The following is a 288,358-nucleotide window of genomic DNA, read 5'->3' as shown; positions in this document are numbered from 1 at the left end:
TCGGCCTTTCAGTGACATAATATGCTACAAAATAGCTAGCTTTATTTTGAATATTAATATTTTTACCATTGTTTGATCATTGCAGATTCAAGCAATGGCACAGGACTGCATCAGGTGAAGCTTCACATTTGCAGCACAGCCTTGTAAATTCGGTCTTAGATCAGTTGCTTTGTCCATAAACATTTTTGACTCAGTATATGTAGCAAACTGAAAACTTCTTTGCAGCACATATCATTTTAACTGTGTTATTTCCCTTGTCAGTCAGAAAGACATCACAGCTGATTGCATTCCAAAGTGCAAAAGAGAGAAGTCTATCATTTCACTTCGTTCATGGTCTAGAGACAGGCTGAAGTAAGCTGTCTTTGATAAGTGATAAACTGTATTTGATAAGTCATAGAGTTGTACAGCAGAGAAATGGGCCCTTCAGCCCACCACATCCATGCTGACCTTTTTGCCCATCTACACTAATCCCATTTGCCCACATTAGGACCATATCCTTCTATACCTTGCCTATAAATGTATCCATCTAAATGCCTCTTAAACATACTACTTGTAGGTTCACATGCAGATAGGATTTCACAGTGGTGCCTATTTCATGGAGCCATCATGGGACTGGTCTCAGCATTAATTTCATCTGTGGGTTCTGCAAATTTCAGTCATCCAAAAGTTTCACATACAAAGAGTCTGTAATTAGATTTTTAACTGAAGTCATATATCAGTTATCTGAAATGAAGACCAACTCACATCCATACTTAAACCTAGGTATCATGATGATATTTTATTTTGATTCCTATTCTTAGATGCATTATAAATATACGTATATAAGTTCAACAATAATTTAAATTAGATAAAGACAAATATGCAGAGAAACCCATGGTATAAGTAAAATTCGGAGAACAATAGATTTTTGGATATTGTGAATCAAGTAAAATCAGTATATCAATGGAGTTATTAGTTTGAGATAAAAGGTTAGCCATAATCATATTGAATGAGAAGCTGCACATGGGACTGAATTGCCTACTCCTGGTTCTATCCAAAGGATGTGAAAATGTTATGTGGGCTTTCAAATTTCATTTCTTTAATGTCATCATGTCACATTTTGAATAACCCTAAAGTTTTTTGTTGCTTGATACTTAATTTTTTTAATTTTAGTTTGTAAGCAAGTCTGTTCTAAATTTACCTTTCAATAAATTATTTTTACAATCTCAACTCCCACATACCTGATGCATTTTGAAACAAATATCTGGATTTACCTCACCCGTACCACTTAATATTTTAGTTATTTCAATGGGATTTCTACTTTACTGCTCTCTTTCTGATTGTCTCTAATCTTTACTCACAGTTTATCTGGTTTACACGTGGGATTAATTGTGTTAATTTCTAAGCAACTTTATTTCTGAGAATGGGATGGGTTTTCTAATTTCCTGCTTCTGGTAGGAGCCTTCCCACACCCAAGTCATCAATGGCAACAGCCATGTGCAAGCTATTGCTGAGACTTCTTCCCTTGCATAAAATCATTCAATGATTTGTCAGTTAGCTCCCACTGGATAGCATTATTTTCTGTGTTTTACCTTTGGATATTCTGCATGGTTCATAAGCACTATCTATCCCAATAAAACTATTGACTGATTGCAGTCCTCGGACCAGCTAGTTTAACTGCTCCTCAAAGCCTACTTAAAAAATTTCAGCTTATGTCCATAGGCCTGAGAGATTCTAAAAAGCTCATGTTGAGAATAAAATAAATTTTCTACTTGTCTAGTAGAAAATCTCTCTTTCGTACATTGATCATGAAGGCACAAGTTATTCCCTATGATAACAAAAACCCATGACACTGAGAGAGTTGGAAATGACCCTCTGTAACATCCCTTTCTGTAAGAGAAGTTAGGACTGGATGGCTGGAATTTGCAGAGCCCCTTGGATGAAGTTAATGCTTTGACCTGTCCCAGGATGAAATGACTGTGGAATTTAGTCAAACTTGCATCTTTCCACTTTCCACTAAAATAAATTCGACATGAGTGCAAATGTATTATGAGTTATAGTTTTGTAAACCCTCCCTCTCTCCTCTTTTTACTAGCCTTTTTATCTTCTCTCTCCACTCTCAGTCCTGATGCAGGGTCTTGACCACATATGTCGACAATTCCCTTCCACCCCCCACCCCCACAGATGCTGCTCGACCCGCTAGGTTCCTCTAGCAGTTTGTTTTATTGCTCCAGATTCCAGCATCTGCAGTCACTTGTATTTCCATATGAAGTTGCCTTGTAAAGAGAAGCCAAACATAAATGGCAGGAGAGTGCACCACCTCAAAAATTACCCATCCACCTGTCCCATGAAGCACCCCCCTGCCTCACCTTTGGTAGAATCTGAGGGCCGTGTGTTAGCCTCATCAATCACCTAAGAATGCATAGACTAATTCAGCCTTCACCCTGAGAGATCCTCACACTGTTCCAGATTTGATTCTGGTCAATGAACAACTTTGGTTTTTTTTTGCAGGGGGTCTAGTACTAAATATAATATTTTATTGCACAAGAGCATGGATCTTACACTTGAGAAGGAGGTCCCCTATTAACTTGCAGCCATTGTACAACACCACCCTCTGACTAAAGGTCTGTAGTGACACCAGTAAAATGTGAACCACTTCCCATAGCTTGAAAGCTACCTCTCAGTGAAGACAGACATCACTAAAGCAATTTGCCATCACTTCTGGTGCACCAGCACAGCCTTTTGCCATCTGAGGCAAAGAAAGTTTGAAGATTAAAACCTTATGATCTACTCAGCAGCAGTGATTCCTGCCCTCCTTTTTGTTTCTGATACTTGGATTATTTACAGCTAGCGCCTCAAAGCACTGGAGAGGTACCACCAACACTACCTCTGCAAAATCCTCTAAATCCACTGGCAAGATAAGTGGACCCATGTCAGTGTCTTCTCCCAGGGCCAAATTCCAAGCACTGAGGCCCTAATTATAGTCAGTCAGCTCCATGTTGTTTTGTGGCTGGCACTGGACTCCTGAAACAGGCAGTCTATTCACAACAAACTACCAGGTGAACAGAGGAAAATCTTCATGCCTGTTCTCAAAACCTCCTTAAAAAATACAACATCTTTCCTTACTCTTGGGAATCCCTGCTCCAAGACTGCTCAAAATGGAAAAGGGGAATTCGGGATGGCTTTAAGAGCCTCCAGTCCATATTGCAGGAGTACACAGAAATCAAGCATAAATAGTGGAAGAAGGGTACCACTTCACAAACCATACACCCATCTCTCCAGTCAAGCACCTTCTGTGGCAAAATCTATGGTTCCCTCACTGGCCTCATCTATCACCTCAGAATGTAGAGAACAGGAGTGAAAGCAAATCATTCTCAATCCTGAGGAACCGCTTAAGATAACTGCTGGCTTTAATCCATTTCACAAATTTTGAGAGGGAACTAGGCAGGAGCCAGCAATGGTCTTCAGCATCAGAGTAAAACCAAATGCAATTCTTTCACTTCTTCTAACTCTTTTGTGAATTAAGTGTATAGAGGCAGCATCCAGCAGACAGACATTACCCTAAAAGATTAATCAGAGCAGAAAGTTGTGGGGAGGATTTTAAAATACTCTGTTCATAGAAACTGTATAAAATGGAAATCAAAACTGAAAGCAACTTTTCAGTACTCTGTTGCTTATTTAATGGCACCTTTTTCTGAAGCACCTTCATTACCTTGTTTACATGGGGCTTCTATCACATAGTTCTGCTCTGGACCCGTTTTAACAAAGTAGTTAAGCAGACCAGAGTTATTTGGAATTGAACTCCCAAAACTAAGCGCAGACCTTACTTTTGTGAGGCTAAGAGATGTCAGATTCACCTCCAGACCCCTAAAGAAAGCTTGGTCTCCTGCTGCTATTACCGATCACCTCCACAACATCACCATCAGAAGTACCCCTGATAACCCATGCCCTACCACACTCCTTCCCTTCAACCACTACCATTCTTGTGTAATTCTCTGAGTGCGCTCTCACAGAAAGCACCCCCAGGCCAGAGGCACTCTACTTATTTCTGCCCAGGAGTTGAAATCCCCTTCTTCATATGTCTTCTTCAAGCACACTGAATGGTGTGCAGTCAGGCTACTGCAAAATTTGCTCTCTATTGCTGCTTATTTCTTTAAGCAATATTCAATCTTAGGCACACAGAGTTTAGTGAGGAGATTAGTTGCTTTGTTTAGATGGATTTTACTGATGCATGATTTGCAACCAGCATCAGAAAGAAATTAATTTGAAAGGCAGACGGATATCACTTTCAGTTCCTTAACCTCTGAATTAAATCTCAACATCTGTTTCTAGCACAATCGTACAATTCCCAATGGACCTGTGACTTATAATGTTGTCAGGTGAGAATGGGACATGGCCAGAGGCAGAATGCCATGCATCTCCATCACCTTCTCCTCTATCTAAGGAGCTGAAACCAGCAGTCTGAACAAAGGGAGAGAGTGTGTGTGTGTGTGCACGAATGTGTATCTGCGAGCTTTTGTGTGTGTTTGTGCATATGTGTGCATGGGGCATTGCTCACAGTGAATTAGAGGTGATATTGTTGGTGAGGTGTACTTTGATGAAGAAATTCTCCTTCCTCTGGTTCTTGACCTTTCTGTCAAAAATCTTTATCTCCTTTTGTTGTGATTGGATGTTTTCTAATTTTAAATATCTCTATCAGATCCACGCTTAATCTACTTCACTCCAACAAGAACAAACTCAGTTTGACCAGTCTGTCAATGTAATTAAAATTGCTCATCCCTTGAATCATTCTTGTAATACTGTTCCAAGCCTTCTGTAAGGCCTTCACATCCTTCTTGAAGTCTGGTGCGGAAGACTGGACACATTACTCTAAGAGACAATTTTTTACATATACGTGACTTCTTTGCTTTTTTAGTGCTTCTATTTGTAAAATCTAGAGTCCTTTACTTTTTTTTAACTGCTTTTCCAACATCAGCTATTTATGCACAGAGACCCTCAGATCTCTTAGCTGCTGTTTGTCTTTTAGAACATTGCCTCTCTTTATTCTTCTTCTTGAACTGTGACACATGGCATTTTTCTGCACTAAATTTTATCTGCCATGTATTTTCTAGCTCTGCCTATTTCATTGTCTATTGTCAAACTATTCGAACAACATATTGGTCTTGAGATTGAAATGCAAAGCACCACTTTTTGTGGATTTCAATTCGGTTGAAGTTTGATCACAATTCACAATTATAATATTGCACTGTGCCTTGTGCTGTTTGATAAGTATCAATGTCCCATGTGCCCACGCTGAATATTTTTCCACAGCCATGCAGCAGTAGGAGGTAAAGGGGAAGAGGAAAACAAAAAGAAGAAAGAGGAGTAGAAGGATGAAGGAAGAACATAGATGGAAAGGATGATGAGAAATCTCTGGGACAAATAGTCAAGGTATGATGGGTTTTAGCAAGGCCTTTGACAAGGTTCCATTGGGTACAGTGGTCCAGAAGGTTAGAACACTGGGAATCCATGGTGAGTTAGCAAATTGGATGCAAAATTGGCTTGGTTGTAGAATGCAGAGGGTGGTACTGGAAGTTTGCTTTTCAGCTTGGAGATCTGTAACCAGTGATGTGCCTCACGGAACAGTGTTGAATCCTTTATTGTTTGTCATATATATCCATGACTTGAAAGTTTTCAGATGACATCAAAATTGGTGGTAGAGTGGACAGTGAAGAAGGTTTTCTAAGGTTATAACAGAATCTATATCATTTGAGAAAGTGGGCAGGGGAATAGCTGATGGAATTTAACTCAGACAAGTGTAAAGTGATGTATTTTGATAAATTAAACCAGACTAGGACATACACTAGGCAGGGCCCTGGGGAGTGTTATTGAATAGAGAGACCTTGGGATAGAAATACATAGTTCTCTGAAACTGGCGACACAGGTAATTGGTGAAGAAAGTGTATGGTATGCTTGCCTTTAAGGGCCAAGGTATTGAGTAAAGGAGTTAGGATGTCATGTTACACTTGTACAAATCCTTGGTTAAGCCATACTAGGAAAATTGTGTTCTGGTCTCTACATTATAGGAAGGATGTGATTAAGCTAGAGAGGGTACAGGAAAGATTCATGGGAATGTTGCTTGGGCTGTAGGTGTTGAGTTATAAGGAGAGATTGGATAGGTTGTGACTTATTTTCCTGGAGTGAAGGAGGCTGAAGGGTGACCTTACAGAGATTTATAAAATTGTGAGAGGCATAGATAAGATTTTTGGTCACAATGTTTTTCCCAGGATTGGAGAATCTAAGAATGGAGGCTATAAGTTTATAGTGAGAGGGGATAGATTTAAACCTGAGGTGCAAGTTTTCACACAGATGGCAGTGGTATATGGAACAAGCTGCCAAAGGAAGTGGTAGAGGTGGGTGCAATTACCATGTTTAAAAGGCATTTGGATGGGTACATGGATGGGAAAAGTTTAGAGGGATATGGGCCAATTGCAGGCAAATGGGATTAGCGTAGGTAGGCATCTTGGTCATCATGGACAAGCTGGGCTGAAGGGCCTGTTTCCATGGTATTGGTATTGGTTTATTATTTTCACATGTATCGAGGTACAGTGAAAAATTTGTCTTGCATACCATTCATACAGATCAATTTGTTGAGTACACAGTGCATTGTGCAATTCATCAATACACAGTGTATTGAGGTAGTACAGGGTAAAAACAATAACAGAATACAGAGTAAAGTGCCCATGCTGTATAACTCAATGAATTTATAAATCTACATGCCAAGCGACTTTTATACATAAGAAGGCAAAATCATGCACATGCTGTACATCTGAAATAAAAGTAAATAATTCTGGAAATGTGCAGAAGGTCGGTCAGTTTCTGTGAAGAGAGAAACAGCATCAATGGTTCAGGTCAAAGTCCATTCATCAGGACTTGGAAATGTTAAAAGTAAACAAGTTTTAAGGTGCAGGGAAGTGGAATAAAGAGGCAGACAGAACAAAAGGTGAAGTCTCTGATTGCCTTGTTTGCAGGAAAGATTGATGTCTGTGTCAACCTCAAGTAAGACCCTGACCTCCCCCCCACCCCACCACCCCCACCCCCCCAAACGAAATGTCCAAAGTTATCCAAATTAGTCAGAGTGACTAACTCTTTTTTTTAGGAGCAGATGGTGATTGCATTAGTACATTTTCTTGTCATGTCTTCAGCCTCTTCAAGTGTCATTATGCTACTGCCCAGTTTTCACTGGCAAGCTCCAGTCATGGAAACTCAAAATTGAATTGTATTTGCCATGTCAATATCACAGTAAATGATCGATTAATGCAAGGAAGTCAATAAGCCCTGAAAGTCTGCTCACATGCAACCAGCTGCATTATAGTTCAATCTAGAAGTAAACAGTTGATCCAGCTTCCTGAGAACTGGCAGATCTAATGCTGTCACCCACCCCCAAACCCAGGTGTTCTGCATATAAAATCACAATTATTATATTGATACTATTCCTAAGAATAGATTCCATTACTTGAGTTATTTAACTTATTTCATTAAATCTTACTCTCAAGTTAACTTACTGAATAAGGTACTTCACAAGTTATATGAGTTAAGTTAATCCATTTATTTCATGAAAAATTACCCTAGTTACCTTCTGTATAGTGTTTTTTCTCTAATAAGAGGATGATCCATTTATTCTTTGTCTTTTACAAGATCTCGGATTAAGACTAAATAAACTGGTGTAAAAAATTTGGTAGCAAAGCCGAATAGCAAACATTTTTGAAGCAGTTTCTGCATTTTAGAAATGTTTAATTTTTTTTCAATGACAAGATAAAGGGGTATAATTTGGATTTCAAATGAGGTGGCTGGAATTATGGGCACATGTCGATATGCTCAAGCAAAATATCAAAAGGTTAATTCAGAATCAATTTAGTTAATTGATGTAAAAGGTCATGGATTTCCTATCTGAAGTTTGAAAGCTTTAAATAAATTTGCACCTTTGACATCTTCATCATTGGCATTATGCAAATTCCATTTTATCATGAGGATAATCCAGTCAAATTGACAGTAAATCTCACAAATGTAAAATAGAACAGTTGGTCTTGTGAGTTTTAAATAATTCATGATTAGAAAATACTGTTGCATTTCTACTTAATATTCCTATGGATAAATAACAGCAGAAATTAAAATCTCATTGCTGGAAGATATTAGGTTGCAAATTGCATAAGCATTTGGGACAATATGACCTTGGGCAAATAATATCGATACTTGGAAGGGATAACCATGCAGAAAATATTTAAAGCTTCTTCTCCAGCTAAGTGCAGGCAACAAACTATTGTCAGACTCGTTTGACTGTTTCAAGTAGTTGAATGGATAAGGTGGCGTGGTGTGTGGTGATTCCTAACCTCATCCTGAAGTTATTTGGTAAGTCACTCATCTCTATCAAAATGCTAAAAAGAATAAATTCCGACTCAACCTAGGCATCAAATACTGTTCTGATAAGAACATATAAATCCCATTCCTCCACGCAACATGCCCTTCGCAAAGATCGGAAAGGAGTAATCCCAGATTGCTACGTTAACATCAATGGATATTCCCTGACCTACTCCCAAAACAAACCCACCAGAGTTGGTGGCACAGTTGCAAAATGTTGGGAGGAAGTGGCTCAGGAAGATTTCAAAATCAGACTGCATGAAGGCCGAACTTCAATTAATAATGGCCAATTACCAACTCATTCCTTCCCTTGGCTCGTGAAACAGTACCAGTCCACACTGAATACCTCTTGGAAGAGCCATTGAGGGAGACAACACTTGTTTCTAGCTTGTGACTCACCAATCTATCTATCGTGGATGCAGTATGACCACCTTAGGGACTCAGCAAGTAAATAGAGTTGAGAAGAAGACTAAGTCAAAAATCATTTTGGTAAATGACTTAAGGAACTGATGATTGATCTTTACTCCTTTTTCTTACCTTCTTATGATTGTCTAAAAGATGCAATTTAACAATTTGCCAAAGGTCCTTCATCAGAACCTCCTAAACTTGTAGTGATAACCACATAAAAGGAAAAGTGCAGAAGGCACATGGTATCAGCATCACTTCCAAGTTACCTTCCAGAACATACACCAGCTTGACCTGGATAAACATAAATACATAAGTGTTGCTTCATTGCAACAAGATCGAAAATGTGATATTGCCTATTGAACAATACCATTGGAGTACAATCACCACATGGAGTCATGGAGTCACACAGCACAGAACCAGGTGCTTCAGCACATTGAGTTCATACTGACCATCTAGCACCCAACACTAATCCTACACTAAACCCATTTTATTCTCTCCACATTCCCATCAACTGCCTTCAGATTCTACCACTTACATACTCGGTAAAGGCAAATTACTGTGGCTAATAAATCTACTAATCTGCATGTGTTTGGGATGTGAGAGGAAACTGGAGCACCTAGAGGAAATCCACACAGTCACTGGGAGAATGTGCAAACTCCACACAGGCAGCACAGGAGGTCAGCATTGAACTTGAGTTACTGGAGCTGTGAGGCAGCAGTCCTACCAGCTGCATCACGATGACTCGGTTACCATTTCCTTCTCTGGGACAAATAGGGATAGACTGGACTTGCCCGAAACACCCACATCCCATGAACGATTAAAAATTAAATGAATAAGGACAGTTCTGGAATATGATAAAATTAGCAGGCCAAAATATACTTGCAGTTTTTATCTCAGAGTTCATTGCTATTTCTTCCTTTAAAGGAAATGTTATCACCACCTACAAACTATGACCATACTATGATCAAGTTACACAGGTTAGATAGGTATTTGAAAGGAAGAAGAGTACATGGAATATAAGGGAAGGGTGGATGCATTGGAAAAGGATTACTGCTTTGTAAACATTATACCTAATCATTGCTGGTAGTGCCAGACATTCCATTGCTGTTTTGTAAGCTTTAAGTATTCTAGGAAAGTATAATACATGGATTTCTTGCACAAATAGCCTCCTCTTTGAAAAGATTTTTTTTGGTCTAAAGGGAATTAACTAATTTATACTTGTTTAGGATTTGAAAGAATTAGGGATTTTTAAAACAAAGATCTTCAAATCTCCCACCACATCTCAAAACCTGTATTTGAGCTGTGCCATTTTTGAGGCAATTGCCTTAGTCATTGCACGGATTTGCAGACTGTGGAGAAATCAGGGTTAACCAGCATTAATTGACAGCTGTGCTAGGACTGCAAATATTTGCAGAATGTTCTCAATTTAAACAGCAACACAGAGGTGCAAATTGGATAAAGGTGTCGCTTCATTTGTAGGTGTCAAAGCTTCATCAAACATTTTATGAACTGAAACCATGCTTCTCAATTTCTCCAAAAATTTGTCACTCAGTAAAAAATTATTCTCACCTTGCAAATATGTTGTGAAAGCATGGGTTCTGCTTACAACCCAATAACATTAAAGTTGGTACTCCAGTGAAAATATTGTAAAACTACTAAATTGCCAAATGTTCTTCAAGTCAACCTGAGGCTCACAAACATGAAATCGAAAGTTGGGAAGTTGAAAAGTAATGATGCGGGATATTGGAACTTTTAAAACCTTAGAGGACTTGTTAAATAAACCTCTGCTACGTAGAATGGAGTAAATAGTTCTTTCATTGTTGAAGAAAGAGGAAGAACTTTGATCTGCATTATGTAAATATACATTTATCCAATGAAGATCAGCTGCTCCAACTAGCATGTACTGGTCTATGAAGTATCCAGTTATAATTTGAGATTCTGCTGCAATGGTATTTCTTCTTCTTGTCTCACAAGCCCTCTAAGGATTTATCCTCAGGCTCTTTTCATTTCCTATTTGTGCACTGTTCCTTGGTGATTGCATCCAACGATATGGCACTCATGTATGGTACTGATTTCCCAGCTCTACTTCATCATCTCTCCTGCTTTTCCAGACCCCATAAAGAAAGTTAAAGTCTCTGAAATTAAACAAAAAACTCTGAAATTCCTGGAAATCTGAAATAAAAACAGTGTCGGAGATATGTAGGCAATCAGGCGGCACCTGTAGAGAGCAAAACAGATTTAATGTTTGAGATCAATGACTGTTCGTCAGAACTCTGTTCCTCTCTCCACAGATACTGCCTGACCTGCTGAATAATTAAAGTCAGCCTGATACTCTTAAAGGGGAGGTAGCTACAAATAGTGATGGAAGTCTTCTTGCACCTGGTAGAATTCAGCAAATCATGCCAGTGAGTGAGATTTCAAGACTCAAACACTGTTCTTGAAGCAGTGGGAGAGACATGGGATGTGGATGGGACAGAGTGGGGCTGGCTGGAAGCCATCGAGACATATAGTCAAGCACCTGTGGGAGGAGGCAGCAATTGAGGTAAACATGAGGTGGCCCTTGACAGACATGGATAGAATACCAGAAGATATTTAATGGCCTTGTACAAGTGGTCAAGATCAGTCAAATATCTTCAGCTGCCATCACATGCCAAATGCACCATTAGCCTCTAGCCCTGTGCAGTGCAATCTTCCCTCTATCATTCATCTATCAAGAAATCTTGGAAATAATATTCCTACTATGGCCCACCAAGCCATCATGAACTTATACCTGCTCCCAGACTCCTATCCACATCTCACAACTTGCATTCACTACCAGCTATTCCACTATGGAAGGCATGTCACCCAAACATTTGTAAAGCACCTTCTAGTACTTCTCATTCTCATAGAAAAAGGTGGCACATAATTGGTGTCAAAAACAGTAGGTTAATATGGGACAAATGTAGCTCCAATAGCTCACTAATGTCAGTGCAGATAAGAGAACCCCAGCAACATTCAGAATTGTTATCATAGAAGTTATAGCCAGTGGCAAAGAAGGGGAAGCAGGAAATGTTGGGAGGCTCATGCCTAATGCTCCTCACACTGTACTTATTTCTCGTTACACAGGTTATTCTAATTAACAAGCTCAGGTGATACGTACCCTTTACTTCCAACCTCACAGACTCCCATCCTCCTATTATAACAATCCTACCTTTGTGAAAGCCAACAACTCCCAGCTGGGTAGACAACACAACACAATGATTGTGATGAAAGTGGTTGCCCATCATTTGACCTGACATTTGCAGCCATCAACTCAGGTACTGAAACTCAGAGCACATTATAAAATATGTTCTGGATCCTCCATGCTTATGCCATGCATCCACACAGAGGCCGCTGGGTATATTCTATGATATCAAATGGCATATGATGCACACTTTGACGTGATTTATGTCAAAATCTTTTGACTCTTGAGGTCTGTGAGCAGCATGGGCAACCCACGTTGAAGTATGTCTTAAATGAAGAGTTGTAGCTTGCTTCATTGTTGGGTAAATAGGGCCCACTTACCTTATCACAGTGGGAAGTTCGATGTGTTGATTTTCTTGAAAGTAAATCTGTCTTTAGTATTTTGCCTAGTATTCATTCCTAGCAATGTGCTTTACTGCAGACATCTGTTGGGCCCCTGCTACCATTACTTCACCCCAACTCCCACCACGCCCCACCCCAAACCAAAGAGGAAACTGATTATTTCTTGCTCCCACCTGATCATGTAACTGTTCCATCCTTCTGTGCTTCTTCTTCTGCTGCCCATCTTCCAAAATCCATCCTCCGATATTCCATTTTCCAATATCCTATCCTCCAATATGCCCATCCTTTGCAACTTCTAATGCACATCCTGCAACGTCCATCCTCTAATATCACATCCTCCAAAATTCCATTTTCTAATGCTCATCCTTCAATACCCCACCCTCCCAAATCCTTAGTATCTTTTGTTCCATTGCTGATGATTGCCTCATTGATGTTCTTCTAAAGTATCTGAATTCTTTTCTGGTAACAGACTCTATCTTTCCCACCCATCTCTGGACCTCCCTCAATCACACTAGCCCCATTCCCCGAAACTTCATTGTGTTTCCTGCCATATTTTTTCTGGCAGCTCCATAATACCAAATCTGCCTCCACAGCATAATGTGTTACCTGGCCCAATTTCAAGTGCTATGTTTTAGCTTGTACTTTCATTGAGTTAGTGCTTGTAGCACACTTTTGATATCAATGAGAATTGAGCAAAATTTTTCACCACATTCATATTTTAACATTTAAAATTGCTATTGTTAATTAATTTTTTATGTTAACATTTGTCCAGCTAAAATGTGCCAAATTTTAAGAACAGTTAATGACCAAATACTTGGAAAAAATAGCAAGTGAATGTTCTGTTCAGGAAAGGATCTCTTATTAGCTGGAGAAATAGCTGAGTGGAAATGTAATGGCTTCTCATTATCAAGATTCCATTTACTAAACTTTCAAAGACTAAGTGCATTTCTGGCTATGGAATTACATAAGATATATTGCTTTCTAAAGGTTCTGAACAGATGTTGAAACCATACTCAGGTGTTCATTGAATGCAGGCAAAGTGTAAAATTGTAAGCCAAAAGTAGCTGTGTAATGGTAAAGAATATAGCATTGCTCCGTGAGTTAACAATGATCCATTATTACTTTCTTGTTATACATTTAAATGTCAAGTCAATGTCCACAACTAGCTCATAAATGTTGTTGGCTCGACAAAGGGGAAGCAACACCGTGCTTTATAGTTATTCTGAAGGTGAATACATAGAGCTTGTTAGCAAATATGTTTAATTTTTTAGCACTTGTACTATACTCTGATGTGGTTCTTTTTTATTATTTATATATTAATAGTCTCCCCATTTTTAAACATGCCACTTTTCTTTTGATCTCTGCACTTTAACTGAATTTTCAATATACTTCTGTCAGTTTTGTTAACACCTTTGAGTGAGAAATTATTCACTCTTTAATATTGCATACTGTGGTCATTTAGTTCTGAACAATGATAGTGTTGTACTCAAGTAAAAAGGATCTCTGTCTAAAAGATAAAGAACTCACGTTCCTGAAATCCCATCACTATAGGAGGCAGAGGAAGTGTAACCTTACCAAATGTAAACAGTAAAAACTAACCTTTAAGTGCTGGAAGTGATGGTAGTACTCAAATTTACACTTTGTGTCTAGGTCTTAATGTGCTTATTCAGAGAAAAGGTTATTCATTTATTCAGTAACTCCAGCTGGTTGTTCATAGTGTATTGAAAATCCAATCAATAATTGAACAGGCTTCACCAAGTTTAAAGCAATGAATTTAATGGAAGTGATGAATGTTTTTACAGTGTAAATGTGTTTCAAAAATGCACAAATTTTCTTGGTGGATACAAATTATTAATAAGAATACTGAACATTAGGCAAGACTGGTTTAAGACTAAATTATAATCTGATTGTCTTTTAATGTGCTATTATCCATCAGCTCTTTTCTGAGCCATTACTTTGGTCTATTAACATACATCAAGTAAGGCCTAAAAAATAATTTGCAATTGATGCCCATTCAGCCATTAGGGATTTTGAGCCATAGTTCAGTCTTCCTGGTTTAGGTCTTCAGGAAATGAAGTATTCCCTGTTCTTGCTTCTCAATTACAGGCAAGAACTACTTAGCAAAGATTTAACTAGAGAGTCATTTATTCTAAGATCTCTGCCTCCCTGTTACACACAAAGCACTATGGACAAAGATGATGAAAGCAAAACACTTGAGTGTGTGCATACTGAAAGAGATAAATTGGGTGAATTATTATAACATGACAAATCTTGAGTAAATTATTTCAGTTGCTATTCCTGTCAAATTGTTAGAAATATATAAATCTAGAATAAATGTCTTGAGAACTAAAGAACCACATGGTGAATGCACAAGACTGAGGAAGTTATTAGAGGATGTGGGTGAGAGAGAAATAATTTGAGGACACATAAGGAAGGAAAGTTGATGCTGTGTAAATAGTCTGAATAAAAATAAAGATAGTTTAATAGAAACAAGTATTGGCATATGACAGGAAAATATCTTGAATGATGAACTACTACAATTACAACTACTACAACTTTCATTTTTTCTTTATGTCGGTATTATGCAACCTGATAATGTAGTCTAGTATTTGTATGAAAGGCCATTAATCTGGAATGTTAAATCTGTTCTTCTCTCCACAGATGCTGCTCCTAATGCTGAGGATTTCCAGCTTTCCCGCTTTTTATGTAATCTCTGAAATTTCCTTGACATAATAACAATGTTTTTTAATCTACCCACACACATTAACATCCTGTACCTTTTGACACCATATATGATCTGATTATTTCAGAAAACAAGCCTTCCTCCACCCTTTGTTCCTCAGCCTAGGAAATATCCAAGTCTTGAGATCTGTGGTAGAAGCAAGAAAGGATTGAAATCATCTCTTGAAATTTCATTAAGACCTTATCGAATCAATGGAGTTTCACAGGTGAGTTATGCTTAATTCTGCCCCAGAATATAGGACATGTGTAAGAATTTAAAATCTGACCATTTTTAGAGGACATCACATGCACGTGTATACCATTAACTTGTTTATCGGGGGCGGGAGGACAGGAACCTGTGTCCCTGCTTGCTTGACTTAGCATGACCCTGCCAGAGTCCCTTCCTTAAAGGGAGAATATTCCTGGCCTTGTGTGCAGTGAATCATGACGACAGAATGAGTAGCAAAAGACTGAACTGTTCAGCTCACTTAGAGACCTATCCAATTTTTCTTCAATCTAACTATACTCAAATTCATACAATTTTACAGTGTTCAGCTCCAGTAAAACATCTTTTTGTATCTCTTACAGTTGTCACAATAAATACCTGGGAGTGGTGGTGGAAGTGTTTGTGAACACTAAAAATGGTGAACATGCAAAGGGTCCAAATAGAATTATGTAGAACATACAGCACAGAAATAGGCGATTTGGCCCAACAGAAATGGCAGGAACCTGAGGATCATCCACTTCACACTTCTGACCGATCACAATTGCCTTTAGTACTAAAATGTTGAACCTCACCATCATTGAGGATGGAAATGTTCTTTGAATCTTCTCCTCCCATTAGCTATTTAATTGCCCACCACCGCACATGACTAGATGTGCCTTGTCTGTTGGTTGTGAAATCAATATTTCCATCTATCACACACTGCTATAACTGTCCAGCATGCAGCCAGCTCAGTGTTGTAGCCTCATCAGGGTGCCCATCACTTTTTGGTCTACATGATGTGGCAACCAACATGCTCCTCTGCAGACATCATTCAGCCAGAGTTACTCCTCTGGTTGAGAGTGAGGGATACATCAGGACATGAGATTACTGACTGTGATATTGAACATTTCTGCTGCTGCTGCTGATTTTCCACAATGCTTCATAGATGCCCAGTTTTGAGCTGCTAGATCTGTTCTGAGTCTATCCCATTTAACTTGATTTTCTTAGGCAGTCCCTTGGACCTCCAGTTTTCTGAGTTGAGAGGTGGTTGGTGAGCTGGTTGGTGAGCTGACTGGTAAGCAATCAGGGAAAGCGATTATTAAGAATCATTCAGGGTTTCTCCAAGGAAGCTTTGAGGACGAAACTTAACCCCATTCCTCTCCCCAGCTGGTAATCCCTTCCCACAAGGGAGCTCAGAAAAGAGTGTCTGCTTCAAGAGTCTGGTGTTGGGCGTGAAAATATGATCACCCGAATGATAAGTTTTGTGCCAGTTCTGAGTCTTGATCTTCAAGTACCCTTTTCCCCAATCGAACGAAGACTGTGTCGGTACATTGAAGGTAGTGGTGAATCTCAGCTTCGATACCTGCCTTGATCAAGAGATGGATCCTGAGTTATAGGAAATGGTCCATTTTTTTCCAGGGCCTCACCTTGACGTTTCTGGTCAGAGGGCAGTGTGGTGCAGTGAAGAACATTGTTTTGTAGATGTTGAAATCCAGGTTCATCATCTCATATGCTTTAGTCAATAAGTTGATGTTAGCCTGGACCTCGGCCTCTGAACATGCACAACAGCAGACATCATTCGCATACTGCAGCTACTGAGATTCAGGTGACATTAGTTCAGGAAGGTAGTTAATATATTTTTAACAGTTTCTCATTAGACCTGAAGATTCACACCACTCCCACAGGAAGTTTGTTGGAAATGAGGTGCAACAATGTGGTGAGAAAGATTGAGAAAAGCTGGCATAATGTTGCAATTTTGCTTAGCACTAACCTTTACTTATATTGACTCTATTGTAGACCCATTGGTTACCATCATTTCTTGCATGTGCAACTGCAAAGTAAAGATGATTTTTGTGGGAAGACACATTTGAGGAGAGTGTTCCACTGTGTCTCCCAACTGATAGAGTTAAAGGTTTTAGTGAGGCCAAGAAAGTGATTGGTGATTGGTGCTGCTCCCTGCCTTTTTCTTGGAGCAGTTACACGGTGATGTCTAAGTGGATGGATACTACACTGTGATTTGAGAAGTCAATTCAGAAGGGCCCTAGTGCTAACTTTTCTTGTGGCAGTTGCCACAGTCACGATTTGTCTCCCTTTTTGAATATGGTCACAATTAGAACATCTCTGAAGTTGCCTGGTATTCTCCTCTTCTCAGATGTGGATGATGAAACTATGGACTTGTCACTGAAGCTCTTCACTGCCAAGTTTGAGAACTTCAGCAAGGATGCCACCTGCTCCCGAAGCCTTGTTTTTGCAGTTGGGATATGGTCTTTTGGACTTCTTTTTGATCAGGTTTGATGACAAGGTTGGCCCAAACAGGTTGCTCTGAGGTAGAGTCACAGGTCCGGACATTTGGTGTACGTGCTTGGCTGAGGAGTCAATGATGGAAAGCTACCATCTGCAGGATTATAACTGAACGCTTCTAAGTTAGAATCCTGCCTAAACAGGCACTCACGTAAGGACAGAGTCACAGTTGACGAGGTCATCGAAGTGTTCCTGCCAGTGGGCATTGACTGCCTCTCTGTTCCTGATGAGTTCACTACCCACCTACCACCCCCACCCTTTTGTTCTTGATTCTCAGTGGATAAGATAAGATATTTTTATTAGTCACATGTATATTGAAACACACAGTGAAATGCATCTTTTGTGTAGAAATGTTCTGGGGGCAGCCCACAAGTGTCGCCACGCTTCCGGCGGCAACATAGCATGCCCACAACTTCCTAACCCGTACGTCTTTGGAATGTGGGAGGAAACTGGAGCACCCGGAGGAAACCCATGCAGTCATGGGGAGAACGTTCAAACTCCTTACAGACAGTGGCTGGAATTGAACCTGGGTCACTGGTGCTGTAATAGCGTTACGCTAACCGCTACACTACCGTGCCGCCCCCAGTGGAGCAAGGTCTTGGGTATTTGGGCCATGGCCAGGATATTGCTGAAAAAAATACACACACATCTAACAGAGTGTTGAGCCTCCTGCACTCTCTCCATCTACTATCTGTTCTTTGGGGTATGGGTTTTCTGCTGGAGCTGCCCGGTAGTGTCACACAATATAGTAAAGGGTATCCTGGTGTGAAGGAGGGATGTGTCTCTCTGGAACTGTGCAGTGGTCACTCATGCCAATGGTTTCATGGATAGATGCATCTGAAACAGGCAGGACAAGGTAAAATAGGTTACTGCTCACCCACCATCTGCCAAAGGCTCAAAGTGGCAGCTAGATCCTCAGGGTTCAGTTCACTTAGTCAGTGCTGGTGCTATGAAGCTATTCTTAGAAATGGGCATTGGATTATCCCACAGTAGTCTCTTGGTCCATCTTCAAAGTGTTGTTCAACATAAAGCACTGGTTTATCAGCGGAGAGAGGACAAACCAGGTGGTAATTAGTGGGAAGTTTCCTTGCTCATGTTTGATCTGATGCTACGAGGCTCTGAGGGGTTCAAGGGCTCCAAAGACATTTCGCTTTGCCTGTATACCATTGTACCACCTCATCTGGTGAGGCTGACTTGCCAATGGAACAAAACTTATCCAGGGAATTAAATCTAGGATGTCAGCTCTAAGGTTGCTGCATTAGTCTGTGGAACAATTCCTTCCATTTAGACACCAGCCCCCAAATATTCAAAAGGAGGACTTTGCAATGCCATCTAGGCTGGAAGCAACTTTTTCTTGTCCCAATACATTGCCAAGGTTGATGAATTTAATTTCCCAGCTGCCATCATGTGATTTGACTTCTTGTCTGTGGATTATTAATCCAGTGAACTCGTCCAATTAGTTACACTGCATCTCTGGTCCCAATGGTGTTTTATCATTTCTTTCAGACATACTAATTTTTCATAGTGTAACATCTTGACAATGGTATTTTAAACAAGTTAAGGAAAAAGATGGATCTTACTGCCTTCTGAACTATGATGCACCCTACACATTTTTAATTTCTAAAATCTAGCTCTAATCTCAGGAAATGTTTTATGGCAAGGAATTTATACAGTCATATCGCTGATGGGCACTAAACTAAGAATTAGGATGATATTTTCCAAGGCTCCATACTACCAGTAGGTACCTTATCACATAAGCAATTCACGGTTTTCCGATAAACTGCCCATTTCATTCAAGAAGCAGAGGTTTTGGAAGATTACACCAACAAATCAATCAAAACTCAGCAAAGATATTGCATATCAGGACTAAATGCTGGATGAATGACTTGGTAAATTAAAAATCATGGCCTACTTATAAGAAACTGCTTATCCATGCAGCCTGGAAGTGTGAGTAGAATAAAGGCAGTAATAACCCATAATGCTGTGTGAAAAGGTTCATATCTTTATTCTTCCTTGCATTTAATTGTGAGGTTTGATTAAAATTTGGAAGTGGATCAAGAAGTAAATTGAAGAGGGACAAATCTTTTGAGTTTAATAAACATGACAGTCAATGATGTTTCACCAACAAATATTATGTTTTTATTGTTCATTTTCCCTCCATCTTTCTGCAACCATTGTACTCAAAGAAGCCATCAGGTTTAATAGTCTGGAACTATTGGGAAGAGTGTAAGGGACAGTCTGTGCCACTCTTTCATTTCCCAACTTTCCACCAAAATTTCCTGTGAAAGTAAATTGAATGTGCCACAAGCGAACTTAATAGTTAGTCAGCAAATGTAGAAGTGGCATTTCAAATGGTTTATCAATAAACTGATTAAGCAGATCAATATTAGCATGAGTTGACTCGCTGAATTCTGAATTTCAAATCCTTTCACTGTTTACAACTGAAATATTTTCAGAAAACTGAACTATGAGCAGACTTTGCTACTGCTTTTAGTTTTTAGAAGTACCTCAACTTACAGATTTTTTTCTGCATTTACTTGAAAGATGGTATGGAGTCATAGATTTATACAGCACATAAACAGGCCCTTCAGCCCAACAGGTCTATGCTAACCAAGTTGCTGACCTGAGTGAGTCTCATTTGCCTGCGTTTGGCCATATCCCTCTAAACCTTTCCTATCCATATCAAATCAAGTCAAGTCGAGTTTATCGTCATATGCACAAGTACATGTATGCACAGGTGCAATGAAAAACTTACTTGCAGCAGCATCACAGGCACATAGCATCAGATAAGCAACACTCATGAGAAAAACAAAAATTAAACATAAATTATACAAAATTTTTACAAGAAAGAACACAATTAGAATAAAACAAAATTCATTTTAGCGCAAAGTGATCAAGGTGATCATAGTGTTGTTAAACTGTAGTGATTAAGGTTTTGCCAGTTGTTTCAAGAACTGAATGGTTGAAAGGAAGCAGCTGTTCTTGAAACTGATAGTGTGGGACTTCAGGCTTCTGTACCTTCAGGCTTCTGGTAGCTGTGAAAGATGGCATGGCCCAGCAGGTGGGATCCTTGATGGTAGATGTTGTCTTCTTGAGGCAGCACCTCCCATAGATACTACCAGTAGTGGGGAGGGATGTGCCCGCGATGTACTGGGCTGAGTCCATTACTCTCTGCAGCTTCTTACATTCCTGTGCATTCGAATTGCTGTACCAGACCATGATGCAACCAGTCAGGATACTTTCAACAGTACATCTGTAGAACTATGTTAGTGTTTAGTGACAGGCTGAACCTCCTTAACCTCCTAAGAAAGTAAAAATGCTGGTGCGCTTTCCTCATGAACGCATCTCTGTGCTGGGCCCAGGACGGATCATCCAATATGCTAATTCCCAGGAATTTAAAGCTGCTGACCCTCTCCACTGCTGGTCCCCCAATGTAGACTGTTGCATGTTCGCCCTCCTTCCCCTTCCTGAAGTCAACAATCAGCTCTTTGGTTTTGCTGACGTTGAGTGAGAGATTGTTGTTGTGGCACCCCTCAACCAGGTGTCCGATCTCGCTCCAGTAAGCTGGCTCATCACCACCTGTGATTTGTCCACCAACAGTAGAGTTGTCCATGTATCTAAAGATGGTATTGGAGCTGTGCTTAGCCACACAGTCATGTGTGTATAGAGGGTAGGGTGGGGGGCTAAGCACGCAGCCTTGAGGTGCACCTGTGTTGATGATCAGTGAGGAGGAGATATTGTTACCATCCTCACTGACTGAGATCTGCCGATGAGGAAGTTGAGTATCCAGTTGCAGAGGGAGATACAGATGTCCAGGTATTGAAGCTTAATGATGAATTTGGATGGGAGGTTGTGTCGAACACCGAGCTGTAGTTGATGAACAACAGCCTGATGTATGAATTCTTGTTGTCCAGATGGTCCAGAGCAGAGTGAAGAGCCAGAGAAATCACATGTGCTATTGACCTGTCGTGGCGGTAGGCAAACTGGAGCGGATCCAGTTCATCACTGAGGCAGGAGAAGGTTCACACCATAACCAACCTTTCAAAGCCTCTCATTACAGTTGATGTAAGCACTACCGTGGACGGTAGTCATTCAGGCGGGTCACCATGCTCTTCTGAGTCACCAGTTCAATAGATGCCTTTTTGAAGCAGGTGGGAACCTCAGATCGCACCAGTGAAAGGTTGAATATGTCCGTAAATATTCTAGCCAGTTGGTCCACACAGATCTTTAGTACTCGGCCAAGTACACCGTCTGGACCTGATACCTTTCATGGATTCGATGCCCAGTTGTCGGCCTCAGAGACTGAGATTACAGGGTCATCCAGAGATGTGGGGGCTCATGTGGGTGTATCATAGTTCTCCCTATAGAAGTGTGCATAAAAGTCACTGAGGTTATCCAGGAGTGGTGACTCATTACTACTTATGCTACCCGATCTCGACTTGTAGTAAGTTATATTGTGCAAGTCCTGCCACAGCTGTCAAGCATCCAGCTGTGGTTCCAAATTAGACCTTCCAGAGGCTGTACCTGGACTTCTTATATGACTCTGTGTCCAAATGTACCCAGATACCCATCTAGGTGTCTTTAAAACATTGTAATTGTACCACTTCTACCACTTCCTCTTGCAGTTCATTCCATATACCATCATTCTCTTTGTGTAAAACTTGCCCCTCAGATCCCCTTTAAATCTTTCCCCTCTCACCTTAGACCTATGCCCTTTAGTTTCAGACCATTTGAAAAAGACTGTGACCATTCACATTATCTATGTCCCTCATGATTTTACATACCTCTAAAAGTCCCCTATGCTCCAGGGGAAAAAGGCCCTGCCTATTCAGTTTCTCCTTATAACTCAAGACATCGAGTCCCATGGTACCATGAGCGATCTTGCAAAAGGCCTTGCTAAAGTCCACATAGACAATGTCTACCACCCTGCCCTTGTCAATTGTCTTGGTAAACTCTTCAAAAAAGTAAATCAAATTCGTGAGACATGATTTCCCATGCACAAAGCCATATTGACTAACCCTAATCAGTCCTTGCCTTTCCAAATGCAGGTAGATCCCGTCTCTCAGAATCCCCTCCAGTAACTCTCCCATCACTGATGTTAGACTCACTGGCCTGCAATTCCCTGGCTTGTCCCTGAGGCCCTTCTTAAATAAAGGCACAACATTAGCCGCACTTCAATCTTCCAGTACCTCACCCACGGCTAATGATAGAAATATCTCTGCCAGAGCCCCAGCAATTTCTTCCCTTGCATTTCAAAATGTCCTAGGATACTCTTGGTCATGCACCAAGGATTTATTCACCTTTATGCACTTTAAGACCACTGGCACCTCCTCTTTTGTAATATGGATATCTTTCAAGACATCACTGTTCTCTTCCCTGAATTCCCTAGCTTCCATGACCTTCTGCGCAGTAAATACAGAAGTTAAATATTCATTTTAGACCTTTCCCGTCACCTGTGGCTCCACACATAGGTGACCATATTGATCCTAAAGGGGACCTATTCTCTCTCTACTTACCCTTTTGCTACTAATATTCTTATAGAATCTCTTAGGATTCTCCTTTACCTTATCTGCCAAAGCTATCTCATGCCTTTTCTTTTGCCCTCTTGATTTCCCTCTTAAGTATACTCCTGCATCTCTTATACTCCTTAAGGGACTCACGAGCTTCCTTTCTCCTGACCAGAGCTTCAATATCCATTGTCAACCAGGGTCCTCTAATCCAGCCAGCCTTGCCCTTCACTCTAACAGGAACATGCTGGCCCTGAACTCCTCCTATCTCACTTTTAAAAGCCTCCCATTTGCCAAACATCCCTTTACATGCAAGCAGCCTCTCCCAATCAAACTTTGCAAGCTCCTTTATCAACAATGTAAACTAAAAAAATCAGATTTATCAGCCCTAGGTCAAAATTGGACTCTGGTGCAAAAAGATTGGATTTATTTGATTACACCACATGCCTCAGAGGTGCCTGAGATATGGGCAAATGATATTTTGGCTTCCTTGTAGTTCACTTTGAAGGGGTGTTAGGTCCCTTGCATGTACTAATGGCAAGCAGAAAGCCTAATCTTGTTTATTTAGGTAATCCTGATTTCTGCAGTGGCCTAACCAGCAGCCTTTAAATTGATTGCTCCAAGCTCCAAATAAACAGGTAACACTTTTCTCTATAAATTGCCTTTAATACAGAAAACAGTTACAGAGGCTGTATTGAGAAATCCAGTCATAATCCAGAGAATGACCATTATTTGACTGGAGAATGGAGATGTTATTATCAAACTTTCATGGGCTCAGCAGGGGCACTGTTGGATTCGCTCAAGACATGAGACCATAATTGGAAAAGTAAAAACTTTTCCTCTCCATTTTCCTCAGAGAAAATGGGGAGGTTGTTAGGCAAGAGAGCTCCTCCTGGGCCCCCAAGATCCTCGGACTCATCCATTCCAAAATTAGAAAAGTAAACCAGTCACTTGCACTGGCTTTTGCAATCAATTCAGCACAAAAATATTTTTGCATTCATATAGGACGCTTTTGTGGCCCTAAGCAAATAATTTCATGTTGAAGTTCAAAAGAAAGAAATTCACATGAATGTTACTTGCTACAAATATTACTAGTTAAGCATGGAATCCTTTTCAAGGACTTTAAGAGTTTGCCCATATGTTAACTGAGTTCTGCTACTGTCTGTTTAAAATAGTAAAAACACTGATCAGATGCATAGTCTCATGAGAATGCATGAGAGAGAAATACAGATAAACGAGAAAAATACAGTTATTTGATAACTGCTTAGCTATTAAATTTTCCACAAAGCCATATGTTCTTTTCTAAAATACTACTAAAATGCTGGAATATCCTTCATACTGAAACATTTAAGATGGATTGTTTTGAGGCAGTTTAAGTGAAATGAAAGAAAAATAATTTTAAGACAGGCATTATATTGTCATAAAGGCTTCGGTATCAGTTGCACTAGAGTGTACTTCACAGCTGGAACCATGCTATTGTGCAGGCTTATCCCTGGAATGGAGATTGTGTCTTCTTCTTCTTAAGCAGTTCTTCAGAATGGAGGATGAACTGCTTCCACTCTGGTTCTGTGAGTTCTGAAGGACTTATGAGGCTAATGGGGAACCATAGACATTTCTACAGATGGGACTGAAGGTGCCTGATGGGACAGGTGAGCGAGTAACTTGTGAGGTAGTGCATTCCTTCTACCACTACTGCAAGGCTTGTGTATGCTCTTGATACATGACCATGTGCTCTCAGAATCATCCCAAATGCTTCTCTACACTTTGAGCTGTAATGGGCTAAGGATTTCCAAGAGTCAGTGAGGATGCTGCATTTTTCATGGATACTTTGGGCACATCCTGGAAGCTTTTCCTGCTGGTAATCTCTTCCCATGACAGAGCTCAGAACTGAGTGTTTGTGTCAGGATTCTGGTGCTGGGTATACATCAACTAACACTTTGGCACTTTGCATTGATTCTACAGTTGAATGTATTATCGGGGTCCAACACTGGAATTAAGCTGCGTAAGATTCTTTGGAGGAGGTAGTCTCATTTCAATTCAAAGTTTGATCTGATGTTGACTTTATGCTAAGTGGTCATTTACGTTTTAGTTGCAGGTGGAAAACTGCAGATCGACCTTCTGTTTTTTTCTCAATAAAAAGTAAATCAGGCGACATATGTTATTCAAGATACACCCCAGCAGTGGGATAAGTTTCGATAGCTCCAAAAAGCAGGGGTGGGATCCCTACTGGAGAGACTGGGGAAGAGGTGTTTGGCTCTAACATAGAGGAGGCTAGGAGTAAGTACCATAGGCAGGTGATAGAGAAGGGATGTGTTCAGACAGGCTTGAGATGTGTCTATTTTAATGCAAGGAGTGTTGTGAACAAGGCGGATGAGCTTAGAGCTTGGATCGATACTTGGTGCTATAATGTGGTGGCCATTACGGAGACTTGGATGGCTCCGGGGCTGAAATGTTTGATTCAAGTGCTGGGTTTTAGATGTTTCAGGAAGGACGGAGGGAGGCAAGAGAGGTGGGGGAGTGGCACCGTTGATCAGAGATAGTTTCACGGCTGCAGAAAAGGTGGGCGTTGTGGAGGGATTGTGTACGGAGTCTCTGTGGGTGGAGGTTAGGAACAGGAAGAGGTCGATAACGGTGCTGGGTGTTTTTTATAGGCTGCCCAATAGTGACAGGGTTATTGAGGAGCAGATAGGGAAGCAGATCCTAGAAAGGTGTGAGAATAACAGAGTTGTTGTGATGGGGGATTTTAATTTGCCAAACATAGATTGGCATCTCCAGACAGTGAGAGGTTTAGATGGGGTGGAGTTTGTTAGGTGTGTTCAGGAAGGGTTCTTGACCCAGTATGTAGATAGACCTACAAGAGGAGAGGCTGTGCTTGATTTGATATTGGGTAATGAACCTGGTCAGGTGTCAGATCTCACAGTGGGTGAACGTTTTGGTGATAGTGATCATAATTCTATCTCCTTTACGCTAGCACTGGAGAGGCATAGGAACAGACAGGCTACAAAGGTGTTTACTTGGAGTAAAGGGAAATATGAGGCTCTCAGGCAGGAAATTGGAAGATTAAATTGGGAACAGATGTTCTCTGGGAAAAGTACAGAAGATATGTGGCAAATATTCAGGGGATATTTATGTGGAGCTCTGCATAGACATGTTCCGATGAGACAGGGGAGTCATGACAGGATACAGGAACCGTGGTGTACGAAGGTTATAATAAATCTAGTCAAAAGGAAAAGAAAAACATACAAAAGGTACAGAGAGCTAGGGAATGTTAGAGATATGGAGGAGTACAAGGCTAAAAGGAAGGAACTCTTCTTAAGAGATTAGGAGAGCCAGAAGAGGACATGAGAAGGTAGGATTAAGGAAAACCCCAAGGCGTTGTACAAGTATGTGAAGAGTAAGAGGATGAAATGCGAAAGGATAGGGCCTATCAAGTGCAGCAGTGGCAAAGTGTGTATGGATCCGGAAGAAATAGCAGAGGTACTTAATGAATACTTTATGTCAGTATTCACCACGGTAAAAGATCTGGGGGATTATAGTGGGGACTCGCAGCGGCCTGAAAAGCTTGAGCACGTAGATATTAGAAAAGAGGTGGTGCTGAAACTTTTGGAAAGCATCAAGTTAGATAAGTCGCCGGGACCAGATGAGATGTACCCCAGGTTGCTGTGGGAGGCGAGGGAGGAGATTGCGGAGCCTCTGACGATGATCTTTGCGTCGTCCATGGAGACGGGAGAGGTTCCAGAAGATTGGAGGGTTGCAGATGTTGTTTCCTTACTCAAGAAGGGGAGTAGGGATAGCCCAGGAAATTATAGACCAGTGAGTCTTACCTCAGTGGTTGGTAAGCTGATGGAGAAGATCCTGAGGGGCAGGATTTATGAACATTTGGAGAGGTATAATATGAACAGGAATAGTCAGCATGGCTTTGTTAAGGACAGGTCCTGCCTTACGAGCCTGATTGAATTTTTTGAGGATGTGACTAAGCATATCGATGAAGGGAGAGCAGTAGATGTAGTGTATATGGATTTCAGCAAGGCGTTTGATAAGGTACCCCATGCGAGGCTTATGGAGAAGGTGAGGAGACATGGGATCCAAGGGGACATTGCAGTGTGGATCCAGAACTGGCTGGCCCACAGAAGGCAAAAAGTGATTGTTGAAGGGTCGTATTCTGCATGGAGGTCAGTGACCAGTGGTGTACCTCAGGGATCTGTACTGGGACCCGTACTATTTGTGATTTTTATAAATGACCTGGATGAGGAAGTGGAAGGGTGGGTTAGTAAGTTTGCGGATGACACGAAGGTTGGGGGTGTTGTGGATAGTTTGGAGGGCTGTCAGAGGTTACAGAGGGACATAGATAGGATGCAGAGTTGGGCTGAGAAGTGGCAGATGCAGCTCAACCCAGATAAGTGTGAGGTGGTTCATTTTGGTAGGTCAAATATGTTGGCGGAATATAGTCTTAATGGTAGGACTCTTGGCAGTGTGGAGGATCAGAGGGATCTTGGGGTCTGAGTCCATAGGACGCTCAAAGCGACTGCACAGGTTGAGTCTGTGGTTAAGAAGGCATATAGTGTATTGTCCTTCATCAATCGGGGAATTGAATTTAGGAGCCGTGAGGTATTGTTGCAACTATATAGATCCCTGGTCAGACCCCACTTGGAGTATTGTGCTCAGTTCTGGTCGCCTCACTACAGGAAAGATGTGGAATCCATAGAGAGGGTGCACAGGAGATTTACAAGGAGACTGCCTGGAATGCAGAGCATGCCTTATGAAAGCAGGTTGAGGGAACTCTTTTCTCCTTGGAGAGACGGAGGATGAGGGGGGACCTGATTGAGGTGTATAAGATGATGAGAGGTATGGATAGGGTAGATAGTCAGAGGCTTTTCCCCAGGGCTGAATTGGTGGCCACATGAGGACATAGGTTTAAGGTGCTGGGGAGTAGATATGGAGGAGATGTCAGGGTTAAGTTTTTTACTCAGAGAGTGGTGAGTGCGTGGAATGGGCTGCCAGAAACAGTGGTGGAGGCTGATACGATAGGGTCTTTCAAGAGACTGTTAGATAGGTACATGGAGCTGAGTAAAATAGAGGGCTATGGGTAAGCCTAGTAATTTCTAGGGTAGGGACATGTTTGGCACAGCTTTGTGGGCCAAAGGGCCTGACTTGTGCTGTAATTGTTCTATGTTCTATGAAATAGCCAAAGAATCATAGAGCTAAAGAGTTACGGCACAAAAATAAATCATTTGGTCCATCAAGTCTGTGACCGCTCCATGTAGATCAGTCATCTCAGTCCTGGTTCTCTGGTCTGTCTCCACAGCCTTGTAACTTATTAAGTAATTATTATATCAGACTAAATACTGTCTTTCTGTGTTGTAAACCTCAATGGTATTCAGAGCACTTTTAAATTTAGACACAAATTTTTCTGAATATTCTGATTACTGGAAGTCCAGTTACTAGGTACTGAAATTGAAGGACATAAATCTGACGAATCTGTTAGAGCTTTTCGAAATGATAACCAGGACAATAGATGAGGGCAGGGCAGTGGACGTTGTTTATATGGAACTTAGCAAGGCCTTTCACAAGGTCCCACATGGTGGTCTAGTCTAGAAGATTAGACCACAGGGGATCCAGGGAGACCTAGCTAACGGGATTCATAATTGGCTTGATGGTAGGAAGCAAAGTGTGATGGTGGAAGGTTGATGCTCAGACTGGAGGCCTTTGACTAGTGATGTGCCACAGGGATTGGTGCTAGGACCTTTGTGGTTCATTATTTATAGAAACGATTTGGATGAGAATGCACAAGACATGGTTAGCAAATTGGCTATACTAAAATAAGATGTATCATAGACAATGAAGAAAGTTATCAAAAATTACAGCGAGATCTTGATTGGCAAATAGATTTCAATTCAGATAAATGTGAAGTGTTGCATTTTGCAAAGTCAAACCAGAGTAGGACCTATATTGTAAATGGTAGGGCACTAGGGAGTGTAATGGAACAGATGGATCTAGTAGTACAAGTTCACTGAAAGTAGCATTGCAGGTAGACAGATTGGTGAGGAAGGTGTTTGGCACACTGGCCTTCATCAGTCAGGGCACTGAGTATAAGAGATGAGAAGTTATGTTGCAGTTGTACAAGATCCTGATGAGGCCGAACTTGGAGTATTGTGTGCAGTTTTGGTCACTCTGCTCTGGGAAAGACATCATTAAACTGGAAAGAGTACAAAGAAGATTTACGAGAATGTTCCCAGGACTCAAGGGCTTGAGTTATAGGGAGAGGTTGTGCAGGCTAGGACTTTATTTCTTGGAATGCAGGAGACTGAGGAATGACCTTACAGAGGTGTATAAAATCATGAGAGGCATAGATAGGGCAAATGCACACAGGAAAAGGGGAATAAAAACTAGAGAGCAGAGGTTTAAGTGAGAGGAGAATGATTTAAAAGGGACCTGAGGGCAACTTTTTGGAATATGGAACAAGCTGCCAGAGGAATTGTTGAGGCAGGTGCAATAACAACATTTAAAAGACATATAGATAAGTACATGGATAGGAAAGGCTTAGAGGGATATGGGCCAAACACAAGGAAATGGGACTAGCTTGGGTGGGCACCTTGGTCGGCATGGATGTTTTGGGCCGAAGGTCCTGTTTCTGTGCTGTTTTACTCTCTGACTCTTTAATTGTATTGATTTGACTCCTGAAGTTTTGAACTGATGGGGCACTACCCCATACCACTGATGTTCTCATTGGGGAATAGGGGAATAGTGGAATAAAGATAGAAAGTGTGTGCAATTATTAGAACTATTTGCTTTTATTTATGGGTTATATTTACAAAGAAGAATAGGAATAGACCCAGAAAATGCAAATGTTCTGAAGTGCAAAGCAGTAAAATAAATTTGGCATCTGTTCATTAATGAAATGATAACAATAATTATTAAAGAATTATCATTTTATATCATTATTATTGCTTTGCAGCAATTGTTGATCCATTACAAGAAGTGTAAACAATAAAGCTACAAACTGAAGTAGTATTTCATGTGGTATTGCAAGCAAACCCATGCTGTGCAACGATCAATAATGTCAAGGTAGGGCCAGCCTTCTGTCCACAGAGCTTCCTTCAGCGAACTTGTTATAGTTGTATCTGTTAAACTTAGAATTGTTTTCTTTAAATATGAATGCACTCTTTGGATTAAGTTATGGTTCACTTCCATAATCGTCTTTGTTTCTCAGCACTGTTGTTACACATATCTAAAGATCTTGCACATTATCTGGTTGGTTGAACTATGGGGCATTTTACAAAATCTCTATTCATGGCTCTGCAATTTTCTGGAAGAAAATTAATGAATAATAAGGATTATTATCTACCAACACATCTTACGTTTTGTCAGCCTTCAACTCCATTTTTATTCCTCAGCCATCCACTTTGAAATGCATGCACAGCTTTTGTTTCACTAATCTGCAGAATCGATTATGCAGAATTTACAACAATGATGTAAAAACCTGAAGCATACTCAAAGTGTCAATGTGACATGATTTCTTGACTAACTGCTTAATGATCGATCTGCCTTTCTGTGCGTCTATCTACTTACCCTGAAATTGATTAGATAAATTTATCTGGGTGTGACTTTAATTTTTTACGTTGCTGCATATCTGCTCTTTGTCCAGAATCACTTTTGCTGATTAAGAATATCAGAGAATTGGTATTCAATATTTCATCATTCTCAAGAAGAAACCAAAAATATTTTAACTCTCACTCCTCGCTTACTTCCCATAATTGTGATCTGTACAATCTAAATAAATAGGAAAAGAATCATGTAGAAGAATGAACCAGTATTGCTTTGAATTTCTGGGTAATTTCAATCCAAACTGGGCCCAGACCATCAAACTTGAACTCAGACCCAAAGCGCTAAAATTATTGGGTCAGAGATCAATAGTGCAAGTGAAACTTGGCTCAATGTCTACATTATGTGAGGGTTAGCCTTTCTGGTCAAGCGAAGAAATTTGAGTTTAGGAGAGAAATTTGAACCAAAACAAACAAAAGGTAATTTGCTGGTGTGGTGCTCTGTCTCAATTGGAAATATACTCTTATTAAAATCATTACAAAGCCACTTAGACCAGAACTAGGCCATATAAAATGCATTTTTGGTATTGCAAGGACTTAAAATAACTCCCTCTCCATCCTACCCCAAGTTCTAGAATGTAAAGTACACAGAAGATATACATAATAAATGTGTGGCCTCTCTTTGGTCAAAAGCTGTGTCTGCCACTAATAACCCTAAACCAATTGTATGTTGAGGCAAAGATATTTAATTGTTTCCTCCATGTTAATTTAACTGTTTCACATCAAGATAGTTGTTAAAACCCTGATTGAGATACAATGAAGAAATTCCCACAACAGGTAAAATATGTGCAGACATGATAGAAGCAGTTTCAAGTGTAGAGGTGGAAGGATGTGGAACTGTGGGTCACTGTTGTTACCAGACCAGATCTATTTGTCACTGTCAAACCTGACCTTAAATCCAATGACAGATAGCTATAATTTGCCAGACTCCATTTGATTTCCACTACCAAATCCAAGCCAATTCCAGCTGTCAGGTATGAATAATATTTTCATTCTTTATTCCTGTTCATCTGCAGTTCAATGTATGAAAAATGTGAGTAGACTGAGACAAAATGACTGGTAATTTTCTGTAGTTGTCACCAGCAGATTTGTATCACAGGAAACTGAAGAAATAGAACATCCAGCATTTTTGATCTCTAGTGCCAACATTTTTTCAGAAAGCATTCCCTCTTCCTCGACTTGCTTTGAGGGAACATATAAAGATCTGTTCCCCAGCGCAATGTCCTTATAGTTTATGACAATGTGAACTACTAGTGAATGAATGGGGTGGAGATTTAACAATGCACATCCAACCATCGCTGCTACAGTTGTACCAAACTGAAATCAAAAGGGCACCATTTTAACCTCAGGCAGGAATGATGTAAAGTAAGCCATCAGCCCAACCTGTTCACGAGCGGGAAGACTAGTCAAATTCTAACAAGCGAGCTCCATTGAAATGCAGATCTTCTGACCAAAACACCACAGAAATCAGAAGGAAGCAATTGCACAACCATCAAGTTTGTTCAGCTGGATAGAAACACCAGGAGTGCAAAGAATTAGATTTGAAATGTTAATATTCAAGCACATACATAGAGGTTAAACATTATCCTACAGACAAAGACACTTGAGGCCACATGAACACTTTTGAAGAAGCAGCCACTTCCAGTGGAAGACTAGAGCTTCCTTAGTCCATGGAATATTCTTCCAGAACCAAATAGTCCAGGGCAAAATTTTGGTAATGGAGGGGAAAACAAAAGATCTCTTTGTGGGACACAAAGGAGGACTACTGTTTATTTTTTTATTACTTCTACTGTATAGCATGAGTTCAAATCCACACAAAATGACTTCTAGTCTTGACTCATTTAATGAGAACTATGCTACGTTCAATATAAAATGATAAACAATTTAGTCAACTTACTTGCCTCATGGTATTACATCAGGGGCAGAATGTGATAACAGAAGTGTTACTGTAACACAAATAACAGTGAGTGATCTTAGAAGATCCTTCCGGGGAGAGTTAGCGCTATACAGTTTCTATTAGAAATGACATTTCTCAGCCCCTGGAATTAAAAGCATCCATCCAAAGTCAGGCAGCATCGCTGACAACAATGCATCCCTCCCCGATGAGTCCAATGTATTCTATGCACATCTTGAACAGAAGGACAATGAAATGACACCACCTGCCCCAATAGCCTTCAATTCACTTGTACGAATAGTTACCATTGCAAATGTCAGATCAGCCTTCTGGAGGGTGAACCCGTTGAAAACATCTGGATGGAGTCCCCAGTTGCATCCAGCTGTGCAGATCAGCTGGAAGGAGTATTTGTAGACATTTTTAACCTCTTCCTACTCCAATCAGAGGTTCCCACCTGCTTTAAGAAGACCACTATCATCACAGTGCCAAAGAAAAATAAGCTAACGTGTCCTAATGACTATCGCCCAGTGGCTCTGACATCCACCATATGAACCTTCAAGAGGTTCGTTATGGCACACATCAACTCCAACCTCCCAGATAACCTGACCCAATATAATTTGCCTATCAGTGAAACAGATCCATGGCAGATGCCATCTCCCTTGCTCTACACTCATCTCTGGGGCATCTTGTTAGCAAAAACATCTATGGCAGATTCCGATTTATTGACTACAGCTCTGCCTTCTATACAATAATTCCAAACAAACTCACCTCCAAACTCCTAGACCTGGGACTCAGCACATCCCTTTGCAACTGGTTCCGTGACTTCCTAACCAACAGACTGAAATCAGTTAGGATAGGTAGCAACATCTCTGCCACTATCAGCCTCTGCATTAGTGTCCTGCAAAGCTGTGTGTTCAGCCCCTACTATACACTCACGACTGTGTGGCCAGATTCTGCTCTAACTCCTTCTACAAGTTCACAGATGACACCACTGCAGTGGCTTGGATTTCAAATAATAACAAGACGGAGTACAGGAAGGAGATAGAGAGCTTAGTGACATGGTGTCAGGACAACGACTGTTCCCTCAAAGTCAGCAAAACAAAAGAGCTAGTCATTGACTTCAGGAAGCAATGCAGAGCACCTGCCCCTGTATGTATCAATGGCACCCATCAGCATCTCTACTTCCTCAGGAGGCTAAGGAAATTCATCATGCCCCTTTTGACCCTCACCAATTTTTATAGATGCACTTTTGAAGGCATCCTATCTGGATGCATCTTGGCTTGGTATGGCAACTGCTCTGCCCAAGACCGCAAGAAATTGCAGAGAATTGTGGACACAGCCCAACACATCAAGGAAACCAGCCTCCCCTCCATGGACTCTGTCTACATCTCTTGCTGCCTCAGAAAAGCAGCCAGCATAATCATAGACCCCTTCCATCCAAGGCATTCTCTCTTCTCCCCCTTCCATCAAGCAGAAGATACACAAGCTTGAAAACACCCACCACCAGACTCAAGGACAGCTTCTATCTCCCTGTTATAAGACTCTTAAATAGACCTCTTGTATGTTAAAGATGAACTCTTGACCACACAATCTATTTCGTTATGGTCCTTGCAACTTATTGTCTACCTACACTGCACTTTCTTTGTAACTGTAACTGCAACTCTATATTCTGCATTCTGTTATTGCTTTTCCCTTGTATTTATGTTTTGAAATGATCTGTATGGATGGCTTGCAAAACTCAGTTTTTCACTATATCTCAGTACATGTGACAATAATAAACCAATTCCAATTCCATCTATTAGCGTAAACTCACCTTCTCTGCAGAGAAGTTAATAAAGCCCAGTTTCGTGGCCAATTCCATTTTGAACTCTGAGATTGTTGTCCAAAATTCTATTTTGGACTCTGAGATCACACTCAATGCTATAATTTTACTTTAATTTTAGAACTAATAAAATTTCCAAGTTTTCTAAGTTCAAGTAGCTTCTAGAGTCCATATAGGTGTTTCTATTCCAGCCAGGAAAGCTGTTGTCAGCCTTTTAGAATGTGCAACATTTCACCATAGCCACTAGAACGGAACATGTTTCATTTATGTTTGTTAAAATATTTTGTCTGAGATCTTTAGTTATTTAGTTTATGGTTTAATGCACAGTCAGTAGATTAAATTAGGGTTCCTTTCCAAATTAATCAGTATTTTATTTCCAGATCTACATCATTTTCCTGGCATGATCTACTATTTTCTTGTTCCCTCAAATGTGCTTGAAGTACACTTTCCCAGTCAAGATGTTGTCTTTGTGACCCAGGAGAAAATGAGTAACTTACTTAATATGATTCTTCTGCCACTCAGCTTTCTGTATATAATTAGGCTGACCTCAGCCAATGATAAGGATGTGAAGTGAGGAAAGTTAACTTTGTCTTAACAGAATGTGGAAAATTCTGAATGCAGGTCAATATATACCTCCTTCTGGGAAAGTGAAATTCCAAGATTCAACTTTGTGAGGTCTGAGTATAAACAGCCATTTTATGAATTGCAGAAATCATGCAGATATAGTTACATTACAAAATAATATTGATACAATGCCTTTCACCATGTTCTGGAATGCCTTAGAATCATTTTATTATAATTGAGTAATTTGACAACCAGAGGGAATTACTGATGGTAACCATATGTCCCAGTTGTTCACATGACTAACTGCAGTGACTGCTGATGATTTAATTTTTTTCACGGCTTTTCTTTAAGTTGTCTTTAGCCAATTACACTTTCTTCACTGAACTCACAAGACTAGGTCCAAGGTTTGTCCTAATTATGCTTAGTTTGACCTAAGGAAGTTAGGATAGATGACCGCAATGATTTATTCATCACAAATTTCTCCATGGTTGGAAGAGGAATGCTCCACTCTGCAGTCTTCCAGAAAATGGGTAATCACTGAGATAGCTTTTGACATTGTGTGATGGTGTTAAACAGGCTACTGTGAATTTGTAACTCATTTTACATCTATCCTAATTGATCTTTCCACTTGCTTCGTTGTAAAACAGAATGCCAATTGGTTTTTGCTCTTTTTACAGCATCACGGAGATAAGATTTTACCCCAATGTGGGAAGAAGATTGACAGCAATACAGAATCTCACAGCATCAAGGTGTGATTCAATGTCTTTTAAGACAATCTATTTTCTTCTACTTGAATTTATTATTATATTATGGATAGATGTGTTGGCATGACATTAAATTACTTAAAATCATTTCACAGTGAATAATAAGATATTATTGTGCTTTACATGATATTATCCCAATGAGTTAATAACTAATGTTACGGACTCAGTGAAAGTCCCTTTAAGATAGAGAGTGTGTGTGTATGTGTGTGTGGGGCGTGCTTACGTCAATAGAAGATAAAGGACGTAATGACGTTGTTGAGGAAGTTAGAAGAAGAAGAAGAGAGGGAGAGAGAGAGAGAGAGAGAAGGGAGAGAGACACCAGCCTGCTAGTTTTCTCTGTCGATGGATGAGAAACAATAACTGTGTCTGCCACTGAAATCCATGTATGGAAGTTGGAAGTAATCCAGTGGAGTTCACTTTGTTGCTGACCTGTAGAAGGAAACAGGTATTTGTGTGTGTGGACGACCACGATTCGGATGCTTTTCGGGGTGAGGAAGTCACTACCGAGTAAACACTGAAGTGTCGTTTGGGTTCCATCGTGGAACATTTGGATTTCATATGTACCCTCTCTATGTTTCTCTATGTCTACGTCTTATCTTCAGACAACGGTGGTTGTTGAAGAAGCCCTTGCTCATGTTTCACCTTATGGCTTGCGGAACTGAACTTTAAGAACCATTCCGGAACTGGGAGTTTTGGACTTTGCCACACACACACACGAAGAGTTTAGTTTTGGGGTTAACGTTCGAGGTTTAACATTTTTGAATTCTAACATACTAACATTTTTACTTTTATTTTACGTATTATCATAAGTAGTGATTAATAAAATAGTTTTTAACTCTGAATCATGCTCAGTGTGTTTCTTTTGTTGCTGGTTTGTGACACTAATACCTATATTTGCAGAAAACTAATGTTAAATGTTTTATTTTATCCATTACTAAGTTCTTACAAATGAGCAATTAATGAGAAACATGCACGTTTGCTTAAGGAGAAACTCAATTGCACAAACAATAATTTGCCCAAATTGTAGTTCCTGTTAAAGCACCAGGAAAACAGCAAAATTCTCAGAATGAACAGTACAGGAGATATCCTACTGAATGCACAAAGCAGAAACTCTTATTACACACAACAATATGAATGGAGCAGCACATTATCAGATACATTAGAGAAATGAGGAGCAACAATAATGCAGAACAAAAGCACCAGGAGGGTGAACTGTTAATGTGTTGATGAGGTGCACCAAAATACGACCTATCACTCTTCCTTCTGCATTATGAGCACCAGAGTTAGGTCAGTATGTCAGCTGCAAGGACTTCAGCATCAGTATGTACTGAGGCTAAGTTCCATGCCACATGGAGCAAACAAACCACACTCAATATGCAGAATGGTATTATGACAGGAAAATTTGGAGTTTATTTCAAAAGCTGTCTGCTGACGTTTTCCATAGTGTCTCCTGCAATGACTCAGTCTAGAAACAGGCAGAACTGATGAAATTTCATGGGAAACATGGGACTAAATATTAACTCCCCAAAACAGGTGACTTGGGGTTAGATCAGAAGATGAAATTCAAATATTCCATAGCAGAAAGTCATCCTGCCTCAAACATATCCAGTCCAGGTTCAACTGACATGGGACAAATGTACTCAATCTGCTCATAGAGAAGGATTGGCAGAGGAACTGAACAATTATTTTGTATCTACCTTCACTGAAAAAGACACATAAAATCTATCAGTTATATTAGAGAATCAACAGTGAGCAACAGAAGGAATTAAATTTTAGTTTAGAAATAGTACTAGAGAAGTTGGTGAGCTTGAAGGCTAATAAATTGTAAGAATCTAATGAACTGTATCCCAGAGTTGTGAAAGTTGGGGTTGGAATTGGAATTGGAATTGGAATTGGTTTATTGTTGTCACATCTACCGAGATACAGTGAAAAGCTATTGTTTGCGTGTCATCCAGACAGATCATTCCAGACATAAGTACATCGAGGTAGTAAAAAGGAAAACAGAATGCAGAATATAGTGTTACAGTTACAAAGAAATTGAGGAACAGGTAGACAAATAAAGAGCAAGGGCCTCGACAAGGTAGATTGGGAGATCAAGAAATCATCTTCTCCAGTTTGAGACATCCGTTCTTGGAGATAGTAGATACTCTGGTTTTCACTGGGTTACTTAAAAGAGAGAGGTTAAAGTGCTGCTCTTACAGGTGCTGCAGGAAGAGAGATAGGAGTTAGTTTTACCTTGAAAGGCTTTGACAGTACTTTTTCTCCATTGTAGTTAGGTCCAAATTGAAGTGATTTGAGCATATGTAGAAAGGTTTCTCACTCACAACATGTACACTGTTTACCTCTTCTCAGCTGCGTGATTTCCCAAGGTCTAAGAAACCAAAATAACCTGAAGTGAGAATACTCCTGGCTAATAAATATCAAGTCGTCGTAGGCTGTAAATAATCAAGAAGTAGTCAGGGGATCTAAAAAACACTTCATGCCTTGGTGAAATTCCTTTATCTCTTTCTGGCCCTGGGCAGTAAGAACTATAAAACAAAGATTCAGCAGTCAGGGATCACTTGAAGCAGAATGCCCGAGAGGCTAATTTTAGAAGTTAAATTCTGGGTGGAGGATGTATCAGAGAAGACTATGAGGGTCACACTGTACTGGAGACTGGGATACCAACCCTGACTGAATGATGAATCATGTGACTTGCCACACTTCAAGCAACAACATTTTAACAAGTTTATTCCTTTAAAATTGATCATTGAAATATAACGAGTGTAAGATAATAATCTTATGTACCCTTCAAGGAGCAAAATGATCTGGCCATCAATGAAAACATTCTGATTAACTAGATATCGACAGCTTTTCCCACTGTGTTTTTACAGCATTTTCTGTTTTTATTTCGGATTTCCTGTACCTGCAGATATTTTGATTTTCATTTTTTAAGATTTAAACTGTCACTGTTACAGAGTTAAAAAAAGAGTAATTAAAAATGCTTACAACATCTCTGCAGGACTTCCTGCAAATAATAAAACAAGCTACTTCCAACCATCTGGCTTCAATCCAGAATCAGTTTTCAGTGTTCTTATTGACTTGTGATTGGTTTGCAAAGTGCCTCTCCAAATCGATCGGCTCATGGTTGCTGCAGTATCACTTACACTAGAAAAACATCCATTAGGAGGAGGCAGCTAAGTGAGATGATGATCAGCTAAACAAGTAAGAGTTAGAGCTGATTTTTCTCACATTTTCACAACAGTGCCCTTGAGATGAATTTTTAGTTCCTGGAAGTAGTCCAAGTTAATTCACAACAGTTATTTGTAATACTTTGTTTAAACCCAGTAAGATGATTTACCAGTGTAGGGAAGTGTGACACATTTTTTTATTTTGTTTTATTTCACCAAGTTCTACTGACTGAATTAAGTGAGTCTGGTCATTACTGTTGTTTCCAGTTCTGTGCATAGTCCTAAACTGTGTGTGGAAAGAGAGAAAACTACTATTGGAGGCAATAATATTAAACAATGTCTAGCTATAATTCTGGGTATTATAATAATATAAAGATCAGTTAAAACTGGGGGGCTGAGATGGCATCGTAAATCTCAAGAACTATTTATTGTATTTCTTAATTATTATAATCCCTAAGGAAATTACTGAAGCATCTTCCCTTGCAGATCACCTTGGACTGTCACCAGGAATTAAAAATTGATCTCACTAGCTTGAATCTATATAATCCTTTCTATGATCCAAAGTAACGCAAATCCAATGTTCCATGTCCTTACTGCTCCACAATCAGATTTAGGTTTGCTGTCATTAAACCTGCCATGGAAGTGTTGATCTTCTATGCACAAAGTTTGATCTTATACGTGGAGCAAAATACCATTTGTCAAAGTGGACTGATATCAGTGTATAACATGAGTTGATATTAAGTGAAGGTGGCTTCCATACCAGGGCTGCGAGTGTAAATGCATGGGGGCACCCTTAAATTAACTCTGTGTTTGAATTCTGCAATCCCAGTGCAATTGAACCAGTCCATTTTGGCTACAGAATGACATAATCTCAGTTTTATTTAGGTGGGACATGCCTCAAATTTAAATTGAAGGTGTTCAAAATGAATCATAGACAAAGCAAAAGTTTGTAACTCAATTATGAACGAAATCCATATAACAATTTAATGATCTATCCAGTACAGAAAAAGGGAATAAATTTGCTGATTCAACTTCATCCTGTGCTTTAAGTCCCTGCCACCTTCCACTCTTGTCTTGCTAAACATTCTGCCTATCACCACTTCTCCTACACGTCAACACTCAACACTCAGCAACAACCATCCTTCACTTTCTATGTACTTCATCACCTCAACTACAACACATTTATCAGCACAAAATGATCATAACCAGTCTCACAGGAGAATTAATAGACAAAGATATCACAACATATGAAGACTTTAGGGCAGATGACTAAAATCTTCATCAAAAGCATAATTTTTATGGAGAAGAGAAAGATATGGAGATGCAGAATTTGCTTGGGAATTTATGGTCTTGATATCATGGCTGTCAACGAGTGAGCAATTAAGTTTCCAAGCGCTCAAAAGCCAGAATTAAAGTAAATAAAGATCATTTAGGTGGTAAAAGGCTGGAGGATCAAGGATGCTAAAAAAATTCCAAAGAACAAAAACTCATTTTCCACTCTAAACAAGTAAGAAATGAAAGGGAACCATTGAAATAAGTAATAATTTCTGCCACCTGCATCAGTGTGCTTTAATGCAAACCTCTACTAAATAGCAATTTATTTAATGGTTCATAAATAATTTGCTCTATAGCTTAAATAAACCATACTTTATATCCACATTAAGAAATCATCCAAACCCCTCAATAGAATTTTTTAAAAAATCAGTACTATCCATTTATCTTCTAGATTCATTAATTCATTATTCTGAACATAAGCCATTATGGGCGACCTCTCAGTTACCTTCCTGTAACATTTAAATGCAGTTTCATCAGTCATTCAGTTGCCTAATTTGTCAACAATTCTTTATTCAATGTCCATTCTACAAAATGCTTGCACTGCAGTTGTTCATGGTAAAAGAATGACAGCAAGTGACTGATAGATTTTCCTCAACATAGTTGTCCTTTTACCTACATGCATTCTGAGAATTACAGGGAATGCAAACCAACCTGTCTGTGAGCAGTGACTTAAATTGCCAGTTGTCCTAATGTTACGTTATTAAGCTCCACTGTTCCATTGCTAGTTGGTAGACATTGAGCATGCAAGTCCATTGTAGATGCGGGATCCACTTACAGGAGCAATTGATGCCATTGAACTGGAGAAAATATAAAGTTCGCAGAGTTAGGGATGAACTTTTTTAGAATAGCTACAGAAAATTATTGGGATTTTCTAAATGCTGTTTAGACAATGGTCTTAGGAATCACTATGTAGTTTCATTGGAAGCCTACTTTCACAGTAGAAGGGTTATACTATAGAATTGTATCAATAAGCATAAGAAGCAGTTATGAATTCATCCTGGAGTTTCTACTTTGGGTTCAATCTGTTATCCAGGTGCAAATGCAATCCAAAATTGCCCTAATGTTGTTTCTAATCACACACACGTGCCAAATATAAAATCCTCCATGAACCAATGCAATCAAGCAATACTATAAAATGTAATTTAAAAAATATATATTCCTTGATATATTTAGAAGTGCTAACTTACTAGCTTAAATAATACGGCTGAAGCTAGATTAATCACTAACATCTCTAATTATTATCATTCACCACCTGGAGTAACCTTATTTTTAATAAATGAAGATATCTTTATAAATAATATTATAAAATTATTCACTAAGTACATTGATATTGATTACTATCACTGTAGTTAAAAATGAAAGCTTAATTTTAAGAGCCTATGCAAAGGCTGAAGGCATAGCTTGATTGGTCGGTGGAGCCAAATATTAGCACATGCTTTTTACACTGGTACAAAAGGTTACATAAATGTGAACTGTGCAATGTAATTTACAGTTGAAATTCATCCAAAAGCAAGAAACTGGCAAGGTGTCTCCAGAGTATTTACCTCTGAAAACTACAATAGAGATGAGTCTGAACTTATTCCTAAATTGGATCAATTTGAATCCATTTGAAATGTAATTCAAAACTGTTGAGGTTTAAAATTGCAAGATTTATGTTTTTTTTTGCTTTTGTGATATCAAAATTTGCAAACAATTTTCCAAGTCTGATTCATATCATAAGCTTTGTTGATATCAGGTGTGCCTGACTGCTTTGTCAATCACAGAGCTATTAGTGCACGCAGTGTCATTTTCAATTGTCCCTGTTGTGTATCTTTCTCAATGATCTGTTGCTGTTTTTTCTCCTGGTTTTGGTTTCTGTAAATAATTTCTCTAGAGAGACTGTACTGATCACACACAACAACACACAGCCATTTATCTCATTTTATCCAAGAATGTTTTTCTGTAGCTTGTGCAATTGGGGAAAAAAAACAAAAATTGGAGTTAGTGCTAAATATCTCCCTGTCAGGAGGAAATCAAATGATAAATGGGGGTCCTATTTCTGATTGCAATAAATTCCATATTCAGCATCCTGAACACTAAAAATTCTTCTTCTGTCATGAAGCATAATAAGAAAATGTAATATTTTCATTTTGCTACATTTTTGCTGCATACCTTTATTTGACTGAATGAAAATAAATTTTATCTACCCAGTGTATATGAAATGGTTTTTCAGAGGACTCATGTGGCCACCATTACAATTCTCTATATTTTATTAACTTACCATCAAACAAGTTTAACTCAGCATCTCTGTGACCCCTTATGACACTTTAAATATTTAATTGAACCAATGAATAAATGATATTCATACTGGGCATCTATTCTTCACCCAACCTAGCAATAGCTGGGAAATATTTCTATTTTAGTTACATCTCAACCTGATAATTTTAAGATGTTAATATAAAGTTAGGCTGCCAATTATTCATGGATAGAGAAATTCAGTGTTGAGGAAAATTATTCAACTGTACTTTACAATATTAATTTACACCATTTTGAGGATGGTGCCCAATTCAATTAAAATATTCTGTATTATGTCCAATTAAATAAACGCAAATGAATTTAGTAAATTATTTTGTCTCTAATGATAACTGTGCACCAGGACACAAATTAATTGCATTCAACTGCCACAAATAAACGTGACATTTAATGTAAATAAAGTATACACTTAACAGTATGTGTCCAATAATTGACAAAAAAGCTGAAAATCTGGTATGTTGCAACTTTAAAGGAGATGATACATTATCTAAAATCAGTATTTGTTTTAAATAGTTTTGACGAGCACATTTGAAGTTGATTTATTGTGAAGTATCAATTAATATATTCTAGTCCTAAACCCTTTTCATCTCATGCCATGCGAGATTAAGACGGTCACATGCTCAATGGAGTTTATCAGAACTAATTACATGGAAATGTTTAAGATTATGAGAGAATTTGATGCTAAAAGGTCAAAGATTCTAAAACATGGAGGCAAAACCTTTGGGTAAGGGGCTAGTCACGTAGGGCTGAGATGAGGAGCAAGTTGTTGAATCAGGGTGCTGTAATTCTTTGTACTTGTCCACTCTGGAGGTTCACCAATGCATTATCCCATAGTATATTCTCGACTTAGATCGATTGATTCTTCAACATCAGGACATCAGGGGATGTGATGATTGGGCAGAATAGTGGATTTTCAAGTATCAGCCATGATCTTACTAAGCAGCAGATCAGTATAGGATGGAGCACTCCTGCATTGATTTCTTATATTTTTATACACTTCTTGCAGCAAGAAAGCAGGTGAACAATTTGCAACGTGCATAAGAAATCTTAGTTTGGGGCTTTGTCTTGTTAGTTAATTGTTTAGCTTACTACTATCTGACTTTCCCAGGTCACTGCATTAAAGTTCTTCTTTTCTCTCCAGTGCTTCTGCACTAACTGTCTGTGGATCCAAGAATCCTCCAGAAAAAAAAACTACCATCAGTGAAAGAATCTCAATTCAGACAGATACCTGTGATGGCCTAATAACAGAAAATTTTCTCAGGCAGAAGATGTTTCTAGAAATAAGAATGATGAAATAACAAATCATAGAAAAGAAAATAACTCCTGAGGAAGCAGAGAATGAATTAAAAGTATATAGTAGTTGTAAGGATGTAAGTAAAGGCTTTATTACACAATGGTAAGATTTTCATTCCATTCATAGAATCATACAGCACAGACAGGGGCCCTTGAGGCCCACCTCATCCATACCAACTGTCATGCTTACCCTGCTCATCCATTTTGCCTGCATTAGGCCCATATCCCTCAATCCTTCCCTGTCTAAGTACCTGTCCAGTGAGCTATGGATTTGCACCCAAATGTCCCTCTGTACCTAAATGCTCCTTAGGTCCCTGCCATTTACTCTACGTCCAACCAGAAGTTGTGTTCTCAAAGTGCATTTCCTCACACTTGTCTGCATCAGTCAGCCCAATTTTCCAACAGATCCATTGTTCCGTGAACTAATTGCTTTAAAAAACAGACCAACCAAACTCTGCCATTTTGCACCTAACAGAGACACAGATAAGTGGATGGACAACTATTAATTGGAATCTATTTACTCTGAATAATTTTCTGCCAGAAGAGGCTAATATTTTGGTTGGGAATAATGTAAGCAAAAAAAAAAATCAGCACTGCCAGTTCACTTAGTGACAACATCCTTCCCCTCATCCAGTTGGGAGCAGTTGAGTTTAATCATGAACGAGAGTGTTTCTTGCATCCCTTTACCGTAGGAGGATCAGTCAGTTTTCTTTATTCAATCAGTGGAAGAGAAAGGACCTTCACAGTATCAAGGACACAGGGAGTGATAATTAATCGATTGCAAAGACAAGAAAGCCAAAGTTAAAAGCCAATAATTTACTTAATTTAGTTTCTCATATTTTAAAGACAAAATTATCAGTTCACATTTTAATTTATGTTTAACAGTTTAATTTATGTTTTTCTTGTGAATGCTGCTTATATGATGCTATGTGCCTGTGATGCTGCTGCAAGTAAGTTTTCTATTGCACCTGTGCATATATGTACTTGTGCAAATGACGATAAACTCAACTTTGAAATTTGACATTGCATTGCTCTTCATATATGCACTCACAAAAGAAACAGTTTTTTTAAAAACAGGAATTGAGAGGAATTAAATAGAATAGGGGCAGGAGCAGGCTGCATTGCCCCTTGAACCTCCTCTGCCATTCAAGAATATCATGGATTATCTGATCTTGGCCTCTACTTTTCTGTCTGTTCCCCATAATGCTGGAGTGTCCTGTAATCCCCAGAAATGTCTGCCTCAGCTTTGAATGCACTCATGACTCTGCCTCCACAGCTCCCTGGAGTGAGAATTCCAAAGATTCCCATGGTTCTTGAGTCAAGGAATTCCTCCTCATTTTCATCCTTATTGGGCAACCCCTGTATTCTGAAATGAAGCTCCCTACTTCCAGATTCTCCCACATGCAGAAACCTCCTCCCACCATGTACTGCCACAGAATCCTAAACAAAAACAGAAAATGCTGGAAAAACTCAGTCGGTCAAGCAGATTCTGTGGAAAGAAAAACAGTTAATGTTTCAGGTCTGGGTTCCTTCATCAGAACTGAAAAGCAGAAAAACAACTTAGTCCAGGTAGCAGAGAAGGTACGGGAGAGTCATGAGTGGAACAAAGGGAATTCTCAGGAATGGTGAAATAATGCAGCAGTAGAGCTCCTTGGCCTATGTACTGTGTTGCTACTGTTGTAAAGTCTGTGTAATATTGTCTAGTCTGTCCTACTGGGATATGCCTAGCAAGTCAGGCTGTACAAATGAAAGAAAAAAGAGAAAAGGGATGAAAGGGATAAAAAATGGCCAGTACTAATGCAAACAGAAAGAAAAAGTGAGTAATCTAAAGCTGGAGAATTCTTTATTGAGTCCTGCGGGCTACAACATGCCCAGATGAAAGATGAGATGTTGCTCCTCATCTTAAGTAGGCGATCTCCTTATTCTGAAATCGAGCTCTCAACTTCCAGATTCTCTCACTTGGGAATCCAACAAGAGTTGGATGATGAATTAAAGTAGCAGGCAACTGGAAGGTCAGGGTCATTCCTATAGACTGAGTGCAGATGCTCCACATAGCAATCATTTAATTTCTATCTGGTTTCTCCAGCATAGAGGAGGCCACCTTGTGAATACTGAATGCAGAACACTATATTGTAAGAAGTGCAAGCGAATCACTGCCTTACCTGAAAAGGCTGGGTTCCTAGATGATGGGTGGGAAGTGGCGATAAGACAGGTATTTCACCTCCTGCAGTTGCATAGGGAAGTGTCATAAGACAGGGAGTAGTAGGCAGGGAATGATGAGCAGAGTAGGGAACCATGAAGGGAGCAATCCCTTCAAAATGCTGAAAGGGGAGGGGAACATGTCTGGTGGTGGGATCTTGTTGGAGCTGGTGGAAATTGTGAAGGATAATCTGTTGAATGCGGAGGCTCATGGGGTGGAAGATAAGGACCAAGTGTGCTCTGTTCTTGCCCTGTCCAGGAGGGGAAAGAGTGAGGGGTGAAGTGTTGAAAGTAGATGAGATGTGAAATTTCATCCTCAGAATCTTATATGTTTCAATAAGATCACCTTTCATTCTTCAAAACTCTCATACACATATGACAATCTATCTAATTTTTTTCTCATGAGGCAATCCCTTCAGACCAGTATCAACCTGGTGAACTTTCTCGGCAAATAATTCCCTTATTCAACAGGGAGAGCAAAATTGTATGCAGTGCTTCACAAGACCATAAGACATAGGAGCAGAATTGGGACATTCGACCCATCAAGTCTGCTCCTCCATTCAATCATGGCTGATTTATTTTTTCCTCTCAACGCCATTCTCCTGCCTTCTCACCGCAATCTTTGACACCCCTACTAATCAAGAACCTATCAATCTCCGCTTTGAAGATACCCAACGACTTGGCAATGAATTCCACAGATTCACCACCCTCTGGATAAAAAAAATCCTCCTCATCTCTGCTTTGAAGGGATGTCTTTCTATTCTGAGGCTGTGCCCTCTGGTCCTAGACTCTCCCACTACTGGAAACATCCTCTCCACGTCCACTCTATCCAGGCCTTTCAATATTCGGTAGGTTTCAATGAGAACCCCCCTCATCCTTCTAAACTCCAGCGAGTACAGGCCCAGAGCCATCAAATGCTGCTCATACGTTAACCCTTCCATTCCCAGGATCATTCTCGTAAACCTCCTCTGGACCCCCTCCAATGCCAGCACGTCCTTCCTTAGATATAGGGCCCAAAAGTGCTCACAATACTCCAAATGTGGTCTGACCAATGCCTTATAAAGCCTAAGCATTACATCTTGCCTTTATATTCTAGTCCTCTCAAAGTGAATGCTAACATTGCATTTGCCTTCCTTACTACCGACTCAATCTGCAAGTTAACCTTTAGGGAATCCTGCACAAGGGCTCCCAAATCCTTTTGCACCTCCAATTTCTGAATTCACTCCCCTTTTAGAAAATAGTCTACACCTTTATTTCTTCTACCAATGAGTATGATCATACACTTCCCCACGCTATATTACATCTGCTACTTCTTTGCCCATTCTTCCAACCTATCCAAATCCTTCTGCAGACTCCCTGCTTCCTCAACACTAACTGCACCTCCACCTATCTGCAAACGTGACCACAAAGCCATTAATTCCATCATCCAGACCATTAACATATAACGTGAAAAGCAGTGGACCCAAGACTGACCCCTGTGAAACACTACTAGTCACCGGAAGCCAACCAGAAAAGGGCGCCTTTATTCCCACTGTTTGCCTTCTGTCAATCAGCCAATCTCCTATCCATGCTGGTACCTTTCCTGTAATATCAAGGGCCCCAATCTTGTTTAGCAGCCTCATGTGCGGCACCTTGTCAAAAGCCTTCTGAAAATCCAAGTAAGCAACATCCACTGATTCTCCTTTGTCTTTCCTGCCTGTTACTTCCTCAAAGAATTCCAACAGGTTTGTCAGGCAACATTTCCCTTTAAGGAAACCATGCTGATTTCGGCCTATTTTATCATGTGCTTCCAAGTACCCTGAAACCTCATCCTTGCACTTTATACTCGGTTTCCCAACTTTTATAATGCACCCCCTCTTCAATGAAGGCCAACATTCATTTGTCTCATTAAATACTTTCTGGAACAGTGTGATTCCTTCATCCTGAAGCATCCTATAATCTGTTTCCGTCTAAATGATATCCTGCTTTTCTTGTTTTCTTCCCAAAGTAGATAATTATACTTCTACACACCATGTTTAATCTGCCATATTTTTGCCCACTCACTTATTCTACCTAGATAATTTTGCAGATTCTTTACCACCTCCACACATTCTGCTTTCTTAACTATAGTTGTAGAGTTGTGTTAAATTGAACAGAAAACCGGTATTTTCCGTCAAAGTATGACTGCCCTGTTCAGGTGACTTTGTAAACTCCCTAGAATGACCAATGAGAAAATATCCTCAATTATATCAGGTTAGGTAACATAGAACATAGAACACTACAGCACAGTACAGGCCCTTCGGCCCACAATGTTGTGCCAACATTTTATCCTGCTCGAAGATCTATTTAACCCTTCCCTCTCACATAGCTCCCCATTTCTCTATCATTCATGTGATATCTAACATCTAACATTTATGGATATGCAAAATATTTATCAAGGTCTTTATAACAATGCTCAAAAACTGTAATTGAATGAGAGCAGGGTCATAGAAATGTATCCATAGTGAGCATTTGCCGAATTTCTTACAAGGAGGAAAAGAAGTGTGAAAAATAAAAAAATACAAAGAATAAATGTACAATAGCAATTTACATGGAGAATTAAATACCCCGCCCCCCCAAGCACCTCCCAACAGAGTTAACTGATTAGCTGTCTGTTGGCATTGTGGAGATGTTTATCCATTTTATGAGCTCTGTAGGCTAATTGGGTAATTTAGAATATCCCAGACTGGCAGAACACTGGGCAGCCTGGAAGCCACCTAGAATTGCAACACTTATGTCTACAGTGGCTGAGCAGGTGAACTTGAATGAACTCCCTTACTTCTCCCAAGTAATTTTCTCAGAACAGAAGGACCTAAGAAGTAGAAACAGACCTGGAGCATTCAGGCCCCTGCACCTGCTCTGCCTTTCAGTTTGATCATGGCCGATCTTTTATCTCCGTGCTACTTTCCTGTATTAATCCTGCAACCCTTTCTTCCCTTAATATCCAATAATCCACTGATTTTAGTTCTGAACACACACAGCAATTAAGCCTCCCCTTAATGCTGCTGTCTCACAGCTATGGGGAGTTAGGTTTGACCTTGACTTCAAGTGCTGTCTGTGTGGCATTTGCATATTCTCTCCAATGTGGACTTCTACAGGGTGTTTTAGTTTCCTCCTACATCTCAAAAACATGCTAGGTGGTTAATTGGCTGCTGTAACTTGACCCTTGATGTAGAGTAAATGGTAAAAAGAATCAAAGGGGAGTAGATGGGCATGTGAGAGAAAATAAACTGCAAGGGCACAGGGGAACATGGAGAGAGGGAATGGGACTAATAGGATTGCTCTGCCTTGATGAGCCGAATGGCCTCCTTTCCTGTTGAAATAAATAAGCTCTCTTGGGTAGCAAATTCACTACTCACGAAGTGAAGAAATTTCTTCTCATTTCAGCCCAGAATGGCCAAGTTTAGGCAGGGAAATTTTATTGCTGCATCTACTCAGTTACAGCTTTAAAAAACTCTGGTTAGGCCACATATGGAGTATTCTGGTTGCCTTATTGGGAGGATGTGGAGGCTTTGGAGAGGGTGTAGAGGAGGCTTACCAGGATGCTGCCTGGTTTGGAGAGGTTGGAGAAGCTGGGGCTGTTTTCTCTGGAGTGGCAGAGGCTGAGGGGAGATTTGATCAAAGTTTATAAAATTATGCAAGGCATAGATAGAGTAGACAGCCAGTATCTTTTTCCTAGGATTGAAATGTCCAGTGCAAGAGGGCATGTATTTAAGGTGAGACGAGGCAAGAACAAAGGAGATGCGCGAGGCAAGTTTTTTACACAGAGAGTGATGGGGGCCTGGAATGCACTGCCAGGGGTGGTGGTAGAGGCAGATAGCATAGGGCCATTTAAGAGACTCTTAGATAGGCACATGAATATTCAGGGGAGGGAGGGATATGGTCAATGCGTTGGGAAGAGAAATTAGATTAATTAAGAGTCATTGCTTTAATTAGTTTGGCACAATATTGTGGGCTGAAGGGCCTGTTCTGTGCTGTACTGCACTATGTTCTATGTTCTAAACTCAAGAGATAATAAACCTAGTCAGTTTAATCTTTTCTCACAGGACAGTGCCACATCCAGGGATCAGTCTATATCCTTCCTTAAAAAGGGAGACCAGACCTCTGCACAATCTTTCAGGTGTAGTATCTATATAATTGCATTAAGCATTATTCTTGTAGTCAAATGTTCCTGCAATAAAGGCCAACCTTCTCTTATTGCTTGCATCTTACTTCATCTTAACTTTCAATGACTTGTGTACATACAGTTCCCTCTGAACAATAAAACTTTTCAATCTTGCATCATTGAAAATATTCTGCTTTCTTTTTGTTTTTTTTTCTACCAGGCTAGATAACTTCACATTTTTCTATACTATATTCCTCCCTTATTCATTTAACTACACTGTACCCTTTTGAAGCCTCAATGCATCCTCCTCACAACTCATATTGCCACTTTGTTTTGTATCATCAGCAAACTTAATATAGTAAACTTAGTTTCCTCATCCAAACTGTGATATAGATTGTGGACAGAAATCAGAAAGTGCGCCAGTACTAATCCCTTCTGCACCACAGCCTCTCAACCCTAAAATAATCAGTCAATTCCTACTCTTTATTTTTGGTCCTTTGCTAACCATTCCTCAGTCTATGCCAGTAAATTACCCCCTAATTTTGTTTATACACAGCACCTTATTAAAGGCTTTCTGAAAATCCAAATACATCACATCTGCAGGTTCCCCTGTTTCTATTCTGCTAATTACAACATCAAAACAACTGTAACAGTCACAGAAAATATGATTTCCCCTTCATAAATCCAAGTTTCATAAATTGTGCCCAATCCTGTCATAATATGATAAGTTTCCTGTTAGCATTTCCATAAGAATTGATTCTAGCATTTTCCCTCAGTCGGATGTCAGACTAATTGATCTGTAGTACCCCCATTTCCTCTCCTCCCTCCTTCTTCAAATTGTGAGATTGCACTTACTTCCAGTCAAGCTGTGAGATGCATTCTACACTCTATGGGCCTCTGGAAGATCCATCAACTATCTCCATAACCATCTTTTTCCAAACCTTCTTTTGCAAATAATCAAATCCTGAGAATTCATCATAAATATAAACAGGGAATGCTGGAAATACTCAGTCATTATTCATGGAGAGAGAAACAGTTATTACTTCAGGTCAATAAATTTTCACCAGAATCTGCAGATTTATTAGCTTTCAATCCCATTTATTTCTTCAATATTATCTTCTTAACTATTGACAATTTCTTCCAGTTCTCCATTCACTCTAGACCTATGGTTCTCCACTATTTCCAAAAGGTTTTTCATGTCTTCATACACAAAGACAGACACTAAAGATTTGCTTAATTTCTCAGTGCTTGATTATGTTAGCTGCTTTCATGAGGCAGCAGGAAGTGTAGACAGAGTCAATGGCGGGGAATCTGGTTTGTGTGATAGATTGGGCTACATTCACAACTATCTACAATTTCTTGCAGTCTTGGGCAGAGCAGTTGCCATACTAAGCTATGATGCATCCAATAGAATGCTTTCTATAGTGCATCTGTAAAAATTGGTAAGAGTCATCGGGGACATTGTATATTTCCTTAGCCTTATGAGGAAGTAGAGGCCCTGCTGTGCTTTCTTAGTCATAGTGTCCATGTGGCTGGTCCAGAACAAATTGTTGGTGACATTTACAGCTAGGAACTTAAAGCTCTCAACCATCTCTACCTCAGCACCATTGATACCCTCAGGGGCATGTGCTCCACCCCACTTTCTGAAATCAATAACCAACTCCGTCATTTTACTGACATTGAGGGAAAGGTTGTTGTCTTGACACCATGCCACTAGGCTTTCCATCTCCCTCCTGTACTCCGTTTCATTGCTGTTTGAGATCCAGCCCACTACGGTGGTGAGATCTGCAAACTTTTAAATGGAGTTAGAGCAGAATTTGGCCACAGTCATAGTGCATAGGGAGTATAATAAGGGGCTGAGGACACAGCCTTACCGGGCACCAGTGTTGATTATAATTGTTGTCCACCACGTGGGTGCTAAAGACAAGATTGCATTATTCACATCTTTGCTTAGCCAGAAATGCTGAGTAGGTGATTCATCTTGGCTTCCTCCTGAGATCCCCAGTGTCACAGAAGCCAGTTTTTCTCCAAGTTAATTCCCTTTAAGTTATGCAAGGAAATGGCTGAGAGCACTAGGTACAGCAAAGGGTATGGGACCAGAATTGTTCAGTACACATGTAATCCTGTATTGCAGCTTCTCTAGATTAGAACCTCATTATTAAATCTGACTATTGCAGATCCAGCAAGTCAGTTTACAATCCCCCTTGAACCCAGGCTGATTTGCTGACTTGATTGTAATGGTAGAGTGAAGATTATGCTAGGCCATTGGGTTACAGAGTGTGGTGAAATACCCTGCTGCTGTTAATGGTCCATGGTTTGCATTTGACAAGGTTCCACATGGTAGGCTTCTTCAGAAGATCAGAGGGCATGGGGTCCAGGGAGGCTTGGTTGTGTGGATTCAAAATGGTCTTGCCTGTAGAAAGCAGAGGGTTGTGGTGGAGGGAGTGCATTCAGATTGGAGGGCTGTGACTAGCGGTGTCCCACAAGGATCTGTTCTGGGACCTCTATTTTTCGTGATATTTATTAATGACTTGGGTGAGAGGGTAGAAGGGTGGGTTAGCAAGGTTACAGATGTCAGTGGTGTTGTGGATAGTGTGGAGGACTGTCGAAGATTGCAGAGGGACAGAGCTGGGCTGAGAAGTGGCAGATGGAGTCCCAACCGGAGAAGTGTGAGGTGGTACACTTTGGAAGGACAAACTCCAAGGCAGAGTACAAGGTTAATGGCAGGATTCTGGGTAGTGTGGAGGAGCAGAGGGATCTGGGGGGTTCATATCTGCAGATCACTGGAAGTTGTCTTACAGATGGATAGGGTAGTTAAGAAAGCTTATGGGATGTTAGCTTTCATAAATCATGGGATCGAGTTTCAGAGCCGCGAGGTAATGATGCAGCTCTACAAAACTCTGGTTGGACCACACTTGGAGTACAGTGTCCAGTTCTGGTCACCTCATTATAGGAAGAATGTGGAAGCGTTGGAAAGGGTGCAGAGGAGATTTACCAGGATGCTGCCTGGTTTGGAGAGTATGGATTATGAGGAGAGACTAAGGGAGCTAAGGCTTTACTCTTTGGAGAGAAGGAGGATGAGGGGAGACATGATAGAGGTATACAAAATATTAAGAGGAATAGATAGAGTAAACAGCCAGCGCCTCTTTCCCACGGCACCAATGATCAATACAAGAGGGCATGACTTTAAAGTAATGGGTGGAAAGTTCAAGGGAGGTATCAGAGGGAGGTTTTTCACCCAGAGAGTGGTTAGGGCATGGAATGCACTATCTGGGGTGGTGGTGGAGGCAGGTACATTGGTGAAATTCAAGTGATTGTTAGATAAGCATATGGAGGAATTTAAAATAGGGGGATATGTGGGAGGAAGGGGTTAGATAGTCTTAGGTGTGGTTTAAAGGTCAGTACAACATGGTGGGCTGAAGGGCCTGTATTGCGCTGTATTGTTCTATGGTTCTGTGTTCTATGGACTTTATGGATGCCCCGTTTTGAGCTGCCAGATCTATTCTGAGTTTATCCCATGTAGCATGATGGTCCTACACACAACATAGTGGAGAGTGTCCTCAAAGAAAGAAGGGACTTTGTCTCCACAAGAACTATGCTCAAGTTACCCCTACTGAAACTGTCACTGACAAATGCATCTGCAATGTAATGAGTATGAGGACATTTATTTATCTCATTTCACAACCACAGGACATCCCAAAGTGCTTGAAGTGTTTCTTTGAAGTGCAGTCACCATTGAGGAAAGACTGGATAGGCTAGATTTGTTTTCCTTGAAACAGAGGAGGCTGAGGACAGACCTGAAAGAGGTAAATAAAAATCATGGGGAGCATAGAAAGGGTGAATAATAGGAAACTATTCCTCATAACAGAGATGTCTAAAACCAGAGGGTATAAGTTTAGGGTAAGGGGTAAGAGGTTTAGAAGGGTTCTGAGGAAGAACTTTTTCACACAGAGAGTGATCGGATTCTGGAACGCACTTCCTGAGTGGGTGGTGGAGGCAGGTACTCTCACAACATCTAAGGAGTCTAAAGCTATAGGACATAGATTTAAGGTGAGAGGAGAAAAATTTAAAAGGGACATGAGGGCCAACCATTTCACACAGAGGATGATGGGTACATGGAACAAGCTGCCAGAGGAAGCTGTAGAGGTGGGTCCAATTACAACCTTTAAAAGACATTGGACAGGTATGCAGATAGAAAAGGTTTTGACGGATATGTGCCAAACACTGTCAAATGGGACCAGCTTGGATAGACATCTTGGTTAGAATGGACAAGTTGGGCTGAAGGGCCTATTTCCGTGCTGTATAACTTTATGTATTTAGATGACCCGTTAAATTGGCAAGGCACAGAAGGCTGTGGAACAAGTGCTGGTAAATGGGATTAATATATGTGAGTACTTGGTCAGCATAGACATGATGGGCTGAAAGGCCTGTTTCTGTGCTGTATGAATTTATGATTTGATGACGAATGTGCTAATGATCTGATTACTTTCTTGTGCTATGTTGAAAAATATTTCCCAGGATAGCAGAGAAACTCCCCAGTTCTAAAGAAGTATCCTGGACCTGAATCATTGACTGTTTCTCTTTCTGTATATGCTCCCTCATCTGCAAGGTCTTTCCAGCATTTTCTGTTTTATATCAGATTTCCAGCATCTACAGTTTTTTTTATTTTCATGACTTCTCTTTTTTAACATTGTGCCATGAGATATTTTACATGAGAGATAAGGAAGGACTCAGTTTAATGACCCATCTAAAAGTCATCAGATCAGAAAATGCAGCAATTCTCAGTCCAGCTACGTTATCAGTCTTTTTTTTGCACTTACACCTGCACTTCTTCGCTTGCTGCTTCCACTCAATTGGCTGTGAGCTCAGGGCACTCCCAGTATGACATGCGCTGCACACTGATAAACCAGCCAAAATGGGCAGCTCTCAAATGATAGACCAAGATTACCTTATTCAGACACATCACAACATGAGCAGCTCCCAACTGCAAAGTTCTCTAAATTGGCTTACGAAGACATCTTGTTTTTTTTTCAGTACTCATAATTTGCACTAAGTAGTTTTAACTGATCCAGACCCTTTATGCAGTTTTTCATCAAAGCTATTGCTTTGCGAATCAGTTCTGAGTCTATGGCTATGTGTTGAATTGAATCAAAGGATGGATCTGGAAAATAGAGTGAGAATTCTTCCACCTGTCCTGTTTGCATTATTGTGTTGAGCCTGTGTCGTCTTTAAACATAGGCTGACTTTTCCTTTGAAAACTTATACATAAGTAAATTAGGAGTCCATAAGAGTAATGTTATTCATGCTTCAATGGCAGCTTGAAGTGCTGCAAAACTGTTATTCACCTTTATTTGCTATGTTCTTCTATTTAATAATATGCTGCTACACTTGATTGAGGAAGAAGCTCACTTTGCTCTCAATTTTAATCACCCCAGTAGCTGAGCTAATTTCAACAAGAGGATTTGTAAATTAATTGGAATTCAAAAGATAACCGTAGCATAAAATTCATTGATAATGGCTACTTGGTCTGGCACATGCTCCAAATCCTTAAACAATCTTTTAACATTTGACTTCATTCTCTAACAGATCCTTTAAGGCACTTGAATTTCCCATTCAATTTTCATTCCCTGGTACTGAATGATCATTATACATCATAATAATCTGTATAATCCTTAAGAGGCTAATGTTTGAATCATTAGCTTTCATAATTTACGGAAAAGTGGTTTGAAAAGTACCTGATAGCTATTGAGATAAACCAAGTTCCTGATCAAAAATATTGATGGAGATGATGTATTATGATTGCTAGGTAGAAACAAACATACAAGTTATTGAAATTGATAAAGGTACATCAGAGTACTCAGGGATACATTTTCAACAACTCTATAATTGAATATGAATTTAAAGCCAGGAAATCCAGAAGATAAATTTGCCCATTAGTTTAAAATTAGTGTCAAATCACCCAGCAATTTATTTTGAGTAAAATAGTTATGAAACTATTTTCCCAGAAGTGGACATTTAGTTTCTCTAGTTGAACTGTTTACTTAACTGTAAACTGACAATTATTTTTCCATTGTTACGGCAGCACAGTTGATAATCTAACTAACTTGCAGAGCTTGGTAATAATCACATTCTTTTAATTCTGAATTCAATTCCCTTTAGAAGCTACAGAAGAAAGGAAACTAAATGTTCCATTGTAATGCCCTGTGTTTCTTTTTTGGAAAATGAAAACTGTAGTTGGCAGGTTTTCATTATTCTTTATTGATAGCCACATCAAAAATGCACAAGCTTTTCCGAAATGCATCATTTTTACACAAAGCAGATGCCAGCAGTTACACTCCTGTGTATAAAGACAGTATTTAACAAAAACCTTTTGACACACCTTTTGCTGTTTGTTCAATGGTTTAAGCTTGAGACAGAAACATTAGATTTATGTCAAATTATAACCTTTCAAGCAAACAATAGCACAGGCTTGTGGCTGGACCAATTCCACTGCAAGCGTGCAACTTTTATTATTTAAGTAACAGGATATCATGAATTGAAATTTTACTGGCAGTGTCTAAATAGCAATCATACATTATATCACTTGAATTTCATCTCTAACTGAACTGTTGCAGTGTTTCAATTTTTTCCCATAGTAATCTTATAACATAAATCAGGTATCTGTAAAATTACCTGTGGAAGGTTAGGCAAGAAAATGTGGCAAAACAGGTTATACCATTCTACAACATTTTTGGAAAGAATAATACGTTTTCCATTAATGAAATTCAGTTACAGATTCCATTATCAGTAAATTCCTCAGCAATGCATAAAATACATTTACAGTCAGATAATTTCCTCTTATTTGTTTAAAAAAATGAAAATATGTATGGAAAATAAATTCCTATTAGAGAAAAAGTTCAGGTACTATGTTTGACAGTAAAATGAAAAAGTACATTGTCAGACATTAAATGTTTTTAGTTAATCATGAAGCCTGTCCATGATGAGGATAGAATGTGGTCCAGATGTCCAGTGGAATGTTTTCAAATTATAAATCTGCTGTAACAGATGGGGCCCAACAATTGCAACTCTTCAGCAGAAATGCATGATCACGAAGTAAACCTAATTGTTCTATTCAAATATTCCAACTAATGGGGTAGCTTATGGTACAGGATGTGAATTTTTCAAAGTTGTAATTGTAGTACTGCAGTGCCATATGGAATTTGCCTAGTGTCAGAAAGATCTTTTGTTAGTTAGTTGGAACAAAATAGCAAAATGATCGCTGTAGCCAAGAGTTCATTACAGGGATAATGATGTGGGAACAAAGTAAAATCAAGGACTTCTAAATTAATAATATGGTCAGAGTGGCAATTAAAGCCCCAGGGATGGAGTTAACAAATGAACCAATTGATATAATTGAATATCCGCTAAAAACTTTAAAACAAAACACTAAGTAAATATAAAAATAACAGCACAGGAATGGGCAGTAATGTATTGGAGTTTCAAGCACTCTTGTGCTGCCTTGGGCAATCACATCAATGGGAAGTATAACTAACTCATCTAGATCGAGTTATGAATCTCAGAAATTGAGGAGGTAGAGAGATTTCACATATAAGGAAGGGAGTCGATATTTTTGCAGAGAGTGAGAACTTCTGATGTGCTCTCTGGTAGACGGCAAAGAAAGGTTAAAGGATTCTTGTTTAAGGGAAGACAGGAACAAAAAGTTACATGTATCCATAATAGATTCTCTTAAAAGGCTCATCTGAAGAAAATAATGGCTATCAAATAGATGTGAAAGGTGATTAACAGAGCAAATAATATGTCAGCCTTTACTATGAGGATTTGAAATTAGGAGTAAGGAATTGTAATTGTATAGGGTTGAAATATTTTAGAAGTTCTTATATTAGAGTAGATGGATCATTAAGTCTGACATTGATGGGGTCCCAGATGCAAAGCGGGGTTTACTGTGCTGTCATTAATTCACATTTGCAGCAGTTCATGGCACAAAATTAATATGCTTTGAATGTGAGGTTAATAATACAAGTTCTCAGTCCTTCCTATAAGATGCAAGATTCAAGTCATACATGGGCCATAATACATCCGGAGATATTTGTTTTGTTATATTCTTCATTCCTCCATCATTTCTATTATTGTGTCCCATCAAGCTTTGTCTCAATTCAAATCAACTTAAAATAATTACAGTGACTGTGACAGGTGGACCCAGCACCTAGATATTAATATACTCTGTTGCTATGTAATGTTGTGAATTCTGGACTGCAATGGGAACGTTCTTAATTTCAGAGGTGTCACCTTCTCCCTTATATAATTTGATTGGAACTCTTTTGGAAATTGACTGCTACGTATCTACAGCTGCGGAGACAGGAGCAGGGATTGCAGCAATGAAATGTCCTTGTATTCTGAATTGAATCTCCATGGGTACTGCTTCAATTTCTCTGGATGTGAACTGGACAAAGGCTTGGTGGGACAAACTGCAGCTGGATTTTTAAGATGTTTTATTACATAGTAGGGAAAATATGTAAAATACTGAGTATGATGAAATCCAATCGTTACAGTCAGTGCTTTAGAAATAAAATACATGTCACACTGCTTCAGTAAGCAAAAAAAAGGAACTTTCTTTCTGCCTACCTGACAAGATTAAAGGTTCTCCTCTTACAGCCGCCTGCTCTGCCTTTTTAGCACTTGTCATCTTTTTTGTGTAGTTCTGAACCACAGATCAAAAGAGTTTATCTATCCCAAGGTGCTAATGTCTTCCTGAATGACAACATATTGTTAATGACTTCTCTTTTGTTTGGTCTCTGAAAGAAACCACTTCCGATCTGATTGCCTTTGATATATTAGTTGTCCTTTAGTGGCCTACAGAATCTCAACCCAGAATCAGTCTGTATTTAAAAGCAAATACCTCCTAGGCAAATTTGGCTCAGAAATGTTTAAAACTCACTGCCTCCATTTTTTTTTCACTACGGAATACTATGTCAAATAAACCAAAGGCACAGCACTGCCACAACTCAGAGAGATTGCAAGTGATGTCCAGATTAAATTACATCAGTATTTCAATCCTGAGGCAAAGTAGGATTTTGTGATAATCGATTGCTTTCAGGAATACAATATTTTTTTCTGAGATTCCCAACAGAATGATTTCTCAGTTTCATTTAGCCGGTTCAATAAAATTCCAGTCATCATCCAGGAATTTCCCCAAAAAGGAAAGAGGAAGAAAAAATATATTAATAACCTGCTCACACAGACTCATTCTTGCATTTCTTCCTACCAATTGCAAAGTGATAGAAGCTGAAAGCAATTCAGCTCTGCTGCATGGAATAGCAGACATAGTATAAATATTTTAAGGTCAGGGCGTTATGATGGAGATATCCTCGCAGCCATTTTACTTTTCTCAATATTTCAGGGAAAAATGTGGTGGTTGTAAAATCATAAAAGGACAACAATAATCAGTGAATGAAAATCAAGAAAACTACTGATGTTGGAAATTTGAAATAAAAACAGAAAACGCTAGAAACACACAGCAGGAATCTATGGAAAAGGAAACAGTTAATGTTTCAAGTCCCAAAGCTTTCAAGAAACATTAACTGTTTCTGTTTCCACAGAAGCTGCCTGACCTGCTGAGTGTTTCCAGTATCTTCTGTTGTTATAATGGTGATCAGTGGGCTGGTTGTGAAATGAGATGAACTGTGACTCTTTGCAATTGCATGATAGGGGATGAATGAGTACTTGAAAGGAAAAAAATACAAGGCTATGAGGAGAAGGTGGGGAATGAGATTAGCTAGATTGCTTGTTCATGCATTAAATGCCCCCCCCCCCCCCGTGCTGCAACCTTCCTGTGCTTCTATAATTCTGTGTAAATTAGACGATAGAGAATTAATAACACATTTTACACTCCTCCTGATTTTTATTTCCAATGTAGTCAGTGAAAGGACTATTGGGTGAGATGTAATGCAGGCTTCCATTTTGATACTTGCCAGTTTACACTATTGCACAATGTTAAATTCTATCCCCATTGCATCACCTTTATGAAAATAGTGAAGCAGGGCTGAGTTTGCCTCTGGATTCTGCACACTCTTATCAGCAGCTATGAGGATTGATCTGGTAAGTAAGGACCATTCCTTTCATCCTTGTGCATGTAAATTGATCCCAGGGCAGGAGGCCTGGGCTTTTGAACCCTGGGATTCATTGCCCAGCAGCTGTTTAAGGTCTGCAATTTGCCTTCTCATCTATAGAAGTTGATAAACTTAGTGATATTAAGTGCAATTTTTTTTCTTGGCTCACAATTGGAACACCTATTGTAGAAATGTAATTTCAGCCCACTAATCTGTGGGATAGTATTTTTTTTCCCTCAGCGACGTGCACTTTTCACACAACATAGCAATTCATACACAATATATTTTGCAGTCCACTTCTGAAATTCAGTTCTGGGACTTCAAATCTTGCTATCCATATGTCCCAGACCTTTTTAGTCCTGCCCTCCATCACTCCCAGATCATTGGAAATTCTGTCAGTACTTCTGAATCCTTAAATTAGATCCCCAGTTGGTCCTGATCTTAGATTATCTTCCATGTTCTGACCCTAAGGCTGTCAACCTGTCTGGTCCTCCCAGGTCCAAACATCCTTCTTTCAAAACCTACTATAATGTTCCTCTCCAGTTGTTCCAAAACCTTATAAGTTATTCCCATTGCTCCTAAGCCCTGAGATCTTCACAGAAATCAAAACCACAAGAAGATGCTAAGACATTATCTTAGCCAGGACTGCTACTGGGGCTCCATCTAATATACCCACATTCCAGGTCACCCAAAATGAACAAAAGTCTTTGGTAATAAACTGCAGCATAAAACTCCTGCGTTTTTAAAATGACTGACACATCTTGTGCAACAGTCCCGGAGATCTACAGCTATAACTAAATTAGAGTAACATATCATATATGTTGCTGCAGAATGCCAGGATATAATTAAGAATATTTAGTATTTCTGTCAAGGTACTTTTAAAAACAATGGGAAACTGTTCAGATTGCAGAAGGCCTCTTAGAGACAACTGATGACTACTTATGATTAACCACTCTTAGGAAATGTTTCTTCAAAAAAAAATAGCATTCCCTCAATGACAACTGTACCCTGTGATTAATGGAGTCATATAAATGCAAGAGCTTCCCAAATTCAGCCACTGTGCTGAATTAAACTCACCTTGGCCAAACCTAGTTGGAAACATTCTCAGTTGCCCTGGGTTATACAGAGGCAATTCAGCCAGAACTCCTGCTTATTCCAGAAGTGTCTATTTGTGAATTTCAAATGAAGTCAAGATAAGGCTTTCAAGTAGTGCCCCCGCAGAAAAATATTAGCTTCAAACAGTGACATGAAGATTTCTGGCCAGAATGGAGATTACTGAGTAATTCCACTATTAATCATGCCAGCAGAGTGTACTGCTATAAATGATGATTGATTTTGTGCATTTATAGAGTCATGTAGTTATACAACATGGAAATAGGCCCTTCTGTCCACAATACCCATTCTGACCATTGTACTTATTTATACTAGTCCCAGTTACCCGCATTTCGTTCATTGCTTTCTCTGTCTTGGCAATTCAAGTGCTTAACCAAATGCTTTTTAAGTGTTATGAGTACCATTTGTGTTATATAGCTTTCCAGCACTTATTGCACTTTACTGAAGAAATCATTGTGTTTTTATCAAGAAAAATTGCTGTAATTTGTTCAGGTGTTTGTTATAGTTCACAAAAACTCTTTAATTAGACTCTGTAGACAGCTTGCTTTAGTGCATTGGTAAGATGGATTGTTTATGAGTAAATAGAGTAAAATAGAATTTTCTGTGAATTCTTGATTGGTCAGGAGAATTCAACAATGGATAATAGAATGTGAATGCAATAAAAGAAAGAAAAACATATTTATAAGCTGGAAACAAGATAAGATAAGATACCTTTATTAGTCACATGTACATCGAAACACACAGTGAAATACATCTTTTTGCATAATGTTCTGGGGGCAGCCACGCTTCTGGCGCCAACTTAGCATGCCCACAACTTCCTAACCTGTACGTCTTTGGAATGTGGGAGGAAACCGGAGAACCCGGAGGAAACCCACGCAGACACGGGGAGAACGTACAAACTCCTTACAGACAGTGGTGAGAATTGAACCCGGGTCGCTGGCGCTGTAAAGCATTACGCTAACCCCTACACTACCATGCCAATGAGATTAATCCAAGATTTATACGTACAAATAAGATATTTTTAAAGAGTTAATGTTAAAAAGAAGATAATAAAAATCAATACTAAACAGAACCATGAAGAAAATAAGTATCAAAAACAAGAGGGCATAGGTTTAAGGTGAGAGGAAGGACTTTAAAAGAAAATCTGAGGGGTTAGTTTTTTTTACACAGAGAGTGGTTGATATCTCTGGAATGAACTGTCAGAGGAGGTGGTAGAATCGGACACAATTACTACTTTTAAGAGGCATTTAAGACAGATACTTAAATAGTCAAGGCATAGAATGATAAGGTCCTAATGCAGGAAAATCAGATTAGTGTACGTGGGCAAAAATGTTGGCCTGGACATGGTGGGGGCCACATTTCTGTGCTGTAGCACTCTATGACTCCATGACTCTCAATATTAACTCCCCACAATTGGTGGAAATCTAAGTGAGGAGGCAGCCAAAATGATGGCAGTCACTTAACACTTCTGAACCCGCTACCCAGTCTTCTGTTAGTTTCACATGCAGACATTTCAGTCTCCTATACTATGCAATCTCTTGGCTGACAATTTGTTGTATGGCTTAGTGGACAATAATGGCAGTATCAGTACACAGTACACTGCCTCCAGTTCATTCTATTCAAGTCAATGGAAATCAATTTCAGGGGAAGGCTACGTGGTGCTGCTATCATCTCACATGTTTCACAATACTACTGGAGATGAATTCCATACAATTATACAATAAATCAACATTCAATGAGAAGAAGTGTTTAATGCATTTAGGAATTAAAAGTAACAAGAAAAACAACTATTTTACTTCAATCAATTATTCTAAATTCAATAATTTAAACATATTTATCTGTGCCAATTTTTTTAGTTGACACAGCTGTAGTGAGAAAAATAGTGTCAATCCAGGAAATTTGTGATCACACCTAACAATCTGGAATATCTAATAAAAATTCATCAACTGAATGATAGTACCCGCATAATAAACTATAGTTGTAAGGGAAGAATAAAGGTACAGGAATATTTTTCACTATAGAAAAAGGCATTTGATACAGGTTTTGAAATACTGAAGGATTACTATGGAATGAAAAGAGAGAGAAATTTCTGCTAGATGGGATTCAGAGAAGAAGGAACTCCCAAATGGAGAATGAGAGAAGTCTGAGGGAAATTTATTTATGGACAGTGGCTAAACTATGGGATTCATTACCAGAGAAGATAGTTGGGACAGAGACTTGAAACAGGAAAATACAAAGTACATGGGGAATAAGCAAAGCAGTTGGATTATTTTACATTGTAAGCTTCTTTGTTTCAATTACTATGGAGATTAATACATTACTTATCGCCATGTGAGTCAGAGAGCACCTACATTTCAGTTTCCTATACTATGCAATCTCTTGGGCTGACAATTTGTTGTATCGCTTAGTGGACAATAATGGCAGTATCAGTACACAGTACTCTGCCTCCAGTTCATTCTATTCAAGTCAATGGAAGTCAATAAGTTGTCTACCCCAGCAAGAATTTAACACCTTCAACAGAAACAAAATTTGGTGAGAAAATTATGTTGTTATTTACTGTATAGCCAGGAATGTAATTGAGCACAACTTAAAGTAAGGTTTAATTAAGCTAAAGATGGTTATCACCTCCAAGTTAATTAAATATAATAAGATTCTCCGTAGTGTTTGAAATAAAAGGGATATCTTTGTAAGTAGCTATATAATAATAATTGACCAAATTAAATGCTCAGTTTGCACATTCAAATGCCACAATAATAATGATGTGTCATTGATTATTGCTTGTTGTAGGTGAGTATTGTTTAATGTATCATACTGTTCATTAACTATTTATTGTGAATGACAAGAGACCACAGGAGGAATGCAAGATGCCGTCCTTTTCCCTAAGGTCATGCTGGGGTTTTACAAAGGTCAGATAAAATGACTGCTTGTCGGTCATGGCGCCTTACTCAGACTGATCAGATGGCTGCTGCTTTGCTCGATGCAAGGATTTGCTAATAAAGCATGAAATTAGCCGGCAAACTACTGAGAGGTTAAGGACACCTACAAAGAAGGATAAAGGAAGTAGTACTGACAGATATAAAAAGTATCTGTTGGTAGTCTTGGAAACCCACTTTTGCATCAGCCATTAATGCTAGCTCCTGCTGTCAGGATTATGCTGTAAAAAAGTCAAGAATTTCTCCCAAATGTTAACCTCATTAGTAGTTCCAATTTCATTTACCCACAATGACCACTAGTTATATTCAGATTCATTACTGCAAAGATGATGCTGAAACCCTACGGTTCATAATGGGGGGGTGTTTAGTCATACTCATGTTTGTACCACGGTCAAACTGAGGAGAAACAGAACTCTGTACATAACCTAAGTAGAGAGGTGAAGATCGCTCCATTTTTCCAATGTTAAAAATGGCCCTTGTTTTTAATGTTGAATTCTCTTTAACTTCATGAAGGTTACATTTATGAGGTCTTCCTTGTTCCAAAGCCTTCAGGGGATTTAAGTTAGCTTGATACCAGTAATCAGGCATGACTCCATTAATGAGGAAGTGGCAGCAAGATCATCATTTTATTTTATGAAAGTGAAACTGCATTTGACAAATAGAATAGAATATGCTGAAGCTGTAACCAGTAGGGCAGATAAAGAAGAATCAGTATGCTATATTTGGATTTTCAAAAGATATTCAATATAGCATCACATGAAACATTCTTTTATGAGCTATGAGCTCACATGTCTGGGAATAGTATGGTAGCTTGGATAGAAGATAGATTAAACAACAGAAAGCACAGAATAGGAATAAATGGGTAATTTTCAGCTTGGCAAGCTATTTTTTTTTATTTATTCATTAGATGTGGGAGTTCCTGACAAGAAAAGCATGTAATTTCCATCCCTTGAGAAGTTGGTGTGAGCTGCCTTTTTGAATCTCTGCATTCTTTGTGCCAAGGTACTCTCGGAGGGCTATTAGGTAGAAGATTTCAGGATTTTGACTCAGACATGAAGAAGCAATGATACATTTTTATGTCATACAGTATATGATCTTAGAGTTTTTTTTGATGAAGTAACAGAGAAGATATATTAAAGAAATGCAGTTGATGAGATGCCACATAATAGGCTCATCGCCAAGATTGAAGACCATGGAATGAAATGGCTGTTCAGCATGGTAGAAAACTGACTAAAAACAGGAAACAAAGTAGTAATGAAAGATTGTTTTTTAGATGGATGGAAGTGCACGGTAAACTTCCCCAAGGTCCACTCCCCAAGGTTCCCTCAGAACTATTGCTTTTCTTAATACATATTAATGACTTGAACTTGGGTGTGCAGGGCAGAATTTCCAAATTTATAGATAATGCAAAACCTGGAGGCATAGTGAATTGTTAGAAGGATAGTAATATACTCTTAAGAGACAGAGACAGGTTGATGAAATGAGTGGATACCCGGAGAATGAGATTTAATGCCGAGAAATGGGATGTTATATTTCTAATTGGAAAGAATGAGAAATAGCCAAGTAAACTGGAGAGCACAATTCTAAAGTTGTACAAGAAAAGAGAGATCTGTGGGTATTAGTGCATAGCTCATTGAAAGTGACTGGGAAGGCTGAGAAATTACTTAAAAAGCAAACAGAGCTTTGTAAAAAGAGGCATAGAGTACGAGAGCTGGGAAATTATGATCAATCTTTACAACAGACTGGTCCAGCCACAACTAGAATATTGTGCCCAGTACTGGGTGCCACACTTTTGGAAACTGATTCCAGGAATGAGGGTACTTCATTTAAGTGGATAGACTGGAGAAGCTGGAGTTGTTCCCCTTGGAACAGAAAAAAATGCAAGGGGATCGGTTAGTGGTATTTAAAACTATGAAGGGTGTAGAGGGAGATGATAGAGAGAAACTATTTCCATTGCCAGGGGGATCAAGAACTAGGGAACATAAAATGATGATGATTGTCAAACGAACCAAAGTGGAAATAATTTTATCCCAACAAATTGTTAGGGTCTGTCAGAGGTAGTAGTGAAGGCAAAGTCAACTGTGGCATTCAAAAGTACCTGAAAGGAAAGAATATGCAGGGTTGTTGGGAAAGGGTGAGGGAGAGGTGTTGTCAGATTGCCCTAACACAGAGCTGGTGCATACTTGAGTGGCTTGAATGACCTCCTTCCAGACTGTGATTCTATGATCCCAAAGACTACAAATTCTTGTGCCTTTGAACAGTTGTGTGATGAAAACTGTCAATGAGGCTTGGAAGGAATTCATGAGGAAAAGAATCAGGACTTTGAGGGTCAGATACCAGCATCAGAGTGAGAAAGTCTTCACTTTTGTGGTGGTGTCAGGACATCAGCAGTTCAGAAACATAAAATGCATCAATGACATGCCTGATGTAATGTTTGGATCCACTTATCCTGATGTAATAAACTGCCATATAAACCTTGGCAGGGTTCATACTTTAAGACACGAACTGTAGGTATTCTGTGATTATTCACCCCATGCCTCTGCACTACCATCTGTTTGACTGAAGCAAGTGTGCACATTTTGCATCTTTATAAAGCTGCAGAGGAAAATACAGAAATCCATAAAATGCATGTGCACTGTTCTCATACTCCCATCATTTGTACATTTTGAGAACATATCCATATAGCATTGCTTTTCTGCTATAATTATTTATGTTAGAACAATGTACAATACTTTTCCAATCATGTTAGATAGTTTTTAGTCATGTTATGTGGCTCTTAATAGCAATTGGTGCTGGCATTTATTTAAGGCAACGTATCCCCTTGGAACACAGTGCTTGTCACTTGAGTTATTGCAATTACAATTAAATTGCCATTGAAAATAGAGGGAAGAAGGGAGAAGGTTCAGAGAAGAATTATAATCACCCATACCAATTATCCCTGCATCAACTGCTGCATTACATACTTTAGGTAAGAGTCCTCAGTCAGCATTAATTTCCTATCAAGGATTTCTTGGTACTTTCACACTGACAACAGCTTTAAAAATACATTAGTGAAGCTGTCACTCAGTCCACGGAGCCATACAGTAGGTGACTGATCCTAAAACAGAAAATATTCAAGGATTCAGGCTACCTCAATAAGAGAAGAAACAGGGTTGTTAACCATTCATCAAGTGACTGTGTTTATCAGGAAGTATGTGTGGCTTGCCTCTTCTTCCAAGTCAAGCAATGTTTTCAGAGACAGAAGATCATGTGTCATAAACATGAGGAAGAACTGTTGAGTAAACAGAGAAAGAAATCATAACTGAATGTATAAACAATTGCATTACAATGCCTCCATATTGATATGAATCCTGATAACAATTGGTTTCTTTCTTTCATTTCACAGTTTCTTTTTTTGAATGTCACTTCCAATAACAGCCTTTTAATTGTTAAAGAATCAGAGGTGAAATAAGGAGGATTTTTATTAAATTGTTATGATCTGTAATTGGCTGGAAGAGTGATGAAAGCAGATTTAGTAATTCATTTCAAAAAGGCAATCAGATAAAAACTTCTGAAAATCTTACTCATTGACCAATGTTTTCACCAATCTTCACGATATTTCCATCTTTAGTAAAGCACCTGCTTAATTCTTACTTCTGTGATTGACTGAGGATATCATTTTACATTAAACATGCTTGCTAAGTGTAAGGAATTGTTGTAGATAATGATGTTTGTTTTGGATCTGGTAATGTAAGTCCGCTTCACTAAAGTAGGTAGATGCTGACATTGATGCACAGCCATAACTATTTTATTGATATGGATAGTCAAAAGATTAAACTTGAAAATCTCTGTAGAGAACTATATACTGTTCAAAGTCAGCATTGTTCAAAACCAGTTCTGCTGTATTATACATAAAGCAATCCAAATAAGTGATGCCTGTTCATAGGCTGTGAATGATATGTGTGCATGTATATTTCCCTTAAAATGCTCCCAGTGAACATTTTGTGAACTGTTTGATTATTCAGTCCATGCCGTCTTTACAAATATAGATTTCAGATGTGAGGGACTGGATGAGCTTTCTCTATGTGTAGAGTTACATCTAATTTGCTATGGATTTGCACATTACCTTCAGTTTTTATATCCTGCTTGGCTCATGATTGTGATTACAAACAGGCTGCTAAGTAAAGTTTAACAATCTGTATTAAGACAATAACAACTTGTACTTAAATGGAGTACAGATGAAGGGGTCTCAACCCGAAACATCAACTGTCTATTTCCCTCCACGGATGCTGCCTGACCTACTGAGTTCCTCCAGCAGTTTGCTTTTTGCATTATATTTAACTGGATCTTTAATATAGCTAAAACTACCAAGGCACCTTCAGAAAAAACATTATCAAGCATACTTGAAAATGAACCACCTATTAGAGTAGATGTGTTGGTGTTAGTGGGTGTTGAAGGAGGAAGGTGAGAGAAGGAAACAAAGAAATTCAAAGAAGAAATTGCGGTGAAGGCCTTGGCAGCTGAAAATATGATGCCAGTGTTGGAGTAATTAAAATTAGGAATGCTCTAGAGTTGAGAGTTCAATGAATGCAGAGATCTTGTGGGATTATAGGGTTGGAAGAGAATGTAAACCGTTATCATTGCTTAATTAGGAATCAATATAAGTGACTGAGCACAATGGCAAATGGTGAATAAGATTTGGGGAAAATTAGGATATTGACAGCAGAATTTTAGGTTATCACATTTATAGAAAGTGTGTATTGAAATGCTAAGAATAAAGGTACCAAAAAAGCAGGCATGTATGAGGATTTCAGCAATTTCGCCTTCTTCCTAGGCAGTTCCTCAGGGTCGAGACTGACTTATCTACATTCCAGTTTTGTGGATGTGACCAATGAGGCTAGTGTGGGACCTGCAGATTCTATGGAGAAGGTGCTTGAAGGGGCAAGTGATGCAGGATGGTGATGCAGCAGTTAGTTCTGCTGCCTCACAACTCCCTCTGACAGCCCGGGTTCATTCCTGACCTTGGGTGTTGCCTATATGGAGTTTGCATGTTCTCCCTGTGATTGCATGGATTTCTGCGAGATGCTCTAGTTTCCTCCTATTTCCCAAAGGAATAGCTGCTGTGAATTACCCCTAGCAAAGGTAAGTGGCACAAAGAACTAAAGGAAAGCTGATGGACAAGTAAGAGAGAATGTTGAAAGGGTTCAGGGAAATAAGAAGAGGGGATTTGCAATTGTTCTGCTAGAATTGACATAGACCTAATGGGCTGAATGGCCTTCTTCTCTGTTATAATAAGTAACTAAACATGGGAGATATTGTTCTCTTTCTACCTATTATTCTGAATTTCCATGTACTCCCAACCTGAAGTTCTCAGCGCCATCTGGAATGTTCCTTTGGAATTTGTAGTGGTCATGGGCCAGGGATTCCAGAGATTCCCGTGAGTCAATGGCAATGTTACACATTTTCAAGGAGGCTATGACAACATTTTTGAATCACTTGCTCTGATAGTTTCTCGACAGAACTTGGAGTAAAGTGCATGTTTCAAAAGTCTGGTAATCAGAATCTCCATGTTGAGATGTTGTCCTGGAGGAGGGTACTAATGATGGTTAATTGATCCAAGGGACTTGGAGGATTTTGTGGATATGCTGTTGATGGTACCTCTCCAGTTCCTTGAGGTGCCCTGCTGTAGGTAGTCCATCTTTCAGAAGCATTTAGGAGGGCAGGGATTACTGCTGTCATGAGCTTTGTGCAAGGTTTGAGGTTTTGATCTTCAACATTTTCCTCATATTGCCAAGGGCTGTGCTGGTGCAATGGAGGTCATCATGAATTTCGTCATCAATGTCTGCCTTTATCAAGGGTTGGCTCCTGAGATATGAGTAGGGGTTCATGTTTTCCAGGGTTTTGTCGTGCATCTATAATGTCAAGGATTACAGGGCTTTGTTTTGCAGAAGTTATGTGTAAGGCCCACCCTCCCACATATTGTCATTGTGTTGCAGCTCTATCACTGATGTTGGGATGATCCTGATTCTGGAGTGGAGGCAACATTGGTTGTAAAATTTCCCATTCATCCGATATATTTGTTCCACTCAAGTGGGAAGCTTTTTGGAGGTGAGGTGCAGTATTGCAGCAAGAAAAAAATGGGGAAAGCGTGACAGATAGTGTGGTCACATTGGTTAGAATGTTGCAGATGTACGATGGAGGCAAGTGTCTGAGAGCTGTCAAATTTAAGTAGGATTCTCTAGACCCTCTCAATTGATGGAGTTAGGAGGCTTTTGTGAAGTCAAAAAAGCCATGTTTAGTAGTTGATGCTATTGTATATACCTTTTTGGACTTATGGTGTGATAAAACATGTCTATTATGCCAATAGATGAAGGAAATCGCACTTAGGGAGCAGTTCTTCAGTTAGAATCCAGAAAAGCTGAGTAGAAATGAATGCACACTCATGCGGTCACCAACTAATTTTAGAGCAATCATTTAAATAGAAAGAAAATCAGATGGGGTCCCTGAAAGATGAATCCAGTACTTTATCTGATGGCCTTGCACTTACCATGTCCAGGTGATTCAGTGACCCCATGCACAGGAATGAGATTTGAGTGTTCTGCTACACTCCTGAAAATGTGAGCCAGTGTAATCAATGGACTGAGGTTCATAGAAAGAATACTATGTAACATTATTACTACATTGTAAACTTAATGGTACCAACTGAGATGACTTTCTCAGTGATTGTGTCCTTGTATCTTTTTCAGTTCTGTCGAGCAATTGAATCTTGATTACTTTGCTAAAGCACTGTGTGAAGATTTAAGCTTACTAAGTTGAATAATATCAGTCCAGTCTAAACGGCTGCAATATGATCAAACTTTCTTGATTGTGTATAAATGGTGGCATTTGTCAATGATGAAGTTAAATCTATGAACCTTACACACCATAATGTCTTTGATAAGTTAACAGGGTGACAGGAAACATATAATGATGACGTGAAGACAGTTGTTAAAGTCCAGATGGTCAAAGCATGGTAATTAATGAGTCTGCTCAGCAAATAATAAAAAAACCTACATCATCCTCTAATCAAAAGCAAAGATCCACTATGTTCTTCTTGCGTAAACACCTTTTTTGCCATCATTCCTTCACATGTATATGTTTCACGAGTACCTTGTTTCACAGGATGCTTCAAGTGATTTCCCCCCCAGACACGATCTTTCACTTTGACCAACTCCTCCAGGAATGCATTTCCTTTTGCCATCTTTCATTTGGTCCCTTGAAGGTTAGATAATACCGTATTAGGCAGCAGCTACTTAACACAGCTAATTATCTGCTTCTCCACATTGCAGCTAAATATTAAATACACATTGAGATGTCCTCAGTATGTGAAAGACACTAAACTAAAGCATGTTTTATTTATTACAGAATAGAATAATTGCATAGATTCTTTCTGCAACACGCAACCTGCCTCATCAGAAATTCTTCCCTAGGGCAGTTTCTCTTTGTAATCTATGTGTGCCCAATGGATTCTTAATCTTCAACAAAGTCCATTAGAGAATGTAGACACATATATACAAGATAGGAGAAGCTCAAACAAAGTATATGGTGTATTCAAGGTCACTTCACAAACTGCCTTTGGAACTTTCTGTTCAATGTGTGCAAAAAAAAGTAACTGGTCACATGACAAAATCTTTAAAGGGATGACAGCCTTAAAGTAACAGTCATTGTTCACAATCATCCCACACTCTTACAAAATAACAGAACATTCACTTGTTTGCTCCAAACAGGAATGGATTTTGAGGTTTCACAGAAATCATGTCTTTTTATTTTGGTATCACAATAGGTAGTGTTTAAACTGTTCCTCACAAGAACCTATCTAATAACAAAATTCATTATTTCCTTAAAGCTGGGAGATTGAAACTGCTAAATGTATCCCTATTTATTGTGCTTGTGAAGCTTTCTTCTTAGAATATCTTCTATTTTGGTTCATTTTACTGGATTAAACTTTACAGAGGAGTTCCATCAATATGCACTCCCAGGGGAGTACATTTGTAAGGAGAGTCTTTGAAGATGTGAGGCTAGAGTGGCTCAACATTCTGTATCCGGGACTTGCAATAAACAAGGTTCCCTATTGGAATTGAAAAACTATAATCTGTGATAGTTCAATTTCAATAGTTTGGTAAATGTGTTATTATTTGAAAAAATTATATTCCAGGAGAAGCTATGCTATAGAGAAAAGAAAGATTTAATTCCCAGTCTAAATTGATTAAACTCAGACTGGAAATTAAATCTTAGTACAATAATAGTTAGTCCAATTTAATTGCCCTTGGTGTCCTTATATTACTGGTGTCAACCAAAGTCCTGTCTTTGGGTGGCCTGGTCTAAAAGTGACTGTCTGGTGAAGATAAGCTTCAAAATCCTTACCATTGAATAGCTTGCTGAAACTTACCTAGAAATTCTACCTCAGTTGAAGAAGAGGGAGAAAGGCTCTCACAAGGAAATTTGTCGATCTAGGGTGCTTAGTGAGCAATTCACCTTCCTGAATCCAAATTAGAGAGGCTAGATAGGCTTGTCATGGCACACATCAACTCCAGCCTCCCATACAACCTTGACCCACTGCAAGTCACTTACCACCAAAACAGATCCACAGTGGACTCCATCTCCCTGGCCCTACAGTCACCTCTGGATCATCTGGACAGTAAAGATGCCTACGTTAGACTACTGTTTATTGACTACAGCTCTGCCTTCAATACCATAATTCCAAACAAACTCGTCTCCAAACTCCTAGACCTGGGACTCAACACCTCCCTTTGCAACTGGGTCCTTAACTTCCTGACCAACAGATTGCAATCAGTAAGGATATGCACCTCTGATACGATTATCCTCAACTCCGGTGCCCCACAAGGCTGCATCCTCAGCCCCCTACTTTACTCCCTATACACTCATGATTGCATGGACAGATTCTGCTCTAATTCCATCTACAGATGATACCACCGTAGTGGGCAAAATCTCAAATAACGATGAGTCAGAGTACAGGAAGGAGATAGAGAGCCTAGTGGCACGGTGTCTTGATAACAACCTTTCTCTCAATGACAGCAAAACAAAAGAGCTACCCATTGACTTCAGGAAGGTGGGCAGTGCACACATTCCTGTTTACATCAACCGTACTGAGGTCAAGATAGTTGGAAGCTTCAGGTTCCTAAGAACAAACATCACTAATACCCTGTCCTGGTCCAACCAAGTAGATGCCACGGCTAAGAAAGCTCACCAGCACCTCTACTTCCTCAGGAGGCTAAAGGAATTTGGCATGTTCCCTTTGACCCTCACCAATTTTTATCGATGCACCCTTGAAAGTATCCAATCCAGACACATCACGGCTTGGTATGGCAACTGTTCTGTCTGAAACCATAAGAAAATGCAGAGAGCTGTGGACTCACCTCAGCACATCATAGAAGCCAGTCTCCCCTCCATGCACTCAGCTACACCTCTTGCTGCCTTTGTAAAGCAGCCGACATAATCAATGACCCCATCCACCTCAGACATTCTCTGTTCTCCTCCCCCCACCACCCCCCCCCCCCCCCCCGCCGTCTGGGCAGAAGATACAAAAGCCTGAAAGCATGTACCACCAGGCTCAAGGGCAGCTTCTATCCTACTAGACTATTGAACGGTCCCCTAGTACAATAAGATGGACTCTTGACCTCACAATCTACTTCATTATGGCCTTGCACCTTATTGTCTGCCTGCCCTGCACTTTCTCTGTAAATGAAACACTTTATTCTGTATTGTGTAATTTTTTGCCTTGTACTGACTCAATGCACTGTTGTAATGAAATGATCTGTATGGATGGCATGCAAAACAAAGTTTTACCCTATACCTCAGTCCATCTGACAATAATAAACCGATTTACCAATTCAGGAAAAGTTTATGATGCACTTTCAGCTTTAGTAAGGATGACCTCCATAAATTCCGCCACCTGCTGCAGCCATAACTGCAACTTCAGAATAATTTTTTGCCGCACTGAATGCAGCCAGACTGAAATGGGAGTACCCCCATTTCAAAACTTACATTGCCATCAATGCAAGTTCTCCGCTAAGTCAGACTCACTCTAAGTTGAAAATTCAAGTAATTTCGATGTTACTGCAGGGACTGTGAATTAATTTAAAAATTAACAATTTAAAGAACCCTACTTAAAAACAGGTAGGAGCTTTTAGAGGCCATTTCTGAACAATTTATGTTTTTTAAGTTTGGTTTTCTAGTTCACTAGTAGTTTCGAGTCATAGTGTAAATGTTGTTTTAATGCTACTTTCCTCCAAGAATATGATATTAGCACAGCGGAGTTCCCCATGATGATTGTCCTGCTTGTTGTGAAGAAAATCAATTGAACGATACTAGACGTTTCAAACCTCACATGCAACCACAGACAATTATGTGCATTTGTAGCAACTCACCGTCCGAGCAAGCAAACCAGCTCAGCGGTCGGGTCGCATGTCGTCGGAGCGGCGAGGCCCAAGATGGCGCTGGGCCTTCGTCTTCCCCAAGCGACGGGGAGAACCCGCGCGCAGGAAAAGTTTGATGATGTAGCGCATACGTCATTTCCGTTTTCGGTGGGCCGGAACTTTTCCTCTTAAAAGGCCCTCGCAAGGTGGGAAAATAAATCAGTTTTGTTCTGCAACTCATCAACTAGTGTCTTACATTCGCGTCGCGGTAGCAGCCGCTACATTGGTGACCCCAACAGTCCAAATGGATCTTGGACCCACACAATGGATGACAACGCAGCAGCCAATGCAGTGGCACTCAAGCTGCCCACCTTTTGGACTCTTCGGCCCCGTGTCTGGTTCGACCAGGCCAAAGCCCAGTTCCAACTGAGGCAGACCACCCCCGACTCCACACGGTATTACCATGTGGTCAGCTCCCTGGACCAGGAGACAGCCGCCCAGGTCAGAGACTTCATTCAGTCTCCTCCGGAGGAAGGCAAGTACCCGGCTTTCAAAGACCTTCTTATTCAGACCTTTGGCCTCTCACGTCGCAAGTGCACCGCCCGCCTGCTTCATCTCGACGGCCTGGGGAACAGATCCCCATCAGCCCTGATGAACGAGATGCTGGCCTTGGCTGAGGGACACAAGCCCTGCCTGATGTTCGAACAGGCCTTCCTCGAACAACTACCCAACGACATTCACCTGCTGTTGGCCGACGCCGATTTCAGCAACCCATGTGAGGTAGCCGCCTGGGCGGATATCCTGTGGAAGGCCAAAAGCGAGAGCGGGTCGTCTGTTGGCCAAAACGCCAGACCAACACCTACCTAAACCAGTCCCAGCAACCAAGCAACCACACCCCAGAAACACAGACGATGACACTGACAACCAGCTGTGTTTCTACCATCAGAGGTGGGGCGCGGAGGCCCGTCGATGCCAGCCAACCTCCAAGTTTCAGGGAAATGCCAGGGCCAGCCGCCGCTGATGGCTACGGCGGCTGGCCACCAACACAGCCTCCTATTTGTTTGGGACAAGCAGTCCGGGCATCGTTTCCCCGTCGATACTGGAGCAGAGGTCAGTGTTTTGCCCCCGACCGGCCGCGACACTCGTAGCAGGCAACAGGGTCCTGCACTCAAAGTCGCAAACGGCACAACGATACGAACTTTCGGTACCCGTATAGTTCAATTACAGAGCCAATTTCCTTCGGGCCCACAGTCGACCTGCGAGGGAAGCGGCTAGTGCACTCCAGAACTTTCCAAACCTACTCCCTGGGAGAAGCCAGCCTACCAGCCCCGCGCCTGGACTCCGTTTCCCTGTCTGGCAGTGAGTTCACCAACCTCCTAGCCGAGTTCCCATCAGTTTTGGCACCTCAGTTTACAAACGCGATGCCCAAACACGGGGTGCGGCATCACATCGTTACCACAGGGCCGCCCCTTCACGCCCGAGCATGACGACTACCTCCAGACGAGCTCCGCCTGGCAAAGGAAGAGTTCCGCCGCATGGAGGAGCTGGGGATCATTCGCAGGTCAAACAGCCCCTGGGCCTCCCCCTGCACATGGTCCCCAAAGCCACCAGTGGGTGGAAGCCCTGTGGCGACTCCGTCCCTCACATCCAGGACTTCACGGCGAACCTACACGGGGCCCACATCTTCTCCAAGGTGGACCTCGTCCAGGGATACCACCAAATCCCAGTCCACCCTGACGACATCCCCAAAACTGTGCTCATCACTCCATTCGGCCTCTTCGAATTCCTTTGAATGCCGTTCGGCCTTAAGAATGCCGCGCAGACCTTCCAGCGGCTGATGGATGCGGTAGGCCCCGACTTGGACTTCGTGTTCATTTATTTAGATGACATTCTCATCGCCAGCCGTGACTGCCAAGAACACCTTTCCCACTTCCGCCAACTGTACTCCTGTCTCAGTGATTTCAGCCTCAATATCAACCTGGCCAAGTGCCAATTCAGACTCAACTCTGTCGATTTCCTCGGCCACAGAATCACCAGTGAAGGAGCAACACCCCCACCCTCCAAGGTAGACGCTATCTGCCATTTTGCACATCTCAACACAGTCAAAGGCCTGCACGAATTCCTGGGGATGGTCAACTTTTACCATCGGTTCATCCCTGCAGCAGCCCGTATCATGCACCCTTTGTTCTCGCTGATGTCTGGCAAGGGCAAGGACATCACCTGGAACAATGAGGTCGTGGCTGCCTTCGTTAAGGCCAAGGATGTCCTGGCAGACGCCGTGATGCTGGTACACCCTGGGACAGACATCTCAACTGCCCTCACGGTGGACGCATCCAACACCGCGGTCGGTGGGGTACTGGACCAACTAATCGAAGGCCGTTGGCAACCCTTGGCATTTTCCAGCAGGCACCTTAGACCACCTGAACTGAAATACAGCGCTTTTGATCGGGAACTTCTAGCGCTGTACCTGGAGGTCCGGCATTTCTGGTACTTTTTAGAAGGCAGGCCTTTCACCGCTTTCACTGACCATAAGCTTTTGTCTTTCGCCTTCTCCAAGGTCTCCGATCCCTGGTCAGCTCGTCAGCAGAGACATTTGTCCTACATTTCTGAATTCACAACGGATCTCCAACATGTCTCCAGAAAAGACAATGTCGTTGCTGGCGCGCTCTCCAGACTGACCGTCCACAGCCTGTCCCTGGGTGTAGACTACCCGGCCATGGCTGACGCACGGCAAGCCAACGACGAGCTGCCTAGCTACAGAACCCCAGTCTCAGGCCTGCAGCTCCAAGATTTCTTAGTCGGTCCAGGTCAGTAGACCCTCCTTTGCAACGTTGCAACAGGTCAGCCCTGCCCTATAGTTCCTGCAGCCTGGCGGAAACACGTTTTTCGACTCAGTACACGGGTTGCCGTGCCCGTCCATCAGATCAACTGTCCGACTGGTCGCCAGCAAGTTCATCTGGCACGGCCTGTGCAAACAGGTCAGTGAGTGGGCCAGGACTTGTCCGCACTGCCAGACATCAAAAATCCAATGACACACCAAGGTCCCACCACAGCAGTTCGAGCCTACCCGTAGAAGGTTCGACCACATTCATGTCGACCTCATTGGTCCCCTGCCAATTTCAAGAGGAGCCCGGTACCTCCTTACCATCGTGGACCGGTTCACGAGGTGGCCAGAGGCAACCCCTCTATCCGACATCACGACTGTTCCTGCGCCCGGGCACTGCTCACAACTTGGATCTCGCGTTTTGGTGTTCCGGCCCACATCACTTCAGACAGGGGTGCCCAGTTTACCTCCAGCCTATGGTCTGCATTAGCGAAAGTGCTAGGGACGCAGCTGCACACCACCTCGGCCTACCACCCTCAATCAAACGAGTTGGTAGAATGTTTCCATCCCCATCTGAAATCAGCCCTGATGGCCCACTTGAAAGGTCCTAACTGGGTCAACGAACTGCCTTGGGTCCTGCTCGGCATACGCACTGCCCCCAAGGAAGATCTCCACACTTCGTCAGCTGAAGTGTGCGCCCCTGGTTGTCCCAGGGGAGTTCATACCCGCCCTTCGGGGGCAAGAGGAACAACCTGCGGCAGTCCTGGAAAGACTGCACGAGAGGCTCGGCAGCTTGGCACTGATTCCCACTTCGCGGCATGGTCAAGCCCCATCCTGTGAGCCCAAGGAACTACGAGACTGTAAGTTCGTTTTCGTTCACAGGGGCACACCCTGGACACTGTTGCAATGACCATACAAGGGGCCGTTCCAGGTCATCAGGAATGATGGATCCACCTTTATTTTGGACATTGGGGGCAAGGAAGAAGTCTTCATGACGGACCGCCTCAAACCGGCCCATTTAGATCTACAACAACTGGTCAAGGTCCCAACACCGCGACGCAGAGGCCGACCTCCTAAGCAACTGTAAGCACAGCCCACGAACCTTGGGGACCGTATCGCCAGTTCTGGGGGGGGGGGGGGGGGATTGTGTAGCGACTCACTGTCCAAGCAAGCGAACTGGCTCAGCGGTCGGGTCGCGCGTCGTCGGAGCGGCAAGGCCCAAGATGGCGCTGGGCCTTCATCTTCCCTGAGCAATGGGGAGAACCCACACGCGTGAAAAGTTTGATGATGTAGCACATACATCATTTCCTTTTTCGGTGGGCGGGAACCGTTCTTCTTAAAAGGCCCTGGCAAGGTGGGAAGATAAATTAGTTTTGTTCTTCAACTCATCGACTAGTGTCTTACTTTCATATCGCAGTAGCAGCTGCTACACATTGTTTATTTGTCAGAACAGCAACGCTTCCTGAAGTTCTGATATGAGATATAGTCAGTAACCAAATTATATTGTGTGTTTCATTAGGATCTTTGGATAAATTTTCCTATAAACACAGCTCCAATGGTGTCTGGGAAAATGAAAGTGCAAAATGCTCTTTTATTTATATTCCAAGCTCACGGTAAGTTGTCACTTAAAACATTAGCAACATAAGTCAATCAGCTGTTCACCATAGTATAAAGTAATGACTTATTTGCTGCAATAAGCAATCTCACCTCACTTTCTGTGGACAGTCAGTGTTAATATGAGTAACCTGTGTAATATTATAGAATCCAGAAAAAAAAATAGACTTTATCCTATAGCCTGATGAAAGAAAACTAAATGACTAGAAATTGCACACTGCAGTAGTTATTTTGTTTGTGACCACTGGTAGTGGACAATGCAAATTAATATTTCCTGTACCTGTACACAGCGCTATGAAAACATCAGCCACCCAATGATTTTTAGACAAATCACGCTACCCTCTGAATCAACAATCAAAATACTGGAGGAACTCCTCTGAATCTGTAAATTCGTGGATCTGTAGATTTGTAAATTTGTTTGTGTATCTGTAGAATCTGAGGATATCTGTTCAAACCCCTGTGCCCAACCTAGTTATTTCAGTTTTCTGGAGACACAAAGGACTGCAGATGCGGGAATCTAGATGATAGAACAACAAGGTGCTGGAGGAACTCAGCAGGCCAGGTAGCATCCGTGGAGAAAAGCAGACGGTCAACTTTTCGGGTCAGGACCCTTCTTCAGGACTGAAGATAGGAAAAAGGGAAGCCCATTATATAGGGGGGAAAGCAGAGCAGTGACAGGTGGACAAAAGAGGGGAGGCGGGGTGGGCACAAGGTGGAAATAGGTAGTGGGAGAATTCAATGTTCATGCTATTAGGCTATAAGTTCCCAAACAGTATGAACATCGAATTCTCCCACTTTAAGTAAACCAACACCCACCCCCCCCCCACCCAACCTTGCCTCTTCTTTTCTTCCTGTTCCTAGCCTATCTCTCTTTCTTTTTCTCACCATTTTTTTCTCTCTCCTTTTCCTCTCCTCCCCTCCCCCCATGCCACCTGCCTCCACAACTTTGACCCATCCCCCGGTGGATCTGCTCTCCCCTCCTCCCCTGCACCTGCCTATCACTATCTCTTACCTGCATCTACCCATCACCACCTTGAGTCCACCCTGCCTCCCCACTTTTGTCCACCTATCACTGCTCTGCTTTTCCCTCCTATATATTGGACTTCCCCTTTTCCTATCTTCTGAAGAAGGGTCCTGACCTGAAACATAACCGCCTGCTTTTCTCCATGGATGCTGCCTGACCTGCTGAGTTCCACCAGGATCATCGTGTTGTTTTGGTTTTCTTTTGTCTTTTTCTTAGCTTTCTTTGGACTTATTGCTTTTGTCCCTCATCTCTTCACTGATTTGATTTGAATAACGTGAATGTTCTTAAAAGGCTCATTGAAGTAAACAGAAACAGAAAGGATTGGAACTACTCACCAGGTCAGGCAGCATCTGTGAAGAGAGAAACAGAATTAACATTTCAGGCAATGACCTTTCATCAGAACTAGGACTCATAGAATCATACTGCATGGAAAAAAGTCCCTTCAGCCCATCTCATCCTTGCTGACCATGATGTCTATCCACACTAATCCCATTTGCCTGCATTAGGCCCATATCCCTCTATGCCTTTTCCACTTAAGTACCTGTCAAAACACCTTTTAAACATTTTAAACAAAATCAGTTATGTTTAAGTTGCAGAGAAAGGCATGTGAACCAGGATATTGAAATTTTGGAGAAATGCGTCACATCAATTATTTTAAAACTCCACAAACATACAACAAATTTATGATTACAAAGTATAGTTGTGAATTTACAGGTTGAAAACTACTAAACTGAACTTATTCTGGAAAACACATGATTGTAACTTGAGTAACACACACAAAATACTGGAGGAACTCAACAGGTCAGGCAGCACCTATGGAGGGAAATAAACAGTCAACATTTCGGGTTGAGATCCTTCATCAGGACTGGAAAGGAAGAGGGCAGAATCCGGAACAAAAAGGTCAGGAGAGGGGGAGGAGTACAGTCAGGCCGGTGATGGGTGAGTTCAGGTGAGCGGGGGAAGGTAGGTGGGTGGAGGAGGGGGAGATATAAGAAGCTGAGAGGTGATAGGTAGAAGAGGCAAAGGGCTGAAGAAGAAGGAAGGTGGGAGAGGGTAGTGGACCATGGAATAAAAGGGAAGGAGGTGGGGAATAGATAGGCAGGTCATGAGGGTGGGGGAGGGGAAAGAAAAGGGGGGAGGGAGCCACAGGAATGAGGGAAGGCAAAGGAGAAAACAAAAAGGGGGGGGGGGTGGGGTGAGAAGAGGGGAGGGGTTACCAGAAGTTAGAGAAATTGATGTTGAGGCCGTCAGGTTGGATACTCCCAAGGTGAAATATGAAGTGTTGTTCCTCCAACCTACATCTGGCCTCAACGTGGCAGTAGAGGAGGTCATGGATAGATTGTCAGTATGGGAGTGGGATGTGGAATTGAAGTGGATGGCCACCAGGAGATCCTTGCTTTTGCGGCAGACAGCGAAGGGACTCGACAAAGTGGTCACCCAATCTGCGTCAGGTCTCATCAATGTAGAGGAGGCTGCACCGGGAACACTGGATGCAATAAATTACACACTTGGATTCACAGGTGAAGCAGTGCCTCACCTGGAAGGACTGTCTATTCTCCACCTCCTTCCCTTTATTCCATGGTCCACTGCACTCTCCTACTGGATTCCTTCTTCAGCCTTTTGCCTCTTCTAACTATCACCTCTCAACTTCTTACATCTCCCCCTTCTCCACTCCACCCTCTTACCTTGCCCCTCTCACCTGGACTCACCTATCACCTGCCTGAATGTACTCTTACCCCTCCCCCAACCTTCTTGTTCCAGCTTCTGCTCTCTTCCTTTCCAGTCCTGATGAAGGGTCTCGACCTGAAATGTCGACTGTTTGTTTCTCTCCGTAGATGCTGCCTGACCTGCTGAGTTCCTCCAGCATTTTGTGTGTTTTGCTCCAGATTCCACCATCTGCAGAATCTCTTGTGTCTCTGAGATAGTAACCTGAAATTGTTCATTATATATTTGTAACAGTTATCTTTCAGTGTAGAAAAAAATGGGAAAACTGTCAATTATACATATAAATACTGTTGCTGGCATCCTTTTGTCTATTCATTACTTCAATTTGTTGTCTCCAATAATTGAAAATGATGGGAGTTCTTGAAGATTAACTGATGTTTCCCATTCATTCACTGGAATAAACTTGGTCAGATAGTTTTTGACTGACTATTCAGGAGGAGAAATACTGCAGATCTACAATGTCACTTTCACAAAGTGGTGGTTTTGTGTTCTGGCTGCCATAGGCTAAAACTGAATTAGAAAAACAGACTGATAATTCATTGTTGAACTGCCTGCTGGAGAGGACAGACAAGGAAATTTCTACCCATGATGAATGACAGTGCTTGGAATGTTTGATCTTGAAAGGCCAAAATAAACCGGTTTCTGATTGTCCTAAAGGCAGATGTTCACAATGTTGCTAATAATCTCATGCTATTAGTGTAGGACAATTTATGTAATGCTGTTGGTAATCTGAATGCCCTATTTTTGTGTTGTGATTCCTGTATAATTCTAAGTAAACTTCCAACATTCAATTTGATTTTAAACAGACTTCAATGCGATGAAGCTCTTCTGTTCTCAAATCTAAATGCACAGGACTCTAATGACAAAGGATCTGATTGTTGAACACTTACATTTCAGGCTGAAAATAAGTGCCCAAGGGACCCCATGGCAGTATACACATGGCCAGACTGCATTAGATAAACTGCCAGTCATATTAGATCACGTTGAGAATGTGCACCAAAAGCATTTTTGTAGCATAATTTAGATATTTAAATTGGAATCTTATTCTCATGATCTATCCCACCCTACATATAGAGGGAAAAAGCCAACAAAATTGTTTGCATGCATATCTTGGTATCATGACCTGCCAGAACCTACATCCTGTGCTCCTTGCAACAGGCAGATGGAGTGAAATTGAATTTCTAGACTGGTTCATTAACCAGTTAAAAGATCCCTCTCTGGAATATTAAAACGGAAAATGCTGGTCAAGCAGAACCTGTTGAGAAAGAAACAAAATTAATGTTTCAGAATGGCAATCATTCTAAAGTTAGAACTACAGGTGAATGGGGCAGGAAAAGTGAGGGGGAAGTAACAGGGTGGAAGGCAGACAAGAGTAAATAACCAAAGGACTGATGGTGCAGGAGAAAGAGGATGGAATGGAGTAAGAAACAAAACTCTACGTATGTCTTTTATTTCTTTAAATTGTGAGTTAGTTGCATATGGGACAGGCACTATCGACACCACAACAGACCATAAAACACAAAACAATAAGGAGCTGGTCTGAGGGTGGAAGAAAGACATAAAAAAGGGGAAAAAAAGGGAAGCTTTGGTCTTCTTTGGCTGCTAAACTAGCTTCAGTCTATGATCTGCTCATGTATTGATTACATTTGGCAGCTGTAGATTCGAAGCTTTTCATGAGGACAAAGTAGGTCTTATTTCATCTGATTATTACTTTCAAAGACTACTTGATAAAATACCTGGGGCAAACTAGAAAATTTCTCTGATAGATCTATTGAATCAGTGCATGCTGTTTGCTCCTTGTCTCCCTTGCCCACCAAATGCAAACCATAACCTATGTAGCAAAAGTGGATTCTACCTCATCTATCATTCAATCTAACCAGCCAGTAGATTTCCAACCAGAACCTAATCAGGATTTCAAGACAAAAGTTTGCATTTTGAAAGCCTTACTTGTTACTAACAATATCATGCTCTAGACAGCTATTTGAATGCAATACCAAAATTTCTCATATTCCAAGATAAAGCTGAACAATTATGTTTGATGTTTTATATGAATTTTTTTTTTGTTTTCTTTCACTGCCCTAAAAATAAATTGCCGAGTGGGGTTTGTGCTCAGTAATCCCCATTGAAGGTAAAGCTTTAAAACAGCAAGTCCCAGTACACTCTGTAAATGGACTGATCTCTTATCAATTAACAATTGCAAGAAGTTGTTAACAGCTGGTTCTAATTTGCAAGCTGCAAGATACTGCCTGCTAGCTTGATTCATCAAAGCCAATGGGTGATAAAGCTATGATGAGATGAACTCAAGGGTCAAGATTCTTGCATAATTAGGACCTTCAAATACAAAATGTTACCAACATTTCAAATACATTTTTGAGCAGGGAAGGTTAACTATTTTATTGCAAAATATGCAATGTCTTGCATCTTTGTTATTAAAAACCCTGTTTGTCCACTTGAAAATGCTTAGCTTGAAGCTAAAAGAACTAGCAGAATACTTAGTGCAAAAGGATTATGTAGGATTTGGGGCCCAAATAGGCCAGTTTTCTCCACCTGACCCTCCTCTCTTCTTTCCCCATCTAACTCCAAAAGCATAACCCTGTATTCTTATATTCTTGACCAACCACATGATAAATATATCTATACAATTCAATCTAGTTACTCCCTTTGGTAGTGAGTTCCATAGTTTCACCGCTCTTGAGTAAAGAAGTTTCCTTGAATTCTCTTTTGGTTTTCTTGGTTACCGTCTGATAATGATGGTCTCTAGTTATTGCTCTTTTCCGTGATGGAGACATTCTCACTGTATCCAGTCTATCAAAACTGATTTATTCGCCTTGTTCTTTTCTATATGAATTTAACATTTCAAGAAATCAGGTGCAAACGTGATAGAGACTTTTTATTATCAGATGATACCTAAGATAATGCCTGAAGTGGGACATAGGAAGGAAATCTATTGATCGTTATATTTCATTGTTAATATATTTTCTAGACATTGCATATTTTGCAATAAAATAGTTAACCTTGCATTTTCTGATATGTTTAAAAGTCTTGTTGGAAACATTTTAATATCTTTATTTGCATCAAACTTGGTGTGTGTTTTATCAACCGAATAAACTGTCTTACAGTTCAAGACTATTTGAAATTATATACACCGGAATTCAGGGTGAGAATTTCTGAGATCCTGACACCTTTCAGACTGTGTACATGACAGATGCAACTGAGATTTTCTGATAAACTGTCCGTGGTGCACTTGACTCTGCCAATGGATGATCACCTCCAAACACTGTACCTTTATTGTGAACACATTTATTATCAAACAAGAATAATTTCAATTACCTATATTTAACCAACATCATTAAATTTAATTTATTATGAATACTGTTAATTAAGTATTGATAAACATACATTCATTATTTTACAATGATTCCTTTATCAATTTACATTTGATTTTTTTTTATATAAAAGCATTTTTTAAAATTATCCATAGGTCAGGCAGCAGCTGTGGAAAGAGAAAGAAATTTAATATTTTAGCCCGATGACCTTTCAGATTTCTGGTGTCTGCAAGTTGTATTTTGATTTATTTTTGTTTCCTCATGGAATATGAGTGTCAGTGGCAAGGCCAACAATGTCTTCCTGAATCACTGCAGTTCTTATGGTGAAAGTACCATTAGGTGTTCCTGGATATTGACCAGTCACTTCCAAATCAGAATGTTGTGACTTGGAGGGGAAGTGTCAAGTGGTGGTGTTTCTATAACCCTGCTGTCCTTGTCCTCGTTGGTGGTAAAGAAGGGAGATTCAGAAGATGATGAATCTCTGGAATTCTCTACCTCACAGAGTTGTGGAGGCTAGATCATTGGTGGTATTTAAAGAGAAAGCTGGTAAAATTTTGAATGATTAGAGAATTAAGGGCCAAGGGGAACTGACTATATTGAATGGTGGGACAGGCTTAAGAGTCCAAGTGGCCTACATCTGCTCCTACTTTCTTGTGTCCTTTATCTTCTAGAAGGTGCTATCAAGAAAGCCTTGGTGAATTATGAGGTTTTTTTAATAAAAGTGAATTTCAAAATTTCATTTCTTATTTACTTGGCAAAAGAGAAAAATGCTTAAGATAATACAAACTGCATGTATAGTACATCAGATGGTTTTATACAGGATGATATCTAACTTCATTATTGTTGGAGCTTGCTCTTTTGTTGTCAAGTGATTAGTATCTCATCACATTGCCATGCAGATAACAGAAAGGTTTTGGGGGATCAAGAGCAGAATCATGGGATACCCAGTTTCTCATAGCTCCTCGTATGACTAGGCAAGTTAAGTTTCTGGTCAGCGATGATCCCTTGGATTTTGATGGTGGGGAACCGGTGATGGTAATGGTTTTGAATGCCAAGAGGAAGTGGTTGGATTCTTTTTGTTGGAAGTGGTCATTGCTGGCACCGTATGACACATATATCACATGCCATTTAATAGGCACTGTCTGAATGATGTTCAGCAATTGCTGCATGATTCATTATTTATCAGTTCGGCCATTGAGTATAAAGGTTGACAAGTCGTACTACAGCTCTATAAAACTTTGGTTAGGTCACATTTGGGGTACTGTGTGCAGCTCTGGTCGCCACAATATATCCTAGAATCATAGAAAGCACAGCATAATACAGGCCCTTCGCCCACAATGTTGTGCCGACCTTTAAACCTCACCTAAAAATTATCTAACCCCTTCCCCCCACATATCCCTCCATTTTAACTTCCTCCATATGCTTATCTAGCAATCTCTTGAATTTGACTAATGTACCTGCCTCCACCACTGCCCCAGGCAGCGCATTCCATGCCCCAACCACTCTCTGGGTAAAAAAACCTTCCTCTGATAGCTCCCTTGAACTTCCCCCCAATTACTTTAAAGCCATGCCCTCTTGTATTGAGCATTGGTGCCCTGGGAAAGAGGCGCTGACTGTCTACTCTATCTATTCCTCTCAACATTTTGTATACCTCTATCATGTCTCCTCTCACCCTCCTTCTCTCCAAAGAGTAAAGCCCTAGCTCCCTTAGTCTCCCCTCATAATGCATACTCTCTAAACCAGGCAGCATCCTGGTAAATCTCCTCTGCACCCTTTCCAACACTTCCACATCCTTCCTATAATGAGGCAACCAGAACCGGACACAGTATTCTAAGTGTGGTCTAACCAGAGTTTTGTAGAGCTGCATCATTACCTCATGGCTCTTAAGCTCGATCCTACGACTTATGAATGCTAACATCCCATAAGCTTTCTTAACTACCCTATCCACCTGTGAGGCAACTTTCAGTGATCTTTGGATATGAACCCCCAGATCACTCTGCTCCTCCACACTACCTAGAATCCTGCCATTAACTTTGTATTCCACCTTGGAGTTTGTCCTTCCAAGGTGCACCTGCTCACACTTCTCCAGATTGAACTCCATCTGCCACCTCTCAGCCCAGCTCTGCATCCTATCAATGTCCCTCTGCAATCTCTGACAGTCCTCGACACTATCCACAATACCACCACCTTTGTGTCATCTGCAAACTTGCCAACCCACCCTTCTACCCCCTCATCCACGTCATTAATAAAAATCATGAAAAGTAGAGGTCCCAGCACCAATCCTTGTGGGACACTACTAGTCACAGCCCTCCAATCTGAATGCACTCCCTCCATCACAACCCTCTGCTTTCTACAGGCAAGCCAATTCTGAATCCACATGGCCAAGCCTCCCTGGATCCCATGCCCTCTGACCTTCTGAAGAAGCCTATCATGCGGACCCTTGTCAAATGCCTTACTAAAATCCATGTAGACCACATCTACTGCACTACCCTCATCAATCTTCCTGGTCACCTCCTCAAAGAACTCTATCAGGCTTGTGAGACATGATCTGCCCTTCACAAAGCCATGCTGGCTGTCCCTAATCAGACCATGATTCTCCAAATGCCCATAGATCCTATCTCTAAGAATCTTTTCCAACAGTTTGCCCACCACAGATGTAAGGCTCACTGGTCTATAAATCCCTGGACTATCCCTACTGAATGATGTGTAGGCTTTGGAGATGGTACAGAAGAGGTTCACTAGGATGTTATCTGGTTTGGAATGTATTAGATATGAGGACAGGCGGGACAAACTTGGATTGTTTTCTCTGGAGCATCGGTGGCTGAGTAGTGAGCTGCTGGAAGTGTATAAAATTATGAGAGGCATACTTAGGGTAGATAGTCATTTTCCCAGGGTGGAATGTCAAATACTAAAAGGTGTAGGTTTAATGCAAGAGGAGGAAAGTTTAAAGGAGACCTTTTTTTTCACATGGAGTGGTAAGTGTCTGGAACATGCTGCCTGAGGGGGTGGTAGAAGCAGATCTGATAGCAATTCTTAAGAGGCATTTCGACAGTCACATGGACAGATAGGGAATTGAGAGATAGGGACCATGTGCAGGCAGATAGGATTGGTTAGATTGGCCTCATGGTGGGCCAAAGGGCCTATTCCTGTACTGTACTATGTAAAAACCTACAATATCAAATAGTCAATGCTTTGTTTTAAACTTCTAATGATAAGGGTGAAAAATCAATCTGAATACAATCTGACAATCTAGAGAGAAACTTTTGAACAGTCCATTAACTTAACCAAATAATATTATCATAGCAGGCTAATCAGATTTTGACAACTGTAGTTTTTGCAAATTATGTTTCAACTCCTTATTAACTCGGTCATTTACAGCTGTTACTGGAAAGGGAAATATCAAAGATTTTCATTACTGTATGGTTTTAGAGACGCCTGCAGCACACAGCAAAGGTCGGTTACAGAACTGACAACTAAATATCATCAGGTTTGGTGCTTTTATTAATCATTCATAATGTATTTTCCTAATGTTATCTGAACTGTTGTATTAAATCTCCAGACTGATGCTTTCTTCATATCACCAACCGTTTCAATCTGACAGTTAGATTTGTACAAGATTTCAAGTATCGTATCCCTCACTAATACCATTGTTACTAATAGACTGGGACTATTTTTGATTGATTATGACTAGGGCAATTGATTTGCTATTGTCATACACTGAAAATTCCCACACTTGCTGTATAGCTCAATTCCCTGTCAGGTACCGTAATTTTGTATAAGTGCCCCATTGCCACCTGAATGCTTTTTGTTTTGTGCACATCTAAGCTAAAACCAAATGCTTTAACAAATCATTAACTGATGAGACAGATTAGGTTTTTTGGTTTAAGTTACATATACATTTAGTGGACAGATGGAATAAAATGCTTTTAGAAGAAAGCTAAATCTTAACGTCCATCATTGTGATGGATTTGCATATTTAAATACATTCACATTTCTCCTCTTTTGACCAGGTGCCTTGCAGGGAATGTAGTTGTGGTGATAGAGAAGCAAGTTTAGAGGATTGCTATTATGACTTAAGGGGGAAATAGCCAGTGTAAGATTGTTTCACAACTGAACCATAACATTTGGAATTATGATTGTTTAAGTCTGTTTCCTGAGCTGGAAGAGATCAATGGATAATGCTGTAAGACCTGCAGCAAAGGGTTATATTTGTGCTTGGTTTTGAGGACTGGAGCAAATTTGTAGGATCATTAACTGAGCAGAAATATTCTATTCCTCAAACAGGCAACCAAGGAGAGATGGAAGAAAATTTCCATCAGAACAAACTCCATTATGGTAATGCATTCAGGATTTGGTTGCAGTTGTCACAAATTTTATCTTCATTTTGGGGCAGGGTTGAGGCAACAACATATTCAAAATCAAACAACAGAATTTATTACCCAGAAGTGGGTATTGTCTTATACATTACCATACATTATAAACCCCATAGCAACTTCTTTCAAGTCGAAATGGGAGAGGTGTGAATTATGGATGCTCTACTCAATGGGACAGGAAGTGAAGGAAGACCACCGGAGGTGACGTCAATTTTTCAGGTCCGGATGACAAATAAGTAACAAGTCCCCCATGTCTTCCTTTTTGATAACATAAATGGCCTGGATCTGCAAGGTAGCTGCCAGTTTTAGTCCACATCCCCAAGGTTGTTGAGCTGCCTGTGTGTACCACAGCCCACCACAGAAGGTAATTATAGTTCAAGCCTTTGATTGTCTTTTGCAACTTTAAGCTTTTTCATTCAACTTGTTGCCTTCTTTAATTTCTTTACTTAGCTACAGATGCACTAATTTTCCCAGAAACTCTTTGTTTCTCAGTGGAATGTATTTCTATTACTACTACTTATTTATCACCATACTTTAACTACCCAACTTGCAAGCCAACCTGCCTTTCCAATGGAGGTAACCGCCCCTACAATTTAGAGCTCTAATTTAGGACAGAACTTCACATTCTTGATCAACTGAGCCAGTGGGTCGAGAATTTGCAGATGGAGTTTAATTCAGATAAATTCAAGGTGTTGCTTTTTGGTAAGACAAACGAGGGCAGGATTTGCACAGTACATGGTAGGGCCCTGGGGAGTGTTGTGGAACAGAAAGACCTAGGAGAGCAGGTATATAGTTCCTTGAAAATGGTGACACAGGGAGACTGTGGTAAAGAAGGTGTTTGGCGTGCTTGGTCAGGATATTGAGTACAGGAGTTGGGACATCATGTTACATTTGTACAAGACCTTGGTAAGGCCACATTTGGAGTACTGCATACAGTTCTTGTTGCCCTGCTATGGGAAGGATATCATTAAAAAGATGAGGATATTATAGTGACTATAGGGTTTGGTTTATAAGGAGAGGCTGAATAGGCCAGGATTTTTTTCCCTGAAGTGTAGGATGCTGAGGGGTGAACTTGCAGTGGTTTATAAAATCATGAGGGGCATAGAAAAGTCGAATAGCCACAGTCTTTTTCACAGGGTAGGGGAGTCCAAAACTAGAGAGTATAGGTTTAAAGAGAGAGGGAAAAGATTTAAAAGGGACCTGAGGGGCAACTATTTCCACATGGAGGGTGGTGCATACATGGAACAAGCTGCGAGAGAAAGTGATAGAGGCAGGTACAATTATGACATTTAAAAGACATTTGGATAGGTAAATGGACAGGAAAGGTTTGGAGGGATTATGGGCCAAATGCAGACAAATGGGATTAGCTCAGTGAGGCAACTTGGTCAGCATGGATGAGTTAGGCTGAAGAGCCTGTTTTCTGTGCTATATAGCTCTACAGTTCTCTGACAGTGAGAAATATCATATTATGATCACTTTTTGACAGACAATCCTTTATTATGAAATTACCAATTAACCTTGCTTCATTACACATGACCAGATCTGTGATTGGGTCAGTAAAGTATTGTTCTCTGAAGTGGTGTTTCATGTATGCCATGAATTCATCCTCAAGATTATTGGATTATCTTTGGTACAAGTACCCTGCACATTCAACTCCCCAACCATTTCTCCATTTGTACTCTGTTCAAAAATACATCTGCGGTGGTGGGGGTAGGCTAAAAGACTATTCGTACCAGTGTTTTCTGGGTCTTGTTCATCCTTATCCCCATCCAAATGATTTTACAGCTTGATCATCTGAGCCAATTACCTTATTCTCTGCAACCTAATGTCATCCATTATTATTAGTGTAAGACACCATTGCAAGCCCTCTCTAACCTCTCACCACTGTCTCCCACCCTATACCTCCATCTTATCCATTCTGACTGCCTTTACAAAATATGAAATACCATTGGGTATTCTGTTCCCAGCCTTGGTTATCTTACTACCACATCTTACTAGTTCAAACCCATTTGTCCAAAATTTATGCCATAAATTTATCCACCTAATTACAAAAGCTTTGTGCATTCAAAAAGCCCTCAATTTTGACTTCTAACCATTTTCCATCCACAGTTCATAAGATTTTATTGTTTCCCCATTTCAAACCATTGGATCTGGCCTTAATCTGTTCCATTTGGCCTTACAGTTGCTTCAGACAGGTCAACACATGGAATTACTGTATCTTGAGATGAACCACAGTATTATGCTGCATTTTGTAAATGAGTGTAGAAAAGAGAAAGATTGCAATAATCTCAAAATCAAAGGCTTAGTGAGACATTTCTGAATGGTGCAACTTGTGTACTTTAGTATAAAGGATACAAAATACAAAAGTAGACCTGTGAGAATATTGAGCTTTTGCCCAGCAGAGTTATGAATCTCAGCATTGGCAATAAAACAATCCCTTAGATTTAATGTGTCCAACCAATCTCTCAGATCCATTTACAGCCACTCCTTTATCAGAAATTAGTACTCTAATATTGGGGATGAAGCAGTATTTTCTAAACTTTTTTGAAACGTCAAATACCATCAGTAATAGCTGTTATTTCAACTTGCATTATATGCTGAACTGCCACAATTGAAAGAAAACCATAATTATCTCTTTAACAACTAACTAGCATCCCAGCGTATGAGTACTTGGTTGAGAAAATATAAAAAGAATAATCCCTGCTGGTGATGTGCCTGACCCAAATATTAATTTGATGCACTTTCAAATATCTGAAGATCACTCCTTATGTAATTTTTCACAGCTGAAAGTTGTGTTGTTTCAAGCTATTCTGGTGCAATTTATTTTGTGTATACATATGTACTTACTTCTTTCTTTGTAAGCTGCCACACTGGTTCCAATCTTGCATTTCTTCATAAATTTCTTATACTAAAAACAGAAAATGCTGGAAATGCTCTGAATATCAAGCAGCATCTGTGGACGGGGAAAGGGTGTTAAAGTGTAGGCGAGTGACCTTTTATCAAATCTGAGAAAAAGTTAGAAATGAAACAAGTTTTGAGTTGAAAAGAAGGGAGGCAAAACAAAGGGGAGTACCTGTGATAGGGTGCAGACCTGGGGAGTCTGAATGAATGGCAGCAGGCTAGGTGGTGCTGGTGAAGAAGGGGTGGTGGAGATATGTCTCGAGGAAGTATAAATATGAAGAAGTCAAGGTAAGCCTGGCAATGGGATAGAGAATTAAAGTGGCAGGCGACAGGAAGCTTGGGGTTATTGATGTGGACCACTTGAAAGTATTGTGCAAAGAAGTGACCCCAATGTAGAGGAGACCACATTGTGAACACTGAATGCAATACAATAATTTGGAAGAAAGGTAAGTAAATTGCTATTTCACCAGAACAGAGTGTTTGGGTTCCTGGTTATGATGGCAAAGTACAGCCAGACACATTTTTAATGCTCTCACTCAGCTGGCACCACCACCATTTGCTTCATTTGCTCTCTTCTGGTCTCCAGCCTGTCACAGAACTTCTTCGTTCTTTCTGCTCTGCCTCTTTCTATGCATCTTAAAACTTGTTTAATTTCTAACTTTTTCCAGTTCTAATGACAAATCATTGACCTGAAATGTTATCTCTATTCCACAGATGAGACCTGATCTGCTGACTGTTTCCAGCCTACTCGTCGTTAATTACCTTCTCTGTAACAATGATGCTATGTCCCTCCTTTTCTATCTCAAGTCCCCTGCATTAGTATGGTTGACAATACCATCTTCCTTCAAACCTTCTCTTCTGATGTTCAGCTAAGTGGAAATGTAGCTCACTTTGGATCTATTTTCACCTTTCCACACATGGCCAAAGCAACACCTTGCAATGGTTTTTCTTCCTATCCCAAATGGTACTCCTGAGATCCCAAGAATCAATTCTTTGGCCTTTAATTCTCTTTCTCCCCCCCCCCACCCCCACCCCAACTGTCCCTTATGAACATTATTTGAAATCATAGAGCCTGCTTTACTTGGAATGATATACAGCTGGGAACCCAGCTCCAGTCTCTTTTACTTTGAATGAACCTCTTCTGCCTCTATATGTTGTAAACTTCCAATTCTAGATGAGGCAGGATTTCCTCTAGTTAAATACTAAGATGGAAGCAATCATCTTCTCAATTCCATCACCCTTCTCTGTCAATGTGTCAGGCTAGGTCAAATTATTTGCAATCTCACAGTCCTATCTGGCCCAGTATAGAGTTATTGACCCCAAATCCTCTTCATTTTAAAGATCGGCTATAATAACGGCTTCTATCACATTGCCTGTTCCTGTCTGTAGTGCAGGCCTCCTGTTGCCCCTTTGCCACTTTTCATTTTTCCAGTAGTCTTGGGTTGCTCTTAATTCTTGTGAATGTTGTATATCTGATGCTACGTGCCTGTGATGCTACTACAGGTAGGTTTTTCATTGCATCTTTGCATACATGTGCTTGTGCATATGACAATAAACTCGACTTTGACTTTTGACTTTGAACCTTGCACCGTCTATAGATTTCAGTTCATCTAGAACTCTGCTGTCAATATCCAATTCTGCACCATTTTTTTTACCCAACACCCATGGCAGCAGACCAGCATTGAAAACCAGTCCCCATATGCTGCAAAATTGAAATTCTTTGTGTTCGAATCCATAAAAGTTTTTCTACTTCTGTGACCACCAACAACTCTGTATTTCTCCGACTCTGACTTTTTGGGCACCTTAAAATCTCTTAACCCTGCACTGAACCTTCAGCTTTGCAGACCTTATGCTTTGGATTTCCCTTTCTAAACCTTATACCCATTCACCTTCCTTCTAATACTCACTTTAAAACTTGCCTGTTTTAAACTTTTAATTACACTTGCTAATATCTCATTTTTTTGATGAGATGTTGTTCCATACTTGCAATCTACATTGAGATTTTTTAACAAAATAAAGCCATTGTATAAATGTGTTTTTATTCTGCCCTGAGGCTTGAAGTTTTAATCAGCAGTTACATGCTAATTCAACACCAAAAGAGAAGTACATTCAGGTGCCATTGGTGTGTGCTTGTGGTTAACTTTTAAATTTAGAGGTGTTAGGGATAGATCTGAGTGGGCTTGGAAGCCATTGGACTGACTGTAGGAAGTCGCAATTGTATTCCTTTAAGAATTTTATTTGGAACATTGAAATGGTCAAGGTCTGGTAGAAGGAATGGTGGGAAGTGGTAGGGGTATACCAGAACAGGGATCAGCAATAGTGTTTATTGGGAGATAAGAATTTTCAAAAAATTGTTGGGGGGTGGGGGAGAGGAAGGGAAATAAAGTTTGCTACAGTTTGTGAGGATAAGGGTGTAAACTATTTATGACAGGGATGATGCTAGCACATGGGGATGATAAATATAATTGGGTGATCAGAATCTTGAACTGGAGGTTTAAAGTGGTGTGCTTTGGGGAATGAATAAATCAAATGAGGATTGAGATAGAGACAGGAATGCTACAGAAGTGTGCTGGAGTTGTGAGGTGGGTTAAAAGGAGTGGGGGCAGGGAAGGCAGGATAGTAGGAGAAGTACAGCAGCCGATAGCTTCGCTTTAAAGAGAAAGGATTCCATGAAATCTTCATATTTAGAACAAAGATGAAATTCAGACAAGATTGCAAACTTGCAGTGAACTATTATTTTGAACAATAATCATCAAAATATGTTTCATTTTTAAAGCCCAATTTAGAGGTCTTGCTCATGGTAGCTTTGGTCACTGAGTGGCAAGGTTGTAAAACGCTTTCATTTTGAATGCATTTGCGACTGGGAACGGAGCAATTGTTGCCTTAGGCATGCTGTCTACTATTGCTATCAGCGGGTGCCTTTAGAATGCCCGATATTTATTGGATGTATCGCTGTTCACAGTGTCCAAACTGTGGCGCTGTGCTCTTCATCAGAAGACATTGCTTTCAGTAAAACTAGTACAATCTTCAGAATACAATCTACCTGATGATAATCCACTACAAAAATCCTAACCAAGAAAATCAATTTAGACAGTAACAACTGAATCCCAAGCCTAAAAGGAATCAGAAATATATTTTCAATAACATTTACGCACCAGGTGCACCAAAATCTGAAAATAAACGTTTTTAAGAGGCGAGGGTACAAGAATAAGGTGCGTACGTGGAGAACCCGGGCTTGAGCGCGCGCCTAACCCGCCAGTTCGCGCGCCCCTATCGCGAACGCGCCCATTCCAATGTGAGCCCTCTCGAGCGCGCGCAGAGCCCCGAGGACAGGGCGGCGCGCAGCTGTCCCCTGCCCATTAACTCCTCCCCCATCGCTCCAGCTCCTCTGACCGCCTGCGCCCGGGGAATCCTGTAACTACTGCAACACAAGCAGAGCGGAGTGCTGGAACCGGCTGTGGTGCTGCTACCCGAAAACTCTGCATTAAGCAGGGGCAATAAGCTTGGCGCCTTTTCACCCACCCTGCAAAAATCACTTTGAATGCCAGTTGTCGCGAAGTAAACAAAAAACAATCGATTAATGACAATGGCAATACAAATACTCCAGGCGTACTGCATTTGCTGGACTTTGCTGCTGTCCATTTACAATGTTTGCTGTCAATTGGGTAAGTGGTTTTTAAGAGATTTTAAAGTATAAAAAATAGTACTTAATAAGTAACATAGTGGTATCATTAAAACTGGCTGCAATTTGTCCTCTGTTGGCTTTCCAGGTGACTATAAAAACATTTGGCCTTTTATATTTTCTAAGTTAATTAGACTACGATTATCGTACGTTTATGCTAACTAGGAAATTGTATTTCGTAAAAGTCTGGGTAATGTCATTGAGCTTGGGGTATTAACAAACAGCCAAGTCACGTTGTACCCAATACAAACGAATCAATCTTCCAATTCCTGTCTTTTTTTCTAAATGAAACACTTGCATGCGTTGTTTTCTTGTGCCTAACATTGTATACCGTACTGATTGACCACTTACTGTTCACAAAGATGCTTCATGATTACAAGTTTTGATGTTAATTAGCTGCATGTACACCGGGCGCAATGTACTGAACTGAATTCGTTGCACGTGAATGTAATCTTAGAGAGAATTGTTAGAAATCGTGCAGGTCTTTTTTTAATCTTCATTTTCTTTACGTAGTGGTGTCTCCTATAAGCAAAGTTCTTCCTTCTGATTTATTCTGTGCTACTTACTTTTTGTAGTTTCATCGACTTAGATATTTTCTTAAAAATAATACCATTTATTTAGGAAAATACCATAATTCACAAAAATGCATTTGCCATTTTTTTTTAAGTTGCTGAGCTAGAATTTGAAGTATATTTAGTATTCCAATTAAGTGTGATACCTTTTTCAAGGGATTCTTTATGTGTAAAGTTGTTAACTAATATTGACATTATATGCACACTTTATTTATCCCCACGGACTAAGAAGAATTGATAATATTGAAAAGTGAAGTCACTGCACAAATGGTGTGATTAACTGGCTCCCTAATAATGTTTTATTGGCTGCAATATTTTTCTTGACATGTTGCACACCACAGCTTTTTGTGTTTAAGCATTTGCAGCAGTGATGTACAGTGTAGAGATTTACTGCTGCAAGGATTCACAACATTTTCTATATGAACAATTTTCTTCCCAGATGTTGAATACTTACCAAAATCTTTAAAGCATTTCATAGATGATAACTTCTGGTGTGTAAAATCAGCAGCCTTTAAGTGGTCAAATGGTATCTCTGAGTTGTGAGACTGAAGATTTTAAAGGTATTGGTTATTTATCATCACCCTATCTAGTTTATATGTGAATGTTCCAGAACTAAACAGAAATTCCTAAGCTTTCTCTTGCAATGACTTTCCTGGACTGTTTTCAGTTATATCACTTTGAATGCAGGCTCGTATTTATAGCATTGCTTTCACTTGATGAACACAAGTCAAAGAATACTATTAACGGGTAATTTAAAGAAAAATACTGCTCTAAATACCACATGAAAGGAAGTAATGTTTATCGTGTAAATCAGTGTAATAACTGTAAAATGAAAGCAGTAATGAAAACTAAAAGACCTTCGCTGTGCTTCAATTATGTTGATGATGTATCACATACAGCTGCAATTTCAGATATCAACACATTGAGTTGTCTTTGCTTGCCTGAAGGCATTGCTTATGCCAACATACTTTGAGCACAGGGAAGTATTTCCTGGGGTCCCCGGCAACTATTGTTGTGGGGGGAGGTGGTATTCATGAGGAGTGGATCTACTCTAACTATTTTACCTTTGTCTATTTTTTGTGCTTATTTAAATTTAATTGTTTTGCATCATAACTAACATAATTATATTTAAATTATGTTTTTACTTCTATGCTGAAGGGGTAAAACATATGTAGTAAGGTTGCCAGTTATTAAAGCAAGGTTTTGTCAATCTGCAGAGTATACTCCACTTGACCAGCCCAATGCATCGTACCAATAAATGCTTATGTGCTACTAAAAATTATAAACCTGCGATGATTTCCAGAAACAATTTTATTGTTGGATCATTAAAGAGTACCAAAGTCTATGTGCTATTAGCTAATAAAAGAGACACAAGGTATTTGACTACAGGAAATTTTTAATAGGATCATTAGCATTTAATATTAAAGGATTGACTGAATTGAGGTTACTTTTCAGTTTTTTTAATTATGGTAAATTGTGCTGTATATTTACATGGGTCATTTAGTGGATCTAATTAAGTGAATTGCACTGAATATTAATGGTAACATTTATTTGCTTGTATTAATTTGGGAATGTTTATAAGTTCTGTGCTTTTGCAATTAGCTTCATAAAATTCAGTATTTCTATTTTGTTTGGCAGTTTCCATGTGTTTCCATATCTGTTCATCTCCATTCAGTTCCTTACATATGAGATTGGTATCAGTACAGTATAATTCGTAATGATTTAGAGATTCACAAGAATTACCAAGATGCTTGTTTTTCCCCTCTTCATGAAACAATGTCATTGTGGTCTGGTTACCATGAATCTCAGTTGTTAGTGTGTCTTTTTTAAAAAAAAAATGTTATGAAAATACAAAATGAAACTAATGACATGCAGTATATTAGAATTCTCAGATATATTAATACATGGATAGGGCAAATTTTTATTCTTTGTCTCTTTTGAAATAGAGAAGTGGCATTAGGATGGTTATCACTGAGTGCAGTGCAGATTGTAATCTTTTTTCCAAATGCCATTTGTATGTATTTATTGAAATTGAACTTTTTTCATCCTACCAATAAGAACAATGTACAAGATTATTGGTAATTAACTCTTCAATCTGAATTATTCAGTTCTGCCAGCATATTAAGAAAAAGCAGAATGTAGGTATAAACCATTTGAATATTAATTTGTTTACTATATGGGGAAGGGGCGGGTGGTGTGTTCTAGCCATATTAAAATAATCATCTGGTTATGGCTTAAATGGGCAAAGTCCAAAGAAGTTAAAAAAAAAATTCTGTTCTTACCTAGAAGATGTCGGTTGCTCTTCCGGACAAATGGAAGTTCAGTCCTTCATCGTGAAAAGCTGCCATTTATAGACTTCACAGCAGTTTAACGATTCCTGTGTCGGAGAAGATTTCCTGCAGGGAGGAGAAATATTAGTGTCTCAGTCCAAAGTGAATGAGAATTATAGCACTTAAACCACGGGAAACATTTTTTTTAAAAGTAGCCATTTGTCACTAATGTAGAAATGTTGAAAGGAATAGCATACAACTTGTTATTACCTTTTCTGTAAGAAAGGTTTTTTTTAGTAGGATTGAGATTGTGAGAGCTTTTATATTAATTATTCCAATCAAAGTATAAATTGCCCATGTTCTCCTCAATGGAATGCATGTTAATTTTAGTGAACAAGTAGATATTGGATTTTCTTCACTCCTGTGTAATGTTGGTAAGGTTCTCTTTATTGCCCATTTCTAGCAAGCTTGACGAAATAAAAATATATCAATTTTTTTTTGTTGAGCTTTGTCAGAATTGAATCTTCCCCTAGATCCTGAATTCTGCTGAACCCAGTTCCTGATCACTTATTTATCTTTACTTGACTCAGTCCTCACCATCTTTTCAAAATTGCCACTTTCATTTTCCTTTTTTTAAAAAAAAAGGATTAGCTTCAACCTGTGCTTCTTCCCCTTCCATCACAGCCCATACTCTACTTTCATTGCCCTCTATAGATATATCCAAAGGGTGAATGAAGCTATATTGGAGTATGGTGAAGACAGCTTTTTTGGAAGCAGGAATAAACCCTGGCAAGAAGAAATGAGGTTATGCTACGTATAAAAATGTTAATATTGGAAATGATGCATGAAATCGTGCAGGAATTCTGTAGATCTGCACCACTTCAGTGAGAGCTTTTCTCAGAAGGGTAGAAAACTGTTGGGGGGGGGGGGGGGGAGAGAAGTACAAACTTCAGTAGTAGTAGACAGACAGTAACTAAATGGATGAAGGCTGAAAGGCCTTTTAAAGCAAGAAGTCAATGAAGAAACCATGTTTTCTAAAAGTGAGAAGGTTTAATGTTTAGCAATATTGGAAGTGAATCTGTCTTGGTTTGCAGAAATCCCTGACTGAGTATGCAAAAGAAAATTTCCCAATTTTACTAATTTTGTGGTCTGGCAGAGCACACTGAATTTCTCAAGCTCTCTATTAAGGCTGCAACTCTTAAACACCCCGTCTGTATTATACATAATACATTCCTTGTTGCATGAAAATTCATCTATTATTATATTTCAAAATGTAAAATGAAATGGTGTATCATACTGAATTTTTCTACTTTTTACTGTGAATTAGTGTTTGTAAATTGATGAAAAATGATCTTAAATTTGGGCGGCATGGTAGCATAGCGGTTAGCGCGATGCTATTACAGCGCCAGCGATCAGGGTTCGATTCCTGTCGCTGTCTGTAAGGAGTTTGTATGTTCTCCCGTGTCTGTGTGGGTTTCCGCCGGGTGCTCCGGCTTCCTCCCACATTCTAAAGATGTACAGGTAGGTTAATTTGGGGTTGAAAATGGGCTGTGCGGACTCGTTGGGCCGGAAGGGCCTGTTACCACGCTGTAAATAAAATTTTAAAAAAACTATTTCATTGTACAGTAGAAGATCACCAATCTGATTATCTGCAGTTGGAAAATCTCAATTTCATAAAGTAACTTGTCAAACTATTTATGAATTTTAACAAACCCAGAAGTAAATACAATAGAATCATACAGCATAGAAATAGGGTCTTTGGCCCACCAAGTCTGTGCTAACCATCAAGCACCCATTTACATTAATCTTGCACTGATCCTGTTGTTCTTTCCACAATCCCCTGAACTGCATCCCCAAGATTCTACCACTTGCCTATACACTAGAGCCAATTTACAGTGGCTAGTTGACCTACCAACTCGCATGTCTTGGCAATGTGAAAGGAAAACCATGCAGTCACAAAGAGAACATGCAAACTCCACACTGACAGCATTGGAGATTGGGATTGAGCCTGGATTGCTGGAGCTGAGACACAGCTCTGCTAGCTGTGCCACTTGGGGGATAAAAAAAACATACAAATAACATGCATAAAAAGCCACTGATCTACAATCCAAGTTTATCCATGTTCTGAATCCCAAACAATTTGGACTGTAGGTAAGAATTGTATAACTTGCAATTAAACTGCTACAAGAAAGAATGTTATTCATTTTTAACTTTCCTGCATAGAATTACTCTTGTTTCAAGTAGCAGCAAGTTCTGGTGCTAATCAAATCCATTAGAACAGCCCTGTCAAAACTTTGTATTTGTAGGCTGTTAGTTGCATGTGTGGGATCTGGCAGACCATGAGTAAAGTTGTACAGATCTCAAACAGCTGACTGTAACGTGTCACTCTGAAGCTTTATCTACCAGTGAGATAAATGTAAAATCAGTCTTTTTGATGCTTCACGGGCACTCCAGACCCAAGAAATTCAAAGGAGAAGATAAGCAAGGCAAATAATGAGAATTACAATGGAACCCATTTGTCGAAATATGTGGGCCTGATATTTAAAGTTTGATGGCTATAGTTGTTGTACAGATTATACTTGTGGAATCACTCCAAAAGACCTGTGTGAACAAATAGTAATAAAAGGATCTTATCGTATAAGAATTGAGTTTTTTTTTTCTCCAGAGAAACCAAAGACCAAAATCTAGAAATTTAGAACATAGAACAGTACAGCACAGGAACAGAGCCTTTGGCCCATGACGTTGTACAAAATGAATTCAGCTAATCCCTTCTGCCTGCACCTGATTCATATCCCTCCATTCTCTGCATATTCATGTGCCTATCTAAGAGTCTCTTAAATGCCTCTATTGTATCTGCCTCCACCAACACCCCTGGAAACGAATTCCAGGTACCACCATACTCTGTGTGGAGGAAAGAAACCCCAAAAAAAAACAACTTGCAATGCACATCTCCTTTGAGCTTTCTTTGTACAACTCTAAAATGCTGTGTTGAAAATCCATTTAAGCCAGAGTAGATCAATATTGGGCCAATTTCTTGATACAGAATCTGAAACTTTACAACACAGACCAAGACCACCATATCTGTGCCAGTCAAAAAAAGAGCTACATATCCTACCTTCAAATACTTGATCTCTAGACATGCATGTCACCAACCAAGCATTCAGGTACTTTTTAAATGCTTTTGAAGACTTGTGCTTCAAGTACCCTTGATGGACAGTGAGTTCAAGTCCTTCAAAGCTCTTTGGCTGAATTTTTTTTAGTCTTACTTTCAGCTTCTACCGATTACATTAAGTTTTAAGTTTGTCTGAGGTTTTCGACCCCTCATTTAAGGAAAATAGGACCCTCTTGGTTAATCACTCTTGACCTCTCTATTTTTATACCTCAGCTAATTCACCCTTGGCTGTGTCTTTTCCAAAGAAAGTAACTCCAGCCTATCAAATCGTCCCTCACAGTCACGTTTTTTTGGACCATCCTCAGATTTCCTCCACACACTATCCTTTGCAATTGCATCTATCCTAATGGTCACCAGACCTTTTTTGTATGTCAAGCAATTAGCAGGTGGACAGGAGAAGTGATTTAAGGATGTTGGAATTTTTTTTTCTTGAAAAAACTGTAACATCCCTATTGACCTGTGAGAATCCCTGACCAATGGCTACTTAAAGTGGAAAAGTAGCATTTGGGATGGCATTGAGAACCTCAACTTCAAATTCAATTTTTGGGAGCACAAAGAAGCTCTGTGTGAACAGCTGAAGGAACACGTCACATAGGACACAGAACATAGAACAGCATTAGATTAGGCTGATGAAAAGCACTATGATGCTGGAGGAACTCAGCGGGCCAGGCAGCATCCATGGAAGAAAGCGGGCGGTCAATGTTTCAGGTCAGGACCCTTCTTCAGGACTGAAGAGGGGAAGCCCAATATATAGGAGGGAAAAACAGAGCAGTGATAGGTGAACAAAAGAGGGGAGGTGGGGTGGGCACAAGGTAGTGAATGGGAGATGCAGGTTAGATATAGTGATGGGTAGGTGCAGGGAAGGAGAGGAGAGCAGATCCACTGGGGGATGGGTCAAAGGTAAGGAGGAATAAAGGGGGTAGGAGAAAAGACAGGCTAGGAAAGGGAAGAAAAGAGGCACAGTTGTGGGGATTACTTAAAATGGGAGAATTCAATGTTCATGCTGTTAGGCTGCAAGGTTCCAAGATGCAAAATGAGGTGCTGTTCCTCCAGTTTGCGCTTGGAATTCTCTTGGCAGTGGAGGACGTTGAGGTCTGACATGCCTGCTTCTTCACTGGCTACATTGAACAGTCTCTGTTCCAAGCCTATTCTGGCCCCATTCCTCAACTCTTTCTCCACTATGTCGACAACTGCATTGGTGCCACCTCTCGCACCCATGCAGAACTCGACAGTTTCATAAATGTCGCGACAAACTTTCACCCTGCTCTCCAATTCACTTGGACTATCTCTGACACCTTTCTCCCCTTCCTTTATCTTTCCATCTCAGGAGATTACTTATCCTCTGACATCTTCCACAAACCCACTGACGCCCACAGCTACCTTGATTACAGCTCTTCCCACCTCGTCTCTTGCAAGGATGCTATCCCTTTTTCTCAATTTCTCCACCTTCTCCGCATCTGCTCCATGATGAGGCTTTCCACTCCAGGACATCCGAGATGTCCAACCTCCTTACTAACCGTGGCTTCCACCCTACTGTGGGTGAGAGAGCCCACACCCGCATCTCTGCTCGCACCCCCACCCCTCCAGACCCAAAAGGGATAGGATCCCCTTTGTCCTCATTTCATCCTACCAGCCTACATGTCCAACATGTCATTCTCTGCCACTTCCGCCATCTCCAATGGAACCCCACCTCGAAGCATACCTTCCCCTCCCCACCCCTTTTTGCCTTTCATAGGGACCGCTCTCTCCGCCACTCCCTAGCTCACTTCTCCTGCCCCACCCATCCTGCTCCCACCCTGGGGACTTTCCACTGCCCCCATCATGGGTGTAACACCTGCCCTGCCCCTGACATCACCTCCATCCATGGACCCAAATAGTCCTTTCAGGTGAGACGGAGATTTACCTGCACCTCCCTTAATATCTTCTACTGTACTCAGTGCTCCAAGTGTGGCCTCCTCTACATCGGTGATACCAAACGCAGACTAGTTGACCATTTCACAGAACGCCTGTGCTTCATCCAGTACTGCGATCTGCATCTCCCCATTGCCAGTCACTTCAACTTCTCCTCCCACTCCATCACAGATATGTCAGTCCTCTGTTGTCTCCACTGCCAGGAAAATTCCAAGCACAAACTGGAGGAACAGCACCTCATTTTCCATCTTGGAACCTTGCAGCCTAACAGCATGAGCATTGAATTCTCCCACTTTAAGTAATCCCCACAACCAGCAAACCCCCCCCCCCCCCAGTAACCGTTCCTCTTTTCTTCCCTTTCCTAGCCTCTTTTTTTTTTCTTTTTTTTTCCCTTACCTTTGACCCATCCCTGGAGAATCTGCTCTCCCCTCCTTCCCCGTACCTGCCTGTCACTACCTCTTACCTGCATCTACCTATCACTGCTCTGCTTTTCCCTCCTATATACTGGGTTTCCCCTTTTCCTATCTTCACTCCTAAAGAAGGATCCTAACCCGAAACATTGACTGCCTGCTTTTCTCCACGGATGCACCCTGGCCTGCTGAGTTCCTCCAGCATTATATTGTTTTTCATCTAGATTCTGGCGTCTACAGTCCTTTGTTTCATTAGATTAGGCCCTTTGGCCCACCATGCCTACGGTGACCATGATACCAATCGAAACTAATCCCATCTACCTGCATGTGATCCATATCACTCTCTTCCCTGCCTGTTCATGTGTCTGTCTAAATGTTGCTCTTAAATGTTGTTATCATTATCAGCTTCTATCACTCCCCCCTGACAGTGGGTTCCAGGCACCTACCACTCTGTGTTTATTTAAAAGAAACAGAAAAACTTGCTTCGCATATCTCTTTTAAACTTTCCCCCTTTCACTTTAAAGCTAAGCCCTCCAGTTTTGTTGCATTTCCACCCTGAGAAAAAGACTCTTGAGTATGTACTCTATCCATTCTTCTCATCATTTTGTATACTTCAATTAGACCTTTGCTCAACCTCCATAGAAAACAATCCAAGTTCTTATAGCTAATGCACTCTAATCCAGGCAACATCCTGGTGAACCTCTTCTGCACCCTCTCCAAAGCCTCCATATCCTTCCTGTTGTGAGGTGACCAGAACTGCACAATGTACTCCAAATGTGGCCTAGCCAGTGTTTTACACAGCTGTAGTATAACTTCTCAACTTTGACACTCACTGCCCTGACCAATGGTATGCTTGCCTTCACACACCTTATTTACCACCCTATTTATTTGTGTTGCCACTTTCAAGGAGCTATGAACTTGCACCCCAAGAATCCTCTGTACATCAAGAGTCCTACCACCTAATGCCCCTAACACCTCCCAAACTACCCCCTGCCCCATCTGTGAGATGGCAAATCCAACATAGGCTTCATCAGGACCTTCAAAATGGAAGCTGGTAATTCTTCACCCAAAGGACTGTCTTGCCTAGTAAATGGTAAGCATTTTGAACGCTTTTTTTTAAAATCATCATCTAATTTTTAGGATCTGTGGACATGCACTCCTCTGTTCCTCCACGTTTACCAAAGTCCTTCCATTTATTTCGTATTCCCTTGCCTTGATGCACCTTTCCAAATACATGTTCTAGGACTTTTCTGGATTAAATTCCCCCTACATTTAGGTCTAAAGGGACTCGATCCTGTAGAATCCCAGTCACAAAATGCCCAATAGCCATTACTCCTTGCATCCAGTAACTGAACCAATTTTGGATCAAATTTGACTCTCTCCTTTGAGTCCATAGGGATTTGCTCCTTGACTAGTTTGTCATGCAGGGCTTTGTCAAAAAGCTTGCTGAGATCCATACATTAGAATATACTGCTCTCGTAAATCCTCTTCAAAACAAAATTTAGTCAAGTTTGTCTAACGTGAGCTTTTCTTAATAAAGCCATGCTGACTGTCCTTGAATAACATGTATTCTTGGTATGTGACATAAGCAATTAAAGTAGGAGTAGACATTTGGTCCTTCATGCCTGCCCTGCAATTCAATAAGATTATGACCCATGTCTTACCTGAGTGCCGCTTATCTTTGCTCCTCATACACCTTGATTCCTTTAATATCTAAAAATCTACAAGGCCTCACACAAGGAAACTCAACCCTGTTTTGTGAACCTTTTCAGTTGGGGGGGAGAACCTGATCTTTATGGGACTTACATCATTGGGTGACTTGTAATACTAATGTTGCTGCTTTTACTTACATGCTCCTCCACCAGCACATCCCAAACCCAAGACTTCTGCTACCAAGAATAACAAGAATAGCATGTGTATGAAAAAAACACCACCTAGAGGTTCCCCCCCACTTGTGTCACAGTAAACAGATTTGGAAGTATATTGCTATTCTTTCATTTCACTAGGTCTAAATCCTGGAACTCTCCACCAACAGCACTGTGGGAGTACTTTCACCGAAGAACTGCTGCAATTCAAGAAGATGACATTCTTAATGGCAAAGTGGGAGTTGTGGGGGGAGGTGGTCATAAACTGTACAGTCCATTGCCAGTGATGCCCACATCCTGAAAAACTAATGTTTATAAAAATAAAAGGTGGAGAGCAATACCTAGGCCTAAATTTATTGTCTGACATTACCAATGCAAAATTTATTGTTGTTCACTTGATCATTTTGAATTGATGAAAGATTAGGATTATTTCTCTAGTTCTGTAATCTTTCAGATAAAGAACATGTCTTTTTATGGCATTATGATGTACCAAACCACTTCAGAGCCATTTTCACTCTTTTGCTGATGTCAACTAATTCTCAAATTTTCTGTGATTCTTATAAATCTGTAAAATAGAGAGAAACTTCCAATGATTCATGGCTCAAGGAGAATGCTGATTTCCACACCACAACTTTCATAGTAAGTTCACAACACATCTAATCATTGTTCACGCTGATTAGGCATAACAAGCTGAAGTTGTATTCAGGGGAAAGTTTTCAATTTTTAATGTGAATTGTATAGGTACTATAAAATATGTTCAAAGAAAATACCAATCAAGGCTCAATGGATGTTTCTAAAACCGGAATCCTTAAATGCCTTAAAATTCTGGGGGTGGGGAGGGGGGGGGAAGATTAATCACTGATTTGCTTTACAAATGGTAGAACAAGCTCAGTAATTTTATAGATGCGTGATGCTTTGTAACTTGGAGAAAAGGCCATTATCATTGACAGATGCGTTTGGGTGAAATGACTTGTCCCAAATATTGTGATCTTTTATACCAGATCTTTAATGGTAGACAAGTTGCATATATCCCTGAGGAGTGTAAATTGCCAGAAGCAGAAGAAATGTATTTTAGGTTGTAAAGTGGAAACAAGGAAGAAAATAGTGGAGCCTCTGACCATTGTTAGGCAGGACTCCCTGGTTATAGGTCTGTCGTCTAGGAATTGTAGGACTGTAAACCCCGTACGTTGTCAAGCTCGTAAGCATTAGTTGAGTGTGAAGAAAATTATTGGAAAAAAATTGAGCGACTGTATTGGTCATCATTAAACAAGGCGGGAATTAATCTAGGGCTGTTGGCGTGGATTTATTAATTTGTTAAAATAGGATCCTCTCTGGTTAACTTTCTTTTGTATTTTTTCGAGGAGATAACATAGAGATTAGCACATTAATGCAACCTTATGAATTTTAACAACATTTTTGATAAGGTCCCACATTCCGGAGTAATCAGAAACCCATGGAATTCAAAGAAAATTGGCTCAGTGCAGGAAGCAAAGTCTAATGGTTGTTACGAACTGGGTTACCATTGGTGAATGTCCCTTTAACATAGAGCATAGTGGTGTGTTTGTGTTGGCGTGGTTACGACAACAGAAGATAAAGGACGTAATGACGTTTTTGAAGCAGTCAGTCGGAGTCAGTCAGAGGAGAGAGAGAGACACCAGCCTGCTAGTCTCTATCGATGGATGAGAAACAATAACTGTGCCTGTCACTACAATCCACAAATGGATTTTTGGAGTAATCCGGTGGAGTCCACTTTGTCGTTAACCTGTAGAGGGCAACAGGTATTTGTGTGGATGGCCATGTCTCGGATGCTTTTCGGGGTGGCAGATACTTCAGAACAAAGCAGTGGAGTTCACTTTGTTGTTAACCTGTAGAAGGAAACAGGTATTTGTGTGGACGGCCACGATCCGAGAGCCTTTTGGGGTGAGGAAGATGCGGTGGAGTGGTGACTGCTGAGTAAACACTGAGTTGTCGTTTGGGTTCCATCGTGGAACATTTGGATTTCGTAATTACTCTCTATTTTCTCTCTACATCTACGTTTTATCTTCAGTCAACGGTGGTTGTTGAAGAAGCCTTTGATCACGTTTCACCTTATGGCTTGCTGAACTGAACTTTAAGAACCATTCCTGGACTTAGAGTTTGGGGAGTTGCCACACACACACTACGAGTTTAGTTTTTGGGGTTAATGTTTAAGATTGAACATTTTTACTCTAAAAATCTAACATTTTTATTTTTATTTTTCTTATTATCATAAGTAGTTATTAATAAAGTAGTTTTAAACGCTTATACATGACTCGGAGTGTTTCTTTTGTTGCTGGTTCGTAACGTGGTCAACAAATGTTTTTTGTGACTGAAAGTCTGTTTTCAGTGGGGTTCCATAGGGTTAGGTACTAGGTCCATGATTTTATTGATACATCAGTCTATTTATGATTTAGACTTAAATGTAGTGGGCATGATTTTGCAGATAAAACGAAAATATCCTTGTGGTTGATGGTTAGGAAGGAAGCTGAGACTACTGGAAGTCATCAATGAACTGGGCAGTTGCCGGAAGTGTGCATGTGTCATTTAGTCCAGAGAAGCCTGAGATGATACATTTATTGTTTAAAAATAAAAGCAACCAAACATACAATAAATTGATATCAAAGAATCTTGGAGCACATGTCCAGAGACCTCCTGCAGATAGCAGAATGGAAAATAATTAAGGATGCATTTTGGATATTTATCTTTATTAGCCAAAGCAAAGAATGTAAGCAAAAGGAGATTTGTTCAGAGAATCATATAGAGGTACAGCAGAGAAATGGGTCCTTTGGCCCACTGAGACCATATTGACCATCAAGCACACATTCTTGTACTAATCCTACCCTAACCCGTTTTAGTCTACTGCCACCTCCTATCCCTTACCCTACCAAGATTTTACCACTCATCTACACGCTGGGAGTATTTTAAAGTGGCCAATTATCTTACAAACCTGCAAGTTTTTGGGATGTGGGAGGAAACTGGAACACCTGGAGGAAATCTATGCCATGACGGAGGGCATACAAATGTCACTTGGGCAGCAGCAGAGGTCAGGATTGAACTTGGGTTGCTGGAGCTGTGAGGCTGCAGCTCTATTAGCTGTGCCAATGTGTACAGTTGCTAAATTATTGTAAAACCCTGGTTAGGCCACAGCTACAGAGTGAGATAGATTTTTGGTTATTGTTGGTAAGTCTACATACAGATTGTAAGGTTGAAATTGTCCAAATTTACTTTATTTCAGCTAAACAGGAATGAGGTTCCATATTTTCACTACACTTTCACCTCAGGAAGTTTGAAATGTTGTGCAAAACTGAAGATTCAGAATTGAATGAGATTCAGGTGTACATTTTGTAATAGAACAAAGGTTAACCTGCATAATCAGGTGGGAAAAGTATGATATGATTTGGAGAAAATTTAGTTAGGGTAACACTTAGAGAAATTCAATCCCAATCAATTACATTATTGACAATAAACATGAGTTATTTGAATCATAAAATGACAGTTTTTTTTAAACATTTCCTGTATAAACCATTAAGATCATGGTAATCAAGGCAAAGTACTTAATGCTATCTGCCACCATATTCCAACTGCAGTTCATGACAAGCCAAGATACCTGAACTAAGTGTCGTGATATCGAGTTCAACGATTCCATCGGATCCTATAAGTATTTTGTAGCTTACTGGGCAAACCTTCACCATGGCAGTTCTGCTCCACACAGCAGGAGTGTTTTCCTAGCTTCAGGAGAATGGGGGCTGCTGTAGTCCATGTCTCCCATCTCTCCATTGTCACAGCACCTTTCTGTATCAGAACTATCTTTCACTTGACTTGGTTGGCTCCTTGTCGTCTGATCTTGTGCAGGCTTGGCTTCGCTTAGCTGCTTTGGAATTATTTTTCTTGTCAAATCCCATCCTTAGATCCCAGGAAATTTAGCCAAGCTTGAGATTATTTATAAAATAACTACTCGATTGAGGAAGCCACATATTTGATTATTTTAGTTTTATTTGCTATCATCTCAAAAGTTAAGCCATCCAAATTGAAATTAGTAAAGTTTTCTGGAGAATGAAAATACTTGATCTATAAATATAGTTTGAATTTTGAACTGTAGGAAGCAAAGGGTAAAATAAGAAATAGCTTTTCAAAATAGACCTTTTCACACTAACTGATTTTTCCAGGAGAAGTATCCTTGAATGTAAAAACATTTAGGTATTGCAAAGTATATAGTTTTTGTTATAAAATCATCACATCTAGTCATGAGTTTGAGTTTTTTTAAGTAAACATTGCTTGCTTTTAAATGTTATATTCACTTGTGTTGTGTAAATTGGGTATTACATTAAGTGTACATTAGATCCATAATATTTGGTTCTGGCATCCTGATGCATCTCCAGTTACTGATATTCAGGCCATGAATTTTTAGAAGCAGAAAATGTATTTTAATCCATGAAAAATGAGACAAAATAAATAATAGGAGGTAGAGTACTGTTGGGATGTAGCTGAAATCGCAAAATGCGCCAAGGACATTTAAGTGAGGAGAATCAGAGGCACAATATAGGTTTAGTGTCTGGTGCAAAAGAGACGGTGGGCAGTTTAGGTCCTGCTTTCATCGGTACCCTCTCCACCAGGAATGTTCTCAAGGTCTTGCTCTCTCAATATTGCTTAATTCCAATTTTGTTGATTTCCTCTCTGTTATAAAATTCTATAAACAGTCATGCTAATTCCCAGCTAGTCCTGACTCCAGATTTCCCCCGCTCTCTGGTACCACATCAGCCACGATCATTGTATTGAAACACAACAAAAACTTTATTTATTTGGTACCTTTTAATATGGAAAAATGTGCCAAAGCATTTTGGGTCTTAAAGAAAACAAAGAAGCATCACCCTAATTCTCCCAGTATCTGACATGTCCTTCTAAAATGACCCACCAGGATCACTGGGATTCGCTTCCCCAACATGTTGTCAGACAGATGTCTGGATTTCCCCCAAACATACCTATTCCTCCAGTGCCTGGTGTCAGATTCCCTCATTCAGTGGGATAAGAGTGGATCTGGCTCAAGTAAACTGGGACCATAAGTTCACAGGCAAAACTTTAACAGAACAGTCGACTGCCTTTAAGGAAAAGAAAATATAAACAGAAGATTCCACTGGTTTACAGTATTCTGTTTGAAGAAATTTCTCCAGTTTTTAGTTCTAAGTGGTGTATCTTGTATCTTGAAGCTGTAACACCTGGTTCTAGACTCCAGCCTTCACAAAAATCCTCCCTGTATCCAGTTTCTCTAGTCCTGTTAGAGTTTCACAGGTTTTTTATCTTCTTTCATTCCATGAGAGATCCCTCTCATTTTTCTATAGTCATGTGAAACCAGTTACCCAATCAGCTCTGCTGTGCTAGGAATTAGTCCAGTAGGCCTTTGCTGAATTCCCTCCATGGCAAAAACATCCTTCCTTGGATAAGGAAATTATAACTGAATACAAAATACCAAAACTGTGCACACATTGTGGTTCAGATGTAGTTGAGGCACATTATTATGGGGGAAAAGTTATCTCTTGAAGTTTCCTTAATCATGTTACGGAATCAGAGAGGAATTATGCAGAGTTTGTCCTGAATCATTACGGTTTTCTTTTTTTTTACCTTTTGGCAGGAGATTGCCTCATGGATGCACTGGTAGTGTCCACGTTGCAGCCAGTGTGTGTTGAATGGGCTAAATGACTGATGTTCTTTTTCCAGTCCTGGTTTGACCAATAATCATGGATATAAATTGGAATGTAGTAATCAGACAGGCAGATCTGTGCACCTTTTATCTTAGTTATCTTCTTAGCAGAAATGAGTCATTCTTTGATGAACCTTAGGGTTATAGTTTTAGAGTTGAAAAGCATAAAAAAGGCCCTTTGGTCCACCGCATCAATGCTGACCGCCATGCCTAGCTACTGTACTTGCCTGCGTTAATTCCAATTCCTCCATGTCTTGTTCATTCAAGGATCTGAGCAAGGATTTGAGGTCTATTTTCTCCAAACATACCTTTTGCTCATTACGGCCAAAAAATTCTATTTTAACTTCATCAGTCCACAGGACTTGTTTCCAAAATGCATCAGGCTTGTTTAGATATTCCTTTGCAAACTTGTGATGCTGAATTTTGTGGTGAGGACACAGAAAAGTTTGGAGAAAAAATGGTGCAGAATTTCATGAAAAGAACACCTCTCCAACTGTTAAACACGGGGGTGGATCGATCATGCTTTGGGTTTGTGTTGCAGCCAGTGGCACGGGGAACATTTCACTGGTAGAGGGAAGAATGAGTTCAATTAAATACCAGCAAATTCTAGAAGCAAACATCACACCATCTGTTTAAAAACAAAAGCTGAAGATGAAAAGAGGATCACTCCTACAACAGGATAACGATCCTAAACACACCTCAAAATCCACAATGGACTACCTCAAGAGGTACAAGCTGAAGGTTTTGCCATGGCCCTCACAGTCCCCTGACCTAAACATCATCGAAAATCTGTGGATAGACCTCAAAAGAGCAGTGCATGTAAGGAGGCCCAAGAATCTCACAGAACTAGAAGGCTTTTGCAAGGAAGAATGGGCAAAAATCCCCCAAACAAGAATTGAAAGACTCTTAGTTGGCTGCAGAAAGCATTTACAAGCTGTGTTACTAAGTACTGACCATGCAGGGTGCCCAAACTTTTGCTTCAGGACCTTTTCCTTTTTTGTTATTTTGAGACTGTAAAAGATGGAAATAAAAGAGTAATCTTGCTTAAAATATTAAAGAAATGTGTCATCTTTAACTTTATGCCTTTTGGAAATCGGGTTATCTTTTACTCGCTTAGCTATTCACAGTAACATAAATTTTGACCAGGGGTGCCCAAACTTTTGCATGCCACTATAAAAGAATTGGTCTGGCTTTGACTTGAGTACAGTGTTTTTCTTATTGGCACATAGAAGTATATAAGATGATGAGGGGTCTTGATGTGATGCATAATGGAAATCTATTTCCTTTGGTAGAAGGGTCAAGGACCTGAAGTCAAAGGAAAATAACAGGAAAGAAAATTAGGTATGGCATGAGGAGAAACATTTTTATGCAGCATGTGTTCGGAATCTGGAATTTGCTACATACAGATGTGGTGGAGGCAGGTTCCATTTTGACCTTTAAGATGGAATTGGATAAGGATATGGTGGAAAAACTTGCAAGGATTCAGAGAAAGGACAAGCGGTGGAACTAGACAGTTGCTTTAGTAGAGAGCAGGCATGAATATGATAGGACAAATGTTGCCGTTCTGCCTTGTAACTATTCTATGATCCGATATGTTTTCAGTCCATTTCCACTAGATTTCCTTGCTTGGTCTCTGTCCTAAACTACCAAAACACTTCCACTTTATCTGAAACAGAAATATTACACACATTTAACATTTAAAAAAAAAAGAAAAGCTACCTCAAATTCTCCCATCATTCACGCAGCCAAATGGCAATAAGACTGGGATTCAAAGCCCTCAATTCTGTGTTGAATCAAACCCCTTTCTGGTGTTGCATTCATTCTACCTAATGTTGGGTTTCCCCTGCATGCATCTGATTCCCCTCTCTGCCTCTTCCCCCTTCCTCTGTTTCCCTACTCTGCCTAAAGACAGTGTAAGATGCCCTATCATTGTTGGAATACCTCACAGGATGTTCAGTTTCCTTCTTGGTATTAGTATACCCTGAATAGGATCTGACCCCAGTCCAAATTATGGTGCCCCCATCAATATGAAATTCAACCCCATTTGAGGGTTGTGATGCTCACCTGACCATGTGATAATTCCCCCAGCGTGTGTATCAGGAATGACTTTGACCAAATTTACTGATGCACTTGTATCAGTAAATAAACAGAACACATCTGTTATATCTTCGGTATGTTAATTATGCCATTAGTGACTGAATTTATAAATTTTAATGCAGTGTTAGATCAGGAGATGTATGTAAGTGTTACTTAAGAAATCAAAAGAAAACATTTTCAGGTTCCTGCAATATCAATATCATATTAATGTACACCTAATTTTTCATAAACATAATGGAAAAACTCCCTCTACCTGGATATTTTTGTAATTTCAAATCTTATGTAATACTGTGTTGGAAAACTCTCGAATAATTTACTTGAAGACTCTTCTTCTCTGTAGTATTGTTTGACAAACAACGAGTGTTAAAACATTGAAACAATGACTGCCAAGTGTTCTACTTGTGTGTTTCAAAAACATCTGGACGTTTTTGTTTTCCAAAAGTGTGCTTGTCAGAGCAGATGTATTTTGTTCTCATCTCCAAAATGCAATGATCTCATTTTTCAATATATCATTTTTAATTGTACAACGTGGAGTAATCCAACATCAACACCTCACAATGCTATAAATATGAAATGTGCAGATTAGCCAAACTTAGCAACAAAATCATTGATGTAACTTAAAGAAACATTTAACAATAGCTCAATATAACTATTTTCATCTCCAGCATTCAGTATCTGTAACAAAAAGAATTGCTACATCCAGCAAGGAGAGCAATAAAGCATTGATTTATTGAAATAGTTATGCAACAAAAGTATCAATTAGATGATTAACACTTCTTAATCTAAATAATTTAACCAATAGCTCCATAGTTAGAATTAAAAATTTAGTATGTTTAAAATTCCATCACGCTCCTCTGATCCTGAAAGGACAGTCCTTGGCCACCATTTTCCCAGTTCCTCCATCTCTGTATCAAGGCACCTGTGCAGAATGTCTCCTCATTTCTCCAATGAAGAGACATTTTGCACAGGTGCCACTGGAATGGCTTTTTTCCTTCCTGAAATGTGGCTTCCCCTTTAAGATAGTGGAGAGGGCCTTTGACCACATCTCATCACACCTCTTCACTCATCCTCTCTCCTCCTGGGCAGAGCAAGAACAGAGTTCCCCTGGTCCTCGCCTTCCACCCCACCAGGGTCCACAGTCCACATTATGCTGGAAAAATCAAATGCTGAATGGATTTTTCAGAGTTCTGCGTTGAGTCCGCAGGAGTGATGGTGATGCCTGGCACTTTAATTTCCCATCTCATTCCCACTCTGAGCCTTGCAGACTCTATTCAATTCTCCAACTTTAAGTAACTTGCTCTTTCTTTCTATCTGTATCTGGACTGGCCATTTCTGCCTGTCATTTTGGTTCAGTTTTTCTTTCGATTAGTATAGTCTTACCTGCTGGGCATGCTCCATAGCCTTGCTATTAGCAACACGTAGCACAGACAAAGTATATGGGTATCCGACTGCTGATGTATATTCCCTTTGTTTTACCAATCTCTTTCCCACCTTCTCTGCTTTTGAAAATAAACATGTTTTCTCTTTTCCAGCTCTGAAAAAGGGTCAGAGGACCTGAAGCATTAACTATTTCCCTTTCCACAGATGCTGTCTGACCTGTTGAGTATGTCTCACATATTTTCCGTTTTTATAACAGAAGAGTTATCCCTCTGCTGGGAACTGTTATAAAAGTGACAACGTTTCACTGGGACAAATCTGTTATGAAATATACTATTATCTTGATATATTTGCATTGGTGAAACTCTAGTTTGTCTCCAATATAGGTTCACATGTTTACAGGGCATGCTAAATCATTGATATCTCAATATACCTCTGTATGGTAGGATTTTCTAAAGAGGGCAGCCGAGCAAACGTAAACAAATAAATGACATACCGAGCTATTTGTTCTCTGAACTACTGAGCTGGTGTATTTAAATGTTGGTATATAAGATATTGGTCACAGTGAAAGATGAAAATATATCACCATTCATGACCCAAAGATTTAAAAGAAAATTGTAAATTAGGCTATTTTTAAAGAACAATCACTGCCATAATGTAGGTAAGTAAAACAGCCAATAAGGATGGAAGAGCATACACATGTAATCTCATCCAAGCGCTAGAATTCTTCAGGATTGCAGAGCCACTTGAGGTTGTTCTCAAACCTCTGGAGAATGCACTTAACTCCCTTTGAATGGCCTCCATGTCAATCTTGTATGTTTGGAATTGGAAGACATTTCCAGTTCTTCCAATTAGAAACAGCCCCTAACAATGGGATAATCATTAAGAATTTGACCTGAAATGTTGACTCTGTTTCTTTCTAAACAGATGTTATCCGATTTGCTGAGGATTTCTAACACTTTGTTTTTTTAAATTTCAGATTTCCAGTATCTGCATTTTTTGTTTGCTTTTCAAAAATCCAATTCTTGGGGGTTTAAATTGTAGTTACCCAGCATGGAGGCCTGACCATTTTGACAAATACCTTTAAGTTCTGCACACTTGTTAAAACTGCTCCAATTCCCTATCAGGTGTTGGTGGACCATGTAGTGCATTTTATTATTATGTTAACAAGAAGCTAACAGTGTGTTTTAAAATGATTACCTTTGCAAAGAACACTGATCAACCAGATTTCTTTCATTTTTTTTCAACCCTGAATAGTTGGACTAAGGTAATTGTGTGAAGGTACGGGGTCTACGGCAAAATGAAGGATAATAAAGAATTCTGTGAAATATTTTTAGGACATTATATCTTGTGATTCTTCTTAATGTTTTCCTTGTGCTACCAAGGAAGGAGGAAATAAGATGAAGGGATATAACTAATTTGTTCCTAATCAAAGCAGCAATAGTCTGAGCAATGCACTTTGACATCTTGGCTGAGTGATGCCATTGGTAGCACCAGTAGGTGTCTGCAAAATATGTCAGCTGTTAAGAACATAAGAGCTCCATTTTAGGAACAATGCAAAGCTTGTGAAACCTTAACACTCCAGGCATTCTTTAAACTTCTCTATTGAACCACAAAATGAAAGGTGGAAATTACAAATCACCAGATTACTGAACCACAATTAAAATCTGTCTAATCCTATTTTACTGTTAAATTAATCATTGGGACATAAGCACAGGAGTTCTGTATTCAGGTCTTCAAACCTTTTCTGCTATTCAATTACTATATATCACGGCTGCTCTATGTCATAACTCCATTTATTGAACTTCTTTTATTCCTTATTTAAATTCATGTACAGGAAGTGGGAATGGAGCAAGACCAGCTTTTATTGCCCATCCCTAATTGCCGTGAAGGTGGCACCTTGAACCACTGTAGTGTGTATCCTCTCAGATCTCTCTGATAAATTCAGTCGTCAATTTCAATGACTTAGCACCTGCGGTCATCTTGTGTGAGAGAATTCCAGATTTTCCCTATCTTTGGTCTGGAAAAAGTCCTTGATTTCACACTTAAAAGGACAGGCTATAATTTTGAGATCATTTCCCACTGTTCTGCATTTCCCACCAAAGAAGATAATTACTTTGTGTCTATTGTAGACATATCTGCAGAATAAATGCATATCTACAATAACAGGTCAGGTGGCTGTATAGTAGAAGCAGATTCATGGCTCAAATGCCCAGAAATTGTCAAAAATGTAATATTGCATCATGCCATGAGAGAACCAAGGGCTCTGTGAATGTGCAAACTGTATCAACAGAGAAATTGATGCGTACATGATAAAATTTAATGTCTTCACTGACCAGCACCAACCTCACCCCCCAGGAGGTTTTTGACCATATACAGGACAATAATATTCACTATGATTCTATAATTTACTGGGAAAGGCTCCAAATGTCTAGATTGACTCAGAATTTTTGGAAATCTTTTCAAATGAACAGTTTCTCAGAAAGAGTACTTCTGCCAAGTAAACAAATAGAGGTTGCCTTGGAAACACCATTGCGTGTCTGATATTTACTCACAGTGATTCATATTAATATACAGTAAGCTCGTTTCATCGACAGAAACGTGGCAAAATTTTGAAATATGTATTTTTCCACCTAAAATGTAACCCCCTTGTGAATATGTAATTCAACTGAAATTTTCCACCAGAAACCTATTGTAAGTGTCACCTCACTGTAATTTCAGAAATTCTGTTTGACCACCTTGATTGTATTTCAAAATTAATAATTTGTAATGTTAAAATTGTATTAAACTGCTAACATAGATAACAAACGAGAGATGGAGAGAAATGGAAGCTCTGCCAATGGGGTGTGCAGCAGCAGGAGTATGAAACGTAGTATTAGAAAGGGAAAGTTGCATTAACAGTTAATGGTTAGTGGGATTTTACCTTAAAAGGCTGCAGTCAGCGAAGGGTGATCTGGTCCCCCATCAGAGAATGTCTGCAAGTGGACCACTGAGGCAAAGGAGACAAAAGCTGCAGTCAGGAGAAGGGTGACCTGGTCATCACCAGAAGTCATGTCATCCTGGACTTTTGGCATATTGACTCCCAGATGGTCAAGAGCACACAAAATTCAGCTTGTACCATAGAAAGGAAGAGAGAAAGAGGAAGGTATATTGTCAGTTGTCACATGCAGTATAAGTAAAGGTATTTTGAATAGGGAATTTTGGCACTCATCAGCACTTCTGCACAACTGGCAGAAATTCAAGTACTGGAAGGCACCAGTCTGATACTTCCTAATGAATCCTTTTTAAAAAAAAATTGAAGACCTGGATTAGACAACAAAGAAAGGTCAGGGTTTTGTTCGGTTCACAGGTAATTAATTGTGGATATATAGCAATGGACAGGATTGTGTTGCTTGATAACTAGCAGTTTTGAAGTAAGGAAAGAATCCGCCACCTGAGGTTAGTCATCACTCACAAATGACTCTGCTCTGCTTTGGTAGCAGGGCCTGGAGGATGTTTGGATTTGCTGAGCCATTTAAAAAGTCAGCATGGCCGTGGAAATAGCCTGGGCTGCACACAAGTGGCTGGCAGGGTCGAATACAATCCAACCTATTATATTGGGTATGGATGATCCAGGTTTTCTTTCATTTGGTTTAAGTGAAGCTGTGAAAAACCAAAAGTGAAATCTTTACTAAGTTGGTCTCTGAGAAGAAAACAACTCAGCTACAGCAATACTAATAGATTTGCATCAATCTGTATGTGCTTGGATTACCCAATTTCCCTGAGTAAAATCTGCATTGGAATGAAGCCTATCATGTACTTTATGTGGAAAATTGCACAGGGTCAATGTGGGGTCCATGCTTCTTGATCATAAAACTGCAAAAAGTTTGGTTTCCATTTTCCACACAGAAGGCTGGCACAATAATAACCAATTTCTATCACATAGGGTGGCTAGAGTTCTTTGCCATGACTCAGTATTGAAGTAGTATCCATGATCTGTTTTATTTTGACAGGATAATGCAGTTTATTCATAATATTTGGTTCACCAAGAAAATCTGCACACATTTGTTGCTGGTGGGATTAGGATACCACAGATCTAAGAATTAAATTGAATATCATAAATGTATCATTAAAAAGAGACTTTAATGGAATAAAAATTTTGTTGGTGGGGGGTGGCAACAAAGGAAGAAATTTCAGTCATGGTCATGGGTGTGGGTCACTGCTGAAGAAGCTGATGGTAAACAAATATGAATAATTCGTGAAATTTAAATTAAGCAGGGATTGCCAAAAAACAATATAGCTTTAGTGTGGTATTTAATACCTGCTCTGATGTCAAAATAATATTTCCAGTTGAATTTCTTGGCACCGGAACGGAAGCTGGGACTACAGTTAGCATTCCTTAATTTGATTATAGTTTTCCAAAGCGGCAAGTTAACATATCTGATAGAAGAACAATTGATCAGAGTGTAGAAATAGTGGTTTACATAGAACAATGCAGCACAGAACAAACCTTTCGGCCCACAATGTTGTGCCGACATAGCTATTTCCTCCTACCTACAGAATGCCCATATCCCTCTATTTTCCCTTCATTCATATGCTCATCCAAGCCCCTCTTAAAAGCCCCCAATAAATTTGCCTCCACCACCCTATCAGACAACACATTCCAGGCATCCACCACACTCTCAGTTAAAAAAAAACGTACCCCTCACATCTGTTCTGAACCTTCCCCCCCTCACCTTAAATGCACACCCTCTGGTATTGGATTTCTCAATAATGGGAAAAAGATATTGCTTGTTCACCCTATCTGAGCCCCTCATAATTTTATACACTTCCAACAGATCACTCCTCAGCCTCTGCCGCTCCAGAGAAAAGAGCCCAAGTTTGTCCAACCTCTCCTGATAGCACATGCCCTCTAATCCAGGCAGCATCCTGGTAAACCACCTCTGCATCCTCTCTAAAGCTTCAACCTCCTTCCTATAGTGAGGTGACCAGAATTGCACACAATACTCTAAATGCGGCCTAACCAGAGTTCTATAGAGATGCATCATAACTTCTTGACTCCTATGCTCAGTACCTCAATTAATAAATGCAAGCATTTCATAAGCCTTCTTAACCACCCTGTCTACCTGTGTAGCCACTTTCAATGAGTCATGGACTTGCACCCCAAGGTCTCTGCCCTTCAACACTGTTAAGGGTCTTGCCTTAAGAGTGTACTGCCTCTTGACATTAGTCCTACCAAGGTGCGACACCTCACATTTATCCTGGTTAAACTCCATCTGCCATTTCTCTGCCCACGTTTGCAGCTGATCTATATCACGCTCTATCTGTCGCCAGTCTTCTACACTGTTCACGATTCCACCAATCTTGGTATCGTCTGCACACTTACTAACCCATTCATCAACATACTCGTCAAGGTCATTTATGTACATCACAAACAGCAGAGGTCCCAGCACAGATCCCTACGGAACACCACTACTCACAGGCCTCCAGCCTGAATGTCCCTTCAACCACCAGCCTTTGTCTTCTGTGGGCAAGCCAGTTCTGGATCCACACAGCCAATTCTCCACTGACTCCATGCATCCGAACTTTCTTGATTAACCAATTATGTGGGACCTTGTCAAATGCCTTACTGAAGTCCATATAGATGACATCCACAGCTCTTCCTTCATCAATCTCTCTTGTCACCCTGTCAAAAAAACTCAACCAGGTTAGTAAGACACAACTTGCACTGCACAAAGCCATGCTGGCTTTCCCTGATCAAGCCATTGGATTCCAGATGCTCGTATATCCTATCTCTAAGAATTTTCTCCATCAATTTCCCAGCAATTGATGTGAGATTCTCCAGTCTATAGTTCCCTGAATTTTCCCTTGCTTCTTTCTTAAATAGAGGAACAATATTAGCCACTTGCCAGTCATCCGAGACCTCGCCCGTGGTTAAAGAGGACACAAAGATACTGGTCAAGGCCCCAGCAATTTCCTTTCTCGCCTCCCTTAGTAACCTGGGGTATATCCCATTGGGCCCTGGGGACTTATCCACCTTAATACAGTTTAGGAGACATAACACTATCTCCTCCTTGACCTCTAAATGCCCTAGCATGTTTTCACCCTCAGTTCTAATTTCTACGTCCTGTATGTCCCTTCTCTAGGTAAATACTGAAGAGAAATACTCATTCAGAACCTCACCCACATCCTCTGCATCCAAACATAGATTCCCCTCTTTATCCTTAAGTGGTTCTACCCTTTCCCTTGTTATCCTCTTATTCCTGACGTAGATATAGAATGCCTTTGTATTCTCCTTAATCCCACTCGCTAAGGACTTTTCATGGCCTCTCCTGGCTTTCCTAATTCCTTTCTTGAGTTCATTTCTAGCTTCTCTATAGACCTCATGTGCTCTGTCTGATCCTGACTTCCGAAGCTCTACATACTTGTCCTTTTTCTTCTTGACTAAGTTCATTACTTCTCTGGACATCCAAGGTTCCCTTATTTTCCCATTCATGTCCTTCCTTCTAATCAGGATATACCTACCCTGTACTCTGTGTACAGAGTACAGGGTAGGTATACTCTGTGTACTCTGATCCTTAAACACTTTCCATGTGCTCGACGTGGACTTCCCAGCAAAAAGGTTTGCCCAGTTTACTCTACCTAGTTCCTGCCTTACGCGTTCAAAATTAGCCTTGCTCCAATTTAAAACCCTCCTGCTAGCCCCATACCTATCCTTATCTATAGCTACCCTGAAAGTTAATGAGCTGTGGTCACTGTTCCCCAATTGCTCACCTGGCCAGGCTCATTACCCAACATCAAGTCCAGAATATCCTCTCCCCTTGTTGGACTGTCAACATATTGATTTAAGAACTCTTCCTGGATACACCTAACAAATTCTGCCCCTTGCAGTAAAAAGGTCCCAATTTACATTAGGGAAGTTGAAGTCTCCCATGTCCACAAAACTGTAATTTTTACACATTTCCCTAATCTGTTTGCATGTCTGTTCCTTAATGTCCCGGTGGCTATTGGGAGGTCTATAGTACACCCCCAAGAGAGTGACTGCACCCTTCGTATTCCTGAGTTCTACCCATATAGATTCTGTATCCGAGCCCTCCATTATGTCTCCCCGGAGTGCAACTGATATATTATCCCTAATTAGTATTGCAACTCCTCCCCCTCTTTTACCCCCCTCTCTATTCTTCCTAAAACTTCAATCACTCACTCCTGTCCCTCCCTCAACCAAGTCTCTGTAATGGCCACAACATCATAGTTCCACATACTGATCCATGTTCAAAGTTCATCACTCTTGCCCATAATACTCCGAGCCTTAAAGTACAAACACTTCAAACCATTCGTCCCATCACATCTGTTATCAGGAATCTGCCTGATACTACATTACCTGACATCAGCCCTCCTGCCTGTTCCCTCACTTCCTGACTTGTCTTTCTGCATCCCATCCCCCTGCAAAGCTAATTTGAATGTTTCCCAGTAGCATTAAGAAACCTCCCTGCCAGGATATTGGTTCCCCTCCAGTTCAGGTGCAACCTGTCCCTCTTGTACAGGTCTCCCTTCCCCAGAAAAGGTTCCAATGATCCAAGAACTTGAAACCCTGCCCCTTGCACCATCTCTCCAGCCACTCATTTGTCTCTGCTATCATCCTGTTCTTTCCTTCACTAGCTCATGGCACTGGAAGTAATCCAGAGATTACTACCTTCGAGGTCCTACTATTCAACCTCCTTCCTAACTCCCTATACTCATTTTGCAGGATCTCTACCCCTCTCTTGCCTATGTCATTGGTACTGATATCACCACGACCTCTGGCTGCTCACCGGCCCCCTTCAGAATATTGTGCAACCGCTCTGAGACATCCAGGACCCTCGCACCCGGGAGACAACACACCATCCTGGCGTCTCTTCGGTGGCCGCAGAATCTCCTGTCTGTCCCCCTGACTATCGAGTCCCCTATGACTATCGCTTTGCCTGACTTCACCCTTCCCTTCTGAGCCTCAGAGCCGATCACAGTGCTACTGGCCTGGCTGCTTGCGCCTTGCACAGACAGGTCAACCCCCTCAGCAGTCTCCAAAGGGGTATACTTGTTGCTGAGAGGTATGGCCACAGGGGGATCCTGCACTGACTTATTTTCCCCCCTACCTCTCTTGGTGCTCACCCATCCACTATCTGAATCCTGCCCTCTGGGTGTAACCACCTGCTCAAAAGTCATGTCTATGATTTGCTTAAGCCTCCCTGATGCTCCTCAGTTCATCCAGCTCCAGCTCCTTAATCCGGTCTTCTAAGAGCTGAAGTTGGCTGCACTTCCCGCAGGTGTAGTTATCAGGGAGACCATCAATCTCCCTGAATTCCCACATCCTACAAGGAAGAGCATTCCGTTGCCGTCTCTGCCATCCTGCCTACACTGTATTGGGGAATCTAAGGCCACAGCAGCAACAGTAAAAGGACAGACTTACCCCCCTTACCTGTTCTTTTGCCTCAGCCTCTTGAGTCAAAGCCTCTAAACTACCACTCCAACTCTAGCTCACTCCAATGATAGCCGCTCCAACAAGGCCGACTTTTATGGTTTTAAACTCCAAGCAAAATGGGGAAAGAAACAAAAACTCTGGGTCAGGTGACTCTACGCTCTCTTCCTGCTGCTCAGCTTTTACAATCTTTTTCTTTAATACCACAGTTATACTTTGCAATAACACTTATTAATTACTTGGGTAGGGCGCCATTGAGTTTGCTGTTTATAACCAGGGAAGGCCAAAAACCTCAGTTAGTTCTTGGGCATCATCTTTAATAGACACAGTCTTCACATCTTGATGCCCAATTTCAGCTCGCTGATCAGAACCTTCATCTCCAGGTGGTCAAAGAATCCTGTGAGAAGAATTTTTCAGGCAGAGAAATCATGTGAAGATGAATTTTGGGATTTAAACTAATGTTGATGCCCTTTAGAGGAGTTTTTTTCATAATCTTGGTAATGTATTTGACCCCAAGGGCAACTTCTAACTGTTTATCCATTCCACTTCCAAAACATCATCCACATCCTCTTTCCCCTCCATTCATGTGCTGTCAAAATCATTCATGTGCTATCCTTGAGCCTGGTGGTACATGTTTTCAAACTTTTCTATCTTCAGCCTAATGGAAAGGAGAAGAGAAGACAAAATGACTGGGGTGGGTGAGGTCTTTGATTATGTTCGTTACTGTCCCAAGGCAACAGGAAGTGTAAACAGGCAACTGAGGGGAGGCTGGTTTCGTGATAGACTGGGCTGTGTTCACAACTCTCTGAAATTTCTTGTGGTTTTGGGCAGAGCAGTTGCCATACCAAGCTGTGATGCATCTGGATGGGATGCTTTCTGTGGTGCATATGGACAGGAGAGAGCCTTCTCAAACAAAAATGCAGTGGGTAACCACTCCAGGAAGAGCAAACTGGAAGAAGTATCGTGATTTTTGCTGTTGAGAATGAGATATTCTGGCATCTTGGTGACTCCCCTGTGGGATAAGTTAAAATCTTATGATCCTCTGGCTCATTCTAATATGGGATCAGCACTCTATGGTTATCGGCGCATACATCACAACCCTGAAATCTTTGTACATGGAGGACCTCTACTCTGACCTTGGAAAAACTTTGGTCAATATCCCCTGACGTAACTTTAATGCCAGGGTCAAAAAATTTGCAATCCTCTGGCAAGGCAATTGGATGGGATGGTGTAGGGAAAGCTAACTGTAAATGTGTCTTCTTCCTCATAACATGCTTGGATCATGATAACTAGCACTCCATTTCTTCAGAGAGATGAACGCAAGAGCTCCTAGCAACACCCTCTGACCCAGGTATTGGCAGCTATTTGATTATACCCTCATCTGAGTGAGAGACCACAAGGACATCCATGTCATGATAGATCTTGGTGACTGTTGGACTGAGCTGCAGCTGGTCTGCTCTATTATTGGCTGCACCCTGGCCCCAAAACAAGCATGGCAGCAGAATCATTGTCACCAGAAAATCACTGTTGAGGGCCTTGAGGACTCTGCATAGACAGGCTTTCTCGTATACCACCTCATAGACAACCCCAACTAATAGGAGCTGCAGGCTGTCCACTGCATCTGGACTGTTTTGAAGTCCATTATAATTGGCAACTGAAAAGATTTTTTGTTTTCTGACTCCCACCAGAAAACACCAGGACTGTTTGGTGAGAGTAACCAGCAGATCCAGAATCTACTTAACAGCAAACAACGCTAGCTTAAACAAATGGCAGTGTGATCATGATTAGATGATCTGCCTTTTCTGATGTTTGTTGAAGGATAAGTATTGTCCAGGGCATAGTGCCACAAATTTGGATAACTATCATATCAGGTCATCTGTCATCCAGTTGTAATAACTAATTTCAGTCTTGATGTACACAGTTGATATTGTTGAATTAGTAACTATGTTTCATTAAAGAAAGCAATGAATTGTAAACCTAGTGTTAAAGTAGAAAGCTGTCTCAAATTAATTTGATAAATTCTTGGCTGATACTATTTTTACTTTATGAGCTCTTGGTCTAAATCCAGCCCTGTCCAATACCTTAAACATACTTTGCTTTGACAGCTGTAGGGGTCTTAAATGAAATCAGCTTTTGTAGTCTTAACCCACTACCTCACAGTTGTCTGAATTTACAGCAAAAAATCATCACGTTTGGTATTTCTGTTCAGAGGCTAAGAGGATGACAGATGTAAGAAATGTCACACCGGCACAGTAGGAAGTGTTCTGATGTTGGAGTTAAAGTGTATTATTAGGATAGAGCAGATGGAGTTCTACAAAGTATCTGAGTCACCATACATATAACCTGTGAGTAATTGATGCAGGAATTGAGTATCAAAGCAAAACAATGTTCTAGGTTCTAACACTGTCATGCTGTTGATGCCAGTGTTTGTTACAAGAAAATCTGTGAAGATGATTCAAAGACAAGAAGGCAAGTTTTGCTTCATATGTGATGAAGATGAATAAAGTGATTTTGTTTAATCGTATATTTGCTTTGGAGAGATGACAGGAAAACTTGTTTAAAACTTTTGTAGGAATCTGCTAATCACTGTAGTTAGTAATCTATTTTTCTTTGGGATGGAAAGTTGTAAGTGTCTGCTTTTTAATAAAGGTATTGACCTGATTAAAATGAATGATTTAAGTTTGTCAGTTGCAGTAATGAACAAAATTGCCATGTAAATATTAAAGTTTATTGCTTGTGATATTAATAGATAATTTCTTGGATATGAAAAATATGGAGCAGTTCAATCTCATCTGCTAACTTTTTTCAGCAAACAATGTGGTGCTTAAATTACTAAGTCTCTTTGCCTATATAAACATGAAGTAAATTTTAATCATTTTGTTTTATTGGCATGTGACATGCCATATCTCTTGTTCTCCTGGGATTAATTGGTGTGAATTTCAGTTGGAGTTGAATTTGATCATGTTTTCAAATCTCTGTAGTGCTTGCCGTCACAAATGTTCTGCTTCACAACTTCACCTCCACGTCATCTTCCACTAGTTATCAATCTTCTCTTCAAACCCTTTCTCTTCAGTTGTCTCTCTCTCTCTCCACCCATTCTTCCTCCAAGTAACTTGCTGCTCTCTTTGCCTTCAGCATTTGTTGCTTTCCTTTTTGTAATGTTTCTGTATACATGAGCAGTTGCATAAAAATGTAAGATGAATAGGGAGTGCTCACAGTAGTTCTCTTGTTCTTTTAAAAAGAAGTTGAAGACTAGTGAGAAGACCTTCAGTTAAGCTGAACCTAGTGGTGATGAAGGCAGCAAAGTGGTGGAAGGAAATGTGTGAGCAAGTAATGCCAAGTTTGAAATTTTTGTTCAGAACCATCTAAAATATCAGGACTGAATGCCACCAGATTTGTCCTTGGTAGATGTGTTGGGATTTGTTTGTTGGTGGTTACTGGCATTGAAAGGTTTTATATTAAGAATGCGGTGACGGGCACAAATTCAGGGGAATGAAGGGCCTATTTCCCTGCTGACTGCCTGGAGTATAACTGGAGAGGAAATCTTAGCTGACAATACAGAACATGAGGAAACATTTTTTTCAAATGTTTGCCTGAAATGGCCTATTTGTCTGGTTTGTATGTGAACAAGAAACTTAATGTTTAAGAATCAAATTGGATTGTGCACTAAACCTACTGTAGTCAGTTTCCTTAAAGGGTCAGCAACAAAACTAGCATTTAAAGGTTCACGCTTGCTTTTTGGATGGGTTTGAATATTTAGTTATTATTGTGGAACCTGGAGATGCCTGATTAAATCAAAAACATCTGACAACCATTGCTCGTCTCACCATAGCCAGCTCCCTCTTTAGTCTCTCATAATGGCTTGGCTGACACCTAACCAGGCTGATCTGGCTGCCCCATAGAGTTGGCAAACTACAGTGTTTGCTATAAGTATGCAAAGGGCCAATTTGCAGTAGTTCAGCCATTAGCTTCATTAAGTGTGTGGAGTGTCTGCTGCAACAGGTTACTTCTCAATTTAAATATGATCTAATGTCTAAATAAGCAAATATAGATTCCTATAGTAATTTCTTCTCCTTTAATACATTATAGCTCCAATGACAGGCATGAAGCAACTAAGGTCAAGTTGAAAATGGAAATTTTTCACTTGACTTTATCTATTCCACAAAGTAAATTTAAAAACAAGACAGTTATTTTAAGAAATTGCTATTAAGGGTAAGCACATCATTCCCCAAAATTATTCTGACTTTGCATCAACGTCTTTAATGAACCAGGATTTGCAAATAAATAACACATTCCGATTAACAGTGAATGTTGTTTAATTGCGCTTCAACTACATGTGCCGCTAATGCAATTTATTTTATTTGCAGAAGCTGTGGGAAACTCAGACTGCTGCAGATTTTCATGTTAAAAACAAGAACCCTCCACTATTTGCCAGGAATATTACACTGATATTAATGCATGCTCAATTTGTAGTTTGCAAGTAACCCTGCAATTTGTGACAAAGAAGGATAATGCTTGAGTTGTGAATCATCAGACATCATTGGATAATTTGATCCAACCCACTTTGGTTTTGGGAAACTAGGAGCTCACCGCTGACCACTCCATGAATTTCCATAAATTGCTTTTTTCAAATGAAATCAAAAATTTACAGCAATTTAGATTGCTGCTTAAATGATGCAGAGACCCTTTTAATGACGATATTCATGTCCCTGTAATTCAATGTAACTGCACTGTGTAATGAATTGACCTATACGATCGGTATGCAAGACAAGTTTTTCACTGTACCTCGGTACAAGTGACAATAATAAACCAATACCAATACCATTCAAGTTCTGGGTGAAAAGGGGAGCAAATTAAGTCCATGCAGTTTGCAAATTGTTCTGCTAGCTTTTAAATGTTGAAATTGTTTCCATTCCTTTCCATTGTTTATAGCTCTTGTACAGGTTCCCCTGTGTGCTCTCTCTAATATTTCTGATGAAAGCTTACCAACCTGAACATTACCTCTTGTTTTTCTCACCGGAAACACTGCCTGATGTACCAAGGATTTCCAGCATTCTCTGTTTTTGTTTCTAATATACATTTGTCTCTCATGCTCTTTCACCATCTAATTCAAGTTTTCTTCTGTTTTTTCTTTCTGACATTACTCATTTTCTGCTTCTTTCCCGATCATTAAATATCTCTGTTTAAAGAGAATGGCTCTTGTTCCAATTGTTCACCAAAATCTCAGGTGCCCATTGATCTCAGTGTGCAGTTGTAGTATTCTGCAGCATAAACATTTTTCAAGCTGAAGGGTTGAATTTTTTTTTAATGACCTGGATATAGTGAGATAACTTGCTCCAGTGAATGTGGGGTTATTTATTGCAGGAAGAATTGCAAACACCCCCCCCCCCCCCCACTTGTCCCAGCCCCATTGGACTAAAAATGATCTTCTTGCCTTTAAGGAGCTCTTTGTTAGGGAAAACATTCAAGTATAGTGTATGGTTTCAAACTGTAAAGTAAACAGTTTCAAACCATATTGTGACAGGCGATTGGGTGCACATTCCACAACTTGACAAATATCTTCAGTTACCTTGCTGAAAAACTGACTGCAGCCGGCATATTTTTGTTAGTTATGCACAATTTAATTTTGCAGAAGGTAAGGCAAGAGCCTCAAACAACTATGAAAAGGCATAACGCCAGCACTGGGTACCTCATTTTTGAGCTCAGGATACATTTCCAGAAACATCAGTGCCACTAGAATCAGCACTAATGGGAGTCATCATAGTATTATCTATGGAAAGAAACATTTGTCAGTGTTGCTGTGCTGGGAATCTGGTATGAATTTGTGCCCTCCATTGCCACCTTTACAGCAACTGCTTGGTTTGGAGAGGCTGCCTGCGAAGTCTGGGTTTGGGCAGACCAGGGCAAGTGGTACAGTCACTCTCTATTGAGATGTGGGGCTCACAGCTACACCCTGGTCCGAACTTCGGCAGCAATGGTTAGTGCCATATATTTCAATATATTCTCCAACTGGACTTGCATTAGGTCACATCTGCCATTGGATGAAAGCCAAAATACTGCAGGTGCTTAAAAATCTGAAATAGAAACAGAAAATGTTGTGATCACTGTCACAGGTACTGGCTGCTCTGCCACAGGATTCCTGCTCCATTTGAGTTGAGAGAGGATTGTTGAGGTGCAGGTCGGTTGGGAAAGGTAAGAAAGCAAATTCCTTTCCCTTTTTAAAAAAAAGTTTTAAGTGATTTGAAAAGACATTTTAAACACTTTATTTTTTCAACACTTCATTTTCTTTAAAACCTTGCCAGCTGGCAAACTGCTGACCAGGTCTAGGGGTTTGCTGACAGTTGAAGATTTTTGGGGAAGTTTTGGGGGTGGGTCATTTTCAGTATATAATTGTAACCCTGTCACAGCTTTGACTTTGTCAACGGACCCCAGGACGTTTTAGTCCAGCACATTTAGCTCCTCCGAGATTGGGTTAGGTAGTTCAAGCTGGCAGTGGCAATAAAATCTGAAACACTACCCACAGATCGCAGATTGGTCCCCAGATGTACTAAAAATATTCACGATATTCAATACATTGATAGGATGGAATTTCAACCATAAATCTAAAGGTCAAAATTAGAGAGGGGTTTTTGGAACTTATTTATTCATTTTCAGGATCTAGGTGTTGCTGGCAAGGCAGTCATTGATTGTCCATCACTAATTGCCCTTGAAGGTTAGGGTTCTATCCATTTGTATTTGGATATAATCTATCTATAGACCATGCATTTTTTTTCACTTCCCAATGATACCCTATTCTAAAATATTTATGAGACATAAGTGGCTGGGAATTGATGTACCCCAGATTGGTGGTGTTGTGGATAGTGCAGATAATTGCCAAAGGATACAGATCGATAGGATGGTGAAGAAGGTGTATGGCATGTTTGCCTTTATTAGTCCGAGGCATTGAGTTCAATAGTTGGGAAGTTATGTTGCAGCTTTCTAAAACTCTGGTTAGGCTACATCTGGAGTATTGCATTCAATTCTGGTTGTCCCATTATAGGAATGATGTGGAGGCTTTGGAGAGGGTGCAGAAAGGGGTTACCAGGATGCTGCCTGGATTAGAAAGTATGTGCTATAAGGAGAGATTGGACAAACTTGGGTTGTTTTCTGTGGAGCGGTGGAGGATGAGAGGAGATCTGACTGAGATTATGAGAGGCACAGATGGACTAGACAGCTGGTATCTTTTTCCCAGGGTTGAAATGTTTAATGCTGGAGGGCATGCATTTAATGTGAGAGTGGTAAGTTCAAAGGAGATGTGCAGAGCAAGTTTTTTTTACACAGTGGTGGGTGCCTGCAATGTGCTGCCAGGGGTGGTAGTGGAGGCAAATATGATAGAAGCATTTTAAGAAGCTCTTGGATAGGTACATGAATGTGTAGAAAATGGAGGGATGTGGACATTGTGTAAGCAGAAGGGATTAGTTTAGTTGGGCATTGAATTACTAGTTTAATTAGTTCATCACAACATTATGGGCCAAAGGGCCTGTGCTGTTCTGTTCTATGTCTGTGTTCTCAAAAGCTATATTTCTGAAGCAAATGAGTTTCATCCAAGCAAAACTAGCCAAAACGCACATTTCATAAGAATCAAAGGCCTAGGAAGAAAAGTTTGAAACCTCTGTGTTGTTCATTCTGTCCAGCTGTGTGCAGTGTAGTTTTGTGACTGACCAACTTGTACATGGTTTTCTTTGGAGCTCCCTCTTTTCATGCACATACACTTTCTATTTTTCTTAAAAAGGGTTTCCAAATAATAGTTTGCTTTGAAAAGGTTTTTTTTTTACCTTTTGTGCCCAAAGATAAGAGTATGTGCTCATTAATGTTACATTATGTTGTCCAGCATATTCTTATGAATTTGTTAGTTCTGACACAGTAGATCCAACAATACACATATAAAATTATTCACAGCATGAATGGTGTTAAAAATCACCTTGTATTTTCAATGTGCTAATTATGATATGGCTCTGTATTTTCTTGTTTCTCGTGTATAACTTTTTGAAGCTATATTTCAACACTGACCCAAGTTATTTATTTAATCATGTTACAGCTGGTCTTTAGACATATTTTCTTTATCTGATTTGTCCTTGTGGGGTTTGACGGCTGTATGCCAAAGTAATATAAAAACTTGCGCAAAATTCACTTTCAACCCAGTTTAAACTAATAATGGAACTTTGAAATTAATTTTGTTTGAAGTCAAAACATGATGTTAGGAATAAAATATGTAGTTTGGTTTCACCATATTTTCAAAGATGTATATTTTAAATAGAATTCTTTCTCTCTCTGATAATTTATATTGTAGAACTGTAAATATCTACAAAATTTCATATCTACTAGTTCAAAGGTATTATGTAAATTATGGGTGAACTCATCGGATCTGACAACAGGGTTTTAATATTTAATGTGAGATGAAAGTGACTAATGGAAAAGTAGAGCCGTTGCAATTTCACCAGTACATTGAAGTGTAAGCTGGTACCAGGAATACTTATTCACAAAATGAATATACATCTAAAAATAGTACTTTACAACACAAGTAGTTTTAGATTTAAATTGGATTTTTTTTAAAATAACCTTTTCTAAATAGTGTGACAAACTAATAAAATTGCTGTAAATATAAAGAGTTCAAGAAACGTTAGAAAGGAATGTAATGAATAAGTGAAACTGTGATTCTGGTTAAAACATTGAATAATCACTCTATTAAATGTTAAAATATTTGGAAGCGTAAACATTTCTGTGAACAGCAAGGCGACATTTGCTATATGAGAAATATACAGTAAAATACTATCATAGTTCTGCACGAGTGCATTTCAACAACTTAATCAACTGGTACCTAGCTTTTTAACCTCTACAATGAATGTTAATCACCTACATCATGCAGAATGGAGTCTTTAGAACTTAAGTCATTATAAAATGCCCATTTCAGCAGAAAAACTTGTGCATCTAAAAGATCGTATCAAAGCTTTGCATTCCTACCACAGCTAGTTGTGAATGGTTGCAGGCAATTAAACAGCTAATTGGAAGAGCAGGGTCCAACCAAGAATATCCCCATCCATAACAATGGTGGTGCCCAGCTTCTGAGTGCTAAAGAAAAGGCTGAAGCATTCGCAACCATTTTCAACTGAGGTGTCAGCGAGATGATCTGTCTTGGCTGCTTCTTAAGATCCCTACCATCACAGAAGTCGGTCTCTGGAAATTTTGATTCTCCTCACATGATGACAAGAAATGGCTGGGAATACTGGCTATGACTACATGCCATTTGCAGTACTGAAAATCTGAGCTTCAGAATTAGCTGTGCCTCTAGCCCAATCTGTTCCAATTCACTTACAACATTGGCATCTACCTATCAATGTAGAACATTGCCTATATCTTCCTCATTCGTAATAAGTAGAACAAATCCAGTCTGATTTGATCACCACCCAATGTCAACTCCCAATCATTGGCAAAGTGATGGAAACCCTAGTTGACACGGTAATCAAATGGCATTTACCATGAATTTAGTCTGAGATCTGCCAAGACCACTCAGGTCCAGCCTTGTTCTGAACTAAAGTTGGGGGGGGGGGGGGGTGGGGGAGTTGGTGGGAGTGACTGCTCTTGATATCATGGCAACATTTGACAGCACGTGGCATCAAAACAGCCAAGGTGAAACTGAAGTTGAGGAGTATTACAGGGCAAATACTCTAATGGCTGAAGTCATAACTTGCACAAAGGAAGATGCTTGTAGTTGTTAGAGGTCGATCATCACAGCCACAGGACAGGATATTGTTCCTCCGGGCAGTGTCCTCAGCCCAACCATCTCTGGTTGCTTCATCAATAACTTTCCTTCCACCATACAGTCGGAAGTGGTGATGCTTGCTAACGATTCCATAATGTTCAATTCCATTTGCAACTTCTCAAAACAAAGCAACCTATGTCTACATTTCACAAAACCCAGACAGTATTCAGGCATGGGCTCATAAATGGTGGGCAATGACCATCTCCAACAAGAGAGAATCTAATGACCTATCATAAACATGTAGTGGTGTTGCCATCACTGAGGCCTCCCACCAATATCCTGGGACCACACTTGATTTAAAAAAAAACTCAACTGGACTGGTTAGACAAACTCCATTGTTTCATGAGTAGGGCAGAGGCTAGATATCCTGCAGAAAGTGACTTGCTTCCTGACGCCCCAAGACCTTTACACTACAGAAAAGCTCTGATAATCCACTGTCTGACTACTAGGAACTCCCACTGGTTTGGCATGTGGCTGACCACATTATGTTTGCTGTGCTCCCTGGTCTACTCGTTTGGGTCTCTGGTTCCCAGGCTCCCTATCCACTGTCCTGGGCCCTGGTTCCTGCAGACCTCTTCCACTTGCTGGAGTTCTCTCTCCCAGGCTCCCTTGAAGAATGTATTGGAGATTACCATAATAGCAAACCGATTAGACTGGAAAATCTGCTAGTCTGGCACCACCAAATTCTTGAGCATACTGGATTTTTAAGGTATCTACAAGGCACATATCAAGAATGTGATGGAATACGTCCAGTTACCTGGATGAATGCCACTCCAATTCTCTAGAAACCCAGCACCATCTAGGACAAAACAGCCTGCTTTGGCACCCCATCCACCCCCTAAATATTTTTTCACATGTGTTCAGTGTATACCATTTACAAAATACACTGTAGTTACTCACCAAGGCCACTTCAGCAGTTCCTCCCAAACCACCAAGAAGGATGGCATTGGAACATCACCACCTGCAGGTTCCCCTCCAAGTTTCCATCAACCTGACTTGGAAGTATATCTCTGGTTCTTCATCACTGGATCTAAATACAGGAACTCCTTCCCCAACAGCACTGTGGGAATACTTGTACTTTCACCTTCATTGGAAGAATGGAAATGGATCAAGAAACTGGCACAACAACACATCCTCTAAGGGCAATTATGTATCCTGAAAATGAATACAAAAAAAGTGTAACCCGTGCACAAGCTCTGGCTCTAGCTATAAGTGGCATGTCAAAAATCAATATTTATTCTGGAAGGACATTAGCTACAGAATAAATTTAATAGTCATCCTCACCCATCACTAATTAGATAATCAGTATCTTAAGGTGCAGTTAATTGAAACTTGAATAGTTTGATATGAGCACATGATATTTTTCCACTATATGCAGCTTGATGAATGAAGAGCCATTGGTGGAGTTTCTTGCTTTTAGGGCACTCTTTAGAAATTATTCCACTTGAATATATTGTCCATATTAGTAATATGCACTTTGAACTGGGATTCACTCATCTGTGGAGGCTTAATGCAAAAATAAGCAGAACACTAAATGACCATGACTGGATTTCTAGGTTTTTCTTTTTAACGATTGATAGGTTCTGCCCTAGTATTATTGGGGGCAAGTAGCAATTAAAAATTCAAAACTCCCTTAAGCAAGTAGCAAAGATATCCAGACTGTTTTAATGTTTACTGGTTGGGTCTCAATATTATCTGGACTTTTTCTCAGGGGCTCCAATGCAAAACACAAATCATTTATAAAGTTATGAGCTTCTTCACATCAGCCAATATATAAATCAAGGTGTTTGGAAACACTCATAGATACAGCTTGTGCTGTTATACTACATGGAGGCCCAATTCCCAGTTGGTTGTATGTGAAGAAAGGTGTAAACTACAGCTGATGGGTTCTTACTCTGTTTCCACCAACAAGTGCTGCTACTTGCCCATCCTATGTGCTTTGCCAGGTGACCCCTTCCCAAACCACTGATCTAATTCTTCCAGGACAGATACATGTTCAGGTACTTGTAACAGGTGAAGTAAATTTGAGTGCATCCTCTGGTGCGGGTTTCTACAGAGCACCAGGAATGGTTGTTGTTTCTTGGGAGACTCTTAAGTAGGAAAGGAACATATTAGAATTCTGGCTGCATATCTGATAATATATTGTATGTTAGGGTGCTCTGCTTGAATGTAAACCTGTATATGAGAATAATAAAGCAGTCTCATCTATGGGGATTATTTATTAGGTTTGTTTTTGCTTTATAATAGTACAAACAGGGTTAAGGTTATTTACTGCTTGTCATTTCTCAGATTAGCTACTGCACACATTTCAAACAAGGTGTTGTGATGTGTAGATGGAATGCTTTGAAAATTCTATAAAGGGAATATGTTTATGAAATTGGTTTCATAAATAATTTAAGTTAGCTAATGGTCAAGTAACTTCGTCTGGGTATTGAAAATGTTTTTGCAAATGTCATCCAGAATCCAAATCATCTAACATAAGAAATGCTCCTTTTTTCCCCTCTTTTGTTAAAAGGTACCATCAAAGGAGTTCTGAGCTATGTGAAGGAAGAATACAGCATCTTACAGGTCACTTTCAGGGCAACCTGAGGTGCTTTACAGCACTGAAGTAGTTTTGAAGTCTAGGTAGATTTTAATGTAGAAACTTCTATGCTGAAATTGCACACTGCAAACTACCACAAACAACAAGGTGATGATGACCAGATAATTTGTTTTTGTGGTGTTGGTTGAGGCATGGCTTTTGTCAGGAAACTAGGAATTACATTCTAAAATAGTGTGGTGTCATTTACATCCATTTCAGACTGCTGACTGAGCCCCATCTCAGCTGGAGAATCATTGAGGAAATTTTTTATGCACTTCTGGCTTCAAATTTTACATTGCCTTGAAAAATATGATTCTTTTTCACAAGAAAATGTTTTGTTAACGATAATTGGTTATTCTTTGTGAATCTGGGTTTAACAACTTGAAACTTTACATTTTTGTCTTCTGTCACTCTCATGTTTCTTTTATGTAGGCCCAAAATGTGTTAACAATGAATTGAGAAATTGTAATGGTTCATTTAAAAACAAAAAAAAAATCCTCTTAACAACATGCAATTTATCAGAAATTGCTGTCTACTTAAGAGGCAAAATTTGTCTGCAAGCTTTTCAGGCTCAGCCATCTTTTGACTGGATTTCAGTAGTCTAGTTAATATGAACAGGAAAGAAATAACATAGATCTTAGTTTTTTTTCATCACTTCAGAATGTACTAAAGTGCTTTACAGTAGAATAAGAGCATTTTGAAGAGTGGTAACTTGTATTATAGAAAACGCAATATATGTACCCAGTTTGTGCACAGTAGGATCTTGCAAGCAACAGTGGTTCATAATGACCAGATACCAACATCATACCAAAAGAAAACAGTTTAAAGGATAAATATTTGCCAGGATTTTGAATTACCTCTTCTCTCTAAAAGAGCGTGGTGAGATGTTTTATGACCACCCAAAAGGTTTAACAACTTATCCTGATGCAGTCTCGGCCTGAAATCTCAACAGTTCTTTTCCCTCCACGGATGCTGCTCGATCCACTGAGTTCCTCCAGCAATTTGTTTTTTTGCTTCAGATTCCAGCATCTGCCATCTCCTGTGTCTCTGTCTTAACAACTTATCCAAAGGATGGCACATCTGACTATCCAATGTAGTACCAAAGAATGCACCACTACTAGTCTAGGTTTCTTGACAATTAAATTTATTCTGTGGATTTCATGAGACAGCGATTATCTTTTTCTATAGTAGAAACAGAAAATGTGAGAAACATTCATTGGGTCAGGCAGCATCTGTGGAAAGAGAAACTGTGTTAATCTTTCAGGTCTGAAACCCATTGTCAGAACTGGGAAAGACAAAAAGTTAGTTTCCAGTAGCAAAGGAGGCTGAGGAGGTTGAACAAAAGTAATATCTGTGATAAGGTGAGACTGAATGGGTTAATAGGGGCAATTAGAAGCACATTGCCCTTCTTTGTTTGCTTTATTCTGGGGTGCCTCTGTCATTGGGCACTCAATGAACAACATTTTAATTGTATGGATTTCTGAGTAGGTCCCTGCCCAGGGCTGGGGTGACGACCCAAATTGGGTAGGTTTGTTTTCTTACCTCTTCTGAAGAGCAGCCTAACTGGCTGATCTTGTCACTAATATCCCTAAGTACTCCTTTGAACTTAATGATAAAGTTCAATAACTGAACTAAACCTCTTCCACTACCCAGCTCCCCAATCAGCCTCTGAGATTGAGACACGAGACTGCAGATGCTAGAATCCGGAGCAAAAAACCAACTGTTGGAGGAACTTGGGGTCAGGCAGCATCTGTGGAGAGGGGGAGGGGAATTGTCAATGTTTTGTGTCAAGACTCTGCAATCTCTGAGATTGTTCCCAAAACCCTGACAGTACAAGACCCCAATCCAACACCGAAATTCTGATTTGTTCCCCCCCCCCCCATTTGAGATTTTCCCTGTAAGAGCCATTCAATAACACTTGATAAGTTAAACCTCCCTTGGTTCAATGAAGTTCTGGTTCATTTTGTATTTAGGTCAGGTTTGATAGTTCTAAAACCAAATTGATTTGAATTTGCGAAGTAAAAATCAATATAAATTTAAATATCATGCAGAGATATTTAAGCTTAAGCATTATTGAAGAAATGCATTGCCTATTTTAAGAAATCAGCAGATCAAAAATCTATAGCTCAAATTAGTTTGTTTTTCAGTTAACCAGTAGTTTCCAAATGCATATACCTTGCTGTGTATTTGGCTAACCATATCATCAATGAAGTTAAGTAAAAGAATTAATTACTTGGACAGTTACAGTAAGCCATTACTAACTCTCTTTCTGTTGTCTGACAGCCCCTGAGTGCTACCCTGGAGGACACCAGCTCCTTCAGAACCCGTACAGAAGTGTGGACTTTGATTCACTTCGGTTGCAACAGTCAGCAATACAGGAGCTGATATGCGATCACTCTTTAACACCAGGATGGTATCGCTTTCAGATATTTGATAAACCTGCAGAAATGCCAACAAAATGTGTAGAGGTATACAGTGTTCTAGAATCATCCAAGTATTTGACACACCATGACCAGAGGAGATAAGTTTGTTTTCATATAGTATGCTGAACTGTTTAGAAACAATATTGTTTAATTAAACTATCCTATTACATGGAAAGATGCAATAAGAACTGTGTCCACTCTAGTGCTGCCCAGTTTAGGAAGACTTGATGAGATCTAATGGAATACAAATGATCCTTGCTAAATTTTGACCCATAATGAAGCAGAAGGAATTTTAATTATTTTCTGTTCTGAGTGAATTGATTTTATCTGATCGAGCATTTCAGCACCATGCATGTAGCTTCAGCAACCATGAGCTATGGGCAGGAGAAATTGGCTGACTTCCAATTGTTATCTGTTCACCTCTGTTGAAATTATCAGTCATTAGCACAAAGACGATGGAAGCATTGGTTACTATTGGAACTATGCCCAATCTGAATGACGGCTTCATTTCTTGACATTGGGTAAAATTATCATTTTAGGTTTCAAAAAAAAGTTTCTCGAAATGACAGTGGTCCACATTTTCTTCAGCTAAGATGCGGGACTTGAAGGTTGATAGCTTTCCAACTAAAAGAAAATATATTTATTCGTCACCTTCCTGGACCAAAACACTCAATGCCATTGTTTTGTAGGCCATTTTTCAAGAATGTTACGTTCAAGCAAGAACATTGTCATTTTTGTTTTGCAATCCTGGTTGATCTTATAAAACTTAACGTTGTGGAATTGGAAAATTATAAATTTTGGTACTCGTTTTGAAAGTTGTCCCATTGGCCCATTAAATATATACTTCTATACTTGAATGATGAATCTTCACACCCATTTCCCCAGACCTTTCTTGAGTAAGTACAGTTTTATAAATGACTGATAATTTAACCATAGTGGACTGGCAATATTCCGGTATGTAATGAAGGAGTTAAGGAACATTTTAAAAAAAAGACTGTAAGTAATGTATAGAGGACAAGGACCTTTTTTGTTAAAGAAGAAATGTAACTGCAGTAGCAAATGTTCATGAATGAACCCTGACCTAAGAATGAAATGCTTTTATTACTAGCAGAACTGAAACCATTCCTCATTGTATTCAATGCAAATACCAGATTGTTTTTATTTGCGAAGTGGCTACACAAATTGTGGTAAGAAAAAAATGTTGCTTATTTAATCTTACAAATCTTCCCCTTAGATGAATCATTGTGGTACTCAAGCTCCTGTCTGGTTGTCTCTGAGAGAGACAGATTCTTTGCCACAACCTGGAGAGATTAAACATTTGACTGCCTGTGCAACATGGCAGTTTTTCTTCAGTACAACAAAGGACTGTTGTCTTTTCCGAATTCCAGTCAGTGTGCGAAACTGTGGTGACTTTTTCGTGTACCTACTCCAACCTACACAAGGATGTATGGGATATTGTGCAGAAGGTAGGTTTGTGCCATATAATAAAAAAAATACATCACACTGAGGTAAATAATTAGCATTAATAATTGGAGCATTTACATATTAAGAGCTAAGAACAGAATATTATCACAAATTTTCTGTCGTGAATTTTGCAAATAATTATTTATATTGAGTCAAAGTTAGAATACCTTTCTTCATTGAATTGATGTTGACATACTTAAATTCTGATGTGTTACTAATTAACTTATAACAGTAGGTTTATGCATGGTAGATGTTTTACAGTCTATTTTTCTTAACACTTTTTATTGAGCTGAGGTAGTTTCCTTGGTAAATCTGGAATGGAGAATTTAGGGGTTTGGAATCCATTTGGATGAGATTCTATGGATGGCTAGATCAGCATTAAAGTGGTACAGGATCCTTATTCGGGAGGGGAATTATGGCTCCTCTTGTGTAATAGCTAAGTAGTTTATTGAAAACATGGAAGTTACAATCTATCTTCTGTTGTATGTGCTGAATATTTTTAGTAACTGACAATAACCTGTCCATTCTGAACTTGCAAGAATTTGTGTAACAAACACGTGCATTTTGAGCAAATTGACATAAAATTGAAATTAGTCCTTGCTAGTAACATTGAAAAAAAAGCTCTCAGTGAATTGGTAGCTTATTTTCCATCACACCAATTTTTCATTTCCATTAATTTCAAAACTGTGTTCAGTGAAAAATATGTTGGCAATTCACTTTGCATCTGTTTTGAGTTATCGATGAAGCCCAATTTTACTGTATTTAATTCAAAAGTACCTCAAAAAAGAAAGAACACTTAATTTCAATTGTGCTGAACATTGGAATCAAGAACAAGGCTCCACAGATGCCAATCCCTGTACAGCAATTGGAACCACCTCATAAAGCACCACTGTATATGTATTATAGGTGAATCTTTGCAGCCAGACATGACATGGCTGGTTTCCAGCAAACGTGCTATGATTCCAAAAATTTGAGATTACTTTCTTCTGGCAAAGGAAATTAATTGACATTTAAAAAAAATTATATTAATCTCAGAAATTGCACTTTAAATTGAAATTGCTTCCATTTCCTTCCTTTCAATGATTTGCAGGCCTCTTAAGGACAATTATTCTGCATAGTCTCTATGCTTCACACTAAATAAAACCCAAATATCTAAAGTATACCTCCATAATTAGTAGTATCTCTCACACCTGTGGCAGTCCCCGGGCTGACCTGCCCTTGGAACAGTATTACATTAAGTGATAAAGTATGTACATTTAGCAGCAGCTGTAGGTATCTCAGACCAACATCTGCCTCTCAGTCCTTGGTAAGTGAGATCTTTCAGCACCCAAAGGGGACAGACAGTCAGAAAATGCCAAATGCTATGCAGGGTCCTGGAGAGAAGAGAGAGAAGAAAGAATATTGGATAGGTCAGCCCATGGAACCCTGTCATCAGAACTGTAGGGATTGACACGTTGCCAGCTACTTCTAGGCAAACACTCTTAAATGTTTTGAAATCTTGGGCATAAATTGTTTAACTGAACCTGAATGAACAATGATCAATTTCATGCAAAATATTTGTGCTGATTTTTAGTGCAGCGGTGACAACTGCCCTTTTATCTGAAGATTTTTGATAACATCCTGTACTACATGGTTGCTCCGACTGCTCTCTAATTAAAGAAATATGTAAAGCAAAGAGAACCTGCATCAGCAAAGAAGTGCTGAAATATATGGTGTTGGTGCAAAGACAAGCAAAAGTTGTTTGTTACCTCAGCAAATTTTTAAAACAGGGTATTGCACTTAGCATGAATAGAACACGGTTAGCTAAGATGCAAACAAAAAAAGGACTCAGATGAGGAAAACTGAGTCTCATATGAAAAATTAGCAGCTCTACATCTGTATTTTTAACCAGTATTAAGCTGGTCTTAGACCAAGAGCTGGCATGAGTACAAAATGCACATCTGTTGTAATTTTGAGCTCAAGAGTATTTAAATTTCATTCCCTTATTCAAATATGTATACATGTTTGTTGTTGATTTTAAAAAAAACTGTGCAGACGCATACACCTAGGTAAGTTTTTGGTCTGGATATTTATCTCAGCATTCTGGTGTACTGTGAAGGGTGACCTGGAACAGTATTGCCACGGTGGAAAAACAATCATTTGGTCATTGTCCTGCTGCACCAAATTCAGTTACAATCAAGGCCCATGATTAAAGATGTGCCATGCTGTCATCCTCCCCTGATGCTGGGCTTGGGTAATCAACCACAGGCCTGATCAGGCCTGGCTGTGTGGGGAAGATGGGGTCTTCCTTTGGGTCAGGCGCTTAAGAACAATGGTGGAGTTCCAGTGCTGTTGTGTGGGGAAGGAAGGGCCAGGAAACACTGCCTGCAGCTGGCAGGGAAGGAATCTGAGACTGTGCTACTGTTGGGAGCATGGGACAGGAGGGAAGGATTCGGAGACTCAGCTTGTGGTCAGGAGTTGTGGACAGATAACCTGGCGTTGGTAGGGGTGGGGAGATACTGAACCAGCATTTTAGAGATTGTTGAGACTGGGGAGGTCAGCATATTGTGGCAGGGAGATCAGGAGCAGAGCTGGCATGCAGATGTTGAGGATGATATGGAGAGCATCATCAAAGGTATGATGTGGGATCAAGGGTTTCAGGGCAGGTTGGAGGTTGAGGCTTAGAAGTATTGGAGAGGTGGTATGAATTGGATTTAATCTAAAGTTATAGAGTTACAGAGAGAGTCAGCATGGAAATGGGTCCTTCGGCCTACCGAGTCCATGCCACCATCAACTACCCATTTAAACTAATCCTACATTAATATCATGATCACTTTTCATTCTGCAGCAACAAACAATCTGCTGGAGGAGCTCAATGGGTTGAGCAGCATCTGGGGGGGAGGGGGAGGGGAAGGAATTGTTGATGTTTTAGGTTGAAACCCTACCTCAGGGTCCTGTGTGTTCTCACTTTTCATTCTCATCAAGCTCCCCCCAACCCCCACTTCCACCCAGACGCTATCACTCACGAACACACTAGGGACAATTCACAATGGCCAAGTAACCTACCAACCCACATGCTTTTGGGGTGTGAGAGGAAACTGGAACACCCAGACCACCTGAGTTGCTTGTGCTGTGAGGCTGCGGCTGTGCCACCCTACATAAATATATATTTTTTTAAGATGTGTTACTTTGATTATTTTATTTATCTGTAGGCCTTTCAATTAGGCACTGCAAATTTGGGACTATTTTGTCCCAGCAGTGTCCTACAAAAGGCACTCCCAGGATAACATGGTCCATATTGTCCTGCGTTGCGGAGAATGGCATGAGACGATGCCCAACCTGCTAAGCATTTCCAGCATTTTTGTTTTTATTTCAGATTTCTAATGTCTCAGTTCCTTGCTTTTCAATAACTGTTCAATTTGCTCTTCCAGGAATGCCCAACTTGAACAAAGTTCCACTCTCTTTGAGAATTCTGTTTGTATATTTTACTGCCCTCAGTGAATTCTGTTTCCTTTCTAGTCTTTACTGGGGTTGATCAAAACTCATTTCCACATCCATACCTCTCACTTGGTCTCTCCACGACTTCCCCTTCTCTGTAATTTAAGACATGTTTCTGACGAAAATTCATCGTATCATCTTCTTTCTCCACAGATGCTGCCTAACCTGCTGAGTATTTCCAGCATTTTCCATCTTTGTTTCTGATTTCCAGCATCTGCAGTCGTTTACTTCTTGGTTACATTTTATTTTGATCTTCACAGTCAGTCAGTTCTAACTACACTTTTGATTACCTTTTTGCAAAAATAGAACTAATTTTGTGAGTAGCTGGCAGTAACTCTAGATAACTGACACTGCTTAAAGTCAACATGCACTTCTTGAAGAGGAAGTGTATTAGAGCTACCGAGGTGCTCGACCTCATTTTGGAAGTGATTGCAACTTAGGAGGGTATATGCTGCAACAAAATGACTTGAGCTCTACAATTTTCACAAGCTGCACTATTGGCCTTCACAGAGGAGGAGTATGTTCCTCCATCTAAATGAGGTCAGGGGGGGCATTTTGGGCCCAGTGAAAAGGCTTGAAGATGGTATATGTTGCCGTCTTGAACTGCTGCAATCCATAAGGGAGTTCCAGAATCTTGACTAATTGATGAAGATGGAACAGCGATTAAAATTCCAAGTCAAGATATTGTTGAATTTGGAGAGGTACCTGGGGGAAGTTGTGATTCTTTATGCTTGTAGCCCTCGACATCCTAAGCAGTAGAAGTCAAGGGCTTGGGATTTGCTGATGAATAGACTGTAGTGAATTGCTGCAGTGCATCTTGCAGATGGTGTGCATTGCAGCTACTATGCATCAGTGGTGAAGGAAATGAATACTAAGGTGGTGGATTGGATGCTGATCAAGCAATCTGCTTTGTCTTAGATTGTGTTGACTTTCCAAAGTATTATTGGAGGTAGACTTCTTGAAGGAAATGGAGAGTATACTGTCAAATTCTTCAGCACGTTATTGGCACATGTGTCATTAGGTAACTTAAGCAATGATGCTTTTTAATTGAGTTAAGGATGATGGCATGCTTTTTGGGTATATTGGTTTTCACCTTTTTAATGGATAGGATCAACCTTTGAAGTTACATTTAGTGGACAGGTGCCTGTGTTGTAGCTCTACTGGAAGCAGGAATGGGTCTAGAGCGCAGGTGCTCAACATTGCAGTTGGAAAGTTGTTGGGGCCACATTTTCTATATACAGTTCTGTGTTTGCCAGTTGTTGATATAAAATGGAGTGGGTCAAGTTGGTTGAAGACTAGTATCTGTTGGGGTCCTCAAGAAGAAGCAGAGATGCAATATCCAGGTAATGTTTCTGACTGAAGGCAGTTGTGAATCTTTTTGCCTTGTCTTATACATTCACATTGTGGACATTGCTATGGTTGAGGATCAAAATGATCTCCACCATTAGTTATTTGTGTACCTAAAGTTATGGTTGAATATGGTGGGAATGCAGGGCTTTTTATTTAAGCTGTTGATTTCATTGCTCAACCTTGTCAATAACTTGTGGTTTCCACTCTTTCACGTGAATATAATCCTGTGTTGTAGGTTCTTTAAGTTGGCAATCTACATTTTTTATTGAGTTGAGTTGGATGATAGCCTTATTGTAACAGAGAAGTAAGGGAAAGCAAACCTTAAGATTATTGGTGATAGTGGAATACAATTTTGCTGTGGCTTTTGGCCTACCCCAACTCGGTTGCTAAATTTTCAGCTGGTAGGTTTGTTCTTGATCATTTGGTATGATGGTAATGCTGCACAGCACAGTGGAGGATGAGACTTGTTCTGTACAAGGGCTCTGCTGTTATAACATGCAGAGTTAATGTTCTAATTGAAGCTGAGTGGACTACCCAGTTTTATTCTTATGATATTTATTTGTTGCACTTTGATACAACTTTGGGCCTTTTCAGTGGACAATTCAAATTCAACCACATTATTTCTGAATCATTTTTTGGTAAGACTAGGTAAATGGCTATGTCCTCTAAAGGACATTAGTGAAACTGGTGTGTTTTAGGGCAATCCAGTAGATTCATAGTCACTTCTGAGATGTTCACTTGCTAGTCTAGATTTGGTTACTTTTTTAATTTAAATTCAAGAGTGCCATTGTGACAGTTAATCAGAATTATTAATTATATACATTATTGGACTTGCAAAACAACTACAATGCTACCATTCCTGAAATACAGTCATTGAAGGACAGCTGTACAGTATTCTAAGAAACAAAGTATTAATCTCAACAGGCAGAATGGAATAACAACACTAACTGCAGCATCATCTGGAGAAATAATTCACTAGATTCAACTTCCTATCCAATCTCTGCAAGAGGAAAATTGGACCCACTATTTACTTGGATAATTTGAAAAGATTAATCAAACCGACATTAGGGATTGTGAAGATAGATTAGTCACTCTTAGCCCTGAAAGACAAGTAGGTAAGCTACAAATTCATCAAGCTATGCCCTACATGGTGAAAGGGGTATCATCAGGTTGAAGTGACAGTATGGCCTGGAATGTGCTGGGATACTCCAACAACTGAGTGTAAGATGAAGAGCAAAAACAGTGAGAATTAATAAGGATAATGACTTAACTAATTTAGTAGAAGTGAAATCACTATGACATTTATTTAATTCTGTCCTAGTCTTGTCTGAAACAAAAGATAAAAGCGACTGTGGTCCAGAGGAGACAGAAATTGGAAATGCTTGTAGAGGTAAATGTCTACTTCATTCGTATTATCACATTCATTTTTTTCATTCATAATATCCATTTGGGATCTGCCAAAGTTTATTCTAGTCATCTGAATTACTTAAGAGACAATTTTCCCCTGTCAGCAGTCGTGCTACATTTGCTGCACCTACATTTGGTCCATCCACACTGAGCAGTTGGCACCCATCTGTATTAATCCCATCTTCTTTAGCCTATAGCCTACTACGCCCAGGCAATTTAAGTGCTCATCAAGACACTTCTTAAATGCTGTCCTTGAGTCTGCTTCCCCCACTCTGTCCGGCAGTGAATTCCAGGTATTTGCCACTCTCTGAATGGTGGAAAAAGGCCCCCCTTAGATTCCTTCTAAATCTCTTGCCCCTTACTCTATGTCTATGTCCATTAGTTTTATTCACCTCTGATAGGGTAGACTGCAGCAAACTGCTTATCTACAGCCCTGATAATTTTATATCCCTCAATCATGTCTCCTCTTAACCTCCTCTACTCCAGGCAAAATAGACCTAGCCCCCACAGTCTCTCCTCACAACTGAAATGCTCCATCCCAGGCAATATTCTGGTGAATCTCCTCTGCATCCTTTCCAGCGCTGATACATCTTCCCTATAGTGTGGTGACCAGAAATCCACGCAGTACTCCATTGGTACATTCTGTCCAATACTTTATAAAGTTGGAGCTTAACCTTCCTGCCCCTAAATTTAGTGCCCTGACTAATGAAGGCCTGTATCCCATATGCCGCCTTAACTGTGTTATCTATCTGTCCTGCCACCTTCAAGGATCTTTGGACTTGTACGCCAAGGTCTCTCTGTTCCTCAATACTGTCTTCATTCACAGTGCATGCCCTAGCCTCATTAATACTCCCAATATGCAACACCTCACATTCATCAGGATTGAGCTTCACCTGCCATTTCTCAGCCCATTTCACCAAGACATCAATATCACCCTGTGGCCTAAGACTACCCTCCACACTGCCAATAACTCCACCAATCTTTGTGTCATCTGTGAACTTGCTGATCATGCCTCCTACATCCAGTTCCAAATCATTCCTGAATATTACAGAGAGTGAGGTCTCAGCACTGATCCCTGTGGAACACCACTAGCCACAGGCATTCAACACAAAACAGCCCTCTGTCATCATCCTTTGTCTCCTTTTGCCAAGCCAGTTTTGGATCCCATTTGCTAACTTGCCCTGCATCCTATGAGCCCTAACCTTTTGGACCAGTGTCCTACGTAGTACCTCATTGAAGGCCTTGCTGAAATCCCGGTAAACCACATCTCCTGCACTGCACCTCTTCAGATTGTTGGGACTATTGGCAAATGAGAAGGTGTGGTTGAAGTTGCATGTATTATTTGATTAGAGCCTGAACATTTAAATTGGATTTGCAATCTTTCCTAATAAAACTGTTTTTTGTTAGTTTGTCTGTTTAATATACATTTTTTTTGCACTAGACCCTCCACTCCTGAAATCTTTTTGGGTAATTTTAGTTAATTTTGCTAAGGAAATATAGATGGAATAGAAAATAAGATAAATTGGGACCATCAATTGTACTATCACCTTTGTACCAGTTGGACAAATCACTTTGGCAGAGATGGCCTCCAATGTGGGTTCACTGTGTGTACTTGGAGCATTTTCTTGGAACAAAACACTGAAGCTAATCAGAGGACAAACCAATTTAGCTTTTGTAGTGTGTAGTGAGACTGGCTAATAGTTGTTCTGCCTTAATTGGGGTCAATCTAATGAATATGGACCAGGAATAAATGTTAGACTGGGCAGATCCACGTGACCTTGCAACTCATTGTTGATACAATCCCACCTTGATCAAATTACATCTATAGTACTGTGGAAAAATGACCCCCTTTTCAAAGCACTGAATGATATTTGGTGCACAAAAAATCTTACCACCACTCAGTCAGTTAATTTCAGGATTTCTGCCAGTAAGCTTTATAACACTGATGATGATGATGTGTTTTTACTTATCAGCTAAACATCCACCAGCTCCAGCTGCTCTTGAAGTTGTAGCTGAGCTAGATAATGGCAGTGTTTACCTGAAGTGTTCCTTTGAGAGTCCAGCAGTGAATACTTCTCTTGGATTTATTATCACTTGGTTCCGTCTGTCATCCGATGGAACCAAACAGGAGCTGCGGAAGGAAACAACAGTCCAGACGTTTTCTTTCATCGAATTGGATGGAATAAGTCTCAGACTTGGAGACCGGGTATGTTGCCAATTAGATTTCAAAGCCATTGACGAGAGTTTATGAAATTAAAACACTTCTTAAAAAAAATTGCATTGGCAGTTAAGCCTGAATCATATCCACAAATGTTGTTCCTGCTGCAATTGCTGGTCCATAGGAAGGCACCTCGCATTGTAGAGCTTGCGGATACTCACTCTTCTCTGGGTATAATTTGGCCCTTGTCCTGCCCCATGCTCCTTGAAACGTCGGTAACTTTTTATTGAGGGGACCTAACCTATACTTAGTTTTTCAAACTTGTACACATTTGGGGATGAGCTCACTCCCTTTGAGGTCCACCTCCATCCCTCTGGCGCATCTAACCTAACAGATCAGTCTCCAGTGTTACACTGGGTCCTTTGTTTTGAGTTTTTGTCTGACTGCTTCCCCAGTTTTGCTAAAGCAATGTTGAAATTCACAACTAAGATTTGAAGCCAGGTCTTGGCTTTTCTCTAATCTGCCAAACTCCTATTGAAGTTACAAGGCAATTCAGCCTCAATGTATTTACTGAAGGTTTAGGTTTTTCATTTCATCGCTTTATTTAGAACAAAAAAACAAAAGATCAGACATGATGCTCAGAATTTGTTTTCAACTTGACATACTGCTTTGTTAGTAATGCTCCAAACAATCAGGTCTAAATGGTGTGTTAGTTGGGAAAATATGCATGCCATGGGGAAAGGAGGAAAATCATTCTTAAATTGAAATGAAAAGAATATTTAAAGTACCAACCTTGCCAATAATTGTTTTCAGCTAAAAGGTTTCTCTTTCAAGGGTTACAAAATGATAACTAACATGATTGAATAACTCAGTTTACTGTAATCAGTGCTTACAGATTTAGCTCTCACTGGAAGGTGACAGTTTGGACGTGTGGGTGCACATCTTCAAATGTGAACTCTTGCATTTCACTTGGATCTTTTTAGCCAGAGAAATTGTTTCCCTTTGCAGTTTTGGTAATAAGCATGAACATCTAACAATACCGATATTGGCTTGGACAAGTCGAATCATAGAAGTGCTTGTACTCAAATATTTAAGATCAAATTATATGGTTAAAAACTGGAGGAGTGGAGTTTTCCATTAAGGGAGACCTGCTGCAAATCTCTTATGCAAATAATCTAGTGATTACTAAAATAGTTTGTGGACATACAACTGCAAAGATGTGAAGTGCATGCATTCAGTGGAGACAGGAGAGAGATAAAGCACAGAGCATGAGAGATTGTAACCCTGAGATACAAATGAAAAGAAAATGTGAAAGTAGAAAAAAGTCGGCAATTACCACAAGCTTTCAACACATGTTGCAACGTTTTACAAAAAATGAACTCTTAGTAAAAATGCTGAAAGGCAGAAATTGGAAAGAAAAATCAATGTAGCAGATCAAAGTATATGGATGCACAATGGTATATCCCACTCCAAATCCTCAGTCCCCATGTCTGAGGTATTGATATATTTCAAGAAAGCAGGACCCCTAGCACTGTCTACCATACTCCAATCCTTCAAGAGGGTGAACCCTCATAAGGCATCAGGCCCCAACGGTGTACCTGGCAGGGTACTGAAAACCTGTGCCAACCAACTGGCTGGAGTATTCAAGGATGTCTTCAATCTCACTGCTGTGGTCTGAGGTTCCCACTTCAAATGGGTAGCAATCATTCCAGTGCCCAAGAAGAGCAAGGTGAGCTGCCTCAATGACTATTGCCCGGTAGCACTTGCATCTACTGTGATGAAGTGCTTCAAGAGGTTAGTCATGGCTGGAATTAACTCCTGCCTGAGCAAGGACCTGGACCCTCTGCAATTTGCCTACTGCCACAACAGGTCTACAGCAGATGCAATCTCACTGGCTCTTCACTCTTTGGAGCACCTGGACAACCATAAGACATACGTCAGGCTACCGTTTATTTATTACAACTCGCCGTACATAACCATCATTCTCTCAGTACTAATAACCAATCTTCAAAACCTGGGCCTCTGTACTTCCCTTTGCAACTGGATCCTCTCCTTTCTCATAGGGAGACCATAGTGCAGATCAGCAATAACATCTCCTCCTCGCTGACTATCAGCACAGGCGCCCCTCAAGGATGCTTAGGCCATTGTTCTACTCTCTCTACATTCATGACTGTGTGGCTAAGCACAGCTCAAACACAATCTATAAATATGCCAATGACACCGCTGTTGTTGGTAGAATTTCAGATGGCAATGAGGAGGTGTACAGGAGTGAGATAGATCAGCTGGTAGAATGGTGTCGCAACAACTTTAGGAAGGGGAAGTTGGGAGAACACACGCCAGTCCTCATTCAGGGGTCAGCAGTGGAAAGGGTGAGCAGCTTCAAGTTCCTGGGTGTCAACACCTTGGGCCCAACACATTGATGCAATCATGAAGAAGGCACGTCAGTGGCTCTGCTTTAAGTGTTTGAGGAAATTTGGTATGTCACCAAAGACTCTTACAATTTCTATAGATGTACAGTGGAGAGCATTCTGACTGGTTGCATCATAGCCTGGTATGGAGCCTCCAACGCACAGGATCGCAAGAGGCTGCAGAGGGTTGTAGACTCAGCCAGCTCCATCAGAGGCACAACCCTCCCCACCATCAAAGACGTCTTCAAGAGGCAGTCCCTCAAGAAGGCAGCATCCATCATTAAGGACCCTCGGCATCCAGGACATGCCCTCTTCTTGTAACTACCATCAGGGAGGAGGTACAGGAGCCTGAAATCCCAAACTCAATGATTCACGAACAGCTTCTTCCCCTCTGCCATCAGATTTCTGAATGATCCATGAACACTACCTCATTATTCCTTTTTTGCACTATTTATTTATTTTTGTAACTTATAGATTTTTATGTCTTTGCACTGTACTGCTGTAGAGTATCATATGTCAGTGATAATAAATCTGATACAGATCTCAATCTGGAAAAAAAAAACAGCAATTTACCACCACTTGCCGTTTTCTGCCTTTGAGCCAATTTTTTCTTATCTGTGATGCCTCTGACCAATTAATTCCAGTCTTTTGTATGGGACTTATCAAGAAAAGCCATGTGGATGACATCTGTGTCACCTTCCTCACCCTTTTGTAACATCACCAAAAGATTCAGTTGGAATGATCAAAAAATAATAAATCTATGGTGGCTCTTCTTCATCAATTTAATCTTGTTCAAGTACCTGTTAATGTTTTCCTTAAATATTGTTTTAACAGCTTCTCAACAAAAGGAGTTAAACTGACTAGACTGTAGTTTTCTGGCATTTTCTAGCATCTCTTTTTGAACATGGGTGCTACATTGCCATTTTCCAGTCCTCCCTTATAACTAGGAAGCATTGGAAGATATGACAAGCCTTTCTGCAACTTCCACCCCAACTCCCCCAGCAACCCATCTGAACATGGTCACTTGGTTACTCAAAGCACATTCAGTAAGTTGGTCTTCAGCAATAAAAAAAATCAGCAATTTGTTTTGCGGCCAATCTTTTCTCATTTTATTGAAATCAATGGAAAAGAACATTGAGTGTTTGCTTGTTTTGCACTATCACCCAAGAATAATTTTGTTCCCAATGTGTTTTTGCTACACGTTTTGAAAATGTCACTATTGAGTTCAATTCAAGAGGTAAATGTAGTACAAGCTAAATGCTAGCCCTTCTCATATAAAAATCAGTTGTGCAAATGGAGGAATTTGTGGATTATTTTGAAGGCAAATTCTAGAACATAGAACAATTACAGCACAGTTCAGGCCCTTTGGCCCACAAAGCTGTGCCGAACATGTCCCTACCCTAGAAATTACTAGGCTTACCCATAGCCCTCTATTTTACTCAGATCCATATACCTATCTAACAGTCTCTTGAAAGACCCTATCGTATCAGCCTCCACCACCGTTTCTGGCAGCCCATTCCACGCACTCACCACTCTCTGAGTAAAAATACTTACCCCTGACATCTCTATATCTACTCCCCAGAAGCTTAAACCTATGTCCTCTTGTGGCCACCAATTCAGCCCTGGGGAAAAGCCTCTGACTATCTACCCTATCAATACCTCTCATCATCTTATACACCTCAATCAGGTCCCCCCTCATCCTCCGTCTCTCCAAGGAGAAAAGGCCGAGTTCCCTCAACCTGCTTTCATAAGGCATGCTCCGCATTCCAGGCAGCATCCTTGTAAATCTCCTCTGCACCCTCTCTATGGCTTCCACATCTTTCCTGTAGTGAGGTGACCAGAACTGAGCACAATACTCCAAGTGGGGTCTGACCAGGGACCTATATAGCTGCAACAATACCTCATGGCTCCCAAATTCAATTCCCCGATTGATGAAGGACAATACACTATATGCCTTCTTAACCACAGTCAACCTGCGCCGCCACTTTGAGCGTCCTATGGACTTGGACCCCAAGATCCCTCTGATCCTCCACACTGCTAAGAGTCCTACCATTAAGACTATATTCCGCCAACATATTTGACCTACCAAAATGAACCACTTCACACTTATCTGGGTTGAACTGCATCTTCCACTTCTCAGCCCAACTCTGCATCCTATCTATGTCCCTCTGTAACCTCTGACAGCCCTCTATACTATCCACAACACCTCCAACCTTCGTGTCATCTGTGAACTTACTAACCCACCCTTCCACTTCCTCATCCAGGTCATTTATAAAAATCACAAATAGTAAGGGTCGCAGTACAGATCCCTGAGGTACACCACTGGTCACCGACTTCCACTCAGAATACGACCCCTCAACAACCACTCTTTGCCTTCTGTGGGCCAGCCAGTTCTGGATCCACACTGCAATGTCCCCTTTGATCCCATGTCTCCTCACCTTCTCCATAAGCCTCGCATGGGGTACCTTATCAAACGCCTTGCTGAAATCCATATACACTACACCTACTGCTCTCCCTTCATCGATGTGCTTAGTCACATCCTCAAAAAATTCAATCAGGCTCGTAAGGCAGGATCTGCCCTTAACAAAGCCATGCTGACTATTCCTAATCATATTATACCTCTCCAAATGTTCATAAATCCTGTCTCTCAGGATCTTCTCCATCAGCTTACCAACCACTGAGGTAAGGCTCACCGGTCTATAATTTGTTGGGCTATCCCTACTCCCCTTCTTGAAGAAGGGAACAACATCCGCACCCCTCCAATCTTCTGGGACCTCATCCGTCTCCATGGATGACACAAAGATCATAGTCAGAGGTTCCGCAGTCTCCTCCCTTGCCTCCCACAGCAACCTGGGGTACATCTCATCCGGTCCCGGCGACTTATCTAACTTGATGCTTTCCAAAAGTTTCAGCAGCACCTCTTTTCTAATATCTACATGCTCAAGCTTTTCAGGCCACTGCAAGTCCCCCCTACAATCCCCCAGATCTTTCTCCGTGGTGAATACTGACGTAAAGTATTTATTAAGTACCTCCGCTATTTCTTCCGGATCCATACACAATTTCCCACTGCTGCACTTAATAGGCCCTATCCTTTCGCATGTCATCCTCTTACCCTTCACATACTTTTAGAACACCTTGGGGTTTTCCCTGATCCTGCCCGCCAAGGTCTTCTCATGTCCCCTTCTGGCTCTTCTAATCTCTTTCTTAAGTTCCTTCCTTTTAGCCTTGTACTCCTCCAGATCTCTAACATTCCCTAGCTCTCTGTACCTTTTATATGCTTTTCTTTTCCTTTTGACTAGATTTATTATAGCCTTCGTACACCATGGTTCCTGTATCCTATCATAACTCCTCTGTCTTATCGGAACATGTCTGTTGAGAGCTCCACACAAATATCCCCTGAATATTTGCCACATATCTTCTGTACTTTTCCCAGAGAACATCTGTTCCCAGTTTAATCTTCCAAATTCCTGCCCGAGAGCCTCATAATTCCCTTTCCTCCAAGTAAACACCTTTCTAGCCTGTCTGTTCCTATCCCTCTCTAGTGCTAACGTAAAGGAGATAGAATTATGATCACTATCACCAAAACGTTCACCCACTGTGAGATCTGACACCTGACCAGGTTCATTACCCAATATCAAATCAAGCACAGCCTCTCCTCTTGTAGGTCTATCTACATACTGGGTCAAAAACCCTTCCTGAACACACCTAACAAACTCCACCCCATCTAAACCTCTCACTGTCTGGAGATGCCAGTCGATGTTTGGGAAATTAAAATCCCCCATCACAACAACTCTATTATTCCCACACCTTACTAGGATCTGCTTCCCTATCTGCTCCTCAATAACCCTGTCACTATTGGGCGGCCTATAAAAAAAGCACCCAGCACCGTTATCGACCCCTTCCTGTTCCTAACCTCCACCCACAGAGACTCTGTAGACAATCCCTCCACAACGTCCACCTTTTCCGCAGCCGTGACACTATCTCTGATCAACAGTGCCTCCCTCCCTGTCCTTCCTGAAACATCTAAAACCCAGCACTTGAATCAACCATTCCAGCCCTGGAGCCATCCAAGTCTCCGTAATGGCCACCACATCATAGCTCCAAGTATCGATGCAAGCGCTAAGCTCATCTGCCTTGTTCACCTTGCGTTAAAATAGACCCATCTCAAGCCTGTCTGAACATGTCCCTTCTCTATCACCTGCCCACGGCACCCACTCCTAGCTTCCTCCACTCGAGAGCCAAACACCTCCTCCCCAGTCTCTCCAGTACAGATCCCACCCCCCAACAATTCTAGTTTAAACTCTCCCCAGTAGCCTTGGCAAATCTCCCCACCAGTATGTTGGTCCACCTGGGATTCAAGTGCAACCCGTCCTCTTTGAACAGGTCATACCTGCCCCAAAAGAGGCCCCAATGATCCAGAAAACTGAATCCCTGCTCCTTACTCCAATCCCTCAACCATGCATTTAACCTCCTCCTCATTCTGTTCCTATACCCACTGTCGCTTAGCACAGGCAGTAATCCGGAAATTACTACCTTTGAGGTCCTGCTTCTCAACTTCCTTCCTAATTCTCTGTAGTCTCTTTTCAGGACCTCATTCCTTTCCCTACCTATGTCGTTGGTACCAATATGTACCACGACCTCTGGCTGTTCTCCCTCCTCCTTCAGGATATCTTGGACACGATCAGAAACATCCCAGACCCTGGCACCTGGGAGGCAAACTACCTTCCGAGTTTCTTTCCTGCATCCACAGAGTTGCTTGTCTGCCCACCTAACTATAGAGTCCCCTATCACTAAAATTCTATTTTAATATCTTTCCTGATATTAAATTATGCAGCATAGAGTTTGTTTTGACTGTTAATCTCGGTGCTATTGGGGTGAAATTAGACAAACTAGCATCCAGGTTTGGGGAATTTTAAATATGTGTTATGCTGAAATCCACTTGCATTCATGTCATAGGCAGTCTCTTGAACTGATTCAGGACTCAACTCACCTCAGTCATCTTACCCTCAAAACTGGTTGATTGGACTCCCTTACTAAATGGCTTATCTTTGCAGATGAACCCTTTTTCGGCTGTATTGATAAACTTCCTTTTCTTTCTTTTCATTTAAAGGTATTTATTCATGTGTTTAAGAGTGTTAACTCATAAATACATGAAGAAATAACTTTAAATGAAAAATAAAAATAATCAGTTCTCCTATGCTACTAAATATCTCTGATTGATGGACATATTTTAAAAAATAATTATGCAAACTTTAGCAAAAATTCAGCCAGTGCATTTAGCTGCAAGTTCCAATTGTCCGTATCCAGAGTGAAACTACACCCATATAGGCATTGAATTCTATTCAATGGTTCAGGGCTCCACAGATTTTGTTTCTATTTTGAATGTTACTTTTACCTGAGCTTTGTTTGTATTATTTGTTTATATGTTCTTGAATTCACAGATTTACTGTAGAAGCTTAAGTTTCTACTTGGATAGTCCAGATAATCAAGGACCCTCTGCTGAAAGTAAAGAATTTTTCGCTGGCATTAAGGTATGAAGTATCTAGTATCTAGTCACACCGCATCTTTATTCTCATAGCTTATCCAATAGAATTCCACCTAAAAACTTTATAAGTTCTTCATAAACAAGTACAAATTAAAATTATATGACTGTTTTAGGAAATCTCTGGGCAGCTTTTATGAGTACCATTAAACCTTCAGAGTTATGAAATAAATGGAAAAAGCTCCATTTTCCATAACTATGGTGTATGAACAGAATTATGGTGTTTGTTTTTAAAAGAGATTCATGTATAACTATATTCAGCTATCGGGATTTTCTTTGAACATTTGCACAATCTGCAGGGACCTCTGAAATTCCTTTTAGTTCTAGCCTGCATTTATGTTGGGTTGGAATAGACCTAAATTTACACCTGAGACTTTTCAGGAGCTTTAGTGATCATTTGTAGTGTTTCATACCATTTTTAAAATTTCTCCTTACTGAGACCCGCAGCAGGCTTTCTACTATATCTTCATGACATCAGAATCAATTATATTAAAAAACGAGGATTCCACAGCCATGTTTTCTTACACAGATCGTGCTAATTGTATAAAGTTTTAATTGTTATAACACCAGAAATGTAAAGGAAGATTTTAAGTGAGAAAAATCTCATTTTTCCCATGCTTTCCTTGGACTATGATTGATTCTACTAGTTTTTGTTAGATGTATATTGGTCAAAGGGAGTTGACGTTAGAATTGAGATTGGGTTCAGTATGCACTTAATGTTAATTGTACAAAGGAAGGGAAAGTTATAAGTTTCACGAACTTATTTTTAAGTTTTCATTCATGTTTAGATAATGGTTACAAGGTTTAATTACTAGGTTAATTAGTTCGGCACAATATTGTGTGGTGAAGGGCCTGTTCCTATGCTGTACTGTTCTATGTTTTATGTTTCACAAATGCGGCTGTGAAAAACTGATAGAAACTGCATGTTTTATTTTATTTGAAACAAATGCTATTATAATTTATTGCATTTTATTGAAGAAAATTCTGGTTCCCTGTAGAATTTTTTTCAACATTTCCTTTCTGCAGGATTTTTCTTTGTTTGCAATATATGTTGGCTCATATGATAGCCATGTTTAAATATCATTTGTCTCTTGTACACTGGGTGATCTTTTTGCAAATGTATTGATGCACGTATGTTTGCAACTTTCCACTTTTTCTTCTGACCAAATTAACATTGTGAGGATGACAATTTAAAAAAGGAAACAAGGTTTATTTCTTTATGTAATGCAGTAAAATAATATTTCATCACCATTTTTATCAGCATTTTCTCACATTCTTTAAAATTAAAGTGAAAAAAACTACCTTCACAAGCCTTACAAAAACGCATATTGCAATCATGTGTATGGACTTGAAGATCAAAGCCTTGTTTGAGAGAAGTGTGCCCACCAGTGTAATTTTGATTCTGGTTGCCTTGTGAATGAGTTCATTGAACTCGTAAAACCTGATCTCTTTGGACCGACTTTTTTTTTGGAAGACATCTTCAATGTCCAGATATCTTGGTGGTACTGATAATGTCGAGCATTGGTAGTTTCACCCTTGCTCCATGTAAGTGACAGCTTCAGGACTTTTGTATATCTGTACGTTGTTAAGTTACCGCACACTTTTTTACAGGCTGCATAATTTATTGCTACTGTTCTGTACATGATTTATGCTACTCAGTTCAAGATAAGCCCTTGTGCATTTGGATGCCTCCCATTATACCATCTCCATCCCTGTTTATACCTATTGTTAATATATGAAAGTGTTCTAAAACATTTTGTTTTCAAAATATGCCTCATCTTTGTAGCATGATCATTAAGGAGGTAGTATTCTTTGGTGCTGTGAAGTACTGTACTTAAAAGATACAATTCCCAGTCCCAATTTATTCAACAGTGTCCTTTCAATTAGAATATTAGTGAAATTTTTGTGCAGTTATAAATATCTGCTGTATATTTGAATTAATAACATTCATATAAACTTGTGAACAGTATATTTGTAGCCCTTGTTACGTGTAGGTTAAATTTTAATTTCAAGCAGATATCAGCTTCAAAGAAATGGTTACAATAAACATTGCTTTTCAATCTTGAGGCTATTGTGTGACTGCTGTGGTTTGATTTGCCAGATTCACCCTGAGGCTTTAACCATAGCAGAGGATGGCAAGCAGCACAGGCTGGTGTTTGAGAGCACCATCCCTATCCCTTGCACTGAGTTCAGTCAGGCTGAAGACGAATGTAAACTCACAATTTTGCTTAGCACAATTAACCAAGGTAAGCAAATTTAATTGTTTCTTATTTCTCAAGTCAACATTTTTTCATGTCACTGTTAGACCTTTATATTTCAAACAGTGACTTGCCTTTTTCAAACTGGCTAGAATTGTGGCAGATGGCCTTTTGACTAGGGTGGCATTTAATAGTTTAGAGCTGCTGCCTGAAGGGAGTCTGTGGTGAACAGAAATATACGTGTTAGGGTTCTGTATTTGGTTAATGATTCCACTGCCAAACTGTCTGCATATGTTCATTCAAAAACTCTCCCACAAATCTTTGGCAGCAACAGTCGGGAAGGAGACGGAATCAGTGGTATTTAAAATAATCTTCCGCTGTGGTCAATTTGACTTGTTTGTTTTAGAGTGCTGGTGGCATTTTGGCCTATTTGTTACTGTGTGGCTGCTCAAGGAGCACTCAAACATTGGAGATGCTAGACAGGCTCTGTTCAGTGTCTTGTACACTATCTTCCTCTAATTTTTATGCGTTACTCAATTTGTTACTGGAGCTGTAGGAGGAAGAGGGACATGGAAAGTTATAGTGCAGGGACCCACTTATGCTGGGAGAAGGGGATGTAGGAGAGGAGATGTCTTTACACCATGTGGGGGTATAGGAACAGAATTTCTTATTTCCTGTTAAGTTTGGAATGGCGTGTTGCCACTGTGTCACTAACTACAGTGCAGCACCGGGCACCTCATTGTTTACAGTTCTGAGAATGAGAGCAGGGCTGAATTTCTCTACCTGTGGGCCATTACAGGCATCATTTGGAGAGTCATGCATTCTTGTGACCACTGGGTGCTGATGCATGTTTCACAAAAGTGCTGCCTAATTCATCCCTTCCCCATTCAGCCCAGGAACCTGAAAGACAGCTTGGGGCTTTTCAGGGTCATATGTTTCCCTCAGGAATCCTTGACTGAAATGCCATAGTCTTGCAATCATATCAAAAACTTGAGTATACATAAAAGTGAGCCACCACACTTCAGGTAGGACGTGAAAAGGAGAGGGTGCAGAAGAAATTTAGCAGAATTACCGGGGATGAGTGATTTCATCCGTAAGGTTAGGGTGAAGGGGTTTGGTTTGTTCTCCTTTAAGCAACGTACCTTAGAAGAGATCTGTTTAAAATTGAACAAAATCCTGACCTTGCACAAGTTAGGTAAATAGTTGGAAGTTGTACCATTAGGAGAGAGTTCAAGTTACAGCCAACATAGATTTAAAGGTTTTGGTAGAAGATACAGTGGGATATGTGGAAAAACTTTTTCATGCACAGTGGGAATGATTTTGAATTGGTGCATGTTTGGGTGATAGAAGCAGAAGCACCTTGTGCTTTCAAGGGGAATTGGATAGGCGTTTGAGGGAATCTCAGGTGAGAGCTCAGGTGATCCTCAGGATGTTTATTTAAAAAAAAGGTTTGCTATCTCTGTTCCTATAAATAAATACCAGTCCATAGACTGGAGATCTTGTTAATATTGGATCACTTGTGTGAGCCATTTGGTTAATTGGGTCACCTGAAGAAAAAGTAGTACATTCAAAAATACGCTGCATGATAATTGACATTACTGGGTGCTCTGCACAATCAATTTTGCGCACCAATTCAGGCTGGTAGCTCTTAGAAAACTGTGTTCGTAAGCAACTTAGTGATTGTTCAAAGTCAAGTTTATTGTCACATGCACAAGTTTATTGTCACATGCACAGGTACAATGAAAAACTTACTTGCAGCAGCATCACAAGCACTTAGCATCATATAAGCAGCATTCACAAGAAAAACGTAAATTATACACAAATTTTACAAGAAAGAAAACTCAATTAGAACAAAACAAAGTCAATTTTAGTGCAAATTGATCAGAGTGATCATAGTGTTACTAAACTGTAGTGGTGATTAGGGTTTTGTCGGTTGGTTCAAGAACCAAATTGTTGGAGGGAAGCAGCTGTTCTTGAACCTGGTGGTGTGGGACTTCAGGCTTCTGTACCTCCTGCCCAGTGGTAGCTGCGAAAAGATGACGTGACCTGTATGGTGGGGATCTTGAGGCAGTGCCTCTTCTAGATAGTACCAATGGTGGGGAAGGATGTGCCCGTAATGTATTGGGCAGAGTCTGCTGCTCTCTGCAGCTTCTTGCATTCCTGCACATTCGATTGCTGTACCAGACCATGATGCAACTGGTCAGGATACTTTCAACAGTACATCTGTAAGTTTGTTAGAGTGTTCAGTGATAAAAGAAGGTGGCTTCATGATTCCCATTTTTCCAGCTCTCTAACTAGCCATGGAATACCATTCTTCCTTTGTATATTCTCCCTGGTTTGATTAATTAATCTGTCTACCTATTTTTTATTATACCATTCACAACAGTGATATTAACCACTCATAATAGATGTTATCACAGTCACTTATTTCCTCAGTCAGCATCATGCTGTTTTCCTCCATATCTTCAAATCCCTGTTGCTCAATGATGAATTATTGTAATACAGGGTCAGTTTTATTATTTATCTGTAACTCCATCCTATACAACAATGTGATGCTCATACAAAGTGACTATGGCTGAGAGGTAGGTTATTGCTGATTAACCTTAAAAGGCACTTGAAAACTGTGGTGATTGACTTCCTTTAGTTCTCATCTTTGAGGCCCTAGCTGCATACTGTAGCACATCATTGGCAGAGCAATACGATTCAATTGGATGTCTGGCATCAACACAGGCACTCAGAGGCAGAATGTGATTAGAAGAGAGAGAGCAGTTTGTGCATCTCTCATGATGTAACTCCCATTTGTGTGAGGTTGTGTTTCAGTCAAGAATGGAATATAGGTGTGATGTGACAGTGTGGAAATCTTTTCCATCATGCCAGACCAGCCAGCAGAAGGGTTAAAACCAAACATTACAATGGTGGCCGTATCTGTAATTTCCAGAAGAACCTCTCAAAAAGCTGCATAACTGAGGGTATCATTACAGTGTGAGTAGAGGTGAGCACAGAGTGGTTAACTATTGATTACATGCCCAAGCTGGAGCAAATTTTCTTTGTTTTCTAATATTGCAAGGCTCACTGAGTTAAATGTACTGAGAAGTTAGCAGTACACAGCAATTGATTTCACGTAGGCTTGGCCCTTGAAGTTATTAACTGCACAAAAGTACGGTGCAGATTTGACCTTTGACAAGCTAGTTCCTGAAATATCCTGTAGCCTTGCCATTGTTTCTGTGTACTTGTATGCATTGAATGACCTAGGTTACAATTCTGTAGTCTTCTGAATTGGACTCGGCCCACCCAACTGTTCTGTTGGCATTTTGAGTTAAAATTGACTATATAATCTAGTCCATTCATTAATATTATAATTAGTAATGCACTGCCAGTCCACTGCATCTGATTTTTTTTTTACTGCCTTCTCCAAATGCACTGATATGTCTGCAATTTCATTTACAGTGGTTAGAGTGAGTTAAATGTGAAGGTTACTAATATTTCATTAATATTTCATTCCATCTAGATTCGCCAAGTGCAGGATATTCTGGCACAAATCTTGCCCTTTCCTCATGTCACGTGGACCTATACCAAGTACCTTGCAATCGAGGCATATGCTCCCGATCATCTGTTTACTATACAGCAGTAACTGACTTTGTACAGGATGGTGATAGTATAACTGAAGTTCTATCACTGCCTATTGCCACTGAAAACTTCCTATGGAATAGCTACATCCCAGAGCCAGTTCAGGTTGTACAACCTTTTTACCTATTACATTTTCAGCCTGCACGGTACATGGGAGTCAATTGCACATGGAAAATGGGGGGAGGGGGTTAGAAGGTGCCAGATGGATGGTTAAGAGTGGTTTCCCTCTCCTCCACTGTAGGTCTGGAGATCAACCTGCTAAACCACTACAGCAATTCACACCTAATAAGTAAATAAAAGGCAGATTATTTTAAGTTTATGTGATTATGATAACAATTGAATTTGTATCCCTTATGATATCTCTATTAAAGTGATTGGATGTAAGTCGTAATGGGGAGACTTCTGTGGTCTCTAATGGAAATTAAGTAATAATTTAATTCACTAAAAGCAAACTGGGAATATTTTCTTTTCCAAAATGCATTGATATTAATCAAAATAAAACATGAAAATCCTAATTTGCAGTAGAGATATTTTGGCTATACAAAACGGTAGGAGCTGCCCTTTTCGATTTTGTCACTAAATTCTTACGATTATATCCTGGATTTATTTGTCAGTTAGCAGTTATAAAATAAAACCATGGATAGTGAATATGCCAGTGCATATACAGTAGGAATGTTAACATTAGAAATGGTCTTAAAAATTGACAGAGAACTGGAAGATGAGCTGAACCTTTTAGGTTTTTTTTAAACTAGTGCCTGTTTTCTATCCAAAAATGAAGTAAAATTATTTTTTTTGTTTTAAGAGATTTGTGTCTGTTGAAGTCTTACTTTTTTAAAACAAAACTTCTATGGTAGCTTTTCAGAGAAAGATGCGACACTTTTCCACTGAGAAACATAAAAAACAGCCAAGCAGGTGTTCACTCTTCAGCTGAGCTGAGCTTGATTTAATAGTGGATTTCAAGATTGGAGGTGGATTTGATAGAAAAATACTGAATACATTTATTTTCCTGTGATTATGTTTACAAGTGAGTTTATATCCCATGCTAGGACTACTTGTTAGTCCCTCATTATCCCCAGATGTCATGTTGGCTGAATAAAGTCACTTAAATGCCTCCAATTTGCCATTTTTGCAGAACTAAAATTATGTGCCTTTATTGTTCTTTAAGTTTAGGAGTTGTAGTATGGACGTGGTTATGGGAACTAAGACAAAAAAAAATTAGTGGAAACTCTCAGCATCTGTGGAAAGAGAAACAGTTAACATTTCAGGTTGAAGATGCTGTTTACTTTCCACAGATGCTGGCTGACCTGTTGAGTTTTCTATCTTTTTCTGTTCTAATTTCAGATTTTCAGAATCTGGAATTTTTAAATTTTATTTATTGTTATTGTTAAACCCTGGTACGTTTGACCACATTTTATGGAAATAATTTTGCAAACACCAAGTAGTAATTAGAGGATGTGTTCTTATCAGTAAAATAATGAGATTTACATCCTGATTTTGAAAGACAGCAAACATCCCCAGAATAGTAATAATTCACCCGTATGATATGAATCACACAAGTGAAGTTTGAGAAAGCACTGCTTTTTGCTGAGGTCTGTTAAAGCCTTTTTATAATGACTTTTCCAGAGAAAAAGTAAAAAACTGCATACTAGTTACACGTGGGGCTACAGCAATTCCATTTTAGCCATTTGCATTAATTTTAGTAGAAACATCTGAAACAGATACAGGCAAATAGGCTTCAAGTGCACAATTACTAACATTCGGGTTATATATAAAAAAATAAAGTATTTACAACAATCAAAAGTGCTTACAAACTGATTTTCAACTTTTTGTAGTATTTAGTGTGTGAAAGGATAATAGAAGATGAAAATATAAAAGTTAAACTGCATGCATATTCACTGCAAATATGAGTATTGATATCACGTGTGATGATGGTGTCTATTTTTCATCTTTCATTTCTTCAGAATGCAATTATTCCAGTTAGACCCACATCCCCAATGAATTTTAATGCTGCCTTGGAATATGTTTTGGGAGCCTTAAGTTAAAATAGCTGTACTATGAAAAGTTTGTAACAGCCATCCTCCAAAAGAGAGTAGGCTGTGAATGACCACTGGGTTTCTTGATGCTGTACACTAGTACTCTGAGACATTTTAACATAATTGAAATAGATTCAAATAATTATTATTAAAAAAATCACCTTGAAATAAGACTGTTACTTACAAAAAACATAGATATAAGTGCAAAATAACAAAAACGTGGCTAATCTTACCTTTCATTGATGCTTGCTAGATATGTAGTATTTTGTTTTTGGCATGGTATTAGACAAGCAGCTTTGACATGAAACGCAGACCACACTGAGCTCCAGTGAGCCCCCTCCCATGTTCAATGTGTCCTTGAGTTCTCTTTCTGCACAATACTGGTACATTTGACTTCCCACCATGGTCCTGTTCTTGCAATCCTGTCCGGTGGTTGTTCTGGATCATGATGAGCTCATACCTCACATCTGGCCCCTTGGCTTTTATACAACAGGTGACCCTATTCATTCAATATCATTATAAACCTTTGAAAAATGGCAAGTCCAGGTGAATATTTTGGTTAGAATTTTTTTGTTTCATTTTAATTAAAATATAAATATGCAATACTTTAATCTATTTTTAACTGAATGTTATTTTTTAAATTACTTCTCTGTTTAAGAACAGTGAAATGTGTCTTTGACAGTGGTCAGTGTTGAGCACTCTCATGGCTATCCTGGGGTCAGAGCCATGTTTTTGATGCCCGTGGCCTGGTCACCATGTACAGCCAACTCCATTTTGCAGAAGGTCTGCAGATTGGAACCCTTTGGTCCAAGGAACCTGAGCACAATCCAGCCCATTAACTTCAAGGCTTGGTGGCCGTGGCACTTGGATATGTGAGACGTGGATCTTGTATCATATTGTAATTTCAGCAAGTCTTGCTTATGGAACTTTAATGCAGTTACTTCAGTATAAAGTTATTCCTGGGCTTGTTGCTGAATGTATGGAGATGGGTGTGCTGTGGATCCACTGACAGATCTCAACACTGAATACTTAAAAGGACAAACCAAAGGTGAAAGCTAGTAGGTTTATTGCAGAATCTAGACTCAAGATACTTAAAGCAGGATTATGCTTTAAAAAGACCCTTTTCTCCCTTCTACCTTGACCACTACTGTGATGATGTGAGGAAGAACCATGTTGCTGTTACAAAGAAGTTATGATCAAAGGCACCAGTAGATGGAGCATTCTGACCTTTATGGAGAGGTTGTATGGCAGCTGCGATGTGTTATTAGGGGTCTGCAGCAGTGGCAGGTGTGCATGGGGGATCTGCAGTGGTGGTGTGTGCCTGTGGTGGGGATGGGGGTCTGCAGCGGTGGCGGGTGTTTTCTCATGTACACTTTGAACTGACAGTGTATAATGAAAGGCCTTGCCTCATGTAAGACCAATTCAGTGATGCGCAAGGCCTTGGGCTGTCATGCAGCATCACTTTAACATGGCCAAACAATTTCTGGTCCAACATATTTTCCTTTTTGTTGACATATTTGCAGGGTAGAAGTTAATCCTCTGATGTATGCACTGAATGTGTGATGTTGCAATGTATTAGAACTGAACACTGTTTCTGAAACTTTGTTCCATTGACTTCAGCAGAACCCAATTTCAAAAATGAAGTATTTTACTACTTCATATATTTAGGGCATGCAACAGAGGACTTAACATGTCATCTGATTTTATCATTGAGAGGAATTTCAAATGCTTATTCATTTTTAACAAACATTATCGGCAAAAATGCAATGGAATAGAATTTTTTCCCAAATTGATGCCCTAAATATGTTGTAATATTCCAGGTGCATTGAACTCCACTTTTATGTAGTCAAACTTTGTTTCAATGCACATGCTATTATATCACATGTTTGCAACATCCCACAAAAGGCAAATTCCTGCCTTGAATTATTTTGTAAATTCTAATCAAGCATTTGAATTATAAGACATCCTGTAGGTTTTATTTAAAAAAACTGCATCATAAAAGTATGAATAGCATAATGAAAGTGATATTATTATATAGTATTGTAGATTAAAAGCTGCAGGGCTTCAGTTAGTGTCTGTACATTCACATCATGCATTAACCATGAGGTGGTTTTATTTCTTGTTTTCTTTAAAAAAACACTAACTAAAAGTCAGTATTTTCCCAAAAATTTCAGATTTGGATGTGGTTGGTTTCAGGTTTGGTCAAAAATTATGGTAACTTTCAGGGGTATTTTTCTTGCTAGTTATTTTCATATTATTGGATATACACCTTCCTTGTACCAAAGCAATCAGGCAGCATCATATAAAGTAATTTCTTAAATATATCCCTTTATATATTTAGGGGTGATTATATCTGGTGCAGTTTTATTAATGCAGCCGAAAATGGAATTATCACCACAAATAAATATCTTTAATCAGAATGTCTAGTTTAGTCCAACACCTATGAGTAAGCCAATTTTTGTTACAGAATTTAACTGTCAAAAGCTAAAAGGAACCATTCACCAGCCTTATTGGCATGCAACATTAATTTTCCTACCAATGTTTTTTAAGAAATGTAGAAACTTTAAAAATGTTCTTGTTCTGTTGACTTAAAAATAGCTTAATTTTAAAACCTTTTTTGAAGATGAACAGTCAAGCACAATAAACAACTTGTAACGAAGGGTAATTCAGTCTGGGGTATGGCTGGTTATGCAGGTTGAGCTGATGTCAAACACAATGTAAAACTAATATCAAAGATTCAGGAAACCTGATTTTGAGTTGGATGAAACTTGTGCTTGAAGTTCCTCAGTCTTTTGTATTGGTTTGATTGTTTTTGTGTGAATTGCACTTCAAATATGGATGCAATCTGGTAGAAAATCCAGATCTTAGTTTCCTACATTTTGTATAATGCATCCATCTAAAGCTTTGGTGAGCAGACACAATCTCAGAGAGCATGAACTAGAGATGTTGTGGCAAATTATTATAGCCTTGTGTTTTATCCTTGTTAATTTTAGTATAACTTGATAGCAACATGGGATTGCAAAATTATGAATTGGATATCTTCCTTTCTACCAAATAATGCACATAATTATTTTCAATTATGTCTTTCCCTTAAAATTTAGATAATGGTGAAAGATGTCCCTACTGCCTATTGTTACTCATTTACTGATCCACACCTAATCACATTTGATGGCAGGTAACTTCATTCACTTTCATTATTGTATTTGATTGTGATGCCCTTTCTTCGGTTTGTCTACCCGTACCTGAGGGCATGTGTTTGACCTCATTAGAGAATAGGTGGAGAGTTTTATGTTGGTGCTGCTCATTAAGAAGATACAGTGTGGAGCATGATTTTGTGTATAGGTGGATTTGCTTCAGGTGGGTGATTAGGTTAAAAATGAAAAATATGAAACTGGAATCTACTACACATTTGGCTTGCCCCCTTCTAGTTTTGACAGAGGTTGGAGGTGAGAAAGGTGACAAATCCATTCACTGGAGGTGATTTTAAACTGTTTAAGGTGGCTGTAGATTGCTATATAAAAGGTGATTCTGTTTATAATCACAGTTGTGGCAGTTGAAAGGTTGAACATTGCTGTATGCTTCACAGTGCTGTGTGTAAAACATGAGGAGCAGGAATGATTACTGCAGGCCTTGAAAGTTTATCTTACTCCCCCTCCACCACAGTGGTCTACCCACTGCTTCCCCCCACCGCCCCCCCACCCAAAGGATCAAACCCCATACATCGCAAGTCATCGATTGCCCTGTTATAAGTAGAACACCCTGAATAGAATGTACTGCATATAAGTGGAAAATTATCTGCCCCTCATTACATCCATATGGGAAGCCCATTTTCCTATGTAATTTTCTTGACCCAGATACCCAGCCAACAACTTTCCCATGCACACCTCCAACCTTTCGTGATAATGTTGGGCTACAGTTTTACCTTTTCTGCCCCACATGTGATATTCCCAGTAAACCAGCTAAAACCCTAATAGTGTGAAAGATAGCAGGAGCAAAGTTGCATCCCAGGACTCAGTGATGCATTTTTAAATGCAGAAATATCATAGGGCTTCCATATTATGCAAAGACAATATTTAATACTTCAGCAAATACATTTTGGTTGCACTTAATGTTTGGTTGTATTTGTGCAAGTACAGAGGCTATTCCAAATTAGATTGACTTTTGTTTTCCTCTCTGCAATTTTTTATTCCATATCTTAAAATTGCCCTGATTGGTGATGTGAATAATTCAAGCCAGTTAGCATATAGCTATTGAAAATATTTGTCTCTGCAACAAAAACAAATTTAAAAACAACTGGACTACTTTTGGAGTTGCTGTTTTTGGAACCCTTCTAATCGCTCATGTGGGAATAATAGATCACGATTTGAGAATGTGTAGGAGATTTCACCTGAAGTTGTAGGAATCTCAAATTAAAACTCATTTTTTCTTCTAGAATGTTTGTGTATTTTTTTCTAAATGTAAGGTGTTATCAAGTACTCTGAATTAAATATTTCATTTAGTGAAAAATATAAAATTTCTTTTTGTGAAATGAAATCTGAGTTAATAATGTGTAATATAAGTCAACTTATTTCATTATAGCATTGTATAAGATTCCTTACGCTTGACTAGATACTGTAGAAAGAATACAACTACAACAATTTGTCAGTGATGTATTTTCTCATTCTCAAGTTATTTAGTAAGATTGCAGTGTTTATTGTTCTGGTTGTGATTTCTGATCACTGAAATGCAATTTGTTTACTCCCTAGGCGTTATGATAATTACAAAACTGGAACCTTCATGCTATACAAGAGTATTGCTCGAGACTTTGAAGTTCATGTTCGTCAATGGGATTGTGGGAGCCTTCATTATCCAGCTTCTTGTAACTGTGGATTTGTGGCTAAAGAAGGGGGAGACATCATTGCTTTTGATATGTGTAATGGACAAATACATGAAACGAGGCCACATTTATCCGTTAAAAGTCAAGATATTAAGGGTAACAACATTAAGATAACTGAATCTTACCAAGGAAAGAAAGTAACAGTAAGTATCATGGTTTCACCTTTGCATTTATATAGTTTTCTGTTCAACTATTAAGTAATTTTAACAGTTTAATATTTTGTGGAGGTGTTAAATCAAGTAGTTCATGTGTCTGTTCAAGTTGATTTGCATAATTTAAAAGAATGGATCCTCTAATTCAATCGATAACAAGCTTCTGCAAATGTTAAGTATTGTAATTATAGCAATCTTATTAAAGATAAATTCGGTTACACTGAAAGGCACTAAAGGAGATGTAAGTTAGTACATTAGAACAAATGTATCTCACACCTTTCACAGATCTGATATCAGATCTATTTCTCAATAAGTACATTCTCAATAAATAAACTCAGCACAGAAACAGCCCCTTCAGCCCACCATGTCTGTGCTGACTATAAAGTAATGGTTTATAATAATTCCATTTATTACATACCTTAAACCTATGCCTTCTGGTCTCAGGCACCTCTGTCATGGAGAAAAGTTACTTTAATCTCTTCCCTCTCTATGACTCTCACAATTTTATATACCTCTATCAGGTCCCCCCTCAGCCTACTCTGCTCCAAGGAAAACAAACCCACCATATTCCATCTCTCCTTATAACTGAAACATTCTATCCCAGGCAACATCCTAGTGGATCTCTTTGTATAAATTTAATGTATGGTACTTTGGATTCATTTTACGCATTTATTCTGCTATGAATGCTCAAGTAATTCAGTTTGATGATGTGTATCAGTCTTAAGATCATTGAAGGCTACAGTTCTGATCCAGTTTTAGTATAGTGGGCTACTTTCCATTTACTTGCACAATGTTTCTTCATATATCTGTGCATAACCTTTAATTGTAAAACATTGACTCAATCATGGCACACGTCAAAATGATCAAAGTTTTGAACTCGATGCACTAATTATATCCACTTCGCTGCCATATTAAGTTCATTATTGTAGTAGTAATTGTTACTAAAATTTTCCAGAGATTCTACTGAATGGATACTGTAACTCCAGCAGGGACCAGCTAAACTTTCTTGAATTTCAGACTCATGTTGCTTTTTACAGATGTTGGTTAGTCAAACTCGTGGTTAATTGGATTGGAGACAAAGATTTTCTAGTTGGTTGCTTGCACATACATTTCCAAAAGTACTGGTTTAAATGTATTTCTGGCAAACAAATTATCCATTTATGAGTATTCAGTTCCAGTGGAAAAAATATAAATTAGTTTTCTGCTGTCTCTGGAATAGTTGCCAAAATATAATAGTTTTTGACCGATGTTACATACAATTGGAAAACACTAACTTTTAAATAAAAATCAAATTGAATAGAAATGCTGCATGATAAAGTTAGTTGCAAACACAGATCTTGCATTGAACTTCTTTATTGCTTATAGAATAGTGATTTTTTAAAAAAAGTTCCTAGCAAACATAAAGGCCGTAATGTAATGCACAGGAGGTTAGAAGATGTCCTGAAACTGGTCACTTAATCTCATCTAAATTATCTGAGTGAACCACCACAACTCCTCTCTATTATCAATTTTCAGCAAATGCATTGGAGCCAACAGATTCCTGCAGTGGATGTTGTAATCTGAAATCCAAAATAGATTGATCCCCTATATGCTGGGGCATTGTTATGTGTCCTTCCTGTTTACTTGGATTGGAATGTAAGGAGATAAAGACAGCATGTTTAGACCTGTCATTGAGGCCCTTAGAGAATTCTTTAAGCCAATATTTTAATATCCAGGTTACTGCTGGTTGGAGAAGCAGCAGAAAGCTTCCACAGCTCAATTGTCACAAATTGCACAGACTTAAGGGAAAGTTTTTGAATTTAACCACCCAAGTCTTGCCTTTTGCCAACCTACAATTAAACTTTCTGAAATTAATATGAAAGGACTCTGCACTTCATACTTATTGGGGAAATTATAAATATAATCTGTGTGATCTCTCTGTTCTACTTAGCAGTCAGACAACTGTATTCTTTGGATGGCATTGTGTTCAACAAAAAGTTGAATCTAATTAATTCTTCTTTACCTAGAGCAAGAAGTGTAGCAGGAAGCTAACAGGGAAACCAGATTAATTGTTTATTTGCAAGCCATATTTCACTCATAAAGCTTGCTATAACCATGGTTTACATCTGGACTGTCCTAAGTGACCAGACAGGCTCATTCCTGGAAAGTGCTGACAACTTTTGCCACTTCAGCCTATTTGCTGTGTATTCATCTATTAGGCAAATCCTCACTGCCCTCTTTGATAGGAAAGCTCATTTTGTTCAACTGACCTTATTTCATAAGATTAAAAAACTCATGATTTTTCAGATTTACAGGATTCCCCGGGTTGATGGAGATATTAACTGAATCCTCATGGCACTGTGTTCCTCAGATTTATCCCACCTGTTAGGTGGCCCTCAAAGGCTTCCTTTCCCTGCAGCTTGCATTCATGACAAGGCAGAACTTTTTGCATCTGAATTGACAGATTCCTGAGTGATTCAAAGAGAAACATTGGCCTTCTCGCAGCAGCTGAAGATGAGCAATAAATATGACCTTACCAATGTCTCACGGTTCCGAAGAACTTGATAAAAAAGATTTTAGTTGTGCCAGTGCTAAATGTGGAACCTGAGTTCCCACACATTCACTGGTCACTCCTAGCACAGGTTAGCTGCGTATGTTGGAAGATGACAGGGAATTGATCATAAGCCAGAAGTGCCAACATGTTGTGTATCTTCATTGAGACTTCCTTGTCACCAAACTTAAGCCCAGACCAAATATTTTCATTATGTCACAGTTAAAATTTAAGTGTCCCAGTCTCCATCCAGATAGCACAACTGGTCATGAATGTTTTCGCCTCAGTTTCATCTTGCATTTGTGGGAGAGCAAAACTAAAGATCTCTTCTTGTAATATGGGCCTATAATTTAAGGTCTAACAAGATCCTAAAATGAGATACTTGTATCAATTTTGTTCTGGTGTTTCCCCAGTACCTGTTTTCAAATTTAATCAATGACCAATATGAAGCATTGTTTGGTGACAAACAAATCCCAATAGAAATCCATAATCCTTGTTGGCACTCTGGGTTATGATCAGTTCCCCGTAGCCTTCTAATGTTATTATTTAAGTAATTGGGATGGGAATATATCAGTTCTGTTTACAATATCATTGAAAAAATGTATTTTATTATTAGGTATAATTGGAATTGTATAGAAATAAATAACTGTATCAGGTAAATGAACAAACATTAACTTTTTCTGTAATTTTATTTGTTCATATAGATCACATTTTCCCATGGAGCATTCATCCGGGCCGACGTGAGTGAATGGGGAATGAGTTTAACTCTTAGAGCACCAGGCATTGACTTCCAAAGTACCAGAGGTCTTTGTGGCACTTTTGATGGTGATATGAATAATGATTTTCAAAATTCAGATGAACTTTTTGTTCAAGAAGAGATTGACAATCTTGATGTTTTCATTGAAAGTTGGAGGTATGCTTAACAAAAGTTTTGGCTCAAAATGAGGGATAAGTTTTCATTGATATAACATGGGTTGCTAATTTTAAAGGAATAATTCTGCAAAGAACTGACCAGATTCCTCTCATTGGAATAGTGATTTCACTTATAGATTCTGATCATTGCCAAAATCTATATTATTTGGAAAAAATGTTGTGAATTTATTACTGGTTTGTACTATCCTTATGATTATATTATACTAATTGTATGATTTATTGAACCTTCTAATGCAACATAATTTTGTTTTTGTATGTTGCAATATTCTGCTTGCCTATTCATAATGAATGTTTTTGAAGAAAGAATTAATAAATATTGGGATAGAATTTAAATATTTTTATGAGCACATTTTGAAATGTACAGTTTTATACAAAGCCTGCCTGTGTCAGATCGGTAAACAAACTGATTTTTTTCTCTGGTTGTTTGTACTTTTACAGAATTATGCCTGGAAAGAGTCTATTTGACAAAACCACAGCTTCACCTATTAGTATCAAAAGAAAACGTTATTGTAGTTGCAGCACTGATTCAGTTATGCTGCAGCAGTCTTCTAATAAACTTGATTCTGTTCCTCAGTCAGGAACTCCGTTAGCCTGTCCCGGCAACGAAAATGTGAGATTTTCCAATTTAATACCAGTGCTGGATGTTACAGCAGAGTACATCAATACTGTCGAGTTGATTAGAGGAATTAGCAGGCGTGATGCTCAAAACAAAATTACAACTCCTACTTTAACAGATATCCATTATACCAGTCTAAGTAAACTAAATCAAACGATGCACTTTGCAAGGGTTTCCTATGTTCAAAAAAAGAATACAATGCTGAGAAAACGAGGAATATCAAGGGAACACAGTCGAAGGAACAAACATAGAGACAGCTATTACCATCGGGAAAGGTACCATGATCATAGAAGATGGAAGCGCCAAAGTTACTATGAAAACTTGCCCACTTTCCCTTTTCAAAGTCTTACTCAAACAGACTTGGAAGGATTTAGTTATTTTTTTCCTGAGGACCATACTTCTGAATTTCAACAGGCGATATTGCCTTCCTGGCCCACACCTTCTGGGCTGACAGAATCAAAGGCATTTAATTTATGCCAACAGATGGTTGCTAATTCCAGTATTGGCCAAGCCTGTGGAGAGATGCTTGGCCAACGATTAATGGATGTTATAGATATTTGTTTCTTGGATCTTCAACTTAAGGATGACCTCAACTGGGCAAATAGAGGCTTAAGTTTATTAGAAAATGAATGCGAAAGGAAACTTTTGGAAGCTGGGATCTATCATGGAAGCGACAATGGGGATTTGTCCAGTGTACCTCAGGACATTTTGTCAGCACTAAGGTGTCCCAATTTTTGCAGTGGCAATGGTGAATGTACTGAGTGGGGCTGTGCTTGTTTTTCAGGCTTCAGCACCTATGATTGCAGTGTTTTAGTTGGTAAGTACTGTGCCACAAATAATAAAACTTCCAAATTTAGCAATTTTTTAATTGCAGTGGTTAACACAATTGTTAAAACTTTCTCTGGAATCATTAGTAATTAAATAATGAGGCTATCAGAGCTTAAAAGTTGGTAAATTGGTTTATTATTGTCACTTGCACCAAAGTACAGTGGAAAAACTTGTTTTGCATGCTGTCCATACAGATCATTTCATTACCACAGTGCATTGAGGTAGTATAAGGGAAAACAATAAAAGAATGCAGAATATAATGTTAGGGTTGCTGAGAAAGTGCAGTGCAGTGCAGGCAGACAATAAGGTGCAAGGCCATAACGAAATAGATTGTGAGGTCAAGAGTGCATCTTATCATACTAGAGGACCGTTCAATAGTCTTATAACAATGGATAAAAGCTGTCCCTCAGTCTGGTGGTATGTGCTTTCAGGCTTTTGCATCTTCTTGGGGGGGGGGTGTGGGGGTGGTGGGGGAGAAGAAGGAGAAGAGAGAATGTCGAGGGTGGGTGGGTCTTTGGTTATGTTGGCTGCCTCACCAAGGCAGACAGAGTCCATGGAGGGGAGACTGGTTTCCGGTGCTGAGCTGGCTCCACAACACTCGCAGTTTCCTGTGGTCATGCACAGAGCAGTTGCCATACCAAGCCATGATTCATCTGGATAGGATGCTTTCTATGCTGCATTGATAAAAATTTAGTGAGGGATAAAGGGGACATGCCAAATTTCTTTAGCCTCCTGAAGAAGTAGAGGCGCCGGTGAGCTTTCTTGGCTGTGGTGTCTACTTGGTTGGACCAGGAACCAGTGCTGTTTCCCACTCTGCGCTTTGGGAAATCAAACTGAAAAGAAGGTATTCAGCTGAAAGGAACCATATGCCCAGGGTGAGTCCAGTAATGTCCTGCTCATGTACCGCAGATAGATCCCCTCATGGCTCTCATTCCCTTCCAGCTACCTAATGATGGAATGGAATAATTAAATATGCATGTGTTTAATGGATTTTTTTTAGTTTGGAAAAGACATATGTACAACCAAATATGAGGTTTTGCAAGATTAAAATTCTACAGATGTACAATTTAATTTATGTTTTATAATATCAATATCGAAGATCAGCTTCTGGAAATCACAGAGTTGGAGAATTCTGGATTATGTGATGTTCGACAGTATGACTGTACCACTGTGAGGGTCTTTGGCAAGGGTTTCATGGAGTCTGCAAGTTTAACATGTGAAATCATCAAGTTGCATGTAAGTCTTACAGACATTTGTAAAATAGTGTGAGGGATTTATAAAATATTTATATAATTTTGTAACAGTTCAAGCTTAACAATTCCCTTGTTCTATCTAAGTTGAAATGCTTGATTTATTCAGAATTAAATTTAGGAGGTCTTTTATGCTGTGTTTATGATAGGTTATATAATGCTAATATGGTGACTTTAGCTGATTCAATTACACAAGATATAGGGGCACAGAAACTGGCTGTTTGGCCCAATAGACTGTATTGTGGAGGGTCGTGGCTGTCACGTGACAACACTGTCCCTACCTGATCTGATGACAGCACTGCCCCTACCTGGTCGGAAGACACACCACTGTCAATCAAGATTTGGCTCCCACCCACCCATCAGTGCACACCTGACCATTAGTCCCTTTTAAGCACCTTTCTACTTGGCCCCGGGCCATTGGCCTTTTTGAACTACCTGGGCTGGACCCCCCAGCCCTCCAGCACTATAAAGAGTGCCACATGTGCCTGGTTTGCTCTCTTTGTCTCCGAGGGATTCATCCTGCTTTATCCCAGGCCGAGGAACCGTGGAACGGCACTGGAGAGATCATTAGTAAGGTGTGCACTTCAATAGGGTTAGGAGTGTTCTATTCGCGGTAGCATGGAATAGCGACTAGAACACTCCTAACCCTATTGAAGTGCCTGCACTGAGTCAAGGGGTAGCGGGTATCATATTGCTTTTCCTCGATTGTATCCAGTTTGTTGTGTGTGCGTGTGTGTATTTTACCCTTGTTGCAATTTTTCCCATGCTCGCTATCACCAGTATGCGTGTGTGTGTGTTGCCCCTGTTACCTTTTCCACGCGTTTGTCTTTGTAAATAAATCATTTATCTCTAAGACTGTGGTCAGAGTCCTTGTCCTTTGAGACCTTGAACCTGTTTCACAACACAGACCATGCTGGCATCTATGTTCCAGTCATGTTTCCTTGTTCTTTCCTTAATCTGAATCTAGCTGTGTAATCTCTATTCCCTTCTTCGCACACTTATCCTGCCTGCCCTTAAATATACCAAAATATTCACTTCAACAACTCACTGAAGTAGTAAAGTACACATCATCACCTTTCTTTGAGTAAAGATGTTTCCACTGAATTCCCTGTTGGATTTCTTGGTGAATTATTCTTCAGCACTCCCTGGACTTCACAGTACAGAACAATGTCAACCAAATTAGAGTCTCATTGCCCTTGCAGGCTCCAGCTAACAATTTGATACTCCATCTAACTGCGAGAATGATCTCTATCCAACACTCAGACCTTACCTTTTATCTCAGATGCAAGGGGTGTGGCCCTACTTGGCCTTGAAACTCCGAGCTGGGAACGTGTGTAAGTGCACATTTCTAGACTCGCTGCAATCATCAGTGATAAAGATAAATGAGCTTTTAAGATATTGACCTCTTCAAGTGTCTTGGAGCACTGCTCCCTTCCCAAATTACAAAACCAATAACTCTTTGCCCTGAGCTATTCACTTAATTGTGGATGTGGTCACTGCAACAGCAACACCAAGGAGCCACAGAATAGTTCTTCAAGTCACACCATTTGAGGTTATTCACGTGTGTGTATATGTTCACATATGAGGGATGTAACAGGAACAGTTAATACCATGACTAGCTGTTATGGATGCCTACCTTTTGTAGCAAATATATTGTGGGTTTACAAAATTGCAAGACAATATACAAAATAAACCAATTTCATTATTAGTGGAATCTATTAACAATCTCCCAATCTTTATCAAAGTTGCCTTCTCTTTATAAAATTCTTAGAATCATATCATGTTAAATAGATAGCACAAAAAATGATGGCATGTAAAAGATGACTAGTTATAGCCATTACAATTAACTTTGTGTTAGCCAAATTGAGGAAGATTAATCTTTTATTATTCATATGTTTTTAAGTGCACTGAATTAACTTGATAGCAATTGTTTTAATTAAATGACCTAAACCAAATTTAATTATGGCAATTTGCAAGAGAAGCTATGTTAAACTTTGACATCTGCCTCAGCAGCAAGCAAGGTTACAATTCCTATAATGAAAGCATCTAAATTAGATAATAAATCTTATTAATGGCAGAGAGGAATATTCAGCATATTTACATTTCCATTGGATTCTTCCTTGTTCTTCTCTTCACTGTTTTGGGAATAGTTTTGCTGTAGCATTCCAGCCTTGTCAGGGTTGGTACAGTTCAATAAACACATCCTGTAATTTAGTCTGAGTCTCTCCAGCTAGTTAATACTGCCATTTAAAATGTAGACGATTACCTAACCTGGAGTAGGATGGCTCCCCAGATTTTTTTTAACATGCCCCAAGTACAAGCAAAATAGAATAAATGTAACTAACGTTTACACTAAAGATGGTAATGTTGGGTTATACATAGATAAAAACGTAAGGAACCAAGTTGAATTTTCAACTTTTATTTTTTAAGAGTATTAATGTTATTTATTTTGATTTCATTTCTCTAATCGAGTGCAGTATGTCAATGAGGAGTGGATTCCAACCATGTCACAGTTGACAAAAGCTGCTTTCTTGAATAGTCAAGCTGTGGACTGCCTGATTCCATCTGAGATTGGTCAGCCATTTGAAAACATTGTCCTTATCCATGCCAAACCAATTACAAGATGGCAAGTCAAGGTATGATGTGAAAAATGTATAAGTAATCTGTATTTAAAAAGTGTGATGCAACTGAATTCTGATAAATGTATAAGTAGTTTGTAGCAATCACCCTTTCACATGTATTGGTTTATTATTGTTACATGTACCTAGATACAGTGAAAAGCTTGTTTGCGTACCATCCAGGCAGATCATGCCATACGTAATTTCATTGTGGTAGCAAAAAGAAAACTAAACTTAGAATTATAGTGTTGCTTTGCAGGTAGTCAAATGAAGTGCAAGGGCCACGACAAAGTAGATTGGAAGATCAAGAGTTTATCTTTTAGCGCATGAGGAGTCCATTCAAGAGTGATAGCAGTGGGATAGAAGCTGTCCTTGAACCTGATTAGTGCACGTTCTCAAGCTTTTAGTACCTTCTTCTTAAAGGGAGAGGGGAGAAGAGCGAATGCCCAGGGTGGAAGGGGTCCTTGATTATATCAGCTGCTTTTGCAAGGCAGTGGGAAGTATTGACGGAGTCAGTGGTGGGGAGGCTGGTTTGCATCATGGACTGGGCTACATTTACAACTTTCTGCAATTTCTTGAGATCTTGGGCAGAGCAACTGCTATACCAAGCTGTGATCCATCTGGATAGGATGCTTTCTATGGTACATTTATGGATCATCAGGGACGACCTGCTGAATTTCCTTAGCAGATTTTTAAATACATATTCACATCAGTTGTACTTTTTGAACTAATTTGCACTCTTCCCATGTCATTTGTGACATTTGTAAATATTGCATATTCCGCCACTTCAGTTTTACTGTCTTTCATTTTTATCCCATGAAATCTAGAGTCTTCTGACTTCCTGATAATTAACATACAGCCAATGATGTGAACATCAAATAAAACATTTTAGTTCAGAATGTCACTCAATAATAGTTGTATCTGGTACATTTCTAATTCATTTATGATCTTGCTATTTTTCTGCTACCTAAACAATCATTTTCTTCTGATAATGATATTCTGCTATTACTGCAAAACCCCTTGTGTCAGAATTAAGATTAAGGTTGTTTCCCTATGAAATACCAGTTATTAAATTTGGTTCTATTGCATTGATTATTTGTATAGTAACTCTGAACTAAATATGAAGAAATATTGGACAAAACTGCATGAATGAGAAAATCTTTGAATATGGATTATAAATTTAATTTTACAATTTGCTTGGGTCATATGTTCTATACCATTCAGGTATATAGAATATCTTGAAACAGTTGAGTTATAAAATACAAAGAAGACCAATGCATGATTTAAAATTGAATGCATTGGTATCCTATAACTTGCATTCAACATATTAGACTGTCTTTCCTCTATTTACTGCTGTAAAGTTCAATCATTATGCCCCCATTTGCAAGGACTCTGTTCATGTTGGAGATATGCAGCCTATGCTATTGAATAAGCCTCCCCAATAGATAACCTACCCGATGTATTGGAAGTGCTCTTGAAATATTTAAATGAGAGTTCTGCACGTACTGCAGGGTCCTTTTGTAAATTACAGTTGCTCTTGCATTTAAAATAGCATGTGACAAACTCACTTGACAATTTGTAATGTAGCAAACAATGTGGACTCTGCAGTGGTGCTATTTAAAGGGGTCATCCACTTCAGATCAGTTAGTTGCTGCATAATTGTTTCAGGATGTTGATAACGTTTTACTGGTGACAAACTATTTTGAAGGCAGAGCACAAAACAGTAATTGCTGTCATAGATGGCTTAGTAAATTTCATATAGTTATAAAGCACAGAAACAGGCCCTTCAGCCCAACTTGTTCATGCTAACCAAGATGCCTTTTTGAGCTTGTCCCATTTGCCTGTGTTTTGCCCATATCCCTCTAAACCTTTCCTAGCCATGAACCTGTCCAAATAGCTTTTAAATGTTGTAATTGTACCCATCTCTACCACTTCCTCTGGCAGCTCGTTCAATATACCCACCACTTACTATGTGGAAAAATTTGCCCTCAGGTCCCCTTTAAGTCATTCCCCTCTCACCTTAAGCCTATAGTTTTAGACTCCCCTTCCTTGGGAAAAAGACCACACCTTATCTATGCCCCTCATCATTTTATAAACCTCTATAAGGCTACCCCTCAGTCTCTTGCTCCGGGGAAAACAGTCCCGGTTTATCCAGTCTTGCCTTATAACTCAAGCCTTCCAGTCCTAGTAACATTCTTGTAAACCTTTTCTACACCTTGTCTAGCATAGCTGAAGTTTGGGACTTGAGGTTGAGTAGCAACAAGGTGAGAAAGTAGAAGAAGGAGGTATTCATCCTATCTCAATTTCACTATGGAGAAATTCACGACAAATGAGGCTGTTACCTATCTAAGTTTGCCACTGTAATCATGACTGGGGCCTTGAGCAGGTGTATAATAACCCCTTAACGTTTTTTGTAATTGTCTGCTTTCTGAATAAAATGCAAATCTAGCCCTCAGTGCCTATTTGTTTGCCACTTGATAGTACATCACAAGGGTCTGTGCAAAATTTCCTGGCAGCGCTCCTGGTTCTCACTGTAGTGGGAGTTGAAAAGAGTTGTGATTATTCAGGGCCTCCTTGATAGCCTGGCTGCAGACAGCAGTATCTCAGCATGGGCCAGCTTAGTCCAGGCCAGCTGTCTGTGCGGTACAAGCAAAATAAGTGGCTAAAGAATAGACAAACAATTAAACTGAAAGAGGAATGGTTTCCTTTTCAGTGGAGCCAGGGGAAATCTTCTGGAAGCCCATCCTATCACTCCTGTGGGTTTGCATGACAAGAAGATTCTAGAAGAAACTCTGTTTGGAAGCCACTTAAAAAAGTAAATCAGACAGATGCCTGTTTGGCAGGGGGAAACTTGGTAAAAGGTCTGCTTGAATGTAGCCTAAGATGGACCTTGAGTATTAAGAAGCTGGTTGTGGTACTCCCAAAACGTATGCATGCGCACATTCCACACAAGCGCACACACTCCACGCCTGCACTGTGATAGGGTAGTGTTCAAGTGGTGGGGGAGGAATGGGGTAGGGAATGTGCATTCTAAGTTTGGGGCCTGCCCCCCTGAGTATTGGGACATTTTCTGTAATATATGTTTAAGTGATCTACTAATGCTGGGAATGCTTTGCACATCAACTACTACTTTCTGAACGCAAGACTGAGTATCACCTCTTAAACACACAACTCACAAATGCAAATCCCACCCCTCCATCTTGCACCCACACTTCTATCTCTTAAGTCCCAGGCCAGAAATTTAGCTTTGACAATTCTTGGAAGGAAGGGACACTGTAGCACCCTTTCTCCCTTAAACCCACAAATTTTAGTGGCAGAGTTCTGCATCATTAATGCTCCAACTATGTCTGGTATCAACTGCCTGTGGATATTGATAACCTATTTATATAAAAATATCCATAACTTAAATCCATTGCTTATAAGCTTTGGAGGTCTGGTGCAGAACTGACAGAAAGACTGGAATTTAGGGCAGATTGTGGATCTGCAGGGTTTTTGAATCTGTAGTGAAGCCACAACAAACTCAAAGCAAAAGGGGAACAAACTCCTCACTAATCCCACAATTTGGCAACAATAAGTTGGTGCATATCTGTAGATATATTTGTATTAATCAGTGAATCCTGCCAGATAAGCTATTGATGTTTTTGTGGTTCAAAAGGGAAGCTCGTCAAGACAAAATTGACCTTAAATGTCTCACTGTAAGCAGCCTAAGGAAATTGAAGGTTTCAGTCGTGCTTTTACCATGTGGAGATTTGTACATCTGGTGTGACTTCTGTCCTTGGACATGCATGTTGTGGATGAGATGGACTATTTGGTTGCCAGTGGAGATGATGGGCCCAGTTACCAAGGTGAAGGCCACACCTGTATACCTATATCCATCGGCATCTGTTGGATCAAGCCACTTGAGTTGAGGGAATTGCTATGTTGGGTGGTGACATGATCTTGGAGTCTTTCCACTTGGAGGGTGCATTGGCCCCAGCCAAGGAGACCACTGGCCAATTGGACCCAAGAAGCACTGAGAAATTTAGGTTCACAGATGCAGCCACTGCAGGATCACTAGCTGAGGCCCAATAGTACTTGGGAAGGTTTTGCTCCTAGGTGTGAAGCTGTTGAACAAGTTAGAAATATTGAGAAGTGTATTCCTTCCAGCACATTAAAGGATTTGTGTATTTTACCAAAGCTGGAGAATGTTTGACATCAGAAGGAACTGTACACGTTTGCCATGGGCTGCAAGGAAAACAAATACTGCTGTACAATGACAGAGAAGATGTCCTTGGTGGAAGCAGCTGTAGAGGCAATAATCATGGTGGCTTTAATCTACATGTGGATTGGAAAAATCGGATTGCAAAACCAGCCTAAATGAGGAATGTATAGAATATCTTCAGGATAGTTTCTTAAAATAGCACATTCTGGAGTAGCCAGAGAGCTGGCTAAACTAGACCTGGGGTGTTGCAATGAGATGGGATTAATTAACGACTTTATCATTAAAGCAAACCCAAATTAGCAGCAATCATAATATGATTCAATTTTACATTCAGTCAGAGGGAGGAGTGAGTGGGTCCAGGACTAATACTTTAAACGTAAATAAGGGAAATTACGAGGGCGTGAAAGCCAAATCAGCTGAACTAGGCTAGCAAATTAGGTTAAATGATCACTAAATTGAGATGCAGTGGAAGACATTTAAAGTAGTCAGACTAGATGCATTCTGATGAAAAGGTAAAATTCCAAGAGAAGGATTCACCACCAGTGGCTGACAAGAAAAGTTAAAGATGGTATCAAAGTTAAAATTGTATAGTAGCACAAAGAGAGATTCTAAATGTTAATAAAACAGCAAAGAATAATTAAAAGATTAATGAGGACAGAATAATTAGAGTACCAGGGAAAAGCTAGCCAGAAGTTTAAATACAAATAGTAAGAGTTTCCGAAGATATTAAAAAAAAGTATTGGCAAAGTAAGCATTAATCTCACAGAAAATGAATCTGGGGAATTAATGACAGAAAATAAGGAAATAGTAAGCGAATTAAACAGGTATTTGCATCACTTGTTGCTAGAGGTTATAAGTAAAATCCCGGACGATCACTAGAGAAGTGGTGCTGAGCAAATCATTGGGAATGTCGGCTGACAAGCTCCTCGGTCTTCGTGGATTTTGTCCTGAGATCTGAGAGAAAATGGCTATTACAACATTTGATGAATTGGTTTTAATTTTCCAAAACTCCCTGTTTTCAGGGAAAATTCCAGTATGTGCCAGTCCTCATTGGTGGGTCAGAGGTGGAGAGAGTTAACAGCTTCAAATTCCTAGGTGTTAACTACTCAGATGACCTGTCCTGGGCTCAGCACATAAATGCAATCAGGAAGAAGGTGGGTCAGCACCTCTACTTTCTTAGGAGCTTGAGGAGATTTGACATGTCACCAGATGCTCTAACAAACTTCTACAGATGCACTGTTGAAAGTATCCTGACTGGTTGCATCATCGTTGGTATGTCAATTCCAATATACAGGAATGCAAGAGACTGCAGAGAGTAATGGACACAGCCCAGTTCATCAAGGGCACAGCCCTTCCCACCATTGATAGCATCTACAGGAGGTGCTGTTTAAAGAAGACTGTATCTGTCATCAAGGATCCTCACCATCTGGGTCATGTCCTGTTCTCACTGCTACCATCAGGCAGGAGGCACAGAAGCCTGAAGGCTCACACCACCAGATTCAGGAACATCTACTTTCCTACATCAATCAGGTTCATGAACTAACCTGCACAACCCTAATCCTACCTCGGCAATGGAACACGACAATCCACTCTTGCACTACCATGGACCTGTCTCTGTCTCTTTTTTGCACTAAAGTCTTGTTTTTGCAGTCTTTTTATTACTCTCTCTTCTCTTTCTTGTATAATTTATATTCTGTGTGTTGTCTGTACCTACGTGCCTGTGATGTTGCTGCAAGCAAGCTTTTCATTGCACCTGTAGCTCACTATTCTTCTACTTTGTTTGAGAATGGAGAGATAAAAAATCAGGTTACAACCGGGCATTTAGCTTAATACCTGTCATGAGTAAAATGTGTACTAGTGTTATTAAAGACATTATAACAATGTGTGTAGAAGAATTCAAGATAATCAGACATAGCATGGATTTTTGAAATAGAAATTACATTTGATCAACTTATTGATGTTCTTTGAAGAAGTAAGATGTGCTGAGGTGAGGGAGAGTCTCTGGATGCACTATATTTAGATTTTCCAAAGGCATTCAATGAGGTGCTGCAACAAATGTTATTGAGTGAAATGAATGCTCATGGTTTAGGGGATATTGTTGTGAATAAAAAACTTGCTGGTTGACAGAAAATAGACACAAAATGGTCTTTTACTGATGTAACAAATGGTGTACGGGGGCCTCAATTTATTTGCTTTTTCTCTTACAGATTTCAAATGATGGGTACACTTATAGCAATTCACAGTTTTTAACATTATTCGATGGAGTTTGTCAAACTTGTGAGCCAAACATGGATGGACTCTGTACTTTAAAGGTAAGGCCAGATAATGAGTTACTGAACCACCCAAAATATGATTATGTATCAATGGCAGGAGTTTAGATAGATTACTTTTGGTTAATAAATATCTTGTACTTTTAATGACAGAGAAAGAAGCCATTTGGCCCACCAGGTCTATGTTGGATCCCAGAGGAAGCATTCCCATTAGTCCCATTCCCTCTCCTTATTTCCCAGTGCCCCTGCAAATTATTCTCTCTCACACTTGCCGATATTACCTCCCATTTTGTTTCCTTTTTGCTGTTAGTCCACACTAAGAGGTAATTTAAAGTAGCCAATTTAAACAGAACATCTTTGAGACATGAGGAAACTGTAGCATTAGGAGGAATCTCAAGTGATCGTAGAGAGAATGGGAAAGAGAAAATAAGTTAATTTCAAGTTGTGGAGATATGAAAAAGGAATGGATAGGACAAAAGGAATATCTCTGGTAGTGTGAGGTTAAGCTTCCCAAGATGATTCCAATGCTTATATAGCTGTCTGGTGAATAGATTAATGAAGGCTGTTAAAAAGGGAGAAAAACAAATAAATTGCATGTTACAGCTATGATATGCAGGCCAGAGCTGTAGCTGAAGCCAGAAAACGAAAGGAAAATGTTAGAAATGGAGTCAAGGGCACTACTATCAAGGACAAAGTCATGGTTGAGCAGTTCCTTTTAGCAGATCCTGATAGCCTCTCTCTCATGGAAAAGTTTGTACTGATTGTTGGCTGTCAGTGGAGTGGACCCTTGGATGTTGGAGTCATGGATAGCGATGGCCTTGACAGCAGTAAAGAATCTTCATGTCATCATTGCATCTTTCTTGCTGAGATGCTGTACCTTGCCTCCAACAAGCTTCCTGCTAGAGTTGAGCTGTTATACAGGACTAACTCTTCAACCTATGTTGCTTCCACTCCAGAATCAAGGTTACCCTAATTTTAGTTATCCAGCTATAGTATGCAGATGACATTGGCTTATGCATGTAATTCAGAGGCCCAACTCCAAGCCATCAACGAAGCATAAAAGCCTTGTGCTTACCATCTGCAAATCAAAGGTTATCTACAAACCTGCCCTTACTTCACAATAATGCTCTGCAGCTATAAAAGTCCGTGACGAGATTCTGAAAAATGAAGACTGTTCCCACATTGCAAGGTCCATCTCTCAATGAAGGCAAACATTGATAAATAAATTCACCATCACATTCCATGTTCCAGCAATCTATGACCACTCAAAATGGAGAAAGACCATCTGGAATGGGACTGAGAACACCAGTCCAATCATCAGAAGCTCACTCAAGCTCAGTGTAAACAAAACGTACCAGCTCCCAAATTACCCACCCATCAACTCCATAAAGGACTTCTTCCCCACCTGTGGATAAGTCTGTAGGTTCCACATTGGCCTTGTCAGCCAGTTCAGAACACAGAGAACTAGAGTGGAATCAAGTCGATCTTATTCCTGAAGGACTGCCAAAAAAGTGAATAACAATGCTACAGCCAGGATAGAAATCTGCTCGAAAGAGGGAAAACAGGGTGCTGCAGGAAAGATTGGCATAAATCTGGGAAGTGACAATCTGCTTGTTAAATTTGGAAAAGTCTACAACAAAATCTTGAGCTGCTTAAATCTGACTCTTCAGAACTTTTTTTTCTTGTATATAAGAGGTTTAATAAACCTTGTACAAACACTCTAACTGTCAACTCTTTCCTGTGGTGCAGAGATCTAAGCAAAATAATGATCCAGCAGAGAATTGTTAAATGAATGCTAGCATGCATTCTCTTCTGAAGCATCGGACAGAAAAGCAGGTCACAGTTTAAGCAAATATTTCTGTAGGTGTTTTGTAGTTATCTATCAACTTCAATAATATTGGATAAAATGTTAAGTACAACCATCCAGATTTGACTACTATACAAAATGTCCTATTGACACTTCAAGGAGGCCACAAGCATTCCTTCTGCTGATTAAGAATTATTTAATATCTGAAAAATCACATATGGCTCATTGCAACCTGCACTAGTTACGGAGATGAGAATAGACATTATGTTTTGTTGTCAATGGTATAATGTAATAACTGGAAGTATTTAAGGCAAGATAGTACATAGAACATTACAGCACAGTACAGGCCCTTTGGCCCATGATGTTGTGCGGACTTTTTATCCTGCTCTAAGATCTATCTAACCCTTCCCTCCCACATAGCCTTCCATTTTTCTATTATTGATGTGGCTATCTAGGAGTCTCTTACATGTCCCTAATGTATCTGCCTCCACCACCTCAGCCGGCAGTGTGTTCCATGCACCCACCACTCTCTGTGTAAAAAAAAACACAACAACTTGCCTCTGACATCTCTCCTGTACCTTCCTCCAATCACCCTAAAATTATGTCCCCTTGTGTGAGCCATTTTCGCCCTGGGGAAAAAGTCTCTGACTGTCCACTCGATCTATGCCTCTTATCGTCTTGTACACCTCTATCAAGTCACCTCTCATCCTCCTTCGCTCCAAAGAAAAAAGCCCTAGTTCACTCAACCTATCTCATAAGACATGCTCTCCAATCCAGGCAGCATCCTGGTAAATCTCCTCTGTACTCTCTCTAAAGCTTCCACATCCTTCCCATAATGTGGCAACCAGAGTTCTATGGAGCTGCAACATTACTTCGCAGCTCTTGAACTCAATCCCCTGATTAATGAAGGCCAACACACTATACGCCTTCTTAACAACCCTATTCAACCTGTGCGGCAACCTTGAGGGATCTATGGACATGGACCCCAAGATCCCTCTGTTCCTCCACACTGCAAAGAGTCCTGCCATTAACTTTGTATTCTGCCTTCAGATTCGATCTTCCAAAGTGTATCACTTCACACTTTTCCAGGTTGAACTCCATGTGTCACTTTTCAGCCCAGCTCAGTATCCTATCAATGTCCTGTTGTAACCTACAGCAACCTTCTACACTATCCACAACACCACCAACTTTCGTGTCATCTGCAAACTTACTAACTCACCCTTCCACATTCTCATCCAAGTCATTTATAAAAATCACAAACAGCAGGGGTCCCAGAACAGATCCCTGCGGAACACCACTGGTCACTGACCTCCAGTTAGAGTACACCCCATCTACAACAACCCTGTCTTCTATGGCGAGCCAATTCTGAATCCACACAGCCAAGTTTCCCTGTAACCCATGCCTCCTGATTTTCTGAATGAACCTTCCACGAGGAACCTGTACTGAAATCCCATGTACACCTCATCTGCTGCTCGACCTTCATCAATGTGCTTTGTCACATCCTCAAAGAATTCAATCAGACTCATGAGGCATGACTTGCCCCTCAAAGCCATGCTGACTATCCCTAATCAGCCTGTTTCTCCAAATGCTCATAAATCCCCTCAAAGCCATGCTGACTATCTCTAATCAGCCTACGTTTCTCCAAATGCCCATAAATCCTGCCTCTAAGAATCTAAGAATAGTAGTGTTGACATGAAATGTATCCACTTTTATCTTAAATAAATCTAATGTTTCCGTTAGTCCAACTAATCTCAGGAAAGAAGATTTAGGAGCAATATGGCACAGAAAGAGTGAATCTGCTTCTCTTATCCTTTTAGGCTGTGCATTCCAGATCATAACTACTCGTCACATGTAAAGTTTGATACTTTTCCCAATTACCTTACATCCTTGTTTGTTGATGCTTCCACCAGTAGAAATAGTTTTCTTTATTCACTTTATCTGGACCATTCCTAGTTTTGATTACATTGAACAAATGCCCCTCAACCCCTCTCCGAAGAGAACTATGCTGGTTTCTTCAGTTTTTTCACATAACAGGCCCTTCATCTATGGGACCACACTAATAAATCTTTTCTGCATACTCTCTAAGGACCTTGCCAAATTTGCTCACCAGAATTGGACACAATACTTAAGTTGCAAAAGGAACAGGATTATAGAAGCTCATTGCTTTCTTACTCTGTCCTTCTGTTTAAAAAAACCTAGGATACTTTTAATCACTTTCTCAACCAGTACTCCTTTGTTCAAAGTTTTGTGGACATATAACATGTCGCTATATTCCTTTTAGAGTTCTACTGTCCATATTTTATATCATCACTCTTTATTTCCCTGAAAAATATCATCAGTTTTAATCATTAATCATCAGTTTGTTTTTGTTTCATTAACCAGTATATTTCTTTCCAGATATGTTTTATTACTAAAGAGACTATTGTATGTAGATTGTATGGTGTGTTTAGGTTGCAGCATAAGGCATTGTTTTCAAGAAGCTACAAAATATGACAACCAGAATGATAGCTGGATAAAAGACTCTTAATTATGAAAATAGGCTGCAAAAATTAGCAGTGGTACTGGCATGAAGTTCAAGCACTTCTTTCATTTTACACTTTTCATAATTAGTGGTTTACAGCTAATTAAATACTTTTGCAATGTAGGAAACATAGCTGTCAAATTGCACACAGGAATTTCCCATAGACAGCAATGACCAGATAATCTCAATTTTTAAAAAAATATACTTTTGTTAATTGAGGAATAAATATTGGGCAGGGCATTAGGGATATCAAGCATGCTCTTTTTCAAAAGAGTTCCATGAGTTATTAGACCTCCTGGGACGAGCAGATGGACTACTGGCGTATATGTATTTACTTCACTGGTATGATGGTCTGAATTTTTGTGATCAAAACCCTGGATTGGGGGTTGAATCCATAACCTTCTGTGTCAGAGTGCTACACACTGAGCCATAGCAAAGAAATTAAAGCTTAGAGATGGCGAGAAATATGGTTTTTAAAATTATGTATAGGTTAGATTCAATCAGTGTGAATTAGTCATTTGAATAAAGGATAGTGGAATCACTGGACGTGAAAGGAAAAAGGGCAGGTGATGTTATGTTGGATAACTAAGTATTTTTCACAGAATTATCAATATCTATAATGAATTCCTAAATATTTGTTTTCAATGTTCTTTATGGGTTGCTGAGTGAGAGGAGCATTTACAGTTTTAAATGGTGTGTTGCTGGTTAGCTGGGATTATAATGCCAAAGTTATCTCTCGAAGTTTCCTTAATCATGTTATGGAATCAGAGAGGAATTATGCAGAATTTGTCCTGAATCATTGCGGTTTTCTTTTTTTTTACCTTTTGGCAGGAGATTGCCTCATGGATGCACTGGTAGTGTTCATGTTGCAGTCAGTGTGTGTTGAATGGGCTAAATGATTCTGATGTTCTTTTTCCAGTCCTGGTTTGTCCAATAATCATGGATATAAATTGTAATGTAGTAATCAGACAGGCAGATTTGTGTACCTTTTATCTTAGTTATCTTCTTAGCAGAAATGAGTCATTCTTTGATGAACCTTAGGGTCATAGTCTTAGAGTTGAAAAGCATAAAAAAGGCCCTTTGGCCCACCGCATCAATGATAACCACCATGCCTAGCTACTGTACTTGCCTGTGTTAATTCCAATTCCTCCATGTCTTGTTCATTCAAGGATCTGAGCAGATACAGTGGCATGCAAAAGTTTGGGCACCCCTGGTCAAAATTTCTGTTACTGTGAATGGCTAAACGAGTAGAAGATGACCTGATTTCCAAAAGGCATAAAATTTAAAGATGACACATTTCTTTCATATTTTAAGCAAGACTACTTCTTTATTTCCATCTTTTACAGTTTCAAAATAACAAAAAAGGAAAAGGGCCCAAAGCAAAAGTTTGGGCACCCTGCATGGTCAGTACTTAGTAACACCCCCTTTGGCAAGTATCACAGCTTTTAAACGCTTTCTGTAACCAGCTTAAGAGTCTTTCAATTCTTGTTTGGGGGATTTTTGCCCATTCTTCCTTGCAAAAGGCTTCTAGTTCTGTGAGATTCTTGGGCTGTCTTGCATGCACTGCTCTTTTGAGGTCTACTTTCTCCAAACATATCTCTGCTCATTGCGGCCAAAAAGTTCTATTTTAACTTCATCAGTCCACAGGACTTGTTTCCAAAATGCATCAGGCTTGTTTAGATGTTCCTTTGCAAACGTCTGACGCTGAATTTTCTGGTGAGGACGCAGGAAAGTTTGGAGAAAAAAGGGTGCAGAATTTCATGAAAAGAACACCTCTCCAACTGTTAAGCACGGGGGTGGATCGATCATGCTTTGGGGAACATTTCACTGGTAGAGGGAAGAATGAATTCAATTAAATACCAGCAAATTCTGGAAGCAAACATCACACCGTCTGTAAAAAAAAAAGCTGAAAATGAAAAGAGGATCGCTCCTACAACAGGATAACGATCCTAAACACACCTCAAAATCCACAATGGACTACCTCAAGAGGCACAAGCTGAAGGTTTTGCCATGGCCTTCACAGTCCCCTGACCTAAACATCATCGAAAATCTGTGGCTAGACCTCAAAAGAGCAGTGCATGCAAGACGGCCCAAGAATCTCACAGAACTAGAAGGCTTTTGCAAGGAAGGATGGGCAAAAATCCCCCAAACAAGAATTGAAAGACTCTTAGCTGGCTACAGAAAGCATTTACAAACTGTGATACTTGCCAAAGGGGGTGTTACTAAGTACTGACCATGCAGGGTGCCCAAACTTTTGCTTCGGGCCCTTTTCCTTTTTTGTTATTTTGAAACTGTAAAAGATGGAAATAAAGAAGTAATCTTGCCTAAAATATTAAAGAAATGTGTCATCTTTAACTTTATGCCTTTTGGAAATCAGGTCATCTTTTACTCGCTTAGCTATTCACAGTAACATAAATTTTGACCAGGGGTGCCCAAACTTTTGCATGCCACCGTACCTCTTAAATGTTGTTACTGTTCCTGCCTCCACCTCCTCCTCTGGCACCTGATTCCCAATACCAACTACTGTTCATGGGGGGAAAAAATTACCCATCAGATCCCCTTTGAACCTCCTCCTCCTCACTTTAAATCTACGAATTCTTGTTTTAAATACCCCTACCGTGGGGAAAAAGACACTCAGTATCTATCTATGCCTCTCATATCTCCTCAACTTCCTTGACTCAAGGGAATACAGTCCCAGCCTATCCAATCTCCTCTTATAATTCAGACCCTCCAATCCATACAACAACCTTGTGAATCTTTTCTGCACACACTTAATCACATCCTTCCTGTGGTGTAGGGATCAGAACTGTGCACAATACTTGGCCTAACCAATGTTTTGTACAACTGTAATATGACTTCCCAACTCTTGTACTGATGAAGAAAAGCATGTCATCACCTTCCTCACCACCCTGTCTACCTGCATTGCTACTTTCAGGGAACTATGTGCTTGCTCTTCAAGGGTCTCTATGTTCAACAACACTCCCCATGGCCCTGCTATTTACTGTGTCTGGCTTAACTTCCCAAAATGCATCGCTTTACACTTGTCTGAGTTAAATTCCGTTTACCATTCCTTTGCCCACTTACCCAGTTAATGTAAATCCTGTTGTAACCTTAGACAACTTCCTTCATTGTCCATTATACCATTAATTTTGGTGTGACCTGCTAACTTACTACATACTACCTACATTTTCATCCAAATCATTAATATATATGACAAATAACAGGGGAACCAGCACAAATCCCTGCGGCATACCACTGGTTGCAGGTCTCCAGTCCAAAAGACAACACTTCCGTTTCTGCCTCCTATCAACAAGCTAATTTTGTATTCATTTGGCTAGCTCACCCTGGATTGCATGTGTTCTAACCTTCTGGACCAGTCTACCATGCAATACCTCATCAAAAGCCTTTCTAAAGTCCATGTAGACAATGTCTACCACCCTTGCCTTATCAATCCTCTTGGTCACCTCTTCAAAAAAAACCTCAATCAAACTCATGAGACAGGATTTTCCACACACAAAGCCATGCTGATTATCCCTAATCAGTCCTTGCCTTTCCAAATGCAAATGAAACCTGTCCCTCAAAATCCCTTTCCCAGCACTGATGTAAGGCTCACCAGCATCTAGTTCCGTGGCTTATCTCTGCTGCCCATCTTAAATAAAGGCACAACATGGGGTATCCTCCAATCTTCTGGTATCTCGTGTGTGACCTAATGAAGATACAAAAATCTCTGCCAAAGTTCGAGCAATCCCCTCATTGTTTCCCATGACATCCTCAGATGCACCTGGTCAGGTCCTGGGGATTTAGCCACTTCTATGCATTTCAAGACCTCCAACACCACCTCCTCCCATCAGAGGGAAGCATAGCAATTACAAATTTAAAATATTGGTTGCCACTGTTAATAAAAAGATTGGGAATTAAATTTAATTTATGCTGCAGAAAAATTAAGAATAGTGCATAAAGTTCTTTTTGTCATTTCAATTGTTTTTACTCAATAGTGTTTATTTAAAGTAATATCTGAATATCATTAATGGCCCATCAGGGTACTAAAAAACACACAAAAGCTAAGTATAATTTTTTTCAGGGTATAATGAAATAAGTTTATCAATGGCATCACATGGAAAATAAATTTACATTAAACTCATCAAGTCCATTTTTGTCAGAGGCCATTTACAGTCTAATGGATCATAATGTTTAGTTCATCCTGAGGTATATTAAAGAAAATTGCCACGAGGAGACAAAAGTATGTTCATCTTGGCAACATGAAATTGCTTTTCTGTATTTACTAACACTTCATTTTTGTATGCTGAAGTCTTAATGATGATTGAGTTTAGTATTGTATTTAACCCTTATGTGACCTAGTTTAGATTTTCTTTCTAAATAGAATTCCTTAACAATTCCAGTGAATTGAGAATTTTGTTCAGACTATGGTTGTGTCATATATTTTGGAAAACTTAAAATTTAAAAATGTTGGTGGGGGAGGGGTCGGTGGAGGGAGAATGTTGCTTTTTGGCCAAATATTGATTGACGTTCAATGAGCAGGATAACTTAAGTTTTAGATCTCCCTCTAATCTACCATGATGTTGAATCCCAAAACATGCATCCCATCACCCAACATGCATTCATTAATAAATATTCTGCTGATTAAAAAATCTAGGAAGTAGCAAAGGACGGGCAAGGGCTTGCAGCATAATGTCCCATTCATGCTGACTAAATTGACTTTAGGGAACTAATATAATTGCAAGAGACAAAGCACTTCAGTAAATTTTGCTTGTACTCATAGTTTGGCCCCATAGCCTTAATATACTGTGACTGAAGATTGTTGATTCACTTATGAATTTCTCATGATGATCTTAATTTACATATTTTGCTTAGTCTCCTGGGGAATATATCCATCTGTCCAAATACCCCACTTAAAGAGGGAATAGGTAATGACTTCACAGACTTTGGATGCCTGCATTAGTAAAAGGGAGCTAGTTGCCTAAATGTGATTGGAGAGAATATATTTTATTGGCCTACATTACAAGAACTTAATAAATTGACTGACCAAGGATAGAAGAAACCTATCAATTTGAATTTATCAATCCCCAGCCAGCCCAGATGCAAGTAACATGCCAGCATTGTTAGCATGCATATGTCTGGTGATAATGATGGAAAATATAATGTTGTTATTCCATCATTGCTGCTTCCTTTGAATATACCTAACCACATTTGGGTAGGTGTTTAGTCTCAAAGGCAAAGTTTGGATTTGATTCAAAGATTTAAAAAAAAGTGAAGGTGGTATTCTTATTGAGCTGGTCTTTCCTGAACTTGGACTGCCACCTGAGATTGCCATCTGCAGTCCCTGCCTGTAAGGAATTTACCTGTACCAGATACATAGGGCTAATGAGGCTGGCACTCTGCACCCAGGAGTCAGGCAATAAAATACAAATAATAACTGTGCCTCAGATCATGTAGTCCTCAGACCCCAAGTCCAGAATGGCCCTAACAGACTTTGACAGTAGGTAAAGCTCTGATTCTTTGGCTTCTGTTGAAGCTGTGAAGCAGTTTAAGTTTCCTCATGACTTTGACATTCAGGGTCATTAAATAGTAATTGTTAATGAATATTACAATTTTATTTTAATAATGTATTAAATACCTGTAAATCATTAAAATAATTTTAAAAATTCACTATAATGTAGTCTGAAAATCCCTTTTGAAATGAAAGAAGTCTGTAATTTTGTACCTGGTTTACTAGGTCTAAGGTCAGACAGATGATTTCTCCAGCAAGACAGGGTCCATGTTAATCTGGGACTCACTTCTTTAAGAATGTCTGAAAGCTGGCATTTTTCCAGCCACTAGATATGGCCATGGAAATTTCACTGAGTGTATATTCAGTTCTTATAAAACAACAACAGCTGACTTTTGAAGACAGCTCTAAATACCAACCCCCATGGTTGAATCATAGAGTCCTTCAGCCCACCATGCCCATTCTGGCCATAAACTCCTATCTATACTAATCCCCTTTTCCAGCACTTGGCCCAGAGCCTTCTATACCATAGTGTTTCAAGAGTTAGATTAAATCTTAAATGTACCTGCCTCCTCTACCCTCTCAGGATATAGTAACATATATTTATTTACTAAAAATAAATGTAACATTGGTTACACTTGCAAGATGAAGGCCTAGGAATTAAATGAGACTGGTAAAAGCATGTTGATGGGGGTGACACAGTGGACACCATATCCTCTGAAGTATATGCTTGGCTACGCTGTATAGCTTTGCTATTTTACTTTCCTGATTTGAACGATTTTTTTTGTTGCAGGAGAACACATGCAATATTGATGGGCTCTGCTATGGTGCAGGGGATCCTAATCCAAGTAGCCCTTGCCTTTTGTGCAGGCCAGACACATCCATATTTGAATGGACAATTATTGAAAGTAAGTTGATTCACTTTACATGATTTCAATTTGCTTCTAGAGAAATCTGACTTTATTCATTTTCTTTTATTGTAATGAAATATCAGGAAACATAAAGTTTAAATGTCACCTACACATATGTCATTCATGCAATTTATTTTTCATTGGCTGAAGCCCAGTATATGCAGAAAATAATCCAGATCACTTGCATTACAGTAAAGAAGGTGAACATGGGCCAGAGTATGTCATTTCTCAAAACATGTATCCACGGTCTATTGTAAATGCTGTGGCAGGAAATCTCACCCTAAATTTTTATGTTTATTTAAAAAAAAATGCAAAGATTGAGGATGTTGGGCCAGGTTCTCCTGCAAAAACAGGGATACTAACTGTATTGGTATGACTCAACCAAAAATTCCTACCAAAAAATGTTATGTGAGTCACTGCCCCACTCCGATTCCACACAACACGCACTTCACTAGGGTCCAAATTTTTGCCAGTTATTCATACATTGGAGCACCCTATATTGTGCCCATCAGTTTAGAGCATGCCAATAGCTAAGGGATAATGTAACCAGACATGAAAATGGACTGTCCTTTCATGTGCAGGGTCAAACTGTTGCCTTAACTGTGGCTGAGCTGTCCTACTAGTGAGTATTTTGTTCTTTATAGCTGTTGTAAATTGCTGACTTTTTTTTTGCAGATAACCAGCCTCCAAAATTTCAAGCTTCACAAGATAAACTGCACACTTTTGTTGGTGAATATTTTGTGTATCAGTTCTTGGCTTCTGACCCAGAAGGTTCCACTATTGTTTTCAACATGGATTCTGGTCCCAAGGATGCTACTCTCTCTCCTGCAGGACTACTTGTGTGGAGAGTTTCTTTACAGGACCTGCAGGTCTTCTCTTTGTCTCTGACAGATGACTGTAATGCTGAAACCAAGGTGTCAGTGGAGGTAAGGAGTATCAAATGGGTGAAGGAAGTTCTTCTTAAGGTTCTGTGCAGTAATGCAATTCCTTGTGTAGTAGGAATTGTCAATTTTCTGTTAAGGGAAGGTTGGACTTCTCAAGGGATGGGCAAATTTTCCTACTCATGAAAATTATCAATGTTAAGAAATTGAGTTTTTATGAAATTCTGACACACTCTGTTAGTTCCACGGCTGAGATAACAAATATTTGCTGATGTAAAGTTTAAAAAAAATTGGTAGGGCTAAGTGCTGGTAATGGGATGAGAATAGATAGGTAGGTAATAACCAGCAAGGACACAACGAGCCGAGGGGCCTTTGTCTGTGCTTTATGATTCTTATGACTCTTGAAGGTGAGAACAAACATTGGACCAAATTGAGCAGCTATGGCCAGTGATTCTGAAGGGAAATACTGGTGTTCAGCTGCTCACATGTCAGTCCCTGACTTCTGCAGACTTATTGGAAACTCCATAGATTTGAATGGAAATTCCCAGACCAATAGCTTAGATTGGAAATAGTAAATGTGATATATTTAACCTATTTATATTTAGTGTTGTTAAAACTTTTTTTTTAAGTAATGATACATTTGCAATTATTTAAAGCAATCAGATACTTGCAAACAGTTAGATAGGCTTGACTGTAGGCGAGGCTTTGCCTTCTGACAATTGGGGTTTTCTAGGAACAGTGCCTCAGTGGTACATTACCTCAGGCTCAGTCATAGCTGATTCTTGCTCCAGCTCACTGGACACTTGCTGAGTATGGTGGCTTCACTCATTTTGACTGCTTGCATCTGGCCCTGCTAAATGCAGATGGTGGGGACTACAGGTGGCAACCAGGCAACAGGCTGATTCCAGCCCAATCCACACCATTGATATTACGTAAGACAACCAACAGTTCATGGTGTGTTTACACATTTAAATGTGTTTATGTTTTAATATCCTATCCTGCAGAACTATTTATCCATGAAATAATTAATAATTTTAAGCCAGTAATAATTTATCAAAATTTTGACTATACTAAAACTCTTGGATATATTCCTTGAGCAAAATAATTATAATATGGGTTAAAAACTCTATTTTAGTAGGACTTAAAACCCATGGTTTAAATTCAGATAATGTTTGTGTTTATATAGAATGTATCTTTTGGATGTGGGTTATAACTTGAGTGGCAAAGCAATCATTAAAGAGGTTAAATGCAATGAGCTACTCAAAGCATTTTAAGCTGGGAGTTGTAAATCACTGGAATTCTCTACCACAGAGGGCTGTGAATGTTCAGTCATTGGATATATTAATAAGTTGACTTGAATCACAGGATGGGATGTTTTTGGGTGGCGGTACAGTGGACGGGCCAGATAGCTTATTGCCTTTTTTTATTTTCTTTTAAACTTGACTCCTAAAAAGGTTTTACCCTAACAAGTTGTTAGAGAACTCTTTGGGGAAATTTCAAGATTGTTGTTCTTTCCCCAGTGACAGAAACCACAACTACTTACCAATAAGTTTCTATTTGTAACACAAGACGGAAATAGGATTAATCTTCCTGAGAACATTCCTAGTTTGAAGCCCATTTTTCAGTCAGACTTTTTTCTACATTAATGTCACTGTGAATTCTTCCACATTAACTAGTTACCTATTAAGTGTGTTATTAGCAGGACTATCTACCCACCCCAAAATCCAAACATTCAGAAGACCAATTTCTGTAATCATAAAGTGACATTTTTGTTTTCCACATATATCTGGTTATTTTGTTTAATAATGTGTAATTAATAAAAGGAATAAAACAACTGACCATTAACGGAAAATTAAATTTCTATGTATGTATTTGCACTGATGGTATTTTCTTCAATGTACAAGTTTTGAAATTAAAATGTTATTCAAATAATAATAAAGTAATGTTAATGTGAGAATAAAAGTCATATCTTTGGGAATGGCCAGGCAGTTGAATTATATGCCTCAATCACCAGGATCAATTTTTATGATGTTTTCTAACACCTACCTCCCTCTTTCCCCTCTTGTTACCCCGTTCAAAATGGAATTACAAATTAACTTTTTATATTGTAAACTTGTGTTTTCATTCACAATAGAAATTAAATTATAAACTTGATAAATTGTGATTATACACATGGAAGTTTCCATTATAACTGTGAACAAAATAATTCATAATGCAATGCAAAAAGTAGGACAGAATTGCGCAATGCACCCCAGTTCAGTCATGTCCTCTAACCATTTTACTTGAGAACTTTGAGATGTATGCAATGCCGCATATATACTTCATCATTTTGTGAAATGTAATATTCTGTTTTCTGAATAGGTCACTATAAAGCCATGCAACTGCTTGAATGGAGGTTCCTGTGTTACAAATATCAACTTCCCTCCAGGGAGTGGAGAGTACATGTGTATGTGCTCCGTGGGTTTTGAAGGAAGTTTCTGTGAAGTAAATATTGATGACTGCAAATCCAATCCATGTGGGTTTGGAAACTGTGTGGATGAAGTCAATAGTTATTCATGTAAATGTCAAGAAGGCTTTCAAGGTGAATAGTTTATATGCACTGCTATAACCACAGAAGGTTTATATTTCAGTGTTTGATTTCCTCAGCTTCTAATTATCCACAAACCAATAACTTCCAACATTCAATAGAGTTTTGTGGAGTGAGGTAGCGTGGGTGGATGTGGTTTAGTGTACAGAGCATAATAAAGCTTGCTGGCTTTTCATCGCTCCAAAGCCTATTTCAGTCAATCAGGAGGTCACCCAAGCACTGATAAATTTATTGATGGTATTTACGCCTGAAAGATAAAAAGGGGAACAAAGGGAGACAGGAAAGCAAACACAAATAGCCAGGCGTAGGAAGAAAGAGCAAGGTTACCTTTTCTCCCCCTCTATTTCTTTCATTTGTTTATTCTGGCCTGCTTATCTTGTCAAAATAGGCTCAGACTGTACAACATCACCCAAACTTCACAGCATTAGGAAAATGTCACACAGACAAAGGAGCCCAACTGTCCATTCAGTTTCACCCCATTATAAACATTCACTTTGTTCCACCCATTGCCCTCCTCCACCTTCTCTGCCACTTAGACTAACTTGCTTTTTAAAAATCTGCAGAGAGAAACTAAGAAGGTCATTAGGAAAGCAAAGATGAGTTACGAAAGGAAGCTGGCGGACAACATTCGGAAGGATTCTAAGAGTTTTTTTAAATACATAAGGAATAAAAGAGAGACACGGGTTGACATAGGACCAATTGATAACGGTGCAGGAGGTATTATAATGGATGATAGTGAGATGGCAAGGGAATTGAATGAATATTTTGCATCGGTCTTCACCGTGGAGGACATAAGCAATGTGCCCATTAGTCAGGAGTCTCACGAATTGGAGCTGAGTTCAATTGAGATTAATAGGGAGAAGGTGCTTGGAAAACTAAAGGGGCTTAAGGCTGATAAGTCTCCCGGACTGGATGAGGTGCATCCCCGGGTTCTGAAGGAGGTGGCTGTGGAGATAGCGGAGGCGTTGGCGATTATTTTTCAGGAATCGATAGATTCTGGCATGGTTCCGGAGGACTGGAGGGTAGCGAATGTAGTTCCGTTGTATAAGAAAGGTGGGAGGCAGCACAAAGGCAATTACAGACCTATTAGTCTGACGTCAGTGGTGGGAAAATTATTGGAGTCTATCCTCAAGGAGGAGGTTACCGAATACCTAGAGGCGCAAGGCAAGATAGGACCTAGTCAACATGGTTTTGTGAAGGGGAGGTCCTGTCTGACCAACCTATTGGAGTTTTTTGAAGAAATCACAGGTAGGGTGGATAAGGGAGAGGCGGTAGATGTTGTGTATTTAGACTTTCAAAAGGCCTTCGATAAGGTGCCTCACAAGAGACTGATTAATAAGATGAGAGGTCATGGAATTATGGGCAGGGTAGCAAAATGGGTGGAGAATTGGCTGGTTGGCAGGAAGCAAAGGGTGGAAATAAAAGGATCTCGTTCTGGTTGGTTACCGGTTACTAGTGGTGTGCCGCAAGGGTCGGTGTTGGGGCCTCTCCTTTTTACCTTGTACATCAATGATTTGGATGATGGAATAAATGGTTGTGTGGCTAAGTTTGCGGATGACACCAAGATAAGTGGAGGAGTAGGGAGCATAGAGGAAATAGAAAGAATGCAGAGGGACCTAGACAGTTTAGGAGAATGGGCAAGGAAATGGCAGATGAGATTCAATGTTGAGAAATGTGCAGTTGTACACTTTGGAAGTAGAAATAAGCGGGTAGATTATTATCTAGAAGGAGAGAAGATTGATAGTGCGGTAGTACAAAGGGACTTGGGGGTACTCATACAAGATACCTTAAAAGTTAACCACCAGGTTGGATCGGTGGTTAAGAAAGCGAATGCTATGTTGGCATTCATCTCGAGAGGTATAGTGTATAAAAGTAAGGAAGTGTTGATGAGGCTCTACGGGGCGCTAGTGAGGCCTCATTTGGAATACTGTGCGCAGTTTTGGGCCCCGCATCTTAGGAAGGATGTGCTGACGTTGGAGAGGGTTCAGAGGAGATTTACGAGAATGATTCCAGGAATGAAAGGGCTTAAGTATGATGAGCGTTTGTCGGCTCTTGGACTGTACTCGCTGGAGTACAGAAGGATGAGAGGGGACCTCGTAGCGACATTTAAAATGTTGACAGGTAAGGATAGAGTAGATGTGGCTAGGCTGTTTCCCTTGGTGGGCGTGTCCAGGACCAGAGGGCACAATCTTAGAATTAGAGGGTACAGTTTCAAGACAGAGATGAGGAGAAGTTTCTTTACCCAGAGGGTGGTGAAATTGTGGAACTCCTTGCCATGCACAGCAGTGGAGGCCAGATCAGTGGGGGTATTCAAGGAGGAGATAGACAGATATCTAAATAGTCAGGGTATCAAGGGATATGGGGATAAGGCTGGCAAATGGGATTAGAATAGTTTTTTTTTTCTCTCTTTTTTTCCCACCCCATTTCTTTTTCCCTTTTCCTTGGAGCAGACTCGATGGGCCGAATGGCCTGCTTCTGCTCCCTTATCTTGTGATCTTGTGATCTTTCTCCCTTTCTCAGTTCTAAAGATTTTCAGCTTGAAATGTTAACTGTTTCTCTTTGCACAAATGCTGCCTAACCTGCTGAGTTTTTTTCCAGCATTTCCTGTTTTTATTTCTCTAACAGAAAACCTGATGCACATTTTCAGAAACTGTTGTGATATTTGTGAATCAACTGAGGCAACTATAAATACCTTGCACTATCTACAAAAGGGCACACTTTAATTACCACAATATTTTCATTCCTGCAATGAGAATACCTGTCACCTCTGCATGAACCTCCTATTTAAATGGGCAACACTGCCAAATATTATTTCGCTTATTGGAATTTCCCTTAACTGAAGTATTGCCATCCAAGAAAGGAGACTTTTTGATTGGAAGCAGGGTATCACTTAACATCCCCACATATGAGTATCCAACAACTCTGCTCAAAATGAACTTTAAATCAGAATTGAATTAAATTCAAGGATGCTGCCACTTATGGTATAATAGGCTGCTAATAATCACTGTTAACCACAAATGGGTGATGGTCACACTGAGTTCCTTGAAGATTCCCAAGATCTATGTAACTCTGCTGCATTGGGGAATGAATGGCTTTTGGAGAAACTTGGGGAGAGGTGGTGAAAGATAATGAGAGACAATATAATCTGTGTTAAATGTCATTACAGATAGTTAAATATTTCATCTGTTGTATTTTGAGGACTATGATTCTATATAATTGTGAAAATTAGGTTTGTGATTTTTATTTCACTACTACTCCCCTCCTCTGTTTCTAGGTCCCAACTGTCAAGAGGATATCGATGAGTGTGAAGCAAACCTGTGCTTTCCAACAGTGTCCTGCTATAATACATTTGGTTCCTATAGGTGTGGTTCATGTCCACCAGAAATGGATGGGGATGGAAATGTGTGCACACTGAAATGTATGTAATTTTTTGATTGTGTGTGCAAGTCAACATTATATCTTCATAAACAGACACTTATCAGTGAGTCAATTACTGCTCTTATCCTTGGTTCTAGATGAAAGTAGAATTACTGATGATGATTCCACAACTGTTGGAGTAACTGAGATCTTCGATGGAGAGTATGCTCTTGAGGATGAAGATGTTGCTGTGAAAGAAGGGGAGTTACAAAAGGTGGATGTTGAAGATCATGTTCCTGACATAAATGAGATCACAGATACAATAATACAAACAGATGAGGATCAGCAAAGTTCCATCATCACCAGCTCTGGCCCTGGCAAGTAATAATCCAACTAATATTATTAATAATGAAGATAATTGCCAATTATGAAGCTGAAATTAAGCAAGGTAATTCAAGAAGTTGTAGAAATTGTTGCCAATAGTTTTGTATTGTACAGAACTTTCCGTGTCTGAAAGGAAAATTGGCTGACATGTCTGACATTAATACAGGAAGCCAATTTTCCAAAAATAAAACTAACAGAGTCCATGGAAGCAGGTGCAATAATCGCTAGGATGCTCCCACCTCAAGAAAACATGCTCCTTGTTTGGCCAGTCCTTCCCATTCACCTGCCTATAATATCATGATGTCATTGCATCCTCACCCCAGCAGGGTGCCACCTGTTATGTGCTAATTTTTCTGGAAGGATGAGTGCATTGCCCCACAGGGTTGTGTATATATGATGCCTCTTGTTTGGAGATCAGTGAAACATGTTGAATTATGAGTAGAGAAGCATGCCAGAGTGTGTGGAGATTGTGAATATCAGTGTTTCATTCAATGGAAATTGAAAATTATGATACGACTCCAGTAGTGGTGTGTTTATTATAATGTATTCGACTCTTACTTTAACCAGTTGTATCAAATCATTGCATCATAGGTGCTGTCTCCTTGGTTGAGGGATCTTTGTCATTGATAGCAATCGCTTCCTGTATACATCACATGGTCGGCCCCTGAGGGCCCCTTCTGACCTCTGATACAGGTTGTCTCTACTCCTGTGTTTCCTCTACTTGGACGTCTTATGAATAGCTGAGAACCTGGGGTTCTCTCTCCAACTCGAGGATACCTGAGAAACAAGGAAAGATACCTGAGCTTTGGTGCTTGGAGGACCATTTTCAAGTCAGAGCAAAAGACAATGGGCCAAAATGGTTGTTGGCATTCCTGCATCACACACTGGCACAGATGCATGGAAGCTGCTGATCGTGCAGTGATGTCAATCTGTCACTACCTCCGACAGTTGAAGTGCTGACTTATCATTTATTGTTTCTCTGAAACAATATTTTGAAGGACACAGATCCAGCGCAAGAAAGAGACCCTTGTGAGTTTGCAAATATAGGGATCAGTTGACGAAATTGCAGCCCCCATTTTGTGTCTCAGTACCTTTCCACTTCTAGTTGCTGTTCTCTCCCACCAAACATCATGCTAGAAATCAGGTGGTAGCCATTTTGCATATATGTAGGGAAATATAGAATCATACAGCAATCAGCCCATCTTATTGGTAGTCAGAGAGGCATTCATTTGACAAAAAGTTGACATTTGTTTTAGTTCAGTAGCTTAGGATTTGGACTCTTCAAGACTTACAATATTTGATCATGTTGCTATTCTAAGCACTGCTTTATTTTGCTCTATGCTCAAGTCTTCCCTACCCTCTAAGATGATACTATATACCCTTCAAAATTGTCAATCTGAGCCCAGAAATTTCCTATGAACTGTCAAAAGGATTTGTCAGCCAAAAAATGGCTTGTGTTCCTCCAAGCTCTATTCAGCACATGGTGCACACAGCCCATTGGCTATCCTCACAATTATCACTCCACACAAAGATCAGCTATACAATTTTCCACACCCTCAATCTATAGAGGAGCAAACATGGAAGATCAAATTGGTGTTTCTCATTCCAGATGTATTGCTCTAATTTTGTCATTGAAGCGTGTGGCTAAGTATTTATCTTGGGCATGACATTTCCATTGCCAGTAGCAAGATACATTTTATCTGAAATCAAATATAAAGTCTGATATAAAATGAACACAAATACCCTAATCAAATTTCTACCCATGGTGTTTGCTAATTTCATAGTACTACTTGTTACTCTTCCTATTTACTCAATTGTTTTTAATAATGTTTTAACACATGGCTCTTCTTGAGGAGCACGTGTGTTACCCCAAAGTATAGATATACTCCTTCCAGATTCTAAATTTGACATGAAATCAGCCTAATAAATTGGGATTTTGCCAAAAGCTGGATATAAGCATAACTATTTTGGGCCACAGTTGAATTAGAATATTTAATTTTGGAATTACTTTTCTACAGGATAGTGATGTTATTTGCTCACAGATTCATACCTTCTGTATGTGTGTTAGTCCAAACTAAGTGCAGTAATCATTTGCTAAATTTTAAATCTTTTGTCCCTGAGGCTTTTTAGTTGTAGCTGATTTTAACATTTTACTTTTTCTTTTCAGTTCATGTTCCTACCTTCAGTAGAGGATGTGCCAGTAAGCCTTGTTTTGCTGGGGTACAGTGCTATGACCACATACTACCAGAGGTTGGATACACATGTGGCCGCTGCCCACCTGGATTTCATGGCAATGGCCATTTGTGCACCAGAACTGATTTTTCTGGTAAGATTTTACATTAATGAAATGGTTACTGTGACTACAGGCAGACTACATTAGCTGTGCCCCCATTTAATAATAATTTCCTATAGTTTTATTATGCTGACTGTGATAAAGAACCAAGGTCTGCACAAAGATGAGCAATATATTTCACTTATAGCATTTCTAAAGTGACTAAAAGGGGCAGGTGTAGTAGTGTAGTGGGTATTACAGCACCAGTGACCCAGGTTCAATTCTGGCTGCTTTCTGTAAGGAGTTTGTACGTTCTCCCCGGATGTCTGCGTGGGTTTCCTCTGGGTGCTGTAGTTTCCTCCCACATTCCAAAGACGTACAGATTAGGAAGTTGTGGGCATGCTATGTTGGCACCGGAAGCGTGGTGACACTTGCGGGCTTCCCTCAAAACACTCGACACTAAAGATGCATTTCACTGTGTGTTTCGATATTTATGTGACTAATAAATGTATCTTAAAATTTTATATTTTTAAAGGTTTCAATAACTAATTAGAAGGTTCCAGTTTCATCTAAATTGCAGCAACATAATAAAACATTGTAATGAGCCACAGCCCTGCTAAATGGTTCAGGGTCACTGTGCCATTGAGGTGGTGAATAAAAGTGCAGTTATGGCTGTGCTGCTCCAGCAGTTATGCCCAGCATAGCATCCTAGGGCCTAACTGTTCCATTCTGTGGACATCAAAATCCCCAAAAGAATCCAGAAAGCTCAGAAGGCTGTTGCCCTCTGATTAAAACTGCATATTGGCCCGTTGGAGAAAGTTTCACATTTTAATTTCTTGTTCTTCATAGTAGGGGACTTTGACCATCCACCCTTGCTGCTACAGCAAAATATCCCAATTTCCTGCTAATTTTTTTTCTTGTTGCACATATGGGTGATCTGGACTTGTGATTAAACTGCTGGATCCCAGATCTGGAACCGACTGTTCTTTCCAATTGGCTGTTGCAATTTTGACCTAATAAATAACTTACTGAAACTAAAGTTTAAAAATCCAGGAAGTTAATAAGGGTATTGAGCCCATCAAGTCTGCACTATTTTATTAGCCATGGTAACTCTCTTCTTACAAGTTTGTTTGCAGTAATACACAGAACTGAACAATTAATTTAGATAGAATTCAAATCCTACCATGCTGGTTTGTGAATTTGAGTTCATTTCTTTTATCTGAAAATTAAAAAAAATACCATTATCAAAAAAACTGACCATGATGGTATTGGATTGTCATCTAAAATGCAAATAGTCCAATAACCTGCCCTTGCCCAGTCTGAGCTTTTTTACAGTGATACAACAGTTAATGCTTAATTCATTGATTAGAATGTGGAAGTGTATCAATTTTGAGGATTTGGACATTGGCGAGACTGGCATTTGTTTCTTGTGAAACCCACTTAAAATCTATTTTTAAAGAAGATTGTATTTTCCTTAATCCATAAAATGTTGTATGGGCCAATAGTACAGCCAAGTAGAGTGGAGATGATTTGAAAAACTGCCATGGCAATCAAGCTATGTAACCGCACTAGAGTAAGTAAGATTGATTTTTTGCACATAACTTATATTTATTATTTTCTGACTGCATTTTTTTCTGGGGAAGTTACCCTGCTTTTATGGGAAAAGTTGCTGCACTTTCTATTTCCTCTGTTCTTTCAGCGGACACTGTTTTCTTGAGTAAATTGATTCTGTTGTTCAGTAGACTGTTGCGAATTATTTGCTTCATCCCACTTCCACGTCATTGGCTGACACAGTATTGTCAAAACTTTCCCTGCAACCCAAAATACTCAAGACTTCCAAAGTTAATATTCATCTTCCTTTTAAATTCCTACATTGATTTTGCATCTACTGCTCTCTCAATCACAGGAGCATTCCATGCTATCTGTTGTGTGAAGATTTTCTTCCTGAATGTGATTTTAGGGATATTTCCATGATTCACCTCTTGTATGCAGCGAACCTATTGAAATTAAGATTTCAGATAAGAGATTGAAGAACATCCAGTCTCAAAGATGACTATTTCTCTTTTTTTTTATATTTCCATTTTTTTACAACACAGTAGACTGCTATTCAGCCCATCATGCCTATGCTGGCTCTTAGACCATTCCCATTAGTCCCTTTCCCCTACATTTTCCAGTAATCTATTCTCACATGACTATCAACTCCACCCAATTATTTTATCATTCACCTACACCTGGGATAATTTAGAGCAGGCATTTAACCTACAACTGCACCTTTGGGATAATGGCAGGAAACTAGAACACCTGGAGGAAATGCGTGCAGAAACAGGGAGAACCTGAGGTCATGATAGAAATCAGGTCAATGGAGTTGTGCAGCAAGAGCACTGCTGCTACACCACTGTACTGTTCAATAATTAATGTACTTCTGCATTGAAAAAAATGTAACTGCTATGAGAAGTACCATGAACACTGAAAAGATTACACGCTATACACGCTGACCAAAACCATTTTCTTTCAAATATAAAAATGTTGCAGAGGGGAACAAAATCCCTGATGGTTTGCGCTGTTATGATTAAACCACAGCTTTGGATTATTCTTTCCTAGGAAAATAGTTTCGTTCCTTGATGGGAATGTAATTGCATGACCTGGCTTGCGCACTGTGTATGGTTCAAATCAATTGGCAGAGACAAATGATTTTTTTTTGACATAGAGAACTACAAGCTCAGAAATAACAGAGGCCCAGCACTTTCATTGGCGAAGCAGTGTTTATATAACCCATCAAAGACTTTGGGATGAAATTGGCCTTCAGCAATAATGAAAATGGCCCATCATATTTATTTGCATTTGGTTTATTTTCATTTTCTTCGGTATACAGACACTAGTAAATACATTTCAGAAGCTTTTTTGTGTCAAAATATCTTCATTGAGTAATTCACTAGTGTACACCAATTAAACATTCAACTTAATTTTGTAACTAATTTCTAGTGATTGGTCTAAGGCCTACACAACCTTATTAAACATGCTTATTTTTGCTGAACTTATAATATTAATACAGCTGTAAATTATAAAAGTGAACAAGGTTTTCATTCTTAGACATCTGAAGGAATAATTTTTAAGGGAAAAGGTAAAAAGAACAAATACATAGTATTAAACTACCTGATTTGATTATCAGTCATTATCTTTGAGCTTTTAATATATCCTATAAGCATATCATCTTTCCTTATGAAGGATGTCATTTTGGCTCATCAAGTCTATACTGTTTTACAAAGCAATCTAATTCCCCACTAATTTTGTCTGTAACCTATTCTCCCCACATTGCCATCAATTTCCCCCAGATTCTATCACTCACACAATAGGAATAATTTAGATTGGCCAATTAACCTATATGCCTTTGAAATGTGAAAGCAAACCAGAGCACCCAGAGGAAACACACGCAGTGACAGGGATAACATGCAAACTCCACATAGACAACAGTATTGAACACAGGTCTCTGGTGCTGTGAGGCAGCAGCTCTGCTAGTGGTGTCACTGAACCACCCTTAGTCATTCAATAGCTAAGTTCACAGGTGGCAATACTCCTATATTCTGCAGTGTTCTTGCTGACAATCATCTAGGGATGAAATTTTCAGAAATTAAAGGTTTCTCCTGGCAACTACTTTGAGGAACGTAAGATGAAATCAAAGGGAACAGCTTTCTAAGCTTCCAGTGCAGCAACTTGGAGTTTCTTTGCACAAGATGATGTTTGAACTTCCACTGCAGAACATCATCACCCCATTCAGCCATGTCATATTGCATGGTGGTGTTCAGCATTTTTTGCAAACTACCATGGCTGCCCTGAAAGTCATTCATTCATGAGACTCAAATCAATGTATAAAAAAGGCAAGTATCTCCTCTTTGGAAGGGATGGCCTTTAGGCTTTGTGAATCCGTGGGCCAAACTAGAACTCATTTCCTCCATCTGGCTTGTCCAAGCTTTTGGGCACATGCCATACATCTGGTGAGTTGCATCTGTCAGCATGCTACTGAAGATTGATGAAATCCTCATTTAATTCTGCTGCAGTAAAACCTACATGTTACCTTAGCCACAGGATAGATGGTACTTGTGATATCCTTTCTGTTGGCTGCTGTCTGTCCACTTATTCCTTGTCTAGGCTACACAAATGATCCCATTTCCGTCCTTGTTCTAAGTTACCTTTGGTATCAGTCCTACTTTGCTCTCCACCTCTGAGTTGTTCTGAGGGATGGGTGCAGTAGCTTAGCAAGGTGTTTCTTGCTTCTGGGACTTGGGCTAAGATAAATTCAGGATGAGTTGGGAATAAAGAAAGAAAGGGGAGTAGCTGCACACCTCAAGGTAAAAATGTCCAGTGTTCTGCCTGTGGATGTGACACCCTGCCATTTCCATCTCTTTTGCCACCTCTCTTCTGGGTATACCTTGACGGGACCGGCAATGTGCAGCCTTGGACTAGGAGAGATAAAAAGGTAATTTTGAGCAGGCACAAGACATGGGGACAAATATTGACCTGTATTGATTTGGGTTGTCAATTGGGAGTTGTGTTTGTACGTATTTGATGCTATACATGGCTGAATAGCTTTGAATTGTATCTGGGGTGTGATGGTTCTTGTGGAGATTGGTAAGTAGGGTAGATTGTGTGACTGTAGAGTCAGGTGTTGATGCAGTGGTTTGACATTGTAATGCTGGGAATGCTGCAGTTAATTTTATGTACTCATGACAAAGGTTCTAACTTCGATCACTTATGTCTGATTATTATTTTTAGTGGAACTTGAGCCCCGTTCTGGGAGCACTTCACCCAGTTTTGACCTCCTCATTCTACATCTGTGACATTTCCAGCCTTTGTGGCTTCCTTTCCTTCGCCCCCACCTCCCCACAGGAATACAGAAAGTCCTTCCTCCGTTATGGAATCTGCAATCCTATGAACTCTGCTTTCCATTCTCTGAACCAACCTAATACATTTGTATGTGGAGGTTCTCATGGAAGCCTGCTACTAGGTCAGCACTTTGAGTCCTAAATCTGATTTTTGTAGTGGTTCCAAGTAAATAAATTACTTGTGGATGCTCGTTTTCACCTGTCAGTCACATGTTAATAAGACCTGATCTTCAGATGGCTCAGATCCAGGAAGTGCTCAGATGAAGGTTAAAAAGGTGTTAGTTACTTGACTATTGTACCATGCAAGTTCTCAAAAGAGATTTTCAACAAATTTTAGTAGCTCTTTCAAAGAAGCAGCAGAAGAACCAATGGGTCAAATGTTTCCCTGTATTCAATGATTATTCGGATAGCCAATTAAATCATGTTTGTAATAGTGCTGCTTAAGCAGCAATGTAGCCCTTGCCTGTATAAAGTCAGAACTATGAACTAGCTGATGCACGAATGAAGCATAATACAGTCAGCTAGAGAAAGATACAATTTGTTAATGTTGCTGTTAAAGTGGTAATGGCAGGTGTAATACAGCAGATCAAATGCCAATAGTGGACATTCCCTATGAAGCATTGTATTCCTGAAGCCTGGAAGGTTATAACTGACTCAGTCAACACAATGCTGTTGCATACTGATATCAAGATGATAACTGTAGGATAAAGATAATGTAACCTCCCAATTTGCAAATTATTTCAAATTCTGTACATGCGGATTAAAAATGAGCAGTAGGGGTAACTGGATAATATTGTGTTTAAGTACCGGTCTTCCACTATCAAGTTCAAGTTCTGCCCAGCTTGATGCGATTCAGATCTCTTTTGACTGTGTAAGTGTGTAAATAGTAACTCACCTGGCATTGTGGCTTGCAGTGTATTACTACTGAAGCTAGCAAAGTGATGGAAATTGATTTTGAGCCATGCATGATGACTAGAGTTAGGATTTTATCATGGAAAATTTAGACCTAAATCACAGAGCAGTCACAGTGTATTCAATCAGAAGCACATAGAAACTGACCAAGGGAAAATAAAGCCACAGGAAGCAGTACAAGTACACGTATGAAGATAAATACTCAAATATAAGTGTGGATATATGTGGCTGAACTGAATATAAGAACTGACTAGATAAGGGTTTTTAGGAAATATGTTCCTCTTTTTAAAACTATAAAACAAGTTTAAAAAAAATTGTCCCCCAGCATCAAGTGGGACAACATATGACAACCAAATTAGTTAAACATCTGTAAATGCTGAATTAAAACATTTTTCTCTTAAGTCACAAGAATTCATCAAAAATCAAGAAGAGTGGCAAAAATTGCTGTATCCGTTAACTTTGGAGACAAATTACAAACTCTGGCATTCTCTATTGTGTACTGAACACAATATGATGTAATCTCATTCATTGTGTATCCAATGTATCTTGAGCGTTAATGCAAGTACTAAGCCCACTACACAGCCTTCCAATGCTAGTCATTAATGGTGAGACCCTGGAAAATGTGGAAAATCTCAAGAGCCACCTCTTGGAGAAGGCAGATATCAGTAATGAGATTCTTCACTGTCTTCTATGCACCAGCACGGCCCTCGGTTGATTGATAAAAAAGGTATGAGAAGACCAGGCACAAAACTTATGGTACACCAGGTGGCAGTGATCCCCATTTCTGAGACCTGGACTGCCTACAGTAGGCATCTCAAGGCACTGGAAAAATACAGCAACCTATTTCAGCAAAATCCCCCAAATTCACTTGAAGGATAAGCAAAATAATGTTAGTGTCCTCAACTAGGCCAACATCCCTAACAGACAGGCCCCAGTTCCACTCAGTCAGCTACTTTGGGCAGACTACATCGTTTGCACTCCTGACACAGACATTCTATTTCTGAGTTCTGTCATTATAGAGCTATACAGCATGAAACAGACCCCTCAGCCCAACTCTTCCATGCAGACCAAGTTGCCTACTTGAGCTAGTCCTATTTGCCTGCATTTGGCCCATATCCCTATGAACCTTTTCTATGCATGTATCTGTCCAAAATGGCTTTTAAACATTGTAATTGTACTCATCTCTACCACTTCCTCTGGCAACTTGTTCAATATACCCACCACCTTCTGTGTGGGAAAAGTTGCCCCTCAGGTCGCCTTTAAATCTTTCCCTTCTCACCTTAAACCTATGCTGTCTAGTTTTAGACTCTCCTATCCCTGGGAAAAAAACCCAACCATTCACCTCACCTATGCCCTTCATAATTTATATACCTCTCAGCCTCCTATACTCCAGAGGAAACTTTCCTAACCTATCCAGTCTTTCCTTATAACTCAAGCCGTCCTGTCCTCGTAACATTCACATGAATCTGTCCTGCACCCTTAACAGCTTAACGACATCCTTCCTATAGTTAGGCGACCAGAACTGTACACAATACTCCATCGTTCTGGCCAACGTCTTGTACAGCTATAACGTGACGTCTCAACACTTGTACTCAGTGCTCTGACCAATGAAGGCAAGCATGCCAAAAACATTCTTCGCTACCTTGTCTACCTGTGTCGCCACTTTCAGGGAACTATGGACTTGCACCCCAGGTCTCTCTGTTATACAACACTGTCCAGGGACCTGCCATTTACTGTGTAAATCCTGTTCTGGTTTAACTTGCCAAAGTGCAACGCTTCGCACTTATCTGAGTTAAATTCCATCTGCCATTCCTTGGCCCAGTTTCCCAGTTGATCTCGATCCTGTTGTAATCTTGGATAACCTTCACTGTCCACTATGCCACCAATTTTGTTGTCATTCACAAACTTGCTAACCATGCCAACTATATTCTCATCCAAATCATTAATATAGATGATGAACAACAGTGCTGCTGTTCTGATCCCTGTGGCACACCACTGGTCACAGTCCTCCAATCTGAAAAACAACTCCCCACTCCCACCCTTTGACTCCTACCACCAAACCAATTTTGTGTCCAGTTGGCTAGCTTGCTCTGCATCCCATGTGATCTAACCTTCCGGACCAGCCTACCATGTGGGACCTTGTCAAAGGCTTTGCTAAAGTCCATGTAGACAAGTCAAAATATTTCTTCCTTTAAAAACAAAAGATATTTTCTAACTGTTCTAAATATTGGGGAAGCTCTGCCCAGTTACCAATGGTTTTACCATGACTACTAAGCATTTTCTGAAGTTCAGTGCTTAAGCCAGCAGTGATATCCACCATGCAGCCTGACTTCCATAGACTTCCAGGCTCTCAGAGTGGGAAGTCTGTCTGCTGAGCCTGGGCCAGGTTAAACCTAGTGTAAGTACCTAAGTCCCATCAAAATCCGTAGGAAGGAAAGGATGCTAGGGGAATCAATGAGAACATTTCATATGATTTTAATTTGGTTAGTTTTAGTGCATTTAACTGTTTCAGGGTGTGAATTTGTAAACATTGTAATTTTATTTAAAAAATTAATAATCTTGTAATATTATATTCAAGTTTACTACTTCCCAGGCAATTTTTAAATATTTGTAACTGTCAAAGATGAATAAAGGCATTCAATTTCAGTGGCAACTTTGACAGCTGGAACCTCAGCTTCTTCCAAAACCATTGTGGATTCAGGTGGCCACTTGCACTGGAATAGACCCTGCAGTGCGATATACTGCACCTGGACAGGCTTTGCACTGCGCTGCATCCAGAGACGGCCCTGCCCTTCTCTGCCTTGCGATGAATGGTACTGCATTGGCTGAAGCCTTGCACTACACTTCATGTCACTGTGCTGAGACAAGTCCTGCAGTGCACTGCACTGGGAAAGGTCCTGCCCCTGTGCTGAGCCAGCCAATATGTTAGGATTTGGATTCCCAGAAGACTGCTTTGGATTAAGCTGGAAGAAACAATGTGGTTCAAGAGCAGGTGGCTGGTGATCAGTTTAGCAGTTGATCTACCCGAATATTACCAATTTAACTGTTGTGTCATACGAAGGAAGATTTGATGTTAGAAAGACAGAATTCCATAAAAAGGTTATAGCACAGAAGGAAACAATGTAGCCCAACAAGTCAAAACTGGCTCTATGCAGGACTAATCTGACCAGAGCCACATCCCTGCTTTCTCCCCACAGATGTATAAATATTTTCAAGTATCTGTCCAACTCCCTTCCAGAATATCACAATTGAATGTGCCGACACAACAATCCCCGGTAGTCAATCTCAAACCCTAATCATTTGTGCTTAAAAAAAAAAGGAAGCTTTCTCTGAAGTTTCTTCTTGTCATTCACCTTCATTCTTGGCCTCTTTGTCAATAGAACAGTTTGCTTTCTGCCCTCTGCAGACTCTTCTTAATTTTAAAAATCTCTATTAGATCCTCTTTCGACCTCATCTCTTCCAAGGAGCTTTCTCCAGTCTGAATAAGTAACTGAAATCCCTCATCACTGGCATAATCCTAGTAAATCTCTTCTGCATCCTTTCTAACCCTTTTACATCTTTCCTGAAGTCTGGTGCCCAGAAATGGATACAATACTGCAGTTGTGGCCAAACCAGTGTTTTGTAAAGGTCCATCAGTCATCCTTGTTTTTGTACTCTGTTTCTAGTTATAAACACTGGATCCTATACGCTGCTTTAACCACTATCCCCACAGGACTCTATTGCAGAAAAATGATATTTTGGAAAGTAAATATAAATTAGAGGGACAATTCTAAAAGGAATAAAGTTCATTGACAGGGTGGTGAATGAGCAGCCACATGACAATGTTTTCTTGAAGTCTTTTACTGTCCTTCTTAATTCACTATACTTCCATGTTTTGTGTTATCTGCAGATCTGGAAAATTGTACCCTGTACACCTGAATTCAATTATTAATAATGTACAGCAAAACTCTGATGATCCGACACACTCGGCACTTTGGTGGTACTGGGCTGGCAGATTGTCTGGACTATTAGATGTTATTCCTATTAATACTCCAATAAACATTAACTTATTTTTAGATGTTACACAATAGTATATTTTCCAATGAACCCGTTGAGGTTAAAGGGAGCATGGGAAAAAGAGCCTGGTAAATTTAAATGGAGCATGGGAAAGGAGGCAAAGGCGAGTTAAACGAGAGCACGGGAAATGGGGGCCCAATGAGTCAGATGCCAAAACCTTGGGATTTCTAAACAATTGGATAGCAGATTATGGGAATTTTGCTGTATAAAGAAAACTAATGGTCCTGGTAGCAACTCCTGGTAACTCCACTGTGCACTTCCTTCAGTTTGAGAAACAACCCTTCTCTGCTAACATCTTCCCATCACTCAGCCAATTTTCTATCTATCTTGCTGAGGCTGATTTTCATTATAGCTGAACATTAGATGTGCAGTGCTAGGCTGATGTAAGCTTAATATCAATGAATAAAGCATAGGTATTGCAAGTTCTGTTCATTGATACCTGAAAATTGCATTGGCATCTTTAAAGGAGCCTGATCTATATACTGTTGTAGGCATTTATCTAAAACAATGAAGTGTTCTAGTTTTCAATTTTAAGGGTCAGCAATCTCAGCACCACAATTTTCACATAATACTCAGGGTCTGTTTCAACTGACTGATACTACATTGACACCATCATTGAAAATCAGTCACATTTTTTCCTCTTAATTGTATAATCACTGGAGTTTATTTACAAGATTAGCGAAGCACTCAATTAGTGTTTTCTTTGACTGGCCACATACATACCTGTACTTAGATCAATACAGATTGAGAATTCATAGTCCACTATTTAAAATATTTGCATGGATAATGTATAATGTTTCATGGCTTTGGATCTGAGCATTTACTCATAAGGCTTTTAAACAGACGTTGAAAACATTTTTCACAAATATCTGCTTATAAGAAGGGCTGTGTAATTTATATTGTAAATATGTTGCAAATAATATCACAGGCTTCTACTTAGAATGTTCATCATTAAGTTTGATGAATGCAGTATATTTGAAGTGTTGAGTTTTATAGGCAATAATTTAAGGCTGGTTATAAAACTGTGACCTCATTGTGGGGTTCAGGTAATTTCAGAAATAATACATAATATCTGATCATTTTGTAAATGTTTCATGGTATTCGTTAATGACTGGATACAATATATATTCCGTAATTAAACTCATGGGTAGTGTTTGGGTGATTATTCAATGAAATGAAAGAATTGTAGCAAGAATATGTAGACGATATGGGTAGCTAGGGAAAGCAGATGTTTCTTACTTGCGGAGAAATCAGTTTACAGACAGTTCTTGGGAACGGAAACCTTATGTAGTCCAGGGACTGCCTGTACCAAAATAAGGGCACAGCAACACACACTATCATGGAATTGACAGTATAGCTTGAATCAGGATGGAGATCTGGATCAAGAATGCTAAAATAAAGAGTGACATTTAACTAAGCACTAAACAATATAATAGCAGTTCTATTCACTTCACATTCTATTCATCATCAAGGTCGCTCTGCAATAATGATGAAAAACTGCAAAAATACTGGAGGAATAATACTCTGCAATAATGCCCATCTTTGACCTGCCTATTGTGTGAAATCGTTCTTTACTGTCTTAAGGATCAAGGACTCTGAACACGAGCTTTGTAGACCAAAACTAGTTTAATCACAAAGGCAAACGCAGGACAGGATGGATGGGAATAGACACACGCTCACTCACGCACAGGATACCACGAACACGAGAGGGGAAGCGCAACTGGGGTAAAATACACACACACACACACACACACACACACACTAATACAAACAAGCACACAGTAACAATGTACAACTTCAGGATATAACACTTCAATGCCCATCCCACACTAGCATTGGCCCTTAATGCTCCCTGAGTCTGAGTGAAACGCTCCCTGACCATGTGGTGATGCACTCTTACCAATGATCTCTGCAGCGTTGTCTCACTACTCCTGGGGTCATCAAAAGAGGAAGGGCTAGTGGATGCAGCCCTTTTTATGGTGCTAGGAGGCTGGGCGGAGCCTCACTGTTGTGATTTAAACAAGCCAATGGTGTGGAAGTCAAAGACAAAGGTTCCTGCCACAGCCAATGGACAGGCAGGTTCAGAGTGGTCAGGCAAGTTCAGAGGCAAAAGGTACTCTCACACCTGAGGGGTGGGTGCATCCGCACCTTGATTGACAGTAGTATCACTTCCGGTCAGCGGGGATCAGTGTTGTTACTGTCACGTGACAGCCATGTGGATTTCTCACAACACTGCCTCATGCTGCCACAACACTTTGTTGCTTTTATGCTCTTAACAATTGCATTCCGTAGTTAAATAATCCACGTGTAGTTGGAGTTAAATAAATCATGGCCCCAAATTTCCTGACTGGTCTTGTTGAAGATGGAACCTTTCCCAGTTCCTTTCAAAGTTGTTCACACCAAGCCACTTGTTAATACACTGCATCCTGTGAGTCGTGTTGGAATATTAGAGGCCTAAATACTGTGGCCATTGATCCATGACAGTCCTGAGATGGAAATAACGTAGGCCCTTCCTGAGGTCCAGGCCACAGGAGTGGCCTGCATATTCAAAACAAGATAGTGCTTTTTTTTGTTAAAACTTGGACTGGCTGCCTTGCATAGTCCAAATTTTGAAATAACTATTGTAGGTATATGTAGAGTGATTCAATTTGGGTAGCTATAGTTTCTGACTTGTAGAGAAATTGGCTTGTACATGGTTCTCAGGAACAGAACCCTTGTGTAACCTGGGGATTGCTGGTACCAAAATAAGGACACAGCTACATATACCACCGTGGAATTGAGATTATAACTTGAGTGGCAATCTGGATCAAGGTTGCTAAAATAAGGCAATTGACATTTAACTGTGCACCAAACAATATAATAGGAGTTTTGTTCAATGCTCACATCATCAAATGAATCAGTGCTAAGCTGGAGGCGTCATGTGTATCACACATCCTGACATCCCCTACCCTCAATCAATAGCAAGGCATCAGCAGGGCTTTCCAACGTCATGGGAAAGGACACATCACAAATGTGGTGCTGGTGTTCTGTAGCCCACGGAGAGGAGATACTTTGCTGTCACACAAACTCTAATGAGGTCAGGATTGAAAGCCATCCAAGGATGCAACCTTAGTACAATGTCAAGGTTGTTGGAAGCCTTGCAAGCTTTTTAGATTTTAAATAATAGCCACATTTGCTGAAAAAGTCTGTAAATATTATTAATAAAATGATTATGTTTTGTAGGTTTTCAAAAACCCAGAAGTACCATATCAACTGCAAGAGTCACTCCTACAACCACTATGCCTAGTGTAACGACAACTGCTGTTAGGAAACAGCATTTTCATCATTGGACAACTGTCTATCATGGGTCTACAGACCATCCCATCATCTCATCCATGGAATTTACACTTGGAAAACCTCCAGATGCACAAAATCGGCCTCCCATGTTTTTAGAAAATGACGAAGGGACCAGAGAGAGCCCCACAGCAGAAGTGACAAATAGTAATGCAGTACCCTATAGCATGAAAGGAGAAATGAGTATTCCAAAAACAATTGATCTAACATTGACTGGGAGAAGGCCTTTAATAAAATCACAGCCTCCCTTTGTGACTACAACTTCAGAAAGTCTTTTCACAGAAGATGAACTGATGCCTGAGCCACAGATGGTTACATGTGCAGATTCGCCATGTTTTTCAGGGGTTCCTTGTGAACCAACTCAGTATGGAAGTTTCAGATGTGGACGGTGCCCTTTTGGCTATTTTGGTGATGGAGTCACTTGCAAAGGTATGGTGTCATATTAGTACTGCTGTAATAACACCTGTAAATGTTAAGTTTCTTAAATATTTTGGGGAAAATTAAAGCACAAAATACCCCAAACCAACCAAAAGAAAGTAAATCAATAATAGTGTGCAGAAACATTTTTTAAATAATATTAGAAAATGTATTTCTTTGACAGACAAGTTGTTTACTTTCACTATAATTTCAATTCCATACAGTGAAAATGAGGTCTTTCTATAAGGGAGTGAGGGAAAGAGATTTTGGAGGAAGAATTTGAGAGAGTGATTGCCCTCCTCAGAAATAAGGAGCTTGCAATGGTAAAGGCAGAAGTGCAGATTAGTCATTTAGGGCTCTCCTCATATCCCCTTGCTCTTCACATAGATTTCCCTTCAACATACTGCATGGTGGCCTTCTGCATTTATTTGAGAGAGTTGATGAGCTCTCATCTTTTAAGCAGTCACTGAGCATTTGATATATTAATGCACGCTTCTAAAATGTAGTCCCATTGATTCAGTAGAGCTGAATTTCAGGAGCACATTTTATTGTGCATATGTTCCTGCATTGTGTAGATAATACGTAGAGCAGAAGACAAATTTCTACCCCCATCTCTTTCCACCACTGCAACTTCTGCCCATGTATTAGCCCATCTGCCACTGAAGCCATCAGTTGTGGTTTTGTCACCTCCAGATCAGATTATTGCAGTGTTCTCTTAGCTATCCATTCGTCCTCCACCTTCCCACCTGCTCAGCTCCTTCACACTACAGCTGCTTGTTTTCACTAAGTGTTGAAGCAGCTCAAACTTATTTCATATAGGCAATGGTCAGAAGATATTTTACTTGGAAAAGTTGCATTCAGTTGTTAAGTCCCAAAAAAGTACTAATCCTCCAAATGATATGGCACCTGACAGTTCATTCCTAATAGTGACTTCTACAGCTAGTTTCCATAAATGGCACTCTATAATTGTGGATAACTATCAGGTGAGAGTCACCATAGACAACATTCCTTTTCAGCCAGGAAGTTTTATATGTCGGTCTATTGTATCATTTTTAAGGCCTGTACCTTCTAATTCAACAACATTCTTTTAACCCTACCTTGGAAGAGCACCTGCAGGGTTCTATAATTTATAACTCGGCCACCCTTATGTTCTCTCTGAGACTTGATGAATTAATTCCAATCATTTTTGAATAGATAATTTTGCACCCACCAGTAATTAGATTGGAGCTACAACTTAATTTCAAATAAAGCATTTATGATTAGGGATATGGTGACATTCTAGTTAAGTTACAGGACTAGTAAGGCACAAATCTGAACCAACTGTCCAAAGATTGAATTTAATTCCCATAAGGAAAGATCGAGAAGTTTAATCTTCTTTTAAAAATCTAGAATTAAAAAGAAATGTGATCAGTCGAAGCTGTTTATATTGGCATAAACTTGCTTGTCACCAATGACCATTACTTGGTCTGGCCAAATCCCAAGGGTGTCAAAGAAAATCAACATCTTTTTGAGATGGATTAACCAAAATGACAATGTGATATCTTAACAGAGTATCCAGAGTCAGAATTGAATTTATTATCACTGACTTAGATGACGTGAAATCTGTTTAGTGGCAGCAGTCCAGTGCAAAGACATAAAATTACTTTAAGTTGTAAAAACAAATAGTGCAAAAAAAGGAATTAGTGAGGTAATCTTCATGGACTGTTTGATGACAGAGGGGAAGAAGCTGTTTCTGAATCGTTGAGTGTGGGTCTTCAGGCTTCTGTACCACCTCCCCGATGGTAATAACGAGAAACGTCTCACAGATTCTAGTTCTTTGATGATGATGATGGTGTAATTCAAACTGAATGACAGTAATAAGTTATTTTGTTTTCCTAGCAATGTGCAGATATCCATGTGGTAGGAATATGGAATGTTCTGCACCAAATACTTGCCGCTGTAAGCCTGGATATACTGGATACAACTGCCAGACTGGTAAGTGTGACCCCGATATATAGATAATGTAATGAACAATCTTAACTACTTTTGCTAATTCTCAATATGGATTGTATCTGTTTTTACCAAAAATAGAGTTGAGAATACAAAGCTGAATTATACATTGAAATAATCACGAGGAAGGACTTTACCCCATAGATTTTATTAAATCTCTTAATAAAATGATGATTTCTTGCCGAAATGAAGTTCTGTTTTTCAAATGTTTGAGAGTTGACGTTTTAAATAAGCTTTAAATAAGATGAAAATCAAAATTGCAGATGCTGGAAACCTGAAATAAAAACACAAAATGCAGGAAATGCTCAGCAGGTCAGGCAGCATCTGTAAAGAAAGAAACAGTTTATGTTTTAGGCTGAGGATGCTTCATCAAAACCTTGGTGTAGGATGACTGAAACTTTTAATCTGATTTCAAAATCTGGAACTGGAAAAAGGTTATCAGTAGTTGTTGGATTGGCATAAAGGAATCTTTGACCTGAAATATTCACTTATCTTTTCATAAATGCTGCCTAATCTGCTGCTTTTCAGATCTTCTGTTTTTATCGAAGTGATAACTTTACCGCGATGTTTTCAGATAGAACCAGAGGGATGAAAAGGATAAAAACTAAAATATACAAGCCAGCCTTATTGGATCATTGTGCTTCTTTATTAAGTATTTTACATAGTTCATTGAGGAGAATAATACACCAAAGGTGCCACAGTTATAAAATATATCCCACATTGGAAAACAGAATCCTATATGTAACCATTGTTCTGACCCAGCACTAAGCAACCCGAGAGCATCAGTGGGCTACCCCACATTCTTGTTAGGTAGTCACCTCAACTCTTGGTCCAAAGCTGCATATGCTGCAGTAAGTGACTCACCTCTCTGACTTTCCAAACTTGTCCACTATCCACAAGGCACAAATCAGAAGCACAATGCCTACATTAGGGGAGTTTCAATACTTAAGAAATGTGACACAATCCAGGATAAAGCAGATTCTTCATTGGCACCCCATTCACCGCCCTAACCATTTGTTCCCTCCACCGTCAATATACTGTGACTGTAGTACACACCATCTATGCAGTGTGTGGCAGTTACTTCAAGGCTATTCCATTGGTATCTCCTAAATCCACAACTCTGGTAAAAGAAAGACAAATGCAGCAGTTGCATGGGAGTATCACCAGCTGCAAGTTCCCTAACAGGCTGCACACTATCTTGCCTTGGAAATATGTCACTGTTGCTTCATCATTGTTGGGTCTAAATCCTGAAACTCCCTATTACCCATCATGTTCTCAAAGTCTTTTAGAGATTATTAATAAATAGAGACGTGAATGAATAAATGAAGTCATCATAGAATCTGCTCCTCCCCATCTCTTCCAATTGAAATATATGTATGTCATGCAATTAACATAGTGAAGCATCCCAAGATGTTTCACAGGAATATCTTCAAACAAAATTTGACACAGACTGACAATGGATTCCCAGAGGGTTTTGATAATTCCAAATGAAACAATTTGCAAATGACATGAAGATTTGTGGAGTTGTTGACAGTGTGGAGGATAGTCAGACTACAGGGTGATATCAATGTGTTGGTGAAATAGGCTGAGAAATGGCAGATGGAGTTCAATCCTGATAGATGTGAGGTGATGCATTTTGGGAATACTGATGAGGCTAGGACATACACATGAATGGTAGGGTCTTAAGGAGTACTGAGGAACAGAGGGACCTTGGTGTGCAAGTCCAAAGATCCTTGAAGGTGGCAGTGCAGGTAACTAATGTGGTTGAAAAGGCATATGGGATACAGGCCTTCATTAGTCAGGGCATTGAATACAAAAGCAGGGAGGTTATACTATAACTTTATAAAGTATTGGTCACACCTCAGCTGGAGTACTGCAGTTCTGGTCGGCACACTATAGGAAAGATGTGACTGCACTGATGCACAGGAGATTCACCAGAATGTTGCCTGGGATGGAGTGTTTCATTTATGAGAGACTGGAAAGGCTATGTCTGTTTTCCCTAGAGAGGAGGTGACTAAGAGGGGCCTAAGGCATATAAAATTATGAGGGGTATAGATAGACGGCAGGAAAATTTTCCCCTTATGAGACACGAATAAAACTAGAGACATAGATTTAGGGTAAGGGATAAGAGATTTAGAGGGAATCTGAGGGGGGTCCTTTTTCACCCAAAGAGTGGTGAGAACTTGGGATACATGCTAGAGGGAGTGGTGGAAGCAGAGTCACTGAGAGCACTAAAGAAGTGTCCAGACAAAAATTAAATCATCTCATCATAGAAGACTATGCGCTTAGTGCTGGAAGAGGGAATTAAGAGATGGGTGCCCACTGGTTAATGTGGATGTGGTGGACCAAATGGCCTGTTTCATGACTCTGAGACAAATGTTGTACCTGATCTGCGCACTGGTACAAAAGAACTGAGTTCTTTGTTTAGGTAGTGGTAGGTAGAGACCACATTGGAGGACCCAGTAAAAGAAAAGATAGATCCTTGTTTATATGTCAGCATTCACATCCTCTTTGGAATATTTACAAGCGCTTTACAGTAATGTATTTGTGTAGTCACTTTGCAAATGTGTGCATAACAGCAGCTCATTTGCATGCCACATGCTCCCACGAACAGCAATATCATAACAATCATATAATCTGTCTTATTGGAAATGTTGATTGAGAACTAAATATTGGTCAAGACATAGGGATAAGTGCCTACTCCTTTCAAAATAGTGCCATGGCATCTTTAACCTCCATCTGTGAAAGCAGCCGAGGCTCTATTTAATATCTCGCTTGAAAAGCAGGTTAAGTATTAGGTCAAGCTTCCTAGTTTCTGTCCATCTCAGAATACTATTGATGAAGTTACAGCAGCTGTGAACTAATCAACTGCTGGTTCTCACAAGCATAAGCTACAAAAGAATTTGAAGTTGAATCGATGTTATAATAGTACATAGTTGGTGCACATTTTTTGGTGGATATTCCTTCAAGTCCAATTGGTGTAAGATAGTGGAAAATAAAGGAAATAAAGTCTGCCACAATCTTAACTCATCTGGAAGCAAATAACACAGAACTGTGCAATGCTAAACATCTAGTTATATTGTAGTAATATTTAATTGGTTATTTTATTTTCACATATTACTTTGCTGATAGTATGACCAATATACAGTTTCCATGAATTTTATTTCTCCAAAGCTATATGTCGGCCTGACTGTAAGAATCATGGAAAATGCCTGAAACCCAATGTTTGTGATTGCATGCCTGGATATGGAGGACCAACCTGTGATGAAGGTAATTTGAGCTTCTCACTGCAAATCTAAGAGAAGCATATACTATGATGGTAATCATAGTTCACCTCTTGAATTTTGCATTGGTTTACTCTGCATGTTTCAATTTTACATGTGAGATATTTGTAGTCTAAAATAGAAGTTGGGTTCCTAGTAATTTTTAGCTAATCCATTTCACAGCATTTTGGTACTTTTAAGTAAGGTATCCATTCACTGAATAGAATATACCTGGCTAACGAACATTGCATTTCTATTATGTTCTCCCAATCTCTCTCCTTTGGTTGGAACCTGACAGAAATGTGCCCACCTCAAAGTACCGTTGGCAGGTTCAGTTACTAGAGAGAAGGATGGAATCATTAAAAAGTGTGCACAGTTTATCACAGAGGCTAAGGATGATGTCTTCAGTGATCGGCTGCAGGAAATTATAACTTGGCCAAGGGTAGATGTCAGATAAGCAGTCTGATAGGTTGGACCTTTCAGGGAAGGTGGAGGAGTGCTGCTGTCATCAGTGTTTGCCAAAGGGCAGAATGTGAATAAGGACAGAAGCACAACTTTACCAGATTAAATGAAAAATACTCTGAAAGTTACTGCGGCATCAAGGTTTCTTTAGTTTAGAGATGATTTTACGGATTCAGTGGGAAAAAAAAAAATCATGTGTTCTTAATTATACTAAAATTGTTCAACAGTTCTTCATTTTGTGAACTGCTATCTTAATTAAAATGAATAGTTTTATTCTATAGCATTAAGTTAGCTTTCTGCTAGTTTTGATGAATTACAATATTATTCCAATATTATTTCCATTTCCTTATTGGTGGTAAAAGAGAGCTACCAGTTTATTCCTGATTTATTGGAATACAAGGAGAGGCAGTGTGCACAGACACATCTTAATTGTAACCCTTTCAGCTGTGTTGATGAGCAATACTGTGCAGGGAATAATTTATACATATTAACATAAAAAAAACCAAGATAACTAAAATTAATTGAAAAAATACATGAATAAAATGCTGCAATCCACCAATAAGAAAGCAAATCAAATAATCTTTTGTGTTGCCCAAATCAGTATAATCATTGCCAGCATAACTCTAAATTACGCTAAGATCCATGGGTTGATTCCCTATCCATACTGAACGGGTCTCACTTGGGAAGCAATCTATTAGTGGTGTAGGGATGATAATAAAAAATCAGCCAAAGTTCTTGATTGTTACCTCGGATATCTGTTGGTAAAATGTGTTAGATGCTTGATGAGAATAACATCAAGTTTGATGCGTTGCCCTCCATGAAGAAAATAACCAGCCAAATGCATTGAATGATTAGAGATACAGGAAACTGCAGGTGCTGGGATCGGGAGCAAAAAAAACAAACTGCTGTAGGAACTCAGTGGGTCAGACAGCATCTATGGAGGCAAAGAGATAGTCAGTGTTTCAAGTCAAAACCCTGCATCAGACCCTGTATGGGTATCTGATTGAAGAAGCCTTTGGTTAAGATATAGGAGATATGTTTGCATCCAAGAAGCCACGTAACAGTTAGTGATGGGAACTTTATCCCTTCTGCCCACAATTCATTTTGCAACCTAATCCTGCATCTGTTATACATCTGGAGGAAGTTGTACTATGCTGTACCCAGGAGCTTGACGATGAAAGACAATTGTAAGCAACTCTTACCTGTCATAAGTTTAAATTGCTTTGGGATTTTGCTGTGTTTGGAGAAAAAAGAGCAGTTTCTTAATGCAGATGCAGAACATAGTTCACATTACTGAGTGATGTTCTTTGATTTCAGTTTATTGTGAACCAGCATGCCAACACGGAGGAATATGTTTGGTTAGAAATCTCTGCACCTGTCCATATGGTTTTGTTGGACCACGATGTGAGACAAGTAAGAGACTTTTACTGCAACTTCAATATGTTCTGAATTTTTTTGCTGTTGTAATCTACAGTTTATATAACATTTGTAGATAAAGAGAATAAAAATATTAGTTAAACATACATTTTTTTGATACAGCTGTACATAGAATTTAAGGAGAAAAGCACAGTAGAAAGGAACAAAATAGATAAGAAGTAAATAGATTCCCAATTGGCTGTCACAAAAGAGACAGAGGTCAGTTGGATGTGGACTTGCATTAAGTGATTGAAGTGACAAGGTGGATGTTTGGAGAATAAATAAGTACGGGGACTATTGCTCTTCACATCAATTTGTAAATGTAAAACTTTATTGATGACAGTAACGTGGTCCATGGTTTCAAACAAATATTCTCCGAGTGCAGAGGCGTCCAGATTCTGAAAGTGAGTTGAAAAATGAAATGAGAAATTCATTGTCGACAAATAAAAAGTGATGAGATTTGGAGAAGAGGAACAAAATCATTCATGTTGATCTACAGGATAAAGTATGAGGAGCAAAACTTGGTACACCAGCAAAGAGCTCATTGAACCACAGAGTGTGACAGTTCTTGTGAATGTTGTGTATCTGATGCTATGTGCTTGTGATGCTGCAGCAAGTAAGTTTTTCATTGCACCTGTGCATACATGTACTCGTGCATATGACAATTCGACTTTGAATAGGAAATGAAGCAATTAGAATCCTGCATAGTGTATTGAGTAGAAGATACATTACTAGATGTGGTACTGAGCTGAAATGAGATTGGTCAATATCTATTTTAGAGTGTGCTCTTCATTTCTAGTCAATGTATTACATAGAAATATATGACATGAAAATGCCATTCACACCAACCAGGTAATACTGGTCTTAATACGCCATTGAGTGGGAAGGATACCACAATACAGGTAGGTAGGTTGCCTAACCAACAGCTGGCTTCAGACACCTGTGTTACAAAGATAAACTACAGAAAAAAAGACTGAAAGGAGATCTTATTCCAGCATTCTGTGGTTATTAAAAATGAACCAAGAGAAACGGTGCCTCTCAGAGCAACAACTGTGGGGCGTAAGATAAATTTCTCAGAGTAAGGACAATAAATGTAATAAAAGTATTTTGACAGATTGGTGACTGTTCAGAAAAGATTGTAATGGCCAATAACTAGGAAGTTAAACTGGTATTTGGTGAGGAAGTTAATTGTTCAAAAATGAGCAATTTATTCTTCTTTTGAACTCTGATTGTCTAGACACCATAAGTGGATGTTTTAGTCCTGGAAATTCCTATACTGCAATTTCATTTAAAAGTTATTGACTTTGATTGACCAACCAGGGTGTTTTGTACAACCATCTCCATAGTTTGGGATGGAGTTTCTTGAGTACAATTCAACCAAAATCAGCCAAACTAGTGTGAGTGATTGAAGATTTGAAAAATTGCAAGCACAATTTACATCCTGGGAAAAGTCTTTTCTGCTGGTTTCAAAAGCATCATTCTGGAAACAAGCTGCACCCACAAAATTGAATACGATCCAGAACAAATCTATCACTATGGTGAATTCATGCTTATTTCACTCATTCAAAGGCTTTTGAGGAGAGTCTTGAAAGGGTCAGAGGCATTAAAATACACCTTTTAGAAGTATTTAAATAGGAAATAAAACAAATTAATTTACTGATAAAATGGTGTATGACAGTAAATGATTCTGCATAATATTTTAAAATCATTTGCTTTTAGTTAAAATCAGGTTACTTATCGGTCCAGAGATTAAAAAGCATATTTTTGTGATGAATCCATTTTCACCGATATTAATCAAACTGCACTGCAATCTCTCTCTCTCAATATTCAAGAAATATATTTTGACGGAAGGAAGGAAAAGTCTATTTGCATTCAAAATAGCTGTCTCGTCAGGCTAGTGCATATAAGATCTGGTACTTGTGACCATGCAACTAAATTTGAATAGAATCTTGAAGCATAACAACATCAGCAAAATGGTGACAATTTGAGCAGAGTTTGTGCCAAAAACTGATAATGCTTCAGATCAATGACATTGCATCAGAACTGGACAAAAGTTAGAAATTTCAAAAAACGTAGAGAGGAAGAGGTGGAGAGAACAGAAAGGTCTGTTGAGAGTTTGAATGACACAAATATTGCTGAAGCCATGTTGAAGGGGGCGAATACCAGAAGGTGTGTTTCAGGGAGGTGAAAATAGGAAGAGACAAGTGGAATCTAAAATTACCAAAAGACAGTAGTTAGAAAAAAATTGGTGTATATTGGAAGTGTGAGATACAAGGCTGCAATACATCATTTTCAGACATTTTTGATTTCACTGTTAATTCCAGAAGGTTAAAATATGCTCCATCAGAAGATGTGTGGTTTTGCTGTTTCTTGAGCTTAAATTTGAACTTGTTGGAACTGTGCAGTAGGCCAAAGACAGAGGGCAGAGGAGTGGAATGTAGAATTAAAATGGCATGAAACTAGGAGTTTGGAATGACCTTTGTGGACTGAAGAAAGGTTTTCTTCCAAGGGATCATCCAATATAGGTTTGCTTTCCCCAGTGTAAAAGAGTCCATATCATGAACACTGAATTTAGTGCAATACATTGGAAGAAGTAAATTGCAGCTTCATCCCAGTAAGTGTGTTTGGGGCCCTGTATGTCTCAAAAGGAGATGGTAAAAGTGCAGCCCCAAATTTTTCTTCTATCATAAACAGCATAAAAATAACTGGTATTGACTCAATTTATACCTAATTGTGTGCATCATAAGCACTTTTCCATTATAGTGTTGTCTTTTAAAGAGGCATTTTTACATTGATTTTAAACCTATTTTAGACCAAGAAAAATGGTTAAGAATAGTTTTAAATATTGGAACTCAGACTGTTGCACACTATTAATGATTACTAAAAATGTGCAGTTCTTTAGAGAAAATCTCAGTTTTTCATGGGATATAACTTACTTATCTATTCTTTATGTCTGCAGTGGTTTGCAACAGACACTGCGAAAATGGAGGTGAGTGTATCTCTCCAGATGTCTGCCAGTGCAGATCAGGTTGGTATGGTCCCACGTGTAACACAGGTAAGATGTAGGGTTATTAATTCCGTTAATGTTTCCTAATTTGCATCTCACTTTGTTTCCTGTTACAGCATCCCAAATGTTCCAGTGCTTTTCAGCTGATGATATGTAACATATAAATGAATGCAGCTGTATTTTCTTTCCACAACATTCTATTTAAAACAAAAACAAATGGAACTAACTGTACAATTACAAACTTGATTCTGATAAATGGATCCATAATACAGTTTGACTGCAAAGTTAGCTTGCAACTTCATCTTAAACCAGATGAATCATTAATTGGTGGTATACCTTAAGCATTATCACTTGCAATGAGATGATTGATTTTTCTGCTGCAGTTTCATGAATTAAATTTTCATATAATTATTCAAATTGCAAATTTAATCCATTTACTTTAAAGGCTATGAAAATCTATAGGGACTGCTTTTATTCAAATTCTTCCCTGTGTTGGAAAAAAAATTGTTAAGAAGATTATTAATTGACATTTTTCAACTAATATTAAATTTGTCACCATGATTTACCATGCAAGGTGAAAAGCACACAACGCCAGTAAAATAGTCACACGAGAAAGGAATTTATAAGTGTGTATAATAAAGAAATCTAGTGGATTCCTCTAGTCAAAGTTCCATAAAATCCATACAATCATCAAACTATTATGAAATCCAGGAGTGCATTGTTATTATTGAATCATTTAACTTCAAGCATCATGGAAATTAATATGTGAATTTTGATACTGCCATCAGCAATTATAGTTTTATCTTTCCTCTCTTTCTTTCTCTCTCTCAATTTCAACAGCTGTTTGTAGTCCAGTTTGCCTAAATGGTGGAACGTGTATCAAACCCAACATCTGCATGTGTGCAAATGGATTTTTTGGATCACAGTGCCAAAATGGTAATGTTTTAAAAAAAACTCATTACTCATTCTATATTATTGAGGTTAAAGCATAATTTACTAAAGCTACACATATCCATAATATACAACTTTGTTTCTTTTGGCAAGTGTGGAAGGGAGATGAAATGAGAGCATGTGCAGATAAACTTAGTAAATTAAACAACAGATCTACAACTATTTAAATGCAGACAGAAATAAGTCTGACCATGAGTGAAAAAAGTATTTGCATCGGAGATAAAATTTCCAAAGCTAAGTAAGGAGATGCGTTCAAAGCAATATTGGCATATTTTATCATTAGCTAAGTTCTCATGTAAAAGAGCTACAGTGCTTATGTAAATGCTTATGTAAATATGCTGGTAGCACCAGATTTTTGGGCTAATGATCCAAAGGATTCAAATCCCACTACGGTAGCTGGGATATTTAAATTTGATTAATTACATGAATCTAAAATACAATAGTAAAATTGATAACTGTGACCACAAAACTGCTGAATTGCATAAAAAAGCCTCTGGTTTCCTGATGTCTTTTAAAGGAAGTAAATATTGTAATTCTCACAAAATCTGGGTCTTTATGTTACTCTGGCTAAGTACTCTTATGGTTGACTATTAATTGCCTTTGTCATATTAAACCCGCTATCAAACTACATTTTATTTTAAAGCAGCAAGATGTACACTTGGTATAGACATATCATAATGGATTTTGCAAAAATAAATTTATTACCAATGCAGTCAACCCTCCCAGGTGTGACCATCTGGTGGAGAATGATAGTGTCTTCATGCTGAAGACAGCCTCCATCATGTTTGTTAATTTATTTACTGAACGTGGCCATCAGGAGGAAAGCCAGCATTTATTGGTAATCCCTAATTATATTTGGGAGGATAGTTTGAAGTGCTGTGAACACCAGGGAAGAAGAAATATACTGCTTTAGATGTACAAATTTTTTTGAAGTGATAGATTTTTTCAAACTGCTGTTCTGTTTTGCTAAAGATTCTTCCACAGTATTGTTGAGTGTGGAGTTCCAGGTTTGGACCTGGCAATGCTGAAGGAATGGCAATACACTTCCAAGTCAGGATAGTGTGTGGTGTACAGAAGAACCTGCAGGAGGTGGTGTTCTTGTGCAGCTGCTCTTAGATGGTGAGAGGCTGCTGATTTTGGCAATGTTATGAAGATATGTTAGCGAGTAGCTGCAGGGCATTTTTACACAGTGTGGTAGTTATGGAGCAATTATTTAGAAGGGTGGATTAGCTGCTTTTTCCTGGATGCTGACAAACTTATTGCATAGTGTTGGACCTGCACTCATCCATCTGAATGAAAAGTATTCTATTGAAACTTGACTTTGCCTGGTAACTGGCAGAAGGCATTAGGATGTCAGGAGCTGAATCACTTGCCTCAGAATATCCACCTTCTGATCTGCTCTTGTAGCTACAATATTTAGATTGTTTATTTATTACAACAGAAAGGAGGTCATTCAACAGAGCAATCCCATCAGTCCCAATCCCCAGTCCTCATTTATCTATACCACTGCAATTTATTTTCTCTCACATGCCCATCGACTCCCCTTTTGGTTGTTTTGCCACTTATCCGTACTCTGGGGTAATTTACAGTAACCAATGATCCTGCTGATACTTGGGGATATGGGAGGAAGCAGGAACCCTTGACAGAAACCCACACAGTCACGAGAAGAAAGTGCAAATCCAACACACTCGGAACCCAAGATCATGATCAAACCTGGGTCCGTGGACTTGAGAGAACTGGTTTAGTTAATTTTCAGGTCAAAAGTGGAGAATGGTACATTTCAACGTCAATGTGGTTAGAATTTCAGATTGAAGATGTTTCCTGCTTGGTACTTACGTTGTTTGATAGTTACTTACCACTTATCAGCATTAGTTTTGCTGCACATGGACACTGACGGCTTCATTATCTGAAGTTATGAATGGAACCGAACCTTGTATTAAGATAGGAAATCATAGGCCAGTTAGCCTGACTTCAGTGGTTGGTGAGATGTTGGAGTCCATTATTAAGAATGCAGTTTCGGGGGTACTTGGAAGCTCATGATAAAATAGGCTGAAGTCAGCATGGTTTCCTTAAGGGAAGATCTTGCCTGACAAACCTGTTGCAATTCTTTGAGGAAGTAACAGGCAGGATAGACAAAGGAGAGTCAGTGGACGTTGTTTACTTGGATTTTCAGAAGGCCTTTGACAAGGTGCCACACATGAGGCTACTAAATAAGATAGGAGCACATGGTATTACAGGAGAGGTACTAGCATGGATAGAAGATTGGCTGACTGGTAGAAGGTAAAGAGTGGGGAAAAAAGGGGGCCTTTTCTGGTTGGTTGCCAGTGATTGGTGGTGGTCCGCAGGGATTGGGATTGGGTCCGCTACTTTTCACGTCATATGTTAATGATCTGGATGACAGAAATGGTGGCTTTGTGGTCAAGTTTGTGGATGATACAAAGGTAGGTGGAGGGGCAGGTAGTGTTGAGTAAACGGAGTCTGCAGAAGGATTTGGACAGGTTGGGAGAATGGGCAAAGAAGTGGCAGATGGAATACAGTGCAGGGAAGTGTACGGTCATGCACTTTGGCAGAAGATAAAAAAGATGTAGACTATTTTCAAAATGGGGAGCAAATTCAGAAATCAAAGGTGCAAAGAGACTTGGGAGTACTAGTGCAGGATTCTCTGAAGGTTAACTTGCAGGCTGAGTTGATAGTAAGGAAGGTAAATGCAATGTTAGCATTCACTTTGACAGGACTAGAACATAAAAGCACGGATGTAAAGCTGGGGCTTTATAAGGCATTGGTCAGACCACATTTGGAGTATTGTGAGCAGTTTTAGGCCCCATATCTAAGGAAGGATGTGCTGGCATTAGAGAGTCCAGAGGAGGTTTATGAGAATGACCCTGGGAATGAAAGAGTTAACGTATGAGGAGCGTTTGATGGCTCTGGGCCTGTAATCACTGGAGTTTGGAAGGATGAGGGGGGATCTCATTGAAACCTACTGAATATTGAAAGGCCTGGATAGAGTGGACGTGGAGAGGATGTTTCCAGTAGTGGGAGAGTCTAGGACCGGATGGCACAGCCTCGGAATAGAAGGACGTCCCTTTAGGAGGAATTTCTTTAGCCAGAGGGTGGCGAATCTGTGGAATTCATTGCCACAGATGATTGTGGAGGCCAAGTCATTGGGTATCTTTAAAACAGAGGTTGATAGGTTCTTGATTATTAAGGGAATCAAAGATTATGGGGAAAAGGCAGGAGAGTGGGGTTTAGAGGGAAAAATAAATCAGCCATGATCAAATGGCAGACCAGACTCAAAGGGCTGAATGGCCTTATTCTGCTCCTATGTCTATGGTCTTATGTATTCATCAGCAAACATCTCCACCTCTGGGTGAATAAATATCATTGATGAAGCACCTTTGATCTGCCCTGAGAAACTCTTGAGATGTTTTTATGCTTGCATAATTGTCCCTAACCATTTTCCTCAGTATTAAAAATGACTCCTGCCAGTGAAGACTTTTCACTATTTCCCTTTAACTTCACTCTTACTGGGAATCCACAGTGCTACACTCAGTCAAATCCTGCTTTGATCTCAAGCCATACTTGGCTCATCTGTGGAACTTAAGTCTTTGGGCCAATGCTGTAATTAAATCCAGAGCCAATTGGCTCTGCGAGAACCCAAACTGAACATAAGTGAAGCGATTATTGGTGAGTAAGAGATGGTTGATATCATCCTTGGCAACCGTTTGCATTATTTTGCTGATGACTAAGAACAATCTAATGGAGTGGTAACTGGCCAGATTAGGATTGTGCTGGGTTTTGTGGCAGGCCATATCTGGAATGTTTTCTACATTTTCAGGTAGATGCCAGTGTTGTAGCCATTTTCTAGAGCAATATGGCCCAGCTGTAGCTATTTCTAGAGTACAGTTTCTTAGCACAACAATCAAAGTGTTGCTTCTGGACATGCTTTGAATTATGTTGGCTTGAAGACTGGCTTTGGTAATTGTGATGACTCAAGCAGGAGGTTACCATCATCTGCTGGTATGGTGGTGACCCATACACACAAAAAGAAAAAAAACAAGCCCACAGCATTTGAGGCCACCTTCAGCCAGAAGTGTGTAATGAATGATTCAGCTTGGCTTCTTCTGAGATGATGAGAATCAGAGAAGCCAGCTTTTAGACAATTCGATTTGTTCCATGCGATATGAAGAAACAAATGTTGGCTATATTTTCCTTGTAAGTGAGGAAGTAGCAGAAGTGCTTAATAAATATTTTGGCCTAGTTTTTAATAGGAAGGTAAAAATAGGGCTGTAAGAACTGTAGAAGTAGCTAAGGAGCAGATAGACCATTGTTGGAGCAAAAAAACTATGTTTATATAATTTTTTAAAAAAAACCATTAGACCTGAAAGCTTTCATTCCAGAATAGTAAAGGGAGATCACTTGAGAACTCCCAAATCCTTGAGTTCAACCACCTACAAGGACGAGCATAGCAAGCTTGTTCAAAAGCCTCCAAGTTACACACAGTCCTTACTTGGAAAAATATTGATTTTTTTTTCTGTTGCTGGGTGAAAATCATGGAATTCCTTATCTAATGTGGTTGTATTTTGATTATATGATGGTGGTTCACCACCTGTTCAAGGACATTTAGAGATGGGCAATAAATGCTGGCCTTGACAGTGACACCCAGACTTTGCAATTGAATAGAAAATTACAGCTTTCTTTTCTAAAAGTCTTTGTAAATTGGAATTGAGACTAAGGAATGGGAATTGGCATGTGTTAATCTCGATTAAAGAACAAAATCCTGGAAATTGTATTCCCATTAACCTTCCTACATTATCATTAAAATCTTATGGCTACTTTTACAAGTCCATATAACTTCTGAATAACCTCAGCTAAAACCTAATCTGTTTGCAGTAACAGACAGAATGTACAAAACTACTTCCTGTGCTATAGTCTGTATGATTCAGGTTGCGTAAACCAGTGGCATCCCAAGAACATTTTTTTAAACTAATGTTTCAATATTTCTATACATTTATGTTGAACTAAGTGCTCCAAGATAATATCACCAAAGGATATGTATTGGTAAGGTTAAAAACCAAAGCATTTCTGTAGGTATTTATTTCTTAAGAATGGTTACCTCAGCATTTATTGCTCATTATTAAATGTCCGCAAAGATGGTAGTGAGCCAAATTCTTGAACCACTATGGTCCTTCTGGTGAAGATACTCCCATAAAGTCACTGAATAAGTTCCAGGATTTTGACCCCTCATAGAAGAAGAAATGATAATTATAAACTTTAACCCAGTATTTCAAATTAATAGTTATAATTAATTTCATGAAGAATATACAATATAAAATCTCACACTGTTGTGTTTATATACTCTGAAATAATGAAGTTGGTTTACAGTGCAACAGAGGAAATCTTTATAAATGCTGTACATTTATTAGAGGGACACTGTTAAAACCACAATTTATTACATGTATTTGTTCGTACTTTACACATGAGTTAACAGTGTTTAAACTATTCTTTTTTTGCTTTAGCAATTTGCACACCTCCTTGCAAGAATGGTGGTCATTGTATGAGAAATAATGTCTGTTCGTGTCCAGATGGCTACACAGGAAAAAGATGTCAGAAAAGTAAGAGTTATTTAAAAGTATTACTCCTTTCTAATTGTCTAATCTAGTCTTTGACCCCATTCATTTAATTAACAGCACAATAGCTTTGGGACTTTACAAATACTTCCACATCGTATCCGAAGTAGGTTCATTTGCAAGTTCAAGAATGGGAACATCTGGCATGAGGACAGGGATAAAGTCACTCAAAAATAACAGCCGTGAATTTCAAATAATCATTTCAAACTGTTCAAAATTATTTTTAGCAATTCGGCAATATTTCTGCATCATTTTCAAAACATTTTTATTTGTCTTATTAAAATATATTTTGCCCAGGTATTTTCATTTCTTCATTTTTCAGCATCTGCAGTCTTTCCTGTGTCTTCATTTTTCTCTGTTAGTTTGCCAACCCTTGTCAAAATGCAACATTCACTTGCATAAGCTGTATTAGATGGGGTATCAAAGTCCCCTGATGCCTATAAACATTATTCTTGTGAGAATTCTGCCTTTAGGAGGCAGGAGAAGAACTTGACACTTAATACTCGAGAATAATCTGAATGAAGCTGTATATTGTCACAGCAACAAGAGATTTGAAAAGAATTTTTGAAATCACGTTTGCTTGTATTAACCACAGTGCCAGCTATATGTTCTCATTTGCGTGTAACGAGGCAGTCAGATACATGATCTATAGTGTAAATAGTGCCTAATAGTATTTACTCCAATAGTTATGTACCACAGAGACTGTAATAATAATGGGCTAATTTCTCAAATGCAAGATTTTTGATTAAGCACAATGATTAGTATAATTGCAAACATTGTATGTAAGTGGCATTTTTGTATAACTCCCTTGGGTGGGTAAAGATGAATGAGCTTAGGCTTAATAGGATAAAATTTAAAAATGGAATATGTCACGACCAGCAGAGATACAAGATGTTGAAAAATGAGGCAGACTAGAGAAATTGAAATTATTAATTTGTCGACGGAAACTTTAATCAAGTGAGCTTTTTTCTTTCAGTTTTATATTTCTTAGCCATAGAAATGCATCCATAAGGTGAATATGCCACTCTCTTCCTGTTTTTTTGATCTGTAGCTGCTGTAAGAAAGATTGTGCATGTATTTCTATTGATAACTTGTATGTTGAACAACAATACAACAAGTGTGTTTTACTTTCCATTGCCTAGAAATTAGAGTGCATAGCACCTATCTGCAAATCATACATAAAAGATACTTTTTAGTGAACTAGCATCCATTTGTGGTGGAAATCCTAGCCAGTTGGATTTTGGACTGGATTTATCACGCATCACTACTGGGTACTTAGTGCAGCTATGCACAGCAGAAATACATGCTCTCATCTCCACAGATTGAAGAGCCTATGCCTCAGTATGGCATGAGCAATCACAGATTTTTTTTATATATATGGCTACCATAGAGAGACTTCTTTAAGGCCAAGACCTACTGTCGTCTCGGAATTAAGTTCTCACTTCTGTCCGCTGTAAAGTAACACAGTGCCACGAGGTCAATTCGATAAAACGCGTTTATTGGCAATGCACCGCTAAGGAGAGGTCTTCAGCACTCGTTAAGAGTCGCTTCCCGAGGTTTCTCCGTACAAAGGAGCAGACAGAAATTTATACAGATATTGTCACGCACACTTAATGCATGCGGCGCCGCGAGTTTCGGTCAAGCCACAGAGATCCCGAGACAGACATCGCACCTATTGTCCAGCATAATTGAGTTATAATCAAGAAATTTGAAGACAGGTATCACCCCTCATTGTTTAGGACAAGCTTCCCACTCGTTTATTGCACCCAGTACTCCTATTGTCTAGCATAATGGGACTGAAACCAAGGTTCTGGACAAGGTAATTAACACCTTACCCATTGAGTCAGCAGCTTGCATGCTCTTGCTTGCGAGGTAGTTTTTCTATCAGCTATAGGTATGGTGACAGTTTTTAACCCATTACTTCCTCACTACTTCCCAGTATTCCTAGTGGCAAAGATTTGGGCAGCTACTATCAAAAAACATGCCAGCCACATCTTAACACAACAATCAGGATGAAAGCCATCCATAATCATTATTTTAAGTATAAATGTACCCAACTGTCAGACGTACACAGCCATGGCATTTTGAAAGATTCCATGGATACTTTAAAGCTGAACATTTCTAAATACTTTTGGCATTTCAGATTAAATCCAAATAAATTATATTATTACAATATTCCAATTTAGACTATACTTCGTAATATATTTTGTGTAGGAAAGGTAACACCTAGTTTTTGGATATTTTGTGTCCTTGTTCTTGAAATGGCTTAACCTAAAGGCAAACAGTGCAATGTATTTAAAGGGTATTTGGAATAAATGCAAAAAAGAGTGCATGACTCTAAATTACAATGGATGGATGAGAATATTTGCCTTTGACAAATGAGGGAGAGTCATAGCATTATTTCAAGAGAATCTGAATGTCAATGGCTGCTGGACAAAGAGAATTGGAAAAAGTGCGAACATAGGTGGTGTACCTATCTGGCAAGATGCTGTGAGCAGTGATACACTGAAGTATCTTGCGTGGAGAAATTGAGTAGCTGGATATCGATGTATACGTCACTGTCCTCACATTTCCTGATCTGATTCGTCTTTGAGCTGCTTGCAGCATTGAATCTAAGCAGCAGGGTCTAAACTGTTGCTCACTTCTCAACCTCCCACCACACCACTTTTATCATCTGCAGCAACTTCTCTCCCAACAACAACTAACGTGATGTCTCTGAAGACTTAAACCTTGGGACAACTTTGGTATGTCTTCAGTCCTTTTTATGCTTTGTCGTGCAGCTAACTCCAGAATCCATCATATTTTGATATTGAAATATCCCTATAAACAACTGAGTGCCTTCATTTCCTTTCCACCCAATTGGTCAGGAAATTTGGAAACATTGCTGTAGAAGGGTTAAAGCCATGGTCCAGTAAATTTCAGTTCTGCCAATTGCTGTTGGCCTACCTCCTCCATGACTTTTAGATTAGCAATGGAAATAGAGTCTAAAGTTCTTCTAAGTCATGCATTCTTTTTATGTAGGTGTCTGTGAGCCAATGTGCATGAACGGAGGAAAGTGTGTGCGTCCCAACATCTGCTCTTGCATGTCAGGCTGGAAGGGAAAAAGATGTAATATACGTAAGTCAGAATTTCAATTACATTCCCAGTGCCCATTCACACTAATGTTTCTAATTTCACCTAACTTGGTATCACTGAATGCAAAAGCGCACTCAAATCAGTGTGACGGATTGCACCTGAACCAGAGTGGGACCAGCATCCATGCTAGGAGGTTTTCTAGCACTGCTCGAAAAGGTTTAAACTAAGTTGGCAGCAGGGGGCTCAGAGTAGTTGTTCAGTTGGAGAGAAACAAACAAACACCAAGAGGAAAAATAATAAGTCCATTCAGCAGAACAACTCGAATTGCTTTAGTGTTAAAGGAGCTTTTTGACACACTATGCCGCTACACCAATAAGAAAGGAGCATTCCTTGACCTTGGGGAATGTAATTGGTCAAGTGGAGGGAATGTCAGTGGGGGATCATTTTGGAGATGGTGGCCATAACTCCATATATTTTAAAGTGGTTATGGAAAGGGATTAGCGTAGACCAGGAATAGAGGTGGAGAGAGAAAGACATAAACATAGGTCAATGACCATTCATTAGAGCTTTCATTAACAGTGTGATGAAAGGTCATCAACTTAAACTATTAACTTTGTTTCACTCTCTGCACTGTTGACCATACAGCACTTCCAGCACTACTAACTGGGAATGATTTTCAAAATCTTGTTTTCAATTACAAGCACCATTTCACTTAAACTTTATAACCTTGTGTTTACCATATTTGTTGAAATTCAAATTGAAGTATGCTAGAATCCATATTTTATCTTCTGGCAATTTAGCTGTCTGTGTACAGAAGTGCAAAAATGGAGGAGAATGCATTGGGCCCAGTACTTGTCATTGTCTGCCTGGATGGGAAGGATTACAGTGTCAAATACGTAAGTCCACTTTCAATACAGTTACCTCTTTCTTCTTGGTTTGTATCTTATGAGGATGCTTGCAAGGCAAAAGAATGCTTGCATGACAACAGTGTAAAGGTGTCTTCACCTGATTTTGTGCCCATTTTCAACATGGCCTTCCATCACAGACAAATGATGAGTAATAAAGACACACTGCAAAACTGAACAAGAAACGCACAATTACAGTGAGAATGATCCAAGAACACGGAAAGTTGAGTTTCCATAGGAGGAAAATGGGAAAAAATAAACTCATGCAATGTAGGAGATGTCATTAGCACCAAGTCCCAATTCTTTTAACAACAGAAACACAGTCTAGTGCTACAGGCAGTTCAATGATTTTAATGTAACAGAAAAGGTAGCAAATGATCATTCTCACTTTTCTTCAGATAGCTTGGCATGCTGAATACCCTCCAAAATTAAGACTTAACATAACAATCTTTAAAAGGGATACAAGCCAGAATATCTTAGTTTGTCCCACCCTCTTCCTCCAAGAACTCTGCTATACAAGTATAAAAGCCCTACTGTCATTTCAATAGCATGCCATCAAGGCTTTGCAGCAACTATCCAGTACTGTTGGATTAACTGTTCAAATCCTAGCCTTTTAATTCATTGTCATGTTTGACAAAAAAAATGTCACTTCAGGTTGTCTTTTGAGGACACTGAGCATATGAAAAATGTGCACAAAGCTCATGAGAAACAGGCCATGGAGCTGCTGAGGGAATCCGTCTGCCTTGCCTGTGGAAGATGGCAAGGTTGGTGATACAGAACCTGTTCCTGTTGTACATACCTGCCATGGCCTCATTATGAAGCATTGCACAGCCACAAACAATTCAAGAGGAATTATTCTTACCAACTTTTTCTTGTACCAATTCATCAAAGCAAGAAAAGAAGCTAAGCAATTAATACAAGCAGGAAATTCTCCATTATTGAGTAGGAGGATAACAATACTGATGATACCAGTGATTGCCTTCCCTTCTGAATTTTTACAAGATTTGACATTTGCAAAAATGAGGAGGAACTCAAAAGGATGGCAGGTAGATCACAACAGGCAAAAGATGCACAGTACTTTCCCACTGATTGCAGCACAGGTTTGCCCAGAATGCATTACTGCAGATCATCATAGACAGGTGCCCAAACTATCACCTGGAAGAAAAAGCTGCAGCTGTTGAAAGTCTGAAATAAAAACAGAAGATGCTGGAAGCAATCAGCAGGTCAGGCAACATTTGTAGAGAGAAATGGTGATCTTTCATGTCAAAGTCAGTTGTGGCATTAGGAACAATGACACAAACCATTTTGCTGGATTCTGCTTTAAAGCCACCTTAATAAGTTTATGTTTGTATAACTTGCCACACTGGTGAGGATTTTCAGTTTCTTTCAGCAATGTGGTTAGAATTATCCAATTCACAAAAAGCAGGACAAATTCAATCCAGCTAATTATTGCCCCTTATGAACATCCATACATACAAACGAGCTCCCATAAATATTATTAAGACACCATTGTCTCTTAAGAACACAGGCTGCCTGTGTCATCATGGGAGGCCACTTAAAGGAGTTGCTTTAAAAATTGACAACCAATGGCTTCTATTGATACATGTGTAATGATACTCAATTAAACAATATAACAGCCATTGAGCATGGGACATTCTGATTCTGTACCATTGTAACTAGGCAGACAAAGACAATAAATAAATGTTCATGTCCATTAGTCCTCAACACCATTCTGTACAATAGTGTGGAGGTACAGTTACTGTATTGAATGATTTTGTGTATTTTCCGACTTGTGGACACAATCAATTTATGGACGTCTGTAAAAATGGAACCCATTTTTAATCCGGGGACAGCCTGTACCACCCAATCATTCTACTCCAAATCATCCAAAGGCAGTGCAATCAAATGGTAGTTGCTCACCACTAACCTACTTAACAATGAGATGTTTAGGATTTGCACCAGAGCCTTAGCGCCCTGGTGCAAACAAGGACTAAGTGCTTGCTTGAGAGAGGTGGTGAGGAAGGTCACCCCAGTTTTACTGTATCAGGGACATCCTCCCTCCTCCAACCTCCCTGCAGCTTAACAAGCTGCCTTTATTTTCCTCCAAGTTCTGGCAAAGGATCTTACTCGAATCTTGCACCTTACCTGAAATGTAAATGCTGTTTATCTTCCCACTGATACAGCCTGACCTGCTGAGTATTTCCAGCAATTTTTGATTTTATTTCAGACTTCCAGCATCTGCTTTACAATTTCTTGATTTTGAAGAGGTGAGAGTGACTGTCCTTGGCGTCATAGCAGCATTATTGTTTGCTCTTGACTGAGGAAGAACAAGTCAGTGAAGCTCTTCCACTTTGTAAACCCCGTTTTGACCATTGAAAGGAGCACTGTCCCATTAACCTTCCCTCAGTTGGCAGAGCTGTGTAGCTCACTTGCAGTTCTCCCACAAAATTGTTGACTACAGAGAATACAACAGAATGAGGGAGGATTTGGCTAGCATAGACTGGGAACACAGGCTATATGACTGGGACAGTTGAGGAACAGTGGAAGACTTTCAAAGAGATTTTTCACAGTGCTCAAAAAAAGTATATTTTGGTTAAAAGCAAGGACAGTAAGGGTGGGGAGAGGCAGCCTTGGATAACTAAGGAAATAAAAGAAGGCATCAAGCTAAAAGCTCATGTATACAAAGTTGGTAAGAGTATTGGGGAAACTGGAAGATTGGGAAAACTTTAAAAGCAACAAAGAACCACTAAGTAAGCAAGGGTGGCTAAAGTGAATGTAGGTCCCTTGGAAGATGAGAAAGGGAAATTAATATAGGGTAATGTGGAAATGGCTGAGGCCATGACGACTATTTTGTGTCTGTCTTCACGGTGGAGGACACGTCAAACATGCCAAAGAGAGATGTTATGGATGTGATAGGAGGTGAGGACCTTGATAGAATCGCTGTCACTAAGGAGGTAGTGATGAGCAAACTAGTGGGCCTAAAGGGATGCATCCCAGAGTACTGAAAGAAATGGCGGAAATTATAGTAGAGGGGTTTGTGATAATTTACCAAAATTCTCTGGACCTTGGGCAGGTCCTGGCAAATTGGAAGAGAGCAAATGTCACGCCACTGTTTTTAAAAGAAAGTATGCAGGCAAAAGGCGGGTAACTATAGGCCAGTTAGCTTAATGTCTGTATTCTGGAAAATGCTTGAAGCTATCATTAAGGAAGAAATAGCAAGACATCTGGATAGAAGTGGTTCCATCAGGCAGACGCAGCATGGATTCAGGAAGGGCAGGTCCTGTTTGACAAAATTACTGGAGTTTGAGGATATAATGAGCACAGTGGAGAGAGGGGAACAGATGAATGTTGTAATCTTGGATGTCCAGAAGGTGTTCAACAAGGTGCCGCTTAAAAGACTTATCCATAAGATAAGGATGCATGGAATTGGGGGTAATGTATTAGCATGGTAGAGGATTAGTTAACCAATAGAAGGCAGAGCGTTAGGATAAATGGGTACTTCTCTGGTTGGCAATCAGTGGTGAGCGGAGTGCCGCAGGGGTCAGTGCTGGGCCTGCAACTGTTCATGATATACATTAACGATTTGGAAGAGAGGACTGAGTGTAACATATCCAAGTTTGCTGATGACACTAAATTAAGTGGAAAAGCAAATTGCGCAGAAGATGTGGAAAGTCTGCAGAGAGATATAGGTTAAGTGAGTTGGCAGATGGAGTACAATGTTGGTAAATGTGAGGTCATCCACTTTGGAAGGAAAAATAGATCAGATTATTATTTAAGTGGTGAAAGATTGCAGCATGCTGTTGTGCAGAGGGACTTGGGAGTGCTTGTGCATGAATCGCAAAAGGTTGTTTTGCAGGTGCAACAGGTTATCAAGGCAAATGGAATGTTGGTCTACGTTGCTGGAGGAATTGAATTTAAGAGCAGGGAGGTCATGCTGCAACTGTGCAGGGTATTGGTGAGGCCACACCTGGAGTACTGCATGCAGTTCTGGTCACCTTACTTGAGGAAAGATACACTGGCTTTGGAGGTGGTGCAGAGCAGGTTCACCAGGTTGATTCCAGAGATGGGACTATACTTGCTGGAATTCAGAAGAATGAGAGGGGATCTTATAGAAACATATAAAATTATGAAAGGAATAGATAAGATAGAGGCAGGAAAGTTGTTTCCACTGGTAGGTGAGACTAGAACCAGGGGACATAGCCTCAAGATTCAGGGAAATAGATTTAAGACAGAGATGAGGAGGAACTAATTTTCCCAGAGAGTAGTGAATCTGTGGAATTCTCGGCCCACAAAAGCAGTAGATGTTACCTCATTAAATATATTTAAGACGCAGTTAGATTTTTTACATAGTAGGGGAATTTAGGGTTATGGGGAAAAGGCAGGTAGGTAGAGCTGAGTCCATGACCAGATCAGCCATGATGGAGCAGGCTTCATAGACTAGATGGCCTACTCCTGCTCCTATTTCTTATGTTCTTAAAATCAGACAACATAAAAGCTAAGTGACTTGGGTCCAGCTCTAACTCATGCAATCCTTCCATAATCTGTCCAGCCCAAATCTTGAGAAAAATTACACTAACAAGTCAATAAGCTCATGTTGGCAGCATTAACAAAATTACATGCTGGGCTATAGTTGGATTTTAGCCTTTTCAGTTTTTGAACAAAACCACTGATATCCTGATCAAGAAAATCCAAAGAATTAGAGAACTAACCATTTATGCCATTTCTGGCAAAGAATCCTACAGCCTATCATCACGGAACTTGTAAGTGACAATCGCTTACAATAACACAGGTGCACCTCAAGGATGCTTGCTTAACCCACTGCTCTACTCTCTCTACACTCATGACTGTGTGGCTAAGCACAGCTCAAATGCCATCTATAAATTTGCCAATGACACCACTGTTGTTGGTAGAATCTCAGATGGTAATGAGGAGAAGCACAGGAGTGAGGTAGATCGGCCAATTGAGTGGTGTCGCAACAACAACCTCGCACTCAACGTCAGCACGACCAAGGAATTGATTGTAGACTTCAGGAAGGGGAAGTTATGAAAACACACACCAGTCTTCATTGATGCGTCAGCAATGGAAAGGGTGAGCAGCTTCGAGTTCCTTGGCCCAACAAATTGTTGCAATCACGAAGAAGGCACACCGACAACTGTACTTCAATACGAGTTTGAGGAGATTTGATAGGTCACCAAAGACTCTTGCAAATTTTAATAGCTGTACGGTGGTGAGCATTCTGACTGCTTGCATCACAGCCTGGTATGGAGTCTCCAATGCACAGGATTGCCAGATGCTGCAACCCTTCCCACCATCAAGGACATCTTCAAGAAGCGGTGCCTCAAGAAGGTGGCACCCATCACCAAGGACCCACACCATTCCAGGACATTCCCTCTTCTCATGAGGGAGGAGGTATAGGAGCCTGAAAACCCACACTCAACGATTTAGGAATAGCTTCTTCCCCTCTGCCATCAGGTTTCCTAATGGTCTATGAACACTACTGCATTATTCTTTTTTTTGTACTATTTATTTTGTAATTTATAATAATTCTGTATCTTTGCACTGTACTGCTGCTGCAAACAACAAATTTCACAACAGAAAAGTCAGTGATAATAAACCTGATTCTGATGATATTGGGGTCCTCAAACCCTTTCGTATAATTCTCTGGATATTATAATGCAATTACAGCCATTTGGTTAATTTGCATTATAGTGACCAGAGAGTTGCAAGAAAGGGCTTGCATGAAGTCTGATCAAATAAAATGGTAATCTTCCTGTTGATAGCTTTAGTGAGGGGCAAAAGACGCAGGAATACATTTTTCACATTTTGGATTTTGTGTTAGAACATAGAACATTACAGCACAGTACAGGCCCTTCGGCCCACAATGTTGTGCCGACATTTTATCCTCCTCTAATATCTATCTAACCCTTCCCTCCCATATAGCCCCCCATTTCTCTATCATTCATGTGTCTATCTAAGAGTGTCTTAAATGTCCCCAATGTATCTGCCCCACAACCTCTGCCGGCAGTGCGTTCCACGCACCCACCACTCTGTGTAAAAAAAAAAACCTACCCCTGACAACCCACTTATACCTTCCTCCAATCACCTTAAAATTATGTCCCCTCGTGTTAGCCATTGTTGCCCTGGGAAAAAAATCTGACAGTCCACTCTATCTATGCCTCTTATATACCTCTATCAAGTCACCTCTCATCCTCCTCCTCTCCAAAGAGAAAAGCCCTAGCTCACTCAACCTATCCTCATAAGACATTGACAGGAAGATTTCACCCACTCCTCCCTCAGGCAGTCCCACCACAAGATGGTTTGGATGTAGTTCTAGAGGCCTGTTCATCCTTATGATTGCCCAGCACATCTTTAAGGATGAAATTGGCAGGAGGTGGCAGAAATTGTTGAAAGCTTTACTAATTTATATATTTTGCACTATATAAATATTGATATGCTTTTATTTTTCAAAGCTGTGTGCCAACAAAAGTGCTTGTATGGAGGCAAATGTATTCTTCCAAACGTGTGTTCCTGTCGTCCAGGATATACCGGAATCATTTGTGGTAAGAAGGTGAGCTCAACTTTTCGTTATTGATATTTCCACTGAGAAGTGAAGTACAGGAACAATTGCTTATTTAGCACTTTACTAACTGATACTTCAGCCAAAGTACCCAGGCTGACATCAGGTTAACTAGTACCTGTCAAGAACAGCACATTCCAGATAAATAAGCTTTTGCTGTAACTCATTTTTGTACCTTTTACTGTTTGGGCTCCCCCTCCATCTCCTCATTTGTTTGCAGCAGAAGAAACCTTCCATGAACTTGATATGTTACTTTATCTCGAGCTAAAAATGTTTGTTTCTATCTTCCACTCCTCTTCTCCCACCTCCCCCCACCCCCAAATTCACAAAGACAACCTACTTTCACCATCATAAATGGTATTAGTTGGTATCTCCAGCACCTATAACCCATCTGCCATACCTGATCCATACTTTTTGTCAACTCCTGGCTGGCCCTCCATTCACTATCTGCTGTACAACTCGGCAAATGTTGCTCCATTTGTTCATTATTCCTGTGGTTAAAGACTTAACAGAGATTAAAACATTCATCCAACATTGCTATCTCTTCAGCCTCAACTCCCCCAATTCCACCTCTTGCCCCTGAACCCACCACATGGCTCATGTTCATCCAACTCGGGTCGCTTGCCTATGCTCTAGTCCATTTCTCCCATTACTGACAGCCAGATCTTCAGCCTTAACTCAGGAAATTCCCCTAGTCCACATCCATCTCCTCCCCCAGAATTCTTAAAACCATCTGGGTTCTGCTACGACATATTTTTCAAGTACTCACCTGATCTATTCTAATGAGGTCAAAGGACAAAATTTGGGCTCCACACTTGTTCATGTTAACCATGGAAAATGAGACTCGGCTTGAGTCCCCAAGAAATCTAGGAATAATTATTTCCTGTTCTGCCTTTGCTTTCCTTGTGTCTGATTACCCAGTTATACATCTCAAAATGTTGTTGAAACGCAAGCATTGTTAATGTCTGGATTTTCTACTTCAACTGCTTTAGATAAGATCTACCACTTCAGTACAGATTAATAAAAATAGGACGTTCTTTGGTGTTACTTAGTTATTGTAAACCTTTTACTATCAAAGTTATATATTCAGTTTGGATTATATAGAATATAATTAATACCCAATGCACAAGTTAAAACAGGCTTTCAGTTCACACCAGGGCAAATAAATCTATCATGATTGTCACTGAGCAAAATCTGAATTTCCAGCAACATGTTTCTGCAATTAATTGTTCCTTTTTTTCCAGATACCATTGAGACTGGGTTAACTTGGCCCCGGTATCAAATATTCCTTCTAGCAATAATGGACATAATGCTGAAGTTGACTGAGAACTGGAAATGACTTTGCTCAATTATTAAGATTGCATTAAATTAAATCAAACCATGCACAGATACTTACAGCTCTGTATTAAACCGTAGTGCTCTTCAGAGGTTTGAGTAAAGTGTTTACAGCTGAGTAATGAGGTACTGTAAAGCAAATTTAATGACTCTCATACCACTCCTTACTGTAGCTTTACTACCTCAATGAAATGCCAAGGGTTCATTGTAGGACACTTGGAAAATCACCTGTTTTTGTGAAACATTTACATGATCTCCACCTACTGTGGAACATTTATTCTGATTTGCTTACTACGTTGTAGCAGATCAGCAAATTGTTTCAAAGAGTTATTTTCATTGCATTGTGCCGCAGTTAAATTTAATCCTGTAATGTGTTCTCCCAGTGCTTCCCCACCACCACCACCACCCCCCCCCCCCCAGCTTTGCACAGAAACTGGCAAAGTTTGGAGTGGCTTATGGTGTAAATCATTTAGAAGAATTTCAGCTCATCTGTTTCATTTACAACAAGTTAGCAGATCTCAGCTTCAACACTCAAAGAGGGAGAAACTTGCCCAGCCAGATACTTTCCAAGTGGAAAAGATTTTATTTGGGAAAATGATCCCTTATATAAGGGACTAGAAAGCTAACAGTATATTTAGGCTCAGACCACACAAGATACACCCACCAACCTTAGTGCAGTATTTTAAGAGGCACTACCCTATTGGTATTAAATGCCACTATTAACAAATGGACCAAACAACAACATATACCAGAGGTTCATTGACTAATATCCTGAATGATTGTATTATGGAACAAATCATGCATACTTGAAGGCATAATAAGAATTTATTGTGAGGAGAAAAATTCTATCATAGGCAAACATTTAAAAAAAAGTAGATAGGAATGCCAATTTATTTCACTACCATGGGTGTTTTTAATCCCAGACGTGGTGGGTCGAAACTGTAATTCAGTATTGTCTTAACTTCATCTGCTTTCACAGCCCAGAAAAGATTAATTAAACTGAAAAATCACTATCACTTATGTAAAATAATATTTACCCAATCACGTTAAGTGGGACTCTAGGGTGTGCACAATGCATTTACCTGTGCATATTCTACCAGAATTGGAATTGCAACTGCAACTAAAATTACCTACACTCATAAAATACATTTTTGTATGGACATGCCATCCAAGTTCAGAATAAGATTTGAAATCTTAGCTAGGTGGTTACGTTTTGTTTTACCTAGAGTACAATGTTTTGTAGTAAATTAGGAAATTGTTAAAAAATCATGCTTTTATCATTAAATAGGATTAGCTTTGGTGTTAAGAATTTGGTGTTCAAGGTCATGGAATTCATGCACAATATGTTGCTATGTTTCCTTCAACTCCAGCTGCATGTTACTGATATTTTCCCCATACAATATTTATCTTAAGATATCTTAAGTTAAAGGTGTTTATAAAGTTACGTAAATTTCAAATCCAGTAATCTAAATCAATTTATCCAAATTATTTACTGTTTTAACCTATTTCTGTAGACATGACCCAAAGTTTAAGATTTGATCAATTATTGAAAAACTATTGCATAATACATGTATATACCAAAATATATTCTTAATGCCTAAGTTTATTTTTTTTGTTTAATTAACACTGTATATATAAATTACTTGTGAGCATTAAGGTTTTCATGTAAAAGTATTAAATTTATTTTTAATTACTGAGTTGTAAATTCTGTACATTCCAAATAAACACATGAAACCCAAGACATTTTTAAATAATCAATGAGAAAATTATTTTGTCTCAGTGGTTATTAAAAAGTCGTCCTACCTTAGTGAAGCAAGAGAAAAAGGTATCATGCAGTGTATCACCCTGGTAGAATGATATTGTGGGAAAAGGGGGGGGAACCAAGGAATGAGCAAACTAACAACAAATAATGCATGGCATATAGAAGACAAAAAATAAATCAACTTTTGAATATAATATTTGTGATCCAACACAGACAAAGGAGCTGGATTTGAAGGGTATGAGGCAGCCTTCTCAATGAGCATGAGACAAGTGGTAGAAAGACCAAATGATGCTGAGGTCGACATAGCTTTCGGCAAGGAAATGCAGTGATCTCAGAAGGGCAGAAAATAAGACAAGTTGAGAAAATAAGGAGGTAATAAGATCACCTAAGCTTTATTTTCTGTTTGTAGGAACCAGACATAAGAATTTGACCTAGGTACTTGGATTGAGAATAATTCACACTTATCCACTAGGCTGTCTTGTTAAGCATATCAAAAAATTGTATTATAATATTCGGAGATAATATTCCAGAACAAAACATTTCCTACCATGTATAAATTCAAGCAGAATACAAGATAGCCAATGAACATCTGTACCTTCAAAGATGAGTGTTTTGAGTCACATCTTTTATCGTCAACTTAAAAATATAAAGACCTCAAACTTCCATTGAGAACAATTGAGAGACATTAAATCTGGAATTTTAAAACCAAGCATAGCGAATGTAGTTGACCTATGATCACTGTTTTATAATTGCAACAACATCACCAAAATCCATCATATTCAAATGTAGACTTATTCCTATTAAAGATAGCTATTGCATTAAAAACCCAATTAGACAGATAAACATGCAAAGTGAAAAATATCCCACCCTCATTCAGCCTTCTTTTATCCTCAGAAAAAACAAGTTACATGGAATTTGTCCTACATACTTCATTTTTTGACAGTAATTACTTGAAAACCTAATACATTGTTTAACAAAAAGTAAAACAGTTAAAAAAAAGTCTCCTTTCCAGAAAATTCAATTTCATTCAATTTTTTGTCTGCACTGAGGGCCGCTGTAGAATCCACGACATCGGCATACATTAGGGGCAATGCATTTCCCTCCATGCAGACAAGGGGCATCACAAATCGCTGCAAACAAATAGAATCAGTGTTGGTATCTGGAATTAGCTGTTTTTTTTAAAAGAAAATCTTCTATTGTTGGAACAACCAACCAATAAATCACCTTATGACGGTCCTAAAATTGCATTAAATTTGAACCACTAAATTTAAATGAACTTGATATTTATTACATTCAAAGTTGTGTCTGTACAGATTTCTGTGATTAGAAGCTGTTTTGATTAGAAATAGGTAAATGTTGAAAATACAGATTTAAAAAGTTGATTCATGTGTGCTGGTTTTAGGCACAAAAACAACCATTTTTGGGGAGCCAGCATTCCAAGCCCAAAACATTTAAACATACTGATAATTGAATGAAACAGGCTTAAAACAAGGTAGAGTTGAACTGTGGCTCACTAGATGATGAAAGTGACAAAGGAATGCATGACTTACTCCTTGTATCTTAAGCTCTCATGACCTGGTTATTTACTGAAACTTACAATGTTTTTGTTTCATTTCTACTGTAATGGTTCAAAGTAACACCAAGAAAAGATAGGTTCTCGCACATTCCATTTGACCAGTGAAAAGGGTGCTATCAAAACATCGTTTGTAATGGCATAATGAAGATGGCACCTTTTCTGACATCAAATCAGAATTGTTTCTTACTCTTTCCAATTATGTGGAGAGAAATCTTATTCACTTGTGTGTACTTGGATTCAAATAATTCCTCAAAAATCAGTAACAGCTAACTTAGCAGCCTCTCTAAGATCATCACTGGGTAAATTTGTTGAATTGAGTTTCCACTAAAGATTGCACACATATTTCTAAGGTTCAATTTCTTTCCTGGCTACTTTGAACAGTTGAAGCAAAGTTTGGATAACTACAGTGTCCTACTTAACCCTAAACTGTACTCCAAAAGTCATTTCCCAGTCATTACTTCTGACTATTCATGTCCATTTCCACAACCCTGCTTACAACTACCATTTCTCCCCTCCCCACCAATCTGGTCTGCTCCTTCATCTCCTTCTGTCTCCTCAGTACATGATGACTACCAGAACATGTCAATTTTTCTTTCAATTTCCAACCTGCTCTCACCTTCACAAAATCTAGTCTTTAATTCTCAAGTTACTTTACTTCTATATTTCTAATTCAAGGAATAGGCTGTTAACCAGTATCCACTATCAATTTATCAACTCCATGGTCCATATCCCTCCATATTCATCTGCCTGTCGAAGAGCCTCTTAAATGCCTCTATCGTATCTGCCTCCACCACTACCCCTGGCAGCACATTCCAGGCACCCATCATTCTCCGTGTAAAAGTCTTGCCCCACGCATCTCCTTTGAACTTTCCCCCTTTCACCTTGAATGCATACCCTCTAGTATTAGATATTTCAACCCTGGGAAAAAGATACCGGCCGATTACTCTATGCCTCTCATAACCTTATAAACTTCTATCAGGTCTCCCCTTGGCCTCCGCTGCTCCAGAGAAAATAACCCTAGTTTGTCTAACCTCTCCTCATGGCACATGTCCTCTAGTCCAGGAAGCATCATGGTAATCCTCTTCTGCACCCTCTCCAAAGCCTCCACATCCTTCCTATAATGGGAGGACCAGAACTGAATGCAATACTCCAGATGCAGCCCAACCAGAGTTTTAGAAAGCTGCAATGTAATAAAGGCAAACACGCCATATGCCTTCTTTACCACCCTATCAACCTGTGCAGCCACTTTCAGGGAGTGATGGACTTGGACTTGAAGATCCCCCTGTACATCAATGCTGTTAAGGGTCCTGCCATTAACTGTGTACTTTCCCTTTACATTTGATCTTCCAAAGTGCAACACCTCACGTTTGCCCAGATTAAACTCCAACTGCTTCTCCACCCATAGCTGCAACTGATCTATATCCCGCAATGTACTTTGGCAACCTTCAACACTATCCACGATGCCACCAATCTTTGTGCCATCTGCAAACTTACTAACCTACCCATCCACACGAAACACAAGGTTAGCATTCAGGTATAGCAAATAATTAGGAAGCCAAATGAAATGTTGGTCTTCATTGTGAAAGGAATGGAGAATAAAGTAGCTAAGTCTTGCTATAGTTGTACAGCGGGTTGGTGAGACCACATCTCAAGTGATGTGTACTTGTTTGATGGGGATGTCCTTGCATTGGAGGGAGTTCAAAAGATTCACAAGTTAATTCCTGGGGGTTGTCTTTTGAGAGGAGGCTGAGCCTCTACTCATTGGCATTTAGAAGAACAAGAACTGACCTTATTGAAACATGTTTCTGGAGGGGCAGATCAGGCATTTCCTTTCTTGGGGAACCTTGAACTAGGGGTAAGAATTTCAAAATAAAGGAGTTTTCCATTTAAGATGGAGACAAGGGATTTCTTTTCCCAGAGTGTCACGAATCTTTGGAATTCTCTCCCAAAAAGAGCTTTGAAGGGTATTTTGGTGCAGAGACCAGATCAGACATCCCTATGGACTGGTGGTGTAAGCTCAAAGCACCACATACACAAGAACACCCTCAAGAAAAATAGATTAGTAGGCCACCTCATCCATCAAGCCTGCCCTGCCATTCAACATGATCATGGCTGATCTCCCCTAGCGTCAACTACTCTCCTGTGCCAGTTCTACATAGCCCTCAGTTCCCAATAAGATAAGATATTAGTCACATGTACATCGAAACACAAGTGAAATGTGTCTTTTTGCGTTACTGAGAATGTGCTGGAGGCAGCCCGCAAGTGTCACCACATTTCCGGCGCCAACATGGCATGCCCACAACTCCTAACCTGTACGTCTTTTTGGAATGTGGGGGGAACCAGAGCACCCAGAGAAAACCCATGCAGACATGGGGAGAACGTACAAACTCCTTACAGACAGCGGCGGGAATTGAACCTGGATCGCTGGCGCTGTAATAGTGTTATGCTAACCACTACACCACCATACCACCCCATCTCCTCTGCAAATACCTCCACAACTCTCTAGGCAGAGGATTCCAGAGATTCACCACCTTCTGTGAAAAGAAATTCCAATGCACCTCAGTTTTAAATGACTGCCCCTTCATTTTGTAACTATGTTCCCTTATTCAAGACTTTCCCACTGATGGTGACAGCTCAACATCTACCATCGTGCCCCCTTAGGATCTTGTATATTTCAACAAGGGCTCTCCCCAATTTTCTAAACTCTGAAGAACACATGACTAGCTTTTTTAAAAAAAATCTGTTCATGGTGAGGCAACCCACTCATCCCAGGAATTAGCCTCGTGAATCTCTTTGGGACTGCCTCCAATGCAGCTGTATCCTATCATTTCTTAAATAAGGGGACCAAAACCTTGTACAGTACTCCAGGTGAGATTTCACCAATACCCTGCACAACTACAATAAAACTTCTCCATTTCTAAACTCTAGCTCCCTTTCAATAAAGGTCAATAAGCTTTTTAATTCATCCTAGTGAAGTGCACGTCTTCACACTCTCGGACCTCAAATTCTTGTCAAGTTTTTGCCTTGTCAACCTATCTTCATCTGTTGCAGAGTGCAACTATCAATATTACAACATGCCCTCCCAAAAGAACTTGGCTACCTTACATATAGCTCCCGATTATTAATATAGATAATAAATAATTGAAGGTCAAGCACTGATCTTTGGGGCACTCCACAAGTTGTGTCTTCCCCATCAAAAAAAAATACATTTATTCTGATTGTCTTCTGTGTGATAACCAGTCTTCATTCCAATGTTAACACACTTCCCCTAATACCATGAGCTTTAATCTTGAGCACCAAACTTTTGTGGTGCCTTACAGAAACCTGGAAATCCAAGCATACTACATCTACAGGTTTCCCTCTATCAGCTCTGCTTGTTATATCTTCAAAGAACATGATTTCCCCTTCATAAAACTGTGTTGACTTGGTTTAATTGCATTATGGTTTTCTCAATGACTTCCCATTTCTTCCTTGATTATAGACGCCAGCATCCTCCCAATAACAGTTGTTAACCAAAATGGAACATAGTTTCCTGCTTTTAGCCTCTCCCCCTTCTTGAACATGGGCATCAACATTTGTGGTTTTCCAACATACTGGTACTCTCCCAGAAATGGGTTCTGAAATTTTTCATCCAATGGCTCTACTTCTCTGAAGCCACTTCCTTTAAAACACTCGTGTCCAGGCCATCAGATCCTGGTTTCTTGGCTGCCTTTAATCCCATTATTTCTGCACCCAATATTTTGTAACAATCCCTATCCTGGGGGACAAGTTCTTCATCCTATTTGGAACACCTCTTATTTTGGGACATTTGCAGTGTCCTCCACCATGAAGACTGATGAAAAAGATTTGATTTAAATTATCTGCCATTTCCACTTATTAATTACTCAGTCTCATTCTCTAGGGGTTCCACACTTATCTCAACTACCCTCTTTCTTTTCCTGCATCTATGGATGGCCTTGCTGTCTGTCTTGATGTCACTTGCTCATTTACTTGGATAACCAAGTTTCTCCCTCTATCAGCTTTTTGGTCTCAGCAGTGATTGCGCAAGGCCTACTCGCAATAGAGACCTTAATGTACATTGCTGAATACCTCCTGTGTGCAGAGGGTCAGCTTGATTGCCCAACCAAATCTGGCCTAGATGAACACAGCCTGATAAGATCTAGCTCAGTTTGCCCATTACCTTTTGATTCTCTCTCCACAGCTGCTGCTTGTCTGCTAACAGTAGCGCAGCGGTTAGCGCGACGCTATTACAGCACCAGCGATTGGTGTTTGATTCCCGTCGCTGTCTGTAAGGAGTTTGTACGTTCTCCCGTGTCTGCATGGGTTTCCTCCGGGTGCTCTGGCTTCCTCCCACATTGCAAAGACGTACGGGTAGGTTAATTTGGGTTTAAAATGGGCAGCGCGGACCTGTTGGACCAGAAGGGCCTGTTACCACACTGTAAATAAAATTTAAATTTAAAAATTTAACTATTTCCAGTCTGTCCTGTGTTTGTTCTGAACACCTTCTATAGTACTACATTCACAATGGTAGTTAATACCCTAAAACAGAGATGCCAACTTACCCAAATGGCAGGCTCCACCAACCCATCCATCTGGACAACTACAGATTCCTGGTGCCAAACAGCTCCCACCATTGTGACATCCCTGGGGGCAGATAGCTACAAGGGCAGCAGACAAGGGGGGTGGGGGGGGAAGAAGATAAGGAATGGGTGCTTTCAGGGTTTAAAATATCCGCATTGTGATGTTGTCAACATTGGCAAGAGCAAAAAAAAATGCTTACATATTTATAAGACTTTAAAAGCAATGAAAACATTTCATTTTACTTCTTCGGATAAAACCCCAAACATAGGTGGTGCTTTACCTTCCTGACATCTTGATCCAATCCAGCCAGAGGAACACAGGCACTTCACGACATTGTTGACAGAGATGCACTCTCCACCATTCAAACAGCCACCTTCACATGAGGCTACATGGAAACAGCAATTATTAGCATGAAAACTTAAAAGTAAACAAATTAGTCATGGGGTTCTGGATAGGTTGGTCCCACTGAGACTGGTTGACAAGAGAGGTGAAATATTTAGTCAAGAGCAAGGAGAAAGCTTACTTAACCTTCAGGAAGCAAAAAATCAGGCAGAGTTCTTGAGAATTACAAGGTAGCCAGGAAGTAGCTTAAGAAGGGACTTAGGAGAGCTAGAAAGGGACACGAGAAGGCCTTGGCGAATAGAATTAAGGAAAACCCCAAGTCATTCTACACATACATGAGGAATAGCAGGATGACTAGAGTGAGGGTAGCACCGCTCAGAGATAAAGCATGTGCTTGGAGGTGGAAGAGGTGGGGGGGGGGGGGACCTTAATGAATATTTTGTTTCAGTATTCACTAGGGGGAGGGACTTTGACTAATGAAAGGTCAGCATAGAACAGGCTAATGTGCTGGAGAATGTTAAGGTTAAGGAAGAAGTAATGTTAGAGCTTCTGAAAAACATTAGGATAGATAAATCCCTGGGGCCAGATGGGATATACTGTAGGTTACTATGGGAGGCAAGGGAAGAGACTGCTGGGGCATTGACAATGATATTTGCATCCTCCCTGGCCACAGGAGTGGTACCAGAGGATTGGAGGATGGCTAATGTTGTTCCCTTGTTTAAGAAAAGTAATAGGGATAATCCTGGGAATTATAGACCAGCGAGTCTTACGTCAGTGGTGGGCAAGCTATTGGAGAGGATTCTTAGGGACAGGATTTACAAGCATTTGGAGAAGCATAGTCTTATTAGGAATAGTCAGCATGGCTTTGTGAGGGTCAGATTGTACTTCATGAGCCTAATTGAGTTTTTCAAGGAGGTAACAAACGAATTAATGAAGGTAGAGTGGTGGATGTAGTGTATATGGACCTTAATAAAGCATTTGACAAAGTTCCCCACTGTAGGCTCATCCAGAAAGTCATGAGGCATGGGATCCGGGGAAACTTAGCTGCGTGGATTTGGAATTGGCTTGCCCACGGAAGGCAGAGGGTGGTAGTAGATGGAGAGTATTCTACCTGGAGGTCAGTGATTAGTGGTGTTCTGCAGGGATCTGTTCTGGGACCCCTGGTCTTTGTGAATTTTATAAATGACTAGGATGAGGAAGTGGAGGGATGGGTTAGTAAGTTTGCAGATGACACGAAGGTTGGAGGGGTCGTGGATAGTGTAGGTTGACGTAGGTTACAACAGGATATAGACAGGATGCAGGGTTGGGCAGAGAAGTGACAGATGGAGTTCAAGCTGGAAAAGTGTGAAGTGATACACTTTGGGTGAATGAACAGGAAGGTGGAGTACCAGGTTAAAGGCAGGATTCTTAGCAGTGTGGAGGAAGAGAGGTATCTTTGTGTCCAAGTCCATAGATCCCTCAAAGATGCCATGCAAGTTGATAGGGTGGTTAAAAAGGCATATGGTGTGCTGGCCTTCATTAGTCGGGGGACTGAGTTCAAGAGCCATGAGGTAATGATGTAGCACTATAAAACTCTGGTTAGACCACACTTGGAGTATTGTGTTCAGTCTGGTCACCTCACTATAGGAAGGATGTGAAAGCTTTAGAGAGGATGCAGAGGAGATTTATCAGTATGCTGCCTGGATTAGAGAAAATGTCTTATGGTTGAGCAAGCTGGGGCTTTTCTCTTTGGAGCGAAGGAGGATGAGATGCAACTTGATAGAGGTGTATAAGATCATGAGGGGCATAGATAGAGTGGACAGCCAACACCTTTTCTGCAGGGCCGTAATAGCCAATACCAGGACCACCTCCATTTAAGGTCAGAGGAGGAATGTTAAGGGGAGATGTCAGAGGTAGGTTCTTTACACAGAGAGTGGTGGGTGCCTGAAACGCACTGCCAGGGGTGGTTGTAGAGGCTGATACAATAGGGACATTTAAAAGGCTCTTAGATAGGCACATGGAAGAAAGAAAAATGGAGGGATATAGGCTGGGCAGGAGGGAAGGATTAGATTGATCATGGAGGTGGTGTTCATATAGTTTGACACAGCATCATGGACCGAAGGACCCGTACTGTGCTGTACTGTTCTATGTTCTAATCCAAATCCAATATCCTTTCATCCTGCACTTGCCTAATATGATACACGAGCCCAGAGTTTCCTGGAATAAAAAGTCCTCATTTAAAAACCAAAGACATGCTTCTATTGTTGTTCAAAATAGCTAGCAACGTATTGCAAAGAAACACCCACGAATCACAGGTCACTGGACAATTTGTACAGCTCTACCATTAACGTAGCAAAAACAGCATCGTGCTTGAACTCCCTGATGCACTTATACATCACTATCCAATAAACTTTTCAGAGTAGGATCTAGTAATTATCTGCTTAATATATTTTAATGAGGTGATAATTGTAAATGGCTACTCTTACCCTGAAAGTAAATAAGCATAAGTACAGAATCTCATTTTCTCTCCTTGTTTTCCCCTTCTTATTTGTCACCCTCAATCCACTCTATTTTGAATTAAAATGGGCAAATTAGCTCTCCTTGGTCCTTGCTATTAATTTCACACTCTTTTAATTCCATTGCCAAAAGAGATTGTACAATTGAGGGCAATAGGGAGTGAATAATCTGCGTTATCAGTTCACATTTCTAAGAACATAAGGGACAATTTTAAAAAAACAAGCAAAATCTGCAATTGTAGGTTAGGTTAATCAGAGCTCAGTCACAGACTAATCCCCATACATTATTGTGGCTCTGCTCAACGTTTTGCCAATTCTCAGAGTTACAGGGGTGTGAAATATTTCTCCTGCCCTTTTATATCTATGTTTCTTCAGTTTTAAAATTGCTTGATGCTGGTTATTTCTGTGTAGTCCAATTCATTCCTTCATAATTTTAAAATGCAGTTCAACATTACCTCTTCTTTGCCCGAGATCCATATGCATTAAATGTGTGAACATAAAACTCTACATGAACTAATGCAAGATTGTGCAATATAACAAGCTTTACTAAAGCACAAGGTTTAAAATATTAATCAAAATAAATTATTTCTGAGATTTATGAGAGCCACACAACAGAACACAAAATCTCCTTTATGTATTATAAATGATGTTAGTCAAGTAATAACAAAAAATAATTCAAATATTAAGGGGAACTCACATATATGCATATATTTAAGAAAACATACAGAGACTTAAATCTTGGATAAATAGCATCAGCCAAAGGAGAATTATCGCACTGGGGATGGGGGGGGGGGGGGGGGGGGGGGTGACGAAAAAAAAAATCACAACAACAAGGACCTACGGAATGCCTGGAGACCCAAAAATCACTTCTCAAGCATGCATACAGAATATTAACTATTGGCCAGCTGAAGCTGGTGAAATTCTGAATGGTTAGTGAGGAAGACAAGTTAGTCAGCTCAATTCACTATTAGAAATCGAAATGCATTACATTTCTAATCATAAGCATGATTTCGTTTTTAAAAGAAGTACAGCAATTTCTATACATACATCCAAGTAGTATACTGCAGTGTGAGACCAACTTTTAATCAATCTATAGGATATCATTGCAAGTCTTTAAATAGAAACAGTGCTTCAATTGTGCAACTAAAATTGACCATTAAAGGAATTAGTCAACTTCAATGAACTGTCACAGAAATATTTATTGGGATTATAGAAAAGGTGTGTTTAAGCCCAGTTGCAAAAGAAATGCATCGAGAGCTGATCATTGGTACAGGTGGAAGCCAAGTACACATGGCTGATCACCAGGGTGTGTAGAGTTTAAGTTTAGATAACCATGTGTTACAATGTTTAATATTTGAGACATGTATTATTGAAAATAAATCAGAGTTCACTTAACCAAGTTATCATGCTGTTATTTTTCCGAGCCTTTTAATAGACTAAGGTAATGACTGTGAAGCACAACTTACGACATGCAAGGATACATACAAGCATACGAATTAGGAGTAGGAGGCCACTCAGCCCCTTGAGCCTGCTCTGCCATTCAGTTAGACCACAGCTATCCTGATTGTAACTTCAGTTCTACATTCCCAACACCTCCCACTCACCATTCACCCCCTTGCTTATCAAGGCCTATCTACCTCAAAAATATTTTAAGACTCTGCTTCTACCAGCCCTTGTGGAAAAGAATTCCAAAGACACCCCGCCTTCATAGTAAAAAAAAAATCACACCTCATCTATATCTTAAATTAGCAACCGTTTGTTTTTTCCTGATATATAAACCAGTGCCCAATTAATACTCACATGGTGAATTTGGTGCTGTTATTGCATTTTTCCCCCAAATACAGAATTTATTTATAAAATTTCAACCATACAATAAAGGCATTCACTTACCAAGCATTCTATATTCACTTACAACTATGTGAATGTGGCATTAAATTTTCATTCCCAATCACTCAGTGAAATGTTTGAGAGGTTATTACACTAGGTCCAGTCCCTCATGTCCAGTGATGGGAAGTCCTTAAACTGTGGCCTTTCCCCATAAAAACCTTTGTAGTGGCTGAACCAAACTCTACCCCTGAACACACAGTCCTGTACATTAGAGATATACAGCAGGCAAACAGGCCCTTCAGCCCAACTCGTCCATGCTGACCAATATGTCTATCCAAACTACACCCCTCATGATTTAATATACCTCTACAAGGTCACCCCTCAGCCTCCTATGTTCCAGGGAAAGTTGTCCCAGCCTAGCCTGATAACTCAAGCCCTCCAGTCCTGGTAACATCCTTGTGAATCTTCTCTGCACCCTAACTTAATGATCTAACTATCCAACTTAATGAGATCCTTCCTATAGCTGGGCCACCAGAACTGCACGCAATACTCCAAATGTGGTCTCATCAAAGACTTATACAGTTGCAACATGACATCCTATGTCCTGAACGATGAAGGCAAACATGCCAAAGAGTCTCTTCATTACCCTGTCCACCTGTATCACCTCTTTCAGGGAATTATGTACCTGTACCTCTATTCCATAACACCCTCCAGAGCCCTACCATTTACTGTGTAAGTCCTGCCCTGGTTTAACTTACCAAAATGCAACACCTCGCATTTGTCCAAGTTAAATTCCATCTGTCATTCCTTGGCCAACTTCCACAGTTCAACCAAATCCTATTATAATCAATTTTGGTGTCATCCACAAACTTACTAACTAGTTAACAACATTGTCATCCAAATTGTTTATAGATAACAAACAACAGTAGACACAACATTGATCCTTGTGGCACAGGATCACAAGCCTCCAAAATGAAAAACAACCCTCCACTACCACCCTTTGTCTTCTTCCACCAGGCCAATTTTGTGTCCAATTGGCTAGTTTACCTTGGATCCAATGTGATCTAACCTTCCAGACTTGACTACCATGCAGGACCTTGTCAAAGGCCTTGTTAAAGCCCATGTAGACTATGCCTACTGACCTGCTCTCATTAATCTTCTTCTTAACCTCTTCAAATAAAAACTCAGTCAAACTTGTGAGACACGATTTGACTATCCCTAATCAATCCTTGCCTTTCCAACTGCTGGTAGATCCTGTCCCTCAGAATGCCCTCCAGTAACTTTCCGACCACTGTTGTTAGGCTCACTGGTTTGTTCTTGCAGTCCTTGTGAGATAAAGGCACAACGTTAGCCATCCTCCAGTCTTCTGGTACCTCAGCTGGGGCTGAAGATGATGCAAATATCTCTGCCAGCGTCCCTGCAATTTTTTTCCCTAGCTTCCCACAATGTCCAAGGATACACTTGGTTAAGCCCCTGGGATTTATCCACTTTAATATGCCTTAAGACTCCCAGCACCTCCTCTGTTGTAATGTGGAAATGTTCCAATACATCACTAATCATTTCCCTTAATTCCTTAGCTTCCATGACCTTCTCCATGGTAAATACAGACAAGAAATATTGGAATGTGCCAATCAGCAGCATTCAGTTGCAGACAATTCCTGCACTGGAGCACTAATACCTTAGTGCATCTCTCACAAGCTAACAATCTTCCAGCAGCAGTCAATGTTTATCCCAGTAGGTGTCCCTAGAACAACCCGCAGAGTCCTGTGTTATGGAGCTGAGTGGGATTAAACTTGACAAAGGCTCCTGCATCCCTTTCCATACCTTCCTGGCAAATGCACAGCCCAGAAAGTGACACCTAAAAGTCTCGTCAGAGACCTTCTTAAGGCATATTAATGTGGATAAATCCCAGGGGTTTAAACAAGTGTATCCTTGGACATCGTGGGAAGCAAGGGAAAAAAATTGCAGAGACCCTGGCAGATTGAGACTGTGGCTGTGCATGAAGGATCTGACAGGAATGGCCCTTCTTGCCGTCAGCCAAGCAAGGTCTTGGTGTTGATTTGAAAGTTCTGCTGCAAAACATTCTGCCAAATTACTCTGACAATCTGCTTGGGGACCCTTACAAGAGGAACCACCAATTTTTTTTCTTGCAGTGTCTCAAGGACATTTTGAGCAGACCACTACCTTATTGACTTCTGATCAAAGGTGCTTTCCTGCACAAACTTTTCTATGAGGAATAGATGGTGGTACAGTCCAACTGAATGGAATGGTCCATGGTAACGAGGCCAGACTCATCCTTCGGGACAGATAACAGCTCAGCTCTTAGAGACAGTCTACGGCTGTATTCCTGGTGCCTTGATGTAGCCACACACAAAAGGTGCTCATCAGGAAAAGGATGACATTGGGTACAATTTTCTGCTTTTCTTTGGAGGAGATTTGTACATGGTGTCTTTGTAGACATAATACATTTTAGATATCCAAATGAAACTGCTTGGGCAACTGCACTGCACCACACCTGCACCACGTACAGCGACGGAGAGCACCTTGCGCCTGATGATCAACTTCTGTCCCATGATTAAGAGGTACAGGGGCATTTCACAATAAGTCCCTCAGCTTTAAGCTAGAGCAGTATGGCATCACTTGAACAGAGTTGCCAAACCCGTGGATAAAGGAAGATTCAGGCAGCTGCTTCAAGTATTTCATTTTGAATGTTTTGAATTATTTGTCAGGATTCTATGATGTTCCTTAATTTAAATACTGTTAATCATTTGATTATTGTAAAAATTATTCCAATATATTTAAATATCACTGATTAACCGAGGTATGAAAACCTTTGATGGCTACAATCTGTCACAGAGAGCCAGGGAGTGCAGAGGCAGAGCCTCAGTGGTAAGCCACCAGAGGTCCACTTGGCTTAGAGTCCACCCCAACTCCCGGACACAGTGGATCTCTTATCTTTCCCTCCACAGAAATTCCAGGATGTTAAGAGGACACACAGCACATTTGAGGAGCTGGCCAGGTCCAGTTGATCAACCTCAGTAAATCATATGAATCACCTGTTCTTACTGCTTCTGGTGTGCTCCAAAAAACTCTGCAAATTAGAACTAACAAATGTAGTAATTTATCTGTTACCACTTGAATTGGGAGTTGACTGAATTTTACATTTAGAAGTTCATTTAAAAAAAACTACAAGCAAAGCTAAAAGTAGTATTGCTACATCTTACAAAATTTAGTCAGGTATATTGCATGGAAATCAGAAAATCAATAAAAGCGAACTCAATGTACCATATTTCAGACAATTGCAGAACTATTGTTTAAACCCTCAGGATGCTCAACACCATTCAGAACAAACCAATTCAGTTGACAGCCCTTTCCACCCAACATCCATCTCCTCCAATATCAGTGCATTGCACAAGGCATTATCCTAATAACTGAACAATCATTTACTTTAATACCTTGTAGTTCAAAAATTTCTTGTACAGGGAAGAGAACATGCAGCAACATCAAGGAAAAACACAGCATTCTAACTTGATGCAAGGTTAAGATCTTGAAATTCTCTGCTCAGCATGATGGTGAAACCATCAGCATAAGAACTTCAGCTCAAGAAGGCAGCCCCCACCAAAGTAGTTGGAACGGATAATAAATGTGGCCTCGTCAGTGAAGCCCACACCCCAACAAAAGAATACATATAGAAAAGTCGATTGTAAATGTGGCACAAAAATAAGGATATGTAAAGCAAAACAGGACAGAAAATCTACACACTGGAACTGGACAAAACAGTGGAATGAGGAGGAAAAAAAATCAAAAGAAAAATTCAAGGCAGACAACAAGTCAACCTGGTTTGGAAATATATCAGTTTTCCTTCATTGTTACTAGGTCTAAATCCAAAAGACATCATGGGAAGGAGTGCAATGGTTCTAGAAGTTAGCTCATCACCAGCTCCTTATTGTAGATGGCTAATAAATGCTAGACTTGCCAGTGGTGTTTGGTATTGGTATATTACCGTCACTTGTACTGAGATACAGTGAAAAGCTTTTGTTTGCATGCCATCCAGGTTGATCAGGGTCATAAAAAGAAAACAGAATACGGTGCCACAGTTACAGAGAAAGTGTAGTGCAGATAAATAAAATGCAAGGGCCACAACGAGGTAAATTAGTAGATCAAGAATTCATCTTTAGTGTATGAGAAGTCTGTTCAAGAATCTGATAACAGCATAATAGAAGCTGTCCTCAAGTCTGGTGGTACGTGCTTTCAAGCTTTTGTATCTTCTGCCCAACAGAAGCAGGGAGAAGAGAGAATGTCCAGGGTGGGAGGGGTCTTTGAAGACGCTGGCTGTTTTCCCGAGTGACACGAACATCTCAGAGAACAATTTTAAAAATTGCAATGTAAATGCTTATGGATTCAGATTCAAATCAGCAAAATGAACTACTTGGAATTGGTGAGTTCTACATATGGTTCACATGGGATCCAGGGAGAGCTAGCCAAGTCGATACATAATTGGCTCAATGGTAAGAAGCAGAAAGTGATGGTCAAAGGTTGTTTCTGGGACTGGAGGCCTGTGACAAGTAGTGTGCCACAGGGGCTGGTGCTGGGCCCATTGTTGTTCATCATTTATACAAGTGACTTGGAAGAGAATGGTTAGTAAGTTTGCTGATGACACTAAAATAGATGGTATCATAGACAATGAAGATGGTCATCAAAAATTACAGATGATCTTGATCAGTTAGGTAAGGGGGCAAAGGAATAGCAAATGGCATTCAATTCAGATAAGGGCAAGGTATTGCATTTTGGGAAATCAAACCAGGGTAGGACCTTCTCAGTAAACAGTAGGGGCCTGGAGGGTGTTGTAGAACAGAGAGACTTAGGAGTACAAGTACATAGTTCCCTGAAAGTGACATCAGAGGTAGATAGGGTAGTGAAGGTGGTGTTTGGCCTTTATCAGTCGAAGTATTGAGTATAGGAGTTGGGCCATTATGTTGCAGTTGTTCAAGATGCTGGTGAGGCAATACCTGGAGTATCATGTACAGTGTTGGTGACCTTGCTATAGGGAAGATATAATTAAACTGGAAAGAGTGCAAAGAAGATTTACGAGAATGTTGCCAGGGCTTGAGGGCCTGAGTTATAGGGAGAGGTTGGGCAGGTGAGGACTTTATTTCTTGGAGCGTAGGAGATTGAGGGGTGACCTTATAGAGGTGCACAAAATCATGAGGGGCATAAATAGGGTGAATGTATATAGTCTGTCCCCCACCTCCCCAAGCAAAGGGAATCAAGAATTAGAGGGCAAAGGTTTAAGGTGAGAGGGGAAAGATTTAAAAGGGACCCAAGGGGCAACTTCTTCACTCAGAAGGTGGTGCATATGTGGAACGAGCTGCCAGAATAAATGGTTGATCCAGGTACAATAACAACATTTAAAAGACATTTGGCCAGGTACACAGATAGGAAAGCTTTAGAGGGATCTGGACCAAATGGGACTAGCTTAGATGGGCATCCTGGTCAGCAAGGACAAGTTGGGCTAAAGGGCCCGTTTCTGTGCTGTATGACTCTATAATATTAAATGCATATTGCGTGGACTAATCTTCCAAACAATGGAGATGAAACTCCTTTAAACATCGAAGAAACAATTGTGAGGCCCAATTGGAAGGGGACAAGGTACACAGAACATAAAAAGGTGCAGCACAGGCACAGACCCTTTGGCCCACGATGTCTGTGCGGCACAAGACACCAAATTAAACTAAAGGAAGTAGAGAAGAGTCAATAGGGCCTCGCTGGACTGATGTGTTTGCACAATCTATGGCCGCTCGTCCATAATCTTCACAATCTGTAATTGGAATAGTGTTTTGAACTGAATAACTGACAGTAATGCTAATTTGATTTCCAGCCCTGTATTATTAATCAGAAGAACAAGAGACCGCAAACAACTGCGAGTGAATAATTCTCTTCCCGAAATTTAACTGATTAAAATGAGAGGGGGAAAAAAACTCACTTGTATATGTAAGGCTGGGAAGCATCACTGACAAAAATCTCTTACTTTATACCGTTGAGATGGTATCGACTCCGATAAGGCCAAGTTCATTTTACTGAAAATACAATTTCAGGCATGAACAAGTCGAACGGTGCCAATGGGTCGTCCTTAGCCAATTTAAACTTCATACAGCTGTAGCAAATAAGTTGAACTCAATCTCCGGCGCCGCCGGCTCCCAGACCGCTGAATATAAACCACACTCAAGCGGGAATACACATTCAAATCGAAAAGTGTGCAGCGGGCCAACTAGTGCACCGAATCAATTATTCAAGCTACTTTCGTTGCAAACGGCAGCAGGAATACAAACTGTGGAACAAGAAGGTTCACGAAGCTTTCCTTCATGAACCAGCACGTGGCAATTTATCAATTAGTTCCACTTGTGGCTAGAGGTTTCACCCAAATCGAGGGTCAATGTTTTGCAACTGTGAAACATACAGTATATGGACATACATTGAGTTAGCCTGATTTGAACTCCTTCAATTTCAAAGAACGGAAATCCCCAGATCCCCCTTTTAATGAAGGATCTTCAACCAGAAGTGTTAACTTCTTCCTTTTCCACGGACGGTGCCTGATCTACTATTTCTAGCATTTTCTGTTTTTATTTCAAATCTCAGATAGCCTGAGTATGTGAAGGAGAAATACATAGGCCAATCATTATGACTATCCACGCTGAGTTGCAAAGAGGCGTAACTTCGAAAACTCTCAGAAATACCAATAATAAACACAAACTAGTTTGAATTGTGATCTTTGTGATGGTTGTACCTTTGTGGCAATATCTTCCTCCGACTCCGGGTGGACACCGGCACTTCCCTGGACGGAGACACACTCCCCCGTTCTTGCACTTGGGGTAACAAGTTACTGCAATCACATTATAATTCAGTGTGAGTGGAAGTTTCCCTCCGAGTACAGGGACAGCATTCAGAGACGTCATTCAAAATTCATGCAGTTATCAGTGCATTCGGGGGTGAGGGCCGCACAAACTTAAAGGAATTTCTTTTATTTCGGAACACATTCTGTTCTTCAGTGTTTCAACTAGATTGTTCTGGTGGACGAGGGGAAACGTGTGAATATTTTTTCCAGTGTATTTACGCTTGGTTTGAGAATGTTATTCAGTCCATAAAGCGTTACGCTGCCACCTTGGTGTGAGTTCACTCGGTTTTATGTGACCGGGCTTGCCTTGACTCGAACCTTCATCTAAATGGCTGTTTCCTCCTCCTTCATTCACACAATGAAGTTACCTGACTGACCACCAGATCTCACTCAGCCGCACAACATCAAACAGCTCCTGCCAATTATACAAATCTACCTTACAACGACCCAGAACCCTGAAGTTTTCCCGGAAACTAAAATTACTTGAACGATTTAACCTGCCAACACAATATTGTCCATCTTTAAAAACACTTTACAGATTTGTAATTAGATGTGTTCCTTCTTGTACCGACAAGCATGTCATATAAAGAGAATACCTGGCGAGAGGTATTGAATTAAAAGCAAACTATGAAATTGATCTGAAATTAACTCGCGCACTTGCCTACACTTCTACAGAAGAGCACCGTTTAACCTGCAAGTGTCCGTTTACCATACTGGCAGAGATCGCCTTCATATCCTTTGGAGCAGAAGCAGGTGTTGTTTCTGATGCACAGCCCCATATGTTGGCAGGGAGGATCACACTTCGCTTTGGGGTCGAAAACAAAAGGAACGACCACTCCACGTGATGCTTTCGACCGAGCTTCACAAAACTGCGGCAGCGTGAAGACCAAACCTATCAAAACGAACCAAACCACTCCGTGCCTTGCCGGACCGTAGACATTCATTTTGTATTGACTGAGGGTGCCTACTGCGCGCTCAAACCTCAACTTAGTGCCTCTGGCTTCTTTGGTGAGTTTCTGCTCCCCCCCCCCAAATCGTCCACACACTCCCATTGGTTGTTCTGCAGTGATTCCACTTTCCTTCGGACAAGAAGCTGATGGATAATGCAGCAACTGGGAATCAAATGTTTCCAGAGTTCTGAATGACTTTCAGTAACCAGGGCCTGGTTTTCTTTTTAAAATTAAGTCTTCACAACTGAGCCACTGACCTAAAAGAATGAATGTTTGCAGAACTGTTCAGACTCCTCCTGCTTGCGGTGTGTCTGTGACGCGACCGCTTGTATCTTAACAGGACAAATATGTAAACAATAACATAAGCAATTGGCAAGTTTAGAAAACAAAAATGGAACGCAACTTTTGTCCGATCATTGTGGTCTTATTTCAACGCCCACGATTTACAAAATGATGTACAAAAGTATTCTTTAGGAACTGGAATAATTAATTTTTGATGTGGGGTGGGTTGAATCACTGTTAGCGGCAACAATAGTATTAGAGTTTTCGCCGATGTCTTTCCCGAACTAGCCACAAACAACTTGGTTATTAACTCTGTTTCCTAAATTGCAAATAGCTACAGTTCATTAGAATGTAAAGTGCTTGGGGCATCAAGGATTTATAAACGCAAGTTCTTTCTTCCTTTATAATGACCATGGGATAATACTCTCAGCAAAACTGGCCAAGAATGGCATTGATAATAGAACAAAGAACTGTACAGCACAGGAACAGACCCTTCAGCCCACCATGTCTGGGCCAAACACTATGCTGAATTAAACTAATCCCTTCTGCCTGTACATGATCCATATCTCTCCATTCTCTGTATATTCATGTGTCTATGGAACACCACTACAGTATCTGCTTCCATCACTACCTCTGGCAGCCTGATCCAGGCATCTACCATTTTCTGTGGAAGAAAACTTGACCTGCTCGTCTCCTTTAAACTTCCCTCCTCACAGCTTAAATGCATGTCCTCTAGTACTTGACATTTCTACCCTGGGAAAAAGATTTTGACTGTCCATCCTATCTATGCCTCTTGTAATTTTATAAACTTCTATCAGGTCTCCCCTCAGCCTCCTATGCTCCAGAGAAAACAATCCAAGTTTATCCAACCTTGGGTTAGTTAATTGAATTCACCAATGCCCAGCACCCACAGATTTTCTTTGTAAAATATGGTTCAAGTGTTAAAAATAAATCCCATAGTGTATATATAAATCTGTGAGGTGTTGGAAGGAAGGCTGAATTCAAGTATGATATGCATTATCACTGAAAGAGGAGCTCCCAAACTGAGAATCAGAGGGCAAAGAGTAAATGCCACTTCTGCTAAGTGGTTAAAGTGAAACTTACTGTATAAAGCCTTAGCTCCCATTCTGCTGCTGATGTACTCCTCATAGTGCCCACAACATTCAACCAATTCCCTGCAACCATTGGCTTCACGGTAGTAGCAAGTTCTGTTTAACAAAATATTTTGGTACAATAATTGAGTTATCCCTTGAATAAGGGTGACGTCAATAGTGCACACAATCAGTAACATGTGAATTGGTCAGCAGCTTAGGTTATGGACCAAATGCAGGTAACATGGGATGAGTATAGATAAGTATAATGGTTGGCATAGACATGGTGGGCCAAAGGGCCTGTTTCTGTTCAGTATGACTCCATGACTCTATTCCAACAATTCAACATGCCCCATTAATCATGGAAATCAATAGTGTGATCCTTCAGAAGCTTTGTTCTAATTGGATCTCAGTGAGAGACTGCACCAAGATACACGGAATAATGAACATTTAGTGTCACCTTGCCAAAGAAGTCAGGGCTCATCCACTTCAGAACATTCATTTTTAAGTCCCATTTACTGCCATACAACTTCTCCTGTCCTGAAACTATATTCTTTAATGGTTTGGAATTTACTAATTGCAAAATAATAAATACATTTCTTTCCTTGTAACTTGTTATATATTGCTCCCATAATGGGTTTTAAATGATGTGCATTAATTGGCAATTTATTATGAGATTCTGCAGAATTTCTATGGGCGTGTGTTGATCTGCCACTGTGAGCCCAGTTTTGCTGAAACTTCACAGAGTATTGTCTTCCTGATTATTAAACAAATCTGTAAAAGAAACAAATTCTCCTTTAACTTGCTGAGTAGTTCCACCTTCATAATGAGTAAATTGATTTGAGAGAGAAATATTGTCCATTTTATAGCATTCTCTGTATGTAAGTTGTCATGAGCTGCACACATGCACCCACTAAGTTGCATGCTCCCAAATATTAGCCTAATGTGATTCTAATGGGAAAATGAAAGAAGAATAAATCGTACTATGGTCATTTACATCACTTTCCAAAAAAATTCTAAATGTAAAGCTACATCAGGATATTGGAATCCATTCTTTCACATTGTGTGATTATTAGGCTCCATGGGTCAATTTCTTAACAGAGACATTTTCCTCTACTCCAGTTCCTACATTAAACCAAGTAATCAGTGCTTAGTACTGAAAACATAAAAGTTTCAATGGTTCTTTGAATAAAGGTAGAAGAGTTTCCCTTACTATCTTGCCCAAAGTTTATCCCCCATCCAATAACATCAAAATATTATTTTAGATTTAGTCTCATTGTTTTTTTTGTTTGGAATGTTGTTTTGCATTACTCGCTTGTTGCATTTCCATATGTCATGCCAGAGACTATACTTCAAACATTTTATAGCTTGTGGATTTGTGACAGATTGACGTTGTGAAAAACATTCCATAAATTCAAGTCTGTTCAATTTCGTTTGGAAACTAATTAATGGATAATATGTGTTGTAAGTTATGCTACTTTATATGTCATTACATGAACATTTAAAAGAAGAACAGCATTCCATAAGGGCATGCCTAGTTTATAAAAGAAATGTGGATTTGTGAGAAATCAGGAAGAGTAAACACAGCAGCAGGAAGACAGAAAATAATTATGAAATATTATGTAAGCTTCCATATCCTTCAAAGTAAAACAATTTAATAAACACACAACTTCTGAGTTTTTCTTAATTATTTGTTCTATTAAAATTGATTGATCCAGTAATCTATCTGCCGCCCACAGGACTTCCAAATGACTCCCACAAACTATGCCCATTGCAGTAATGGCAGTCATCTAAGGAATATTGCCTTCTTCCAATCTGCTCTGCTGTCGTAAACACAGACTCAAGAGTATTTCCATGACTGAGGAAAGGGAGACATACTGCAAGCATATTTAGAGATTTCAAGATTAATAGAAAGACAAAACATGCATGTCTGAATTAAAATTAGAAAATATTACAAATGTAGAGTGGGTATTCACCATTTGAAAGAAAGACAATACTAGTGCTTTAAATTGGACTCCTAATTATCAATATCATCAACAGAGCTGCTAAGAAATTGAAATTAAAACTGAAAATGCACGAACTGATAAACAGGCTTATGTTTATGATGAAAGGTCTCTATTTATCCCTCTGCCTGAGCTGTTAAGTATCTCCAGCATTTTCTGTTTTTACTTCTGATTTCTAGTGTCTGCAACATGGAGACACAAGAAATTCTGCAGATGCTGGAATCTGGAGCAATAACAAAAAGTGCTGGAGGAACTCAGCAGGTCAGGCAGCATCTATGGAGGGAAACTAGCAGTCGACATTTCGGGCCGAGACCCTTCATCAGGATTGGAAGGAAGAGGGCAGAAGGTGGGGGGAGGGGGAGGAGCACATGCAGGCAGGTGATAGGTGAGTTCAGGTGAGAGGGGGTGGGGGTAAGATGTAATAATCTGTGAGATGACAGGTAGAAGAGGCGAAGGATTGAAGAAGAAGGAATCTGGTAGGAGATGGCAGTGGACCATGGAATAAAGGATGGAGGGGGGAGGAAAGCTTCTGCAACATTTGTTTATACTTTTTGACTACTGCCTAGAAATTTGGATTACACCCAAGTTTGGTGCATCAATGCTCAATCAGGTTCAACATACACAAAAAATTGCAAAATTGGCCAAATTCTAGTTGAAAATGGACTTAGGGTAATTTCCACTCAGAAACAGGTGCTGAGGGAGGACCCGTGAATTCCCCAAAGGACCTCACCCAATTTTGCACATCCCGTGACAATTTCCTGCTTACTCTGTATTGTAGCTACACAGAAGTAAAACCCAAAACCCAAAAGGAGGCAGTTATAGCTCCCAGAATCACCGAAATGGACATACTAGCTTTGGTCAACATAAAACCTGTCAGGAGGGAGATCCTCTGTTTGTGTGTGTGTGTGTGTGTGTGTGTGTGTGTGTGTGTGTGTGTGTGTGTGTGTGTGTGTGTGTGTGTGTGTGTGTGTGTTGGGGGAGGGGTGGTGGGGGGGTGACAAGGTGACCTGTTAGGCCCACCTCCGGCAGGAGTTCCTAGGTCCTTCAAAGTAAAGTGATTTAATATTTACAAAACTGCAGGAATCAGAATACCCACACAATGGAACAATACAGAAAAAAAACCATGATCTCATGTACAAATTGTACAATACCCTTTACAGTGTGTGGTAGAGATCCTTACAGAAATTAATTTTTCTGAAGAGGTCAGAGTTCTTTGAGTGAAGTGCATCAGGAAAAATAAAGATGCTGTAGTAAGCCATTAAAGTAACTAAAACAAGGACTCATTTATTCACGTGTTATATTCTGTGCAGATGTACCTTTTTTTATAGATTTCCCAGCTGATTATCGGTGTACCATGCTGGTGTTTAGGACTGTAGCGTGGAGATGGTCATGTGACTTGTGTGGGAGAATTTTATTTTGCCGGCTCCTTGTGAAAATCATCCCCCCATCAGGGAATCCCCTTATATTCCATGCCAACAGTGCCTGCCTCATCTGCTCAGTTGGGAGATGAGGCTGTGGATGCTGAGCAGGGACACCTGGTTCCTTTAGCTACTGCTGCTTTTCAGCCTCCTCTTCATGGCCCTCAGGCCCTAGGTCTTGTTGCTGCTCTTCTATTGTCTCCAACTACTGCCAATGGCTTGCTAGATTGTGCAGTATGCAGCAGCTATGCTTCACAGTGCCCCCAGACTGGTGAAAGCAACTAAATCTCATTTGTGGAGACCAATAATGGTTTCCACTGTAGTCCTGGTACTTGCATAGTTCTCATTGCAAATGTTGAAGGTGTGAGGAGTCAGGGAAATAGAGGGTAGCATTTGAATCCATGCTTCCAGGCAGCACTGGCCACTGAAAATATCTGTCAGTGCGGACTCCAATCGGAAGCATGTCCATCACCGTGAGAATTCCTTCTCATGATCCACAACAATCTGCACACAGAGCACAGAGGGCAGGCATGGTAGCATAGTGGTTAGCATAATGCTTTACAGCGCCAGCGACGCGGGTTCAATTCTGGTCACTGTCTGTAAGGAGTTTGTACGTTCTCCCTGTGTCTGTGTGGGTTTCCTCCGGGTGCTCTGGTTTCCTCCCACATTCCAAAGACGTACAGGTTAGGAAGTTATGGGCATGCTATGTTGGCGCCGGAAGCATAGCGACACTTGCGGGCTGCCCCCCAAAATCACTATGCAAAAGATGTATTTCACTGTGTGTTTCGATGTACATGTGACTAATAAAAATCTTATCTTATCTTATCTTAAGTGGAAACCTTTTCTGTTTATAAACAGCCCTGGCTTATAAAAGGAAGACCTTTATGAGCACCAAATGCTACCTGTTCTCCAATACAATCAAACCTAGTTAATTCTTCTGGTGCAGCTGTGAGCAGGAAATTGGGGACAGAGCCTAGATCTGTACAACTGCTTAGAAAGATCCTATGGCAAGGAAGTTGACAGACAACTTGACTGTGATATCCACAGAGGGAGCAGCTCAGGAACAAGTAGGTGACCAAAGTTCTTCCCTCAGAATGCCACACATCTCAGTGATGACAGCTTTGGAAAACCTCAGGCTACAAATTCACTGTTCATCAGAGAAGTCTGGGTGGGATGTGGTGTGTTTGAAGACATCCTGGGGGTAGGGATTTTTCTGATGGACATGTCTTTATCTCCTGCGCAAGGGTCCCTGCCTCACCCCGAGTGGCCTGCCTTGGCCATAATGACACCTCTAGTAATGGAGTGTTTCCTGACGTGTTACTTCGAAGAAACCATGTAATGAATATGTATGCAGCTAAATGATGCAGAAAAAGCACTTCCTATGCATTGAGGAGCACTCTGTGGACTTTGAAAATTGCTTTAGCAGCCTGCAGCTAAAGTTCTGTAACAGGTTGTTCCCTTTTATTAAAAACAAAGGAGTGCTGAGACACTTGAAAGACCATTGCAGTATGAAGATTTCTGTTCCAAATTTGAGTATGTCTTAGGGAAGAAGTAGGTGTTATGTAAATAATAATGGCATTTAATGCATCCTTGACACCAGAAAAGTGTCAGGTGCAATAACATGATTAGTGCGCTGATGTGCTTGGTCTAGTTATATATCCGATGCCACTTCACCCCAAAATGATCTGTGTGATCTTCTCTGGCTAAGGTCAAAATTGGACCATGTAGCATGCAAAGGCCCAGGCATTTGTGATCCAATATCTCAGCTTGGCACTAGCCATTGGTCATGTTGAATTTTTTTTCAATTAACCCCTATTTGCAGGAACATAAGAAGCTATAGAGAGTAGTGGACTCAGCCCAATACATCACGGGCACAACCCTCCCCACCATCAGTAGTATCCACAGGAGGCACTGCTTCAGTAAGGCAAACTCTATCATCAAAATCCTCACCATCTCAACTTTGACTTTGACTTTGAGCTTTCTATTCTTAGCATCTATTCCTTCTTCCACTTTTTTGCTTGATGCCCTTTAAGTCAATCCAGGCAAAACAACACACGATAATCAGAAAGTGTGGAGTTTACTGAAAAACAACAAAGTAAAGGTGGTTTCAGCTGATCAGTTTAAATGCAGCTGTCCAGATTTGTCACCTGTGGTCCTTGTCCACCAGCAGTTTCCTGGGCTGGATGTGGAGGGTTGAACGATCTGACCCTCTGCAACTAGGTGGCCTCTGACAGGAAGCAAAGCTAAGAGGCTTTATTTAAATAGTTTTTAAATATACTGTATCTGATATTAAATAAGTTATGGTCTTGGAGTCTTAAGCACGGAAACAGGCTATACAACCCATCAAGTCCACATCGACCATCAAGCACCCATTTATGCTAATCCTATTTTTTTCTCTCCACATTCCTAACAACATCTCACCCCCATATTCTACCACTCACCTACAATGGCAATTGGTTTATTATTGTCACATGTATTAAGATACAGTGAAAAAGTTTGTTTCGCATGCCATCCATACAGATTATTCTAAAACATCAGTCGATCGAGGTAGTACAAAGAGAAAAGCAATAACAAAATGCAGAGTACAGTGTTACAGTTACAGAGAAAGTACAGTGCAGGTAGACAATAAGGTGCAAGTTCACCTTTATTGTACAAAAGGTCCATTCAAGAGTCTTAAAACAGTGGGATAAGATAAGATGAGATGAGATGGGATGAGATAAGGTAAAGTAAGATAAGATAACATATAAGATAAGATAAGATAAGATAAGATAAGATAAAGGCTGTCCTTGAGGCTGGTGGTGGTAGTTTTCAAGCTGTTGTATCTTCTGCCTGATGGAAAGGAGGAGAAGAGAGAATGACTGGGGTGGGAGCTGCCTTTGACTATATTGGCTGCTTTCCCAAGGCAGTGGGAAGTGTGGACAGAGTCAATGGAGGGAAAGCTGATTTTCGTGATGGACTAAGCTGCGTCCACAGCTCTTTGCAATTTCTTGCAATCTTGGGCAGAGCAGTTGCCATACCATGCTATGATGCATCCGGATAGGATGCCTTCTATGTTGCATCTATAAAAATTGATGAGGATCAATGAGGACATGGTAAATTTCCTTAGCCTTCTGAGGAAGTAGAGCCACTGGTGTGCTTTCTTGGCAATAGTGTCTATGTGGTTGGACCAGTACAAGCTATTGGTGATATTTACACCTAGGAACTTGGAGCTCTCAACCATCTCCATCACAGCACCTTTGATACATACAAGGGCATTTACTCCACCCCGCTTACTGAAATCAATGACCAGCTCTTGTTTAGCAGACATTGAGGGAAAAGTTGTTGCCTTGACACCGTGCCACAAGACTCTCTATCTCCTTCACCTCATCATTGTTTGAGATCCAGCCCACTGTCATCTGCGAACTTGTAGATGGAGTTAGAGCAGAATGTGGCCACACAGCTGTCAATGTATAGGGAGTAAAGTAAGGGGCTGAGGACACAACCTTGCAGGGTACCTATGTTGAGGATAATCATGGCGGAGGTGATGCTGCCTATCCTTACTGATTGTGGTCAGTTGGTCAGGAAGTCAAGGATCCAGTTGCAGAGGGAGATGTTGAGTCCTAGGTCCAGGAGTTTGGAGATGAGTTTGTTTGCAATTATGGTACTGAAGGTGGAGCTATAGTCTGGATAATATAGGTGTCTTTGTCTACTAGCTGTTCCACTGTGCTTCTCAGAATTAATTAACAGATATATAAAAAAGAAACCAAAAGAATTAAAGTTGCATTAAAAGACTAATAAATAACTAAAAATATTAATCTAATGCAAAAGAAGTAAACATAATTAATTGAATTTTACTTACCTAAATTTTTCTATTTGATCTTTGGGGCTGATATCCCCATCCAAAGGAAGGGGATTCTGATGATGTCAGGTCTGCCTGTCTTAGCATCAGAGATGGGAATAGTGGCACAATAAGGCTCCTCTGAAGGACTCTATATGGAATCTAAAGACAACGTGAGTAACGGACTGGAATTGGAATTGGTTTATTATTGTCACATGTACCAAGGTACAGTGAAAAACTTGTCTTGCATACTGTTATCACAGATCAATTCATTTTTCAGTGCATTGAGGTAGTACAAGGTAAAACAGTAACAGAATGCAGAATAAAGTGTAACAGCTACAGAGGAAGTGCAGTGTAGGTAGACAATAAGGTGCAAGGTCATAACGAGGTAGATTGTGAGGTCAAGAGTCCACCTAATCATACTGGGGAACTATTCAATAGTCTTATAACAGCAGGATAGAAGAGGTCTTTAAGCCTGATGGTATGTGCTTTCAAGCTTTTGTTTCTTCAGCCCAATGGGAGAGGGGAGAAAGAGAATGTCCAGCGTTGGTGGGGTCTTTGATTATGCTGGCTGCTTTACCAAGGCAGTGAAGTATAGACTGAGTTCATGGAGGTGAGGCTGGCTTCCGTGATGTGCTAAGCTGTGTTCACAACTCTCTGCAGTTTCTTGAGGAGCAGTTGCCATACCAAGCCGTGATGCATCCAGATAGGATGCTTTCTATGGTGCATTGATTAGAATTGGTAAGGGTCAATGGGGACATGCCAAATTTCTTTAGCCTCTTGAGGAAGTAGAGGCGTTGGTGAGCTTTCTTGGCTGTGGCATCTACATGGTTAGACCAGGACAGGCTACTGGTGATGTTCACTCCTAGGAACTTGAAGCTCTCAACCCTCTCCACTTCAGCACCGTTGATGTAGACAGGAGCATGTGCATTGCCGCCCATTCCTGAAGTCAATGACCAGCTCTTTTGTTTTGCTGACATTGAGGGAAAGGTTGTTGTCATGACACCATGTCACTAAGCTCTCTGTCTCCTTCCTGTACTCAGGCTCATCATTATTTGAGATATGGCCCACTACAGTGGTATTATCTGCAAACTTGTAGATGGAGTTAGAACAGAATCTGGCCACGCAGTCATGAATCTGTAGGGCATAGAGTTGGGGGCTGAGGACGCAGCCTTGTGGGGCACAAGTGTTGAGAAAAAGCATGGCAGAGGTGTGGCTGCCTAACCTTACTGATTGTAGTCTGTTGGTCAGAAAGTCAAGGATCCAGTTACAGAGGGAGGTGTTGAGTCCAGGTCTTGGAGTTCGGTGATGAGTTTGCTAAGAATTATAGTATTGAAGGTGGAGCTGTAATCAATAAACAATAGTCTAATGTAGGTGCCTTTACTGTCCAGATGCTCCAGCGCTGAGTGTAGAACCGGGGAAATGGTGTCCACTGTTCCGGCAGTAGACGATTTGCAGTGGGTCAAGGTTGTCTGGAAAGCTGGAGTTGATGTGTGCCATGACCAGCCTCTTGAAGCACTTCACGATGGTGGTAGTCATTAGGCACTTTACTTTGTTTTTCTTAGGTACTGGGATGATAGTGGTCTTCTTAAAGCAGGTGGGAACCTTAGATTGAAGCAGAGAGAGATTAAAAATGTCTGCAAATACCCCTGCCAGCTGATCTGCACAGGATCTAAGGATACAACCAGGGACATCATCCAGGCCAGATTATTTCTGTGGGTTTGCTCTTCGGAAGACTGATCTTACATCTGCAATGGGGACTATGGGTTCAGGTGAATTGGAGGCTGTCAGGGTGGGTGGGGACATATCAGGCCCCTCCTTTGGCAGAGCACCAGAATTACAACGGGTCAACATACGCCCGTGCTTTACTTAACTGGGACTAAATGAAAGCTGAAGGTTCCCTTCAGAACCACTGCTCCAACCATTGTAGTTTGATATAAACTTAAGTTCTTGTTTTCCTTTTGTAAAAGATCTTCATCCCCATTCTGATTTCTCTTTCATGAAAGTCCATTTTGTTGAATAATTACTAAAGTAATTTTAGTTTAGTATGTTCTTTTAGTTAGATACCCATTGCACATTTCAGCAATGCCTCATTTATTTTTGTAAAGAAGTTATTGAATTTACATCTATGCAGGCTAATTTTCAACCTCTCAATATTCTAGGAACCTAAAGCTCTTTAAACATCGTGATCTGCTTGGTTCTCAAAAAACATAAACTTAATATTTTTCTTACTAAATTCTATTCATGTACTAAACAAACACAGTTATTCTTTGTAAATTTAAATTTCTGGAGACTGTAAACTTAAAAAAAAATTCAATCTTCATAAAGCTTGAGAAATATCTCAGGGGAAAATATCAAAATAAAGCAATCTTTAAAGGATCATAAATCCCTCCCCTGGACATTTTTGAGGCTTTATCAAATGCCAGGAGGTAATATATACCATGAATCTATGTAATTAGATTTTCAATATTAATTAAAAGAAAATTATGGTCACTGTACAACAGAACACTTATTATACTTGTTACCAATCCATCTTTATCATTCCACTTAAGCAAATTTTTAATGATTCCATTAATATTTTGGCCTGAGGGATGTCAAGAAAATGCATTATCCTAGAAATTTTATGTTCCTCGGGAGCCACCATTCAGGAGGTTTGAGTTTCTAGCTGAAAACTGTTTGCTTGGCACCTATATCAATAAAAACCCAAGATTATGCATATTGTTCCAAGACTATTAAGGGGTATATGGAAAATTCACTTTTTAATCCTTGATAATTGCATCTAACTGCATCTTGAATATCTTTGCCTCATCTACCTTCCATTGCTGGCCATCATTCACTCTTTCTTTGCAGCTTATTGACTTTGCACAAAACATTGCATCAATCTTCCTAAGTCTTGCTGTTATGGTTTAATTTCCAATTGTCTCCAAGGTTATCTTCTTTATTCTGTTTAATTTTTTGTGCAAATCAGTAAATTCTTTGCTCATTTACATGCCTTCTAGGGTAAAAACACCATTTTTCATCTCACTGAGATCTATGTTATGGAATGAAAATTGAAACAATGTCTTGGTTCATACATGGCAAGACAGATCCAATGGTAGGCAGTCCAATGAATTCATTAATTACTGTTATCGAGGAAGAGTGACTCCAGGATAAACAACTGTTGGGATTTGATCACAACTGGCAGCTAATACACTTGCCCTATTTAGCACTGGTGACCAAAGATGATTTTGTCTCTAAGGGTGTTCAAAATAACATTTAGCTGTCAACTAAGCTCAGTTTAGAATTTTCAGTTTCACTACTTTAATCCAAACCTCTGAAAGGCCAGATCTTATCTAGCACATTGAAAAGTAACAGAATTGATCATGTTTTCCTAAAAAGCAGAAGTGACATAAAAAATCACTTTAATGCTCAGCTGCATTCAGTAAGCAGATTTCAGAGACTGTAGATTGTTCATATCACTTAGAGCAGGAAGAAATGGAGTCCAAAATATTTTGCTGATCATCATAAACCCATTCAAAACTATTTTTCATTGCTGATAAATACGCATGTGAATAAAGTCTAATTTATGTAGGAAAAAAGTCTAATTTAAATGTACATGAAAATGGCCTGTTTATCAGCCTATGGGTGATGATGCAGATTTATGTCAATGGCAATAATTCTACGATAAAGCTGTTTTCATTTCTTTCAATATATGTATGATTTAGAAGTACATTGAATTGACAGTGTAAAATGCCAGATCATTGTAATTGAAATATCATTTTATGGCACTATCCATTCCAGAATTTTTTCCATAGGCCATCCAGAGATAAATAGAATATTACACCTGTGGTGTTGGAATATTTCATTCCTCTCTTAAGCTCATCAATATCTCATCCTGGCTTGAGGTTAGTAAATCATTCCATCTATGTTCCGGCATTTCTAAGCTAATGGTCTTCACAATTTGGCACCACTTCTGAGACTCTAATCAATACCATTTACAGCTGACTTACCTGTCCAGGTTCCCCCTTTCCACCCTTCATATATTCAGCCAATTCAAAATAACAAACTCCATTGCTGTCCTCAAGCATCCATTACTCTCCACCTCACAAGGCTCTATTGGTTCACTATGCTGCAGTGAATCGACTTGAGGATCATCACATTGAGTCTTTCAAGAACCTCATTCTACTTTATCTGAGTGATATTGACCAGTCATCCCTCCTCCAATTATCAACGCTTCTAATGGTAGATTACTGCTTATGTTTACAGATTAATCCACTGAATTTATATCCAGAGTGCTGGACTTTGGAGAAATGAGTTTGAATCCTACCATGGCAGCTAGGGACTTTAAATCCAAGCAATTAAACGCATCTGGCAAAGAAAGCTAGTGTCAATAAAGGTGGCCAGGAAAATACTGGGTTGTTATAAAAAAGGCATCCAGTTCCCTAGTGTCCTTTTCCCATCCATATGTATCTCTTTTGACCATTAATTCTAGACCCACAGCAATAGGGTTAACTCCTACCTTCCAGCAAGCCACTCAGTTCATGGATAGATGACAAATACTGGCTTAGCTAGTGATGCCTCTATCCCTTAAACGATTAACAAAAATAAATCTTCCCTTCCAAGAAGCCACAAATGATTTTAATAATTCAGTTATTATCTCTCAAGCACGGTGGGAAAGACTTCTTCCACTGCCTTCCTGCCTCCAGCAGCTGTCAAGAAAAGCCACCTCTTTGAGTCTTTAATCATTTTCCTACCCCCAACAATCCACAACTAAATTTCCTTATTTCCTGAATGCAGGTTAATGTCTTTTTTTCCTTAACATGTTCTGAGGCATAAAATGCCAAATAAATCCCCATTACAGTTTCTGCCGACCACTTCTGCTGTAACCCATCAGTTTTTAATCAGATCATAAATCCACCTTAATACAATATCAATTTGAGCTCCAGTAATGCCAGACTTGGTTTATATCAGTTGCTTTGGCTGCTTTATGTCTAAAATGATCTAACTTGCAATTAGGTTATCATTAAATTTCTTCTAATGGGGTAGTCTCACGGGTTGCTAATGCTGAGTTCAGGAAATCATCAGAAATAATAATCAAGATAATAAGTGCATGTCTTTGTTCCATCAAAGTAGATGATCCCCAGTCCAAATCTCTTGGGAATATTTGGATTTTGAATAAATTTGAATGATAAATTCATGGTGTTTCTGGGCACCCGATGTAATTTTTAAATGTTGACTGTAATCAGATTGTGGATTCCACCTCTCTTGAGGCTCAGTGGACATAATGTTCACTGTGTGGCAACTCTAAAGAAAATGCAGGGAGCAGCATCGGCCACTGTGCGTAGCCTTTCTAGGTCTCACTAAAGCCTCTGATTCCATTGATCAGAAGGGACTGTGGAGCACCCTCCTCAAATTCAGCTGCACACAGAAATTGGTTTTCATCATACACTTGCTCCACGGTAGCAAAGCCAGATGGGTCTAAAACAGAATCAATTTCAGCAAAGAGAGTGTTCATCCACTTTTCTCAGTCTTTCTTGCTGCAGTTGCACCTTATATTCAACAAATTTCCTTTGGTAGTGGAGCTAATCTTCAGAAATAATGAGAAATTGTTCAACCTGCGCCATTTAAACTCCAAAGGGTACTTGAAGATTAAAGACCTGGCACGAAACTCATGATCTACCAGACTGTTGTGATACTTGTCCTCCCACATGTTTCTGAGAACTGGACCACCTACAGTAAGCATCTCAAGGCACTGCAAAAATACCACCAATGTTACCTCCATAATTTCACTGGAAGAATAAGCCAATCAACACCATGATCCTCTGCCCGGCCAACTTTCCAAGCAACAAGGTTCCAGTCAGCTATGTCGGGCAGGCTGTGTCATTGACATGCAAACTCCAGACTATTGAAGAGATGGTATCCATCTTTGTTGTGGGGGCAGATTACTAGGCAGACAGAGAAAAAAAATTCGAGGGTGTGTTCAAAACTTCCGTGAAGAAGTGCAACATCCCCACTGACCCCTGGGATTCTCTGGCCCCTGATTTCTCAAGGTGGAGAAGGAACAATGGAGATTGAGAACCTTGAGGCCATGCATCAGGAATATATAGAAACTCTGCATAAGCAGTGGAAGGGGTATATCACCTCAAAGCTATCTATTGGCACCATCAGCCACCTCCAATGCCATGTATGGAAGGGTCTGCAATTCCCACATCAGTTTCATTTGCCACCTCAGAATACACAAAACCAGAGTGGAAGCAGTTCATCCTCAATCCCAAGGTAAGAAAAGGAAGAAGATTTTTTACAAGTAGATAAGTACCCTGAAACCGTCTAAAATAAAAATAATCTTTTAAACTTTGTATTTATTTATTGAATTCATTAACATTCATAAACCTTTCGTGAAATGTCATAACCTTAAGCTTTTGGATATTTTCATATTACAGATATTCAGCTGGGAATTTATTGTAGTCTTTTGGTCGTTAATAAAGGTATTTCTTTAGTATAAACTGATACAAGTTGCTGAAGATTTTATTTATCTTAAATGGTTTTTGACCGACACCTCCCCACCAGTTTCTCAAAGACAAAGAGGTTAATAAACGTTAGCCTTGGTGAGAAACCTTGCCATGCTTCAATTTAAGAATTATCAGCCTTGTTTTCCATCTCTCCCATGGGCTTGCTCCTCCCTTGACCTGTAAACTTTGCCCTATCACCTTTTAAGATCTTCTTTCTTTTCTGGGCTCTTGTGCATCCTCAATTTTCAATGCTTCATCAGTAGTCATATGTCACCTGCCCAAACAATTATTTCTGAAATTCCTTCACTATTTAACTCTCTCTTTTAAGAAACTCCTTAAAGCTGAACACTTTGGCCAAGTTTTTGGTCACATGTCCTTCCACACCCAGCATCTTTCTTGACAATTCTGTGAAGTGCCTTGAGGTAAACTCTTCAAAGCCCTCTAAGAATATAAGTTATTTTCAAAGATCAGCTCAAAAGGAATAGACTGTGATACTACATAGATATGAGTGAACTAAGTCAAATTGAATCACTCCAAATTTTTCAAGATCAGGCCCAGTAAACAGGATATACCAGGCAGTCTGGAGAACATTCTTCCATGAAATTCCTCAAATGATCAAAGCTTTCATGTCCCTGGGGCTGCATTTATATCTTCACACTGGGAATTTACCAGCCCTTCAGCTTGTGGTAGTATTTGGCATGGGGGTCTGTTCATTCATCATTGTCAGTCTGGTGCATCTGTGGAGCTCTCAGATTAGCTCTTTAAAAGTCTCGTTTTACTGCCCTAGGCAGAATTCACAAATAGTTATTAAAATCAGTAAATTATGTCATTAGCTCATCACTTTCATGTCTCATTGTGAAACATGGCTTCATGCTGTGACTTGTTTATTGATAACTTCATGCAGTGTTACGAGGTAAATTTAAGAAAGGTTCAAAGATTTTAAAAAATACTTTGTAGAAAAATCTATTTTATTTTCTGTAGAAATCACTAAAAAAAATTAAGGGCATCTAAATTTTAAAATTTTGGTAAACTTGTTACTTTTTTGAGATGTGGCGTCTGTTGACGAGACTAACATTTCTTTTTGCCCTTGAAAAAGTGGTGCGGAGCGTCCTTCTTGAACCACTGCAGTCCATCTGGTGAAGGTACTCCCACAATGTTGTTGAATAGTTTTTTCCAAGATCCAGGCACAGCAGCAATGAAGGAACAATGATATATTTCCATGTCAGAATGGTGCATAATTTGGAAGGGAACATGCAGGTGGTGGTGCCCCCATGGGCATGCTGCCAGATTGGTGGGAGAGGTTAAACAGAAAATGCTGGAAATACTCAGGCCACATCTGTAGGAAGAGAAGCAGGATTAATGTTTTAGTTTGAAGAACCTTTGTCTGGGAAGGAGACAGAAGAAGCTGGTTAAGTTGTAAGGAGGATGGGAGAGGGGGATGTCTCTGATAGATTGCATTGTGCCTAATTAAACAGTACACAAGCCATAGACTGATAGGTTAGGGTTGGAGTGGGATGGAGAATTAAAGTGGCAGGCAACAGGCAACTCAGGGTCACCCCTACAGTCCCCTACAATCCAGGACACTTGACTTAGCACCCCATCCACCTCTCTCCATTCCCTCCATTACATCGCAATATGGATGGAGTCTGAAAAATTAGGATGGAGGGATGTGACTGAAGGATTTGAGAATGAAGATAGGATTTTAAAGTTAACTTTGTATGGAAAGAGGAATCAGTAGAAATCAGCTGGGATAAATTGCTAACTTGAGCCTTTGGATGACAGAATTTCTTGGAAGACCAACAAAATGAGTGATGAGAGAAAAGGCAAGTTTATGGGGGACAGTGACTGACTGAGGTTGGGACACAGATATTCCAGAAATGATAGCAGACAAATTTCTGTCAAGACTGAAAGGAATTTCAGCAGGGCACTGATTACAAACCAGGGATATATGATGAGATCACACAAAGAAAGCAGCATAAGGAAAGACATATCTCATTAAACTCACTCTTTATAAAAATGATCAAGTATTTGGTGCAGAATGAATACACTACTGCTGCATTATTCACTTCTGTTCTGCTTGATTGGGAACTGTCTTGCCTCAGAATCATAAGATCAGGGTTTAATTCCTTCTATAAAATTAATCCAGCTTGATGATATTTAATTCATTCACGTGATTTGGACTTAGCTAATAAGGAAAGCATCTTTGCCCATCTTGAATTGTCTGAGAAGGAAATAGTAGTTCAGTGCAATTCAGAGGCTTTTTAGGCTATTTCAGAGTTCAGTTAGAAGTCAACTGCACTTCTGTGGGTCGAGGATCACATGTAGAGCAATCCAGCGAGGCTTGAAGATTTCCTTCCCAAAATGATACCACTGTACTAGAAGGGATTTTATAAAAGTCCACCTTCTGGGTCAATACTAATGATAGTAGCTTTTGATTATGGACTTAATTAGTTAAATAGCTGTCATGCTAGACCAAACATCTGATTGTAAATCCAGATTTCTGTACTTTCAGTGTAGTAATATAACACTTTTGCTCCTACTCCTTACTTCAATTTGCAGGAGTTGTTGCATTGTTAGAGATGTTATCTTTTGAACGAGATGTTATATTCATTGAAACAACTGAGAGAAAATTATAAAGATTCCATAAAATATATGTTCTTCTACCATCCAAACTCTTGATGAACTCCATAATATGCAACTGCATTTATAGTCTTGTTATGAGTCCAACTAGTTGCTTTCCACAGGCAATGTATCCAAGTTCATAGAGACCTTCAGAGCTAAATTTTACTACATAATACTGCAGGAAACATGATTCTTATGTCTGGAACACCTGCTGCAATTCTAGAATGTAGTTTTAGCTTTGTACATTTAATTGTTGGAAATTTCTGACTGTGAAATTCCTGATATGCCCTCTTATCAAAGAAAGCCATACACCAGGAGCAATAAATCATAAAACGGCTCAGCACTGCCAACATGGGCCTCCGCATGGTGGGAGTGCATAACTGGATTCTGACAATAGGAGTTAGCTTTCACATTACACCATGGGAGCTCATAATATGGATCAGGTCACAATTGTTTTTTATTAATTTCAATGAAAGAACATTTGTGTAAGTCATGAATCTGCCCACTGGTGTCTGCACACATGTCATATGAAACTCTACACTGGAAATTCTAAATCCTCAATATCCCCATCTCCATGTTCTCTAAGCAGTTGTTCATTTCTGTCAACTTTACTGCAATGATCTTCAATCCATTCCCTGCTGGACATCCATCTAACTTTTTTTTAAAGGCACTGCCGTAAAAGGGATAAGCTATTGTACCTGAAACTATTCTAAATATCAGCAAACATTTAACATAATTTTACCCTCATATAACATAATTTTAGTAACAATTTTACCCTCTTAGAATGAGCAATCCACTTGCACTTTGTTCAAAAGATCAGAGATTTTCAATGTATCTTGCTAGTTAACTAAACTGTTAACTTTTTCTCATTTATCTTTCAGTCTCCATTTATTTTAAATACTGGATGAATAAAAGTCCACTCACATTCAAGGATTTTGTAATGCTGAGTAATGTTCAGAAACTCCAGAACGCTCATTGAGTTATACAGCACGAAAACAGGCCCTTCGGCCCAACTTGTCTATGCTGACCAAGAAGTCTATCCGAGCTAGTCCTATTTGCCTATGTCTGGCCCATATCGCTTTAAATCTTTTCCATCCATGTACCTGTCTAAGTGTCTTTTAAACACTATAATTGTACCCACAGCCAATTGGCAGTCAATTTATTGCTCATTTAGAATGATTCAGTTTGTTGCTTCCTTGGGGTTCCATCAAAAAGATAAACCACCAGAATGGAAATCTGAAGCACCAATACAAGGGCATTTAACCAGGTATGTTTTACCACATTCAACTCCATAAGGTGTTGTGGGATGGGAGCAAAGGGGATGGTGTATGATGGTACAAAAGTTTAATGATAGTTCAAGACTCATACAATCAGTCAGGAGCGGAGACAGTTGTCCTCAGAAAGAATGAGCAATTGACTCCGGACAGGTGCTTTCTAAAATCCAGCAACGTAAGGGTCCTTCACCACTGATCTAACTTCATTTTTCTGCAAATGAAGTTAACATTAACTCAATAGGTAAAACATGCCTAGATGCAGAGCACAAGGAAGCTCAGGAAAGGCCATTTAAATACATGGGTCAAGTGGAAATTACTTTCACCAAATTCCCTCATTTAAAGAAGCCAATAACATTCATTGTTCCAGAAGCACAACAGTACCTGAAACAAAAAAACTGCCTCTCCCTATCCCAGCTCCATTCTACTACTAATATTCAACAATAATACATTGGTTATTCAACATTTCATTCATAGGACCAATACATAAATACATTAATAATTGAAAACAAAACTGAGAGTCTTTCTCAGATTTGTTGATTGACTCGTTTTTATACTTATTAGTGTGTTGAATAAAATGGAAATTATTTGTGGAGTCTTTCATCTTTGTCAAACTTAGCATCATGTTTGATCAATGAAGCAAATTTAAACAGATAACATGTTGTAACAAAGACCTTGTAATTATTATGATTCCAGCAGTGTATTACCCCAGCTTTGCTAATGTCAATCAACTCTACTTCAAAAAATCCTATTGATTATTCTGTGCTGGAATTGTGGTCCAATCTCTCTCATCTGCAGCATTCATAGGTCACTTTGCTTCATAAAGGTTATCTGGATACTGCTTTTTAATCTTAAATAAAGGTATCGTTCATTTAGATGTTAGGTAAAATATGGGTCTTTTGTATAGACAACATGATTAATGACTCTACAATATAGAGATATATTTTATTATTTTTAAAGAGTTGATTAAAAATTCTTAATGAGTTTCAAAAATTTATCACTTGTGCTTAGCAAATGAAGTTCCTTAATCACTTGCATTTGGAGTAGTTTTACTTAAATATAGCAATTGACATCACGTTTAAGTTAAACAATATCAGCTGTACTCAGCTTCACATATTCAGAATCAGAATCAGGTTTATTATCTCTGACATATGTCATGAAATTTGTTGTTTTGCGGCAGCAATACAGTGCAAGACATAAAAATTACTGTAAGTTACCAATAAATAAATAAGTAAATAAATGCTGCAAAAGAGAAGTAACGAGGTAGTTTTCATGGGTTCATGGACTGTTCAGAAATCTGATGGCGGAGGGGAAGAAGCTGTTCCTAAAACATTGAGTGTGGGTCTTCAGGCTCCTGTACCTCCTCCCTGATGGTAGTACCATGAAGAAGGCATGTCCCGGATGGTGAGGTTCCTTAATGATGGATGCCACCTTCTTGAGGCACCACCTCTTGAAGATGTCCTCAATGGTGGGTTGGATTGTGTCCGTGATGGAGCTGGCTGAGCTTACAACCCTCTGTAGCCTCTTTCAATCCTGCACATTGGAGCCTCCATACCAGACGGTGATGCAACCTGTCAGAATGTTCTCCACCATACATCTGTAGAAATTTGCAGGAGGTTTTGGTGACATACGAAATCTCCTCAAACTCCTAGCAAAATAGAGCCGCTGGCGTGCCTTCCTCGTGATTGCATCAATGTGTTGGGCCCAGGATAGATCCCCTGAGATGTTAACATCCAGGAACTTGAAGCTGCTCACCCTTTCCACTACTGACCCCTCAGGGAGGACTGGTGTGTG

At 39.7% G+C, this 288,358-nt stretch overlaps 2 protein-coding genes across 2 annotated transcripts; one reads left to right on the top strand and one right to left on the bottom strand.

Moving 5' to 3' along the window:
* The first annotated feature begins 95,862 nt into the window (after positions 1-95,862).
* On the top strand, positions 95,863-247,191 carry vwde (von Willebrand factor D and EGF domains). The gene is made up of 32 exons (XM_052016930.1): positions 95,863-96,137; positions 138,639-138,823; positions 140,013-140,244; positions 146,391-146,459; positions 148,450-148,682; positions 156,484-156,573; positions 158,686-158,830; positions 162,291-162,514; positions 167,544-167,617; positions 169,188-169,461; positions 172,705-172,913; positions 173,372-174,366; positions 175,477-175,613; positions 178,105-178,263; positions 184,654-184,758; positions 195,344-195,458; positions 196,137-196,387; positions 198,704-198,923; positions 202,204-202,347; positions 202,445-202,663; positions 204,838-204,996; positions 218,013-218,552; positions 220,419-220,514; positions 223,704-223,799; positions 225,572-225,667; positions 228,630-228,725; positions 229,518-229,613; positions 235,145-235,240; positions 238,277-238,372; positions 239,131-239,226; positions 245,706-245,803; positions 247,057-247,191. The coding sequence occupies exons 1-32, from the start codon at positions 96,053-96,055 to the stop codon at positions 247,075-247,077; spliced, it is 5,751 nt and encodes a 1,916-aa protein (XP_051872890.1). The 5' UTR covers positions 95,863-96,052; the 3' UTR covers positions 247,078-247,191.
* A 2,195-nt stretch (positions 247,192-249,386) lies between these two features.
* Positions 249,387-267,594, bottom strand: seraf (Schwann cell-specific EGF-like repeat autocrine factor). Its single transcript, XM_052016678.1, has 5 exons — positions 267,332-267,594; positions 266,515-266,610; positions 255,347-255,451; positions 255,048-255,143; positions 249,387-250,039 (listed from the first exon to the last, which is right to left on the bottom strand). The coding sequence occupies exons 1-5, from the start codon at positions 267,564-267,566 to the stop codon at positions 249,933-249,935; spliced, it is 639 nt and encodes a 212-aa protein (XP_051872638.1). The 5' UTR covers positions 267,567-267,594; the 3' UTR covers positions 249,387-249,932.
* Between the last annotated feature and the right edge of the window lie 20,764 nt (positions 267,595-288,358).

Source organism: Pristis pectinata, chromosome 5 (assembly GCF_009764475.1).
Source record: "Pristis pectinata isolate sPriPec2 chromosome 5, sPriPec2.1.pri, whole genome shotgun sequence".
Lineage (NCBI taxonomy): Eukaryota > Metazoa > Chordata > Chondrichthyes > Rhinopristiformes > Pristidae > Pristis > Pristis pectinata.
The sequence above is the reverse complement of the archived record's forward strand: the minus strand, read 5'-3'. Positions and strand labels throughout refer to the sequence as shown.

Bases quoted from the DNA above. Each gene is read 5' to 3' on its own strand.
- seraf (XM_052016678.1), bottom strand. From the start codon at position 267,566: ATGAATGTCTACGGTCCGGCAAGGCACGGAGTGGTTTGGTTCGTTTTG. The intron at 266,611-267,331 runs GTAAACGGACAC...ATGTGATTGCAG, and splicing joins AGGCGATCTCTGCCAGTATG to TAACTTGTTACCCCAAGTGC. The intron at 250,040-255,047 runs GTAAGTTGGCAT...ATTTGTTTGCAG, and splicing joins TGGTGGAGCCTGCCATTTGG to CGATTTGTGATGCCCCTTGT.
- vwde (XM_052016930.1), top strand. From the start codon at position 96,053: ATGACAATGGCAATACAAATACTCCAGGCGTACTGCATTTGCTGGACT. The intron at 96,138-138,638 runs GTAAGTGGTTTT...GTTGTCTGACAG, and splicing joins CAATGTTTGCTGTCAATTGG to CCCCTGAGTGCTACCCTGGA. The intron at 158,831-162,290 runs GTAAGCAAATTT...CATTCCATCTAG, and splicing joins GCTTAGCACAATTAACCAAG to ATTCGCCAAGTGCAGGATAT.